The sequence below is a fragment of the Rhinoderma darwinii genome, chromosome 9 (genome assembly GCF_050947455.1).
Source record: "Rhinoderma darwinii isolate aRhiDar2 chromosome 9, aRhiDar2.hap1, whole genome shotgun sequence".
Taxonomy (NCBI): Eukaryota; Metazoa; Chordata; class Amphibia; order Anura; family Rhinodermatidae; genus Rhinoderma; species Rhinoderma darwinii.
This window is the reverse complement of record NC_134695.1, coordinates 8,472,785-8,761,142: the sequence shown is the minus strand read 5'-3', so window position 1 is coordinate 8,761,142 and position 288,358 is coordinate 8,472,785. Positions and strand designations below refer to the sequence as shown.

Sequence of the window (288,358 nt, the reverse complement as noted above, 5' to 3'; positions counted from 1 at the left end):
CCAAAATCCACTGGGTGCTCCTTTGCTTCTGAGGCCGGTGCTTCAGTCCATTATCACACTAGAGCCACATGTGGGATATTTCTAAAAACGACAGAATCTGGGCAATAAATATTGAGTTGCATTTCTCTGGTAAAACCTTCTGTGTTACAAAATTTTTTTTTATTAGAAATGAATTTCGGCAAAAAAAATAAAATTTGTAAATTTCACCTCTACTTTGCTTTAATTCCTGTGAAGCGCCTAAAGGGTTAAAACACTTTGTGAATGCTGATCCGAATACCTTGAGGGGTGCAGTTTTCAAAATGGGGTGACTTCTGGGGACTTCAAAGCCACCTCAGAACTGAACTGGTCCCTGATAAAATGGCCTTTTGAAATTTTCTGTCGTTTTCATTTTTAACGCACAGCGAAAGCTGTAAAAACGAATACCCCAAAAATGGAATCAGATTTTTTTCCTATATTACTATATTTTCCTATTTTTTTCAGTTTCCCAGTAATTTTTATGGCACTCTAAATGATGTCAATAGAAACTACAATCCTCCCGCAAGAAATAAGCCCTCACATCACTCTACTGATGGAAAAAGAAAAAAGTTATGGCTCTTGGAAGGCGGGGAGTGAAAAACGAAAATAAGAAAGCAAAAAATGGATCAGTCCTGAAAGGGTTAATTCATTTCTAATGAAAAAAAACGTATGACCACATGTGGGGTATTTCCATATTCGGGAGAATTTGCTTTACAAAAATTGGTTGTTTATTTCTCCTTTATCCCTTGTGAAAATGAGAAAATTCAACATTTTAGTCGGAAAAAATTGTGATATTAATTTTCTCCGCCTAATTCTAATAAATTCTGCAAAAGACCCGTGGAGTCTAAATGCTCACTATACCCCTAGAAAAATTCCTTGAGGGGTGTTTCCAAAATGGGGTAACTTGGGGGGTTTCCACTGTTTTGGTCCCTCCAGGGCGTTGCAATGGCGCTACTTCCCTTCTGAGCGCTGCTATGGGTCCAATCAGCAGTTTATTACCACATATGGGGTATTACCGTAATCAGGAGATAATGCTTTACAAATGTTGTTGTTCTTTTTTTCCTTTATTCCTTGTAAAAATTTAACGTTTCTATGCATTTTCAGAAAAAAAGTAGATTTTCATTTTCACTGCCTAATTCCACTAAATTCTGCAAAAAACCTGTGTGGTCAAAATGCTAACTATACTCCTAGATAAATTCCTTGAGAGGTGTAGTTTCCAAAATGGTGTCACTTTTGGGGGGTTTCCCCTGTTTTGGTCTCCAGGACGTTGCAAACGCGACATGGCACCGAAAACCAATCCAGCAAAATCCGTGCTCCAAAATCCAAATGGCACTCCTTCTCTTCTGAGCCCTGCTGTGGGTCCAATCAGCAGTTTATTACCACATATGGGATATTGATGTAATCAGGAGACATTGCTTTACAAATGTTGGCGTGATTTTCCTCATTATTCCTCGTAAATATTAAAAATGTCTATGTTTTTTCAGAAAAAAAGTACATTTTCATTTTTACAGACTAATTCCAATATATTTTGTGAAAAACCTGTGTGGTCAAAATGCTAATTATACCACTATATGAATTCCTTGATAGGTGTAGTTTCCAAAATGGGGTCACTTTTGGAGGGTTTCCCCTGTTTTGGTCCCTCCAGGGTGTTGCAAACGCGACATGAAACCGAAAACCAATCCAGCAAAATCTGTGCTCCAAAATCCAAATGGCGTTCCTTCCCTTCTGAGCCCTGCTGTGGGTCCAATCAGCAGTTTATTACCACATATGAGATATTGCCGTAATCGGGAGACATTGCTTTACAAATGTTGGGGTGCATTTTCTTTATTACAGATTTTCATTTTTACAGACTAATTCTAATAAATTTAGCGAAAAACCTGTGTGGTCAAAATGTTAACTATAAACCTAGATAAATTCCTTGAGGAGTGTAGTTTCCAAAATGGGGTAACTTTTGGGGTGTTTCCACTGTTTTGGCACCACAGGACCTCTACAAACCGGACAAGGTGCCTAAAATATATTCTAAAAAAAAGGAGGCCCAAAATCCACTGGGTGCTCCTTTGCTTCTGAGGCCGGTGTTTCAGTCCATTATCACACTAGAGCCACATGTGGGATATTTCTAAAAACGACAGAATCTGGGCAATAAATATTGAGTTGCATTTCTCTGGTAAAACCTTCTGTGTTACAAACATTTTTTTTATTAGAAATGAATTTCGGCAAAAAAAATAAAATTTGTAAATTTCACCTCTACTTTGCTTTAATTCCTGTGAAGCGCCTAAAGGGTTAAAACACTTTGTGAATGCTGATTCGAATACCTTGAGGGGTGCAGTTTTCAAAATGGGGTGACTTCTGGGGACTTCAAAGCCACCTCAGAACTGAACTGGTCCCTGATAAAATGGCCTTTTGAAATTTTCTGTCGTTTTCATTTTTAACGCACAGCGAAAGCTGTAAAAACGAATACCCCAAAAATGGAATCAGATTTTTTTCCTATATTACTATATTTTCCTATTTTTTTCAGTTTCCCAGTAATTTTTATGGCACTCTAAATGATGTCAATAGAAACTACAATCCTCCCGCAAGAAATAAGCCCTCACATCACTCTACTGATGGAAAAAGAAAAAAGTTATGGCTCTTGGAAGGCGGGGAGTGAAAAACGAAAATAAGAAAGCAAAAAATGGATCAGTCCTGAAAGGGTTAATTCATTTCTAATGAAAAAAACCGTATGACCACATGTGGGGTATTTCCATATTCGGGAGAATTTGCTTTACAAAAATTGGTTGTTTATTTCTCCTTTATCCCTTGTGAAAATGAGAAAATTCAACATTTTAGTCGAAAAAAATTGTGATATTAATTTTCTCCGCCTAATTCTAATAAATTCTGCAAAAGACCCGTGGAGTCTAAATGCTCACTATACCCCTAGAAAAATTCCTTGAGGGGTGTTTCCAAAATGGGGTAACTTGGGGGGTTTCCACTGTTTTGGTCCCTCCAGGGCGTTGCAATGGCGCTACTTCCCTTCTGAGCGCTGCTATGGGTCCAATCAGCAGTTTATTACCACATATGGGGTATTACCGTAATCAGGAGATAATGCTTTACAAATGTTGTTGTTCTTTTTTTCCTTTATTCCTTGTAAAAATTTAACGTTTCTATGCATTTTCAGAAAAAAAGTAGATTTTCATTTTCACTGCCTAATTCCACTAAATTCTGCAAAAAACCTGTGTGGTCAAAATGCTAACTATACTCCTAGATAAATTCCTTGAGAGGTGTAGTTTCCAAAATGGTGTCACTTTTGGGGGGTTTCCCCTGTTTTGGTCTCCAGGACGTTGCAAACGCGACATGGCACCGAAAACCAATCCAGCAAAATCCGTGCTCCAAAATCCAAATGGCACTCCTTCTCTTCTGAGCCCTGCTGTGGGTCCAATCAGCAGTTTATTACCACATATGGGATATTGATGTAATCAGGAGACATTGCTTTACAAATGTTGGCGAGATTTTCCTCATTATTCCTCGTAAATATTAAAAATGTCTATGTTTTTTCAGAAAAAAAGTACATTTTCATTTTTACAGACTAATTCCAATATATTTTGTGAAAAACCTGTGTGGTCAAAATGCTAATTATACCACTAGATGAATTCCTTGATAGGTGTAGTTTCCAAAATGGGGTCACTTTTGGAGGGTTTCCCCTGTTTTGGTCCCTCCAGGGTGTTGCAAACGCGACATGAAACCGAAAACCAATCCAGCAAAATCTGTGCTCCAAAATCCAAATGGCGCTCCTTCCCTTCTGAGCCCTGCTGTGGGTCCAATCAGCAGTTTATTACCACATATGAGATATTGCCGTAATCGGGAGACATTGCTTTACAAATGTTGGGGTGCATTTTCTTTATTACAGATTTTCATTTTTACAGACTAATTCTAATAAATTTAGCGAAAAACCTGTGTGGTCAAAATGTTAACTATAAACCTAGATAAATTCCTTGAGGAGTGTAGTTTCCAAAATGGGGTAACTTTTGGGGTGTTTCCACTGTTTTGGCACCACAGGACCTCTACAAACCGGACAATGTGCCTAAAATATATTCTAAAAAAAAGGAGGCCCAAAATCCACTGGGTGCTCCTTTGCTTCTGAGGCCGGTGTTTCAGTCCATTATCACACTAGAGCCACATGTGGGATATTTCTAAAAACGACAGAATCTGGGCAATAAATATTGATTTGCATTTCTCTGGTAAAACCTTCTGTGTTACAAAATTTTTTTTTATTAGAAATGAATTTCGGCAAAAAAAATAAAATTTGTAAATTTCACCTCTACTTTGCTTTAATTCCTGTGAAGCGCCTAAAGGGTTAAAACACTTTGTGAATGCTGATTCGAATACCTTGAGGGGTGCAGTTTTCAAAATGGGGTGACTTCTGGGGACTTCAAAGCCACCTCAGAACTGAACTGGTCCCTGATAAAATGGCCTTTTGAAATTTTCTGTCGTTTTCATTTTTAACGCACAGCGAAAGCTGTAAAAACGAATACCCCAAAAATGGAATCAGATTTTTTTCCTATATTACTATATTTTCCTATTTTTTTCAGTTTCCCAGTAATTTTTATGGCACTCTAAATGATGTCAATAGAAACTACAATCCTCCCGCAAGAAATAAGCCCTCACATCACTCTACTGATGGAAAAAGAAAAAAGTTATGGCTCTTGGAAGGCGGGGAGTGAAAAACGAAAATAAGAAAGCAAAAAATGGATCAGTCCTGAAAGGGTTAATTCATTTCTAATGAAAAAAACCGTATGACCACATGTGGGGTATTTCCATATTCGGGAGAATTTGCTTTACAAAAATTGGTTGTTTATTTCTCCTTTATCCCTTGTGAAAATGAGAAAATTCAACATTTTAGTCGAAAAAAATTGTGATATTAATTTTCTCCGCCTAATTCTAATAAATTCTGCAAAAGACCCGTGGAGTCTAAATGCTCACTATACCCCTAGAAAAATTCCTTGAGAGGTGTTTCCAAAATGGGGTAACTTGGGGGGTTTCCACTGTTTTGGACCCTCCAGGGCGTTGCAATGGCGCTACTTCCCTTCTGAGCGCTGCTATGGGTCCAATCAGCAGTTTATTACCACATATGGGGTATTACCGTAATCAGGAGATAATGCTTTACAAATGTTGTTGTTCTTTTTTTCCTTTATTCCTTGTAAAAATTTAACGTTTCTATGCATTTTCAGAAAAAAAGTAGATTTTCATTTTCACTGCCTAATTCCACTAAATTCTGCAAAAAACCTGTGTGGTCAAAATGCTAACTATACTCCTAGATAAATTCCTTGAGAGGTGTAGTTTCCAAAATGGTGTCACTTTTGGGGGGTTTCCCCTGTTTTGGTCTCCAGGACGTTGCAAACGCGACATGGCACCGAAAACCAATCCAGCAAAATCCGTGCTCCAAAATCCAAATGGCACTCCTTCTCTTCTGAGCCCTGCTGTGGGTCCAATCAGCAGTTTATTACCACATATGGGATATTGATGTAATCAGGAGACATTGCTTTACAAATGTTGGCGAGATTTTCCTCATTATTCCTCGTAAATATTAAAAATGTCTATGTTTTTTCAGAAAAAAAGTACATTTTCATTTTTACAGACTAATTCCAATATATTTTGTGAAAAACCTGTGTGGTCAAAATGCTAATTATACCACTAGATGAATTCCTTGATAGGTGTAGTTTCCAAAATGGGGTCACTTTTGGAGGGTTTCCCCTGTTTTGGTCCCTCCAGGGTGTTGCAAACGCGACATGAAACCGAAAACCAATCCAGCAAAATCTGTGCTCCAAAATCCAAATGGCGCTCCTTCCCTTCTGAGCCCTGCTGTGGGTCCAATCAGCAGTTTATTACCACATATGAGATATTGCCGTAATCGGGAGACATTGCTTTACAAATGTTGGGGTGCATTTTCTTTATTACAGATTTTCATTTTTACAGACTAATTCTAATAAATTTAGCGAAAAACCTGTGTGGTCAAAATGTTAACTATAAACCTAGATAAATTCCTTGAGGAGTGTAGTTTCCAAAATGGGGTAACTTTTGGGGTGTTTCCACTGTTTTGGCACCACAGGACCTCTACAAACCGGACAATGTGCCTAAAATATATTCTAAAAAAAAGGAGGCCCAAAATCCACTGGGTGCTCCTTTGCTTCTGAGGCCGGTGTTTCAGTCCATTATCACACTAGAGCCACATGTGGGATATTTCTAAAAACGACAGAATCTGGGCAATAAATATTGAGTTGCATTTCTCTGGTAAAACCTTCTGTGTTACAAAAAAAAAAATGTATTAGAAATGAATTTCGGCAAAAAAAAAAAAAATTTGTAAATTTCACCTCTACTTTGCTTTAATTCCTGTGAAGCGCCTAAAGGGTTAAAACACTTTGTGAATGCTGATTCGAATACCTTGAGGGGTGCAGTTTTAAAAATGGGGTGACTTCTGGGGATTTCAAAGCCACCTCAGAACTGAACTGGTCCCTGATAAAATGGCCTTTTGAAATTTTCTGTCGTTTTCATTTTTAACGCACAGCGAAAGCTGTAAAAACGAATACCCCAAAAATGGAATCAGATTTTTTTCCTATATTACTATATTTTCCTATTTTTTTCAGTTTCCCAGTAATTTTTATGGCACTCTAAATGATGTCAATAGAAACTACAATCCTCCCGCAAGAAATAAGCCCTCACATCACTCTACTGATGGAAAAAGAAAAAAGTTATGGCTCTTGGAAGGCGGGGAGTGAAAAACGAAAATAAGAAAGCAAAAAATGGATCAGTCCTGAAAGGGTTAATTCATTTCTAATGAAAAAAACCGTATGACCACATGTGGGGTATTTCCATATTCGGGAGAATTTGCTTTACAAAAATTGGTTGTTTATTTCTCCTTTATCCCTTGTGAAAATGAGAAAATTCAACATTTTAGTCGAAAAAAATTGTGATATTAATTTTCTCCGCCTAATTCTAATAAATTCTGCAAAAGACCCGTGGAGTCTAAATGCTCACTATACCCCTAGAAAAATTCCTTGAGAGGTGTTTCCAAAATGGGGTAACTTGGGGGGTTTCCACTGTTTTGGACCCTCCAGGGCGTTGCAATGGCGCTACTTCCCTTCTGAGCGCTGCTATGGGTCCAATCAGCAGTTTATTACCACATATGGGGTATTACCGTAATCAGGAGATAATGCTTTACAAATGTTGTTGTTCTTTTTTTCCTTTATTCCTTGTAAAAATTTAACGTTTCTATGCATTTTCAGAAAAAAAGTAGATTTTCATTTTCACTGCCTAATTCCACTAAATTCTGCAAAAAACCTGTGTGGTCAAAATGCTAACTATACTCCTAGATAAATTCCTTGAGAGGTGTAGTTTCCAAAATGGTGTCACTTTTGGGGGGTTTCCCCTGTTTTGGTCTCCAGGACGTTGCAAACGCGACATGGCACCGAAAACCAATCCAGCAAAATCCGTGCTCCAAAATCCAAATGGCACTCCTTCTCTTCTGAACCCTGCTGTGGGTCCAATCAGCAGTTTATTACCACATATGGGATATTGATGTAATCAGGAGACATTGCTTTACAAATGTTGGCGTGATTTTCCTCATTATTCCTCGTAAATATTAAAAATGTCTATGTTTTTTCAGAAAAAAAGTACATTTTCATTTTTACAGACTAATTCCAATATATTTTGTGAAAAACCTGTGTGGTCAAAATGCTAATTATACCACTAGATGAATTCCTTGATAGGTGTAGTTTCCAAAATGGGGTCACTTTTGGAGGGTTTCCCCTGTTTTGGTCCCTCCAGGGTGTTGCAAACGCGACATGAAACCGAAAACCAATCCAGCAAAATCTGTGCTCCAAAATCCAAATGGCGCTCCTTCCCTTCTGAGCCCTGCTGTGGGTCCAATCAGCAGTTTATTACCACATATGAGATGTTGCCGTAATCGGGAGACATTGCTTTACAAATGTTGGGGTGCATTTTCTTTATTACAGATTTTCATTTTTACAGACTAATTCTAATAAATTTAGCGAAAAACCTGTGTGGTCAAAATGTTAACTATAAACCTAGATAAATTCCTTGAGGAGTGTAGTTTCCAAAATGGGGTAACTTTTGGGGTGTTTCCACTGTTTTGGCACCACAGGACCTCTACAAACCGGACAAGGTGCCTAAAATATATTCTAAAAAAAAGGAGGCCCAAAATCCACTGGGTGCTCCTTTGCTTCTGAGGCCGGTGTTTCAGTCCATTATCACACTAGAGCCACATGTGGGATATTTCTAAAAACGACAGAATCTGGGCAATAAATATTGATTTGCATTTCTCTGGTAAAACCTTCTGTGTTACAAAATTTTTTTTTATTAGAAATGAATTTCGGCAAAAAAAATAAAATTTGTAAATTTCACCTCTACTTTGCTTTAATTCCTGTGAAGCGCCTAAAGGGTTAAAACACTTTGTGAATGCTGATTCGAATACCTTGAGGGGTGCAGTTTTCAAAATGGGGTGACTTCTGGGGACTTCAAAGCCACCTCAGAACTGAACTGGTCCCTGATAAAATGGCCTTTTGAAATTTTCTGTCGTTTTCATTTTTAACGCACAGCGAAACCTGTAAAAACGAATACCCCAAAAATGGAATCAGATTTTTTTCCTATATTACTATATTTTCCTATTTTTTTCAGTTTCCCAGTAATTTTTATGGCACTCTAAATGATGTCAATAGAAACTACAATCCTCCCACAAGAAATAAGCCCTCACATCACTCTACTGATGGAAAAAGAAAAAAGTTATGGCTCTTGGAAGGCGGGGAGTGAAAAACGAAAATAAGAAAGCAAAAAATGGATCAGTCCTGAAAGGGTTAATTCATTTCTAATGAAAAAAACCGTATGACCACATGTGGGGTATTTCCATATTCGGGAGAATTTGCTTTACAAAAATTGGTTGTTTATTTCTCCTTTATCCCTTGTGAAAATGAGAAAATTCAACATTTTAGTCGAAAAAAATTGTGATATTAATTTTCTCCGCCTAATTCTAATAAATTCTGCAAAAGACCCGTGGAGTCTAAATGCTCACTATACCCCTAGAAAAATTCCTTGAGAGGTGTTTCCAAAATGGGGTAACTTGGGGGGTTTCCACTGTTTTGGACCCTCCGGGGCGTTGCAATGGCGCTACTTCCCTTCTGAGCGCTGCTATGGGTCCAATCAGCAGTTTATTACCACATATGGGGTATTACCGTAATCAGGAGATAATGCTTTACAAATGTTGTTGTTCTTTTTTTCCTTTATTCCTTGTAAAAATTTAACGTTTCTATGCATTTTCAGAAAAAAAGTAGATTTTCATTTTCACTGCCTAATTCCACTAAATTCTGCAAAAAACCTGTGTGGTCAAAATGCTAACTATACTCCTAGATAAATTCCTTGAGAGGTGTAGTTTCCAAAATGGTGTCACTTTTGGGGGGTTTCCCCTGTTTTGGTCTCCAGGACGTTGCAAACGCGACATGGCACCGAAAACCAATCCAGCAAAATCCGTGCTCCAAAATCCAAATGGCACTCCTTCTCTTCTGAGCCCTGCTGTGGGTCCAATCAGCAGTTTATTACCACATATGGGATATTGATGTAATCAGGAGACATTGCTTTACAAATGTTGGCGTGATTTTCCTCATTATTCCTCGTAAATATTAAAAATGTCTATGTTTTTTCAGAAAAAAAGTACATTTTCATTTTTACAGACTAATTCCAATATATTTTGTGAAAAACCTGTGTGGTCAAAATGCTAATTATACCACTAGATGAATTCCTTGATAGGTGTAGTTTCCAAAATGGGGTCACTTTTGGAGGGTTTCCCCTGTTTTGGTCCCTCCAGGGTGTTGCAAACGCGACATGAAACCGAAAACCAATCCAGCAAAATCTGTGCTCCAAAATCCAAATGGCGCTCCTTCCCTTCTGAGCCCTGCTGTGGGTCCAATCAGCAGTTTATTACCACATATGAGATGTTGCCGTAATCGGGAGACATTGCTTTACAAATGTTGGGGTGCATTTTCTTTATTACAGATTTTCATTTTTACAGACTAATTCTAATAAATTTAGCGAAAAACCTGTGTGGTCAAAATGTTAACTATAAACCTAGATAAATTCCTTGAGGAGTGTAGTTTCCAAAATGGGGTAACTTTTGGGGTGTTTCCACTGTTTTGGCACCACAGGACCTCTACAAACCGGACAAGGTGCCTAAAATATATTCTAAAAAAAAGGAGGCCCAAAATCCACTGGGTGCTCCTTTGCTTCTGAGGCCGGTGTTTCAGTCCATTATCACACTAGAGCCACATGTGGGATATTTCTAAAAACGACAGAATCTGGGCAATAAATATTGATTTGCATTTCTCTGGTAAAACCTTCTGTGTTACAAAATTTTTTTTTATTAGAAATGAATTTCGGCAAAAAAAATAAAATTTGTAAATTTCACCTCTACTTTGCTTTAATTCCTGTGAAGCGCCTAAAGGGTTAAAACACTTTGTGAATGCTGATTCGAATACCTTGAGGGGTGCAGTTTTCAAAATGGGGTGACTTCTGGGGACTTCAAAGCCACCTCAGAACTGAACTGGTCCCTGATAAAATGGCCTTTTGAAATTTTCTGTCGTTTTCATTTTTAACGCACAGCGAAACCTGTAAAAACGAATACCCCAAAAATGGAATCAGATTTTTTTCCTATATTACTATATTTTCCTATTTTTTTCAGTTTCCCAGTAATTTTTATGGCACTCTAAATGATGTCAATAGAAACTACAATCCTCCCACAAGAAATAAGCCCTCACATCACTCTACTGATGGAAAAAGAAAAAAGTTATGGCTCTTGGAAGGCGGGGAGTGAAAAACGAAAATAAGAAAGCAAAAAATGGATCAGTCCTGAAAGGGTTAATTCATTTCTAATGAAAAAAACCGTATGACCACATGTGGGGTATTTCCATATTCGGGAGAATTTGCTTTACAAAAATTGGTTGTTTATTTCTCCTTTATCCCTTGTGAAAATGAGAAAATTCAACATTTTAGTCGAAAAAAATTGTGATATTAATTTTCTCCGCCTAATTCTAATAAATTCTGCAAAAGACCCGTGGAGTCTAAATGCTCACTATACCCCTAGAAAAATTCCTTGAGAGGTGTTTCCAAAATGGGGTAACTTGGGGGGTTTCCACTGTTTTGGACCCTCCGGGGCGTTGCAATGGCGCTACTTCCCTTCTGAGCGCTGCTATGGGTCCAATCAGCAGTTTATTACCACATATGGGGTATTACCGTAATCAGGAGATAATGCTTTACAAATGTTGTTGTTCTTTTTTTCCTTTATTCCTTGTAAAAATTTAACGTTTCTATGCATTTTCAGAAAAAAAGTAGATTTTCATTTTCACTGCCTAATTCCACTAAATTCTGCAAAAAACCTGTGTGGTCAAAATGCTAACTATACTCCTAGATAAATTCCTTGAGAGGTGTAGTTTCCAAAATGGTGTCACTTTTGGGGGGTTTCCCCTGTTTTGGTCTCCAGGACGTTGCAAACGCGACATGGCACCGAAAACCAATCCAGCAAAATCCGTGCTCCAAAATCCAAATGGCACTCCTTCTCTTCTGAGCCCTGCTGTGGGTCCAATCAGCAGTTTATTACCACATATGGGATATTGATGTAATCAGGAGACATTGCTTTACAAATGTTGGCGTGATTTTCCTCATTATTCCTCGTAAATATTAAAAATGTCTATGTTTTTTCAGAAAAAAAGTACATTTTCATTTTTACAGACTAATTCCAATATATTTTGTGAAAAACCTGTGTGGTCAAAATGCTAATTATACCACTAGATGAATTCCTTGATAGGTGTAGTTTCCAAAATGGGGTCACTTTTGGAGGGTTTCCCCTGTTTTGGTCCCTCCAGGGTGTTGCAAACGCGACATGAAACCGAAAACCAATCCAGCAAAATCTGTGCTCCAAAATCCAAATGGCGCTCCTTCCCTTCTGAGCCCTGCTGTGGGTCCAATCAGCAGTTTATTACCACATATGAGATGTTGCCGTAATCGGGAGACATTGCTTTACAAATGTTGGGGTGCATTTTCTTTATTACAGATTTTCATTTTTACAGACTAATTCTAATAAATTTAGCGAAAAACCTGTGTGGTCAAAATGTTAACTATAAACCTAGATAAATTCCTTGAGGAGTGTAGTTTCCAAAATGGGGTAACTTTTGGGGTGTTTCCACTGTTTTGGCACCACAGGACCTCTACAAACCGGACAAGGTGCCTAAAATATATTCTAAAAAAAAGGAGGCCCAAAATCCACTGGGTGCTCCTTTGCTTCTGAGGCCGGTGTTTCAGTCCATTATCACACTAGAGCCACATGTGGGATATTTCTAAAAACGACAGAATCTGGGCAATAAATATTGATTTGCATTTCTCTGGTAAAACCTTCTGTGTTACAAAATTTTTTTTTATTAGAAATGAATTTCGGCAAAAAAAATAAAATTTGTAAATTTCACCTCTACTTTGCTTTAATTCCTGTGAAGCGCCTAAAGGGTTAAAACACTTTGTGAATGCTGATTCGAATACCTTGAGGGGTGCAGTTTTCAAAATGGGGTGACTTCTGGGGACTTCAAAGCCACCTCAGAACTGAACTGGTCCCTGATAAAATGGCCTTTTGAAATTTTCTGTCGTTTTCATTTTTAACGCACAGCGAAAGCTGTAAAAACGAATACCCCAAAAATGGAATCAGATTTTTTTCCTATATTACTATATTTTCCTATTTTTTTCAGTTTCCCAGTAATTTTTATGGCACTCTAAATGATGTCAATAGAAACTACAATCCTCCCGCAAGAAATAAGCCCTCACATCACTCTACTGATGGAAAAAGAAAAAAGTTATGGCTCTTGGAAGGCGGGGAGTGAAAAACGAAAATAAGAAAGCAAAAAATGGATCAGTCCTGAAAGGGTTAATTCATTTCTAATGAAAAAAACCGTATGACCACATGTGGGGTATTTCCATATTCGGGAGAATTTGCTTTACAAAAATTGGTTGTTTATTTCTCCTTTATCCCTTGTGAAAATGAGAAAATTCAACATTTTAGTCGAAAAAAATTGTGATATTAATTTTCTCCGCCTAATTCTAATAAATTCTGCAAAAGACCCGTGGAGTCTAAATGCTCACTATACCCCTAGAAAAATTCCTTGAGAGGTGTTTCCAAAATGGGGTAACTTGGGGGGTTTCCACTGTTTTGGACCCTCCAGGGCGTTGCAATGGCGCTACTTCCCTTCTGAGCGCTGCTATGGGTCCAATCAGCAGTTTATTACCACATATGGGGTATTACCGTAATCAGGAGATAATGCTTTACAAATGTTGTTGTTCTTTTTTTCCTTTATTCCTTGTAAAAATTTAACGTTTCTATGCATTTTCAGAAAAAAAGTAGATTTTCATTTTCACTGCCTAATTCCACTAAATTCTGCAAAAAACCTGTGTGGTCAAAATGCTAACTATACTCCTAGATAAATTCCTTGAGAGGTGTAGTTTCCAAAATGGTGTCACTTTTGGGGGGTTTCCCCTGTTTTGGTCTCCAGGACGTTGCAAACGCGACATGGCACCGAAAACCAATCCAGCAAAATCCGTGCTCCAAAATCCAAATGGCACTCCTTCTCTTCTGAGCCCTGCTGTGGGTCCAATCAGCAGTTTATTACCACATATGGGATATTGATGTAATCAGGAGACATTGCTTTACAAATGTTGGCGTGATTTTCCTCATTATTCCTCGTAAATATTAAAAATGTCTATGTTTTTTCAGAAAAAAAGTACATTTTCATTTTTACAGACTAATTCCAATATATTTTGTGAAAAACCTGTGTGGTCAAAATGCTAATTATACCACTAGATGAATTCCTTGATAGGTGTAGTTTCCAAAATGGGGTCACTTTTGGAGGGTTTCCCCTGTTTTGGTCCCTCCAGGGTGTTGCAAACGCGACATGAAACCGAAAACCAATCCAGCAAAATCTGTGCTCCAAAATCCAAATGGCGCTCCTTCCCTTCTGAGCCCTGCTGTGGGTCCAATCAGCAGTTTATTACCACATATGAGATGTTGCCGTAATCGGGAGACATTGCTTTACAAATGTTGGGGTGCATTTTCTTTATTACAGATTTTCATTTTTACAGACTAATTCTAATAAATTTAGCGAAAAACCTGTGTGGTCAAAATGTTAACTATAAACCTAGATAAATTCCTTGAGGAGTGTAGTTTCCAAAATGGGGTAACTTTTGGGGTGTTTCCACTGTTTTGGCACCACAGGACCTCTACAAACCGGACAAGGTGCCTAAAATATATTCTAAAAAAAAGGAGGCCCAAAATCCACTGGGTGCTCCTTTGCTTCTGAGGCCGGTGTTTCAGTCCATTATCACACTAGAGCCACATGTGGGATATTTCTAAAAACGACAGAATCTGGGCAATAAATATTGATTTGCATTTCTCTGGTAAAACCTTCTGTGTTACAAAATTTTTTTTTATTAGAAATGAATTTCGGCAAAAAAAATAAAATTTGTAAATTTCACCTCTACTTTGCTTTAATTCCTGTGAAGCGCCTAAAGGGTTAAAACACTTTGTGAATGCTGATTCGAATACCTTGAGGGGTGCAGTTTTCAAAATGGGGTGACTTCTGGGGACTTCAAAGCCACCTCAGAACTGAACTGGTCCCTGATAAAATGGCCTTTTGAAATTTTCTGTCGTTTTCATTTTTAACGCACAGCGAAAGCTGTAAAAACGAATACCCCAAAAATGGAATCAGATTTTTTTCCTATATTACTATATTTTCCTATTTTTTTCAGTTTCCCAGTAATTTTTATGGCACTCTAAATGATGTCAATAGAAACTACAATCCTCCCGCAAGAAATAAGCCCTCACATCACTCTACTGATGGAAAAAGAAAAAAGTTATGGCTCTTGGAAGGCGGGGAGTGAAAAACGAAAATAAGAAAGCAAAAAATGGATCAGTCCTGAAAGGGTTAATTCATTTCTAATGAAAAAAACCGTATGACCACATGTGGGGTATTTCCATATTCGGGAGAATTTGCTTTACAAAAATTGGTTGTTTATTTCTCCTTTATCCCTTGTGAAAATGAGAAAATTCAACATTTTAGTCGAAAAAAATTGTGATATTAATTTTCTCCGCCTAATTCTAATAAATTCTGCAAAAGACCCGTGGAGTCTAAATGCTCACTATACCCCTAGAAAAATTCCTTGAGAGGTGTTTCCAAAATGGGGTAACTTGGGGGGTTTCCACTGTTTTGGACCCTCCAGGGCGTTGCAATGGCGCTACTTCCCTTCTGAGCGCTGCTATGGGTCCAATCAGCAGTTTATTACCACATATGGGGTATTACCGTAATCAGGAGATAATGCTTTACAAATGTTGTTGTTCTTTTTTTCCTTTATTCCTTGTAAAAATTTAACGTTTCTATGCATTTTCAGAAAAAAAGTAGATTTTCATTTTCACTGCCTAATTCCACTAAATTCTGCAAAAAACCTGTGTGGTCAAAATGCTAACTATACTCCTAGATAAATTCCTTGAGAGGTGTAGTTTCCAAAATGGTGTCACTTTTGGGGGGTTTCCCCTGTTTTGGTCTCCAGGACGTTGCAAACGCGACATGGCACCGAAAACCAATCCAGCAAAATCCGTGCTCCAAAATCCAAATGGCACTCCTTCTCTTCTGAACCCTGCTGTGGGTCCAATCAGCAGTTTATTACCACATATGGGATATTGATGTAATCAGGAGACATTGCTTTACAAATGTTGGCGTGATTTTCCTCATTATTCCTCGTAAATATTAAAAATGTCTATGTTTTTTCAGAAAAAAAGTACATTTTCATTTTTACAGACTAATTCCAATATATTTTGTGAAAAACCTGTGTGGTCAAAATGCTAATTATACCACTAGATGAATTCCTTGATAGGTGTAGTTTCCAAAATGGGGTCACTTTTGGAGGGTTTCCCCTGTTTTGGTCCCTCCAGGGTGTTGCAAACGCGACATGAAACCGAAAACCAATCCAGCAAAATCTGTGCTCCAAAATCCAAATGGCGCTCCTTCCCTTCTGAGCCCTGCTGTGGGTCCAATCAGCAGTTTATTACCACATATGAGATGTTGCCGTAATCGGGAGACATTGCTTTACAAATGTTGGGGTGCATTTTCTTTATTACAGATTTTCATTTTTACAGACTAATTCTAATAAATTTAGCGAAAAACCTGTGTGGTCAAAATGTTAACTATAAACCTAGATAAATTCCTTGAGGAGTGTAGTTTCCAAAATGGGGTAACTTTTGGGGTGTTTCCACTGTTTTGGCACCACAGGACCTCTACAAACCGGACAAGGTGCCTAAAATATATTCTAAAAAAAAGGAGGCCCAAAATCCACTGGGTGCTCCTTTGCTTCTGAGGCCGGTGTTTCAGTCCATTATCACACTAGAGCCACATGTGGGATATTTCTAAAAACGACAGAATCTGGGCAATAAATATTGATTTGCATTTCTCTGGTAAAACCTTCTGTGTTACAAATTTTTTTTTTATTAGAAATGAATTTCGGCAAAAAAAATAAAATTTGTAAATTTCACCTCTACTTTGCTTTAATTCCTGTGAAGCGCCTAAAGGGTTAAAACACTTTGTGAATGCTGATTCGAATACCTTGAGGGGTGCAGTTTTAAAAATGGGGTGACTTCTGGGGACTTCAAAGCCACCTCAGAACTGAACTGGTCCCTGATAAAATGGCCTTTTGAAATTTTCTGTCGTTTTCATTTTTAACGCACAGCGAAAGCTGTAAAAACGAATACCCCAAAAATGGAATCAGATTTTTTTCCTATATTACTATATTTTCCTATTTTTTTCAGTTTCCCAGTAATTTTTATGGCACTCTAAATGATGTCAATAGAAACTACAATCCTCCCGCAAGAAATAAGCCCTCACATCACTCTACTGATGGAAAAAGAAAAAAGTTATGGCTCTTGGAAGGCGGGGAGTGAAAAACGAAAATAAGAAAGCAAAAAATGGATCAGTCCTGAAAGGGTTAATTCATTTCTAATGAAAAAAACCGTATGACCACATGTGGGGTATTTCCATATTCGGGAGAATTTGCTTTACAAAAATTGGTTGTTTATTTCTCCTTTATCCCTTGTGAAAATGAGAAAATTCAACATTTTAGTCGAAAAAAATTGTGATATTAATTTTCTCCGCCTAATTCTAATAAATTCTGCAAAAGACCCGTGGAGTCTAAATGCTCACTATACCCCTAGAAAAATTCCTTGAGAGGTGTTTCCAAAATGGGGTAACTTGGGGGGTTTCCACTGTTTTGGACCCTCCAGGGCGTTGCAATGGCGCTACTTCCCTTCTGAGCGCTGCTATGGGTCCAATCAGCAGTTTATTACCACATATGGGGTATTACCGTAATCAGGAGATAATGCTTTACAAATGTTGTTGTTCTTTTTTTCCTTTATTCCTTGTAAAAATTTAACGTTTCTATGCATTTTCAGAAAAAAAGTAGATTTTCATTTTCACTGCCTAATTCCACTAAATTCTGCAAAAAACCTGTGTGGTCAAAATGCTAACTATACTCCTAGATAAATTCCTTGAGAGGTGTAGTTTCCAAAATGGTGTCACTTTTGGGGGGTTTCCCCTGTTTTGGTCTCCAGGACGTTGCAAACGCGACATGGCACCGAAAACCAATCCAGCAAAATCCGTGCTCCAAAATCCAAATGGCACTCCTTCTCTTCTGAGCCCTGCTGTGGGTCCAATCAGCAGTTTATTACCACATATGGGATATTGATGTAATCAGCAGACATTGCTTTACAAATGTTGGCGTGATTTTCCTCATTATTCCTCGTAAATATTAAAAATGTCTATGTTTTTTCAGAAAAAAAGTACATTTTCATTTTTACAGACTAATTCCAATATATTTTGTGAAAAACCTGTGTGGTCAAAATGCTAATTATACCACTAGATGAATTCCTTGATAGGTGTAGTTTCCAAAATGGGGTCACTTTTGGAGGGTTTCCCCTGTTTTGGTCCCTCCAGGGTGTTGCAAACGCGACATGAAACCGAAAACCAATCCAGCAAAATCTGTGCTCCAAAATCCAAATGGCGCTCCTTCCCTTCTGAGCCCTGCTGTGGGTCCAATCAGCAGTTTATTACCACATATGAGATGTTGCCGTAATCGGGAGACATTGCTTTACAAATGTTGGGGTGCATTTTCTTTATTACAGATTTTCATTTTTACAGACTAATTCTAATAAATTTAGCGAAAAACCTGTGTGGTCAAAATGTTAACTATAAACCTAGATAAATTCCTTGAGGAGTGTAGTTTCCAAAATGGGGTAACTTTTGGGGTGTTTCCACTGTTTTGGCACCACAGGACCTCTACAAACCGGACAAGGTGCCTAAAATATATTCTAAAAAAAAGGAGGCCCAAAATCCACTGGGTGCTCCTTTGCTTCTGAGGCCGGTGTTTCAGTCCATTATCACACTAGAGCCACATGTGGGATATTTCTAAAAACGACAGAATCTGGGCAATAAATATTGATTTGCATTTCTCTGGTAAAACCTTCTGTGTTACAAAATTTTTTTTTATTAGAAATGAATTTCGGCAAAAAAAATAAAATTTGTAAATTTCACCTCTACTTTGCTTTAATTCCTGTGAAGCGCCTAAAGGGTTAAAACACTTTGTGAATGCTGATTCGAATACCTTGAGGGGTGCAGTTTTCAAAATGGGGTGACTTCTGGGGACTTCAAAGCCACCTCAGAACTGAACTGGTCCCTGATAAAATGGCCTTTTGAAATTTTCTGTCGTTTTCATTTTTAACGCACAGCGAAAGCTGTAAAAACGAATACCCCAAAAATGGAATCAGATTTTTTTCCTATATTACTATATTTTCCTATTTTTTTCAGTTTCCCAGTAATTTTTATGGCACTCTAAATGATGTCAATAGAAACTACAATCCTCCCGCAAGAAATAAGCCCTCACATCACTCTACTGATGGAAAAAGAAAAAAGTTATGGCTCTTGGAAGGCGGGGAGTGAAAAACGAAAATAAGAAAGCAAAAAATGGATCAGTCCTGAAAGGGTTAATTCATTTCTAATGAAAAAAACCGTATGACCACATGTGGGGTATTTCCATATTCGGGAGAATTTGCTTTACAAAAATTGGTTGTTTATTTCTCCTTTATCCCTTGTGAAAATGAGAAAATTCAACATTTTAGTCGAAAAAAATTGTGATATTAATTTTCTCCGCCTAATTCTAATAAATTCTGCAAAAGACCCGTGGAGTCTAAATGCTCACTATACCCCTAGAAAAATTCCTTGAGAGGTGTTTCCAAAATGGGGTAACTTGGGGGGTTTCCACTGTTTTGGACCCTCCAGGGCGTTGCAATGGCGCTACTTCCCTTCTGAGCGCTGCTATGGGTCCAATCAGCAGTTTATTACCACATATGGGGTATTACCGTAATCAGGAGATAATGCTTTACAAATGTTGTTGTTCTTTTTTTCCTTTATTCCTTGTAAAAATTTAACGTTTCTATGCATTTTCAGAAAAAAAGTAGATTTTCATTTTCACTGCCTAATTCCACTAAATTCTGCAAAAAACCTGTGTGGTCAAAATGCTAACTATACTCCTAGATAAATTCCTTGAGAGGTGTAGTTTCCAAAATGGTGTCACTTTTGGGGGGTTTCCCCTGTTTTGGTCTCCAGGACGTTGCAAACGCGACATGGCACCGAAAACCAATCCAGCAAAATCCGTGCTCCAAAATCCAAATGGCACTCCTTCTCTTCTGAACCCTGCTGTGGGTCCAATCAGCAGTTTATTACCACATATGGGATATTGATGTAATCAGGAGACATTGCTTTACAAATGTTGGCGTGATTTTCCTCATTATTCCTCGTAAATATTAAAAATGTCTATGTTTTTTCAGAAAAAAAGTACATTTTCATTTTTACAGACTAATTCCAATATATTTTGTGAAAAACCTGTGTGGTCAAAATGCTAATTATACCACTAGATGAATTCCTTGATAGGTGTAGTTTCCAAAATGGGGTCACTTTTGGAGGGTTTCCCCTGTTTTGGTCCCTCCAGGGTGTTGCAAACGCGACATGAAACCGAAAACCAATCCAGCAAAATCTGTGCTCCAAAATCCAAATGGCGCTCCTTCCCTTCTGAGCCCTGCTGTGGGTCCAATCAGCAGTTTATTACCACATATGAGATGTTGCCGTAATCGGGAGACATTGCTTTACAAATGTTGGGGTGCATTTTCTTTATTACAGATTTTCATTTTTACAGACTAATTCTAATAAATTTAGCGAAAAACCTGTGTGGTCAAAATGTTAACTATAAACCTAGATAAATTCCTTGAGGAGTGTAGTTTCCAAAATGGGGTAACTTTTGGGGTGTTTCCACTGTTTTGGCACCACAGGACCTCTACAAACCGGACAAGGTGCCTAAAATATATTCTAAAAAAAAGGAGGCCCAAAATCCACTGGGTGCTCCTTTGCTTCTGAGGCCGGTGTTTCAGTCCATTATCACACTAGAGCCACATGTGGGATATTTCTAAAAACGACAGAATCTGGGCAATAAATATTGATTTGCATTTCTCTGGTAAAACCTTCTGTGTTACAAATTTTTTTTTTATTAGAAATGAATTTCGGCAAAAAAAATAAAATTTGTAAATTTCACCTCTACTTTGCTTTAATTCCTGTGAAGCGCCTAAAGGGTTAAAACACTTTGTGAATGCTGATTCGAATACCTTGAGGGGTGCAGTTTTAAAAATGGGGTGACTTCTGGGGACTTCAAAGCCACCTCAGAACTGAACTGGTCCCTGATAAAATGGCCTTTTGAAATTTTCTGTCGTTTTCATTTTTAACGCACAGCGAAAGCTGTAAAAACGAATACCCCAAAAATGGAATCAGATTTTTTTCCTATATTACTATATTTTCCTATTTTTTTCAGTTTCCCAGTAATTTTTATGGCACTCTAAATGATGTCAATAGAAACTACAATCCTCCCGCAAGAAATAAGCCCTCACATCACTCTACTGATGGAAAAAGAAAAAAGTTATGGCTCTTGGAAGGCGGGGAGTGAAAAACGAAAATAAGAAAGCAAAAAATGGATCAGTCCTGAAAGGGTTAATTCATTTCTAATGAAAAAAACCGTATGACCACATGTGGGGTATTTCCATATTCGGGAGAATTTGCTTTACAAAAATTGGTTGTTTATTTCTCCTTTATCCCTTGTGAAAATGAGAAAATTCAACATTTTAGTCGAAAAAAATTGTGATATTAATTTTCTCCGCCTAATTCTAATAAATTCTGCAAAAGACCCGTGGAGTCTAAATGCTCACTATACCCCTAGAAAAATTCCTTGAGAGGTGTTTCCAAAATGGGGTAACTTGGGGGGTTTCCACTGTTTTGGACCCTCCAGGGCGTTGCAATGGCGCTACTTCCCTTCTGAGCGCTGCTATGGGTCCAATCAGCAGTTTATTACCACATATGGGGTATTACCGTAATCAGGAGATAATGCTTTACAAATGTTGTTGTTCTTTTTTTCCTTTATTCCTTGTAAAAATTTAACGTTTCTATGCATTTTCAGAAAAAAAGTAGATTTTCATTTTCACTGCCTAATTCCACTAAATTCTGCAAAAAACCTGTGTGGTCAAAATGCTAACTATACTCCTAGATAAATTCCTTGAGAGGTGTAGTTTCCAAAATGGTGTCACTTTTGGGGGGTTTCCCCTGTTTTGGTCTCCAGGACGTTGCAAACGTGACATGGCACCGAAAACCAATCCAGCAAAATCCGTGCTCCAAAATCCAAATGGCACTCCTTCTCTTCTGAGCCCTGCTGTGGGTCCAATCAGCAGTTTATTACCACATATGGGATATTGATGTAATCAGGAGACATTGCTTTACAAATGTTGGCGTGATTTTCCTCATTATTCCTCGTAAATATTAAAAATGTCTGTTTTTTCAGAAAAAAAGTACATTTTCATTTTTACAGACTAATTCCAATATATTTTGTGAAAAACCTGTGTGGTCAAAATGCTAATTATACCACTAGATGAATTCCTTGATAGGTGTAGTTTCCAAAATGGGGTCACTTTTGGAGGGTTTCCCCTGTTTTGGTCCCTCCAGGGTGTTGCAAACGCGACATGAAACCGAAAACCAATCCAGCAAAATCTGTGCTCCAAAATCCAAATGGCGCTCCTTCCCTTCTGAGCCCTGCTGTGGGTCCAATCAGCAGTTTATTACCAGATATGAGATGTTGCCGTAATCGGGAGACATTGCTTTACAAATGTTGGGGTGCATTTTCTTTATTACAGATTTTCATTTTACAGACTAATTCTAATAAATTTAGCGAAAAACCAGTGTGGTCAAAATGTTAACTATAAACCTAGATAAATTCCTTGAGGAGTGTAGTTTCCAAAATGGGGTAACTTTTGGGGTGTTTCCACTGTTTTGGCACCACAGGACCTCTACAAACCGGACAAGGTGCCTAAAATATATTCTAAAAAAAAGGAGGCCCAAAATCCACTGGGTGCTCCTTTGCTTCTGAGGCCGGTGTTTCAGTCCATTATCACACTAGAGCCACATGTGGGATATTTCTAAAAACGACAGAATCTGGGCAATAAATATTGAGTTGCATTTCTCTGGTAAAACCTTCTGTGTTACAAAATTTTTTTTTATTAGAAATGAATTTCGGCAAAAAAAATAAAATTTGTAAATTTCACCTCTACTTTGCTTTAATTCCTGTGAAGCGCCTAAAGGGTTAAAACACTTTGTGAATGCTGATTCGAATACCTTGAGGGGTGCAGTTTTCAAAATGGGGTGACTTCTGGGGACTTCAAAGCCACCTCAGAACTGAACTGGTCCCTGATAAAATGGCCTTTTGAAATTTTCTGTCGTTTTCATTTTTAACGCACAGCGAAAGCTGTAAAAACGAATACCCCAAAAATGGAATCAGATTTTTTTCCTATATTACTATATTTTCCTATTTTTTTCAGTTTCCCAGTAATTTTTATGGCACTCTAAATGATGTCAATAGAAACTACAATCCTCCCGCAAGAAATAAGCCCTCACATCACTCTACTGATGGAAAAAGAAAAAAGTTATGGCTCTTGGAAGGCGGGGAGTGAAAAACGAAAATAAGAAAGCAAAAAATGGATCAGTCCTGAAAGGGTTAATTCATTTCTAATGAAAAAAACCGTATGACCACATGTGGGGTATTTCCATATTCGGGAGAATTTGCTTTACAAAAATTGGTTGTTTATTTCTCCTTTATCCCTTGTGAAAATGAGAAAATTCAACATTTTAGTCGGAAAAAATTGTGATATTAATTTTCTCCGCTTAATTCTAATAAATTCTGCAAAAGACCCGTGGAGTCTAAATGCTCACTATACCCCTAGAAAAATTCCTTGAGGGGTGTTTCCAAAATGGGGTAACTTGGGGTGTTTCCACTGTTTTGGTCCCTCCAGGGCGTTGCAATGGCGCTACTTCCCTTCTGAGCGCTGCTATGGGTCCAATCAGCAGTTTATTACCACATATGGGGTATTACCGTAATCAGGAGATAATGCTTTACAAATGTTGTTGTTCTTTTTTTCCTTTATTGCTTGTAAAAATTTAACGTTTCTATGCTTTTTCAGAAAAAAAGTAGATTTTCATTTTCACTGCCTAATTCCACTAAATTCTGCAAAAAACCTGTGTGGTCAAAATGCTAACTATACTCCTAGATAAATTCCTTGAGAGGTGTAGTTTCCAAAATGGTGTCACTTTTGGGGGGTTTCCCCTGTTTTGGTCTCCAGGACGTTGCAAACACGACATGGCACCGAAAACCAATCCAGCAAAATCCGTGCTCCAAAATCCAAATGGCACTCCTTCTCTTCTGAGCCCTGCTGTGGGTCCAATCAGCAGTTTATTACCACATATGGGATATTGATGTAATCAGGAGACATTGCTTTACAAATGTTGGGGTGATTTTCCTCATTATTCCTCGTAAAAATTAAAAATGTCTATGTTTTTTCAGAAAAAAAGTACATTTTCATTTTTACAGACTAATTCCAATATATTTTGTGAAAAACCTGTGTGGTCAAAATGCTAATTATACCACTAGATGAATTCCTTGATAGGTGTAGTTTCCAAAATGGGGTCACTTTTGGAGGGTTTCCCCTGTTTTGGTCCCTCCAGGGTGTTGCAAACGCGACATGAAACCGAAAACCAATCCAGCAAAATCCGTGCTCCAAAATCCAAATGGCGCTCCTTCCCTTCTGAGCCCTGCTGTGGGTCCAATCAGCAGTTTATTACCACATATGGGATATTGCCGTAATCGGGAGACATTGCTTTACAAATGTTGGGGTGCATTTTCTTTATTACAGATTTTCATTTTTACAGACTAATTCTAATAAATTTAGCGAAAAACCTGTGTGGTCAAAATGTTAACTATAAACCTAGATAAATTCCTTGAGGAGTGTAGTTTCCAAAATGGGGTAACTTTTGGGGTGTTTCCACTGTTTTGGCACCACAGGACCTCTACAAACCGGACAAGGTGCCTAAAATATATTCTAAAAAAAAGGAGGCCCAAAATCCACTGGGTGCTCCTTTGCTTCTGAGGCCGGTGTTTCAGTCCATTATCACACTAGAGCCACATGTGGGATATTTCTAAAAACGACAGAATCTGGGCAATAAATATTGAGTTGCATTTCTCTGGTAAAACCTTCTGTGTTACAAAAAAAAAATGTATTAGAAATTAATTTCGGCAAAAAAAATAAAATTTGTAAATTTCACCTCTAATTTGCTTTAATTCCTGTGAAGCGCCTAAAGGGTTAAAACACTTTGTGAATGCTGATTCGAATACCTTGAGGGGTGCAGTTTTCAAAATGGGGTGACTTCTGGGGACTTCAAAGCCACCTCAGAACTGAACTGGTCCCTGATAAAATGGCCTTTTGAAACTTTCTGTCGTTTTCATTTTTAACGCACAGCGAAAGCTGTAAAAACGAATACCCCAAAAATGGAATCAGATTTTTTTCCTATATTACTATATTTTCCTATTTTTTTTTCAGTTTCCCAGTAATTTTTATGGCACTCTAAATGATGTCAATAGAAACTACAATCCTCCCGCAAGAAATAAGCCCTCACATCACTCTACTGATGGAAAAAGAAAAATGTTATGGCTCTTGGAAGGCGGGGAGTGAAAAACGAAAATAAGAAAGCAAAAAATGGATCAGTCCTGAAAGGGTTAATTCATTTCTAATGAAAAAAAACGTATGACCACATGTGGGGTATTTCCATATTCGGGAGAATTTGCTTTACAAAAATTGGTTGTTTATTTCTCCTTTATCCCTTGTGAAAATGAGAAAATTCAACATTTTAGTCGGAAAAAATTGTGATATTAATTTTCTCCGCTTAATTCTAATAAATTCTGCAAAAGACCCGTGGAGTCTAAATGCTCACTATACCCCTAGAAAAATTCCTTGAGGGGTGTTTCCAAAATGGGGTAACTTGGGGTGTTTCCACTGTTTTGGTCCCTCCAGGGCGTTGCAATGGCGCTACTTCCCTTCTGAGCGCTGCTATGGGTCCAATCAGCGGTTTATTACCACATATGGGGTATTACCGTAATCAGGAGATAATGCTTTACAAATGTTGTTGTTCTTTTTTTCCTTTATTGCTTGTAAAAATTTAACGTTTCTATGCTTTTTCAGAAAAAAAGTAGATTTTCATTTTCACTGCCTAATTCCACTAAATTCTGCAAAAAACCTGTGTGGTCAAAATGCTAACTATACTCCTAGATAAATTCCTTGAGAGGTGTAGTTTCCAAAATGGTGTCACTTTTGGGGGGTTTCCCCTGTTTTGGTCTCCAGGACGTTGCAAACACGACATGGCACAGAAAACCAATCCAGCAAAATCCGTGCTCCAAAATCCAAATGGCACTCCTTCTCTTCTGAGCCCTGCTGTGGGTCCAATCAGCAGTTTATTACCACATATGGGATATTGATGTAATCAGGAGACATTGCTTTACAAATGTTGGGGTGATTTTCCTCATTATTCCTCGTAAATATTAAAAATGTCTATGTTTTTTCAGAAAAAAAGTACATTTTCATTTTTACAGACTAATTCCAATATATTTTGTGAAAAACCTGTGTGGTTAAAATGCTAATTATACCACTAGATGAATTCCTTGATAGGTGTAGTTTCCAAAATGGGGTCACTTTTGGAGGGTTTCCCCTGTTTTGGTCCCTCCAGGGTGTTGCAAACGCGACATGAAACCGAAAACCAATCCAGCAAAATCTGTGCTCCAAAATCCAAATGGCGCTCCTTCCCTTCTGAGCCCTGCTGTGGGTCCAATCAGCAGTTTATTACCATATATGAGATATTGCCTTAATCGGGAGACATTGCTTTACAAATGTTGGGGTGCATTTTCTTTATTACAGATTTTCATTTTTACAGACTAATTCTAATAAATTTAGCGAAAAACCTGTGTGGTCAAAATGTTAACTATAAACCTAGATAAATTCCTTGACGAGTGTAGTTTCCAAAATGGGGTAACTTTTGGGGTGTTTCCACTGTTTTGGCACCACAGGACCTCTACAAACCGGACAAGGTGCCTAAAATATATTCTAAAAAAAAGGAGGCCCAAAATCCACTGGGTGCTCCTTTGCTTCTGAGGCCGGTGTTTCAGTCCATTATCACACTAGAGCCACATGTGGGATATTTCTAAAAACGACAGAATCTGGGCAATAAATATTGAGTTGCATTTCTCTGGTAAAACCTTCTGTGTTACAAAAAAAAAATGTATTAGAAATTAATTTCGGCAAAAAAAATAAAATTTGTAAATTTCACCTCTACTTTGCTTTAATTCCTGTGAAGCGCCTAAAGGGTTAAAACACTTTGTGAATGCTGATTCGAATACCTTGAGGGGTGCAGTTTTCAAAATGGGGTGACTTCTGGGGACTTCTAAGCCACCTCAGAACTGAACTGGTCCCTGATAAAATGGCCTTTTGAAATTTTCTGTCGTTTTCATTTTTAACGCACAGCGAAAGCTGTAAAAACGAATACCCCAAAAATGGAATCAGATTTTTTTCCTATATTACTATATTTTCCTATTTTTTTCAGTTTCCCAGTAATTTTTATGGCACTCTAAATGATGTCAATAGAAACTACAATCCTCCCGCAAGAAATAAGCCCTCACATCACTCAACTGATGGAAAAAGAAAAAAGTTATAGCTCTTGGAAGGCGGGGAGTGAAAAACGAAAATAAGAAAGCAAAAAATGGATCAGTCCTGAAAGGGTTAATTCATTTCTAATGAAAAAAAACGTATGACCACATGTGGGGTATTTCCATATTCGGGAGAATTTGCTTTACAAAAATTGGTTGTTTATTTCTCCTTTATCCCTTGTGAAAATGAGAAAATTCAACATTTTAGTCGAAAAAAATTGTGATATTAATTTTCTCTGCCTAATTCTAATAAATTCTGCAAAAGACCCGTGGAGTCTAAATGCTCACTATACCCCTAGAAAAATTCCTTGAGGGGTGTTTCCAAAATGGGGTAACTTGGGGGGTTTCCACTGTTTTGGTCCCTCCAGGGCGTTGCAATGGCGCTACTTCCCTTCTGAGCGCTGCTATGGGTCCAATCAGCAGTTTATTACCACATATGGGGTATTACCGTAATCAGGAGATAATGCTTTACAAATGTTGTTGTTCGTTTTTTTCCTTTATTCCTTGTAAAAATTTAACGTTTCTATGCTTTTTCAGAAAAAAAGTAGATTTTCATTTTCACTGCCTAATTCCACTAAATTCTGCAAAAAACCTGTCTGGTCAAAATGCTAACTATACTCCTAGATAAATTCCTTGAGAGGTGTAGTTTCCAAAATGGTGTCACTTTTGGGGGGTTTCCCCTGTTTTGGTCTCCAGGACGTTGCAAACGCGACATGGCACCGAAAACCAATCCAGCAAAATCCGTGCTCCAAAATCCAAATGGCACTCCTTCTCTTCTGAGCCCTGCTGTGGGTCCAATCAGCAGTTTATTACCACATATGGGATATTGATGTAATCAGGAGACATTGCTTTACAAATGTTGGGGTGATTTTCCTCATTATTCCTCGTAAATATTAAAAATTTCTATGTTTTTTCAGAAAAAAAGTACGTTTTCATTTTTACAGACTAATTCCAATATATTTTGTGAAAAACCTGTGTGGTCAAAATGCTAATTATACCACTAGATGAATTCCTTGATAGGTGTAGTTTCCAAAATGGGGTCACTTTTGGAGGGTTTCCCCTGTTTTGGTCCCTCCAGGGTGTTGCAAACGCGACATGAAACCGAAAACCAATCCAGCAAAATCCGTGCTCCAAAATCCAAATGGCGCTCCTTCCCTTCTGAGCCCTGCTGTGGGTCCAATCAGCAGTTTATTACCACATATGGGATATTGCCGTAATCGGGAGACATTGCTTTACAAATGTTGGGGTGCATTTTCTTTATTACAGATTTTCATTTTTACAGACTAATTCTAATAAATTTAGCGAAAAACCTGTGTGGTCAAAATGTTAACTATAAACCTAGATAAATTCCTTGAGGGGTGTAGTTTCCAAAATGGGGTAACTTTTGTGGTGTTTCCACTGTTTTGGCACCACAGGACCTCTACAAACCGGACAAGGTGGCTAAAATATATTCTAAAAAAAAGGAGGCCCAAAATCCACTGGGAGCTCCTTTGCTTCTGAGGCCGGTGTTTCAGTCCATTATCACACTAGAGCCACATGTGGGATATTTCTAAAAACGACAGAATCTGGGCAATAAATATTGAGTTGCATTTCTCTGGTAAAACCTTCTGTGTTACAAAATTTTTTTTTATTAGAAATGAATTTTGGCAAAAAAAATAAAATTTGTAAATTTCACCTCTACTTTGCTTTAATTCCTGTGAAGCGCCTAAAGGGTTAAAACACTTTGTGAATGCTGATTCGAATACCTTGAGGGGTGCAGTTTTCAAAATGGGGTGACTTCTGGGGACTTCAAAGCCACCTCAGAACTGAACTGGTCCCTGATAAAATGGCCTTTTGAAATTTTCTGTCGTTTTCATTTTTAACGCACAGCGAAAGCTGTAAAAACGAATACCCCAAAAATGGAATCAGATTTTTTTCCTATATTACTATATTTTCCTATTTTTTTTCAGTTTCCCAGCAATTTTTATGGCACTCTAAATGATGTCAATAGAAACTACAATCCTCCCGCAAGAAATAAGCCCTCACATCACTCTACTGATGGAAAAAGAAAAAAGTTATGGCTCTTGGAAGGCGGGGAGTGAAAAACGAAAATAAGAAAGCAAAAAATGGATCAGTCCTGAAAGGGTTAATTCATTTCTAATGAAAAAAACCGTATGACCACATGTGGGGTATTTCCATACTCGGGAGAATTTGCTTTACAAAAATTGGTTGTTTATTTCTCCTTTATCCCTTGTGAAAATGAGAAAATTCAACATTTTAGTCGAAAAAAATTGTGATATTAATTTTCTCCGCCTAATTCTTTTTTTTCATTATCAAGATTTTTATTTTGTAGCAACAAAAATACAGCATTTATACATTACAGAGTTTTGGCAGAAAAATTTGTATCATGTATAACATACAGATTATAACAGTTTATAAACATTATGAAGATGCATAAACCCAAATAGGTGGTAACCTCCCCCTCATCTAAAAAGCATATGAATTAAAGTACAGTAGAGCTAACTGTACCCCATATACAGTAATATAATACCATAGCCAAGAGGACCAGGCCTCAATAAAGTAAACATTGGTATATATAAGTGCCACCGAAAGATTGTAACAACCACCCAAGACACTAGACAACAAAGGGAAACACAAACACACATAGCGCATAGAGAAAAAGATCACATAATTTGCTCAGAACCTACCATCAAGCCATAGAGGTAGATCAGTACCACCCCGGAATCCAGACCATACTGCCCAAGTTTGGACAAAGAGCACAGACTTGCCCCTGTCTGCTGACAGTAATTCCTCCATTCTCATTATCCCGTTCACCTCTGTCACCCATTCCGTCAAAGAGGGAACCGTATGAGATTTCCAGTGCCTAGGTATCACCGTTCTCGCTGCAGTCAGAAAATGTCGAAAGATACCCCTTTTGAGGTGTGTGAGAGATCCAGGAACCATGGAGAGTAACCCAATAGATGCCGAAGTCGGAACTTCAATGTGCAAGAGCTTCTTGCCCAAATCAAAAATCTTCCCCCAAAAGGTACGTATCCTGGGACAGTCCCACCAAATATGCAACATGGTTCCAAGAGCTTCCCCACACCTCCAACAATCAGCAGACACATCCGGAAATATCTTATGCAGCAAAGCAGGGCAACGATACCACCTAGTGAGTATTTTGTAGTTTTTTTCCTGGGCAAAACAAGACATTGGCAATTTATGGGCTAACAGGAAGGCAGTACCCCATTCCTCTTCAGTATGTTGAACCCCCAACTCTTCGTCCCATGCATTGGTGAAAGACAGTTGAGAAAAAGAACAGCTGGGCAGAAGAACTCCATGCAAATAGGACAATACATGCGAAGGGGCCGTTGGTAAAGATAAATACTTTTCTAAAGGAGTCTTATCCTGTAATAACACCAGACAGTCCCCCAAAGAAGAGAGATAAGAACGCAGCTGTAAATATGACCACCATGTTGATCTTCTCCCCGGGCAAACCTCAGAGACTGCATTCATTGACAACATGACACCTTCAGAAGTAAGGGTCTCAGACAGATATCCACCTTTTCTTCTCTCCCAGCAGAGGAATGTATCCATACCCAACGCCGGAGGGAACGAGGGGTTGTCGAAAAGAGGAGTCATAGGACCCGGCCGATTCACCAGGCACGCAGCACCCATGATCCGCTCCCATACCACAAGAAACTGACGTGTGAGGAAAGGCAGAGATAGACTATGGCGCTGTAGGACAGTCAACCACGGCAAAGAAGTCAATGCAAGAGGAGACATATCTCTTTCGATACGCACCCATTGCTTACCTGTTTCCGAGCGGAACCAGTCCTCTACCCTCATAATCAGTGCGGCTTGATGGTATCTTTTAAAGTCTGGAAGACCCGCGCCCCCGTCTATTTTTGGGCGACTAAGGACAGCAAAACGAATGCGAGGCTTAGAGGAACCCCACACAAATTTGGTTATAGCCCTATGTAAGGTCTTGAAAAAACCCGCTGGTATTACAATAGGGACAGTCTGGAAAAGGTATAAAAATTTGGGCAAAATATCCATTTTGACCGCATTAATTCGCCCAAACCATGACATGCGGTTCCCTCCATATTCTGCCAACTCCTTCAAAGTACGTTGAAGAATAGGTGTGTAGTTCAACGCGAACAAATCTGCCTGTTGCGTGGGCACCTGCACCCCCAGGTATTTTAAGGATGTAGATTGCCATTTGAATGGGAAAACCCGAGCGAGATGGGCAGCCATAGAAGCATCCAGAGATATATTCAAGGCCTCCGATTTGGAGTAATTAACTTTAAAATTGCTTAGATGACCAAAACGCTCAAATTCCTCAGTCAGAGATGGCAAAGAGATCATGGGAGTTGTTATAAATACCAGGAGATCGTCTGCATAAAGCGCTAATTTATGATGCTGTGATCCCACCCGTACACCATTAACATCAGGGTTGCCCCGCAGTGCCACTGCCAGGTGTTCCATAACCAGAACATATAATAGAGGCGATAGTGGGCACCCCTGTCTCGTGCCATTAGCAATAGACAAGGAATCAGATAGGAGTCCATTAACACGAACCCGAGCCGTAGGCCTATGGTATAATGCCATTATCCTATCCACCATAGTAGTGCCAAGGCCTACCTGTTTTAGGACACTGCGGAGGAACACCCAATGCACTCTGTCAAAAGCCTTCTCGGCATCAACCGACAGCAAGCACATCGGTATCTTACGGGATTGGCAAAATGAAGTTAAAAGGAGAGTTTTGTTGGTGTTATCCCGTGCCTCCCGACCACCTACAAACCCCACCTGATCATCCCGTATCAATCCAGGTAACAACGGTGACAAGCGAGATGCAAGCAACTTTGCGAAAAATTTTACATCTACATTAATTAATGAGATGGGTCTGAAGTTAGCGCAAGAGGTTGGGTCCTTGCCAGGCTTTGGTAACAGAGTAATGTGAGCCTCAAGGGACTGGGGTGCAAAGGGACACAAGGAAGACACGGAGTTAAAGACTTTAGTCAAAAAGGGAACCAGTTGAGCCTTAAATGTTTTATAAAATTTGTTGTTAAATCCATCAGGCCCTGGACTCTTGCCCAAGGGTGATTCCTTAATAACATCTTCCACTTCTGATTCCACAAAATCCTCCTCGAGTCCCGAAGCCTCCCCCTCCTCTAAAGGCGGTAAAGACGTACTATTTACATAATGATCTATTTTGTCCCGCAAAGCCTCAGCCTGCATATCGTGAAATTGCCCCTTGATGTTATATAAAGTCGAGTAATACTGTTTAAAGCACTCTGTAATACCCACTGGGTCATGAACTTCGCCCCCTGAAGAAGATAGTATTTTAGGGATGTAGGACGCTTGCGTTCGGGGATGTAACATACGCGCTAAAGATCTACCGCACTTGTCCGCAAATTCATATGAGTGTTTTCTCATCCGATCTCTAAACCGGGCGTGTGATTGATCTATAAGAGATCGCAAGGACTCCCTTGCTGTGGTAAGATCCGCAAAAACCTGTGAAGATGGAATTTGTTTATGACATGATTCCAACTCCCTTATCTGAGTCAGGAGACGTGCAATAGAAATCCCTTTCTCTCGCTTCAAACGTGCCCCGTGCTGTATTAGGACTCCTCTAATGACACATTTCAGCGCCTCCCATTGGAGTGGTAAGGAGGTAGGGTCATGTTCATGTACTGCAATAAACCCATCAAGAGCGTCCTTGAGAGCCGACACACATACTGTATCCTTCAATAAATTATCATTAAGTTTCCAAGACCGAAAATTCGGTACCGAGTCAGGAAACGAAAGGGTCAGGAACACTGGGGCATGATCTGACCAGATCATGGGGCCCACAGTAGTACTAGGATGCCAGGTAAGCAAATGGTGACTAATCAAAAAAGCATCTATCCGACTGTACATGTTATGCAAGGGGGAAAAGTACGTATACTCTCTCACCTGAGGGTGTAGAATCCTCCACACGTCGATCAATTGCATGGAATGCATCATAGCCTTTAGTGCCCCCAACTGTGATTTAGGAACAGCAGACCTGCCCGAGGAGGTATCAAGCCTAGGATCAAAGGTCAAGTTAATATCTCCACCTACAATTAAGACGCCCTCTGTAAACTCTTCCAATTTCTTCAAGAACACTCGCCCCACTCTAGCCTGATCCTGATTGGGAAGGTACAAGTTAGCCAGGGTAAGAATCTTATTGCGCATAGACAATTTTAAAAAGACATATCGACCTCCCGGGTCAACCAAAACATCAATGATTTTATGGGAAAGTGACTTGTGGATACCTATGCTAGCCCCTTTGGACTTGGATTCCGGGTTGGCACTGTGAAACCAAGACGGGAAGTATCTGTTTGTAAATTGTGGCATATGGCCCACCTGAAAGTGAGTCTCCTGTAGGAACAAGATGTGTACTCGTTCTTTATGCATATTATATAAAATTTGTGAGCGTTTTTCCGGGACATTGAGCCCCCTAGCATTGAAGGTACAGACCTTCAATTGCGCCATCAGAGTCTTTACCCCGAGGAGCTCAACAAAAGAATGCACTTAAGGCAGAAGTAAATAGGACAAGACAGACGAGGAGGGGATATACAACAACAAAGACAAACGAACGGGCGAACTAATCGCCCTCTCCTTGAGCTACTCAAGGAGAAACACTCTAACAGACACCGGAATCAACCAGTGAGTCCCTAAGAGGAGAAGTGTCAGGACACAGACTAGCCAGTGCCCCGCACCCCCCCCCCCCCCAACCCAGCAATTATATTCAAGCAAGTAATAATAAATTATTACAGTTAGGAAAACCAAGGCACTTTGCATAACACCCAATAGTAATGAGACAAAAGTATGCAGCATTAATATACACCTAGAAATTCCTCAACTGAGCATATTCCTATATACATGCAATGTTATCAAAAGTGCATATACTTGTAAGAGGTACAAGGGATTTTAGAAAACCTTAAGCATTCACATCTGAAGCACAATGACATTAATCGAAACATATCAATGGACCCGCAGTGTCCAGCAAAAATAAAATCAATTGCAACGAGCGGTAACACCAATGTGAGCGGCTATAGGAACACAGACTATATTTGCTTTAAATGAGAAACCCCAGAATTATTGCATTGAACTCTGACAACAGAACACAGAAAAGTCTAAAAAGGATATCAGATCGGTTCAGCTAGGCGACCCTCATGCCTACGACCAGGAGAAGCAGGAGAACGACCTCGCCTACGCGCCCGTGGACGCGGTGGCGGAAAGGGAACAAGGCCAATCAGGGATGGAGACTCGAGGTACACGGAGAGCAGCGCAGAAGTCCGGAACATCCCCTGGATCCCGAACACTCAATAATGACCCATCTCTGCGGACCTGTAGCTGAAAGGGGTGACCCCAAGAATAAGAGATCTCATGCTCCCTCAATACATCCAACAAAGGACGAAGCACTCTGCGCTTATCCAGAGTCATTTTGGACAAATCCGATAGCAGTTGAATCTTGACCCCTTGCAATAAAACTTCCCCTTTATCACGGGCTTTTCTCATTATCTGCTCCTTGAGAGAAAAAAAATGGACACGACATAGCACATCTCTAGGCCTGTGTGGATCCGGGTTCCGAGGACCCAGGTTCCTGTGGGCTCTATCCAACTCAATAGGATCTGCAGCAGGGCGTCCCAGTAAGGTATTAAATAGAGATTGTAAAGTAGGGATAAGTTGACCCGGAGAGATATCCTCAGGAATGCCCCTCAGCCGAATGTTGTTGCGACGATTCCGATTCTCATGATCCTCAGCCAAATTAAATAATGCATGAATCTGATGAGAGTGCTGATCTAAACGGGCGTCCTGAGAAACTTGTTGCTGTGAAATAACTGAGACATCGCTCTCCATACGCTGCACCTGATCTGACAATTGGGATAGGTTAGTGGTGAGAGATTGTATCTCAGACTTGTATGTCATTTCCAGACGATTAACATAACGCTCCATGTCCTGCTTAGTGGGTAAAGCTGATAACTGACGTCTCAAGCCCTGTAAATCATCCCCAAGGGCAGATGCACCTCCCATTGACGTTGAGGGGTGAAGATCCATATCTATATGAGATGTGGAAGGCAGCAATGCAGGACCCAGCACATGCGGGAGGGAAGATGGAGAGACTCGGCCGCCATGACAGGCACCACGTGACACGCAATCCCGCGCAGGCAGCGCCATCACATCCCCAGCAGAACTCGGTGTGACCCCATCTAGCCTGGAGGGAACCATCCCCGATGCACCGGACAATGAAGGAAAGGTACCATCAGTACCTGAAGCAGCAACGCTGGCCGCAGATGAAATCCCCTCAGGGAGCAAATACTCGGTGCCATCGCGTCGGTCAGAAAACGCTGAATAGACCCAGCTGCAGACATCTGCCGAGTATGATAATGAGTCCCCGAAGAGGCCCTGGACTTCCTAACCATCAGGTTAGTAAATAAATGCGCTTTTGATGCTTTTAAATTAGCTTATGATCGGGTTGAAAGGAGTGCAGGCGCGGAGCTCTCAGAAAGCACGTCCGGTCAGCGCCATGTCCAAGCCACGCCCCTTCTCCGCCTAATTCTAATAAATTCTGCAAAAGACCCGTGGAGTCTAAATGCTCACTATACCCCTAGAAAAATTCCTTGAGGGGTGTTTCCAAAATGGGGTAACTTGGGGGGTTTCCACTGTTTTGGTCCCTCCAGGGCGTTGCAATGGCGCTACTTCCCTTCTGAGCGCTGCTATGGGTCCAATCAGCAGTTTATTACCACATATGGGGTATTACCGTAATCAGGAGATAATGCTTTACAAATGTTGTTGTTATTTTTTTCCTTTATTCCTTGTAAAAATGTAACGTTTCTATGCATTTTCAGAAAAAAAGTAGATTTTCACTGCCTAATTCCACTAAATTCTGCAAAAAACCTGTGTGGTCAAAATGCTAACTATACTCCTAGATAAATTCCTTGAGAGGTGTAGTTTCCAAAATGGTGTCACTTTTGGGGGGTTTCCCCTGTTTTGGTCTCCAGGACGTTGCAAACGCGACATGGCACCGAAAACCAATCCAGCAAAATCCGTGCTCCAAAATCCAAATGGCACTCCTTCTCTTCTGAGCCCTGCTGTGGGTCCAATCAGCAGTTTATTACCACATATGGGATATTGATGTAATCAGGAGACATTGCTTTACAAATGTTGGCGTGATTTTCCTCATTATTCCTCGTAAATATTAAAAATGTCTATGTTTTTTCAGAAAAAAAGTACATTTTCATTTTTACAGACTAATTCCAATATATTTTGTGAAAAACCTGTGTGGTCAAAATGCTAATTATACCACTAGATGAATTCCTTGATAGGTGTAGTTTCCAAAATGGGGTCACTTTTGGAGGGTTTCCCCTGTTTTGGTCCCTCCAAGGTGTTGCAAACGCGACATGAAACGGAAAACCAATCCAGCAAAATCCGTGCTCCAAAATCCAAATGGCGCTCCTTCCCCTCTGAGCCCTGCTGTGGGTCCAATCAGCAGTTTATTACCACATATGGGATATTGCCGTAATCGGGAGACATTGCTTTACAAATGTTGGGGTGTATTTTCTTTATTACAGATTTTCATTTTTACAGACTAATTCTAATAAATTTAGCGAAAAACCTGTATGGTCAAAATGCTAACTATAAACCTAGATAAATTCCTTGAGGGGTGTAGTTTCCAAAATGGGGTAACTTTTGGGGTGTTTCCACTGTTTTGGCACCACAGGACCTCTACAGACCGGACAAGGTGCCTAAAATATATTCTAAAAAAAAGGAGGCCCAAAATCCACTGGGTGCTCCTTTGCTTCTGAGGCCGGTGTTTCAGTCCATTATCACACTAGAGCCACATGTGGGATATTTCTAAAAACGACAGAATCTGGGCAATAAATATTGAGTTGCATTTCTCTGGTAAAACCTTCTGTGTTACAATTTTTTTTTTTATTAGAAATGAATTTCGGCAAAAAAAATAACATTTGTAAATTTCACCTCTACTTTGCTTTAATTCCTGTGAAGCGCCTAAAGGGTTAAAACACTTTGTGAATGCTGATTCGAATACCTTGAGGGGTGCAGTTTTCAAAATGGGGTGACTTCTGGGGACTTCAAAGCCACCTTAGAACTGAACTGGTCCCTGATAAAATGGCCTTTTGAAATTTTCTTTAAAATATGAGAAATTGCTGCTAAAGTTCTAAGCCTTGTAACGTCCTAGAAAAAGAAAAGGATGTTAAAAAAATTATGCAAACATAAAGTAAACATATGGGAAATGTTAACTAGTAACTATTTTGTGTGGTATTACTATCTGTTTTAGGCCGGATTCAGACGAACGTGAGCGTTTAGCGCACGCACAAAACGCTGCGTTTTGCACGTGTGGCAGCAGCGTGTCAGCTCCGTGTGTCCTGTTCATATGGATGCGTGGCTGCATGCTTTTCGCGCAGCCGCCATCATTATGACACTCCGTTTGGATGTTTGTAAACAGAAAAGCACGTGGTTCTTTTCTATTTACATTCATTCTTTTACTGCTGTTGCGCGAATAACGCTTGTCCCACGGAAGTGCTTCCGTGGGGCATGCGTGATTTTCAAGCACCCATTGACATCAATGGGTGCGTGATGCGTGAAAAACGCAGAAATATACATCATGTCGCGAGTTTTACGCAGCGGACTAACACTGCACAAAAAACACGGACTGTCTGCACTGCCCCATAGACTTGTATTGGTCTGAGCGAGCCGCGTGAAAACCACGCGGGCTGCACGGACGCAAATCACATTCGTGTGAATCCGCCCTTACAAGCGGATACGTTTAAATTTTTGAGAGAGGAATGAACAGCAATGAACTTTTTATAGCAGCAGCCAGTGAGGGATAAGTAAAGTTCAATAGGTGAAATCCTGGTGACAGTTTTCCTTTAACCAGAACTCTCTCCTTCCTGTAGTTTGGCCTCCTGGGATGACGTATTATCCCTTGTAATCGCTGCAACCAATCACAGGCTGCAGCATCACATGGCCTGTAGCGTCATCTTAGGAGGCCGGACTACGCACAGAGAAGAGGGAAGGGGTAAGTATGAATGTTTTTGGGTTTTTTCAGCGCTGCTTTTCGCAGTGGAAATTCAGTTTGAAAAACCACACTACAATGTGGTGCGGTTTTTCGGACGGAAGGTGCTGCAGGTTTCAAGTTGGATACACTGCGCAGTTTTTACGCAGTGTATCCGACTTGTAGCAGAAATTTCTGCAATTAAAAATCAGTTCCTTACATCTGAATGGGGTTTTTGCAGCATGTGCATGGATTTCTGCAAGTAAGGCCTGATTCACACGACTGCTGCGCATCTCGGACGTGAAAAACTGCAGTTTTTCACGTCCGAGGTGCATCCGTGCTCAGTGCATGCGGGACGCAGTGACACGCATCCACCATAGTTGAGAGTCTATGGAGGGATGCGTGATGCGTGAAAGGAGAGGACATGTCCTATTTTCCAACGGACCCTTCACACAGTCCGTTGACACAACGGCTGTGTGAACGGCCAGATTGAATTACATAGGTCCGGACTTCCGGAGGCGGGGCATCCTGAGTGGCCGCATCTTACCTCAGCTCCGGGCATCGTGCAGGGAATCCAACTGTCATCTCTGCCATCGGGGGTCCGCTATCCTCCTTCTCGAGGTGGGTGACAGGACATCCTCCCCTGCATCGCCGGAGTTGCTTCTTTTCTGCTCCGGGAGTCCTTAGTGACTGTCGGCCATCTTGGGGCCTGCCGTGCTGCGGCGAAAAAGGTCGGCTGCGCCAGCGCTGCTGCTGCCTCCCCTCTCCTCGAGGGGGGTCTCGGAGCCCCTGTACCGCTCCCTGGGGACGCTCTCCTGCCGGGACATACTGCGGGCATCGCGCTGCGGGTGTCACCCGTGCCTGCCACGTGGAGTCGTCGGCCATCTTGAGGCCTATCATCCGGGGCTGGCTGGCCTCTGCTGCTGATCCTGAGGTGGTTGGAGGGCCTCTTCGCTGCATCTGACTCCCCCAGTTACCTCACGGAGGGGGACTGTGAGGAGCACATCATCCCCACTCATAGGGGTCGCAGGAGGGAGCTGAAGACCCTATACCCGACGCTGCAACGGGGTGGATCTGTGTGGCTTGGCCTCTTCCCTGCCATCGGGTGGTTGGCGGACATTTTGAGTGTCTATAGCTGAATGCGTGTGACGTTGCTGCCATCTAGTGGTCGTCCCAGTCCTATCTGTTGTACCGGCCTGACTGCTCATACTTCACAATCATCTAGTCTCAGTAATAGCTGAATGCTTGTGACGTTGCTGCCATCTAGTGGTCATCCTAGTCCTATCTATTGCACCACTTTTTTGTTCTTTACATTGCACATTCTGATACCATGCTGATGCCGTAACTCTGCAATGTAGGAGACGACCCGCCAGACCTAATCCAGCTCTTCAATCTCTCTCCCTGTCTTGATAATGGACAAATTTCTTCATAGACACGCTCAGCCTCCATGTCTTACTAGGCAATATCAAGGGACCAACCCTAAAACAGAAACGATGCCGAAGGGAAAAACGGGTAAAGATAAACAGGGGACTCGACCTCCTCAGACTCCGTCTGCACCGCTGTCTTGTCCTCATTCACCTGAACTTCTACACTCCAGTGACATCACTCCACCGAACCTATAGCCGGCTGACAGTCCTATGTCCTCTCCGCTTATGGATCATCATCACGCCACTGCAGTAGCGGAAGAGGTGTCTCGCTTAATTATGCCTTTATTTGACAGGAGACTGGATCTGATTCACACCTCAATCAACTCGGCACTGGAGCAGATTACTGCAAACACCCAAAAAATAGCGGACCTGGAAAATCGTGTGCTGGCATGCGAAACCACAGTGTCTGATCTGGAGAACTCGGTGGCTCAACACCAAAATGCAGAAATCATTCTGAGAGATAAGCTGGAGGACCTGGAGAACCGGGACAGGCGGAACAATCTCCGCTTTGTGGGAATTCCTGAAAGCGTTGTGGGCGATGATCTCATGCAGCTTCTCACGACAGACCTCCCATCCGCCCTCCAACTGGATCTTACACCGGACCCATTCAGCATTGAGCGTGCTCACAGAATTGGCCCCCCGCGGGGAGAGAGAGAGAGCAGACCTCGCCCAGTGATAGCGAAATATCTGAACTGGGCGATCAAGGAACGTGTCTTACGGGCTTACAGACAGGCCAGGAACTTGCCGGTCAGAGGATCTAAACTCCTCATTCCTCATTTTCCAGGACTTCTCCTCAGCCGTCTCCTTGAAACGAAAGGCCAATATGTCGCCATCTGCACGAGAAGGGAATACGGTTCCAACTTCTGTACCCGGCTAAGCTCAAGGTGACTGAAAATGGCCGAACCGACAACTACGAGGATCCTGGAGCAGCTCGACGTCACTTCCTCAGAGATGTCCCTGACTGACCTGTCATATTCCTGTGATAATTTGGGGACTCTTCTACTCCATATTTTTCAGTGCCTTTCCGCATGTTGCGTATTTGCACTGTAATGCTGCTATTGTTTTCTTTTATTATGCTTTGCATTGCTGACTTTTGTTCTTATGTGGTGCACATATTGTTCATCTTATTTACTTATGTTTTTCTCTTAACTCAGGTTTTTTCCTACCCCCTTCTTCCCTGGACACATGTTATCCTCCTAGGCCACTACACCGTGGGATCTACTGCTAGGTGGGACAGTGGACCCTGACTTTGTACCACTTCGCATCTCCACTCCCCTACTGGGATAGGATGAGTACCCTTTATAGCACTCTAGACACACCTGTCGTCACACCTTCCACACTACGAATGGTCAGCTGGAACGTTGCCGGCTTAAACACTGTGGTCAAGCGTAAAAAGGTCGTAACTCACTTAAAGCGACTGAGACCCCATGTCATCTTCTTACAGGAGACGCACTGGCGAGAGGGCGCGGGGGGTTCACTGAAGGCCCCATGGTTGGGTGACTGTTACACGGCCTCTTACACTTCCAAATCTAGGGTGTGGCGACTCTCTTTCATAAATCTCTGGACCTGACTGTTCATGACACATACTCAGACCAGTGGGGACATTTCCTCTACATTGACGCTACTATTAACACGCACAGATATAGCCTGGTTAACATATACGCACCCGGGTACCCGAACGCAGACTTTTACTCCTCTCTTTTCACTTTCCTATTACAGAGACAAACACACACTCTGATCCTGGGAGGCGACTTTAACCTCACCTTGAACTCAGACATTGACCGGTCCAAGCCGACCACACAGGACCGCGCGGGGGCCTCGGTGCTCCTTACACTCATGGAACACCTCTCTTTGTGTGATCCCTGGCGTGTAACCCACACCTCCTCACGAGAATACACGTATTTTTGGCATGTTCACAACACTCACTCCCGCATTGATTATTTTCTTGTGCCGGATTCCCTTTTTCCATCAATCACTTCAGTAGACCTGACGCCCATATGTATATCAGATCACGCTCCAGTATGCATGGAATTTACCACGGGCGCTCTAACGTCCTATAGTCGTAATTGGCGGTTCCCTTCCTATCTCTTGACCTCTGAGGATTTCCGCAAGTACTGACCGTCCACTGGTCTCATTATGTAGATGACAATATTGCCCACCTAGATGATACGGACCTTTTTTGGTCCGCATCTAAGGTGGTTATGAGAGGACACATTATCTCTTATGTTAATTTTAAACAACGGGAATATCGTAAGAAATTTCACTCCTTAAATACAGACCTTATCAAGGCTCATAAATTACTGGTGGATTCCTGTACTCCTGAGGCTAAAACAGCATATCTAGCCACTAAGTCTCTATTGGAGACCTACCTACAGGGTCAGGCTAGATGGGGCGTGGATATGACCAGTAACAGATATTTTAGATGGGGTAACCGTATCGGCTCTCTGCTGGCAAAGATTCACAGACCTAAGCGCTCAAATCACAACATTGTGAAACTAGTGAATCCCGTGTCTCGCTCTGAGATTCTGGACTCTGATCTCATCCGACGGGAGTTCGTGAATTATTTTACGGATTTCTATCGAACGACGACATATGATCAGGAATAAACTAAATCATTCCTATCTAAGCTTCATTTGCCCAAACTGACTGAAGAGTATAGAACAGTGTTAAATACTGATATCACGGAGGCGGAGGTTGCTTTAGCAATTTCTAACCTACCCAATAATAAAGCGCCGGGTCCTGACGGTCTATCGGCGGAATATTACAAACTATTGCCTGATATTGTACCGACATTGATGAGGACCTTACAAGCCATCTTTAGTGGGGAGATAGACGTGCCTGACTTTCATGAGTCCAGGACCATATTGCTTCCCAAACCAGATAGGGACCTAACTCTCCTTTCCTCTTACCGCCCGATTTCCCTTTTAAACCAAGACTATAAACTCCTAACAAAGATCTTGGCTGACCGCCTCCAAACCATGCTAGGCCCGATCATTGCCCCAACCCAGTTAGGTTTCTTGAGGAATAGACATTCCACTAAAGGTATTCGCCAGGCTGCAGCAGCCACGGTGTCTGCCCTGGACCCCTCCTCCCCAGTGACCATGTTGTTGGGACTTGACGCGGAAAAGGCGTTTTACTCATGGCCATTTCTCACTGCGCTGTTGCAGTCCCTGGACTTTGGGGACCGCTTTCTAACATTTCTCTCCCGCTCACAGGCCTGCTCTGTCACATCCCTTACCGTCAACGGGCTTAACTTGCCTCCAATCCCTATTTTCAGGGGCACGCGTCAGGGGTGCCCTCTCTCACCGTTACTTTTTAACCTGTCCCTAGATCCCCTTCTCCGTCACCTTCAGTCTCTAGCATGTTTTCAGGGTATACAAATTGGAAGCTCTCAAATTAAATTATCGGCATTTGCCGATGATATTTTGCTGTTCATATCCAACCCTGCCTCTGCGCTACAACCAATACTCCAGGATATCTCGTTGTATGGCGCCTTGTCTGGTTTTAAAATCAATATACAAAAATCAGAAGCCCCAATACTCAAGGGTCCCTCCAGGCCACTCTGGTCTTCAAAACATGCATTTAAATGGAACTCTGACTACATTCCTTATTTGGGGGTGCGCATCATGAGACGACCATCACGTTTATACCAACAAAATCTTACTTCATATGTAGCGTGTTTGGAATCCCAGCTCGTGGCTTGGAGGCACTTTACTTTATCGTTTTTGGGTAGGGCAAATCTATTAAAAATGGTTGTCTTCCCTAAATTGTTATACTTACTACAGTTTTTGCCTATATACTTGAGACCAGTGGGCGTTAGGTGGCTGAATGCTCTTTTCCGAGCGTTCATATGGAACCAGAGGAGACCAAGAGTGAGTCTATGCATACTGCAACAACGCCTTGAACACGGAGGGGTTAACTTTCCCTAGATTCATTTGTACAACATGGCAGCTCAACTGCGAGTGATTGGGGATTGGATAACCGGCAGCTCCTGTTTTACTGATTCGACATTAGATCTACAATTTTCCAGAACAAAACCTTAACATGCCTTCTACATACTCCCTACTCGGCTCTAACGCCTGATCAACGGGCTAATCCCCTAATCATGCCTGGAAGACATGGACCAAGGTCAGACAGCATTTAGGATTAAACCCTAGATTCTCCCTACTCCTTCCCTGGACCCATAACTCTGACTTCCAAAACACCAATCCCCATGTGGTCTTTCGTGGATGGGCTCGGAGGGGCTTGACAGGTATTAGTCAGATAATTAACATGCTCACTCGCAGTCCCTATTCATTTAATGAACTGCGTATTCAATTAGATTTTTTGGGCCAACACCCCTTTTACTACATGCAGGCCTGTAGCTATGCTCATAAGGTCATTAGACATTTACAAGACCAAGACTGGGATGACTTCTTCTGTCAATTAACTCCATCTCACCAACACCGAAAGAGACTAATCACTACCTACTATAACGTTTTAAGACAGCCACTTGACTATGCTAAATCGCAATCGGGTGTATCTTACTGGGTTGACCACTTAGATGACATCACTCATGATGATATCCTGTCATCTGTAACCACGGCCGCTAAATACCTCCCGTCAGCCATGTACTGGGAGATGTCTTTTAAAATAGCTCATAGGGCTTACGTGTCGCCTTACAGGGGCTTCCTCATGGGTAACTCCTCTGACCATTCGTGTTTAAAGTGTGGAGCACCGCATGCAGACCTGTTACATTTCCTCTGGTCATGCCCAACTATTGTTGAGTTTTGGCGTAAGATTCAATGTTTTGTGTCAAATACCCTGTCCATACAATGCCCCTCAACCCAAAAGTGGGGTCTCTTTGGGATCCTGCCACCTTCCATGCTCTATATCCCGAACCATCACAAAAAACTTCTGTACTATGTCTCTGCGGCTGCTAGGAAGGCGATTCTCCAGGTCTGGATAACTAACACCCCCCCCCCCCCTCTACACATCGTATCTTACCTTTTCCGAATGGATTGGGTGGAAACCTCCCTCCGGAAAGAGCACAAAAGAGGGATTTTTCAAGCTGTGGGAGAATTTTATACTTCTCTTACCACTTCACATTAAACAAAAGCTGATTGCATGTTTTGGCTCCTCAACCTGGTACCTGGAGCATCAGTTGTCTGGTGTGACCAATCAGGCTATGAATCCTTAACCCCTTCCCGCTCCTGGACGTACTATTACGTCATGGCAGCTGTATCGTTCGCGCTCCATGACCTAATAGTACGTCTCGGGAGTAACGTCCGTTTCGGCCGTCCTCCCAACACATGCAGGAGCTATGACAGCTGCTGTCTTGTTCATCAGCTGTCACAGCTCCTACAGCGGGGACCGATCGCTGTGTCCCCGCTGATTAACCCCTTAAAAGCCGCGTTCTATAGAGATCGCGGCTTTTTAGGGGTTAAGCTGCCATCGCCGGCCTGCTACACGATAGCGGCCGGCGATGGTGACTATGGCAACCGGACACCAAACAATGGCGTCCGGCTATGCCATAGACGGAAGCCTAGTGGGTCCTGACAACGTCAGGACCCACTACGCTTGCTGTCAGTGAGTAGCTGACAGTTCTAATACACTGCACTACGCATGTAGTGCAGTGTATTAGAATTGCGATCAGGGCCTCCTGCCCTCAAGTCCCCTAGTGGGACAAAGTAATACAGTAAAAAAAAAGTTAAAAGAAGTTGTGTAAAAATAAGAAAATAAAAGTTTTAAAAGTATTAAAAGTAAAAATCCCCCTTTTTCCCTTATCAGTCATTTATTATTAATAAAAATATATAAACAAACAAATAAACTATACATAATTGGTATCGCCGCGTCCGTAACGGCCTGAACTACAAAATTATTTAGTTATTTATCCCGCACGGTGAACGCCGTAAAAGAAAATAATAATAAACCGAACCACAATCACAATTGTTTAGTCACTTCACCTCCCAAAAAAATGAATAAAAAGAGATAAAAAAATCGCATGTACCGAAAAATGGTACTGATCGAAACTACAGTTAGTTACGCAAAAAATAAGTCCTCGCACGGCTTTATTGATTGAAAAATAAAAACGTTATGGCTCTTAGAATAAGGCAACACAAAAAGTAAATGATTGTTTACAAAACGTATTTTATTGTGCAAACGCCATAAGACATAAAAAAAAACTATAAACATCTGGTATCGACGTAATCGTATCGCCCCGCAGAATAAAGTGAATATGTCATTAATAGCGCACGGTGCACGCAGTAAAAAAAAAAGAATAAAAAAACAATAGTAGAATTGCTGTTTATTAGTCACCACGCCACCTAAAAATAGAATAAAAACTGATCAAAAAGCTGCATGCACCCCAAGAAAACTACAATGCATTCCTCAAGGGGTCTAGTTTCCAAATTGGGGTCACTTTTGGGGGATTCCCAATGTTTTGGCACCACAAGACCTCTTCAAACCGGACATGGTGCCTAATAAAAAAGAGGCCTCAAAATCCACTAGGTGCTCCTTTGCTTCGGAGGCCAGTGCTTCAGTACATTACCGCACTAGGGCCACATGTGGGATATTTCTCAAAACTGCAGAATCTGGGCAATACGTATTAAGTTGCGTTTCTCTGATAAATCCTTTTGTGTTATAAAAAAAATGGTATAAAGAGGATTTTCTGACAAAAAAAATATGTAAATTTCACCTCTACTTTGCTCTAAATAACTTTCTAAATGCTGTTGTGAATACTTTGAGGGGTCTAGTTTCTAAAATGGCGTATTTGATAGGGGTTTCTAATATATGGGCCCCTGAAAGCAACTTCAGAACTGAACTGGATCCTAAAAAAATAAATAAACGAGGCAATACTTCGCTTCTTACATTATACTGATAATGAGCCGTGCCCACCCCGAGATGACCCCAGTTTTGACCGTTTGTATAAACGGAGACCCCTATTAGACCGTTCCAGTGCCCGGTTTTCCCAAGCATTCACCCCCGAGAAGTGTATTTCTATTGATGAGTCCCTGGTACATTTTAAAGGGAGGGTTCAATTCCGGGAGTACCTGCCCGGTAAGAGGGCAAGGTATGGCGTGAAGATGTATAAGCTGCGAGAGTGCATCCTGGTATACCTACAGGTTTAGGCTATATGAAGGAAAGGCCACCCCCAAACCAGACTGCATCCTGGACTACAATAGGTACATGGGAGGTGTGGACTTGTCAGATCAAATCCTGAAGCCCTACAGCACCATGCGGTGTGGTATAAGAAGCTGGCCGGGCACATCATACAGATGGCATTGTACAATGCGTATGTGCTACGTCGATGTGCAGGCCAGACGGGAACTTTCCTGGAATTTCAAGAGGTGATTATCAAGAACCTAATCTTTAGGGACCAAGAAGGGGGGGCACCCAGTACTTCTGGAAGCGGGGCCACACGCATCGTACCAAGGCGGCAACACTTTCCAGGAGAAGTTCTTCAAACTGGCAAGAAGGGAAAAAGTCAAAAGAGGTGCAAAGTCTGCTATAAGGGATGACACAATATATCAATGTGACACGTGTCCCGAATAACCAGAGCTCTGTATGAAAGTCAGTTTTAAAATTTATCATACATCCCTTGGTTTATAATTTACCCCAATTTTACTTACCCTGATGCACTCCGCACAGCTTATCCCCCCTCGTCTTTCCCCTCTGAGCCCTGCTGTGTGTCCAGGCAGCTGATAACAGCCACATGTAGGGTATTGCCATACCCGGGAGAACCCACATTACAGTTTATGGGGTGTAGGTCTCTGGTCAAAATGCTCACTACACCTCTAGATGAATGCCTTAAGGGTGTAGTTATTAAAACGGGGTCACTTCTTGCGGGTTTCAACTGTACTGGTACCTCAGGTGCTTCTGCATACATGACTTCGCACTATAAAATCCCCAGTAGGCCATATGGTGGTCCTTTCCTTCTGAGCCCTTACATGGGCCCAAACGGCAGTTTATCACAACAAATGGGGTATTGCGGCACTCAGAACAAATTGCGCAAGAGAATGGGGTATTTTGTTTCTTGTGAAAATAAGAAATTTTCAGCCAAAACTACATATTATTTGAAAAAAATAATTTTGTTTTCATTCCCAGCTCAATTCAAATAAGTTCTGTGAAAAAACTATGGGGTCAAAATGGTCACAACACCCATAAATGAATTCCTTGAGGGGTGTAGTTTCCAAAATTGGGTCATTTGTGGTTGGTTTCTATTGCTTTGATACCTCTGGGGCTCTGCAAATGCGACATGGCACCCGAAAACCAATCCAGCAAAATCTGGACTACAAAGAACACACAGCGCTCCTTTCCTTCTGAGCCCTCCCATGGGCCCAAACGGCAGTTTATCACCACAAATGGGGTATTGCCGCACTCAGGACAAATTGGGCAACAAAATGGAGTATTTTATTTCTTGTGAAAATAAGAATTTTTGAGCTAAAATGACATATTATAGGAAAAAATATATTTTTTTTAAATTCCCAGCCCAATTCAAATAAGTTCTGGGAAGAAACTATGGGGTCTAAATGGTCGCATTACCCATAAATGAATTCCTTGAGGGGTGTAGTTTCCAAAATGGGGTCACTTCTGGTGGGTTTCCATTGCTTTGATACCTCTGGGGCTCTGCAAATGCGACATGGCACCCGAAAACCAAACCAGCAAAATCTGTACTCCAAAGAACACACAGCGCTCCTTCCCTTCTGAGGCCTCCCATGAGCCCAAACGGACGTTTATTGCCACAAATGGGGTATTGCTGCACTCAGGAGAAATTGGGCAACAAAATTGAGTATTTTGTTCCCTGTGAAAATAAGAAATTTTGATAAAAAATTACATCTTATTGGAAAAAATGTCAATTTTTTAATGTCACAGCCCAATTGAAATAGGTGCTGTGAAAAAACTGTGTGGTCAAAATGCTAACAACAACCATAAATGAATTCCTTGAGGGGTGTAGTTTCCAAAATGGGGTCACTTTTGGTGGGTTTCCATTGCTTTGATACCTCTGAGGCTCTGCAAATGCGACATGTCACCCGAAAACCAATCCAGCAAAATCTGGACTCCAACAAACATATAGCGCTCCTTTCCTTCTGAGCCCTCCCATGGGCCCAAACGGCAGTTTATCACCACAAATGGGGTATTGCCACACTAAGGACAAATTGGGTAACAAAATGGGGTATTTTGTTCCCTGTGAAAATAAGAAATTTTAATCACGAATGACATTTTATTGGAAAAAATGAAATTTTTTTCATTTCACAGCCCAATTCAAATACGTGCTGTGAAAAAACTGTGCGGTCAAAATGGTAACAACAACAATAAATGAATTCCTTGAGGGGTGTAGTTTCCAAAATGGGGTCACTATTGGGGGATTCCTACTGTTTTGGCACCTCAACACCTCTTCAAACCTGGCATGCTGCCTAAAATATATTCTAATAAAAAAGAGGACTCAAAATGCACTAGGTGCTTCTTTGCTTCTAGGGCTTGTGTTTTAGTCCACGAGCGCAGTAGGGCCAGATGTGGGACATTTCTAAAAACTGCAGAATCTGGACAAAACATATTTAGTAGTGTTTCTCTGGTAAAACCTTCTGTGTTACAGAAAAAAAATGAATAAAATTGAAATTCAGCAAGAAAAATGAAATTTGCAAATTTCACCTCCACTTTGCTTTAATTCCTGTGAAATGCCTGAAGGGTTAAAAAAAACTTTCTAAATGTTGTTTTGAATAATTTGAGGGGTCTAGTTTTTAAAATGGGGTGTTTTATCAGGGTTTCTAATACATAGGCCCCACAAAGCCACTTCAGAACTGAAGAGGTACCTTAAAAAAAAGACTTTTGAAATTTTCTTAAAAATATGAGAAATTGCTGTTTATGTTCTAAGCCTTGTAACGTCCAAGAAAAATAAAATAATGTTCAAAAAACGATGCCAATCTAAAGTAGACATATGGGAAATGTGAACTAGTAACTATTTTTGGTGGTATAACCGTCTGTTTTACAAGCAGATGCATTTCAATTCGGAAAATTCAATTTTTTCAAAATTTTCTCTAAATTTTGCAATTTTTCACCAATAAACACTGAATATATCGACCAAATTTTACCACGAACATGAAGCCCAATGTGTCACGAGAAAACAATCTCAGAATCGCTTGGGTAGGTTTAAGCATTCCGACGTTATTACCACATAAAGTGAAATATGTCAGATTTGAAAAATGGGCTCTGAGCCTTAAGGCCAAAACTAGGCTGCGTCCTTAAGGGGTTAAACATCAGTGTGGAATTGTGGTACTGCTGGGGGATACACGTGTCCATTCTCCCCCCCTCCCTCTTCTATCCTTCCCTTCCCCTTTTCTTTATGGTTTCCTTTATGTGTTACATGTCCTATGAACATTGATACTCTTTTTTTCTTCTCCTTGTTTTTGGGGTAAAATCTCTCGTACCATTTTAACGAGGATCATTTGTAATAATTTATATGACTTGTAGGATATATTTTCTGCAACATATTGATATCAGTGTTCAGAGATGTTATTGCCATGGGACATGCTGTTGAATTTTAGAATATTTGTTTATTTGTCTGCAATTGTTGGAAAATAAAAAATACATACTTTAAAAAAAAAAAAAAGAATTACATAGGTCCGTGGGATGGCCGCTGTTTCAACGGCCATCCCACGGACGTTTAACACGTTTGTCTGAATCAGGCCTAAGTCTGAGGGTATGTTCACACGGCCATTTTTCGTGCCAAAAATGGTGGAAAAATCAGAAGCAGAACGCCTCCAAACATCTGCCCATTGATTTCAATGGGAAAAAAGGCGTTCTGTTCGGACGGGGTGTTTTTTTTACGCGGCCGTTTTTAAAAACTGCCGTGTAAAAAAACGCCCGTGAAAAAGAAGTGCATGCCACTTCTTGAGACGTTTTTGGAGCCGTTTTTCATTGACTCTATAGAAAAACAGCTCCACAAACGTCCTTAAAAAACGCTATGAAAAAAAGGTCCGTATTTTCAGACGTTTTTTGCTAAGCATGTGAACCTTATTCAGATGAGTGAGACAGTCGCGAACATTTGAACGTGTGAATTGATGGTACTGTTTTCCCTACTAGAACCCATGAGGGCTTATTTACACGAACGTGTAATACGTCCGTGCAACGCGCATGATTTTCACGCGCCTCGCACGGACCTATGTTAGTCTATGGGGCCGTGCAGACAGTCCGTGATTTTCACGCAGCGTATGTCCGCTGCGTGAAACGCACTACATGTCCTATATTTGTGCGTTTCTCGCGCATCACACACCCATTGAAGTCAATGGGTGCGTGAAATTCACGCGCAGCCCACGGAAGCACTTCCGTGGGACATGCGTGATTCGCGCAACAGCAGTAAAAAGTATGAATGAAAACAGAAAAGTACCACATGCTTTTCTGTTTACAAACATACAAACAGAGTGTCATAATGATGGCGGCTGCGTGAAAATCACGCAGCCACGCATCATATGGTGATGACACACAAAGCTGTTAAGTGCCTTTTGGGCGCGCAAAACGCACACGCTTGTGTAAATCCACCTGCAATTAATTTGCAAAACGATTTTGTGGGGAAAATTTGATTTTATTGTCCCATGGGGGGGAGGCAGATTCCCCCCTGAATATCTGCCGATCGCTATCGCCAGGGCATTTGCACATGGACTGAACTGCTGTGCCCATGCAATCACAGCGCTGTATATGTATGGTGCTGTCTTAATGCTCAGCTGCCTGTGCCATAAAGTTACAGTGGTGTGCAAGAAGGATTTGTGGAGCTCCTGCCATTTTGGGTGGTACTTCATATTAGTGACAAGCACAACGCAGTTACAATCTGCTGATTTTATTTTAGCTTACACCAGAATCTTTTACGGGTCGTGTGCCCTGTTGATAATTCTGGAGCTTGGTGCGCGGGGGAGAGATATTGCCACACTGCACCATATTAATACATAGTTCGTACGGTTGAAAAATACATCTCCTCTTTTGTTTAAAAATAGACAAAAAAATAAGGCGCTATCTGTCAAAAAAAAAAAAAAAAGTCTCTTTTGTATTCACTGTAAAAATCTCTCTTAGTAGTTCATTGGGGGACACGAACCATGGGTATATTGTCATGAGCCTAGGAGGCTGACACTAAGGAAAAAGTTAGCTCCTCCTACACCAGCTTTACCCACCTACTGGACACTAAGCTAATCAGTTTGTACCCCAGCAGTAGAAAAAGCAAATTAAACAGATGTCTGAAAAACCAACAAAAATGTAATCTGAACCTCAGAAACGAATATGGGAGGGACTCATGTCCCCCAATTAATTATTACAAGAAAGAGATTTTACGGTAAGTGCTCAAAATCGTCTTTTCCCATTCATATCATTGGGGACACAGGAACCATGGGCAGTCCCTGGGTGGGAAAAAATTCAGGAAAAAGGAAAAAACAGCTAAGTGGACAGTTGAGCCACCGTCGCTTGCAGTACCAGGCGAACAAGGCCAGCAGCTATTGATGCAAAGTGCCTTGCAAACTATGCCGTGCAAATCTATTGCACTAAAGCCTGGTAGCCCACTGCCCAGGTAGCACCATCTGCCCAGGTAGAGTGAGATGTAACCAAAAAGGGGAAATCCTTCCCTTTTGCACAATATGCCCCACAAATAGCTGAAAGGATTCAACAAGCTATGGTTGCCTTGGGGGGTCGTTAGAAAAGTCTGATTGACGGAAGGAAGAAGTGACAGAATGGTACAAGCGGATAGCCTACACCATGTCCAGCTTGTGAAATTACCATTCCCTATGATGTGAGGGACAAAAGGATGCTAACACAATCTCCACATTGAGGTGGAAGGCAGAGACAACCTGGTATAGAATTAAAGGGTTATTCTTATTTTAGACATTTATGGCATATCTACAGGATATGGCACAAATGTTTGATCGATGTGGGTCCCAACTCTGGGACCTGCACTAATAAGGAAGGATGAACAATTGTTTAATTTTCATATTATTCTATGTGTAATTCCAATATCTTTTGTTTTATGCCTACGTATCAAGATGATGTTATCTCACATTACGTGACTTGTGTAACATTTTTCTGCTTAGCTTGTCTTGTGTGGTCAAACATCTCAGACAGATCACGCCTTTATTCTGTACATTTCAGCAAATAGCTTGACCACATCTTGCTGAGTAATTGTGGTTCTGTCCTATATATGTGTTATACTTGCCAGTAAAAACAGAGAGATATTTTGACAGAGAATCATGACTGCTGTGCCTGATTTGATGTTATAAAGGGCCCGTATATATTTCTCAAAGCTGACATTAATTTTAACACCACTCAATAAAGAAGGGGAGTCCATTTTGCTTCTGACAAACACGGCCTACCTGCAGGGTGGCTTCCATGACAGTTTAAATGATGCCGAAAACCCAGGATCTCTCGGAGGAACGTTTCCTAGCGTCTGCTAGTCCGGAACATCTGGAAGAGTCATTCTAAACCAAAACCCATCGGTAAGTAACTCCTTTTTGTTACAATACCTGTTAAAAATTCTCTGCCAGAATATCCGGTAAGACTCTGGGTAATTGTGTCCCCGCACAGAGATTCCAGTGAGAGTCAGGTCCTTTGTTGAGTTGGTCTGGTATGATTGTATGAGTATTGTTAAACTTGTATAACATTTGTACAGTTGCGCAGTGTGAGGTTGGGATAGTCCTTACATGACCCGGCTGTGGCCATCTTGGATGGGCAGCACACTATCCTAGAGTTGTGTTTTGGTATCAGTGAGCATTACAACTCAAACACACATATCAAGAAACCTGCACTTAACACCTAATTCCTGCAGTCTGTGTGTTTGTTGTGTACATGTGGAAACGAGAGGGTCAGTAGAAGGCTTAATTGTAAAAATACATTATTAATCTGCACGCTACCCCTCAGACAGATTCTGTGGGACAAATGTTAGAGGAAATAATTGTGAAAGGCTGTTATAGTCCCAATATACATTACAGACCCAAATTAGAGAAATAAAGAGCCTCTGTCACCACATTATAAGTGCCCTATATTGTACATGATGTGATCGGCGCTGTAATGTAGATTACAGCAGTGTTATGACGCTGATTGGTCAGCATCATACACTCCTCTGTACAACGCCCACTTGGTCATATAGTAAAACACACCCAGTTGTCCATGGAGAAACTCATTAGTATAAAGCTAATATAGGTCATAACTCCGTCAAAAATGATCGTTTTTCTAAATAAAAAAACACTGCTGTAATCTACATTACAGCGCCGATCACATCATGTACAATATAGGCCACTTATAATGTGGTGACAGAGCCTCTTAAGTATGAAAAGTAAAAAGAAGTTAATAATACAGTGTAATGGCGGGGTAAGGAGACAGACAGGTAAGCCCTAATCTACCCGCAACCCAGTCCCTGCCTACTTGCAGGCCTAAAACCAAATGGGACGATAATCCCTGCATCACCAACACAGAACACTGCTCCAAATGCATGGAGCCAACCATGAGTTCAAATACAGGGGTATGCTGCATAAAATAACCATTAGCAAGTGGAGTGGAGTCGATAGCCACTACCGGGACAGGTTTAGGCAAATCAATCAATGGTATAGCTAGAGACATAGCAAATTTCACAGGCATAATATTAGCAGAAGACCCTGAGTCCACGAAGGCACTGCCGGTGGCAGACCTTCCACCAAAAGAGACTTGAAAGGGAAGCAAGATTTTATTAGGCTTCATATTTACGGGAAATACCTGTGCGCCCAAGCGACCTCCACGATGGTCACTTAGGCGCGGAAGTTTTCCGGCTGCTTATTCTTACGCCTAGGACAGTCGTTCACTTGATGCTTGTCATCCCCACAGTAGAAGCAGAGACCGTTCTTCCTGCGGAACTCTCTACGTTGTTGGGGAGACTTGGAGGCCCCGAGTTGCATTGGTTCATACGAGTTTTCCGTGGAAGAACGAAGCAATGGAACCTCTGGAGCCATCATAGGGGAGCCAGAGGAGAAGGCATAAAAATGTTCAAGTCGTTGTTCCCTGAGACGTCGGTCAAGACGTACCGCTAAAGCCATAACCTGATCTAGAGAGTCCGAAGAGGGATAACTAACTAACAGGTCTTTCAGGGCGTTCGACAGACCATATCTAAACTGACACCTCAAGGCAGGGTCATTCCACCGAGAAGCTACACACCACTTCCTAAAGTCAGAACAGTACTCCTCAATGGGTCTCTTACCCTGCTGTAAGGTCACCAGCTGACTCTCGGCAAAGGCAGTCTTGTCAGTCTCGTCATAGATGAGACCGAGAGAAGAAAAAAAAAGGTCAACAGACAAAAGTTCAGGGGCTTCGGGAGCCAAGGAGAAGGCCCATTCCTGCGGGCCGTCCTGGAGCCGGGACATAACTATACCCACTCGCTGGTTCTCAGAACCTGAGGAGTGGGGTCTTAAACGGAAATAGAGCCTACAACTCTCCCGGAAGGAGAAAAAAGTCTTCCGGTCCCCTGAGAACCGGTCAGGCAACTTGAGGTGGAGTTCAAGAGGTGAGGTGGGGGGCACTACCAGGGTGGCATCACGCTGGTTGCACCTCTGAGTCAGGTCTTGGACCTGTAGGGAGAGACCCTGCATTTGCTGAGCCAGGGCCTCAAGGGGGTCCATAGTTGTGTCAGGGATCAGGGTAGAAAAGGTATTTGGGCCTGTGGTTATGTAATGGCGGGGTAGGGAGACAGACAGGAGAGCCCTAATCTACCCGCAACCCAGTCCCTGCCTACTTGCACGGCCCATCCTAGGCGACGGCATACAACTGGGCGATGGTCCCTACACTCAATATGTGCACGACAGACAACACAGGGCAAGGGCACACTAAAGCAGGGAAGTGGGGCAGTTTCCCACGGCAACACCGTGAGCAATAGGAGAGTGAACGATCCGAGTCAAACCAGGAGAGTGCGTGGTAACAAAAGCAGAGCGGAGGAATAGTAGTCAGTCAAGCCAGGGTCGATACGAAGCAGAGGTCAATTAGCAGGAACAGCAGAGCCAGGAAACAGGAGAATCACAGGCAAAGGACAAGCAGCAAATGAAGTTATACATAAACCAAGGGCGGGAGCTAGAACCGTCTGGCAAGGCTGTGATAGGTTCTCCCACTTCTCAACCTACCAGCCTGAGTGGTAGCAGATCGAGTCACTCCGGCAGACCTAGGCACAGATGCAGGCTGATCAACTACGGGCGTCGACACAGAAGCTGTGTCTGGCAAATCCTTTACATACAGTATTGATGAAGCCCCATGAATTGACTGGTGAACTGAAAGACCTGATAGCCTCGGGGCATTCCCCGACGTTCCCTCTGATAACTGCCTCCACTACGTCAATAGCGGCCAATACTGGAAAATTCCTTCTAGCCTGGGAACATTCTCCTCATTGTAAAATAACAACCTAAGAACCAAGGGTTCTGAAGTAGTATAACTTCCAACCTCCCGGTAAAAAGGTGTTGTAATAGTATAATTACCACACTGTCCCAGAAACGCCCTTACTCAAATGTCTATGAATGAGACCCATTCCTGTGTGAATGGTATGAGATTTGTTGATATAGATTGTACAGGGAATTGTAGTATTACTGCTGGCAACAGCGATATTGAAGTGGTAAACAACTTGGAACCAAAAGGAAAGGATATCCTGCGGCCCAGTTGATATAAAGTCCCTGAGTAAAAGGGCTTGGAATAATCTCCCAACGTAGGAGATTACATATATATATATAAAAGGGAATATATATATGGGGTAAACCACTAGAAAATGAAGGACAGTAAGGTCCTCACAAAGTCCCTGAGTAAAAGGGCTTGAAATAATCTCCCAGCGCAGGAGATTGTATATATATAAGGGAGTATATATATATAAGTGGTAAACCACTGGAACGTGAAGGACAGTAAGGTCCTCACAAAGTCAGTTGTTTTTGAGGAAAGGAACTGTGATCCCTAGGAAATGGGGTCAGGAGATAGTAAGACTGCCCACCGGGGCGATCCGGAGGCATGGGTATCAGCCTGCAATATAGTAGAGAGTTTGAAAGGAAAAAATTTCGTGAAAGATTGCAAAAGGATGTTTCAAATTATGGGAGTGGGTTTGTGTGGAACGCTTGAAGAAAGGTGAGGAAGTGGTCAAAAACTGTAAAAGACTGTTTAAACAAATGAAGATAGGAAGTAATGGTACGTTAAATGAAGAGCAGTGGAAAGAGTTCATTGCCAATCATAGGAGGCGGTAGAAGGTTCTGACAGAATGTTAAAATGATCAGGAATGTCAAAAGGAGGTTGTTTATATAGTTCAAGATGAAAAACCTTCATAGAACAGAATGCTGGCTGGTTAAAAGACCATGAACTGATAGGAAAAACATAACTATTAGATTAACATAGATTTTGATACGAGTGACTGTAAGACTAATACAGCTAGGTATATTGTAGTGAGTAATGTGGTTTATGACGAGAAGTATGATGTAGACATGTATACAGTGTGTGTCCGTGTATACAGTGTGTGTGTCCATGTATACAGTGTGTGTAGCAGACTAGTCTGAGGAGCAAATGAAATTGTGTACCGTTTGATGTGAGATGTTTTTCTCAATCCAGATTGAGAACTGAATTCATTGAACTTTAAATCATTGTTATTATATGTAAAAAGTCCTAGAACATTGAATTAAAGTACAAGATTGTGTAAATAGACTGTTTTTTTGTTAACCTTATCTATAAGGGTTAAAGAGGCTCTGTCACCAGATTTTGCAGCCCCTATCTGCTATTGCAGCAGATAGACGCTGCAATATAGATTACAGTAACGTTTTTATTTTAAAAAAAACGAGCATTTTTGGCCAAGTTAAGACCATTTTCGTATTTATGCAAATGAGGCTTGCAAAAGTCCAAGTGGGTGTGTTTAAAAGTAAAAGTCCAAGTGGGCGTGTATTATGTGCGTACATCGGGGCGTTTTTAATACTTTTACTAGCTGGCCGTTCTGAAGAGAAGTATCATCCACTTCTCTTCAGAACGCCCAGCTTCTGGCAGTGCAGATCTGTGACGTCACTCACAGGTCCTGCATTGTGTCGGACACATCGGCACCAGAGGCTTCAGTTGATTCTGCAGCAGCATCGGCGTTAGCAGGTAAGTCGATGTAGCAACTTACCTGCAAACGCCGATGCTGCTGCAGAATCATCTGTAGCCTCTGGTGCCGATGTGTCCCCGCTCGTCTGACACGATGCAGGACCTGTGAGTGACGACACAGCGTGATCTCTCGAGAACACGCTGTGCCTGCACTGCCAGAAGCTGGGCGTTCTGAAGAGAAGTGGATGATACTTCTCATCAGAACGGCCAGCTAGTAAAAGTAGTAAACACGCCCCGATGTACGCACATAATACACACCCACTTGGACTTTTACTTTTAAACACACCCACTTGGACTTTTGCAAGCCTCATTTGCATAACTACAAAAATGGTCATAACTTGGCCAAAAATGCTCGTTTTTAAAAAATAAAAACGTTACTGTAATCTACATTGCAGCGCCGATCTGCTGCAATAGCAGATAGGGGCTGCAAAATCTGGTGACAGAGCCTCTTTAAGTAATTAATGTTATCTGTGTAAGGTCAGGTTTTAGGGTTATAAATACATCCATTTCCTTTCAGCATTTTGGTTTGCTGGGGCTTCTAGTTCTACAAAAAAAAAAGGAAGTTGTGAAAAACAGGGGGGTGGGGGAAGCAGTGTGTGAGAATGTTAGAAGGAAGTAAATTGCTGCTCTCTTTTCCTCAAATGAAATACAACTAGCACGGTCTGCATAAATGAGATTGCTAATTTATTGGAAAGGAAAATGAAAATTGTGTATTTTTCTCTATCCCTCTGTCTCCAGATTGTTCTGGAGGGTGCTCCCCTGATATTGTCACCCGTACAATGAAAGAGGTGTTGGATAAGTGGTCCCCCAAACACTCCACCACTTGTCTATTGCAATATTTGCTTTTGTGTTGTGTCTCTGTTGAAATATGTGCTCAGGAAACAGGTACCCCATGCCGTACATGAGCTCATGAGCACTGTAAAAACCAAGCATTTGTCTGTTGCACGTCTCACAAAGATTGAGCTTACTCTTCTCTCCCCAAACATTACCATAAAAAGTTGTGTGGTCCTAAATCCAGCTACCCTACATCCGCTGAATTTGGACCAAAAGGGGGATAGTGATAAAGATAGTGATGAACATGACTGACAAAGTTTAGTTGAGATGGAAGCAAAAGGCATGTCTAATGTATTTGATGTTGCACTCACTAACCCTGATGCTGAGTATTTTGTAGATGGATCACGATATTGGAGTGAAGACAAAGAACATTTTCTCACTGGGTATGCGGTAGTCCACAATGGTAAGCCAGTCACACAACAGTCCCTACCGTCCAGTAGATCTGCACAGGATGCGGAACTAAGAGCACTCACTGAAGCGTGTAAGTTGGGTAAAGGGTTGTGTGTGAATATATATACAGACTCCCGGTATGCTTTTGGAGTAGCTCATGACTTTGGGACTATATGGAGAATTAGAGGTTTCCTAACCTCAGCTGGTAAAGCTATAAAAAATGCAGACGCAGTGAAAGCACTGTTAGAGTCCCTACAGCTGCCTAAAAAGGTAGCAATAATAAAGGTACAAGCGCACATCCAAAATGGTGATAGCTAGTCAGAAGGCAATGCACTGGCCGACCAAGCAGCATAAGTAGCCGCCGCTGCTACCCTCCCCGTGCTCACGGTCCAACAGGTGGCCCCTGTCACAAAGGAATTGCTATGTGCTCTCCAAACCCAAGCACCGACCCCTGAGCATAAACTGTGGCAGGAGGTGGGGGCTGTTAGAGGCGAAGGAGGGCTATGGTGTGTAAAGGGTAATGTATGCCTGACCCAAAGCTTGTTTCCCATGATGTGTGCCCTGGCGCATGGCCTGACACACTGCTCTAAAGGAGCCATGAGTCAATTAGTACGTAAAACCAGGCACGCCCCGGGAGCATGCTGCAGCAAAATATGTACAAAGCTTCATGATCTGTGCACAGCACAACCCAGGAGAGGTAGTAAAAGCACCAGCAAAACACACATCCAAGTCCTACTACCCCTTTCAGAGACTGCAGGTAGACTACATACAGCTACCTCAGGTGGGACCATATAAATGTGTCCTAGTCTGTATTGATTTGTTTTCAGGATGGCCTGAAGCCTTCCCAGTATCAAAAGCAAATGCTGCTAGCTGTAGCGTCCATGGCCACGGGCCTTCGGGTTTACTCACCTCCCGACGCCCGCAGCCATGGATCCGTGAGCACTGGCCCCCATCTCCTTCCTAGGAGATGCCAGCGCTCACTTCTGCTCTGGTCTGTTGGGTCCCGTAGGGTGCGCGCGCACGCTCGTGCACGGCCTTAAAGGGCCACAAGGAAGTCGTCATCATTATCAACTGCCACGATTTCCTGGTCTATAAGAAGGCTCCAGGCCTTCTGATCCTTGCCTGAGCATTGTTAGCTTTGCCAGTCTGTCTTGCAAATGGTCCCTTAGTGTTTCCCGTTCCAGTTGTTACCCGTGCCTTGTTACCTGTTCCTGTTTCACGTGCTGTGCCTTTAGTATTGAGTCTGCCACGTCCGGAGGAATCCGCCACGTCCGGAGGAATCCGCCACGTCCGGAGGAATCCACCACGTCCTGTGTCATCTGCCACGTCCGGAGGAAACCGCCACGTCCTGTGTCATCTGCCACATCCAGAGGAATCAACCACCTCTGGCGCAACCTGCGGCTCCTGTGTCATCCGCCACGTTTGGCGTTATCTGCTGCACCCATCTCCATCAGTGCCAGAGTTGTGGCCACCTCCTGGACTATGTGCGGGACATTGTATTACTGGGGTTTCCTGTTGTTTGGCCAGCTTCCTCCTCGCTACGGTGGTACGGTCTAGTGGGTCCACTAACCCGCTCCGTGACAGTACGCTCAGGCCATGGACCCCGCTGGTCAACCTGAGACTTTGACGACACAAGCCATGCTGGCCGAGATGGAGGATCTCCAGTCACGACAAGACCAACTCCTCCTGTTGGTGAATGCCATTGCCCATCGGCTGCTTGCTCCAACCACCGTCGTCACCGCACCCATTCCTGCTGTTCCTCCTGCTACACTTCCTGTCTGTACCGGTACCAATCCCCTGTGTTTCTTGCCGCTACCTTCACGCTATGACTGTGACCCGAGGACCTGCAGGGGATTTTTAAATCAGTGCCTGCTCCACTTCAGACTACATGCCAGGGCCTTCCCTTCGGATGACGTCAGGATCGCCTTCATCATCTCTCTCCTTACTGGCAAAGCCCTGGCATGGGCTAACCCTCTGTGGGAACATCAGGGACCAAAGACCCGTGACTTGCAGTGCTTCTTACAGACCTTCCGCTCGATCTTTGAGGAACCTGGGAAAGTTTCTTCGGCTGCTGCATCCTTGCTAACCCTACATCAGGGAGACCTCTCTGTGGGCGAGTATGCCATTCAGTTCCGTATCCTGGCTGCTAAATTGATCTGGAACAACGAGGCTTGGTGGCCACATTCTGGCAGGGACTGTCTTCTGGGATCAAGGACGAGCTGGCTGCTCGCGATCTGCCATCTACCCTGGACGATCTTATCCTACTCGCCTCCCGGGTTGACATGAGGATCCGGGAGCGTTCCCAAGAGGTTCTTCGGGAGAGAAAGCTTCCTAGGCTGGATTCTACTTTCCAGCAATCCTCCTCAGTCGTCCCACTAGAGGATCTGATGCAGAGTAACTATGTCAGATTGTCTACCCAGGAGAAACAACGCAGACGCACTTCTGGACTTTGTTTGTATTGCGGCCTATGGAGGCCATATTGTGCGTCTGTGTCCCCAGAGGCCAGAGAGACCCCATTGCCTAGGACTGTTTTGAGAGACAACCCTAGATGGAACGGTACCTAATAAAGCATTTAGTTCCAAGCTGACTATTCCTGTGACCCTAGTATCCGGCGAGAGGACGCATCAAGTTTCTGCCTATCTTGACTCTGTTTCTGCTGGAAATTTCATCCAGGGAGAGCTTGTGGATCATCTTCAGCTGCCCACTGTCCCCCTAGAGACGTCTTTGGCTGTTGCCTCAGTTAATGGACTGCCTCTGCCTGATCCCATTTTTTTTTAAAACCAAGCCGTTGAAGCTCCAGGTTGGAGTCCTTCATTTTAAATTAATTTCTTTCCTTGTTTTGCCCAAGGCCATCAATCCTGTTCTACGGGGCCTGCCTTGGCTTCGACTACATGCCCCAGTCCTGGACTGGAATTCTGGAGATGTTCTCCAATGGGGCTCCAAGTGCCATGGTCGTTGTCTGTTGCAGATCCATCCTATCAAGCCTCCTCTGTCTCAGTCATTGGCGGGACTGCCTCCACAGTTTGCTCAATATGCAGATGTTTTCAGCAAAAGGGAGACTGAGACACTGCCTCCTCATCGGACTTATGACTGCCCCATTGAACTGGTTCCAAATGCCTCTCTCCCCCGTGGCCGAGTATATCCTCTCTCCTTGCCTGAGTCTCTATCCATGTCGGCCTATATCAAGGAGAATCTGGAGAGGGGTTTCATACGAAAGTCTTCCTCCCAGGCCGGACCTGGATACTTCTTCGTTAAAAAGAAGGACGGATCCCTTCGACCCGGCATTGACTACCGTGGTCTCAACCAGATCACGGTCAAGAACAAATACCCTTTGCCACTTATATCTGAGCTGTTTGATCGTATACGAGGAGCCAACATTTTTTTCTAAGCTAGACCTGCGTGGGGCTTATAATCTAGTCCGGATTCGCCGGGGTGATGAATGGAAGACGGCATTTAACACCCGGGACAGGCACTACGAATACCTAGTGATGCCCTTCGGACTGTGTAACGCTCCCGCAGTGTTTCAGGAGTTCCTTAATGATATCTACCGAGATCTCCTCTATGTCTGTGTTGTTGTTTACCTCGATGATATTTTGATTTTCTCCCCAGGTCCGACGACTCATCGGAGGCATGTCCGTCAAGTTCTACTGCGATTAAGGGAGAATCATTTATACGCCAAGCTGGAGAAGTGCGTCCTCAAGGCTTAAGGGCCATACAGCGGTTCCTGGGATTCGCCAATTTCTACCGACAGTTTATTCCTAACTTCTCTTCTCTGACGGCTCTCATCTCTACCCTTACCAAGAAGGGTGTGAACGCCAAGGTGTGGACTCCAGAGGCAGAGTCTGCATTCATTAGCTTAAAGAAAGCCTTCACTTCAGCTTCGATCCTCCATCATCCTGACGTATCTCGGCAATTCTCACTGGAAGTGGACGCTTCCTTTGTTGGTGCAGGTACACTTTTGTTCCAGAGGAGCTCCAAATGAAAGGCGGTAGTATGTGACTACTACTCAAGACTTTTTTCTTCTGGTGAGCGCAATTACTCTATTGGAGATCGGGAGCTACTGGCCATCAAATTGGCTCTGGAGGAGTGGAGACATCTTCTAGAGGGCGCTGCTCACCCCATCCTGATCTTCACCGACCACAAAAACCTTACCTACCTTCAGTCTGCACAACGCCTGAATCCCCGTCAAGCCAGGTGGTCGCTGTTCTTCACCCGTTTCCAGTTTGTGCTCCACTACCATCCCGCGGACAAGAATGTGAGGGCCGATGCCCTGTCCAGATAGTTTGAGATGGAAGACACGGTGGAGTGCCTTCAGACTATCATAGACCCGTTCTGCATTGTCACTGCTAATCCACTGCAGATTAGAGACATCCCTCCGGGGAGGACTTTTGTTCGGTTGGCAGACAGGAGAAGAATTCTCCGCTGGGGACACAGTTCTAAACCGGCTGGGCACGCTGGTGTCCGTAAAACCCGAGACCTGATTGCTCGTCACTTTTGGTGGCCCACGCTAAAGATGTTCTGGACTTTGTCTCTTCTTGCACGGTGTGTGGCACTAACAAAGTTACTCACTCCAAGCCTGCCGGCCTGCTTCAAACTCTGCCTATACCCAATGCCCCCTGGCAGCACATTGCGATGGACTTTGTCACAGACCTTCCCCCCCCTCAGCAGGATGCAACACTGTCTGGGTGGTGGTGGGCCGGTTCTCTAAGATGGCACATTTTATCATTTATCTTGTGGAACTAAGGGTGTCATATACTATGCTCTCTGCCCCTGTCCGAAGATATACGTAGGTATGACTACCCGTGAGCTTCGGTTGAGGGTAAGGGAACATGTACGGGATATCGAGAATGCAAAAACGGCTGATAATATCGAGCAGCTCAAGACAATCCCTAGGCACTTCCGATCACACCATGCCTGTAACTCCAAGATGCTTAAAATCAGGGGCATTGACCATATTAATCTTGGGATGCGTGGGGGTGATCTCAAAAAATGTTTACTGCAACGTGAGTGCAAATGGATATGGAGACTCCAAACTATGTACCCCGTAGGTCTCAATGAGACCGCTGGATATTCATCATTTCTCTGACTGTCAGCAGCTTTTAATGGTGTTGGAGTTCATTTTTTCATATAGGATCCTGTGTGTTTATATGATTTTAACATTTTTTTATTCATTTACAGATTAGATCTTTGATGTGATTCTCTTCCTTTCATTATTTGGATTCCTTGTTTTCCACTCCTTGGGATGCCAGCATATCTTTCCATCGATTTCGTTTACTCATGATGCGCAGTGACCAGTCAATATAGAAATTTTCATCCACACTTGTGTGTGTCATCTTGGTTTTTGCGTCAATACAACCATTAGTGTAATATTTTGTGCACCTTTTAACCAATTTTGTCAAAAGACGTTAAATTAAACTTAATTTTATATTGTCACTTTTTCACATTATTTACCTTAGTTGTGTGCATATAAACACATACATATAAACACAATCATTCTTTTTTCTTTCACTGCACCGCTCATCCATTGGGCATTACTCACTCTACTTATTTTTATATTTTTTCATTTATTCTATATTCATTCATTCACTTACTTTCACAAAACACATACATACACATACACATATTCTCTCATCCAATATATTCTTCACTTTCATTACATATATTCTTTTCATGTATTTTTGCATGTTTCCATCATTTATTATTTTACTGATGCAGGAATTTATTCATTATTTTTATCTTTTCTTGCTCCTAGTACTTAGGCACTGTTTTTCAGTGCATTTGTCTTTTTCCTCACGATTTATTAAAATTCATTCGGTATAATTTCACGGTTCACATCATTTCATCATCTTTTCACCATAGAGCTATTTAGCATTCATGCTTCTTCAAGTTGTCCTTTGTCATAATGTTACACTTCATTCAAATTTTCTGCTTATATGTGTGCTATACTGAAACATACGTTGTTTTTGACGTTTTGAATAATTTGGCTTCACGGCCAATTCTGTATATACTGTCCTATCCTGGGTTACTTACCTTTTCGCTGTGTTGCTCCTTCTGATTGGTAGAGGGGTGCCCGGCCTCCGTCCCGCCCTCATGATGCGCCGGGTTTCGGATCCACGTGACCGCGTCCTCTGACGCGATGACGTGCATCCGACCCTGGCCTCTCGTGATTGGCGTTTCTGGTAGGTGCGGCCACCGGCTTCACCACGAGGTAAGCGACCGGTAAACATGCAGCGAAACATGTATTATTACATGTTTATACTTGGGTTTCTCCCCCTTTCTTTTATTCTACGATCGGCTGGTCCATCCCCATATATAGTGGTATACACATCATTTAAAACGCTACCCCCAGACGAAGGCAGTTGCGCCGAAACGCGCGTTGGGGCAGACACATCGCCGTGCTTCCATCTGGTTGATCAATGGGTATGTGCTTGATGTTCATACATTTTCTTGCATTTATTCACTAATGTATCATTCATACTTATGCATTTATGTACCCTGATTATTAGATCATATCTTTTGGTTGTCATTATTGTACGTCAACTTCAGACGTTACCTTCCTTATATATTGTATGGCGGTTTGGTCTTTTTAACCTGTTGGTTTATGGATTCTTTTTATCATTTTGTATGTATATGTCATTTTGAATAAAATATTTTGCTCATTTTTCTAAATGTTCTTGTGCATTGGCATCTGTTCTCTTCTCGGTCATATAGGATGCAACACTGTCTGGGTGGTGGTGGGCCGGTTCTCTAAGATGGCACATTTTATCCCGCTCACCGGCCTACCTTCTGCTCCTCGTCTGGCGAGTCTCTTCATTCTACACATCTTTCGCTTGCATGGCTTGCCTCTTCACATCATGTCAGATCGGGGGGTTCAGTTTACTTCAAAGTCCTGGAGAGCCCTCTGTAAACTCCTGGATGTGAGATTGGACTTTTCCTCAGCTTATCACCCCCAGTTCAATGGGCAAGTTGAGAGGATCAACCAGATCATGGAGAATTATCTCCACCACTTCATCTCTTCACAGCATGATAACTGGGTACAGCTTCTTCCATGGGCCGAGTTCTCATACAACAACCACACAAGTGAATCCACCACTTCCACTCCGTTTCACATTGTGTACAGCCAACATCCTAGAGTCCCTCTTCCAGTGTCGACCACATCTCAAGTACCCGCTGCTGACTCTGCTTATTGGGACTTTTTGCAAATCTGGCAACAGACCCGATCCTCTATTTTACTGACAGTCAATCGCATGAAGTGAAAAGCAGATACTAGGAGAAGAGAGCCACCTCAGTATCTTCCGGGCACTAAAGTCTGGCTGTCCTCTCGGAACATTCGCTTGAAGGTGCCTTCATACAAGTTTGCTCCCAGGTTCCTTGGTCCTTTCGAGATTCTGCAACAGATAAACCCTGTCTCCTATAAGCTGCGGCTGCCTCCTACCCTTAGAATCCCGAACTCCTTTCATGTGTCCCTCCTGAAGCCAGTGGTCCTGAACCGCTACAGCAAGACTTCTAGTTCCACAGTTGCTCCCAGCGGTTCTTTTGATATATTCGAGGTGAAGGAGATCCTGGACTGCAAGAGGGTAGGAGGAAGGACTTTCTATTTGGTGGACTGGAGAGGGTTTGGTCCTGAGGAGAGGTCCTGGGAGCCAGAAGTGAACCTCAGTGCCCCTGCGCTTATTAAGAAATTCCTCTCTCGCTCTGGCCCCAAGAAGAGGGGGCGTAAGAGGGGGAATACTGTAGCGTCCATGGCCGTGGGCCGTCGGGTTTACTCACCTCCCGACGCCCGCAGCCATGGATCCGTGAGCGCTTGCCCCCATCTCCTTCCTAGGAAACGCCAGCGCTCACTTCTGCTCTGGTCTGCTGGGTCCCGTAGGGTGCGCGCATACGCTCGTGCTCGGCCTTAAAGGGCCAGCACGCGCACAAAGGAAGTCATTATCAACTGCCACGATTTCCTGGTCTATAAGAAGGCTCCAGGTCTTCTGATGCTTGCCTGAGCGTTGTTAGTTTTACCAGTCTGTCTTGCAAATGGTCCATAGTGTTTCCCGTTCCAGTTGTTACCTGTGCCTTGTTACCTGTTCCTGTTCCCCGTGCTGTGCCTATAGTATTGAGTCTGCCACGTCCAGGGGAATCCGCCACGTCCTGTGTCATCTGCAATGTCCGGAGGAATCCGCCACGTCCTGTGTCATCTGCCACGTGCGGAGGAATCCACCATGTCCTGTGTCATCTGCCACATCCGGAGGAATCCGCCACGTCTGGCGCAACCTGCGGCTCCTGTGTCATCCGCCACATAGTTACATAGTTACATAGTTAGTACGGCTGAAAAAAGACACATGTCCATCAAGTTCAACCAAGGGAAGGGAAAAGGGAAGGAAAAATTTCTACACATAGGAGCTAATATTTTTTTGTTCTAGGAAATTATCTAACCCTTTTTTAAAGCCATCTACTGTCCCTGCTGTGACCAGCTCCTGCGGTAGACTATTCCATAGATTCACAGTTCTCAATGTAAAGAAGCCTTGTCGCCTCTGCAGCTTGAACCTTTTTTTCTCCAGACGGAGGGAGTGCCCCCTTGTTTTTTGAGGGGGTATTACAAGGAACAGGATTTCACCATATTTTTTGTATGCGCCATTAATATATTTATATAAGTTAATCATGTCCCCCCTTAGTCGTCTTTTTTCAAGGCTAAATAGGTTTAATTCTTTCAATCTTTCCTCATGACTTAAATTCTCCATGCGTCTAATTAGCTTCGTTGCTCTTCTTTGTATTTTTTCAAACTCCAGGGCATCCTTTCTATGAACTGGAGCCCAGAACTGGACTGCATATTCTAGATGAGGCCTCACTAATGCTTTGTAAAGTGGTAATATTACATCCCTGTCCCGCGTGTCCATGCCTCTTTTAATACACCACAATATCCTGCTGGCCTTTGAAGCAGCGGATTGACATTGCATGCTGTTATTGAGTTTATGATTTACAAGTACACCCAGATCCTTCTCAACAAGTGAATCCGCCTAGGACATATGATGCATGCAGGTTGTTGGTACCCAGATGCATAACTTTACATTTATCTACATTAAACTTCATCTGCCAAGTGGACGCCCAAACACTTAGTTTGTTTAAATCTGCCTGCAATTCATGAACATCTTCCATAGACTGAACTATATTACATAGCTTGGTGTCATCTGCAAAAATAGAAATAGTGCTATTAATCCCTTCCTCTATATCATTAATAAATAAGTTGAATAATAGTGGTCCCAGCACTGAACCCTGGGGTACACCACTTATTACCGGGGACCATTCAGAGTAGGAATCATTGACCACAACTCTCTGGATACGGTCCTTGAGCCAATTCTCAATCCAATTACAAACTATATTTTCTAAACCTATAGTCCTTAATTTACCCATTAGGCGTCTATGGGGGACAGTGTCAAATGCCTTTGCAAAGTCCAAAAACACTAAATCCACAGCGGCCCCTCTGTCTAGACTTCTGCTCACCTCTTCATAAAAACAGATTAGGTTAGTTTGACAACTTCTGTCCTTAGTAAAACCGTGCTGGCTGTCACTTATAATGCTATTTATTGTCACATAATCCTGTATATAGTCCCTCAATAGCCCCTCAAACATTTTCCCCACGATGGATGTTAAGCTTACTGGTCTATAATTACCTGGGGAAGACCTAGAGCCCTTTTTGAAAATAGGCACCACATTTGCCCTGCGCCAGTCCCTTGGCACTATACCAGTCACTAGAGATTCTCTGAATATTATGAAAAGGGGGACAGAAATAACTGAACTAAGCTCTTTAAGAATTCTAGGGTGTAACCCATCTGGTCCCGGGGCCTTGTGCACATTTATTTTATTTAATATAGCTTGGACCATCTCTACATTCATCCAATTCAGTATATCAACTGATATATTAACAGCACTGGCACCGGCTACATCAGCTGCTCCTTCTTCAGTTGTATATACAGAGCTAAAGAACACATTTAGTAACTCTGCCTTCTCTTGATCCCCTGTGACCAACTCCCCATTACCACTATCTAGGGGTCCTACATGTTCAGACCTGGGCTTTTTTGCATTTATATGCTTGAAGAATTTTTTAGGATTTGTTTTACTATCCTTGGCCACCTGCCTTTCATTTTGTATTTTTGCTAATTTTATTAAATTTTTACAGATTTTATTAAGCTCTTTATATTTTACAAAGGCTACAGCTGTACCCTCAGATTTGTATTTTTTAAATGCCCTTTTTTTGTCATGTATTGCCCCTTTCACAGAAGGTGTAAGCCATGTGGGGTTTAATTTGAGTCGTTTATACTTGTTACCTATAGGAATACATTTTGCACTATAATAACTCAAAGTAGATTTGAAAATCTCCCATTTATCATTTGTTCCATTATTTGACATTAGTTCTTCCCAGTCTATATCCTGAATTGCCGCCCTCATCCTGGGGAAATTGGCTTTCTTAAAATTAAATGTTTTTGCCCTCCCAGCCTGCGTTTGTTTTTTACAGTATAGGTAAAATGTAACTATATTATGATCACTGTTACCGAGGTTTTCACGAACATTGACATTCCCAACAAGATCTGCATTATTAGAAATGACCAGATCCAACAGAGCTTCACCTCTAGTCGGGTCTTCCACAAACTGGCCCATAAAATTTTCCTGCCACGTTTGGCCTTATCTGCTGCACCTATCTCCATCAGTGCCAGAGCTGCGGTCACCGTCTGAACTATCCAGGTACCCTTGTGCGGGACATTGTATTACTGGGGTTTCCTGTTGTTTGGCCAGCTTCCTCCCCGCTATGGCGGTACGGCCTAGTGGGTCCACTAACCTGCTCCGTGACACTAGCACAGCGGATAAGCTACTAAATGAAATAGTATGCAGGTATGGTGTACCAGAGACCATAGAAAGCGATAGAGGAACACATTTTACTCAGGAGTTACTGGGGAAGATTTTAAAAAGCCTAGGAATAGAGCAAGCATTTCATACCCCATACCATCCGCAGAGTAGCAGCAAAGTAGAAAGGTTAAATGGAACATTGAAATTGAAAATTCAGAAAGCCATGGATGAGACTTCCTTGCCATGGACTAAATGCTTGCCTATGGCCCTGTTTTCTGTAAGAAGCACTCCAAGGGGAAAGGATCAACTCTCCCCTTTTGATATTCTTTTTGGGTGTCCTCCAAAGACTGGTTTATATTTTCCCCAACAATTGCAGAGAAATTATGATAAAATGACACAATATCTGATGGCCTTACATAAACGACTTGAAAGAGAGCACAAATTGACACTCTTCTATTCCAGATCCTAACTCTCTTGCAGGAACCCACTCCTTGCAACCAGGAGATTGGGTTGTGGTAAAGATCCACGATCGCACCAGCCTACAGCCTCGCTATACAGCACCTCAAGTGCAGCTGGTGACCGCTACTTCAGTAAAACTCCAAGGAAGTGCCACTTGGATACACGCTAGCCACTGCAAGAAGATAGTGACCCAAGATGTGGTACCTGGTAGTGACACTCCTGAACCTGATGTTAGTCAACACACTGCCACCGTACCTAAATAAGGACGATTGGGAGAATACATTCATCAAGCACCAACAAGTTTTATATCAGGCCTTAAAAGGCCAGGATAACCTGAGTGATTGTTGGATTTGTACTCATAGCCCTGTTAACTCCAAAAGTATGCCCTACTTTGCCATCCCTGTCACCTTAAATTAAATAAGACAACTGTGTAATAATACTGTAATTACTACTCTGACAGGGAAAAACAAGGATAAAAATGTGCCCTTGCCAGTAGCTGCATGGATGGAAGAGCCTTGGATGTTGTTTAACAGGAGTGGTCCACCCCTGAATGTGGCACAGACGCCTTAGGCTTCTGTGCGAGTGGACCTTGCCTGTTATCCTAGCTTCACATCCTGCAGCTGTATGCACATTAAATCTGATGGAATACCTTTCCCGCAAGAAGCCTCCATATTAAAGCTAGCATAACAAAAGTAGCTGACTTCAGAGAGAGATGGCTAAAGGAACATAAAGAGAATGAGGGCAGCTGGTGGGGAAACACCTTCTCATTCTTGAACCCTGCAAATTGGTTTAAGGGTATAGGAGGATGGTTTGCATGAATAATACACGTGATTTTACACATACTACTCATTATATTGGTTTTATATATATTTGTTAAACTAGTCATTTATTTTGTACCAATGATATGTAAGAAGACTAAAAAGATTGTTCATCACAAACCTAAGCTGAAACGTTTTGACGACCAATACCCTATGTCCTGAAGTAATATTCAAGATCATTTACCGGTGAATGGACCTAGGTCCCATTTGATGAAAACACCAAGTGAAGTAGCTGGACAATGAGAATGAATATGAAAAACAGGAGGGTTTATTAAGGAAGGATAAACAATTGTTTAATTTTCATATTATTCTATGTGTAATTCCAATATCTTTTGTTTTATGTCTACATGTCATGATGATGTTATATCACATTACGTGACTTATGTAACATTTTTCTGCTTAACTTGTCTTGTGTGGTCAAACATCTCAGACAGATCACGCCTTTATTCTGTACATTTCAGCAAATAGCTTGACCACAACTTGCTGAGTAATTGTGGTTCTGTCCTATATATTTGTTATACTTGCCAGTAAAAACAGAGAGATATTTTGACAGAGAATCATGACTGCTGTGCCTGATTTGATGTTATAAAGGGCCGTATATATTTTTTAAAGCCGACATTAACCCCTTAAGGACGCAGCCTAGTTTGGGCCTTAAGGCTCAGAGCCCATTTTTCAAATCTGACATATTTCACTTTATGTGGTAATAACGTCGGAATGCTTAAACCTATCCAAGCGATTCTGAGATTGTTTTCTCGTGACACATTGGGCTTTATGTTAGTGGTAAAATTTGGACGATATATTCAGTGTTTATTGGTGAAAAATGGCAAAATGTAAAGAAAATTTATAAAAAATAGCATTTTTCTGAATTTAAATGCATCTGCTTGTAAAACAGATGGTTATACCACCCAAAATACTTACTAGTTCACATTTCCCATATGTCTGCTTTAGATTGGCATCATTTTTTGAACATTCTTTTTTTTTTCTTGGACGTTACAAGGCTTAGAACATAAACAGCAATTTCTCATATTTTAAAGAAAATTTCAAAAGCCTTTTTTTTAAGGTACCTGTTCTGTTCCAAAGTGGCTTCGAGGGGCCTATGTATTAGAAACCCCCATAAAACACCCCATTTTGAAAACTAGGCCCCTCAAAGTATTCAAAACAGCATTTAGAAACTTTATTTAACCCTTCAGGAATTTCACAGAAATTAAAGCAAAGTAGAGGTGAAATTTCATTTTTTTCTGTAACACAGAAGGTTTTACCAGATAAACACTACTAAATATGTATTGTCCAGATTCTGCCATTTTTAGAAATGTCCCACATGTGTCTCTAGTGCGCTCATGGACTATAACACAAGCCCCAGAAGCAAAGAAGGACCTAGTACATTTTGAGGCCTCTTTTTTATTAGAATATATTTTAGACAGCATGCCAGGTTTGAAGAGGTGTTGAGGTGCCAAAACAGTAGGAATCCCCCAAAAGTGACCCCATTTCGGAAACTACACCCCTCAAGGAATTAATTTATGGCTGTTGTTACCATTTTGACCCCACAGTTTTTTCACAGCACGTATTTGAATTTTGCTGTGAAATTAAAAAAAATACATTTTTTCCAATAAAATGTCATTTTTCATCAAAATTTCTTATTTTCACAGGGAACAAAATACCCCATTTTGTTGCCCAATTTCTCCTGAGTGCAGCAATACCCTATTTGTGGCGATAAACTGCTGTTTGGGCCCATGGGAGGCCTCAGAAGGGAAGGAGCGCTGTGTGTTCTTTGGAGTCCAGATTTTGCTGGATTGGTTTTCGGGTGCCATGTCGCATTTGCAGAGCCCCAGAGGTATCAAAGCAATGGAAACCCGCCAGAAGTGACCCCATTTTGGAAACTACACCACTCAAGGAATTCATTTATGGGTAATGCGACCATTTAGACCCCATAGTTTCTTCACAGAACTTATTTGAATTGGGCTGGGAATTAAAAAATAATAATTTTTTCCAATAATATGTAGTTTTAGCTCAAAATTTCTTATTTTCACAAGAAGTAAAATACTCCATTTTGTTGCCCAATTTGTCCTGAGTGCGGCAATACCCCATTTGTGGTGATAAACTGCCGTTTGGGCCCATGGGAGGGCTCAGAAGGAAAGGACCACCATTTGGCGTACTGGGGATTTTCTGGTGCGAAGTCATGTATGCAGAAGCCCCTGAGGTACCAGTACAGTTGAAACCCCCAAGAAGTGACCCCGTTTTAAAAACGACACCCTTAAGGTATTCATCTAGAGGTGTAGTGAGCATTTTGACCGGAGACATACACCCCATGAACTGTAATGTGGGTTCTCACGGGTATGGCAATACCCGCAATGTGGCTGTTATCATCTGCCTGGGCACGCAGCAGGGCTCAGAAGGGAAAGACGAGGGGGGATAAGCTGTGCAGAGTGCATCAGGTTAAGTAAAACTGGGGTAGATTAAAAATCATGGGATGTATGATACATTTTAAAACACTTTTTCATACAGAGCCTTAGTTTTTCGGGACACGTGTCACATTGATATATTTTGTCCTCCCTTATCCCCCTCTTATAGCAGACTATGTACCTCTTTTGACTTTTTCCTTTCTTGCCAGTTTGGGGAACTTCTCCTGGAAAGTGTTGCCCTGGTACGATGTGTGTGGCCTCGCTTCCAGAAGTACTGGGTGCCCCCCCTTCTTGGTCCCTAAAAATTAGTTTCTTGATAACCACCTCTTGAAATTCCAGGAAAGTTCCTCTCTGGCCTGCATATCGACATAGCACGTACGCATTGTACAATGCCATCTGTATGATGTGCACGGGCAGCTTCTTATACCACACTGCATGGCGCTGTAGGGCTTCAGGACTTGATCTGACAAGTCCACCCCTCCCATGTACCTATTGTAGTCCAGGAGGCAGTCTGGTTTGGGGGTCTCTGTACTGGTACCTCGTACAGGTACATGGGTATGTTGCTGCTAGAATGTGCCCTGCTCTCACCCCTTCTTGTTTGCCCAAGCAGAGTCTTAGGGAGGCCTCTCAGATTTTTTTCTAGCAGTGCCGAATGCCGCAGTACTTCTGTAAGCGAGGCACTTGAAGAGTGGGACGCTGGTATAAAAATTATCCAGATAGAAGTGGTAGCCCTGGTCCAGCAGTGGGTGCACCAAATCCCACACAATTTTTGCATTAACTCCCAGTAAGGGGGGCATTCTGGGGGATGAATACTGGTGTCTTTCCCTTCATATATCCTAAATTTGTAGGTATACCCTGATGCACTCTCACACAGCTTATACATTTTCACACCATACCCTGCCCTCTTACCCGGCAGGTACTGGCGGATTTGAAGCCTCCCTTTAAAATGTACCAAGGACTCATCAATAGAAATACAATTCTCGGGGGTGTATGCTTGGGAAAACCGGGCACTGAAACGGTCTAATAGGGGTCTCCATTTATACAAACGGTCAAAACTGGGGTCATCTCGGAGTGGGCGCTGCTCATTAGGAGAAGCGAAGTATTGCCTATTTTTTTTATTTATTAGGTTACAGTTCAGTTCTGAAGTTGCTTTGAGGGGCCTATATATTATACACCCCTATTAAACACCGCATTTTAGAAACTAGACCCCTCAAAGTATTCACAACAGCATTTAGAAAGTTTATAAACTCTTTAGGTATTTCACGGGAATTTAGAGCAAAGTAGAGGTGAAATTTACATATTTATTTCTTTTTGTCAGAAAATCCTTTTTATACCATTTTTTTCTATAACACAAAAGGTTTTACTAGAGAAACGCAACTTAATATGTATTGCCCAGATTCTGCAGTTTTTAGAAATATCCCACATGTGGCCCAAGTGCGGTAATGGACTGAAGCACTGGCCTCCGAAGCAAAGGAGCACCTAGTGGATTTTGAGGCCTCTTTTTTATTAGACACCATGTCCGGTTTGAAGAGGTCTTGTGGTGCCAAAACAGTGGAAACCCCCCAAAAGTGACCCCATTTTGGAAACTAGACCCCTTGAGGAATTCATTGTAGTTTTCTTGGGTTGCATGCGGCTTTTTGATCAGTTTTTATTCTATTTTTAAGTGGCGTGGTGACTAAAAAAACGCAATTCTACTATTGATTTTTATTCTATTTTTTTTACAGCGTTCACCGTGTGCTATAAATGACATATTCACTTTATTCTGTGGGGCGATACGATTACGGCGATACCATATGTTTGTATTTTTTTCATGTCTTATGGCATTTGCACAATAAAAATACTTGTTGTAAAAAATCATTTACTTTTTGTGTTACCTTATTCTAATAGCCAGAACTTTTTTATATTTCCATCAAGAAAGCCGTGCGAGGACTTGTTTTTTGCGTAACGAACTGTAGTTTCGATCAGATTTAGGTACATGCGACTTTTTGATCTCTTTTTATTACATTTTTTGGGAGGTGAAGTGACCAAACAATTGTGATTGTGGTGCAGTTTATTATTATTTTCTTTTACGGTGTTCACCGCGCGGGATAAATAACGAAATAATTTTGTAGTTCAGGCCGTTTCGGACACGGCGATACCAACTATGTATAAGTTTATTTGTTTATTTATCTATTTTTATTAATAATATAGGACTGATAAGGGGGATTTTTCGTTTTATCACTGTTAAAACTTTTATTTTCTTATTTTTACACATCTTTTTTTTACTTTATTACTTTGTCCCACTAGGGGACTTGAGGGCAGGAGGCCCTGATCGCTATTCTAATACACTGCACTACGCGTGTATTAGAGCTGACAGCAAGCATAGTGGGCCCTTTGTCAGGACCCACTAGGCTTCCGTCGATGGCATAGCCGGACGCCATTGTCACCATCGCCGGCCGCTATCGTGTAGCAGATTGTAGCTTAACCCCTAAAAAGTCGCGATCCCTATTGAACGCAGCTTTTAAGGGGTTAATCAGCGGGGACACAGCGATCGGTCCCCGCTGTAGGAGCTGCGGCAACTGCTGAACAAGACAGCAGCTGTCACAGCTCCTGCATGTGTCGGGAACACAGCCGAAACGGCCGTTACTCCCGTGACGTACTATTAGGTCATGGAGTGCGAACGATACAGCTACCATGACCTAATAGTACGTCCAGGAGCGGGAAGGGTTTAATTTGAACACCACTCAACAAAGAAGGGGAATCCATTGTGCTTCTGACAAACACGGTCTACCTGCAGGGGGCTTCCATGACAGCACCTACATCGAGAATGGGGGTCACCCAACCCCTGTTTCACCTGGTGGAGCATCTGCTGGCAGCCGATTACAGGCGGGTCTAAGTGGGGAGGGGGACTTGGAAGCGTGCGGCTCTTTCTGCTATGTTCTGTGGGAATTACATAAATAGCCGAGCAGTGCTACTACGAAACTGCAATCCCTGGTAAACTATGAAGAGGCGGCAACAAACACAACAGCCCCTTCAGTCAGCTGATCGGTGGGGGTGTCCTGGGAGAACCTCTTTCATAAAACAACAATGCAATATATAATTATGTAATACTTACTTGATCGAATTAATAAAATGAAATATAATAGTATTCAGTATAGCCATATGAAAGTGTAACTGCAGGCAGTGACGGACCTTCTGTGGAGGCAGACCATGCGATTGCTTTGGGAACCATGGTAAAAGGGGGCCAGACACTAATCTGCTTCTTCTGCTTCCCCTTTCAGCCACCACTAGGGGGAGTTCACTGCATAGAGATTTTTACAGCTACCATTGACTTCAATAGTAGCTATATAAATCCATATGCACTGAGCGCCTTCTAGCTGTGGCTGCAGGCAGCCACAGTTTTATCACTGGGGGAGATTTATCCCTGTATTTATGCCAGTTTTCTGGAATAAATACACCCGAAAATATTGCATTTGGTCTGAACACCATGCCTCTGTGCCACATTTACCAACGTACAGCTGTGTCGGAAAAAGTATAAGACTCATTTGTTAAAAATCTCTGCCAGAAAACAACGCCAGTTGCAACCTGGCCTTTTTTATACCCCATGCCACAATAACCTACATTTGTCGGAGCTCTTTGTTGTGTGATATTTAGTGTGTGCTCATAGTGTTGCAGCCGTTCTGACTAATGAATCATTGTAAATGTTGCGAAAATAAATGCAGTTAATATCTGATTGAAGTTAATACCAGAATAGAGAATAATTGGATAATTATCGAGCAGAGGAGCATGATTACCAATAGTGACAGAATATTTAATAGCACAGTATGGCACTGGTTTTCTGAAAACATATTGCATAAAAGTTTACTAGTAAATTATTTACTGATATTTTAATTATCAAGTGAATTTTTATTTCAGTCCAGGTGAAAGGGGATTTTTTTGGCATATTGGCTTTTTGGTAATAAAAATAGTAGAGGGAAAAGCCCATTTGGATACCATGTCATCAGGTAGAGGGTAGATGTTGTCTAAAGATTTTTGAAATGTTTGTCAGGGTACCTCGCCAATCTCAGAACTGCTGCTAGATTGGCAGAGGTCTAATTTGTAGTGTATACGAGTCTGCCAGGATAATGCTGTCCATCGTGTCTCCCGTTTTTGAGGACTGCTCTAAATGAGATTTAGAATACGAAACAGAGGACGAATTCTCACCCAAGGAAGAAATCTCTCCTGAGGAAGGGGCAATATAAACGGGGACGGTACTCTGGCATTTATGGTGGTCAGGTCCATAGTGGACCCTGAGGTGGACCTAGAAGATGAGGACATAGAGCACTTTTGTGACTTGCCTTGTTGCAACTTTCTTTCTGGTAACTCAAACTAAGTGTTGGATGGAGGAGCAGAGTATACCGGTTGAAAAGGAAGGGCCCCTAAACATAGTCGTAACCATGCATTGAGAGATCCTGGTGAGCTCCACAACCATGACAGAGAGAGGAGGGGGTCCATTCCGAAGGTGGGACCAGTAACCCATGGTTGAGGGAAGTTCTTGGGCAGTATGCAGGTGGGGCGTTGGTCGTGACCATGAGGTGCCAGTGGACTCAACCTAACCTGTAGGTAATTTACATCTGCATATGGAGCAGGCATAATGGATGACTGAGGAGGGCAACCTTGTTTGGCGGGACCGTTCGTCCCTGGTTTTTGACTTGCTGGGGCTGGTAGGAAAACAAACCCAAGTAGAAGTAGAGGGGTATGCATTTCTGACAAAAGAGCTCAGAGAATGAGGAAAGTTAGTGCCAGTCCCCAGAACAAAAAACAAGGCTGAGCCTACCAGAATGGAGGAGGTCTGTGTCTAAGGTAACTAGCAGCCAGAAAGTATTATTTGCAAGGAGGCACTTTTGTATTGCAGTGTATTAATGCCTATCCGTTTAAAATGGACAGGCATTCACTACAGGCAGACCTGGGGGCCTTTATTAGGCCCCCGATTGCCATCGGAGACACAGACACTCGGTGGGATGAGAGGGAGCTCCCTCCCTCTCTCCAAAACCACTCAGATGTGGCGCACGCTATTGAGCGCCGCATCTGAGGGGTTAAACGGGTGGAATCTATTCTTATATCAATCTCACACGTTCGAGCAGGAATGCCCCCAGCCCTCAGCTACCTCTGGCAGCTGAGAGCAGGGAGATTTAACGGCTCCCTGCTCTGTTTATTTATTCTGATGCAGGGCCGTAAAAAGGCTTATGCATCAGAATATACCCCATTAGTGGCCGCCGTGAAAAGGCGTATTGGCGGTCACTAACGGGTTAAAAGCAAAATACTCCAAACCATTATAATAAAAACCACATATAATAAATAAATATTTTTTTTTTTAAACTTTCATTTTTATTTGCCTTTTTCCAATTTTACATAATAACATTTCAATACAATATTGAACTTTGAAAAACAATTTAACATTTGCCAAAATCTATCGACATCATTACCTTCACAAAATATTACACAGTAGAACGTCCATACAAGAAAGAGTTTAGAGTTTACAATTAATTCCAACACATAGCCAACCATCCCATTCCACCTCCAGTCGTCGACCCCACCATAAAGACCTGTGCAAGTAGTCTAACAATACCTGGTATTGTCCTAATATCTGTCTCCCTGATACCTCTAGGATATCTCCAATGCTCCCAAAGAACCACTAAGGGTATGTGCACATGATAGCTGCCTTTTACGTCTGAAATTACAGACTGTTTTCAGGAGAAAACAGCTCCGTCGTTTCAGACGTAATTGCTCCTCGCATTATGCGAGGCGTCTTTGACGGCCGTAAATTTGAGCTGTTCTTCATTGAATTCAATGAAAAACGGCTCAAATTACGTCCAAAGAAGTGTCCTGCACTTCTTTGACGAGGCAGTAATTTTACGCGTCGTTGTTTGACAGCTGTCAAACGACAACGCGTAAATTACAGGTCGTCGGCACAGTACGTCGGCAAACCCATTCAAATGAATGGGCAGATGTTTGCCGATGTATTGGAGCCGTATTTTCAGGCGTACATCGAGGCATAATACGCCTCGTTTACGCCTGAAAATAGGTAGTGTGAACCCAGCCTTAGGTGTTCTCTTGCGTACCACGCTGTCTGTCAAAACGAGGACATCAATTCTCTGATCTCCTGATCATCGAATTGAGTAACAATGAATCGTTTCCATTTGGCGAAAAAGTGGGTTGTTTCCTTTTCTTTATGTCGTTTGGTTTCTAGACGCTCTATATTCAAAAGCTTCTTCAGCTGTATAATCACCTCAGATAGTGTTGGGACTTCCCTAAGCAACCAGTTCTGCAATAGACATCTTTTTGCTACCATGAGGACAGTGTGTATTATTGAGGGCACCCGTCTAGATATCGCCGTATCCTCCTCAGGTGGTCTCATTTGATGGATTAACATACATTGTGGAGACATTGGTAGGGATGTTGCCCAGAATGTTGTTGCAAACCTGCACATTTCCCCCCAAAAGTCTTGTGTAGCTTGACAGCTCCAAATCCCGTGGTACATATCAGATTTGGCCAATTGACATTTAGGACAAGCAATTATCCTATCCGGATTAGAGGCAGAAGCTGGGATGTTGAAACCATAAATAGCATTATGCATAATTTTTAAATACGACTCCCTCCATCTCTCATTTATAATTTCCTTTCTAACTGTCTTCCACCCTTTCAGCATAACTTCAGCTATATCCGGATCACCCGTCACTCTCTCCCACATTTTATAGCAATCCTTAGGATTCTGCGTAATGACTCTATTTATAATGATGTTATATAATGAGGATATTGTTAACGCAATCATGGGCCAAAATATATTAGACTGAAATTTGTAATGGGTATGTCAACCGATACCCGCCCTCCAGTGATTTATCCAGCTTCCAAATCATAGGTGATAGATATATATATATATCTGAGAGAAAAGACGACACAAGAGACCATGCTTGTATGCTCAAAATCCTTCTCTGCTCTTTATTGATCCAAACAAGTATATAAGTATAATGACAGGAAAGGTGTAGGCTTTGGTTTCAGCCAATCCTCTACAATATGATAATGACTCTGATTCAGCCAATGAGAATATTTCAATGCATTATAATAATTCTTCACCCTCCAAGCCCCAGGTGGCCTGAACCTTGTCCCATGGGAAGACACACATTTCAGAGACACAAGTTAATTTGTCTACTTCTTATCTCACTAGAGAATGGAGACTACAGATAAGATTAAATCATTTAAACAGAGGGCTGAATCCCCTTCCCTCATGGTAAACAATGTCATTGTTCATTCGGCCAAGGCTATTTGATCTGCTCCTTACAAGAGTAATAAAAGATTCAATTCAAGAACACATAACATAGAATTGCTTCGGGACATCTGCTGACATATTACTTTTTACTTATTAATCTCAAGATGGCTCCTTCAGGCCAAAAGATGGATTCCAACGATCCAAAATGGACGCCTACCATACAAAATGGAGTCCATGCAAAATGTTATCTTTTAAACATATTCTAATCACTTTCACAGATATCGAAGCTTTTTCCAATCTCGGGCCTATAATTTCAACCCCAACTATAAAACTATAATGTTATTTTTCCCGCACGATGAACACCCCAAAAAAAATCAATAAAAAACTACACCAGAATCGCTATTTTTTGGTCACCACCCCTCCCAAAATAGAGAATAAAAAGTGATCAAAAAGTCACATGTACCCGAAAATAATACCGATAAAAACTACAACCCGTCACGCAAAAAACAAGCTCTTATACAGCTTTTTTGACTGAAAAATAAAAAAGTTACGGCTCTCAGAATATGGTGACACAGAAAATAAATTATTTTATAAAAAAGTGATTTTATTGCGCAAACGCTGCAAAACATAAAAAAACTATATACATCTGGTATCGCCGTAATCGTACCGACCCGCAGAATAAAATATAATGGTCATTTATAGTGCACGGTGAACGCCGCAAAAAAGAAACTAAAAAACATTGTAAAAATTGCTTGTTTTTGGTCACCCGGCTTGCAAAAAAATGTAATAAAAAGTTATCAAAAAAATCGCATGTATCCCAAAATGGTACCAATGAAAAGTACAGATTGTCCCGCAACAAATAAGCCCTCACGCAGCTCCGGTGGTGAAAAAATAAAGACGTTCTGGCTCCCAGGAATATAGCGATGCAAAATGTGCAGTGTTTTCTAAAAGCGGGTAACATCTGACACCATTTATCAGTGCAACACCAGCCACATAGCTATGAATTATTATTTATTTACCGCATTATTATGCCCTCTTATTATACCCTGATGTTCTCCGCACATATTACATATGCCCCCACAGTATAAACTGAAATACCAGCGAAACCCAAAACAGAAAAACTAACAAGCAAAATCTGCGCTCCAAAAGCAAAATGGCGTCACTCCCTTCTGAGCCCTGCAGCGCGCCCAAACAGTAGTTTGCGCCCACATATATGGCATCGCCATACCCGAGAGAACCCGCTTAACGCTTTATGAGGTATTTGTCTTCAGTGGCACAAACTAATAAAATGTGTAGAAGAATTAAAGTTATTAGTAGTGAGAAAGAAAAAAGTTTAAAGTTAAAAAAAAAAAACCTTTTCCCATTTTTCTTCAAAAGTAATGTAAAAAAAATAAACAGAATTGATATCGCTACGTCCGTAAAAGGCCGAACTATTACAATATGCCATTATTTAACTCGCAGGGTAAACACCGTAAAAACTGAAATCATTTAAACCGCCAAAATCGCTGTAGTTTTCATTTTTACCGCACGGCGAACGCTGGAAAAACAAAAAACCCCAAAAAATGTAATCAGATTTTTTTCCTATATTACTATATTTTCCTATTTTTTTTCAGTTTCCAATTACCATTTAAAGTGCCATAAAAAGTATCAATAGAAACTACAATTCCTCCCGCAAGAAATAAGCTCTCACACCACTCTACTGACGGAAAAAGAAAAAAGTTATGGCTCTTGGAAGGCGGGGAGTGAAAAACGAAAATAAGAAAGCAAAAAATGGATCAGTCCTGAAAGGGTTAATTCATTTCTAATGAACAAAATGTATGACCACATGTGGGGTATTTCCGTACCCGGGAGAAATAGCTTTACAAAAATTGGTTGTTTATTTCTCCTTTATCCGTTGTGAAAATGAGAAAATTCAACATTTTAGTGGAAAAAAATTGTGATATTAATTTTCTCCGCCTAATTCTAATAAATTCTGCAAAAGACCCGTGGAGTCTAAATGCTCACTATACCCCTAGAAAAATTACTTGAGGGGTGTTTCCAAAATGGGCTAACTTGGGGGGCTTCCACTGTTTTGGTCCCTCCAGGGCGTTGCAAAGGCGGCATGGCACCGAAAACCAATCCAGCAAAATCAGTGCTCCAAAATCCAAATGGCTCTACTTCCATTCTGAGCGCTGCCATGGGTCCAATCAGCAGTTTATTACCACATATGGGGTATTGCCGTAATCAGGAGAAAATGCTTTACAAATGTTGTGGTTCTTTTTTTGCTTTATTCCTTGTAAGAATGTAAAATTTCTATGCTTTTTCAGAAAAAAAGTTGATTTTCATTTTCACTGCCTAATTCCACTAAATTTTGCAAAAAACCTGTGTGGTCAAAATGCTAACTATACCCCAAGATAAATTCCTTGATAGGTGTATTTTCCAAAATGGGGTCACTCTTGGAGGGTTTCCCCTGTTTTGGTCCCTCCAGGGTGTTTTAAACGTGACATGGAACCGAAAACCAATCGAGCAAAATCCGTGCTCCAAAATCCAAATGGCGCTCCTTCCATTCTGAGCCTTGCTGTGGGTCCAATCAGCAGTTTATTACCACATATGGGATATTGCCGGAATCGGGAGACATTGCTTTACATATGTTGGGGTGCATTTTCTTTATTATTTCTTGTAGATATTAAACATTTCTATGTTTTTTCAGAAAAAAAGTAGATTTTCATTTTTACAGACTAATTCTAATAAATTTAGCGAAAAACCTGTGCGGTCAAAATGCTAACTATACACTTAGATAAATTTCTTGAGGGATGTAGCTTCCAAAATGGGGTAACTTTTGGGGTGTTTCCACTGTTTTGGCACCACAAGACCTCTTCAAACCTGACAAAGTGCCTAAAATATATTCTAAAAAAAAAGGAGGACCGAAATCCACTGGGTGCTCTTTTGATTCTGAGTCCGGTGCTTCAGTCCATCATCACACTAGGGCCACATGTGGGATATTTCTAAAAACTGCAGAATCTGGGCAATAAATATTGAGTTGCATTTCTCTGGTAAAACCTTCTGTGTTACAAAAAAAAATGTATTAGTAATGAATTTCGGCAAAAAAAATAAAATTAGTAAATTTCACCTCTACTTTGCTTTAATTCCTGTGAAACGCCTAAAATGCCTAAAACACTTTGTGAATGCTGATTCGAATACCTTGAGGGGTGCAGTTTTCAAAATGGGGTGACTTCTGGGGATTTTCTAATATTTAAGGCACACAAAGCCACCTCAGAACTGAACTGGTCCCTGAAAAAATTGCCTTTTGAAATTTTCTTTAAAATATGAGAAATTTCTGCTAAAGTTCAAAGCCTTGTAACGTCCTAGAAAAATAAAAGGACGTTCAAAAAACAATGCAAACATAAAGTAGACATATGGGAAATGTTAACAAGTAACTATTTTGTGTGGTATTACTATCTGTTTTACAAGCAGATACGTTTAAATTTAGAAAAATGCTTATTTTTGCAAATTTTTTCTAAATTGTGGTGTTTTTCAGAAAGAAATACCAAAATTATCGACAAAATGTTTTCACTAACATAGAGTACATGTCACGAGAAAACAATCTCAGAATCGCTTGGATAGGTAAAAGCATTCCAACGTTATTACCACATAAAGTAACACATGTCTGATTTGAAAAAATCGGCTGGGTCCTGAAGGCCAAAACAGGCTGGGTCCTGAAGGGGTTAAAGACGCATCACTAATGTCTAAACCGGAATGAATTGATTTACTAGCAGCAACTAGCTCACCAATTCTCAATGCTGCAAAGAAAGCAAGTATAAAAGCAGAATGAAATAAACTCAGAACTGTTAAAACAAACCTTATTCAAAATTTACCAGAGTTGACCTAATAACTCAAAAGAAATAGGCCTCCCATCAGGCTGAGTAAAAGATTTACAGTAACCTTTTAAAATTAGCTTTATAGGAAAAAAGGTAGAAACAGCCTGATTTCCAAATAATTTTAAGAAAAAAGATATACCAGCTGACGATTTAGATATGGAGGAGGCAGATACTCCTTTTTGCATTAACCCCTTAAAGACACGGCCAATTTTGGCCTTGAGGACAGAACAATTTTTTTATATTTCCCTCTTTGCATCCCGACGCTTATAACTTTTTTATTTTTTGTACGACGTAGTTGTATGAGGCTTTGTTTTTGCGGGTCGAGTCGTACTTTATGTTGGTACCATTTTTTGGTACAAATACATTATCGTTTAATTAATATACATTTTTATTTTGGTGAAAATGCAGGAAAAAAAAGCAGTTCCGCTGCAGTTTTAATATTTTTTTTATCTACATCATACACCGATCATCATGAATAATGTTATACATTTGTTGTTTAGGTTGTTACGGTTGTGGCGATACCAAATATGTCTATATTATTTAATGTTGTGGGATATTTGAAAAAGTTTATTTATTGTAAAAAATGTGTATTTCTGTGTATTTTTTAAACTTTTTTTATTTGTTAATTTTTTTTACATTAAAAAAAGTGATTTTTCATTTGGATTTTGATTTTTTAACTGTAATGTGCTGGCATATGTCTATATGCCAGTACATTAGCCTATATACTAATTGTACACAGGCAGTTGTTAGGGCATACCTAAGTATGCCCTAACAACAGGAAATATGTTCAGACAGCCCTGGGGTCCTTCAGTGGAACCTGGGCTGTCTGGCCATACTAGTTATGGGCTTTGATAGCGTCACAGGGATTTTCTGTGACGCGATCAAAGGGCAGTCCCCGCTCCTTGAACGCCGCAATCGGCTTTTATCGCAGCATTCAAGGGGTTAACTGTGGAGAGAAGATTTTTCTCTTTTCTCCGTCGTTAGAGCAGGGCCGTGGCTGTGCATTACAGCCGTTGCCCCTCTTCCGATCGCGCTCGGAGACGGCTGTCACACAGGACGAGAATGCTCGTCCTACTGCGCGAAGTACCCGCCGTTCAGGACGAGCATTCTCATCCTGTGTCGGCAACCAGCAATGGCGGATTATAATATGGGCGTTTCGGGCGGCCGCCCGGGGCCCGAGGCTGCCAGGGGGCCCATCGCCCCGGCACACAATCTTAAAAAACTATGCAGCGCTACCGCGCTGCCCGCTTCCAACTGAATCTGCGTCCGCAGGACGCAGATTCAGTTGGGTTGAATGCTGGAGCCTCGCTCCAGCATTCACTCTGCTGTGAGCGGCTCGGTGCAGGCAGGCGCGATATAGTGACGTCATCGCGCCTGTCTGCACGGAGTCACTCACGGGACAGTGCAGAGGAGGAGAAGCATCCCCCACCGTCGTGGGAACCGGGATAGGTAAGTAATTATGTTTTTTTTATTTATTAGGTACGTACATATGGGGCATTATACCGTGTCGCAGCTATGGGGCATTATACTGTGTCACATCTATGGGGCATTATACTGTGTCACATCTATGGGGCATTATACTGTGTCACTCACATCTATGGGGCATTATACTGTGTCACATCTATGGGGCATTATACTGTGTAACTCACATCTATGGGGCATTATACTGTGTCACTCACATCTATGGGGCATTATACTGTGTCACTCACATCTATGGGGCATTATACTGTGTCACATCTATGGGGCATTATACTGTGTCACATCTATGGGGGCATTATACTGTGTCACATCTATGGGGCATTATACTGTGTCACATCTATGGGGCATTATACTGTGTCGCATCTATGGGGCATTATACTGTGTCGCATCTATGGGGCATTATACTGTGTCGCATCTATGGGGCATTATACTGTGTCGCATCTATGGGGCATTATACTGTGTCGCAGCTATGGGGCATTATACTGTGTCGCATCTATGGGGCATTATACTGTGTAGCAGCTATGGGGCATTACTGTGTCGCAGCTATGGGGCATTATACTGTGTCACATCTATGGAGGGCATTAAACTGTGTCACATCTATGGGGCATTATACTGTGTCGCAGCTATGGGGCATTATACTGTGTTGCAGCTATGGAGGCATTATACTGCGTTGCAGCTATGGGGGCATTATACTGTGTCACAGCTATGGAGGCATTATACTGTGTTGCAGCTATGGAGGCATTATACTGTGTTGCAGCTATGGGGGCATTATACTGTGTCACAGCTATGGAGGCATTATACTGTGTCGCAGCTATGGAGGCATTATACTGTGTCACATCTATGGGGGCATTATACTGTGTCGCAGCTATGGGGGCATTATACTGTGTCGCAGCTATGGGGGCATTATACTGTGTCGCAGCTATGGGGGCATTATACTGTGTCACAGCTATGGGGGCATTATACTGTGTCACAGCTATGGGGGCATTATACTGTGTCACAGCTATGGGGGCATTATACTGTGTCACAGCTATGGAGGCATTATACTGTGTTGCAGCTATGGGGGCATTATACTGTGTCGCAGCTATGGAGGCAATATACTGTGTCGCAGCTATGGAGGCAATATACTGTGTTGCAGCTATGGAGACATTATACTGTGTAGCAGCTATGGGGGCATTATACTGTGTCGCATCTATGGAGGCATTATACTGTGTAGCAGCTATGGGGGCATTATACTGTGTCGCAGCTATGGAGGCATTATACTGTCACAGCTATGGAGGCATTATACTGTGTCACATCTATGGGGGCATTATACTGTGTAGCAGCTATGGGGACATTATACTGTGTCGCAGCTATGGGGGCATTATACTGTGTCGCAGCTATGGGGGCATTATACTGTGTCACATCTATGGAGGCATTATACTGTGTAGCAGCTATGGGGGCATTATACTGTGTCGCAGCTATGGGGACATTATACTGTGTCACAGCTATGGAGGCATTATACTGTGTCGCAGCTATGGAGGCATTATACTGTGTCACATCTATGGGGGCATTATACTGTGTCGCAGCTATGGAGGCATTATACTGTGTAACAGCTATGGGGCATTATGCTGTGTAGCAGCTATGGGGACATTATACTGTGTCGCAGCTATGGAGGCATTATAATGTGTCACAGCTATGGAGGCATTATACTGTGTTGCAGCTATGGGGGCATTATACTGTGTAGAGGCAGCTATGAAGGGCATTATACTGTGGGGGCAGCTATGGGTGGCAATATACTGTGGGGGCAGCTACGGGGGACATTATACTGAGCAATTACAAGAGCTGCAGGTCCAAGGGGGGAGACGCTGTGTAGCACAATATACAAGGGGGGATTGTTGTATAGCACTATATAGAAGGGAGTGCTGTGTATCACTATATCTAAGGGGGATTGCTGTGTAGCACTATATACAAGAGGGGGAGGGCTATGTGATGCTATTTACAGAGGGGGAGGACTGTGTAGCGCTATTTACAGGGGGCTGTGTGTGGTGCTATCTACAGTGTTTGACACAATTATATTCAGGGGCGCAGTCTATGTTTCTATAATATTTAGGGGCACAGTGTTTGTACTATTTTATTCAGGGGAGCAGTGTTTGGTGCTATTATATTTAGGGGCTCAGTGTGTGGCACCATGATAATATTATCTTTGTTTATAGGTGTGGAAATGTTGGAAAAATGAGGAGCCAAAGACATCTGAGTGGCAAACTCGGCAGAAATGGGTCATGGCCAGGAAAAGTCGTCATGAAGTCTGGACTGGATGGAGAAGAGAAAAAAAACTACGTCGTCACCTGTGAGTCACTAGATTTATAGACAATCTGTCATCTCTACTGACATGTTTATTATAGGAAATCCTTGTATTTCACAAAGTCTTTGTGCAGTCCAGGACTGATAGACAAATAAGTGTTACTATTCCCCTTGTCAGGAGAATGTGTCCCTACATGGTGCGATACTGTCAGCGATGTTTGGAGACTGTCAGTATGTCGGGACACAGCCTTTTGACAAGGGGAGTAGTAACACCCATTTGTTAATGTCTGGACAAAAAGGAAGTGTTAACAATAGTTACAGGGCGGCGGTGGAGAAGGGGGGCCCAACTATGGGTAACAGCCCAGGGCCTATGGTCTACTTAATCCGCCACTGGCAACCAGTTATATCAGAAATAACTAATAAACTAACACAATATCACTTTTCAGGTGATCAACTTGCATAACAGAACAAAACTAAATCCAATCCTCCCATGCAGCTGAGTAATCAGCCCACGTTGTAGGAGCTACTGAAGATCGAATATTCTATCACTAGACCCAAATTAAATCCCATAAATGTGCTGGACATTTCATTCCGATTAAATCCGCGCTGGAGCCAATTCCCGAAATCCCACCTACTGAGAACAAGACACACAATCAGCTAAAATATTTATTTTACCTTCTATATAACTCACTTTCAACCATATATTATCCCCTTTGGGATGAAGCCACTTTCTGATTTTTCATTTTGTTTTTCAATCCCCGCAATCCAAGAGCCATAACTTTTTTATTTTTCCGTCAATTGAGTGGTGTAAGGGCTTATTTTTCGTGAGAGGCGTTGTCGTTTCTTTTGGTACCATTTATAGTTCCATATAATGTACTGGGAAACTGAAACAAAATTGTTTGCGGGCTGAAGTTGGAAAAAACTGAGGTTCCTCAATTGTTTTTTGGGTTTCGTTTTTACGGCTTACACCGTGCGGTAAAAACGACAACTTATCTTTATTCTGTGGATCGATATGATGACGGTGATACCAAGTTTATATAGGTTTTTTTAATATTTTACTACTTTTATTGATAAACTTTGTAAAAAAAAATGTTTTGTGTCGCAACATTCTGAGAGCCACAACTTTTTTATTTTTTCACCGATTGAGCGTTGTAACAGCTTATTTTTTGCAGGACGAGCTGTAGTTTTTATAGGTACCATTTGGTACGTATACATTTTTGATCACTTTTTATGAAATTTTTTTGAGCGCTAAGTTGACCAAAAAACAGATTTTGGCGTTTTACATTTTTATTTTCTACGGCGTTCACCGTGCTCATTAAATAACTTTACTTTGTAATGGTTCAGACTTTTACGGACGCAGCGATACCAACTTCTTTTATTTTTTACTTTACTTTAGGGGGGAAATGGGAAAAGGAGGGGTCTTTTGAACTTTTAATATTTTTTATATTTTTTTCACTAATGAACACTTTTTTTTCTCTTTTAATTTTTTACACCCTTTATTAGCCCCCCTAGGGGACTTGAACCAGCGATCGTTAGATACTAACGTATTGCAGTATATCATCGATACAGCCGACACCCGCAGCATATGGAGCGCGCTCCAAACATCACCCCCCGCACCCAGACGTAATAGCATGTCTGGGTGCGCGAAGGGGTTAAAACGCATGCAGCATAAAACTAGATGCCTCAATAATTTAACTGCCAACTCTGATTTTGAAGAAAGAGTATTAATTGCAAAGCAAACGCTTTAATTATCCGAAAACAGAAGAATTATTTTATTCTGGAAATAAGATCCCCATAAAACAATAGCCACAATAACTGGGAATAATTCAAGTAAAACAATATTTTTGTAATCTCATTGTTTATCCAAGAAGAAGGCCATTGCTCCGCAGACCACTTGTCTTTCCAATAAGCACCATATCCTATACTACCAACAGCATCGGTAAAAAGAGAATCAGAAGCCTGGTATTCATGTTGCCAGCAACTATGGCCATTATAACTAAGAAGAAACTTAAATCTTCACGCAACTGTTAAGTAATTCTAATGTGAGAACCGCGAGAAACGAGCCCTCTGGTAGAAAAGTACAATCTTTTGGAAAAGATTCGTCCCATAGGAATAACCCTACTAGCAAAATTTAAAAGACCCAATGACGATTGCATGTCCCTTAAAGTGGTTTTCTTTTTCGACATCATGACAAATATGATGAGTTCTAATTTTATCCAATTTAACAGTAGGTAATCTAAATTCAATTTTTTCTGAATCAATCACAATTCCTAAAAACTCTAACGATAAAGTTTTTTCCATAGGGATTGGGACTAGAGATGAGCGAACTTATGATAAGTTCGGTTCGGCTGGTTCGCCGAATTTCATGAAAAAGTTAGATTCAGACCGAACCTGTAATTCAAGAAAGCCCCTAAAAATCGTGTATAACACTGTTTAAAAGCCCTAGAAGCCCTGTATAACACTCTTAGGTCACCCATGAGTGTATCCAAGTACTTTTGAGCTGTCTTTAAGGCAAAGTAGTTACGCCAACATGTATGGCTATAGGAAAACGGATGGGACACGGTGATAACTAACAGAAACCACTGCACTTGTGCATGTTGTATGCTTAATGCATTGTTAAAAAAGGTACAAAAATTAACCATTTTTGCGGTAGATGCCTGCCAAGGTTCATACATATAAAGTGGTAAAAGAAGAAACAATGGCTTTTGACAAGCCCTCAAAAAATTTACCCTGTATGATGCCTGCCGGGGTTCATCCATACATGGATGTAAAAGCAACAAGCAATGGCTTTTCACAAGCCCTCAAAAAATTTACCCTTTTTATTGGCAGATGCCTGCCGGGGTTCATCCATACATGGATGTAAAAGCAACAAGCAATGGCTTTTCACAAGCCCTCAAAAAATTTACCCTTTTTATTGGCAGATGCCTGCCGGGGTTCATCCATACATGGATGTAAAAGCAACAAGCAATGGCTTTTCACAAGCCCTCAAAAAATGTACCCTTTTTATTGGCAGATGCCTGCCGGGGTTCATCCATACATGGATGTAAAAGCAACAGCAAGCAATGGCTTTTGACAAGCCCTCCAAAAATTTACCCTTTATGGTGGCAGATGCCTGCCGGGGTTCATACATATATGGTGGTAAAAGTCATTACTTAGCCATTGCTTTTTCAAAGCCCTCAAAAAATTAACCCTTTTTGGGAGTAGCAACAGGTTTTGCATCTGGAAAGTGAAGAAGCTATAAAAGAACAAAAATGATTTCTTTTTTAGGATCATATTGCAGTATCAGACGGCAGCAGAGATGGTGGATTGGTGGTAGAAGTTGTAGTAGCAGATCTAACAGCAGCAAATGAAAACAGACTGGACAGGACAGAATCCCGGTGGTTGTGTAGGCCAGCTTGTAGCAGAGAGCAGTGGAGGTGGATTGGTGGTGGTTGACTGGTAGTAGTAGGGGAGGTGGACTACTGACAGCACGGGTGGTGGTGGTGGTGGTAGTAGTAGCTGCATAAACAGCAAAGCAGCACATTAAAAAAGAGTGGACAGGACAAAGCCCTGTGGTTGTTTTTCTGAGACTTGTCAGAGGTACTGCGGATGGTGCTGTGTATGAGGACCGGCGTCGGTTACTAGGCAGACACAGACAACATGGAAGATCAAGCCAAGGCTTCCTTTGGAACAAAACATGTGGAAAATAAACTTTGGTAGAATTTTACAATCCCCAAGATAAAAAGAGGACATTAAAAAAAGACCGTGGTGGGGCAGGCCTGCTTGTAGCAGACAGCAGTGGAGGTGTATTGGTGGTAGTAGAGGTAGCCAACGGACAGAAAGGGTGGTGGTAGTAGTAGTAGCAGCAGCACATTAAAACAGACTGGACAGTCACAGGACATAGCCCTGTGGTGGGGCAGGCCTCAGGCCTGCTTGTAGCAGACGGCAGTGGAGGTGTATTGGTTTTAGTAGAGGTAGCCAACGGACAGCACGGGTGGTGGTAGTAGTAGTAGCAGCACATTAAAACAGACTGGACAGTCACAGACAAAGCCCTGTGGTGGGGCAGGCCTGCTTGTAGCAGACGGCACTGGGGGTGGATTGGTGGTAAAAGTAGTAGCAGCATCAACAGCGGCACATTAAAAAAAGAGTGGACAGGACAGAATCCCGTAGTAGCAGGCGGCAGTAGCAGGCGGCAGCAGCAATGTCAGATCTAATCAGTGGCATCAGGCACAGGGGTTTTAAAATCCTCACCGATCCACGCTTGATTCATTTTCAGAAACGTGAGATTTTCCAAGCTCTTGGCGGACAATCTTGTTCGCTTAGGGGTGACGAAGCCCCCGGCCGCACTGAATACCCTCTCTGACGCTACACTGGAGGGTGGACAAGACAGTACACCCATGGCAAACTGGGCTAGTTCTTGCCAATGATCCAATCTGCTGACCCAGAAGTCCATTGGGTCTGGGATCAGGATTTCTGATGGAGAAAGGGCACAGTCCAGGTACGAGTGAACCTGGTTGTTTAGGTGCTGGTGATGGTGAACATCCCTTTGGTGACTACGATGTGTGTCAGGTCGGGATATTGGATGTAAAAATGTTGTCATCATATTTTCCAAACTGAATTGGCTGCTGCCGCCTATTGCAGAAATAGCTCTGCCAGAGGCGGTGCAACGATGAGACAGTGGGGAGCGGAGAGTGGCCCCCCGGTCAGACATGCTTGCGGCAGGTGTTTGCCGTTTGAAAGCCGTGACAAGCTGGCTGCATAGCTTCTCTCGATAATAAGCCAATTTTGCCTCCCTCATTCTGGCTTTATACCGAGGATCTAAAAGTGTGGCTATCCAGTACTTATCTCTTTGCTTCATGCTAACAATACGACAGTCAAAGCATACAGCTCGCCATCCTGGCCAGCGTTTCAGAGGGCCCGGTTGGTTCCATTTCCGCCCCATACTGCCATGGTTGTCCATCATCAAGGTCATCGTCAGACTCGTCATCTGTAATGGCGGGGAAGGGAGACAGACAGGTGAGCCCTTATCTACCCGCCACTCAGTCGCTGCCTACTTGCAACGGCCCGTCCTAGGTCGATGGCGTACAACTGAGCGACGGTCCCTACACTCAATAAGTGCACGACAGACAAACAGACAAGGGTACACAGAAGCTAAGGGAAATGGGGCAGTTGCCCACGGCAACACCTTGAGCAACAAGAGTAGTGAACGAGCCGAGTCAAACCAGGAGTGTACGAGGTACCAAACACAGAGCAGGAGAGTAGTGAACGAGCCGAGTCAAACCAGGAGTGTACGAGGTACCAAATGCAGAGCAGGAGAGTAGTCAGTAAGCCAGGGTCAATATGAAGCAGGGACAAATAGTTCAAGCAGCAGCAGCAGCAGAGCCAGGAAACAGGAGAATCACAGGCAAAGGAGGAGCAGGAAGTGAAGGTATAAATAGATAGAGGGTCGGAGCTAGCTCCGTCTGGCCAGGCTGTGATAGGCTCTCCCACTCCTCAGCCTCCCAGCCTGATTGGTAGAAGGAGGGGTCACTCGATCAGACTTAGGAGCAGGTGCAGACTGACTAACCATGGGCGTCGACACAGAAGCTGTGTCTGGCACATCCTTTACAGTACCCCCCCTTTTATGAGGGGCCACTGGACTCTTTCTAGGTGGACCTGGCTTATTGGGGAACCGAAGATGAAACCTCCTGAGCAATACTGCAGCGTAAACATCCCGGGCGGGTACCCAAGTCCTCTCCTCAGGCCCGTATCCTCTCTAATGGACCAGGTACTGGAGAGAGCCTTGGACCATCCTTCTGTCCACAATCTTGGCCACCTCGAATTCTACCCCTTCAGGGGTGAGAACAGGGACCGGAGGTTTCCTCGAGGGAGCCAAGGACGGGGAGCAGCGTTTCTGGAGGGAGGCATGAAACACGTCGTGTATTCGAAAAGACGGGGGTAACTCCAGTCGGAAGGAGACAGGGTTAAGGACTTCAATGACCTTGTACGGCCCTATATACCGGGGAGCAAACTTTTTGGACGGGACTTTAAGGCGCAAATTTTTTGAAGACAGCCACACCAGATCCCCGACCACAAACAAGGGGTTAGCAGAACGTCTTCTATCTGCCTGAGTCTTTTGTATGCTCTGGGACACCTCTAGGTTCTTCTGAACCTGGGCCAAGACTGTGCACAGTTCCCGATGAATGACATCTACCTCAGGATTGTTGGAACCACCAGGTGAAACGGAGGAGAACCGTGGATTAAACCCAAAATTACAGAAAAAGGGGGAGACCCCTGACGAGTTACTGACCCAGTTATTAAGGGAAAATTCGGCGAGGGAAATGAAGGAGACCCAATCATATTGGCAGTCAGAGATAAAACACCTTAAATATTGTTCTAGAGACTGATTAGTCCTCTCCGTTTGGCCATTAGTTTCAGGATGGAAGGCTGAGGAGAAGGAGAGATCAATCTTCAACTTTTTACAGAAGGCTCTCCAAAACAATTAAACAAATTGTACCCCTCTGTCAGAAACAATATTGACAGGAACCCCATGGAGACGCAGCATGTGTTTGACAAACAAGGTAGCTAACATCTTAGCATTGGGTAGTTTCTTGAGAGGCACAAAATGGCACATCTTACTGAAGCGGTCTACTACAACCCACACCACCGACTTGCCTTGAGATGGAGGCAAATCGGTGATAAAATCCACGGAGATATGGGTCCAAGGTCTCTGAGGAATGGGCAAAGAACATAGTAAGCCCGCTGGTCGGGACCTGGGAGTCTTGGACCTAGCACAAATTTCACAAGCGGCGACGTAGGCCTTAACGTCTCTAAGCAACCCAGGCCACCAATAGTTTCTGGCAATGAGATGCTTGGTACCCAGGATGCCTGGATGGCCAGATAGTGCAGAGTCATTATTTTCCCTGAGTACCCTTAGCCGGAATTGCAGGGGAACAAACAGCTTGTTCTCAGGAAGGTTCCCGGGAGCTGAACCTTGATCAGCCGCAATTTCGGAGACTAGGTCAGAATCAACAGAGGAAATGATTATACCTGGGGGCAAAACACAAGCAGGATCTTCCTCCGAAGGAGGGCTGGCCATGAAGCTACGTGACAGTGCATCAGCCTTAATATTTTTAGACCCAGCCCTATAGGTGACCAAAAAGTTGAATCTAGTAAAAAATAACGCCCATCGAGCTTGTCTCGGGTTAAGCCTCCGGGCAGATTCTAGGAAAACCAGATTCTTGTGGTCGGTAAGGACCGTTACCTGGTGCCTAACCCCCTCCGGGAAGTGGCGCCACTCTTCAAATGCCCATTTAATGGCTAAGAGTTTGCGGTTGCCAATATCATAGTTACTCTCAGTGTGCGAGAACTTCCTGGAGAAGTAGGCACAGGGACGGAGATGGGTGAGGGACATGGTACCCTGGGACAAGACAGCACCCACTCCCACCTCGGAGGCGTCAACCTCCACGATGAATGGCTCCATTTGGTTAGGCTGAATCAGCACTGGGGCCGAGATAAAGCTCTTCTTAAGGACCTCAAAAGCCTGGACCGCCTCTGGAGGCCAGTGGAGGAGATCAGCACCTTTGCAAGTAAGATCCGTAAGAGGCTTAGCGATGACCGAGAAGTTAGCAATAAATCTCCTGTAATAATTAGCAAACCCCAGGAAGCACTGTAAAGCCTTCAGGGAGGCAGGTTGGACCCATTCAGCCACAGCCTGAACCTTGGCAGGGTCCATGCGTAATTCATGAGGAGTGAGGATTTGACCCAAAAATTGTATCTCCTGCACCCCAAACACACATTTTTCAGTTTTAGCGAACAGTTTGTTTTCCCGAAGGGCCTGGAGCACCTTCCTGACATGTTCAATGTGGGAGGACCAGTCCTTGGAAAACACAAGTATGTCATCAAGGTACACTACAAGAAATACCCTCAGGTAGACTCCTAAAATCTCATTTATAAAATTCTGGAAGACCGCGGGAGCATTACACAACCCAAAGGGCATGACGAGGTATTCGAAATGACCTTCGGGTGTGTTAAACGCAGTCTTCCACTCATCCCCCTCTTTGATGCGAATAAGGTTATAAGCCCCCCGTAAATCAAACTTAGAGAACCATTGGGCCCCCTGAACCTGATTGAAGAGATAAGGAATCAAAGGAAGGGGATACTGGTTCCTTACAGTGACCTTATTCAAGTTTCGGTAGTCAATGCACTGCCTAAGACCACCATCCTTCTTCCCTACGAAGAAGAAGCCAGCACCTACAGGATAAATAGAGGGGCGAATGTTACCCTTGGCCAGGCATTCCTGGATATACTCTCTCATGGCCTCACGTTCGGGACAAGAGAGATTAAATATCCTACCCTTAGGGAGTTTAGCTCCTGGTACCAAATCGATTGCGCAATCGTATTCTCTATGAGGAGCTAACACTTCGGAGGCCTTTTTAGAAAAAACATCAGCGAAGTCCTGAATAAACTCAGGTAGAGTGTTCACCTCCTCAGGGAGAGAAATAAAATTAACAGAAAAACATGACGTCATGCATTCATTACCCCATTTGGTAAGATCCCCAGTATTCCAATTAAACGTGGGATTATGCATCTGCAACCAGGGAAGGCCTAAAACCAAATCGGACGATAATCCCTGCATCACCAGTACAGAGCACTGCTCCAAATGCATGGAGTCAACAAGGAGTTAAAAAACAGGGGTATGCTGCGTAAAATAACCATTAGCAAGAGGAGTAGAGTCGATACCCACTACCAGGACAGGTTTAGGCAAGTTAATCAATGGCATAGCTAGAGACATAGCAAATTCCACAGACATAATATTAGCAGAAGACCCTGAATCCACGAAGGCACTGCTGATAGCAGACCGACCACCAAAAGAGACCTGAAAGGGAAGCAAGCTTTTATTAGGTTTCATATTTACGGGAAATACCTGTGCGCCCAAGTGACCTCCCCGATGATCACTTAGGCGCGGAAGTTTTCCGGCTGCTTATTCTTACGCCTAGGACAGTTGTTCACTTGATGCTTGTCATCCCCACAGTAGAAGCAGAGACCATTCTTCCTGCGGAACTCTCTACGTTGTTGGGGAGACACGGAGGCCCCGAGTTGCATAGGTTCATCCGAGTTTTCCGTGGAAGAACAAAGCAACGGAACCTCGGGAGCCATCATGGGGGGGTCAGAGGAGAAGCCACCAAAACGTTCAAGTCGTCGTTCCCTGAGACGTCGGTCAAGACGTACCGCTAAAGCCATAACCTGATCTAGGGAGTCAGAAGAGGGATAGCTAACTAACAGGTCTTTCAGGGCGTTCGACAGACCCAATCTAAACTTGCACCTCAAGTCAGGGTCATTCCACCGAGAAGCTACACACCACTTCCTAAAATCAGAACAGTACTCCTCAATGGGTCTCTTACCCTGACGTAAGGTCAACAGCTGACTCTCGGCAAAGGCAGTCTTGTCAGTCTCGTCATATATGAGCCCGAGAGCAGAAAAAAAAGATCAACAGAGGAAACTTCAGGGGCGTTAGGAGCCAAGGAGAAGGCCCATTCTTGGGGCCGGTCCTGGAGCCGGGACATAATTATACCCACTCGCTGGCTCTCTGAACCTGAGGAGTGGGGCTTTAAACGGAAATAGAGCCTACAACTCTCCCGAAAGGAGAAAAAGGTCTTCCGGTCCCCTGAGAATCGGTCAGGCAACTTGAGGTGGGGTTTAAGAGGTGAGGTGGGGGGCACTACTAGGGTAGCATCATGCTGGTTGCCCCTCTGAGCCAGGGCTTGGACCTGTAGGGAGAGGCCCTGCATTTGCTGAGCCAGGGTCTCAAGGGGGTCCATAGTTGTGTCAGGGACCAGGGTAGAAAAGGTATATGGGCCTGTGATTATGTAATGGCGGGGAAGGGAGACAGACAGGTGAGCCCTAATCTACCCGCCACTCAGTCCCTGCCTACTTGCAACGGCCCGTCCTAGGCGACGGCGTACAACTGGGCGATGGTCCCTACGCTCAATAAGTGCACGACAGACAAGGGTACACAGAAGCTAAGGGAAATGGGGCGGTTGCCCACGGCAACACCGTGAGCAACAAGAGTAGTGAATGAGCCGAGTCAAACCAGGAGTGTACGAGGTACCAAACGCAGAGCAGGAGAGTAGTGAACGGGCCAAGTCAAACCAGGAGTGTACGAGGTACCAAACGCAGAGCAGGAGAGTAGTCAGTAAGCAAGGGTCAATATGAAGCAAGGACAAATAGTTCAAGCAGCAGCAGCAGAGCCAGGAAACGGGAGAATCACAGGCAAAGGAGGAGCCGGAAGTGAAGGTATAAATAGACAGAGGGCGGGAGCTAGCTCCGTCTGGCCAGGCTGTGATAGGCTCTCCCACTCCTCAGCATCCCAGCCTGATTGGTAGAAGGAGGGGTCACTCGATCAGACTTAGGAGCAGGTGCAGACTGACTAACCACGGGCGTCGACACAGAAGCTGTGTCTGGCAGATTATTTACATCATCATCATCACTTGTCATGTTGTGCGGCTGCCTCGTCCCCTATCCCTTCCTGTGATTCCATCTCCAAATCCAGCTCCTCTTCAGGTCCTGTTTCCTCATCCTCATCCTCCTCCTCAACATCCATAGCCAGATGTGATCCTTCCTCCATCCCTTGCTGAATCATCACTGTGAGCGTTTGCTCCAGAATGAATATCAGCGGCATAACATCGTTCATTCCGCTAGCGTCACGGCTCACAAATCGTGTGGCCTCTTCAAAGGGCCTCAAAACGCGACATGCGTCTCTAACCAGCTGCCAGTGCCTGAGCTCGAAATTACAGTGGCTCCAAACGCTGCCTGTCTGCTGCATCAGGAAATCATTCACGGCTTTCCGCTGTTCGTACAGACGGTCCAACATGTGCAGGGTGGAATTCCAGCGTGTTGGAACGTCGCAAATCAGTCTGTGTTCTGGGAGATTGTTTTGACGCTGCAAGTCCAGGAGGGCATGCTTAAATGCATACGAACGTCTTAAGCGAACACAAACCCTCCTGGACATGGCCAGCACACCCTTCAAACCAACATATGATTTTAAGAAGCGTGTTATGACCAGATTGATCACATGTGCCATGCAAGGAGCGTGTGTCAGGTGACCTAGACGCAGTGCAGCCACAACGTTCTTCCCGTTATCAGAGACAACATTGCCCAGTGTGAGTTTCAGAGGAGACAGCCAGCGTGCGATTTCCTCCTTGATGCACAGCAGCAGCTCCTGCCCTTTGTGGCTTTTCTCGCCTAGGCTCAGCAGATGTAAGACAGCTTTGTGGCGCTTCACCTATGAAAAGAGGAGGGAGGAGGAGTGGTAGATACGCTGTGTCCTGTCGGGGACGAGAAGACCTCCATTGAGGAGGGCAAGGAGGAGGAGGAGGAGGAGGATGGTAGGCGCCTGGTGTCCGGAGTTGAACCAGAAAGATACAAGCGTGGAGGTGGTAATGCCTGGCATTGCTGCGGTGGTGCATCGGACTGCAAAATATTGACCCAGTGGGCCGTGAAAGACATGTACTGTCCCTGCCCATAGTTGCTGCTCCACATGTCGACGGTGGCATGTACCCTGCTGCACACGGATAATTGCAAGGACTGGCCCACCTTTTCCTCCACGTGCTTGTCCAAGGCAGGGACAGCTATCTTGGAGAAGTAATGGCGGCTAGGTATTCGCCACCTAGGCTGAGCGCACGCCATCAATTGCTTGAAGCCGGCGGAGTCGACCAGGTGGTACGGCAGCGACTGCACCACCAACAACTTAGCCAGGTGTGAATTAAGCCGCACGACAAGTGGATGACTGGGTATATATTGTTGATTATTGGACAACAATTCCGTAATGGATAACTGACGTCCCGTCAGTAGGAGGAGCACTAGATGACAGTGATGATGATGACAACGAGATGGTGGATAAGGCCTGGCTACTACTTAGATGACAGGGACTCGGAGCAGCAGCAGTGGCAGAGGGGTCTTCATTAGATGTACATGATGGTGGGGCATGTCGATTGTCCCACATTGCCTTGTGATGCCGCTCCATGTGTTTACGTAGAGCGGTAGTTCCTACATTGCTGCCCTGCCCACGCCTTACTTTCTGCTTGCAGATACGGCACTGTGCCATGTTTTCATCCCCCGGGAAGGTACAGAAAACTTGCCACATGGCAGAGTACCGTAAAGAGGTAGTACCACGTTCACCACCACCCGAGCTTGACCCTTGTCTGGCAGGCTTTTTTCAGGAGCCTACACCAGTAGCAGCAGTGTCGCCGTCACCAGCTCCTGAGCTGACCCTACCGCTGCAACGTTTTGCAGATTTACTTCTGCCCCTACCTCGGCTTGGCTGTTTATCACTGCCAGTGCCGCCACTACTACCCTCCTCCTCTGACGCCGTCATCACCTCGTCACCTGGTTCCCACGTCCTGTCTAAAACAACATCCTCATAGCCCTCCTCATCATCCCCGCCACTTCTGTCACTGTGTTGTGATGTTTCATCATGGGCTCCATGCCCCCCTCATTACTGCGTCTGCCACCACGGCTACCACCAACACCCCCACTACCACAGCTATGCGTCTCGGACACCGCTTCCACCTCCACCACCGCCGCAACACACTCCGTTGGCTGACTCGTGGAAAACAAATCATCATCACTATGTTGTTCAGTATCTTCCTTCGCACCCTAGGAGATGTCTATTAGGACTCTCAGGAAAGATGGCTTCCCGCTAGGAAGGGGGAGTGAAGACATAGATGATGGAATGGAAACGCTAGAAATACTCATATTACTACTGTGCCAAGGAACTGTAGAGTATCTGGAATCCAACGAAACATGGCTTGAAGCCAGATCGTCAGAGTCTTCCTGCTGAGATGACCGCGAGCCAGCCAACCAGTCCACAATGGCCGTATTGTCTGAAATAACCCGCCCACCGGAGGAGATGAACAACTTTGGCTTGCTGATACTGCTACTGCTACCAGCAGGCACATGGCTGCTGCTACTAGTAGAACTGGGCACATGTCTTGTGCCAAAAATGCTGGTACTGGCACCAACAGATCCAACATTTGGACTGGAAGAGGACATGGCATGGGTGTTTATTCCTCTACCCCGTCCTTTCACAACCTTTTTTTTACCAGACATTTCACTGCTGGAGTGCAGCAAGTTGAATCAAAACCCCTTCCCCTACTAGAGGAATGAGGCCCTTATAAAATATTATTGAAAATGAGTGACTGTGAATAGGTGGCAGTCAGTGTATTCTGTGACTTGTATAATAGCACCAAAGGCATCGGCTGTACTTAATTAGCACGTTGAATTAAACCCTTAGACAGAAATGAGGCCCTTTTAAGTTGTTATTCGGACTGGCGGAAAATCAGTGACTCATAAGGTGCCAGTCAGTGTATGCTGTCACTTGTATAGCAACAAAGGCATCGGCTGTACTTAAAGAGGCTCTGTCACCAGATTTTGCAACCCCTATCTGCTATTGCAGCAGATCGGCGCTGCAATGTAGATTACAGTAACGTTTTTATTTTTAAAAAACGAGCATTTTTGGCCAAGTTATGACCATTTTTGTATTTATGCAAATGAGGCTTGCAAAAGTACAACTGGGCGTGTTGAAGAGTAAAAGTACAACTGGGCGTGTATAATGTGCGTACATCGGGGCGTGTTTACTACTTTTACTAGCTGGGCGTTCTGATGAGAAGTATCATCCACTTCTCTTCACAATGCCCAGCTTCTGGCAGTGCAGATCTGTGACGTCACTCACAGGTCCTGCATCGTGTCGGCCACATCGGCACCAGAGGCTACAGTTGATTCTGCAGCAGCATCAGCGTTTGCAGGTAAGTAGCTACATGGACTTACCTGCAAACGCCGATGCTGCTGCAGAATCATCTGTAGCCTCTGGTGCCGGCTCGTCTGACACGATGCAGGACCTGGAGAAGTGACGTCACAGCGTGATCTCTCGAGAACACGGCTGTGTCTGCACTGCCAGAAGCTGGGCGTTCTGAAGAGAAGTGGATGATACTTCTCCTCAGAACGCCCAGCTAGTAAAAGTAGTAAACACGCCCCGATGTACGCACATAATACACGCCCAGTTGTACTTTTACTTTTCAACACGCCCAGTTGTACTTTTGCAAGCCTCATTTGCATAAATATAAAAATGGTCATAACTTGGCCAAAAATGCTCGTTTTTTAAAAATAAAAACGTTACTGTAATCTACATTGCAGCGCCTATCTGCTGCAATAGCAGATAGGGGTTGCAAAATCTGGTGACAGAGCCTCTTTAATTAGCACGTTCAATTAAACCATTAGACAGAAATGAGGCCCTTTTAAATTGTTATTCGGACTGGCGGAAAATCAGTGACTCATAACGTGCCAGTCAGTCAGGGAATGCTGGGCGTTGTAGTACTACAAAGGCTGCCTGTATTGCAAGTTGGATGTTAACCCATGCAACGGGGATAAGGCCCTTATAAAAGATTATTCACACTGCCTTGGCAAATGGCAATGAATGAAGATTTCTATTAGCCACTGTGCACTCAGGGAATGCTGGGCGTTGTAGTACTACAAAGGCTGCCTGTATTGCAAGTTGGATGTTAACCCATGCAACGGGGATGAGCCCCTTATAAAAGCTTATTCACACACTGGCTTGGCAAATGGCAAAGAATGAAAATTTCTATCAGCCACTGTGCACTCAGGGAATGCTGGGCGTTGTAGTACTAAAGCTGCCTGCCTGTATTGCAAGTTGGATGTTAACCCATGCAACGGCGATGAGCCCCTTATAAAAGCTTATTCACACACTGGCTTGGCAAATGGCAATGAATGAGAATTTCTATCAGCCACTGTGCACTCAGGGAATGCTGGCCGTTGTAGTACTACATCAGCTGCCGGCCTGTATTGCAATTTGGATGTTGAGAGTAGACACCCGCTGTAGTGGATGAGCCCCTTCGATTGCTGGATTCCTGGCTTTTAGATTCCTAAAGCTTTCCCTTACTGCACAGAGGTGCTATCCCTACAGCTCCTGTCTCTAAAATGGCCGCTGAGCTCCGTGCATTATTGCAGGCTTGAGCCCGCCCCTATGCTGCCTCCCGATTTGCTGGGAGAGCCGTTTGCAAGGCATTATGGGGTAGCCTGATGTCAGGTGATATTTTGAAATCCTCCATTTTAGATCTAACATGTGGCAGGCGCCAAAATGTAGCCGGGTTCGGTCAAAACGTGTTCGGCCGAACCCGGTGAAGTTCGGATTCGCTGCAAACCGAACTTTTCACGATGCTCGGACCGAAACCGGGTTCGGTTGTCCCGGTTCGCTCATCTCTAATTGGGACACCAAACAACTCAGAAATGTGAAAAAACTTATTTAACAAAATAAAAAAGAACTAGAACCAGAAGGACCAATAAATAGAAAGTCATTCTAGATAATGCAGAATTTTACCACCCAAGACTTCAAATTCAATGACCCAATGTAAAAAACACAAAAAAGCTTCAAAATACCTACAGGACATAGAAAATCCCATAGGAAGACGTTTATCAAAATAAAATTTGTTATCAAAATGAAAACCTCGAGAATAAAAACCTTTCGGGTGCATGACAATAATCTAAAAGCCAATTTAATATCGGCTTTTACTAATAAAGCTCTATGATCACAACTACTTAAAATGCTAATTGCTTGATCAAATGAGGCATATTCAACTGAAGAAAAAGCTTTATCGACTTCTTAGGTTAGGATAAATGGTGGATTCGTCGAAAATCACCTGCTTCTTTTTTGGGAACTTTCCCTAATGGGGATAATCTAAAATTAATAAAAGGCGGATGAGAAAAAGGACCGGCTATTCTACCTAAGTCTAATAACTTCTTATATCAACTTATTTTAGATTATCAACCCAACAACAGCCTCTAATTTCACTGTATAGTTAGATAGAAATCTAATTGTGCTCCCACAATATAAAGAAATTTAATTATAAGGTTCACTGAAATGACAACTGAGTAAAAGGATATCTTTAATAGTAACTAGTTTAAAAACAGGGGTAACACACCACTGTGACATAAGCCCCACCGTGAAAATTAAAAAATGTATTAAACAAAAAAACACTGAGTTATTATGATACCTATATCTCTGTGTTTAAACGATATTTGTAGGAATCAGCATATACCCAGGGCACAACAGTAGTACAAGCCCTAGTTGAAGCATAGGTGTCCGACAAAATCGGATCTCCTAACGCTGGGTGTAACACAATATAATTGTCCCCAATGCACACATTCCATAGACATTAAACGACCCTACGCGTTTCAGATACTCATCCTCAGGGGTCCGTATCTTGGTAACTCTGGCCTCATCACCAGCGATATTAATATTCAACAGCGGATATTCCGCTGTGCGTCACGGGAAGATGCACGTATCGATGTCAACGGCATACTTCATTGCAGGCGCTAGGTTACTATAAACGCTAAACTCCACCCATCGTATTCGGCGGCAACACATGAATTGACCAATCACAACACCCTCTCGATTCGTGACACCTGCCCATGTGACCCCCCGCCGTCAGCTGACAGCCAGGGGTCATCATCGGCCGCATCATACCGAACGCGCAGGCGCAGTGGAAGCCAAGGACGTATCGCCCGGACTGCCAAACACGAGGAGGTAAGCGCTAAAAGATGATGTGTTATAAGTATATCTTGCGGGACAGTATAACACCGCAAGTGGGCAACCTCACAAAGCAACTCAGAGTAAATAAACACATATGAGGTGGACGAAGTTGCTGAAGTCCCTATTCCTTAGAAAAACTGACAAAACGATCTCTTTATGTGTTGGCTAATCAGTGTAGCCATCTCAAATAAGTAATGCAAAATGCAGATAAACACTCATCCACCCCAAGGTAAACCACCTATAGGGGGATGGTATCACACATTTAGATAAAACATGTATAATTAGTCTGCTCATTTAAACCTGCTGGTTGTATACATTCCAGTCTATGGATCCATTGCGCTTCCTTCCGTAAAATCAGGTTGTCCCAGTCCCCTCCTCTTTTGGGGGGTCTGACGAGTTCAATTGCTTGAAACTTTAACACTGCTGCCTGGCCTTGGTGTTTAGCATGCACGTGCTTGGATATTGGGGTGTCCCTACCATGGATAATATCTCCAACATGCTCCCTAATACGACGACGAAATTGTCGTGCTGTTTTGCCCACATAATTTAGGGGGCATGGGCATGTAATTAGGTAAACTACTCCTGCTGTCTTGCAATTGACATAGTCCCGAATATTGTATTTTTTCTGTGTGACAACACTGGTAAAACTATTCCCTTTAAGAATGAAATCACAGGCTTTACAGCTACCACATCTGAAAGTGCCTGGTATTTGTCTATCCAGCCATGTACCCCTAGGTGAAACGGGGTCGAAACAGCTGTGCATGACTCTGTCCCTTATATTTTTCCCTCTCCGATACGTGACAGATGGCCTCTGTGTGATCTGGTCTACTAAATCTATATCAGAACTGAGAATACGCCAATACCTATTCAGTATCTGCATAATGTCATTTTGTTTTGAGTCATAGGTGCCTATGAGTCTGGTAACTTGTTCTTCTTTCCGTTTTTTAGGGACCAGGAGACATTGCCTATCTGCATCCCTTGCTCCCTCATAGGCCTTCCTAATGACACTCTCGGGGAAGCCTCTATCCTTCAATCTTGTTTTGAGTTCCTGGGCCTGGCACTCAAAATCACCCATAGAGCTACAATTCCTGCGTACTCTCATGAATTGGCCTTTCGGAATGCCACGTTTGAGGGAATAAGGATGACAGCTATTCCATTGCAAAAAACTATTAGTTGCTGTTTCTTTCCGATGTACCTTTGTGCGGATTGTACCTCCTTCCGTTTTAGTGATTTTCAAGTCTAAAAAAGACAGTTCGTTCTCACTGATCTCACATGTAAACCTAAGTCCTACATCATTTTTGTTGAGGGCTATATGTGTTTATTTACTCTGAGTTGCTTTGTGAGGTTGCCCACTTGCGGTGTTATACTGTCCCGCAAGATATACTTATAACACATCATCTTTTAGCGCTTACCTCCTCGTGTTTGGCAGTCCGGGCGATACGTCCTTGGCTTCCACTGCGCCTGCGCGTTCGGTATGATGCGGCCGATGATGACCCCTGGCTGTCAGCTGACGGCGGGGGGTCACATGGGCAGGTGTCACGAATCGAGAGGGTGTTGTGATTGGTCAATTCATGTGTTGCCGCCGAATACGATGGGTGGAGTTTAGCGTTTATAGTAACCTAGCGCCTGCAATGAAGTATGCCGTTGACATCGATACGTGCATCTTCCCGTGACGCACAGCGGAATATCCGCAGTTGAATATTAATATTGCTGGTGATGAGGCCAGAGTTACCAAGATACGGACCCCTGAGGATGAGTATCTGAAACGCGTAGGGTCGTTTAATGTCTATGGAATGTGTGCATTGGGGACAATTATATTGTGTTACACCCAGCGTTAGGAGATCCGATTTTGTCGGACACCTATGCTTCAACTAGGGCTTGTACTACTGTTGTGCCCTGGGTATATGCTGATTCCTACAAATATCGTTTAAACACAGAGATATAGGTATCATAATAACTCAGTGTTTTTTTGTTTAATACATTTTTTAATTTTCACGGTGGGGCTTATGTCACAGTGGTGTGTTACCCCTGTTTTTAAACTAGTTACTATTAAAGATATCCTTTTACTCAGTTGTCATTTCAGTGAACCTTATAATTAAATTTCTTTATATTGTGGGAGCACAATTAGATTTCTATCTAACTATACAGTGAAATTATATTTAATTTATACAGTTAATTATTTCGTTTTATCTGGGTATGGCAGCCTTTGCACTCTCAGATTTAAACACAGAAGGGTGGATGAGTGAGGCTAAAAGCGTTTTCTCTGAATGTGAACTGGTGTATACAGTTCAGGGTGCGTCTCTTAAATCTACCTTTAAAAACCTTAATAGATTGCATAAAGATTATACTAGAAGTTGGTGGGAGATCCAGAGTCTGGAAAACTATTTAAAGAACAAGATAGTTCCCAGAGGCCTCAGGGTCCCCATTGTCCCAGCATTAAGATTAAAAACTGCTAATATAAAAGAAAGGTGGGAACAGGAGATTACAGGGAGTTCACTTAGGCTGATGCAGATTTTGGTAGAGGAAGAAAAAATTCAGTTCGACTCTATTAGTGCTGAGCTTAAAAAAGAGATTGAGGCAGCCAAGTCCTTGGTAGATACCCCTGGTTTTGATAAACGGGATAAAATTCTCCAACAAACTTTAGAGAGGTTTACCAATCATCTTAAGGAACGTAAACACTTCCAATTCCAGAGAGATCTACAGGAATTTAGGGAGAAAAAAGCGTATGATTTTGTCCATACACAACAACAACAATATCAACAGACCAATAGGGGGCCGAGGGAATCTGACCCTTCCACATCAGAGAGTGAAACCACAGACTCTGAAAGAGTGGGCCCATTTTTCGGTGGTAGCGGTGGGAAACAAAAATTTAGGGGAGGAGCTAGAGGTAGAAATAGAGGCCGTGGTAGAGCCTCTTCTAATAGTGGCAACAATTTTTTAGCCAACAATCCTCCCATTTCCCGCTATATGCTGAGGGGACAAAAGGATTAGTGAAGGGAAAAAATATGGATAGGCTACAAATTATCAACCTATCTGAATACATTTTGAGTGCATCAGAGAACACATTATTAGAAAAAGGACTTTCCTTTGTCCCCACAGTTAAATTTGACTCTTTCTCGTGGATAAAAGATCTTAATTTATTTGCTCGTAAACTCAAATGGATCAAATTTTTCAAACACCACAATAGAAAAAAATGTATGGAACTAGGGTTGGAAGAGTCTGATATGGAAGGCCTTGCAGCCTTGGAGGGGTTATTAGAGGAATCTGGAAGAGCTCCAGGTCTAGGTCCCTTCACCAACCTAAAAATGAAGAGTAGAAAGCTGCCACCTATAGGAGATTTTACCAATGTGGATTTATTTGTGGATATGGTGGGAGATGAGATCAAAAATCTTAGTCAGGACAGTAGGGGCATGGATAACAACTTGTCTTGGTCCGAACGACTAGCTCTGACCACTCTAGAGAAAAAACAGAACATCGTTCTAAAAGCATCTGATAAAGGTGGGAACATTGTGGTCATGAGTAGGGATGATTATAAAAAAATGTGTGAGGACATATTGTTTAACCATAACTGTTACACCATTTTAAAGGATAACCCCACAGCACTATTCAAGAAGGAGTTGCTGAGCATTCTGAGTGATGCAAAGAGCAGATCCTTGATTAGTGCAGGAGAGTTTGGGTTCCTGTACCCACAATTTCCTGTTATGGCGTGTTTTTATAGCCTGCCCAAAATCCACAAAGGGTATCCTCCCTTACGTGGCAGACCCATTGTTTCAGGCATTAATAATTTAACTCAAAATGTGAGTACTTATGTTGATCAGGTGTTGCGCCCGTTTGTCTTAAGTCTTACATCATATGTACGTGACACCATGGATGTCTTGAAACAGATTGATGGTATTTCTCTGGAGAAAGATACAATCCTGGCTAGTCTGGATGTTGAGGCGTTGTATTCATCCATACCTCACAAATGTGGTTATAAAGCGATCGAGTATTATTTGGGATCAAGAGGTACACAGTTTGCTGCCCATAACCAATTTGTTTTGCAGTTATTACAGTTTGTTCTTGAAAAAAATATATTTATTTTTGAAGACAAGATCTTTCATCAGCAATGTGGTACTGCAATGGGGAGTCCTGCTGCTCCCACCTATGCAAATTTATTTCTTGGCTGGTGGGAGGAGACAATTGTTTTTGGGGACAAATTTGTCAATTGGACTTCATCCGTTGGATTATGGATTAGATATATTGATGACGTGCTGATTCTCTGGAACTCTACAGCAGATGAGTTCCATAGGTTCGTAGCAGCCCTCAACAAAAATGATGTAGGACTTAGGTTTACATGTGAGATCAGTGAGAACGAACTGTCTTTTTTAGACTTGAAAATCACTAAAACGGAAGGAGGTACAATCCGCACAAAGGTACATCGGAAAGAAACAGCAACTAATAGTTTTTTGCAATGGAATAGCTGTCATCCTTATTCCCTCAAACGTGGCATTCCGAAAGGCCAATTCATGAGAGTACGCAGGAATTGTAGCTCTATGGGTGATTTTGAGTGCCAGGCCCAGGAACTCAAAACAAGATTGAAGGATAGAGGCTTCCCCGAGAGTGTCATTAGGAAGGCCTATGAGGGAGCAAGGGATGCAGATAGGCAATGTCTCCTGGTCCCTAAAAAACGGAAAGAAGAACAAGTTACCAGACTCATAGGCACCTATGACTCAAAACAAAATGACATTATGCAGATACTGAATAGGTATTGGCGTATTCTCAGTTCTGATATAGATTTAGTAGACCAGATCACACAGAGGCCATCTGTCACGTATCGGAGAGGGAAAAATATAAGGGACAGAGTCATGCACAGCTGTTTCGACCCCGTTTCACCTAGGGGTACATGGCTGGATAGACAAATACCAGGCACTTTCAGATGTGGTAGCTGTAAAGCCTGTGATTTCATTCTTAAAGGGAATAGTTTTACCAGTGTTGTCACACAGAAAAAATACAATATTCGGGACTATGTCAATTGCAAGACAGCAGGAGTAGTTTACCTAATTACATGCCCATGCCCCCTAAATTATGTGGGCAAAACAGCACGACAATTTCGTCGTCGTATTAGGGAGCATGTTGGAGATATTATCCATGGTAGGGACACCCCAATATCCAAGCACGTGCATGCTAAACACCAAGGCCAGGCAGCAGTGTTAAAGTTTCAAGCAATTGAACTCGTCAGACCCCCCAAAAGAGGAGGGGACTGGGACAACCTGATTTTACGGAAGGAAGCGCAATGGATCCATAGACTGGAATGTATACAACCAGCAGGTTTAAATGAGCAGACTAATTATACATGTTTTATCTAAATGTGTGATACCATCCCCCTATAGGTGGTTTACCTTGGGGTGGATGAGTGTTTATCTGCATTTTGCATTACTTATTTGAGATGGCTACACTGATTAGCCAACACATAAAGAGATCGTTTTGTCAGTTTTTCTAAGGAATAGGGACTTCAGCAACTTCGTCCACCTCATATGTGTTTATTTACTCTGAGTTGCTTTGTGAGGTTGCCCACTTGCGGTGTTATACTGTCCCGCAAGATATACTTATAACACATCATCTTTTAGCGCTTACCTCCTCGTGTTTGGCAGTCCGGGCGATACGTCCTTGGCTTCCACTGCGCCTGCGCGTTCGGTATGATGCGGCCGATGATGACCCCTGGCTGTCAGCTGACGGCGGGGGGTCACATGGGCAGGTGTCACGAATCGAGAGGGTGTTGTGATTGGTCAATTCATGTGTTGCCGCCGAATACGATGGGTGGAGTTTAGCGTTTATAGTAACCTAGCGCCTGCAATGAAGTATGCCGTTGACATCGATACGTGCATCTTCCCGTGACGCACAGCGGAATATCCGCTGTTGAATATTAATATCGCTGGTGATGAGGCCAGAGTTACCAAGATACGGACCCCTGAGGATGAGTATCTGAAACGCGTAGGGTCGTTTAATGTCTATGGAATGTGTGCATTGGGGACAATTATATTGTGTTACACCCAGCGTTAGGAGATCCGATTATGTCGGACACCTATGCTTCAACTAGGGCTTGTACTACTGTTGTGCCCTGGGTATATGCTGATTCCTACAAATATCGTTTAAACACAGAGATATAGGTATCATAATAACTCAGTGTTTTTTTGTTTAATACATTTTTTAATTTTCACGGTGGGGCTTATGTCACAGTGGTGTGTTACCCCTGTTTTTAAACTAGTTACTATTAAAGATATCCTTTTACTCAGTTGTCATTTCAGTGAACCCAACAACAGCCTCTACCAATAAATTCATGTACTTGAAATCCTTCAGAAAAACCCAGAAAAATTAAATCCGTTTTCTCCCTGTCATGGTAACGCTGTAACCACGGGTGCATTTTTTGCACTTTCACTGGAGTCAGTGCTTTTAGATAATTGCTCCGTGGTGTTAAGCTGCTGCTGGTTCGATTGACTATTTTTTTTAAAACATCTTGCCATCGGATTAATGCCCCCACAAAAGGAGCACTCTCGTTTATATCTACAATTATTCAACCATTTACAGGTTGACTGATTGCAGGCAAAACAAACACCCTTTCGCATAGTACCCTGCAGAGAGTTAGGCTATGTTCACACAGGGTATTTTGCAGGAGGAATATCTGCCTCAAAATTCAGTTTGGAAGTTTGAGGCAGATATTCCTCTCCCTGCACGCCGATTTTCGCGCCGATTTTCGCGCCGTTTTTCACCCGCGGCCATTGAGCTGTGCTGCGATCGGCTGGCCGCAGGCAGGCGCGATGTAGTGATGTCATGCGCAGAGTCACTCACAGCACAGTGCAGAGGAGGAGAAGGATCTCCCCACCCGTTGTAGGAATGGGGATAGGTAAGTATTTATGTTATTATTTTTCTAGTAGGTACATACATATGGTAGCTGCTGAGGGGGCATTTTACTCTATAGGGCAGCTAAGGGGGGCATTATACTGTATGGGGCAGCTATGGAGGGCATTATACTGTATGGGGGGCATTATACTGTATGGGGCATTATACTGTATAGGGCAGCTATGGGGGCATTATACTGTATGGGGCAGCTATGGGGTCATTATACTGTATGGGACAGCTATGGGGGGCATTATACTGTATGGGACATTATACTGTATGTGGCAGCTATTAGTGGCAATATACTGTGGGGGCAGCTATAGGGGAATTACACTGTGGGGGCTGTGTAACGCTAACTGGGAGGTGGCTGTGTGGCACTACCTGGGAGGAGGCGGCTGTATGCCACTACCTGGGAGGGGGGCTCTGTGGCACTACCTGGTGTGGTCTGTGTGGCACTACCTGGGAGGGGTTGTGCTGTGGCACTACCTGGGAGGGGGGCTGTGGCACTACCTGGGAGGAGGGGGCTGTGTGGCACTACCTGAGAGGGGGGCTGTGTGGCACTACCTGGGAGGGGGCTGTGTGGCACTATACAGAGGGCACTAAATTTATTGGGGTACAACTGGGGGCCTAACATCTATATGGGGGCATAAACAGGGCCTAACATCTATATGGGGGCACAAAGTGAAGTTTTCTGCCATTTTACTGCCTCCGTGAGTTCCCGCGCAAAGGGGACTACTAAGTCTGTGTTGCCCAAGGGCCCACATAAACCTGGAGCCGGCCCTGCTAGTAGTAGATGGTGGTTTAACCCAAACCTTTGCAACAGAAGGAGAAACTGTAGATTTAAGCATAAAATCAGTTAATAAAAGAAGAAAATTAGACATTAAATCAGTATTTATAACAGGCTATGGTACATTTTAAATCTCACCACTCCTCAACTAGGGATATCACGATGCCAGAATTTGGACTTCGATACCAATACTTCGTTTAGTATTGCGATTTCGATACCAATTCGATACTTTGCCAACAGTAATAAAAAAAAAAGTTCTTCCGTTTTCTGATGTGAGGCGCGTGGTGTGATGAAGTTTGAATGTGCCTCACAAAATTTATGTGAGGCACATGGAGGTTAAATTCATCGCACCTTGTGCCCCACAATAAGTGATAGAAAGCAGTTTTTATTTTATTTTTTTACAGCGTACACATCATAAATGATGCAAAAAAATAGTTGTGCAGATTATTATGGCCGCACCAATACTGAATGTGTATGTATTTTATGTATTGAGACTTATTTTAATGTTTATTGTAAAAAAGGTGTATGTGTATTTTTTTTAATTTAACATTACTTTATGTTTTTATTTTATTTTTTAAACTTTAATGTACTGGTATATATCTATATTACAGTACATTAGCCTGTGTACAGATAGTACACTGGCAATTGTTAGGACATACCTAAGTATGCCCTAACAACAGGAAATATGGTAGGACAGCCCTGGGGTCCTTCAATGGAACCTGGGTTGTCTGCCCATATATGGTATGTCCCTCAATCGCATCACAGGAATTCCCTGTGACGCGATCCAAGGGCCATGCCCCCTTCTCATTTTCCCCTGAATGCTGCAGTCCGCTGTGATCGCAGCATTCACTGGAATAACGGCGGAGATGAGAGGTTTCTCTGATAGGAAGTGTGCGCGCGGTCAGCATGAGGTGATGCGGCCGGCGCTGCACTAATGAGCGGCGGTTCAGGCACTGAAGACAGAACATGGGGGTGTTTTGCAGTTCGCCCGCCATGTTCTGTCTTCAGTGCCGCCGCTCATTAGTGCAGCGCCGGCCGCATCGCATCATCCTGACCCCGCGCACTTGTCAGGACTCAGGAGCGCGGCAATGACTGTATCACACAACCGCAGCACCGCTCTCATACATTCATGTTTTACTATACTTAGCTGTGTGGCCGCACAGCTAAGTATCGAAATACATGAAATAACGGTATCCAACCGTTTGGGGATGCAGAGTATCGAAACAGTATCCTCGAAGACACCTCCTCGGGTAATCCAGAAAATATTTGGCTGCTTTGAAAACTTGAAAGCTGCTCTTGCTCAAGTGGATGCTGAGAAGGAATTTCTTCAGAAGAATTTAATCCAAACTGAAAACGACCGTTGCTAACAAAAGGAAATTCATGTTGCTGAAACTGACCAGAAGATAATCCAGCATCTGAGGAGGTAGCAACCATAGCTTCAGGATGGCTCTGCTGGGTTGAAGAGGCACCAATTGCTCTAGAAGAAATTGAACGCCGGCTCTTGTCTCTGGACAGAAGAGCTCCGCTGTTCCTGAAGTGAGTGGAACCACTCCGCTGTCTTCTGACATCTGGAGGCGGAGTGTAGACGGCCCGACTCCTCCTCGCTCACTTTGTCGGCAGATCTGGAAGTCCCTCTTCTCTGGCGTAGCTCCTCTGTGACGTTTCTTTCCGGATGGAGTCATCGCGGGCGGAAGTCATCATTGCCGGCGCCGAAGTTCCTCCTTGTTCTGACTCTGGTCGCGGCTCTGGCAAACTCAAGCAGCCTCTTAGCCAATCTTCTCCTCCTGCTGTTTCTGCCCAGACGATGAGCTGCCGAAGGAAATCCTCCATCTGCACTGGTAACAGGAACACAGGCTTTTTCCCGCAGGCTTATTTTTTCATTTAAGGGCAAAAGAAGAATCCTGCCTGATCTACGCCATATTCCGCCCGAACCTCCCATTAAAGTGAATGGGGGGAAAAATCTTCCTGCCGACGGCAAGGGTAATTTTGTCGGTGGCGCCCACCAAGCAACATCCGCTGTGTGAACTGATTCTTAGGCCCTGTTCACACAGAGTTTTTATGGCGGTGTTTTTGACATAGAAACAGCGTTGGAAACCGTGCCAAAAAACATCTGAAATTACCTCCCATTGATTTCAATGGGAAATGAAAAAATCCCTCGCGGGAAAATAAAGCGTCATGTCCTTTCTTCAAGCGTTTCCATCTCTGACCTCCCTTTGACATCAATGGGAGGCAGAGAAATGTTTTTTGCAGCGTTTTTTGCCCGCAGCGCTAAATGGCCGCGGACAAAAAACGAGGCAAGTGTTCTGCCGGCAGGTCAAAATCTGCCAAAACTCAAAAAAGTGGGAACTAGGCTTTAAAGTGGTTTTCTAAGCCTTTAAAAAAATACATAATGCTCGCCAGATGATGCCACCATGGCTCAGAAGTAGTTATTTTTCATTATCTTACCCAGCTCCATACACATTCCTCCCAACCGTCCCAGATTCAGCGGGACCGTCCCGGATTCAGAGGGACCGTCCCGGATTCAGAGGAACCGTCCCGGATTATGGGTGGTGTCCCACTGTCCCGGGCGGGCGGTGGTATGTATACAGGACGCAGATATAGTTTAACCCAATGCTGAAGTAGGGAACCGTCAGCTCCCTGCTTCAGCATTAGTACAGAGCGGAGAAGCAGAATGAGCTCCTCTACTCGTCGAGGATTCCCCGGGCACAGCACCGCTTTTAGAGCTGACCCAGGGAAGCCCTTGACGTCATATATGGACAGTGACGTCAGTTGCTCCAACTGGAGCGCCAGAGCGTTGCCGACGCTCTGGCTGGGGTTTCTGCTCCTAGAGGGAACCCCTGACGTCACTGTCCATATATAGACAGTGATGTCAGGGGCTTCCCCCGGGCTCAGCCCTTAAAGTAGCGCAGGAGTGCAGTCCCTTGGACAGTGATTTCAGGGACTACTCCTGGAGCGGAATCCCCAGCCACATCGTCACCGATGCTCTGGCTGGGGATTCCGCTCCTAGAGAGAGCCCCAATGGCGCTATCTACAGGGGGGTGCTATCTTCAAGGGGGGTGTAGCACTATCTACATGGGCACTGTAGCACTACATACAGGGGACACTGTGGCGCTAGCTACATGGGCACTGTGTGTGGCACTATCTACATGGGCACTGGCACTTTATATGTGGTCACTGGCCCTAGGGGCAGCTAAGGAGGCATTACACTGTATGGGGGAAGCTAAGGCGGCATTATACTGTATGGTGATAGCTAAGGGGCATTATACTGTATGGGGAAGCTATAGGGGCAATATACTGTATGGTGTCAGCTAAGGGAGCATTATACTATATGGGGGCAGCTATGGGGCATTATACCATATGGGGATAGCTATGGGACATTATACTGCATTGGGAAGCTGTGGGGGCATTATACTGTGTGGGCAGCTATGGGGCATTATACTGTATTAGGGCAGCTATGGGGGCATTATACTGTATGGGGGCATTATACTGTATGGGGCATTATACTGTATAGGGGAAACTATAGGGACATTATACTGTATGGGGCAGCTGTGGGGGCATTATACTGTATGGTGGCAGCTAAGGGAGCATTATACTGTAGAGTGGCCGCTAAGGGGGTATTATACTGCATGGGGCAGCTATGGGCCAAAATACTGTATGGGGAAGCTATAGGGGCATTATACTGTATGGGGCAGCTGTGGGGGCATTATACTGTATGGGACAGCTATGGGGGCATTATACTGTATGAAGGCATTATGCTGTATTTGGGCAGATATGGTGCATTATTCTGTATGGGGCAGCTATGGGGAGCATTATACTTTATGGGGGTATATGTGGACATTATACTGTATGGGGGCATTATACTGTATGGGAGTAGCTATGGGGAGCCGTAAGCTTTATGGGGCAGCTATGGGGCATTATGCTGTATGGGAGAATTTGGGCATTATACTGCATGGGGGAATCTGTGCAGGCATTATACTGTATGGGGGCATCTGTGTGGGCATTATACTGCATGGGGGCATTTGTGTGGGCCTTAAACTATAGGGGTATACGGGTTCAATAGAACATCTATGAGGCCGTGCCCATATGCTCGGCTTTCCGAGAAAAGCAGATCAGAAACGAAGCAGCTCAGCAATCACCCAAGCGCTTCTGCCGCTTAATTATAGCTGTCGTGGGGGTCTCACTGCTCAGAGCCCGGCCGATCAAAACGTCTGACATGTCACTATGACATGTCAGAATATTTTTTAAAGTTTAGTTACTTTTTAAGAAAATCAACGTGTCTGTCACTACATTATGCTGCCCTCACTGAGGTGAATAACTGGTTCCCTTTACCCTGAATTTCAGGAATTACAGCAAAAATACCATATAGTACTTTTGAATCAAACAGCTTGAGAGCACAGACCAGTGGCGGATTAAGTAGACCATGGGCCCTGGGCTGTTACCCAAACTTGGGCCCCCCTTCCTCACCGCCGCCCTGCCACGCCGTAACTATTTTTAACACTACCTTTTTGGGCAAGCATTAACAGTGTTACGATTTCCCTTGTCACAGCGCGGTGTCCCTACATACTGACAATATCACACTGTGCAGAGACACAACCTCCTGACAAGGGGAATTGTCTATCAGTCATGGACTGCAGAAAGACTTTTTGTGAAATACAAGGATTTCCTATAATAAACATGTCAGGAAAGGTGACAGATTCTCTATAAATCTAGTGACTCACAGGTGACGACTTCTCAGATTCTAGTAGTTTTTTTCCTCTTTTCTTCTCCATCCGGTCCAGCTCTCATGACGACTTCTCCCGGCCATGACTCATTTCTGCAGAATTTTCCACTCAGACGTCTCCTCACTTTTCCAACATTTCCACACCTATAAACGAAAATAAAGTTATCATGGTGCCACATACTGTACCCCTAAATATAATAGCACCAAACACTGCACGCCTGAATATAATAATACCACACACTGTAAAACACCACATACACACAGCCCCCTGTACATAGTGCCACACACAGCCCCTGTAGATATTACACACCCCCATAGATATCGCCATACACAGCCCCCTCTATATATCACACATCCCCCACGTAGAGAGCGTTACACACAGCCCCCTATAGATAGTGCCATACAACCCCCCTGTAGAGAGCGCCACACAGCCCTCCCCTTCTTGTAAATAGCACCAAAAAGCCCCCCCTATAAAGAGCGCCACACACATACCACTGTGGATAGCACTACACAGCCCCCCCTTGTATATAGTGCCACACAGCGCTCCCCCTTGTATATAGTGCCACACAGCGCTCCCCCTTGTATATAGTGCCTCACAGCGCTCCCCCTTGTATATAGTACCTCACAGCGCTCCCCCTTGTATATAGTGCCTCACAGCGCTCCCCCTTGTATACAGTGCCTCACAGCGCTCCCACTTGTATATAGTGCCACAAGGTTATGTACACATTTAAAAACTTTATATTATAATTTTATATATATATATATATATATATATATAGTATGTGTGTGTATCAGTGTGATTGATTGATTTTATTAAAAAATATTTGTACTTTTTGAGATACAGCTGCTTTGTATCCTGTATCCGTCAGGTCAGCAGGACTGGCAGGATCAGTGACACGCAGGATCCACCTCAAATCTATCACATCTAAGATTATAATTTAGCGCAGGGCCCGTTTCACTGATCCCGTCAGTCCTGCTGACCTGACGGATACAGGATACAAAGCAGCTGTATCTCAAAAAGTGAAAATATTTTTTAATAAAACGTAATTACAAAGTTGCACCAAACACACATTTTTATTTAAAAAAAATAAAACCGACGTGATTTTTGCAACGTTTTTTCCGTAGACAATGCAGGTTTCGTTTTTTTAGCGTTTTTATACACACCTTTTTTGCTATTTTAGAATTTTTATTCATAAAGTTTGAAAATAATAGGAAAAAAAATAAGCTTTTTTACGTTTCAGCTATTTTTTTTTGGTAATAACATAGTTTTACCCTAAAATAGACCTTTTATTTTTAATCGTCATTGTTTACCGTAAATTTTAATATATTACATGTCTATATTAGGGTAATTGGGTCAGCGCTAGCGTTACAACAATGATTGGCAGGGGGAAAGTTTTTTTTGGGGTGGGTATTTTATGTGTATTTATTATTTAATTTTTTTTTGCACTTTACTTTACTATTTTTTTATTACTATGGTCTGTTCCTCAAAGGTCAAAAAAGACCTTTGGGGAACTTTATATATTTTTTTTCTTTCTTTTACACCATGTTTTTCCACTGTAACTGGGGGCTGCAAAGCAGCCCCAGTTACAGGGGAAATCAGCCCTCTCATAGTGACGATTGTCACCAATAGGGCTGTGCTGGGTCTAGTAAGACCCAGCAACAGTCTGCCACTAACGGCACGCGGCGATCATGTGACCAGTCACATGATCACCGGGAGGAATAGAGACAGTGCCGCTGCTGCTGTCTCTATTCCTTTACACAGCGTTCATTGAGCGCTGTGTAAAAGAGATCAGAGAAGATAGAAGCAGCGAAAGCTTCTATCCTCTCCTCAGGGTCCCCGGCAGTCACTGACAGCCGGAGACCCGACATTAAGCTGCCCGATCGCGCGGGCAGCAAGTTAAAACCCGAGCCGTAGAAAGTCTATGGCTCGGGTTTTAAGGACCCGTCCCTGACCGCTGGCCGTAAAAATACAGCCAGCGGTCGGGAACCAGTTGGGAAGGAGGATAAGTCAACTAACCTAAGCGCCGGTGACCGCCCGCCCGGCTCTTCTCTTGCAGCTTTGGAGTAACAGAACAGCCGTCTGTCGCTGTTCTGTTACTCAATGGCGGCGCCCGCACTGTCAGGGATGCGTGTCCTACCCCTGGATCCCGGCCAATTCCCTGCTCCTCCCCATCTTCGGCAGTTAGCAGCGCTAGCGCGCTGAATAGGTTTATAGGACGATGTGCGGTTCGGGCTGCCATGGGCCCCCTGGGAGCTTCGGGCCCCGGGCGGCCGCCCGAACCGCCCATATGATAATCCGCCACTGGCACAGACAGTACAAAGAAGGCGGTCTGACTGCTCCTCCACATCTAGTTTTGAGAGGACCAAACAAGTTCTAGCTGAGCGATTACACATTTGTCAGGTTAGCTGTAGAGCTCAAGGTGACATTTGTATTTTTAAGACCTGCAGTAAATAAGTGAAGAAACTAACTAGAGGACAGTTCCTTGATTTAATAATGAGTTTATAAAGATAATATCCCTATGCTACAAAATTCCTATCACAGAGTGCAGTTTTGGTGCAGTTTTTTTATGCAGTCTTTGAAGCCACAACCAGAAGTGGATTGTAAAGTGAGGCTAAGTATAAAGGAAAGATTCTACTTCTCTTTTTTTTTGAATCCACAACTGGTTTTTGCTACTTATTCTGCACTGTGTGAATACACCCTAACAACAGCATGTCTAAATAAAATTCTGACAACAGGTATTCTGTGCAAGACGTATATTATTTTTTTGAAAATTATTATAAAGATAAAGCAAAGCATTAATATAACAAGACTTAAAGGGAATGTATCGCTAGAATTATTTTTTCCGTTAAACAATTAGTATTTGAGTGATTACACATTGTTTTAATTTTTTTAATTTTTTCACAAGTCAGGAAATATTATAAATTAGATTCTAATTTATAACATTTCCATGTGCTGGGCACTAGAGGGAGCAGTTCCCAAAATTGCAGCATGGTCACTGTGGTACAGCAACCTCATTGATTTATGCTGCAAATTTGGTGTGGACACACTCTTCTCTAGTGTCCTCACACAATCCCCCCTCCCCGTTAAACGACACATACAAAGATGGAAAAAAAATGGCAGCCCCCATAGAGAAGTAAAAGTAAAAACACAGTAAAAAGTAGAACATGAGAACACAAATAAATAAAATTTCTGTTAATATCATATTAAAAGCAATATAATAATAATAATAATAATAATAATAATAATAATAAAAAATAAATAATGACAGCTTCCCTTTAAGTACACATCAGGTAATAGAGAAGTGGTCACCAAACTCCATATTCTAGATCTACTATCAGTGCACGTTTTTCAGTGCTCTTCATAGATGAGATCATTCTCAGGGTTTATTCACATGTATTAGTAATGGCGTGGCAGAACATACACTGTTATAGTGGACATTGAGGAGAGAGTTTGGCCATCAAAGGGTATTTTCACACGAAACGGGTATGCTGCATAAAATCACACAGCGTATCCGCCCTGTGGTGGAGTTTTTCGACCGGACTGTCTGCTGCAGAAAGCTGCATATGGGGAAAAAAAAAAGCTTCATACTTACTTAGCCACTGTGACTCGTCCCTCCGCCTTCCTACAGCCTGGCCTCCTGGGATGACGTTTCATCCCATGCGACCGCTGCCTGGACGAAGAAACACAGACTTCTGGGTAAGAATAAGATTTTTTTTCCTGAGTTTTGTTTTTTTGCGGCGGAATTGCTGCGATTACGCTGCAAAAACCGCAACATCTATTTGTTACCTCCCCATTGAATTTGATGGGAAAATCCCGTAAAAAATAAGCAGCATTTACGCGAATACAATTGACATGCTGCAGATTAAATAAATCGCAGTATTTACGCTACGTGTGAACTGAACCTCAGGGTATGTCCACACGTAGCATAAGCACTGCAGATTTTCCGCAGCATAATACATTACCAACAGAGTGAATGATATTTGAACAAATCTCAGCCACACTCTGCGGAAATAATCAGCCAATAAAAAAATCGGTGCAATCTTTTAATCCGCATCATGTAAATTTATGCCTCAGAATCGCCGCTTTTCTGTTGCGGGTTTTCCGCATTGAATTCAATGGGGAGGTAAAACCCGCCACAAAAAGCTGCGATTCCGCAACAAAAATCGCAATAAAAAGCTTATACTTACCCCAGTCATGGCGGCGTGTCCCTCTGTTCTCCGTCCAGGTCGGACTCCTGGGAGATGTTTCATCCCATGTGACTGCTGCAGCCAACCACAGGCTGCAGCACTCACTTGGGATGGAGCGTCATCCCAGGAGGCCGGGCTGCATGGACAACAAAGGAATGCTTCGCCATGACTATGGAGAACGGGGTAAGTATAAGCTTGCTTTTTTCCACAGCGAACAATATACCTGAAAAACTGCCCAATTTGGTGCGGTTTTCGGCGGGAATTCCATGTGGGTTCGAAATTAATATGCACATTGGATTTAAGTGTCATAAACATTTAATTATTAGTTTTTCAATTAAACTCATGGATAGTATTGTGTCTTAAGGCTCTTTGGATCATTGTAATCAATCTCAGACACCTGTGATAATTAGTTTGCCAGGTGTGCACAATCAAAGGAAAACTAACTAAGAAGGACGTTCCACATTATTAAGTAGGCCACAGGTTTCAAGCAATATGGGAAAGAAAAAGGATCTCTCTGCTGCCGAAAAGCGTGAAATAGTGCAATTGGATCTTTCAAGAAAACGTAAGCGTGATCATCGTACTGTGAAAAAATTTGTGGCTGATTCAGAGCACAGACGGGTTCGTTCAGATAAAAGCATAATGAGGAAGGTTTCTGCCAGACAAATTAATAGGATTGGGAGAGCAGCTGCTAAAATGCCATTGCAAAGCAGCAAACAGGTATTTGAAGCCGCTGGTGCCTCTGGAGTCCCGCGAACCTCAAGGTGTAGGATCCTCCAGAAATTTTGCAAGTGTGCATAAAGCTATTATTCGGCCACCCCTAAACAATGCTCACAAGCAGAAACGGTTACAGTGGGCTCAGAAATACATGAAGACTAATTTTCAAACCGTGTTGTTTACTGATGAGTGCCGTGCAACCCTGGATGGTCCAGATAGTTGGAGTAGTGGATGGTTGGTGAATGGCCACCATGTCCCAACAAGGCTGCGACGTCAGCAAGGAGGTGGCGGAGTCATGTTTTAGGCTGGAATCATGGGGAGAGAGCTGGTAGGCCCCTTTAGGGTCCCTGACGGTGTGAAAATGACCTCTGAAAAGTACGTAGAGTTTATGACTGACCACTTTCTTCCATGGTACAAAAAGAAGAACCGGGCCTTCCATAGCAAAATTATCTTCATGCATGACAATGCACCATCTCATGCTGCAAAGAATACCTCTGTGTCATTGGCTGCTATGGGCATAAAAGGAGAGAACCTCATGGTGTGGCCCCCATGTTCCCCTGACCTCAACCCTATTGTGAACCTTTGGAGTATCCTCAAGCAAAATATCTATGAGGGTGGGAGGCAGTTCACATCAAAACAGAAGCTCTGGGAGGCTATTCTGACATCCTGCAAAGATATTCAAGCAGAAACTGTCCAAATACTCACAAATTCAATGGGTCCCATGTTAACATGTAACTTGGCCTGTTAAGTTTTTTTTGATTGAACGAGCTTTAGATTTCTGTAAATATGACCTCCTGATGCTGCAAATTCAACAAATTACCATTTTAGTTCTCTTTACAACCTTTAAAATGTTTTGATCTCTGTTGTGCATAATCATTTGAAACAGTGCATTTTGAGTTTTTTACTTCTAAAAAAAATCTGTTATCATTAGGAGATATGGTCAATAAAATTTGCATTATACTCCAACGGTTGATGGCTTGAAGATTATACTGACTGTCATTTGCATCGACTATTTAGGAAAATGAGCGAAAAATAACATTTGCATAATAATTTGGAATGCGGTGTAGGGATGTCACGATACCAGAATTTGGACTTCGATACCGATACTTCGTTTAGTATTGCGATTTCGATACCAATTCGATACTTTGCCAACAGTAATAAAAATAAAAAGTTCTTCCATTTTCTGATGTGAGGCGCGTGGTGTGATGATGAATTTAACCTCCACGTGCCTCACATTAATAGTAATTAACCCCATCATGTTTCTCAGTCATAATGAGTTAATGCATAAGGTACTAACATAAAGTACAATATGTCACGAGAAAACAATCTCAGAATCGCTTGAATATATTAAAGCATTTCAAAGTTATTACCACATGAAGCGACACATGTCAGATTTAAAAAATCTGTGTCCACAAGGTCAAAACAGGCTACGTCCTAAAGGGGTTAAGCAATCAATTACATTTAACATATATGAATACAGGTCATCATGTACGTACATTTGTATATGGATATCTATCCTTTTACATCTCCACTTCCCCGGTATCTAAATTTAGGCACCTTTAGAAATTGGAGAGTATTTTTATTTTTAAAGGCTTTCAGTAGCGACATTTTGTCAGAATAGTCAAGGTATTTTACTATAACTTGCCTGGGTTTGTCTCGTGGAGACTGTATTTCACCACGTTTGTCTGTTGCAGCCTGATGGAGATCTGGCCCAATTCTGTGTGCTCGCTCCACCTTACAGGAATGTTTTAATCCCAGTGCAGTATTGGAGGGCAGTTGGAGGGGAAGGGTTCCAGCGCCATGTTAGAAGGTTGGTCGACGGTATGGCTAGTCTTCATTTGGGTTCTGGTTTTGCCCATAATGCTTATATATCTTTCCATGTACTCCCAGGATATGTTGGGGAAGAAGAGAAAGCTCTTGGAGCTATCTCGAAGACAAGTTGTAAGGTCCGGCAGAGAGATTCATGGAGGGAAGGCTGGAGCACTGTGCTAGTGCGTCCTCACATGTTGGGGCCGGAACCGGAAATCCGCGATTCATTTTTTAAAAATAAATAAATAAAATTGTGTATCAGTGTGTTTGGTGCAACTTTGTAATTACATTTTATCAAAAAATATTTTTACTTTTTGAGATACAGCTGCTTTGTATTCTGAATACAGGGCAGCTCTATCTTGTGCTGAATCCTGTATCCGTCAGGTCAGTGTGACTGACGGGTTCAGCTACAGCGAGTCCTGCGTGTCCCTGACATGCAGGATCGAGCTGTTACTGATAAACTTAGATGTGATCGATTACAGGTGGATCCTGCGTGTCTGACCCATTGACACTGAACCCGTCATTCCCACTGACCTGACGGATCCAGGTCTTAGAGCGCGATACAGCTGCTCTGTATACAAATTACAAAGCAGCTGTATCTCAAAAAATAAAATTAATTTTTTATAAAAAGTGTTTTGAAAGTTGCACCAATCACACTGATAGGCATTTTTATATAAAAAAAAAAGGTTTCAAAAGGTATACATAGCCTTTAAACACATACTTTTCTTTGGTGTTCACTGAAAAGCTGCCTGTGCCAGATATTCAGGGGGACAGTAGTCAAGTTTTCCCACCCAATATTATCTACAGTACAGTACAGTACAGTACAGCTGCATCTAAGCAAATTAAATATTGGCAAAGCCCCCAACCCCGACCGCATTCGTTCACGGGTATTAACCCCTTCCCCCTTTGGCCACTTTTGTCCTTCCTGACAGAGCCTCATTTTTCAAATCTGACATGTTTCACTTTATGTGGTAATAACTGTTTTTACCTATCCAAGCAATTGTGAAATTGTTTTCTCGTGACACATTGGACTTTATGTTACGTGTAAAATTTGGTCAATACATTCAGTATTTAATTGTGAAAAACACCAAAATGTACCCAAAAATTTGCATTTTTATAAATTTAAATGTATCTGCTTATAAGATTACCGTAGCACAACATTATTGCTACTTAACATCCCCCATATGTCTACTTTAGATTGGCATAGTTTTTTGAACATCCTTTTCTTTTTTCTAGGACGTTACAAGGCTTAGAACTATAGCTGCAATTTCTCACATTTTCAAGAAAATTTAAAAAAGGCTATTTTTACAGGGGCTAGTTCAGATGTGAAGTGGCTTTGAGGGCCTTATATATTAGAAACCCCCAATAAGTTACAACATTTAAAATCTTCACCCCTCAAAGTATTCAAACCAGCATTTAGAAAGTTTCTTAACCCTTTAAACGTTTCACAGGAATTAAAGCAACGTAGAGGTGAAATTTACAAATTTCATTTTTTTTTTGTTGCAGAAATTCATTTTTAATCCATTTTTTTTGTAACACAGAATTTTTTTCCAGAGAAATGCAACTCAATATTTATTGCCCAGGTTCTGCAGTTTTAGGAAATATCCCACATGTGACCCTAGCATGCTAATGGACTAATGCACAGGCCTCAGAAGCAAAGGAGCACCTAGTGGATTTTGGGGCCTTCTTTTTATTAGAATATATTTTAGGCACCATATCAGGTTTGAAGGGCACTTGTGGTGCCAAAACAGTGGAAATCCCCCACAAATGACCCCATTTGGGAAACTACACCCCTCAAGGAAATTATCCAGGGGTATATTCAGCATTTTGACCCCACAGGTTCATTGCAGAAATTATGGGAAGTAGGCCGTGAAAATTAAAATCTAGATTTTTTCAAAGAAAATGAAGGTTTAGCACATATTTTATAATTTCCACAAGGACTAAAGAGGAAAAAGCACTGCAACATTTGTAAAGCAATTTCTCCCGAATAAGGCTATGTTCACGCGCTTAGCAAAAAACTTCTTAAAATACGGAGCTGTTTTCAAGGGAAAACAGCTCCTGATTTTCATACGTTTTTTAAGTCACTCGAGTTTTTTGCTGCGTTTCTCACGGCCGTTTTTGGAGCTGTTTTTCTATAGAGTCAATGAAAAACGGCTCCAAAAACATCTCAAGAAGTGACATGCACTTCTATTTCGCGGCCGATTTTTTATGAGGCCATTTTTCAAAACATGTAATCGAAAAGAAGAACCCCAACTTTTGTAAAGTAATTTCTCCCGAGTATGGCAATACCCCATTTTTGGCCATAAACTGCTGTTTGGGCACATAGTAGGGCTCAGAAGGGAAGGAGTGGCATTTGGCTTTTGGAGTGCAGATTTTGCTGGATTGGTTACTGGGCGCTATGTTGCATTTGCAAAGCCCCTGTGGGAACAAAACAGTGGATCCCCCCCAGAAGTGACCCCATTTTGGAAACTACACCCCTCAAGATATTCACCTAGGGGTGTAGTGTGCATATTAACCCCACAGGTGATTGCCAGAAATTGGTGTGCACTCGATGTTGCACAGTGAAAATTTGATTTTTTTCTATAGATATGCCAATATGTGGCGCCCAGCTCATGCCACTGGAGTCACAGTGGAAACCTCAGAAGTGACCCCATTTTGGAAACTACACCTCTCACCTAGGGGTGTAGTGAGTATGTTAACCCCGCAGGTGTTTTGCAGAAATTAGTGTGCACTCAATGTTGCAGAGTGAAAATTGGATTTTTTTCCATAGATATGCCAATATGTGGTGCACAGCATAATAATTAGAGAGCTGTCTTGTTATGGTGGCGCAAGCTGTGCACCACATATTGGCATATCTATGGAAAAAAATCCAATTTTCACTCTGCAACATTGAGTGCATGTTGCAGAGTGAAAATTTGATTTTTTTCCATAGATATGCCAATATGTGGTGCACAGCTTGCGCCACCATAACAAGACAGCTCTCTAATTATTATGCTGTGTTTCCCGGTTTTAGAAACACCCTACATGTGGCCCTAATCTTTTGCCTGGACATTTGACAGGGCCCAGGACTGAAAGAGTACCATGCAAAATTGAGGCCTAATTTGGCGATTTACAAAGTATTGGTTCACAATTGCAGCGAATCTGATGTGAAGTAATAAAAGAAACCCCTGAGAAGTGACCCCATTTTGGAAACTGCACCCCTCAAGCCATTTATTAGGGGGTGTAGTGAATATTTTCACCCCACAGGTCTTTTCCATAAATGATTGCGCTGCGGATGGTGCAAAGTAAACATTTCAATTTTTCCCTAGATATGCAATTTCAGTGGCAAATATGTTGTGCCACTGGTGACACACACTCCAAAAATTAATAAAAGGGTTCTCCCGGGTATGGCGATGCCAAATATGTGGGCACGCTGTAGGGTTCAGAGGGGAGGGATCGCCATTTGGCTTATGGAGCGTGGATTTTGCTTGGTAGTAGTTTTGTTTGGAGTCTTACTGGTGTTTCCGCTTATAATGTGGGGGTACATGTAAGCTGGGCAGAGTGCATCTGGGGCATAGTCAGGTGGTATAATAATGGGGTAAAAAAAACAAAATAATCCATAGATATTTGTTACGCTGTGAAGCAATCCTTTCTGCACAGGCCAGTGTCGCCCTGATAAATGTCCTTCCTTATCCCCCTTTTGGTCCACATTCCGCACCTTTGCAGTTTGGGTAATTTTACTGGGAAGTGTTGTCCTGGTATAATACGAGCGCCCTCGCATCCAGCAGATATGTTTGGGCCCTACCCTTTCTGGTTCCCTGATTTTGGGGCCTTGATAATTCGCATCTTGAAACAGAAGAAATGTTCCACTCAGGCCTGCACAACTGCATATTTTTTATTTCCTGACTTATTGAAGCCTTAACTAATTTAATTTTTTTATAGATGTAGTGGTATGAAGGCAGTTTTTTGTGGGACGAGCTGTATTTATTATTGGTATCATTTTGGGGTACATGCGACTTTTTGATCACTTTTTATCCTATTTCTTGGGAGGCAAGGTGACCAAAAAACTGCAATTCTGGAATAGTTTTTAAGGAGTTTTTTTTATACAGCGTTCACCATGCATTATAAATGACATGTTAACTTTATTCTGCGGGTCAGTCCGATTCCGGCCATAGCAAATTTATAGCACTTTTTTATGTTTTACAACTTTTTGCACAATAAAATTACTTTTGTAAAAAGAATGTATTTTTTCTGTCGCAAAGTTGTGAGGACCATAACGTTTTACGTTTTTCATCGACGGAGCTATGTGAGAGCTTGTTTTTGCGAGACGAGTTGTAGTTTTTCTAGGTACCATTTTTGGATAAATGCGACTTTTTGATCACTTTTTATTCCAATATTTGTAGGGCAAAGTGACCAAAAACCAGAATTTTGGTATAGTTTTTTACGGATTTTTTTATAGTTCAGGCCATTACGGTTTTTTTTTATACTCGTTTTATTAAGAGCTGTTGCAGTAACAAGTATAAAATCAGTCACACATCTCTGATTGTAAAATACATCACATTGGATCAAGGAAATTTACATACAGCAAGTCAAGTAATGAGAACATACAGAACATTCCAAAAATATAATATGCCATAAACAATGGCACTTAGACTGGTTTACTCTGACGTATGTATGACTATTGTAATAAAAGGACAATAAACAAGAACAGAAATAAAAGAAAACAAAACAAAACAGCCTAGGACCTGTGTCACCCATGAGCATCTATTAAATCATGCACAGCAAGTTCAAGGAAATACATAGTACAAATGCGAGTCACCTATGTTACTTTCTCACAGTATCTGGTGAACCAGCGGAGGGGTTGACTGTCAAAGGGGAGTTGTTCCAAATATCCCAAACCTTAGAAAACTTAGTACTACAACCACGATTCAGAAATACAACCTTCTCGAAGGGTATTACAGAATTTACCAATCCCTTCCAATAACCAATGGATGGAAGTCGATCATTCATCCAATGCTGTGCTATCGTTTTTCGTGCTAGAAACAGAGTCTCTCTCAAAAAAATTCTAGTGTGGTGATTCCATGTCTCCACATCCAGTATACCAAACAAACATAACTTAGGACATAAAGGGATACCTACATATAATAAGGACGATAACAGAGATAGTATGTCATTCCAAAAGTCCCTAATAATGGTGCATGACCATATCATATGCCAAAAAATTTCCTCTGGAACATTGCATCTCAGACAGTCTGAAGAAGGCAATCATCCCATTTTTAATATCCTAACCGGTGGTCAAATATGCCTGGTGTATTATACATAACTGGATCATATTATTATTTGCGGATGGGGAAACATGAAGATGGGACTCCAAAATATCATTCCAATCATCTGGTAGGAATCCACCGTTTCTATCTACTCTCTATGGCAAGCGGTGTGGAATTCACCGTGATAGATAACAAATGGGTATAGAGAGCAGATATCAGGCCTCGTGGACCCTGGGAGTTAAGAATCCCTATCAGTGGGAAGGAAGAGATTGTTAAGTTATTTCTCAAGTGGTGGAATTGGGTTTGTAAAATATGACGAATCTGCAGATACCTATGAAAATGTGTGCGTGGTATGTCATACTTAGTCTGCAACTGAGTGAATGAAAGTAGGACATTATCCTCATATAGGTCCCCTATAGTTCCAATAGCTGGAGATAACCGTGGGGGCATTAAAGGAAAGTAAGAAGCATTGTTCCATAAAGGCATTTCAGACACAATATCATCATAACCCAGCTGCTTTTTTGCTTGTCTCCAAACCACACGAGCCAGCTTGTGTAAGGGCAAGGGTTTAATATGGGCAGGGAGGGAGCCGAGCAAACATTGACTCCCAAGTACATGAGCCAAATGGTGCTCTGAGTTGGGAAGATCCTTTTCAGGCATCCAGGAACTTAAGGTTTTCAGCTGACCCGCTAAATAATATAAAAATAAATCTGGTAGAGCCGTCTCCGCCAGTGCCTTAGGCCTTTGGAACGTGGACAACCTAAGTTTATGTCTAGAATTTCCCCATATAAACGGTGATAACAAGGAGTTGAGCTGTTTAAAAAAGGATTTAGGTACGACAACCGGACTGTGCTGAAGGGCATATAGCAATTTAGGCAAAAAAATAATTTTAACCAGGTTTATACGGCCAGATACCGATAAAGGCAGTTTTTCCCATGCGTGAAATTTAGATCGGGTGAAGCCCAATAGCGGTAACATATTTAAGGAAAGGTCAACATCTGGGAGTTTAGTTATGAATATGCCCAGATATTTTTAATGATCTACTAGAGGCAACGGCGACAGCTCAGACAGGCCAGGGGGCTGTACTTTGGACAGGGACATAAGAGATGATTTCCCCCAATTTACAGAAAGGCCGGAATATTGTCCAAAACGTTCAATGATATTAATAACCGAGGGAAGGGTATCCTGCACTCTATCCATGAAAAGCACCATGTCATCTGCATAGAGACCAATGTTTTTTAAAAAATTACGCTTATTTTTTAAGACCCACTAGGGGACTTGAAGGTCCAACTCTCTGATGTTTTTTTTTCTAATACATTGCCCTATGTAGTGCAACTAACTTTTATACCCGGCGTTGCTCGGGAGGTTGACTTACGGTATGGATAAATTAAAAGCTCACTATTTAAATACCTCTTAGTATGAATTTAATTGCTACCTCTCAATATGAATTTAAAGTGTAGCTAAACATTCGACAAACTTTAGACATGTCATAGTGACATGTCAGAAGTTTGGATTGGTGGGGGTCCGAGCACGGAGACCCCCACCAATCGCTAGAACGAAGCAACGGAAGTGCTCGTATGAGCGCTCAGCTGCTTCATTGCTGTTCGGCTTTTTCCGGAAAGCCGATGTATTGTGTACAGGCTCATAGACTTTCTATTGAGTCCGTACACCGATACATTTATTTCCGGAAATAGCCGAACACACACGAAGCAGCTGAGTGCTCATACGAGCACTTCAGCTGCTTCGTTCTAGAGATTGGCGGGGGTCTCAGTGCTCGGACCCCCACCAATCCAAACTTCTGACATGTCTCCATGCTACACTTTAATTGCTAGAGAGTGTAAATAATGTTATTGGAATGCATTTCCCAGCATTGACCACACGATGGCGGTGCTGCTCAGCGTATCACTAGGCTGCCTGCATTACAGTACATTAAATTTAGTGAGATTTCTCAGCATTAACCACACGATGGCGCTGCTGCTTAGCGTATCACAATCGGGCTTCAATCAAACTTTCTAAAATATATAATACTGTAGATGTATTAGATCTGTCAGTCATTCACTGACTGCAAGCCGATTAGGCTTCGCCTCCTGGCAGGGCCTTATCGGCTTCCGTAATGACAGAGCAGGAGGCCATTGTTAGGACTCCTCTTGCCATCGGAGCAGTCGGCAGCCCTGCGATTGCAGGGCACAGCTGCCGATCTGCTAGCAACCTCTAAGATAGAGCAATCCCTTTCGATCGCTGCAATAAGGGGTTAATGGCAGGGATCGGAGCTAGCTACAGAAGCCTTTCAGGCACTACCTCCGGGTGGGACCTGAACGGCTTCCGGGCTAGGCAGACCGGAAGGCCAGTATTAGGCCTTCGGTTGCCATTGCAGCCACCGGAACCCCTCCAATATAATTGCTAGGGTGCCGATGAGCTGCAAACTCCTCAAATGCAGCGCTTTTGACTGCTTCATTTAAGGGGTTAATGGCAGGGATCTAAGCTAATTTCGGTCCCCGCCATTTCAGACAGTTGTCAGCTGTAATACACAGCTGACATCCGGCGATGATGGCACCCGCCCAGCTTCTGAGCCGGTGCCATTCATTTGTCGTATGGATACGGCAAAATGCGGGAAGCACTGGCTTTCCATGACGTATCCATACGACAAATGTCGGGAAGGGGTTAAAGGATTCAGGTACCAGTGCACTATACAGCTGCTTTGTATACAGAATACAAAGGAGCTGAATCTCAAAAAGTAAAATATATTTTTTAATAAAAACTAAAGAAGGTTGCACCAAACACACTGATACACATTTTTTTTTATTTTTTTTAAATTGCTTTCGAAGGCTATCCTTTAATGGTGTTTTTGGTGTCATTTTTCATTTTGTGTCGTTTTCTACATGCTTTTTTCTGGCGATATTGAAGTCCTTCAGAGAAGATGATGGGAAAAACGCCACACGTAGAGCATGCTGTGTTTGGAAATGAACACCTCTGACCACAAACTTGCCTCAAAATGACACAAAACAAAACGCAGTTGTGTATAGTACATTCAATATTTTACTATAGACTAACATCTGGCCGGACTAAATAACCACCATGATAAACGCCACCAAAAACACAGCGCGTGAATCCAGCCTAATAGAATATACTTCTCTTTATAATAAAAATCTATTTCAGACATCTAAACATGTGTGTACATATTTACAAGTTTGGATCCACCAGAAAACACTACATAGGCATAACCTAATATTTGCCCTATGAGAAGCCTCACCCCATTCACTGCACTGTGGGCTGAGAAGATAGAAAACTCCTAGGTGTGCTCAAAATACAATATTGTAAGCAAAGTGGTGTGGCTAAAATGTGTCAGACAGAGCTCTGAATTAAGGCATCTATCACATGCTCCCTTGCAGAGTTAACAGGTGCAATAGCAGCTGTTGAATGCCTCAGGAAGGGGTCCCATAAGTTTGTGTGCTATATGTAAAGAGACATGCAGGGCCGGTTGGTTTAGGCTCTATTCACCCCCACATCATGGGTTCCGTTATAATGCAAACCATTACAGTGGTGCCTAATTCGTCACACGATGGACACCAACAGCACTGATAGGGTCCATTGTTGACAGGAAGGGTAGTGCTGCATGCTGCACTATTTTTTTCTGTCAAATATGTCAGAACGGCTGACGGAGGCTCTGACAGTAGAGTGAAAACATCACCTAACAATCCTACAGAGGTCGCAATAACGCCTCTAGAAGCTCCTGAACGCTTTTAAATCAGTGTCATGAATATTCTTATGCACGAGACTGAATTCATTTTCAGCAGGACGGTGGCGCAGTATGAGAGGTAAAATAAGTACATAAGATGTCCTATATCTATGTACTTCTTTAACCCCTTAATGACCATTAAGGGGCCTTATTCTGGGGCGCCTAATCAAAGTCCTGCACAAGTGTCCGTGCAGGCTGGAGCGGGTGCTCGGCTATCTGATGGCAGCCGGGCTCTTACTCTAACGGTAGCAATCGCAGTTTCCTTCTGTCGCGACTGTTTAACCCCTCAGATGCTGCAGTGATAAGCGACAGCTGCATCTGAGTAGTTTACAGAGGGAGGGGGCTTCCTCTGTCACCCATCAGCGGCCTGCAAATGCGACCACCGATGTGTTGCCATGGCAGCCGGGGGCCTAACAAAGGCCCCCACTAGGCCTGTCCGGGCTATATGCCTATTAGGCCGTGCCAAAGGCATGGCCTAATAGATTGCCTGTCTGTTTTACACTGACAGGCAATAATGCGTTGGTAAACTAATTATACCAAAGCATTATATAAGCGATCAAAAGATTGCACAGTGAAGTCCCTAGTGGGACTGAAGAAATAATTAATGTGAAATAAAAATTATTAATAAAAAGGTACGCATGGTCAACGACGTCAATTTAAAATGCATAGAACAATGGATAAATTGCTGTTTTTTTTATATTCCCCCACAAAAAAAGTTAATAAAAGTTAATTTAAAAAATCTATATACCCCAAAACGGTTTTATCTTGCAAAAAACAAGTCCTTATACAGCCATATCAACAGGAAAATAAAAAAGTTATAGCACTTTGAATGAGACGATGGAAAAACTAAAAAAATTGCTCATTAACCGCTTCCCGACCGCCCACAGTAAATTCACGTTGGCGCTTGCTGGGCTCTGTGCAGCGCCGACGTGAATTCACAGTGGGTGTTAAAAGCGCGATCCGGGTGTCTCAGAGTAGCACTGACACCCAAATCGCTCTATAACCCCTGCCTCTGGTCCCGGAGATATGATCGGGACCTAATTGGTTCAGGTCCCGATCATGTGATCGCAGGGAAAGTTTGTTGTAGCCACAAACTGAAACGTTTGTTACTATAACAAACTGGAAAGTTTGTTGCTACAACAAACTTTCCCGGGGACAGATTGCTGGGTGCTGTAGTCAGTTGCATGGCGCTGTAGTCAGTTGCATGGCAAAACCAGAGGCCACACAACAGCCTCCATGTCTGCCATGCACAGCAGCCTATGAGTACCAGCCTGAGGCCGGTCCTCATAGGCTTCCTGTCAGTGTGACTCTCAGCATCACACTGACAGTTTATAATACATTACACTGAACTATAGCAGCGATCAGTGCTGCAGGTCTAAAAAAGTAATAAAAATGTTTTATAAAAGTGTAAAAACAAGTTATGTTACAACAACAAAAAATTCATTTTTTTCCTATAATAAGTCTTTTATTATGGGAAAAAAAATGAAAACATTAAAAAAGTACACATATTTGGTATCACCGCTTTCGTAACGACCCAAACTATAAAACTATAATATTATTTTTCCCCCACGGTGAACACCGCAAAAAAATAATTAAAAAACAATGCCAGAATCACAATTTTTTTGGTCATCACCCCTCCCAAAATAAATAAAAAGTGATCAAAAATTTGCATGTACCCCAAAATAGTACCAATAAAAACTTCAACCCGTCGTGCAAAAAACAAGCCCTTACACAGCTTTTTTGACTGAAAAATAAAAAAAGTTATGGCTCAGAATAAGGCGACACAAAAAATAAATACTTTTATCGAAAAGGGATTTTATTGCGCAAACGCCACAAAACATAAAAAACGATATACATATGGTATCGCCGTAATCGTATCGACCTGCAGAATAAAGTAAAATGTAATTTATAGCGCACAGTGAACACTGTAAAAAAAAAAAAAGGACAAAAAACATTGTCAGAATTTGTGTTTTTTTTTGTCACTTTGCTTGCCAAAAAAAAATCGAATAAAAAGTGCTAAAAAAAAATCATGTGTACCCTAAAATGGTACCAACGAAAACTACAGATTGTTCCGCAGCAAATAAGCCCGCACACGCTCGTGTAAACCAGGCCTTATTCTAATAAATTCTGCAAAAGACCCGTGGGGTCTAAATACTCACTATACCCCTAGATAGATTCTTTAAGGGGTGTAGTTTCCCAAATGGGGTCAGTTTTGGGGTGTTTTCACTGTTTTGGTACCTCAGGGGATTTGCAAATGCGACATAACACCCAAAAACTATTCCAGCTAAATTTGAGCTCCAAAAGCCAACTATTGTTCCTTCCCTTCTGAGTCCTGCCGTGGGTCCAAACTGCAGTTTAATACCACATATGGCGTATTTCCGTAATCGGGAGACATTGCTTTACAAATTTTGGGTTTCCTTTTCTTCTTTATTCATTGTAAAAATTAAACATTTCTATGTTTTTTCAGAAAAAAGTAGATTTTGACTTTCACGGACAAACTCCAGCAAATATAGCAAAAGACCTGTGGGGTCAAGATGCTCACTATACCCCTAGATAAATTCCTTGAGGTGTTTAATTTCCAAAACCGTGTCACTTTTGGGGAGTTTCCACTGTTTAGGCACCACAAGACCTCTTCAAACCTGACATGGTGCCTAAAATATATTCTAAAAAAAGGAGGCCCCAAAATCCTGTAGGTGCTCCATTGTTTCTGAGGCCGGTGCTTCAGTCCATTACCACACTAGGGCCACATGTGAGATATTTCTAAAAGCTGAAGAACCTGGGAAATAAATATTGAGGTAAAACCTTCTGTGTTACAGAAGAAAATGTATTACAAATGAATTTCAGCAAAAAAAATGAAATTCGTAAATTTCCCCTCTACTTTGCTTTAATTCCTGTGAAACGCCTAAATGGTTAAGAAACTTTCTGAATGCTGTTTTGAATACTTTGAGGGGTGCAGTTTTTAAAATGGGGTGTTTTATGGGGTCTATCTAGTACATAAGGCCCTCAAAGCCACTTCAGAACTGAACTGGTCCTTGAAAAATAACCTTTTGAAATTTTCTTGAAAATCTGAGAAATTGCTGCTAAAGTCCTAAGCCTTGTAACCTTCTAGAAAAATAAAAGGATGTTCAAAAAATGATGCAAATATAAAGTAGACATATGGAATATTGCAAATAGTAACTATTTTGTGTGGTTTTACAAGCAGATACATTTAAAATTAGAAAAATCAACCCTTGTAAGATCTTCCGTAAATTTGTTTGAGGATGTATTTTGTAAAATTTTGCTTAACAACGTGCATAACTACATGTATTACAAGCCATGTTTATATTGTACCAACAACCCTCCCTCCTTTTTTACCTTCCTTCCCTTTTCTTTTTTGGCAATGTATCATGATATGATGTATAATATTATGTATTCTTGCCCGTTTGGGCTTTTGTCTTTCTATCTGTTGAAAATTTCAATAAAAAGTTAAATTAAAAATTGAAAAATCATAATTTTTGCTAATTTTCTTTAAATGTTGGTGTTTTTCACAAATAAGCAATGAATTTATTGACCAAATTTTTCCTCTAACATAAAGTACAATATGTCACAAGAAAACAATCTCGAATCGCTTGGATAGGCAAAAGCATTCCAGAGTTATTACCACGTAAAATGACATGTCAGATTTGAAAAAATGGGCCTGGTCCTGAGGGCCAAAATGCGCTCGGTGAAAGGGTTAAGGCCCAGAATGCATGCAGGGGTTAAACACTCGTACTGTGCCGACTGCAAACACTAACGGGTGGCTCCTAATGACATCAGTGAGGCACCAGCACATTGTGCCAGTGAAGCTTTATGTGTGCACGTGTGTGGTTTTATTAGGAGCCCTGGAGCAATCCCATGCTTCCAGCAGCCAGAACTTAGAAGGGCCAGTTAAAGGGGTCTTCCTATGAGACACATAAGACATATCCATAGGATATGCCATAAGTATCAGATAGATGCGGGTTCCACCTCTGGGAGCCGCACCTATCTCTAGAACGTGGGCCCCTAAACCCCATTCTGCCACTCCGTGTTGCGGCTGAATGAGGTGAATGCCGACCATGAAAAAGGTTATACGGTCATGAGTTGTGTAAACAGCGTAGCTCGCTGAGCTACGCTGTTTCCGTAAGTCCCATACAACTGGATAGTTACGGAAACAGCGTAGCTCACGTGCTACGCTGATTCCATAACTGCTATTCACTACTATGGGACTTACAAAAACAGAGTAGCTCAGCGAGCTATGCTGTTTTCTGAAAGAGGCTCTGTCACCAGAGTTTGCAACCCCTATCTGCTATTGCAGCAGATCGGCGCTGCAATGTAGATTACAGTAACGTTTTTATTTTTAAAAAACGAGCATTTTTGGCCAAGTTATGACCATTTTTGTAGTTATGCAAATGAGGCTTGCAAAAGTCCAAGTGGGTGTGTTTAAAAGTAAAAGTCCAAGTGGGCGTGTATTAGGTGCGTACATCGGGGCGTTTTTAATACTTTTACTAGCTGGGCGCTCTGAAGAGAAGTATCATCCACTTCTCTTCAGAACGCCCAGCTTCTGACAGTGCAGATCTGTGACGTCACTCACAGGTCCTGCATCGTGTCGGCCACATCGGCACCAGAGGCTACAGTTGATTCTGCAGCAGCATCAGCGTTTGCAGGTAAGTAGCTACATGGACTTACCTGCAAACGCCGATGCTGCTGCAGAATCAACTGTAGCCTCTGGTGCCGATGTGGCCGACACGATGCAGGACCTGTGAGTGACGTCACAGATCTGCACTGTCAGAAGCTGGGCGTTCTGAAGAGAAGTGGATGATACTTCTCTTCAGAGCGCCCAGCTAGTAAAAGTATTAAAAACGCCCCGATGTACGCACCTAATACACGCCCACTTGGACTTTTACTTTTAAACACACCCACTTGGACTTTTGCAAGCCTCATTTGCATAACTACAAAAATGGTCATAACTTGGCCAAAAATGCTCGTTTTTTAAAAATAAAAACGTTACTGTAATCTACATTGCAGCACCGATCTGCTGCAATAGCAGATAGGGGTTGCAAAATCTGGTGACAGAGCCTCTTTAACTCCCAATCATAGTCAGGAAGTGGCTGGGGAGGCAGAGGCAGCAGAAAGAGGTAGCACAGGGTTTATAGTGCCCAGTTCTAGACAGGTGCGGGTCCCACATCCAACATTTATGACATTCTGTGGATGAGTCATAAATGTTTATGATGGGAAACCCCCTTTAAGGAAAATTGGCCCATCCTCCATAGACACAGTGGAGGAGGGAGATACATCTCTGCTGTGGCAGTGCCATGTCAGAATCCTCACAGGAGGTAGACCTGGAGATAAGATCCTCTATTGCCTACTCATTTACTACCATTCCCCCAGCCAGTGTGTATTGTCCAACAGTGTCATCCTCCAGGGTCCCTCTCCTCTCCGTGAAAATGCATTTTTAAAATATATATAAATGAACAATGAACCCACCACGCCTAGAATGGAACCCATGTAAATCCCACCTAACACTGCTTCACATTTATTTCTAATAGGGGGGGGAATCATCATGTGTATAGACCACTATTTTGTTTGGACTGCACATCTACGTGTTTTGGTAAGGCCATGTATAGTATTGTTTATATAAAGAAGTGCTATACAGGAACCGCCCCTGAACCGCAGATTTGCGCAGTCCAAAGAAAATGGCTGTCTGGGGGCATCAGACCAAGAACACCTTATTTGACCACTTCATTATATTTAATCTATTTTTGCATTGACTTGGGCTGTTCGCACGGTCTTCTACCCTGGTCCTTGAGTGAAAGTTTACATGCTTCAAGAAAGGTAGCATCCCACACTTCTGTACTGTGTGTAATATAAGATAAGTTTAGACTTTCTATTTATGCATTAAAACATTGGTATGATCTAGTAACATCTCTGTGCATAAAACAGTGCGTTAACACCACATAACCCCTTTGGGTATGTGCACACGATGAGAGGCTTTTACTCACAGGTCCTGCATCGTGTCAGCCACATCGGCACCAGAGGCTACAGTTGATTCTGCAGCAGCATCAGCGTTTGCAGGTAAGTCGATCTTACCTGCAAACGCTGATGCTGCTGCAGAATCAACTGTAGCCTCTGGTGCCGACACGATGCAGGACCTGTGAGTGACGTCACAGATCTGCACTGCAAGAAGCTGGGCGTTCTGAAGAGAAGTGGATGATACTTCTCTAATGAGCGCCCAGCTAGTAAAAGTATTAAAAACGCCCCGATGTACGCACATAATACACGCCCACTTGGACTTTTAAACACACCCACTTGGACTTTTGCAAACCTCATTTGCATAACTACAAAAATGGTCATAACTTGGCCAAAAATGCTCGTTTTTTAAAAATAAAAACGTTACTGTAATCTACATTGCAGCGCCTATCTGCTGCAATAGCAGATAGGGGTTGCAAAATCTGGTGACAGAGCCTCTTTAAGGAAGGAAAGAAAAAAATAAAAAAGTCCCCCTCGTGCAGTGTATTGTAATTTTTACCGGCTTCTATTAGTCCCTGCCTCTGGGCCAAATAGAAGCAGAAAGACGGCAGATCTCGGGGCCTTCAATAGGCCCCCAGGCTGCTATGATAACCATGGGTACCCCATGAACACATTGCGGGGGGTGATTGGCTGTCAGAGGGGGCAGCCCCCCTCTTTCTAACAGATGAATGTAGAAGTTTCTATTGACCACAGCATCTGCTTAATTGGCCAAGATCAGAGTTCCCTCTGATCCTAGCCATTAGTGTGAGGTGTCAGCTGTAATACACAGCTGACACCTGCAGCGTATGGAGCAGGCTTAGCCCATGAGCCCGCTCTTTATTTCAACCCCTGCACCAGTGTCCTCATGGTGCACCAATGGGTTAATTTGAATAACTGCAAGTAACACACCCCTTGGCTAAAAATACTCTGAGGAAAAAAAACTCCTTTGCATTTTTGAAACTACGTAGTGCGACCTCTGCCTGCAACTTCTTCAAAAAGGGGCAAATGAGCTTGTCAGTTGTTCCCCCTTCTACAAACCACCAGACAGAATCGTGTTACTTAACATACAGAAAATATTGGGGCATGCGAGATCCTCAAGACACTAGAATGTTTGATTTCAGCATTTTGTATAGAAGTGAACAAGTAAACGTGAGTCACTTCAGTAAGCGCCCAAATAGCAGATAAGGTGGACCAGCCATATTCCTCTGTGCAATATCTATAGGAAAGACAAAGTCCAGTTTACTGGAGGATTGTAAACAGGTTTTATTGTAACAGACGATAAGTGAATGTGCGTTTAGAACCAGCGCACGACTTTATAACGCTGGAAATGGAATGCAGCAACAATGAACGGAATATCCAGCATCAGTCCCGCTTCTTATACTCATCCAGGTTGGCGAGGATATAGCCTGATGGTACCAGGAAGGTGATCAGAAATGTTGTGAGGCCAATAACAGTGTCCTGTAGGAAGAAAAGTCAGTTACTCTTCCCATGTATTCTTAACAAAAAGCAACAGTCATTCAACATATGAGCATGCAGCCTGTGATCTTACAAATACAGAAGTCAAGAACATGCTTGGCAGAATCTAACCCAGATATTATCCTGGTTTATAGAGAAGTGTGTGGTAAACCAGGACACTTAAAGGGGTTTTCCCATGTGAAGCATTTATTGCATAGCCACAGGGAGAACAGGGCCTGGCGCCTGCAGTCTATGAGCATTAGCAAGAAGTGCGCTCTCTAACTCCCATAGACTCCATTTAAGCAACTAGCCGATGCTTTGGGTCAGCAAACACCTATAAAGGCACTTGTGGCATTCTGTAGATATATCATATCCTTTAAATGGAAAAATTTAGCAATAGTTTTGCAGCAGATTTTGCGTCGGGACCCACCATGCAAAACCCTGCCGCGTGAACTAGCCCCAAGAATCCCCAACGATCTGTGGTTCCCTTCAGACTATACGATAGTTACCAAAAGGAGGGGATAGACATAGAGGGATAATAGATAGATATATATCTCTATCTATCTATCTATCTAACGCTAAATGCGTTTTATTTTACACATCTCAGAGCCACCGCCGCAGAACTGGACAAAAATACTGGAAATAGAAAGCATACTGCACAGTTGCTTCCAGTGAAGCCACAAACACGCTGACGGAACCTATTAAAGTCAATGGGTTCCGTCGGCCGCCTGTGGCGTCAGTCGTGCGCTGGAACCTGCTCGTCTGGTATTTTCGTTGCAACAGAATGCTAAATGCAGGTGCGGACCCAGCCTTAAAGGGATTGTCTTATCACAACATGCCCTACTAGTGCACACAGATGTCAGCGCAGAACTCACATCCCCACTCTTGTAAACTTGACATCCACATAGTACATTTAACACTACTAACTAACCACAACATCCCAAAATCAGCTGTTTGCTGGGGGCTGAACTCCTGGTAAACAGCAGCTCCAATATAAAGGCTTGTCTGATGACAACCCTTAGGGAAGGGTTCACACATGGCAGTAGTAGTGTGCGGTGTGGCAAATCCATGCACATTTAAGGGTCCATTTTGATGTGGTTGAGATCGCATATGAAAACCATGTGCATTTTTTACAAAGTTGGTGTAAAAAAAAACAAAAAAAAAAAAAACAAAAACAACCGTGTGCATCAAAAAACACTATAGCCGTAAAATGTATGCGGTTTAAGCAACACCTCAGCATCTGAATGGCCCCTAACAGCAAAGTACAGCAGTTTTGCATTACATTCATTGGCTACATGGTTTTTACAGGTGAAACGTTAAATATATGTGCTTCACCTGTTAAAACAGCAGACAATAACTGCATCACAAAACCACAACTGGCCAGTAAAATGTATGCGTTTTTGGCCACGTGACCCATACCGCATCACCACAGCAAAACAAACGTTTAGGGAATTAATCTGGCAGATATGTCTACAGTACTAAAAGCCAACCAGTGAAAATCTGCTACATCTTCACAAATACTTATTGTTCATGTCTATTTTTTTCTCCTTTAGTTATAGACCATAGCTTATTCCATTAATGGCGGAGTGTAAAGGTGCCGTGAAGCCGGAAGCATTTGCAGAGGAGAAAGACGGACAAAAAAAAAAAAACAGACAGATGCGTGAAAACCGACCAGTTTTTTTAAAACCTCAAATCAGGCCTCAAAGGCCAGCAGACGATACGCTTATGGCACCTTGTGCCGTATGGGCTAATAGGAGAGTGGACCTGTCCCCATACCCTGCTGCCCTTATATAGTACAGCATAGTCTGATAACAGATCCACGTTAGTACAAGACTGTTGTGCCACCATCTCGATGGCGGATATTGTGTTGAATGGTATATCACACCTGTTCTTTGATGTGAACACTTCTGGACACCCCCTCAATAAGCCAGAAAGATGCTGCAGAGGGGCTGCTGCTCTGCACATACACTAAATACATTTTATAGGGTCAACGCATATATACATACATAGCATTTGAGGAAGGGGATCACTTTGAATCCTTTATGTAGCTGGTCCCAATGAGACTAGGTGATCACAAGGATCCCACTCTTAGCTCTGACTAATAGAGGGGTTTCCTGATAAGCTGCTGTGCAAAGAGGACAATTGCTTTAAACGTGAATAACCTGTCAGATTCCCTGTCAGTAGTAAAGCACACTAGACCACATACGTAAAAGCCTAATGCAGACAATGCCCATAGACCTGCTCCGTAATGAAGGATGGCAGCATTGATCTGATGAGCTGCTATGTTAACAGTTTTTCAGCGAGGCTTCACTTTTAGCACCTTACTATAGTCCAGCAGTGCACCGACGGCTCAGTACATTGGGCCCTACCAGGAGGCCAAGGAGATCACTACCCACAAGATTGGAATCACACACGGACTAAAGTCTCACCGCAGGGCTTGACCCGGCATTTGCCACATTGGAAGACATTCCCCTTCGGGAGATGGCTTGTGCCAGTCGGGGCATCCGGAAAAGACGCGCTATTACGGAGGACATGCTGCTCTCAAGCTACGATCACACTGCGACAAGGTCGGCAAAACGGAAACTGCTTTACCGGCAGTTTTATGTAACCACGCAATCACGTGACCGGAAAGTGGCTGTAGTACAGAAACTTAATGCTAGGGGGAAAACGCCGCCATTTTAGCGGAGTAAAGGTTTCTATCTTCAAGCTGAGCACTTTACGGATTTATTGTTGTGCTACAATGCTAATAAAAGCTAGAGTCAAAGGGGTAGATTTATCAAAACTGGTGCAAATGAAAAGTGGAGGAGCTGCCTATGGCAACCCATTGGGGTGCTTTTATTTTCTAAAGGGCTTTTGAAAAATGAGACGTGGAACGTGATTGGTTGCTATGGGAAACAACCACTTTTCCTTTGCACGAGTTTTAAGAAAATCTCCCTTATAGAGTTTTTATACATATTTATTCAATGCTGAAGTTGGTTTGTTATTAAGCCTGAGCTACGCAGTAATAAATTATGCAGGATTATTGTGATTCTGTTAAATTGCAGTGCGATATTTCACACTCACCTCTTCGGCTGCGATCGACAATGCCAGTATTTCTAAAGACGGGCTCACATAGAATGCCTTGGAGCGTATCATCCAACTGAGGTCCGCACCTATTTTCGGCTTCAGGACCGCATGATTTTTTTTTTGATTTTTCGTCATCAGATCCAAAGAACCGTAGCTTTTTTTTTTTCTGTTGGCATAGCTGTATAAGGGCTCGTTTTTTGGAGATGAGTTGTATTCTTCAATGGTACCATTTCAAGGCACATATAACTAATTATTAACTTTCTGGGGGGAATAAAAAAAACAGCAATTCCGCCATTGTTTTTTGCGTTGTTCACCGTGCAGGATAAATAAAATGTTACCTTTATTCTATGGATGATTACAGTGATACCAAATAAGTATGGTCTTATAGTTTTACTACTTTTGCACAATAATAGCACATTTCATAAAAAAATATATAATCATTTGCGTCGCCGCTTTCCAAGAGCCAACTTTTTTATTTTACCGTCTATGTAGCTGTATGTGTGTTTTTTTTTTGCGGGAGAGGTCATATTTTTTTAATAGAACCATTTTGGGGTACATATAAATTATTGATTAACTTTTAGTATTTTTTGGTGGCGGCAATGGAAGAAAAAAGCAATTTGGATATTGTTTTTTGCTTCTTTTTTTCAGATCAAGTGAAGTTTATGTCTCCCTGATTGTCTCAGGTAAAATTAAAGCTGAGCTCTGATTTGGTTGCTATGGGCAACAAAGGACATTCTTACTATAAGACAGCTTGATAAATCTACCCCATTAATTGCAATTTTTTGTTGACATTAAATTAAAATGGATCGATATTTCTTTGAGAAGACTCTCTAGCCTATTATAGCTGGTACGAATAAAACTGATATAATCGAATTAATGAAACAGCGCTATCTACTTGCAAACAATCTGGACTGCGAAAACTGCCATTAACTTCTGCGTTGGATCGGTCTTCGCCAATGTTCTGACGGATATCCTTGCAAGTATTTACAAGAACTGTGCACCATCATGGGTATCCATCAGAAAGCAATCTTTCTTTACAAAGTCGCACATCTCTCTGAAAAAGTGGCTACACATTACTTACTGATTTTGTGGGGGAAAAAAATGGTTTTAATTTTTATTTTTATGTGGACACTTTTTTTAATACATTTCTTTTAAACTTTATTTCACTTTATTTTTTTATTGTCTCACTAGGGAGTTTTATTGCTGCTATGCTCAGTATACCAAAGCATTATTATCTGTCAGTAACAAATTGACAGGCAATCTATTAGTCCTAATAGGCATAAAGCCATGGCAGGCCTGGGGGCTTCTGTTAGGTCCCCAGCTGCCATGGCAACCAATCGGTGCTGATGGGGTAATAGAGGGTGCCCTCTCCCTCTCTCTAACCACCTAGATGGTCTCATTTGACAGCGGCTTCTAGAGGGTTACATGGAGTTACCCCCGATACTTTCTTTAGTATAATGCACACACAGTTGTATTACAGATTATGGGCCACTATTGTACCTCTGATCAAAATCAGTTTTTTTTCCTCACAGATTCATACAAAAAAAAATTATGACGCGTTCCATCGCATGTTGTATTACTAAGTTATTTTCCCCTAGACGTATGAGGCGAAGTTACCACGGGTAGGATATGCTTCATAAATGTACACGTAAAAGTAACCAAATTGTGTTGCAGATTTTCATCTGGAATCCCCGCTGCGAAAAACAGTGCTGTTAAAAAAAATAAGCTAATACTTATACCCCGGGGATTGGCATAGCGACGCATCCCTCTGTTCTGAGTGCAGCTCGGCCTCCTGGGATGACCCTGCAGCCTGTGATTGGCTGTAGCAGTCACATGGGATGAAATGTCAACCCAGGAGGCCGGGCTGCACTCAGAATAAAGGAATGCACAGGGATTAAGTATTGACTTTTTTATTAATTTTAATTAACCCGTTCGTGCACCACAACGTAATAGCACGTCGTGGTGCAGGGAGTAATGTATGAAGCGTACTCACGCGCTGAGCGCACTCCATATGCTGTGGGTGTTAGCTGTGTTTTACAACTGATACCTGGGGCTAAAGGCCAGGAACACCGATCGCGCTGTTCCTGACCGTTTAACCCCTCAAATGCTGCAGTCAATTGTGACTGCAACATCATAAGCCTTAAAAAGAGGGGAGGCGGCCCCCTCTGAGAGCTTATCTGCGCCCCCACAACACAATCATGGGGTACCGATGGTTGTTGTGGCAGCCCAGGGGTCTAATGAAGGTCCCCAGGTCTGCCTTCACTCTGCCTCTGTTAAAGAGGCTCTGTCACCAGATTTTGCAACCCCTATCTGCTATTGCAGCAGATAGGCGCTGCAATGTAGATTACAGTAACGTTTTTATTTTTAAAAAACGAGCATTTTTGGCCAAGTTATGACCATTTTCGTATTTATGCAAATGAGGCTTGCAAAAGTACAACTGGGCGTGTTGAAAAGTAAAAGTACAACTGGGCGTGTATTATGTGCGTACATCGGGGCGTGTTTTTACTACTTTCACTAGCTGGGCTTTCTGATGAGAAGTATCATCCACTTCTCTTCAGAACGCCCAGCTTCTGGCAGTGCAGATCTGTGACGTCACTCACAGGTCCTGCATCGTGTCGGCACCAGAGGCTACAGTTGATTCTGCAGCAGCATCAGCATTTGCAGGTAAGTAGCTACATCGACTTACCTGCAAACGCCGATGCTGCTGCAGAATCATCTGTAGCCTCTGGTGTCGATGTGTCCTCGCTCGTCTGACACGATGCAGGACCTGTGAGTGACGACACAGCGTGATCTCTGGAGAACACGGCTGTGTCTGCACTGCCAGAAGCTGGGCGTTGTGAAGAGAAGTGGATGATACTTCTATACACAACTAGTAAAAGTAGTAAACACGCCCCGATGTACGCACATAATACACGCCCAGTTGTACTTTTACTTTCAACACGCCCAGTTGTACTTTTGCAAGCCTCATTTGCATAAATACGAAAATGGTCATAACTTGGCCAAAAATGCTCGTTTTTTAAAAATAAAAACGTTACTGTAATCTACATTGCAGCGCCTATCTGCTGCAATAGCAGATAGGGGTTGCAAAATCTGGTGACAGAGCCTCTTTAAGCCGTGCCTGTGGCAGGGCTTAACAGAAGCCTGTAGAAATAACAATGTTTTGTATTGTACCAGCAAACTAATGATCGCTGGTTCAAGTCCCCTAGAGGGACTAATAGAATGTTTAAAAAAAAGTTAAATCAAGTTATTAGTAGTGAAAAATTTGTTTTTATTAAAAGTTTAATTAAAAAAAATTATAATTTTTCCTTTAAAGTAATGTAAAAAAAACAACTAAATGGGTATTGCTGCGTCCCTAAAAGACTGAACTATTACAATATACAATTATTTAACTTGCACAGTGAACACCGTAAAAAAGAAAATATTTTAAACGCCCAAATTGCTGTTTTTTGGTCAACTTAGCTCTCAAAAATAATTTAATAAAAAGTGATCAAAAAGTTGTATGTACCAAAAACGACAGCAAGTCCCGCAAAAAATAAGTCATCACACCTCTCAATCAACGATAAAATAAAAAAAGTTATGCCTCTCAGTATGTGGTAAAACAAAACATTTTTTTTATATCAATTTGGTATCACCGTAATTGTATTGAGCCGCAGAATAAAGTTAAGTTGTCGTTTTTACCGCATGGTGAAAGCCGTAAAAATGAAACCCCCCAAAAAATGGAGGGATCTCAGTTTTGTTTTCAATTTCAGCGTGCAATATATTTTTTTCAGTTTCTTAGTACGTTATATAGTAGTTCAAATGGTGCCAATAGAAACTACAACTCATCCCGCAAAAAATAAGCCCACACACCACCCTATTGACAGAGAAATAAAAAAGTTATGGCTTTTGGAATGTGGGGAATGAAAAACGAACATGAAAAAGCAAAAAATGGCTCAGTCCCGGAGGGGTTTAAAAAAAAAGGTTTATTTTTTGCTTAGATTTGCGGTTTTAGGAGTGAAATCACAGCATTTCCACCACGCAAAAATTGCAGCATATGCTATTTGTTGCGGGTTTTACCCCCCCAATGAATTGGGGAAAACTTGCAACAAAAGAGGCTAAAAACGCAACACAGGTCAACTTCTGAATGTTTTAGCTGCAGATTTTTTCTGCATCGTGTGCATGGGATTTGTTAAAATCTCATCCACTTTGCTGCTGTTGTGGAAGTTCTGCAGTGTTTACGCTACGTGGAAACCCAGTCTTAGGCCACGGCCAGACGTGGCAGAAATTTTACTCTGCAAATGTTGGTGCAGATTCGGGGGCAATTGTGCAACAAATCTGCACCAACATTTGCATATTTGAAAGGTAATTCAGACATTGCAGATATCACAGCGGACTTGCCACAGATTTCAGTTTTTGCATTGCAAAGGCTGAAATCCACAGTGAAATTCCGCTGCTTCTCCGCAACATAATGTGCATGCTGCGGAGGGGAAATTCTGCTCCGCAGACTATTTTCCGCACAGTTATTTTCCGCAACATCTGAACTAAGTTTTCTAAGAATGTATAGAAACAAATGTAAGAAACGGCTGCTGCAGAATTCCACTTTGATCTGTCCACAGCGAAATTCAACAGCAATTCCGCCACGTCTGAACGTGGCCTTAGGGTATGTTCACAAAGCGTTTTTTATCAAGCAGAAAAAATCTGCCTTCAAATATCCTTCAGGATTTTGGAACCATTTTTTAAAATGCAGGCGGTTTTTGGAGCTTTTTTTTTGGTTGGGAAACTTATTCAGCTAAGAAATCTGATAGCATTTTCTTGACAAAAAAAGCATCAAAAACCGCGACAAGCCGCACGGCGCAGTTTTTCTATGCCTTCAATTGATTTCAATGACGTTTTAAGAGCAGAATCCGCCCCAAGATAGAGCAGGATACTTTTTTTTTTCAGCATCTAGAAAAAATCTGTCCTGAAAAAAAAGTGCCTCTGATTCTTAGGCTATGTTCACACGGAGTATTTTGGGGGAGGAATATCTGCCTCAAAATTCCGTTTGGAAGTTTGAGGCAGATTTTCCTCTCCCTGCACGCCGATTTTCGCGGCGATTATCGCGCCGTTTTTCGCCCGCGGCCATTGAGCGCCGCGGGCATAAAACAGCGAGAAATACGCTTTCTCTTGCCTCCCATTGAAGTCAATGGGAGGTCAGAGGCGGAAGCGCCGGAAGATAGGGCATGTCGCTTCTTTTTCCCGCGAGGCAGTTTTACTGCTCGCGGGAAAAAGACGCCGACGCCTCCCATTGAAATCAATGTGAGGCGTTCTCGGGCCGTTTTTGGCGAGTTTTGCGACGCGGTTACCGCGTCAAAAAACTCGGCAAAATACCCCGTGTGAACATAGCCTTATTGAAATCACACTGATTCTGACATGGAAAATGTGTCAAAATCAGCATAAAAGGAGGGGCGTGGCTGGACGAGCTGGAGAGCAGACGTACTTGAGAGAGCTCTCCCTAGGCCTGTGCTAAATAGGGACAGACCGAGCACTTAAATGTGGAAAACCCGCTCCAAAAAGGCCTTACGGGGTACCAAGACGCAAGGGGGTGCAGATACCCCCATTTCAATTTTTTTTCTACCTCTGGCACCCAGAGATTCGGGTTCGGAGGGGGCCGAGACGCCGCCCTTGATGGAGCCGCCGGCAGGCAGCGTGGAGTGTAATCCCGTCCGGCTGGCTCTCAGCCTGGGGGAGCTGATGTCAACGGAGGGAGAGAGAGCAGCATCGCAGGCCCCCGGTTCCCTGGCTGGAGAGGACGGCTGGGAGAGGAGTGGAGGTCGGACGCCAGTGTCGGCGGGGACCTCAAGGAGGAACAAAGATGGCGGCGGCCGTGACTGGGGTGAGTCACCGCATGTGATGGCGGATGCCAAGCCGCCCCTCAGAAGCGGGCCGACTCAGCTTGTACTGAGGCATAGGAGGACGCTGGCGCAGGAGATGTGGGAAACAGAGGAGAAGAGCCACAGAGAGGGTGAGAGCAGCAGGAGCTGCAACTTACCTGCTTCTGCCGACACGTGGCAGAGCCAAGATGGCGACCGTGACCGGAGCATTGCAGGAGCACAGGAAGATGCCGCTGGAGGGGAGAGAGGCAGTCTGTCAGCCGGCTCTCCTGTGCAGATCACCGGGAGGGACAGGGCTACGGTGGCCTAGATGACTGATCCGGAGATGCTGTCAGACCAGAATTCTGACCAGGCTCAGGAAGAGCCTGAGGAAGCAGAGGGAGAGAAGTGCTCCTCGGAAGAAGGGGGGATACCCCCAAAACCTGCAGGTGTCAGAAACTTAGGGGGATTGTTTGAGAGAGGTCCTCCCCACTTTCCTCTGCTGGTGGGAGCCTGATGGGAGATCTCCCGCCGCCAGACCGGGCGGCCCAGACGTTCCGGGGTCACCCGGAATTGCAAGCATTGCTGCCACTTCTCCCCTCTAAGAGGGACATGGAAGAGATGGCTGCTGATTTGAAAGTGGCGTGGCGCCGGGATCTACACGTGGTCCAATCTGAAGTATCTGCCCTGCGAGCTAAGGTGGGTGCATTGGAAACATGGAAGGACTCTGTGTCGGCAACTATACAACAGCTAACGGAGGCGCAGAGAGTGTCAGGCTCACAGCAACGGCAACTGCAAGGGCAACTGGACGACCTGGAAAACCGGAACAGTAGGAATAATATACGTCTGAGAGGTTTACCGGAAGCAACTAGAACTGCTGACTTAATGCCGACATTGACAGGTATCTTTAACACCTTGCTCAACCGCCCTGTGGATACCTATATTGAAATAGATAGAGCTCACAGGGCATTGCGTCCGAAGAGTGCTGATGCGGCTAGGCCACAGGATGTCATCTGCCTTATACACTACTATGGCCTAAAAGAAAAGATTCTACAGAAGGCGAGATTGAAGGCGGAGATTGATTTTGATGGGGCCAAACTGCTCCTGTTTCCGGATCTAGCGAGATGCACCTTGAGACAGCGTGGGATGATGCGCCCTTTACTTTCTGTGTTGCAACAACGGGGAATATCGTATCGATGGGGATTCCCCTTTGCCCTGCATGTGCGAGTGGAGGACAGAACTGTCTCGTTGTATACACATGGGGAACTCCCGGGATTTTTGAGGGCCCTTGGATTGCCTGTCATTTCATTGCCGGACTGGGAGACTTTCCAAATGGATACGGTACGGGAGCCGGGAACACCGTGGACTGGGAGACCCGCACTTGGGAGGCTGGAGAGAGATGGATCACCGTTGCCGCAGAGACCGCAACGACGTCAGAGAGCGTCCCCGTCAAGATTTCGGGAGCGTTGATGTGATGTGATGAATCTGCTTTTTCTTTAACCCCGTTGTATTGCAGGTGTTCACCCATGCAGGGATGCCCGAGCCCGTCACGTTGGTGCGTTTGTGAGTCTGTGAAACGCAGGGTTATTATTTCCTGATGGGTGGATGTAGGGCCCTGGTCTAAATATACTAAGCAAAGTTAGGCTCTAGGGCGGTTAGACACATCCCGGAGTGGGCTTATGTTCGGCAATTATAGTCCCCGTAGGTGGTTTACTCTAGCATAAGAGACCTGTGACCCCCACATAGGAATATCGCTGCGACTGGACTGGTTCTAACCAGTGATACAAGTGCTGAGTGGCACAAATTAGTATAGTGTGTGCCAGGATGTTTTACTTGACATTTGTTTGGGGTTTTTTTCTCCTTATTATCCATTTTCTATTTTTTAGGCAATGCTGTGTTAATGCAGTGTATACATGGACGGAGTGCGAGGTGCTTAGTGTCTTTGACGGGATGGTGGGCATGGCGGCAGTGACTGGCGAATACAGGTATTTTGTGATAAGATGCATCTTGAGTCTCTTTGACTTCAGGGATAATGTCTGATTTCACCATCTCATCCCTGAACGTGAAGGGATTTAATGTTCCGGAAAAGAGGTCTCAGATCTTGTATGCTTCACACAAACAGAGGGCCCAGGTGCTGTGTGTTCAGGAAACTCACTTCCGGGCGGATCAGGTTCCAACCATTCGCAATAAATACTATCCAGTGGGATACCACAGCAGTAATCCGCAGGGCAAGACTAGGGGGGTGTCTATTTTTCTGCATAAGTCATTTCAGGGTAGAGTGATAGATACCTATGTGGATTCAGAGGCACGGTTTCTTTTTCTGAAATGTGAGGTGGGGGTCCGCACGGTCACGATAGCCAATATTTATGCCCCCAACACCAACCAGGTTCCTATTTTCCTGAAGATGTTGGCAGAGTCGAGCCCTTTTTCGCGTCAGGTGCGCCTATCCTGTGTGGGGACTTTAATCTGGCCCTTAACCCGTTGCTTGACACGTCCTCTGGGCAGACTTCCCTGGCCTACAATAAATTGAACAAATTGAGGAAGAGGCTTAGATATATGTGGCTTTGTGATGTGTGGAAGCTGACCCACCCAGACGATAGGGACTTCACTTTCTATTCGTTCGCACATAACTCCTACAGCAGGATAGATTACGTTATGGTTCACCATAATCTATTGTCTTTTGTGAAAGAGTCCTCTATCGGTAGTGTGCTTCTATCTGACCATGCTCCGGTGTCTTGTGTACTGCGCTTTTCACCGCAGCGTCACAGTGACTTTACTTGGCGCTTAAACGAATCTTTGCTGAAGGACCCATTGTGTAGAACAGAATTGAAACAAACGGTGGAGAATTTTAGGGGGGATCACGCTAGAGATGACACGGCCCCAGCGGTGAAGTGGGAGGCTCTGAAATGCGTGCTTCGGGGAGTACCCATCAAGCACGAAGCTCGCCTTAAGAGGGAGAGGGGGGCGAAGCTACAGGCACTTTTAGTAAGCGTACAGTCCCTAGAATCCCAGCATAAGCAGACGTTACAGGAGCGCACTCTTAGGGAGCTTACTAGGACTCGCCATGAGATCCAACTTCTGCTAGATAAGCAGAGTGCTCGGCTCCGTCAGGTGTGTTCCCGCTATTATTATGAGTGGGGTAATAAGGCGGGGAAGGCATTGGCGAGGGCATTGCGGGAACGGGGGACGTCTTCCTTTATTCCCTCGATACAAACCTTAGCAGGGGACTTGGCGTTTAAGATGGAGGACATAGCATCGGCCTTCTGCGAGTATTATTCCTCGCTTTATAAACTGCCCTCTCCTACCCTGGGTACTGCCCTGACCGAAACACCGCTCTCGTTAGCTGAATACATTAGGGACACAGCATTGCCTCAGTTGTCTGCGGAGGAGGCTGTGGGCCTGGATTCACCATTCTTCAGGGAGGAGTTACTGCAGGTTATTAAAGCATTACCGGCAGGGAAGAGCCCGGGGCCCGATGGGTACACGGCAGGATTTTACAAATCCCTGGCAGAGGACTTAGTGACGCCGCTGCAGGAGTCGTTTAATTCTATTTCGGAACAAGTGAAGTTCCCCGAGTCGTTTTTACAGGCTCATGTCACGGTCATACCGAAGGGGGGTAGGGATCCGCAACATTGTGCGAACTACAGGCCAATCTCATTAACACAGACGCTAAGATGTACGCTAAGTTGATAGCGAATAGACTAGCCGGGTTCCTGGGATCCCTGATTCACCCGGATCAAGTGGGATTCATCCCAAGACGCGAAGCCAGAGACAATACACTAAAGACCTTCTCTTTGATTCATCATGTGACCAAGAGTAGACTGCCCTGTATGCTGTTGTCGCTGGATGCGGAGAAGACCTTTGACCGGGTGGATTGGGGATTTTTGGAGGCGGCTCTGAGCCAGATGGGAGTTGGTCGCCTAATGGTGACACGTATAATGTCCCTTTACAATCATCCCCAGGCAAGGGTTAGGGTTAATGGATCTCTTTCTGCGCCATTTAGGATTAGTAATGGGACTAGACAGGGCTGCCTACTGTCGCCCCTGCTGTTTGCGGTGGTGATGGAGCATCTTTTGGTAGCAGTTCGACACAATGCTGACATTCGGGGGGTGCAAGTTGGGGAGATGCATTTTAAGGTGTCGGCGTTTGCTGATGATTTATTGTTTTATATTACAAGCCCACACCTCACATTGCCGCCCCTGATGAAAGCCATTCGAACGTATAGCTATTATAGTAACTACAAGATGAACATGTCTAAGAGCGAGGCTATGAATATATCTTTATCAGGGGAGGACGCCCAGCAGGTACGTAGCAACTATCCTTTTTCATGGCAGATGGGCTCGTTGAAATATCTAGGGGTGCGGATACCTGTGGTTCTTGCGGACTCCTACTCTCTCAATTTTCTGCCTATCCTTCAAACTCTCAGAGCCGACTTAGACAAATGGGAGCCCAAGGACTTTTCGTGGTTGGGTAGGATAAGCGTGATAAAGATGAATATCCTGCCGCGCTTAATGTATATTTTTCAGACGGTCCCATGTATCTTGCCCAGGGTTTTTTTTCTTCAGTTAAACAAAGCACTGGCCAGGTTTGTTTGGCGGGGCAGACCACCGCGAATAGCAAAAGCTACCCTGTTCAAGAGTAAGCGGAACGGGGGGTTAGGATTGCCTGACTGTTTGGCCTACTACTTTGCGACAGTGAGTGCTAGGATCTTGGATTGGTTCCATCATGCGGACTCTAAATTGTGGGTGAGGCTGGAGAATCTTCTGGCGCCGGTGCCTCTCACGGTCCTTCCGTGGCTCCGGGGGAGGTACTTTAAGGGGAGGGAGAACGCTATGCTCCCTTTGGTGGCAGGACAGGTGGTACTTGCATATAAACGCTATCGAAGTCTGGCTATGGGGATCCCTCCCGATGGCCCATTAGTGGCGATATCTCATAATGCAGACTTTCCACCGGGTAAGCAGTCTACCTTCTTGTCCTTTTCGTCCAGGCCTTCGCCACTGACGTTTCGTCATGTTCTGATGGGTTAGGGTTTGAAGTCCTTTGAGGCACTTGTCCCGGAGCCAGAGAGATCATCGGTTGGGCGCTGGGATTTTTTGCGGCTACAACACTTCTATACTGCCAATAGGGAGAGGCTGTCTTCGAACAGAAACCTGACACCGATAGAACAGCTGTGTGTTGCTGATTCCCCTCCGGAGTGGGCTGTTTCTCTTCTCTATAAGTGTTTGCAAGAATTACATAATGAGGTTCCACCTTCCTATGTGAGAGGAGAGAGAGCTTATGTCGCCTCCATCGTCGGCGGATTGGTGAAAAGCTTTTAATTTGTGTCACAGTTTCTCCATCTCCTGCAAGGCCCAGGAAACAAATGATAAGATCTTGTCGCGCTGGTATAGGGTCCCAGCATTGCTCCATTCCTTCTACCCGGTGGTACCAGATGAATGTTGGCGGTGTGGCAGAGTGGGGGGTACGATGCTGCACATTTGGTGGGAGTGCCCGTTGATTCACGCATTCTGGGCAACGGTGGTGGACCTTATACAAAAAATCACGGGCCAAGTGCTCCCCAACACTCCGGAGGTGTTGCTTCTTTCCATGCTCCCTGGAGCGATTAAAACATATTCGAAAACTCTGATCAGTTTTCTGTTGTTCGCAGCCCGCAAAGTTTTTCCACGGTTATGGAAAACCAGTAGTGCGCCAACCATCACTGAATGGTTTCAGGAGATTTTGTTGCTGCAGAGAATGGAGGAGGCAACACAGGCCCAGCGAGACTGTCAGAGAGCGGGAAGATTGGTATGGCAGAAGTGGCAGGAGTTCTGTGAGTCGGAAGAATATCTCCTCTATGCATAGGCCTTATAGGACATAGCAGGGGGGAGTGTTGGCTTGATCCGCCTTGAGGTTGATAGTGGGAGTCTGGGTCCTCTGGTTCTGTTTGCTTGCTTTCTCCTCTATCCGATGTGGAGTACGTACGTGATGCCTCGTCACAAGCTGTGCTACCCGGCCGCCTGCCGTGGTGCCCACTGTCCTGGACGCATTTTCAGTATTGTTGGTAATGTATAGCTCTATGTCCTCGATGGCCGGGTACCCTGTCCATTGTATTAACTTCGCCTCTGCTGGTACAGAGGTCTGTGTTTCATTATAGAAATGTGTCATATGCATAATACGGCTTGTATATTTTTTGATGCTCTATGCGTGTTTTTTTTGCTGATTCAATATGTAAGATGGATGCGTATGTTTTCTGTATTGCTGTATACTTTTGGCTTGTTATAATTTAGTTGTATTGAAAAATACCCAAAAATAAAGAATGTTAAAAAAAAATCGGCATAAAAAAAAACTGTGTGAACATTACTTCTAGGGGAGAATACGGTGCTGTTTTGAGGCACCATACAACTGCAAGCAGAGTGATTGCCTCCATAATACAGAGCTGTATTACAGAGTTGAAGAGACTTAAGGCCGGGTTCCCATGTAGCATAAATGCTGCAGAGATTCCGCAACAACAAATAATTTTGTGCGAAAATTCTGCAGCATTTACAGTAGCAGCAAAGTCAATAGGATTTAGAAAATCTCTTGCCCATGCTGCGGAAAAAAACACTGAAAAGTAATGCGGAAAGTGTTCTGTGGTGCGATTTTCAATTCTGCAGCATGTCAATTTATGCTGTGGGTTCTGTGCAGAGATGCTGCTTGTTTAGCCCATAGACGTCAATGGGGAGCATGAATTACGCAACATATTTGTTTTGTTGCAGTTTGTACAGCAGAAACGCAGAAAAAAACTCTGGAAATCCGCAGGTGCACATATACTCTGCTATAATCAATGCCTAACACTAAATCCGCAGGTAAGGCCAGGTTCCCACGGGTCGGATATGCTGCATAAAACGACACAGTGTATCCAAACTAGAACTCGCACCCACAGTTTGTGTGGTGCCATTCTTCAGGCGGAATTTCCGCTGCTGAAAGCAGCGCTAGAAAAAAAAAGTTCATACTTACCCTGGCCATAGTCATGGCGACGAGTCCCTCTGTTGATGTGTGGTCCGGCCTGCCGGGATGACGCTTCAACCCATATGACCACTGCTGCCTGTGATTGGATGCAGCAGTTACATGGGATGAAATGTCATCCCAGGAGGCTGGCCTGGAAGAAGAACGGAAGAAAGCATTGCTATGGCAATGCCTGGGTGTAAGTATAAGCTTTTTTAATTAATTTTAAACCCAAAAAAGTTTTCCACCGCAGAAGTCACAACACTTGGCTATTTACATAGCTACATAGTTGATAAGGTTGAAGAAAGACACAGGTCCATCAAGTCCAACCTATAATCCTACTGTGTTAATCCAGAAGGCAAAACCCTCATGAGGTTGATGCCAATTGCCTCATTAGGGGAAAAATTCCTCCCTGACTCCAAATATGGAATAAATCCTTGGATCAATGTCCCATCTCCAGAATATAGTACCCATAACCTGTAATATTATAATTTTCAAGAAAGGCATGAAGGCTCTTCATGAACTTGTTCAAAGACTCAACCACCACAACATCCTGTGGCAGAGAGTTCCATAGTCTCACTGCTCTCACAGTAAAGAATCCCTGTCTGTGATGGTGGTGAAACCTTTCTTTCCTATATATGTAGAGAAAGCCCTGATGTCCTTGTTACAGGCCTGGGTGTAAAAAAGATCATTAGAAAGATGTCTGTACTGTCCAATTATATATTTGTACATTGTAATTTGATCGCTCCTTAGGTTTTTTTTTTTTCTAAACTGAACAGCCCCAAGTTTGATAACCTTTCTTGGTACTGCAATCCGCCCATTCCCTTACCTCCTTCCTGACCGCCCACTGTCTTTTGAAGTCAGGTGGTGCAGGTCCCGAGCCTACAACGACGTCTTTTGGCGTAGCTGTAGGAGAGGCTGATGAGCGCTCCTGTGAGCACTCATCCTCTAAGAAGGAGCTGTAACTTACAGCACCTGATCTTAGAGCAGCCTCCTGAACACAGCTGGGGTCGGCAAACATTCGGACCCCAGCTGTTTAACCCTTTGATTACCGCGGTCCGTGACCGCGGCATGATCAAAGGGAATTCCCCTCTTTGATTGCATCGCCGGGATTCCGGTGATGCAATCAAACACCGGGGAATCACTCTGCAGTCAGCCTGGGGACCTACAAAGGACCCCAGGGCTGTCTGTTCCGTTTGCCTGCTGTTCGGGCGCACTATGTGCTGCCCGATCAGCAACCTGTGTCATAGTGACACAGTGTAATGTATTAGCATAGAGGAGTATGCTAATACATTACAAATAAAAATAAAAAAAGTTACAAATAAAGTTAGCCCTTGTTGGGATTAAAAAAAAAAAAGTAATAAAAAATAAATAAATAAAGTCCCAAAAACAGTCTTTATTTTGCATAAAAAACACTTTATTGCCCCTACACTAAATAAAAACAAAAAACCTACACATATTAGGTATTACGCCTGTAATAACCTGAAGAATTAATCTAATGGGTTATTTAGCGTGAAACAAGAAAAACTATGCCAAGAATCGCTTTTTCCTATATTCATGCCGTAAAAAAAATAATTTTTTACCCCCAAACTGTGGGGGAGGAAAGAAATACTATTTCTCTCGCATAAAACAAGGCCTCATACAGCCACGTCAATGAAAAAATAAAAAAGTTATGGCTGCTGAAAGGCAGAGAGGCAAAAACAGAAAAATTTAGCTGGTCATTAAGGTCTTTTCAGGCTCGGTCATTAAGGGGTTAATTACCTTGGTCGCCCTTCTTTGCACCTGTTCTAGTTCAGCCATGTCCTTCTTATACACAGATGCCCAAAATTGTACATAATATTGCATATGTGGTCTGACTAGTGATTTATATATAGGCAAAACTATGTTCTTGTCACAAGCTTCTATGCCTCTTTTTTTTCTTTCTTTTTTTATTATATATTTTTTATCTCTGAAAAAGGGACAATAAAAAGAAATACAAAGAACAATGATCCTGCAGAAGAGGAACATAGGAGATATCATAATATTACAGTGTTCAGTGCAATACAACAGCCAATGAGAGTTATGACATAGATAAATTCAAAATGTTGCATATACTGAAAAGGTGTCATGTGGCATAGAAACATTGATGTGCAAGCTCCCGGTAAAGAACATGTGTTGACGGAGCCGGAACTCCACCCAATACCATATTACACAGATATACTCTGCTCGCATAAAGTAGAGAACTAATTAAACAGATATAACAAGACAATAGACAGGAACACAAGGGTAGGGATGGGGTGTGGAAGGAAGGGATCTGAGAGATATCCTAGTCATACACGGGTACTTAAAGAGGCTCTGTCACCACATTATAAGTGGCCTATCTCTTACATAAGGAGATGGGCGCTATAATGTAGGTGACAGCAGTGCTTTTTATTTAAAAAAAAACTATCTATTTTCACCACATTATTAGTGATTTTAGATTTATGCTAATGAGTTTCTTAATGCCCAAGTGGGCGTGTATTTACTTTAGACCAAGTGGGCGTTGTACAGAGGAGTGTATGACGCTGACCAATCAGCGTCATACACTCCTCTCCATTCATTTAGTCAGCGCATAGGAATCCTTTTAGATCACTATGTGCTGTCTTATACTAACACATTAACAATATTGAAGTGTTTAGACAGTGAATAGACATTCCACGGGATGTCTATTCACAATCTCTGCACTTCGTTACTGTTTCTGTGGTAGTTACAGCAGAACAAGCGTAATCTCATTGTAACCTGTCATCTACAGCATAATCTCGCGAGATTACGCTTCCTCTGATGTCAAGAGGACATCGTCAGCAAACAGGGAAATTTTAAATTCCCTATCTCGTACCATAATTCCCTGAATATATGGATTACTCCTGATACGGGAAGCCAATGGCTCTACACATAACACAAAAAGAAGGGGGGGGAGAGGGCAACCTTGACGAGTACCATTGAAAATAGAAAGGCGTTGAGAAGTCGCATGTGGCAATTTAACCACTGTATTTGGAGAGGAGTATAATGCCTGTATTGCAGTGAGAAAAGGGCCAGAGATACCTATCGTCTTTAAGGTGGCGAAGAGGAAGGACCAATCTAGTCGGTCAAAGGCTTTCTCGGCGTCCAAGCTAAAATGTAGGCCAGACAAATCAGATTTATTGAGAACATCTACCAGATCTATAGTATTTCTAGTGTTGTCTCCAGCTTGTCGATGCATAACAAAGCCAACCTGTCGTTGTGAATCAATCCAGGTAGAAGTGAGCCAAGCCTATTGGCCAAAATCTTGGTGAATATTTTGAGAACAGCATTCAACAAGCATATCGGTCAATAGTTAGAACAGTCAGATTGGTCCTTCCCCAGTTTAGGAATAACCGTAATAAAGGAATGAAGCATAGAGGGGGGGATCGTCGCACCTAATAGGAAGGAATTAAAGTAAGCTAACATGTGTGGGGATAAGGGAGTCCTGGAAGACTTTATAATAGAGGTATGAGAAGCCGTCAGGATCCGGGGATTTGCCATTAGGGAGATCTTTGACAGTATCTTGTAGTTCTTCTAAAGTAATAGGCGCATTGAGCATAGTGGAATCAGTGGGTGTAAGAGTAGGGAGAGGACAGGATTTTAGATATTCCGAGAGATGTTGGGCACGGGCAGATGGATCTGTAGGGAGCTGTGACGGGAGAGAATATAACTTTGTATAGTATTGGTGGAATATATTGGCCTGCTGGGTAGGGTCAAAGAGCAATTGGCCTTGTGTATCTTGTAGTGCAGATGGGGCAGATTGAGACCGGTTATTGCGCAGTTGTGCTGCGACGAATGTGCCTTGTTCCCCCTATCATAGTAACGTTGTTTAGTATATAATAGTAATTGTTCTACCTTGGCTACAGAGAGATCTTTCAACTTGCTCCGCGTCTCAATAATACGACGAAGAGTAGATGTGGAGATGAACAGGGACATTTTATTTTCCAATTTAGTGAGAGTCGCCATCAGGTCTACGCGTTGTTGCACCATATCTCGTTTGAGGCGGGAGGAGATGGAGATGCAATGCCCTCTGAGAACTGCTTTGTGAGCCTCCTATATTGTGGACAATGTAGGGACCGAGTCCTTATTAAGAGTGAAATAAGTGTCAATGTGGGTTTTAAGGGAGGCCCTATGTATCGGTGATTTAAGTCGTTCGTTCAATCTTCAATGAAACTTCCGGGTAGTCCGTAAGTCAGAATGCAGATCAAGCATTATCGGGGCGTGATCTGACCAGGTAATAGGACGAATGTCAGCAGATGAGGTTCAACGGAGGCCGGGTATGTTTCCCAAGAATAAATCTATCCGAGTATGTGTAATATGTGGGTGTGAGTAGAAAGTATATTGTTTAGCCGAAGGGTTAGAAACTCTCCATAGATCATATAGGTTATATTTACGAATCAATTGGCAAAATGACGATGTATGCCGACGCAGTTCCAAAGGTGGTGTAGTGAGGGAGTGCCTATCCAATATATCAGAGAGAGGGAGATTAAAGTCACCTCCTATAAACAAAGTGTTGGATGGTAGACGGGAGATTTTTGCTAAAACTTTTTCTAAGAAGGGGATTTGCAGCGTATTCGTGGCACACACACGTTACATAGAGTGATTGGGACACCTTTCAGAGTCCCTACAAGAATGATATACTTTCCCTGCGGATCAGTGATGGACTTGCAGTGGGCAATTTCTAGAAACCAAAATTGCGACACCTGCCCGTTTCTTATTTTGGTTAGCGGAATAGACCATAGGGAAATGAGGCAAGGCGAATTTGAAAGATCCGGATGTCTCATGGTGCGTTTCCTGGAGGAAGGCAATATCCGCCTTTAAATGTTTCAGCTACTGGAGTGCAAGTCTCCTCTTTACATTAGAGTTTAATCCTTTAACATTCAAGGAAACTATACGTGCCATAACAGATCCGGAAGCACGGTGTCAAACATTAATATAAACCTCCAAAGGCCAAACAAACTGCGTCCAGAGCGGAATGTTGGGAGGTTGCAGTGCATCCTTAGCATTCTAGTCCCGTGCCACAGATCAGATCTCCTAATAAAAAAAAAGTCTGAGGAAAGAGAGGGAGGGGTGGGGGGGGGGGACACAGACAAACAAATAAAAACATTAACAAAAAACATATATAGCCATATTGCGTTATCAAGTCGATCAAGCGACTATGAATGGAAATAACATTCCATATGAAGACTAGCAGATTCGAGAAATTCTTGTGAACAATCAACAGTGTGAGCACTAGATGCAACACATGTACTAGGAAGGTACAGCGTCTACAGAGGGGAGAAGAACCACAAGAAGCCAAATTAGTCGGCAGCACAGTTACCAACCCCTGCACTGGGGATGTACAAATCTTATATGATCTGGAATAATGGCTCTCCCCTATAGCCTACATAAAAGAGAAAACAATTTGTAATGACGGGGTAGGGAGACAGACAGGTGAGCCCTAATCTACCCGCCACTCAGTCCCTGCCTACTTGCAACGACCCGTCCTAAGCGAAGGGGTACAACTGGGTGACGGTCCCTACGCTCAGTAAGTGCAAGACAGACAAAACAGACAAGGGTACACAGAAGCTAGGGAAACGAGGCAGCTGCCCACGGAGACACCGTGAGCAACAAGAGTAGTGATCGAGCCAAGTCAAACCAGGAGAGAGCGAGGTACAAAACGTTGAGCAGGAGAGTGGTCAGAAAGCCAAGGTCAATAACAAGCAGAGGATGAGTAGTACAAGCAGCAGCAGCAGCAAGCCAGGAAACAAGCATAGAAGAGTCACAGGCAAAGGAGGAACAGGAAAGGCAGGTATAAATAGACAGTGGGCGGAAACTAGCTCCATTTGGCCAGGCTGTGATAGGCTCTCCCACTCCTAAGCCTGCCATCCTGAGTGGTGGAAGATGGAGTCAGTCTCACAGACATAGGAGCAGGTGCAGACTGATTGCCCACGGGCGTCGACACAGAAGCTGTGTCTGGCAAATCCTTTACAGTACCCCCCCTTTTATGAGGGGCCACCGGACCCTTTCTAGGTGGACCTGGTTTATTGGGGAAACGAAGGTGGAACCTCCTGAGCAATACCCCAGCGTGAACATCCCGGGCGGGTACCCAAGTCCTCTCCTCAGGCCCGTATCCTCCCCAATGGACCAGGTACTTGAGGGAGCCTTGGACCATCCTGCTGTCCACAATCTTGGCCACCTCGAATTCTACCCCCTCAAGGGTGAGAACAGGGACCGGAGGTTTCCTCGAGGAAGTCAAGGACGGGGAGCAGCGTTTAAGGAGGGAGGCATGAAAGACGTTGTGCACTCGAAAAGACGGGGGCAAGTCCAGTCGGAAGGAGACAGGGTTAAGGACTTCAATGACCTTGTACGGTCCTATAAACCGGGGAGCAAACTTCTTGGACGGGACTTTAAGGCGCAAATTTTTAGAAGATAGCCACACCAGATCCCCGACCACAAACAAGGGGTTAGCAGAACGTCTTCTATCTGCCTGAGTCTTTTGTATGCTCTGGGACGCCTCTAGGCTCTTCTGAACCTGGGCCCAGACTGTGCACAGTTCCTGATGAACGACATCTACCTCGGGATTGTTGGAACTACCAGGTGAAACGGAGGAGAACCGTGGATTAAACCCAAAATTACAGAAAAAGGGGGAGACCCCTAACAAGTTACTGACCCGGTTATTAAGGGAAAATTCGGCGAGGGGAATGAATGAGACCCAATCATGTTGACAGTCAGAGATAAAACACCTTAAATATTGTTCTAGAGACTGATTAGTCCTCTCCGTTTGGCCATTAGTTTCATGATGGAAAGCCGAGAAGAAGGACAGATCAATCTCCAACTTTTTACAGAAGGCTCTCCAAAACAATGAAACAAATTGTACCCCTCTGTCAGAAACAATATTGACAGGAACCCCATGGAGACGCAGGATGTGTTTGACAAACAAGGTAGCTAACGTCTTAGCATTGGGTAGTTTCTTGAGGGGCACAAAGTGGCACATCTTACTGAAGCGGTCTACTACAACCCACACCACCGACTTGCCTTGAGATGGAGGCAAATCGGTGATAAAATCCATGGAGATATGGGTCCAAGGTCTCTGGGAAATGGGCAAAGAACATAGTAAGCCTGCTGGTCGGGACCTGGGAGTCTTGGACCTAGCACAAACCTCACAAGCGGCGACGTAGGCCTTAACATCTTTAAGCAACCCAGGCCACCAGTAGTTTCTGGCAATGAGGTGCTTGGTACCCAGGATTCCTGGATGGCCAGATAGTGCAGAGTCATGATTTTCCCTAAGTACCCTTAGCCGGAGTTGCAGGGGAACAAACAGCTTGTCCTCAGGAAGGTTCCCGGGAGCTAAACCTTGATCAGCCGCAATTTCGGAGACTAAATCAGAATCAATAGAGGAAATGATTATACCTGGAGGCAAAACACAAGCAGGATCCTCCTCCGAAGGAGGGCTGGCCATGAAGCTACGCGACAGTGCGTCAGCCTTAATATTTTTAGACCCAGCCCTATAGGTGACCAAAAAGTTGAATCTGGTAAAAAATAATGCCCATCGAGCTTGTCTCGGGTTTAGCCTCCGGGCAGATTCTAAGAAAACCAGATTCTTGTGGTCGGTAAGGACCGTTACCTGGTGCCTAGCCCCCTCCAGGAAGTGGCGCCACTCTTCAAATGCCCATTTAATGGCTAAGAGTTTGCGGTTTCCAATATCATAGTTACTCTCAGTGGGCGAAAACTTCCTGGAGAAGTAGGCACATGGACGGAGATGGGTGGGGGACCTGGTACCCTGGGACAAGACAGCACCCACTCCCACCTCGGAGGCGTCAACCTCCACGATGAATGGCTCCATTTGGTTGGGCTGAACCAGCACTGGGGCCGAGATAAAGCACTTCTTAAGGACCTCAAAAGCCTGGACAGCCTCAGGAGGCCAGTGGAGGAGATAGGCACCTTTGCGAGTGAGATCCGTAAGAGGCTTAGCGATGACCTAGAAGTTAGGAATAAATCTCCTGTAATAATTAGCGAATCCCAGGAAGCACTGTAACGCCTTCAGGGAGGCAGGTTGGACCCATCCGCCACAGCCTGGACCTTGGCGGGGTCCATGCGGAATTCATGAGGAGTGAGGATTTGACCCAAAAATGGTATCTCTTGCACCGCAAACACACATTTTTCGGTCTTAGCAAACAGTTTGTTTTCCCGAAGGACCTGGAGCACCTTCCTGACATGTTCAATGTGGGAGGACCAGTCCTTGGAAAACAAAAGTATGTCATCAAGGTATACTACAAGAAATACCCCCAGATAGTCTCTTAAAATCTCATTTATGAAATTCTGGAAGACCGCAGGAGCATTACACAACCCAAAGGGCATGACGAGGTATTCGAAATGACCTTCGGGCGTGTTAAACGCAGTCTTCCACTCATCCCCCTCTTTGATGCGGATAAGGTTATATGCCCCCCGTAGATCAAACTTAGTGAACCATTGGGCCCCCTGAACCTGATTAAAGAGATCAGGAATCAAAGGAAGGGGATACTGGTTCCTTACAGTGACCTTATTCAGGTTACGGTAGTCAATGCATGGCCTAAGACCACCATCCTTCTTCCCTACGAAGAAGAAGCCAGCACCTACCGGAGAAGTAGAGGGGCGAATGTAACCCTTGGCCAGGCATTCCTGGATATACTCTCTCATGGCTTCACGTTCGGGACAAGAAAGATTAAATATCCTACCCTTAGGAAGCTTAGCTCCTGGTACCAATTCGATAGCGCAATCGTATTCTCTATGAGGAGGTAACACTTCCGAGGCCTCCTTAGAGAAAACATCAGCGAAGTCCTGAACAAACTCAGGTAGCGTGTTCACCTCCTCAGGGGGAGAAATAGAATTAACAGAAAAACATGACGTCAAACATTCATTACCCCATTTGGTAAGCTCCCCAGTATTCCAGTCAAACGTGGGATTATGCAACTGCAACCAGGGAAGGCCTAAAACCAAATCGGACGATAATCCCTGCATCAACAGTACAGAGCACTGCTCCAAATGCATGGAGCCAACAAGGAGTTCAAAAACAGGGGTATGCTGTGTAAAATAACCATTAGCAAGAGGAGTGGAGTCGATACCCACTACAGGGACAGGTTTAGGCAAATCAATCAAAGGCATAGCAAGAGACATAGCAAATTCCACAGACACGATATTAGCAGAGGACCCTGAATCCACGAAGGCACTGCCGCTAGCAGACCTACCACCAAAAGAGACCTGAAAGGGAAGCAAGATCTTATTACGTTTCATATTTACGGGAAATACCTGTGCGCCCAAGTGACCTCCCCGATGATCACTTAGGCGCGGAAGTTCTCCGGCTGCATTCTTACGCTTAGGACAGTTGTTCACTTGATGCTTGTCATCCCCACAGTAGAAGCAGAGACCATTCTTCCTGCGGAAATCTCTATGTTGTTGGGGGGACACGGAGGCCCCGAGTTGCCTAGGTATCTTTGAGTCTTCTGGGGAGGAACGAAGCAACGGAACCTCGGGAGGCATCATGGGGGAGTTGGAGGAGAAAACACATAAACGTTCACGTTGTCGTTCCCTGAGACGTCGGTCAAGTCGTACCGCTAAAGCCATAACCTGGTCTAGGGAGTCAGAAGAGGGATAGCTAACTAGCAGGTCTTTCAGGGCATTCGACAGACCCAACCTAAACTGGCACCTTAAGGCAGGGTCATTCCACCGAGAAGCTACGCACCACTGCCTAAAGTCAGAACAATACTCCTCAACAGGTCTCTTACCCTGACGTAAGGTCACCAGCTGACTCTCGGCAAAGGCAGTCCTGTCAGTCTCATCATAAATGAGTCCGAGAGCAGAAAAGAAACGATCAACGGAGGAAAGTTCAGGGGCGTCAGGAGCCAAGGAGAAGGCCCACTCTTGAGGCCCTTCCTGGAGCCGGGACATAATTATACCCACCCGCTGGCTCTCAGAACCTGAGAAGTGAGGCTTTAAGCGAAAGTAAAGCTTACAACTCTCCCGAAAGGAGAGAAAAGTCCTCCGATCCCCTGAGAACCGGTCAGGCAACTTGAGGTGGGGTTCAAGAGGTGAGGGGCACTGCCATGGTAGCGTCAGGCTGGTTGACCCTCTGAGCCAGGGCCTGGATCTGTAGGGAGAGACCCTGCATTTGCTGGGCCAGGGTCTCAACGGGGTCCATAGTAGAGACAGGGACCAGGGTAGACTAGGTAATGGGCTTGTGATTATGTAATGATAGGGGTAGGGAAACGGACAAGTGAGCCCTAATCTACCCGCCACTCTGTCCCTGCCTACTTGCAACGACCCGCCCTAGGCGACGGGGTACAACTGGGCAGCGGTCCCTACGCTCAAACAGACAAGGGTACACAAAGATAAGGGAAATGGGGCAGTTGCCCACGGCAACACCGTGAGCAACAAGAGAGGTGAACGAGCCGAGTCAAACCAGGAGTGTACGAGGTACGAAACGCAGAGCAGGAGATTAGTCAGTAAGCCGGGGTCAATATGGAGCAGGATCAAATAGTCAGAAGCTGTAGCTGGGCCAGGAAACCACACGAGAAGAATCACAAGCAAGGAGGAACAGGAAAGGCAGGTATAAATAGACAGAGGGCGGGAGCTAGCTGAGTCTGGCCAGGCTGCGATAGGCTCTCCCACTCCTAAGCCTGCCAGCCTGAGTGGTGGAAGCTGGAGTCAGTCTCAGAGACATAGACTCAGGTGACGACTGATTACCTATGGGCGTTAACCCCGAAGCTGTGCCTGGCAGATCCTTTACAAAAGGCAGGTATAAATAGACAGAGGGCGGGAGCTAGCTCCGTCTGGCCAGGCTGCGATAGGCTCTCCCACTCCTAAGCCTGCCATCCTGAGTGGTGGAAGATGGAGTCAGTCTCAGAGACGTAGATTCAGGTGTAGACTGATTACCTATGGGAGTTAACCCCGAAGCTGTGCCTGGCAGATCATTTACACCAGAAGTGAGTGACATCACTGTGTCCATATATGGACAGTTTGGTCACTCACTTCTTCTGTAGCGGAATCCCCGGCCACAGGGTCGGTGATTCCGCTTCAGAAGTGAGTGACGTCACTGTGTCCACATATGGACAGTGTAGTCACTCACTTCTCCTGTAGCGGAATCCCCGGCCATAGGGTCGGGGATTCCGCTTCAGAAGTGAGTGACGTCGCTGTGTCCATATATGGACAGTGTAGTCACTCACATCTCCTGTAGCGGAATCCCCGGCCAAGTGAGTGACGTCGCTGTGTCCATATATGGACTGTATTACCCGGCCCCATAGACCTCCATGGGAGCCGGGCGGCCGAAAATAGGGCATGTCCCATTTTTTGACGGCCAGGTTTCCCGGGCCATCAAAAAATCGGTTGTGTGAATGGTTGTGTGAATGGCCCCATTAGGGGTCTATTGTTCCTAATGTGACGGACGATTTATGAACGGCCGTCACCCGTCCGGGAAACCCTGTCGTGTGAATAAGGGCTTAGTTTGGCAACGAGTCTCTCTGTTTCAATCTTTGCTGCCTTTATATGTCTTTTAAAGAACTTATTTTCTTCTTTATAATTATTTAATGCCTCGTCACTACTGTCTTGCTTTAGTAGTTTGAACGCTTTCTTTTTATCATTTATTGCCCCCCTTACTGTTTTATTTAACCCCATTGATGCGGAAAGCAGTGTATAAATAATAAAAAATAAGCCGATATTTACTTACGCCATTGTCATGGTGATGCGTCCCTCCGTGGCTATGCGGCCCGGCCTCCCTGGATGACGCACTAAAACCCATGTGACCGCTGCAGTATTATTATAATTTTTTTCTGAGTTGCGATTTTTGCGGCGTAATCACCGCGATTCCACAACATAAGTCGCAACACTTGGGTTTCTGTTGTGGGTTAAATTCTATGGGGAAAACTCGCAATAGAACAGCAATGAAAATGCAGCATAAATTGGCATGCTGTGGATTTAAATTTAGCATCGTAGGTCAATTTATTAACATTTTAGTTGGTATTGGATGTTCAAAATCTCATCCACTTTGCTGCTACTGTAAATGCTGCATAATTTCCGTACAGAATTTTGTTGTCTAAATTTCGCAGCCTTTACGCTACGTGGGAACCCTGCTTAGGCCGAATTTAGACAGGTACAGTACGTCCATGTGACGGCCATTAAATCAACGTCTGTCACACGGACGCATGTATTTCAATAGACAAAGGGGATCCTTAACAACGTAACCTGCACGGGGGCAGCTTGGACGTGAAAAACGTCAAGTTTTTGACGTCCGAGTTTCCCCACGTTTGTGTGAATCTAGCCTAAGGCTTCATGCACACGAACGTATTTTTGCGGCCGCAATTCACCCTCAAATTTTCGGGTGAATTGCGGCCCCATTCATTTCAATGGGCCCTGGCACACGACCGTGGTCTCCACGGTCCATGCATGGCCCAGGAGCCTGGACAAAAAGAACGGATATGTCTTATTACAGCCGTGTTTTGCGGTCCAGGCTCATAGAAATTAATGCACACGGCGATGTTCATGGCCCGCGATTTGTGGGCGGCTCGCAGATGACACTCCACGGCCGTCCGAGCCGCAAATCACGTCCGTCCACACCACTACGGTCGTGTGCATGAGGCCTTAGGGTGCAATCTGAATGGAACTTTCATAAATCCATACACCTGCTGCAGAAACAACCAGATTCAGATGAATGGCACTGAGTTTCAGTTGCAGAGCGGCTCCATACAGTCTTTAAGCACATGGCTTAACTTGGACCCCTGCTGGAAGCCCTTGTATCATGCCATAGGGTAGTCACAGCTTTTTCCTCTAGCTCCTTTTTAGGCAAAGCTTCAGCAGTGTTTTAACAGCTGCTGACAAAGCGTAGTGTTTACAGCTCCCAGAATGTATTTACAGCTATGAGAGTTAATTTCAGCTAAAATACTGTGGTAGCTATTACAGTTTTCTGTGAGAAAAAGGCGGGTGAAAAAATCCTGCAGTCCTATAGGTTTTCTTTCTTTTTTTCTTTCCTTTTCTAGCTAGTATTTAAAGGCAAAGTAAACCTTTGGAAGCGCTTTTATTTTATTTTTTTAACTAAATCAATGTGTTATGTGTTCTTAAGAAACTTTTAAATGTACATTTATTAAAAAAAAATTTTTACTTTTTACAAAACAGCTTCTATGTAACCTGTATACATATAAGCAATATCGATCACATTTAATAAAACTCAAATTAGAAGTTGCTTAAAAACACATAACACATTCATTTAATAAAAATATAAAATAAAAACATTTCTTCGAAAGGTGTACATAGCTTATAAAAGGTTTGTGCAACTTTAAACATCATTAGACATGTCATTGAGACTTTTCAGAAGATGTGTTGTTCATAGTCTGCATCCACCAATCATTAAAATGAAGTAGTAGTGGCAGTCCTTTCACATCACGTACGAGAGATTTGTTTTCCCGTACTGTTCTTAGTGCCAAGCCGTGCCCATAGGAATAATGCTTCACAAATGAATAGTCTACACATTGCCTAGAGAAATAGTGTCATACCGTGCCAATAATGTTCATTGAAATAGAGCCAGTGGCGGACCTACCGCCATAGCGGCTACTATTGGCCTTGCACTCAGGTTGACCAGGGCTGCCCAGCTCAGCAAACACCACAAGATGCGGGCTGCGACAGAAGGGGAAGGGGGGCCCAGAAGCTTACTAGGGCGGAGCAGAGAGCTATTGGCTCCCTGCCCCGCCACTTATGCTAGAAAGCCACAGGCTGTTTTAGGCCTGTGGCCTACTAAAGGACAGGAGGATGTCGGCTTGACTTCCCAATGCATCTCGTCGTCGAGTTTGTTGCTTTTTTTTTTCCATTGGTGCAAAGTGTAACTGTTAATTGGGGGGTCTAACCACTGCATACCTCCCAACCGTCCCGGATTCAGCGGGACTGTCCCGGATTCCGGGCGCTGTCCTGGGCGGTGTCCCACTGTCAAACTAATTCTGAAGCAGGGAACCATCAGCTCCCTGCTTCAGAATTAGTTCAGATTGGAGGAGCAGGGCGCCGAGGACACTGCAGGCACAGCGCTACTGTAAGCGCTGTGCTCGGGGAAGCCCCTGACGGTACTGTTCATATATGAACAATGACGTCAGTGGCTACTCCTTGAGTGGAATCCCCATTGCCGACTCTGGCCGGGGATTCCACTTCAAGAGTAGCCACTGACGTCACTGTCCACATATGGACGGTAACATCAATTGCTTCCCCGAGCACAGCACTTACAGTAGCGCTGTGCCTGCGGAGTCCTCGGCGAGCGGAGGAGCTCCCTTTGCTCCTCCACTCCGAACTAATTCTGAAGCAGGGAGCTGATGGTTCCCTGCTTCAGAATTAGTGGCTACTCCTTGAGCGGAATCCCCATTGCCGATGATCTGGCCGGGGATTCCGCTCTTAGAGGAAACCCCTGAGGTTACTGTCCATATATGGACATTGACGTCAGTGGCTCCTCCTGGAGAGGAATCCCCGACCAGAGTTGGCAACGGGGATTCCGCTCAAGGAGTAGCCACTGTCGTCACTGTCCATATATGGACAGTACCGTCGTGAACAACACTTACAGTAGCCTTGAGGACATGGCCATTCCAGGACGGCCTTTACCTTCTCCGGATGCATCTTGAGGACTTGATCCGAAATGATGCAGCTGAGGAAGGGTAGAGTATCTCTCTCAAACACGCACTTCTCCAGCTTGGCGTACAGGCGATTCTCCCTTAATCGCAGCAAAACTTGATGGACATGTCTCTGATGAGTCACTGGATCTGGGGAAAAAATCAGACTGTCATCGAGATAGACCACAACACAAACATAGAGGAGATCTCGGAAGATGTCATTGACGAACTCTTGGAAGACCACGGGAGTGTTACACAGAACGAAGGGCATTACCAGGTATTCCGAGTGCCCGTCTCAAGTGTTAAGTGCTGTCTTCCATTCATCACCCCGGAAAATCCGGATTAGGTTGTAAAGCCCCGGCAGGTCTAGCTTAGAAAAAAATGTTGCTCCTCGTATGCGATCAAACAGTTCTGAAATCAATGGCAACGGATATCTATTTTTTACCGTGATCTGATTGAGACCCCGGTAGTCGATGCAGGGTTGAAGAGATCCGTCCCTCTTTTTGACAAAGAAGAACCCGGCCCCCGGCCGGGGAGGAGGATTTCTGTATGAAACCCCTCTCCAAATTCTCAATGTAGGCGGACATAGACTGAGTCTCTGGCAAGGAGAGAGGGTATACCCTTCCACGGGAAAGGGATGCGTCACGAACCAAATCAATTTGGCAGTCATACGCCCAGTGTAGAGGCTAAGTCTCCTTCTCGCTAAAGACATCCGCAAACTGTGAGTAGTGAGAGGGCAATCCTGCCAATGACTGAGGCAGAGGAGGCTGGGCCGGATGGATCTGTACCAGGCAGTGGTTGAGGCACTCGGAACCCAACTGAAGAACCTCTCCAGAATTCCAGTCCAGAACTGGGGCATGTAATCGGAGCCAGGGCAGGCCCAGCAGCACAGGGTTGACGGCCTTGGACAGGACAAAAAAACGAGATGAGCTCAGAATGAAGGGCTCCTATTTGGAGCTTCAGTGGTTTGGTCACAGCTACAATCGGGTCTGGCAGAGGTAGTCCATTCACCGAGGCAATAATCAAAGGCCTCTCCAGAGGAGTTGTGGGCAACTGGGGAAGATCCACCAGGTCTCTCTGAATGAAGTTAGCTGCGGATCCAGAGTCCAGATAGGCAGAGACACGGTGCGTCTTTTCGCCGGACACTATGGTCACGGGGATGGACAATTTAGAAGAAAGTCCTTCACCCAGGGTTGTCTCTCCAACCAACCCTAGGCTCTGGGGCTTTTGGGGGCACAGACGCACAAGATGGCCTCCAGGGCCGCAATACAGACAGCCCCGAAGTGCGTCTGCGTTGTCTCTTCTGGGTAGACAGCTTGAGATGGTCCATCCTCAAAGACTCCTTTGGAGGAACAGCTGATGGGGACAGCAGGGGTTGCTGCAAAGTAGGAGCCGGGCTAGGGAGTCCTCCCTCCCGACGGGCCTCTTGGAACTGTTCTCGGATCTTATGTCAATCCAGGCGGCCAGGGTAGATGGCAGATCTCGGGCGGCAAGCTCGCCCATAATCTCAGGGGACAGTCCCTGCCAGAATGTAGCCACCAAGGCATCATTGTTCCACAACAACTCTCCCGCCAGTGTGCGGAAGTGGATGACGTACTCACCCACGGAAGTGTCTCCCTGGCAAAGGTTCAGCAAGGAGGTAGCTGCCGACGAGACTTGTCCAGGCTCCCCAAACAACGTGCGAAATGTCCATAGGAACCCCTGGAAGTCACGGGTCTTTGGTCCTTGTCTCTCCCAGATAGGGTTTGCCCATGCTAGGGCCCTGCTGTGAGGAGAGAGCTGATGAAAGCGACCATTGCTCCATCAGTAGAAAATGCTCTTGCATACAGACTGAAGTGGATCTGGCACTGGCTCAAAAATCCCCTGCAGGTCCTCGCGTCCCCATCATAGCGATGAGGTAGTGGCAGAGAAAATCGGGGCCCATAGGACTATAGTTTCGCCCAGTGGCGTAACTACCGCCGTAGCAGCCGTAGCAGCTGCTACGGGGCCCACGGCATGAGGGGGCCCGTGTCGTCCGCCGGTACGGGCCCCCACCATGGCCGGCGGCTCCGCTAGCAGCCGCTATGGCTGCTAAAGCGCGACGCCACTGAGCACTACGCCAGAGCAGGGAGGTATCTCCCCGCTCTGCCATTAAACAAAAGACATGTATCCCCTATCCACAGGACAGGGGATACATGTGTGATCGCTGGCAGCGATAGGGAGAACGGGGGACCGAAAGGGGATGAAAATGTTTGTAGGTACGTTTTGAATTGAACCGAACTGAGCTGCAAAAGCACACAGAAACCTGTGGACAGGTGCAGCACTGTTTTGGAGGAAAGCAGACATGTTTTTCTAATCCAGAAAGCTTGCAGTTTATTTTCCATTGGCACAGTTACAGATGGTAGATAAAACAGATTATTACATTTAATTAATGAGCATTAGCCACATATTTTAGGTGGTCTGTGCTGGGCCCCAGAATTAGAAGTTATTTCTAGCATTTTGTAGGATTATCTTCTATATTAGTCATTAGGACAATGCTATGCTTTGGCTTCCTGATGAAAAAGATCCCTGAATTTATCCAAACATTTTTCTCTTTCTCTTTGATGCTCATGCCTCGTCTACATTTTTTTTTTATATAACTGGTGAGTGCCATCTTGCCTCAGGATACAGAAGAAGAAGAGGCCTGTGGCTTGCAAATTTCAATATGACGCATGTCAGCTAACACAGGCCAGGCGTTAGGGTAGGTAAGTCGAAGATATGCTACTGGGACACTGTATGGCACTGCTTATCTAGGAATTATAGTGCACTATTAATATGGACACTGTTCTATTTCATTTATCTTTCTATGAAATGTTAAATACTTTTGTGTCAAAAAAGACAAAAGTATAATAGGTATGATACCTTTATTGGCTAACCATAAAAGTTCTATATGCAAGCTTTCAGAGCGCAGAGGCTCCTTCTTCAGGCAGTTTACAATCTATAAAGGTTTTTTACACTCAGTACCTTTTTATTCATAATACAGGGGTAAGTTTGTCTGTGTGGCCATACATCGTCCCACAGTCCCTGCCTCTGTAGTTTCAGTACAAGGCTGTATTGCAGGGTTGCCAAGCTCATCTTTAATTTTTCACTTGAAGACAGGACCATAAAACACGGACCCCAAAATCTTTACAGATATACACTACACACGTTTTTTTCAGACCGTAAACCATACCACGCCCTCAACATAATGCCCTTGAATCACCCCAAGAAAATAATAAATAAATAAAAGGTTGTCCAGTAGTTAAAATAAAATAAAATCTGGCAGCAGCTTGTGAACCCCCCCCCCCTCCCAACAATCCTCACCTGATACATCCCCACTGCTCCAGTGCCAATGCTTTGTTTAAATTGCTGCATTAATACGGTGCCATACTTACTGGTATCTTCACTGCCATGTAAACAAAGACTTCAGGGACTGACGGGAGCATTGGTAATGGAGCCGCTGGGGATTTAACAGTTGGGTATTTTTTCAGCTCCTGAACAGTCATCTTAATTCAGACCCCTTCCTCCAAACCCTGATGGCTGGTAAGGCAGAGTACACAAAAATCTGTCCATAAATTTGCAGACTGTAGGTAAACCTGCTGTGCAGTGTCCATATATACAGAAATAAATCTGATATGGAGATCTATACCCAGCCTACAGGACAAGAGAAGTAGTACTGTGTAGTGCTCAAATATCCAGTATAAGAGCAGATACTGAGGATGACACCCAGCATACATGAGAAGAAAAGTGGTACTATGCTGCGTTCATATATACAGAAATAGAACAGATATAGAGGATTATACCAAGCATACAGGATAAGAGAAGTGGTACTGTGCAGTGTTCATATATACAGAATAAAAGTAGATACTGATAAATAAATCCAGCATACAGGACTAGAGAATTGGTACTGTGCAGTGTACATATAAACAGAATAAGAGCAGATAATGAGAATTACACCCAGCATACAGGACTAGAGAAGTGGTGCTGTTCAGTGTCCAAATATACAGAATAAAAGCAGATACTGATAAATAAACCCAGCCTACAGGACTAGAGAATTGGTACTGTGCAGTGTACATATAAACAGAATAAGAGCAGATTCGGAGAATTACACGCAGCATACTGGCAGGGGTGGGATTCAAATTTTTAACAACAGGTTCCCTGTTTTGCGGACAAAAACATACGCGTGGGGGGGTGTTACAGTGTTTTGCGGTGTATGGTGCAATGGAAAATGATTCTAATAATAAAATAAAACAATTACGATATTCCAAATACGCCCTATATTAAAGTGGACTCTAAATAAAGAGATTCCCTGTCCAGAGTGTTTTAGTGTGGATTTCCACAGTATGTATAGCACAGTAAAAAATAGTATAAAAATAGTACATACCTACCTACGCTCATTATATTAAACTCACCCATTACGTATAGACCTATATGTGCACATTCAATATCCTAAGCGTGCTCAGCCCATTTAGTTAGGCTGTGGACTGTGAGAAGGATGGAGGACAGTGCGTAATGCACAGATACGGTGCCAGGAGCAAGCTCAGTATATATACACAACACCAGAACCAAGCTCTTACATATATACAACACCAGAACAAAGCTCATACATATACACAAGACCAGAACCAAGCACAGTACATATATACAGCACCCTTTACCAAGCTCAGTACATATATGCAGCACCATAACAAAGATCAGTACATATACACAACACCAGAACAAAGCTCATACATATACACAACACCAGAACCAAGCTCAGTACATATACACAACACCAGAACCAAGCTCATTACATAAATACAGCACAAGAACCAAGCTCAGTACATATACACAACACCAGAACTAAGCTCATTACATATATACAACACCAGAACAATATATATACAACACCAGAACAAAGCTGATACATATATACAGCACCAGAACAAATCTCATACATATACACAACACCAGAACCAAGCTCAGTACATATACACAACACCAAAACCAAACACATACATATACACAACACCAGAACCAAGCTCTGTACATATACACAACACCAGAACCAAGCTCATACATATATACAGCACCAGAACACAGCTCAGTACATATATACAGCACCAGAACAAAGCCAAGTACATATATACAACACCAGAACAAAGCTCAGTACATATATATACAGCACCAGAACAAAGCCAAGTACATATATACAACACCAGAACAAAGCTCAGTACATATATATACAGCTCCAGAACCAAGCTCGGTACATATACACAGCTCCAGAACCAAGCTCAGTACATAAATACATCACCAGAACCAATCTCAGTACATATATACAGCACAAGATATCAAGCACAGTACAAGTACATAAATACATCACCAGAACCAAGCTAAGCACATATATACAGCATCAGAACAAAGCTCAGTACATAAATACAGCAAAAGAACTAAGCTCAAATACATATATACAGCACCAGAACAAAGCTCAGTACATAAATACAACACCAGAACAAGCTAAGTACATATATACAGTCCCAGAACCAAGCTCAGTTTATATATGCATGGCATTCTATTTTCCCATGAGGAAGCTGCATTGTAAAGCAGTGATACGCATGGGGTAGTTCACTTACTACAGCACTTCTGGGTTATGCGTACCTGATATTCGGTGTGCTTCAAATTTCTGGCATCTACTCTTTCTGTTTTCTATCTGTTTTCTGGTGACTGCTTGTAATTTATTCTCCAGCTTTATCCCTTGTGTAGCTAAAATTCTTGGCATGCTGAGCACCAGGTAATCCCAGGATTCTGGTTCATGTGATTATTATATGTTTTTGAGTAGAGGCTTTATATTTACCCAGTACTATCCATCTATTGGTATATTATTGTCCTATTGAGACAAGTATAGTGACTGTAGTTTTGCCCTGTTTATTTACACATGGGCTTCATACGTTTTGAAATGTTTTTATTTGTGTGTCATATATATATGTTTTGGATCAATAAAAGTTTTTTTAATTTTTCATACTATTTGTATTGGGTGTGCACTATTTTGATCGTGCTATCTTTTCTTGCTTTCATCAATTTAGTCGTTTTGCACGTTCTGCAGCACCCCTCTTATATACATATATTGTGGTGCCCGTACTTTGCTGCTTCTCGTACAGTTTATATATACAACACCAAAACCAAGCTCAGTATATAAATACAGCACCAGAACCAAGCTCAGTAGATATATACAGTACCAGAACAAAGCTCAGCATATAAATACAGCACCATATATATATACAACACCAGAGCCAAGCTCAGTACATATATACTCATTAGAACCAAGCCCAGTACATAAATACAGCACCAAAACCAAGCTCAGTGCTGAATTTATGTAATGAACTTTGTTTTGGTATTGTATTTATGTACTGAGTTTGGTTCTGGTGCTGTATATATGTACTGAACGTGGTTCTGGTGTTGTATTTATGTACTGAGTGTAGCGTCCATGGCCGTGGGCCGTCGGGTTCACTCACCTCCTAACGCCCGCAGCCATGGATCTGTGAGCGCTGGTCCTTCCTAGGAGACGCCAGCACTCACTTCCACTTCGGTCCGCTGTGTCCCGTAGTGTGCGCACGCACGCTCGTGCCCACTCTTAAAGGGCCAGCGCGCACATATGAAAATCATCATCATCAACCCACAATTATTTCCTGGTCTATAAGAAGGCCCCAGCCCTTCTGATCCTTGCCTGAGTGTTGTTAGTTTATCCCAAGTCTGTCTTGCAAATGGTCCCTTAGTGGTTCCCATTCCAGTTGTTACCTGTGCCCTGTTACCTGTTCCTGTATCCCGTGCTGTGTCCTTGTTCCTGTGCCTACTAGTGTTGGAGTCTTGTCCTACTGCACCTGTTGTCGTTTGCCACGTCCAGTGTCTTCTGCCACATCCAGTGTCTTCTGCCACGTCTAAGTGTCTTCTGCCACGTCTTGTACTGCCCGCCACGTCTGGCGCAACCTGCTGCACCGACCTCCATCCTTGCTGAAGCCACAGCCACTGTCTGGAATAGTTCAGGTACCCAAGTGTTACGAACTGCTGTAGACTTTCGTATAGACTGAGACCTGGTCAGCTGCCTCTCCGCTATGGCGGAGGGGCCTAGTGGGTCCACATACCCTGTGACCGTGACACTGAGCTTGGTTCTGATGCTGTATATATGTACTGAGCTTGGTTCTGATGCTGTTTATATGTGCTGAGCTTGGTTCTAGTGCTGTATATATGAACGGAGCTTAGTTCTGGTGCTGTTTTTATGTAATGAGCTTGGTTCTGATGCTGTATATATGTATATATAACAAAAGAGGGAGCCCCCCCCCATGAAAACCACCATGAAAACCACCCAAACATGTACTTAAAAGGATACCACTGGGGATACTATCCATATTTTGAAAGAGGTCATATTACAGAAAAGGTGCAAAGCATACATTTTCATTCAGACCCAAAGGAGATTGGGTACGCACCTTTACGATCTAGTAACATTAAATTTGTTCCAAACACTTGAATAAATTGGCCCCTCGAGATCCCAAAGAGAGCTTGTCTATTCCATAAAATTTTTCAATCCTACCATCTGCCCTTATGTTTTTCTCTAAAATGCTTTGGTATTGACTTAAGTTTGACAAGTTTGTCCCTATCCTTAGGATCTAATCTCATTGCTGCCCTGTGTTTGGTATGTTCCTGGATGTGAACCCTCAAATCTGGTGTGGTCATACCAACATATATTAAGCCACAGGGGCATGTAGCATGGAATATGACCCCTGTGGTGCTGCAATTGATGAAATGCACAATTTTGTACCAGACAAATCACAAAATGTGTCGGTCCATACCGAATGAAAACGAGCCCCATTTTGGGCCTGCTGAGCCAAAACGTTTTGGGCAAGGGGGTACATAATGGCTTCTTACTAACATACCTCTCAAACTCTTTTGGCCATTATCAGTGGTCGGTGAGGAAGAATTCCCCTCAAATCAGGATCCAATTGTAAAATAGGCCAGAATTGTGAGATGTTATTTCAATTCTGCCATTGAATATTGTAGTCGGTAATAAACCTGTCTGTATTATCTTTAGGTCTACGTATCTTTTGTGTCAGCCTTATATGTACCTTTGGTAGCCTTATTTGATTTGCAGTAAAGATACAGCTTTATTCAAATCACATTTTCTATAGCGTTGGCAGTGTACCTCTGGAAAAATACAAAGGGTTCCACATGTATACTCTTTAGTACCCAGACTTCATTGGGGCATACATATCATTATAACCACATTCACTTCCAAAAAAAACATTTATCCCCATTGCATCCACAGAACTGGTAGGCCAGTGAAAGCAAAGTAGAGCCAACCGGAGACCGTGGCCGATCCTTGACACTAAACCTTTAGGCCATGTTCACACAGGGAACATACACTGCCTAAAAGTACGCGGCTTATCCGCCCTGGGACCTGCAGGGAATTCAGATTGAAAAACTGCACAAATGTGGTGTGCAATTTTTCCCATGGAATGTCCGCTACAAAAACAGCAAGTAACAAAAAAATAAAAAGCTTATACTTACCCTGTTCTATGTAGTCATGGTGACGCGTTCCTATTTTGTCCGTGCAATGTGGCCTCCTGGGATGACGTTTCATCCCACTTGACCGCTGCAGCAGTTACATGGGATGAGATGTCATTCCAGGAGGCCGTCCTGGACGGACTACATAGGGACCTGTCGCCATGACTATGGAGAACATGGTAAATATAAACTTTTTGCAATTTTTGCAGCAGAATCACAGCTCCTCCGTTGAAAAAAAAAAAGATGGGGAAAACCCACAGCAAGAAAGCAGCGATTCCAAAGCATAAACTGACAAACTGCGAATTAAAAAAACTGCACCGCATGTCAATTCTTTAAAAAAAAATTGGGCTGATTTTTTACACAGCATGTGGATGAGGTATGTTAGAATCTCATCCACTTTGCTGCTCTGTTCACATCTGCGTTGGGGTCCCATTCTGACGTTCCATCTAAGGTTTCCGTCAGAACGAGACCCTGAGCAGACACAAACTGACAGCGACGGAAACCAGACTTCTCCACTTTTATCACCATTGATTTCAATGGTGACGGAGCCGGTGCCTGTGGTTTACGTCGACTACGCTATTGCTTCCGGCAAAACGATGTGTCTGGTGCAAAACAGAGGCAAATGGAAACCACAGGCACCGGCTGCGTCACCATTCATTGAAATCAATGGTGATGGAAGCGAAGGTCTCTGGTTTCCGTCGCTGTCAGTTTGTGTCTGCTCAGGGTCTCGTTCTGACGGAAACGGAGCGGGAACCCAACGGAGATGTTACATAGTTACATAGTTTGTACGGTTGAAAAAAGACACATGTCCATCAAGTTCAACCAAGGGATGGGAAAGGGGAAGTAAAAAATTTCTACACATAGGAGCTAATATTTTTTTGTTCTAGGAAATTATCTAAGTCTTTTTTGAAGCCATCTACTGTCTCTGCTGTGACCAGCTCCTGCGGTAGGCTATTCCATAAATTCACCATTCTCACAGTAAAGAAGGCTTGTCGTCTCTGCAGGTTGAACCTTTCTTTTTCCAGACAGAGGGAGTGCCCCCTTGTTTTTTGAGGGGGTTTTACATGGAACAGTAAGCCCAACGTAATGTAGGCGCAGCCGTAATGAAGGTAGCGCATGACTAGGTGTTTGGGGTTTTAGGCTACTACGTTTGAGGCTGTTTGTATAGGGATTAGAGGGTTAAGTGAAAGGGGCTGGGGACAAATGTATCTATATGTGGTGGGTGGAGTGTATGTATATAAGTCCATGCTGGGAAGAGGCAGCCCTCTTTCCCGCTGGACAACAGGAGAAAATATTTGTCCTGTTAGTATAACTGTTTAAAAAAAACAACAACAAAAAAAGCAGTTTTACACTTACCTGTCATGGATGTGGCGATGGAGCTTACGATGGCCAGGATCCGGGATGCAGCGATGCAGCACGGTGCTGGCTGGCTTGATCAGCTGTTTGCCGGGGCTCTTCCTCCGGTTCCAGCGGCTGGAGTGGAGAGCGTGGAGGGACGCAGCAGCGGGCGTTCCAGGCCTCCGGAGAGGCCTTCCCCAGAGGTAACGCATCAGTCTCGTCGGCACCGAGGGAGCCCCTCCAGGGACCCTCCTCCTCCTCCAGGTCCGGAGCTGTCCACTGGCGCGGGTCTGCGGAGGTCTGGGAGGAATGCCATTAGGCGGGCGAGACTGGAGGTGACAGGAGGGGGGGGGGGGCCGCAGCGGCCATCTTCCCCCCTCCTGTCTTCAACTACAAGGCCGGAAGTGGAGGCGGGACCGGATGCGCGCGCAGGACCGGATATAGAGGCGGGACCGGAACTGACGGCTTTCTCCAGCGCCGAGGTTCCAGGTGCCGGGGGAGCTTGGCAGAAAGATGTATGGACACCAGGCTCGACCCGCAGGAAGAGGCGGGCGGGCTCCAGATGGGGAGCGAGATCGCCTCCTCCTGGATCAGGGAGGCGTGCGGCGGCAATGACCGGAAGTACCCGGGCAGTATATGTGAGTGAAGCCGGGCCCCATCCGGACGGGGGGGGGCAGCGGTCAGCTGTTCCTTCAGCACCAGGAGAGAGGTTCGTTTATGACAGCCCTGCAGACGGACTGGGATGGCAGGGCTGTCATTCTGATTATGCCACGCCAGCAGCGGGTGGCAGGACCGTGGACAGGCCGCGTTCCGCTGGGCCTAGGATATCAGCTACCAGAAGGTCGGGGAGCTATGGGGAGGGCGGGGTGCAGGAGCACCGCTCCCCAGGAACGTCAGGATCGATGCCGCGCTCATCCGGATTGGTGGATGCGTCCGCTGGGAGGTCACCTCAGGGACGGCCAGGTGAGTCTACCACTGATGTGGTGCCGGGGATGTGTGGGGGGGATGTGGGGGGGATGTTGTCTGTGTCACAAATGCATTTGTTGTTTAGAGGGATGCAGGAATATTTTGCTAGAGGTTTGGCAGGTGTAGAGCAGTCGCCAGCGAGGGTATGGGGCGCTGTTAGTAAGGCGAGTGCTAGTGCAGCTGCTCAGGGAGTGCGGTTGCTAGCGAGGCGAGTTCTAGTGCAGCTGCGGCAGGGATTGCGGTTGCTAGTGAGGTGGGGCCAGTTGCGGGTGTTGTAGCGGCGGTGGAAAACGTGGTGGATGCGGCGGCTAGTACTGCTAAGAAAGTGGTGGAGGACGTGCGTTTGGCTGACGCTGCAAAGGGGGAAGTATATGTGTGTTTTGAGGGCCCGCTGGGGGCGCACTTGAAGGTTGAGATTAGGGAAAAGATCTGGAAAGATGAATATGTGGAGATTTTTTCTTTATTGCCTTGGAGAAGTTTAATTTGGACCGGTGGAAACCGGATGAAAGTAAGAAGGAGGAAGAGGAGCGGCGTCGTTATCGCTTGATTCCTCTGACTTTTGCGAATTGGCTGCAGGCCTTCGCTATTTTGGCTAGCGTGGTGGGTGAGAAGGCGCCGGAGAATTGTTCGGCGCTGTTTTGTTATATGGATTCTGTGGGGGAGGCGTATAGTGTATACGGTGGTAATGCGTGGTTGCGGTATGACGAACAGTTTCGTCAGCGGAAGTTGGTGCGCCCGTCCTTGCGATGGGATCACAAGGATATTAGTTTGTGGATGCGCCTGATGTCTGCTCCTAAACAGGGGCATCCGCCCGTTCGGGATGCGGCCAGCGGGCAGGGGTCAGCAGCGGGTCGGTCAGCTTCCTCAGGAAAGGGGTGTTGCTGGCAGTACAACGAGGGGCATTGCAAGTTTGGCCCAGACTTCAGGTACAAGCACGAGTGCTCCGGTTGCGGAGGCGCCCATGGTTTGTCCAGGTGCTTCAAGAAGCATAAGGGCAGGCAGGGAGATGCTGAGCAGAAGAGGAGCGAAGCCGGTGAGGGTGGAAAGGATGCTCCCGTTTTTAAGGGAGTATCCAAATAAGAAAGTGGCTGAGTTGTTGTTTTTAGGTTTTTCAGATGGTTTTTGGATTCCTTGTACGTCGGCTGGACGTGATGGGGTGGTCCGTAATTTGTCATCTGCTTTGGCGCGGCCTGATCTGGTTACGGATAAGCTGATGAAGGAGGTGGCTTTGGGCAGCATGGCTGGTCCATTTTCCTCCCCGCCTGTTCCTAGTTTGCGGGTTTCCCCGTTAGGTTTGGTTCCTAAAAAGGAGGTGAATAAGTTCCGCCTTATTCATCACTTGTCTTATCCAGAAGGGGAGTCGGTGAATGACGGCATTGATCCGGCCCTGTGCGTGGTCAGTTACACTTCCTTTGATGCGGCGGTTGTTTGGGTTCACAAGTACGGGAAGGGCTCACTGTTAGCGAAAACTGACATTGAGGCCGCTTTTCGTTTATTGCCGGTGCATCCGGATAGTTTTTGTTTGCTAGGATGTTATTGGCAGGAGGAATATTTTGTGGATTGTTGCCTCCTGATGGGCTGCTCCATTTCATGCGCTTATTTTGAGATGTTTAGCACATTTTTGTAGTAGGTGGTTCGTCGGGAGGCGCAGGTGTCATCTGCCCTGCATTATCTGGATGATTTCCTGTTTATCGGGCCGCCGGGTGCCTATGTGTGCGCAGGATTGCTACATATTATGGAGAGAGTGGCAAAGGATTTTGGGGTACCTCTGGCGCCTGAAAAAACTGAGGGACCCACGACAGTCATCAAGTTTTTGGGGATAATGATCGATTCAGATAATATGGAGTGTCGCTTGCCTGATGATAAATTGTTGGCGTTGAGAGAGTTGGTAGCGAGTGCGCTGCGCAGGAAGAAGATCCAGTTGCGGGACTTGCAATCTCTATTGGGACATTTAAATTTCGCTTGTAAGATTATGCCCATGGGGCGGGTGTTTTGTAGGCGATTGGCAAGTGCTACCGCAGGGGTGCATTCTCCTCATCATTTTATTAGGCTGTCGGCGGAGTTGAAAGCTGATTTGTTGGTGTGGGGGGAGTTTTTGCAGAACTACAATGGACTTGGAGCTGTATACAGATGCATCAGGTGCATGTGGATTTGGGGCTTATATCCAGGGGCAGTGGTGTGCAGGGGTTTGGCCAAGTGCATGGCATGAATGCGGTTTCGTTAAAAACTTGGCTCTGCTGGAACTGTTCCCGATTGTGGTGGCTGCGGAGTTGTGGGGGGATTGTCTGCGGGACCGGAGAGTGCGCTTCGTATGTGACAATCTAGGTGTGGTTCAGGCTGTTAATGCGCAGACGGCAAATTCTCCGCCAGTTGTGCGACTATTGCGACATTTAGTTTTGAGAGGCTGATTCCCTTTCTCGTCAACAGTGGGACAGGTTTCGTCTGCTGGCGCCGGGGGCGGAGTCTCATGGCCTGCCCTGTCCAGAGCATCTGTGGAAGGTGGTATGACAATGGCGATGTCGCTCGTGAAAAGGTCTGTTAGTGCGATTACGTGGAAGAGGTACAGTGCGGTATGGCAGGTATGGGAGGCTTTGTTGGAAAATGCGCAGGTGGGTATTTCAGATCGGCCGGCGTGTTTGTTATACTATATAGGAAATGCGTACAGTGAAGGGGCGTCTGCAGCAGCGGTCGCTAGGAGTTTGTCGCCGTTGGCGTTTTGGTTCAAGATAAAAGGTGAAGAGGACGTGACTAAGTCCTTTCTGGTTCGGCAGGCAATGAAGGGTTTCAGGAGGGGTTCCGCAGTTAGGGATCATAGGAAGCCGGTGTCATTTGAGATTTTGGTAGCAATTTTGATTTATTGAAGGCTGTTTGTGTTTCAGCGTTTGAAACCCGGTTATTTACGCTGGCTTTTTCTTTGGCGTTCTTTGGGGCGTTCAGGATATCGGAGTTGGTGTCGGCCAGTAAGCGTGTGGCAGGGGGTTTATTGTACGCGGATGTTGAATTGGATGGCTCCTGCTTATCTTGCTTGCTTCGTAGATCAAAGACAGATCAGGAGGGGAGAGGTTTTGTGATGCGCTTGTATGAGTTACCAGGGTCGCGGGTGTGCCCGGTTCACTGTTTTCGGGAATTTGTAGCAGTGAGGCCTGAGGGGCCGGCATCCTTGTTGGTTCATTCAGATGGTTTGTCTTTGTCAAAATTCCAGTTTTCACAGGTTTTCAAAAAATTTATCCTGTTGTCTGGCAGGGGTGGAGCAGGTTTTAGCTCTCACTCTTTTAGAATTGGCACAGCTACGGAAGCAGCTAGGTGGGGTTTATCCCCGGCGATGGTTAAGAAGATCGGTAGGTGGGAGTCAGACCGATATAGGTTGTATGTGCGGCCTCATTTGCTTTGAGGCGGTGGGGAGAAGTTGTGCGGGAGGTGGATATGGATTTGTTACATTACTGTTTTGTGTTGTTTTAGGGACGGGTCCCTGCTTGATATGGATTATTCAGCACTCCTACGTGCACTGAGGAGGTGTGCGTGCTGATGTTCGTCCGGCTGGACGGCAGTTGGGTCTGGATCATTCAGAGGTTCAGATCAGATGGTTGGGTCTGCGGGGCATGCTGTGGTGCAGGTTGTTCCCAGAGCTCCAGTTTTACGCAGGTTTGGACAGAGTGCCTGATATTCTGGTCGTGCATCTGGAAGGCAACGACTTAGGTATACGGTCGTCTAGGGATTTGGTGCGGGATGTGAAGATAGATCTGTTGTGGTTATGGTCATCTTTTCCTGGATTGCTGATTGTCTGGTCGGATATTGTTGCTCGCAAGATGTGGCGTCAGGCCCGTTCAGTTCACAGTTTAAATAAAGCCAGAGCGAAGGTGAACAAGGTGGTTGGCAGATTTGTGGCGCGCAATGGTGGTGTTGTGGTGCGGCATAAAGAGTTGGAGGGCAGAGAGGTTGGTTTCCTTAGAGCGGATGGTGTTCATTTGAACGAGGTGGGTCTGGATATGTGGACCCTGGACATCAAGGAAGGCATGGAAAAAGCTCTGCAGTTGTGGAGGGACAATCATGTGTAAGGGGTCACACATGATTGTCGTGGCGGTAGGAGGAGGGGTCTTTGAAGGCACGTAATGGCAAGAAGGAGAATCAACATTGGAGATGGTTGAAAAAGAACTCGGGGCGTTTAACCCTGGATAGTATTGGAGGGGCTGGGGAGTGGTTACCCAGCTGATATTGCATACATTCCTGATGGGCAGGGTCCCCAGGAAGGGACAGAGAGGTCTTGGAGATGGTTGGTGCCCTCGGGTCAGGTGCAGCACGGCTGTAGGGCAATAAGTCAAGACCTAACAAGGAAAGGATGGAGTTTTTTATTTAATGCCTGAAGTGCCTTCAAGGATCCTTTAACTGGAGAATGTTGGAAGAATAGAGTAGGATGTTCATTATGGAGTGTTTTATGATGTTTTTTATGGTTATGCTGTTTTATCGCATAAAAAGGTGTGTATTTAATAAATGGCTGCTGTGGCCTTTACACCAAAAATTCAAGTCGTGGTCTCTTATTGGGATAGGGAGGTGGAAGGTCATAGATAGCGAAAGTCATCAAACATACCTTAAGTCAAGGATTTCACCATATTTTTTGTATGTGCCATTCATATATTTATATAAGTTAATCATGTCCCCCCTTAGTCGTCTTTTCTCAAGGCTAAATAGGTTTAGTTCTTTTAATCTTTCCTCATAACTTAGATTCTCCATACCCCTTATTAGCTTCGTTGCTCTTCTTTGTATTTTTTCCAACTCCAGGGCATCCTTTCTATGAACTGGAGCCCAGAACTGGACTGCATATTCTAGATGAGGCCTCACTAATGCTTTGTAAAGTGCTAATATTACATCCCTGTCCCGCGAGTCCATGCCTCTTTTGATACATGACAATATTTTGCTGGCCTTTGAAGCAGCTGATTGACACTGCATGCTGTTATTTAGTTTATGATTTACAAGTACACCCAAATCCTTTTCAACAAGTGACTCCCCCAGTGTAGCTCCCCCTAGGACATATGATGCATGCAGGTTGTTCGTACACAGGTGCATAACTTTACATTTATCTACATTAAACTTCATTTGGCAAGTGGACGCCCAAACACTTAGTTTGTTTAAATCTGCCTGCAATTCACAAACATCTTCCATAGTCTGAACTATATTGCATGTGTCATCTGCAAAAATAGAAATAGTGCTATTAATCCCATCCTCTATATCATTAATAAATAAGTTCAATAATAGTGGTCCCAGCACTGAACCCTGGGGTACACCACTTATAACCGGGGACCATTCAGAGTAGGAATCATTGACCACAACTCTCTGGATACGGTCCTTGAGCCAATTCTCAATCCAATTACAAACTATACTTTCTAAACCTATAGTCCTTAATTTACCTATTAGATGTCTATGGGGGACAGTGTCAAATGCCTTTGCAAAGTCCAAAAACACTATATCCACAGCGGCCCCTCTGTCTAGGCTTCTGCTTACCTCTTCATAAAAACAAATCAGGTTGGTTTGACAGCTTCTGTCCTTTGTAAAACCGTGCTGGCTGTCACTTATACTACTATTTATTGTCACATAATTCTGTATATAGTCCCTCAATAGCCCTTCAAACATTTTCCCCACATATGATGTTAAGCTTACTGGTCTATAATTACCCGGCGAAGACCTAGAGCCCTTTTTGAAAATAGGCACCACATTTGCCCTGCGCCAGTCCCTTGGCACTATACCAGTCATGAGAGACTCTCTAAATATTATGAAGAGAGGGACAGAAATAACTGAACTAAGCTCCTTAAGAACTCTAGGGTGTAGCCCATCTGGTCCCGGGGCCTTGTGTACGTTTATTTTATTTTATTTAGCTTGCACCATATCTACATTCATCCAATTCAGTATATCAACTGATATATTAACAGCACTGGCGGCGGCTACATCAGCTGATCTTTCTTCTGTTGTATATACAGAGCGGAAGAACCCATTTAGTAACTCTGCCTTCTCTTGATCCCCTGTGACCAACTCCCCATTACCACTATCTAAGGGTCCTACATGTTCAGACCTTGGCTTTTTTGCATTTATATGCTTGAAGAATTTTTTAGGATTTGTTTTACTATCCTTGGCCACCTGCCTTTCATTTTGTATTTTTGCTGATTTTATTATATTTTTACAGATTTTATTAAGCTCTTTATATTTTACAAAGGCTACAGCTGTACCCTCAGATTTGTATTTTTTAAATGCCCTTTTTTTGTCACGTATTGCCCTTTTTACAGAAGGTGTAAGCCATGTGGGGTTTAATTTTAGTCGTTTATACTTGTTACCTGTAGGAATAAATTACCGTTACCGAGGTTTTCACGAACATTGACATTCCCAACAAGCTCTGCATTATTAGAAATGACCAGATCCAATTGAGCTTCACCTCTAGTCGGGTCTTCCACAAACTGGCCCATAAAATTTTCCTGCAACAGGTTGAGGAAATGTCTCCCCTTTGCAGTTGAAGCCGATCCATGACACCAATTAATATCCCGGTAATTAAAATCTCCCATTATCACAACATTACCCGCCTGTGCAGCCCGCTCCATCTGTTTATATATTTGACCTTCTATCTCTTCAGTTATATTGGGGGGTCTATAGATTACACCAAAAGTAATTTTTTCAGTGTTTACCTCCCTTTGTAATTCCACCCACAAGGTGTCAACCTCCTCGTTGTTAACAGAGCCTTAATTACTTACTTTTTCGCAATTGAATCCATTGTGGAAAAGCCAGTGTTTATACTACATGTAGACCTACCCTTAAAGAGGCTCTGTCACCAGATTTTGCAGCCCCTATCTGCTATTGCAGCAGATCGGCGCTGCAATGTAGATTACAGTAACGTTTTTATTTTTAAAAAACGAGCATTTTTGGCCAAGTTATGACCATTTTCGTATTTATGCAAATGAGGCTTGCAAAAGTACAACTGGGCGTGTTGAAAAGTAAAAGTACAACTGGGCGTGTATTATGTGCGTACATCGGGGCGTGTTTACTACTTTTACTAGCTGGGCGTTGTGTATAGAAGTGTCATCCACTTCTCTTCAGAACGCCCAGCTTCTGGCAGTGCAGCACTGTGACGTCACTCACAGGTCCTGCATCGTGTCGGCACCAGAGGCTACACTTGATTCTGCAGCAGCACCAGCGTTTGCAGGTAAGTAGCTACATCGACTTACCTGCAAACGCCGATGCTGCTGCAGAATCATCTGTAGCCTCTGGTGCCGACACGATGCAGGACCTGTGAGTGACGTCACAGTGCTGCACTGCCAGAAGCTGGGCGTTGTGAAGAGAAGTGGATGACACTTCTATACACAACGCCCAGCTAGTAAAAGTAGTAAACACGCCCCGATGTACGCACATAATACACGCCCAGTTGTACTTTTACTTTTCAACACGCCCAGTTGTACTTTTGCAAGCCTCATTTGCATAAATACGAAAATGGTCATAACTTGGCCAAAAATGCTCGTTTTTTAAAAATAAAAACGTTACTGTAATCTACATTGCAGCGCCTATCTGCTGCAATAGCAGATAGGGGCTGCAAAATCTGGTGACAGAGCCTCTTTAAAGTGTAGCTAAATGTTTTACAAACTTCTGACATGTCATAGGGACATGTTTTGATTAGTGGGGATCCGAGCACAGAGACCCCCACCATTCGCTAGAACGAAGCAGCTGAAGCGCTTGTTTGAGCGCTCAGCCGCTTCGTGTCTGTTCGGCTTGTTACGGAAATAAATGGATCGGTGTACGGACTCAATAGAAAGTCTATGAGCCCGTACTCCGATACATCTGCTTTACGGAAAAAGCCAAACAGACACGAAACAAGTAAAACGGCAATAAAAACACTTTAAAAAAGATGTTACATTTTAATAACGCTATCGTTTTTTAGAAGCATTTTTTTGGTACAGTTTAAAGCTACAAAAAATTCTGTGTGAAGGAGACCTAAGATCTGTGAAAAAATAAATAAAATCATGAATAAAATATGGAAATTCATGTTGTTTTTTTTGACAATTGTTTTTGGTGAGGCTTTTTTAGTGTAATTTTTTTAATATTTTCCATTTTTTTTTATAAGTTAAGTCCTATGGAAAACAGCCATAGCATGCTTTGTTTTAATAGTAATCTTGACTAGAAAATCACGCATAGCACAATGACCCATTAATTTAAATGGGGCCATTCACACATGCAGGAGTTTTCACACACCTATCGCCCACTGAAGTCAACTGGTCTGTGAAAACCACGCACCGCACACATCCGTGTGCGGTGCGTGATTTGCAAATCAAAAATATTGAAAATAATAAATAGAAGCAAAGTGTATGCGGGGAGGATGTGCTGCTCCAAAGGCAGCGAGCAAGCGTCAGGGCAAACAGAGGTGTCTCATTAAGACTGAGGGGCCTGGTGATGTAATCGCTGCCAGGTTAATGACCGTTTTTTGGGGTTTTTTTTTATACTACCCATACCTTATGCTGTCCATCACCACCATGTGCTTTGCTGGCTCTCTTGTTGCATTATTACTAACCAGGCTGGACCAGCAAGGCACATGGCGAGGGACGGAATGGGAAGTTTGGATATATATAAAAACAATAAAAGTAATTAATCTGGCAGCAATTAAAGCAAAGCATTACGTTGCAGCAGGGATAATGGGTGTTTGTTGCAAAAAAATCAGGGGCGGACATACCGCATGTGCAGCCGGTGCAGCTGCACAAGGGCCCCGCGTGGGAAGGGGGCCCGTTCCTCTGCTGGCCGACTCAGTTCTCAGCTGCGCGATGCTGAGGACTGAGACAGAGGCCCGTGGACCACTGGCGTAGCTATAGGGGTCGCAGCGGTCGCAATTGCGACCGGGCCCCGAAGCCAGGGGGGCCCACGGCCCCCCGCACCACATCAATAAAAAGTTACTATAGTAACTCGGGCCGCGGGCCCCTGTTACTATAGTAACATACTTTACTTACCTTCCTGGTTCCGGATCGCAGCGGAGGTCCTGACGTCAGGCGCTGTGCGCAGCACATGACGTCACAGCGCTATGCGCCGCGCACAGCATCGAGACGACAGAACTCCCGCCGCGGCCGAAGAGGAAGGTAAGATAGCCCTGACTGGCGGGGTCCGACTCCTGGGACCCGCCAATCAGCTGTTTTGAAGGGGCCGCAGCACTCGTACGAGAGCTGCTCCCCTTCATTCCTGTCACTTCATTCCGGTCACACTGTGAATCGGTTTCGGCGATTCACAGTGTGGGCGAGTAGTGAAATGAAGGGGAAGCAGCTCTCGTACGAGTGCTGCGGCCCCTTCAAAACAGCTGATTTGCGGGTCCCGGGCGACACATCAGCTATTGATGGCCTATCCTGAGGATAGGCCATCAATGTTTAGGGACTGCACAACCCCTAAGCCTACGATGTAGCAGGCTTAGGGGGCCCATGAGACAGGATCACAGATTGTGTGATGCTGTCTGCTGGGCCCTGTATCTAAGCCAATCACATGGTAGGCTTAGATACATGGCCCATGCGTGATCCTGTCTGCTGGGCCCTGTATCTAAGCCTACCACACTGTAGGTTTAGATACAGGGCCCCAGCACACAGTAATCTTATACTGTATAAGATTACTGTCTGCTGGACCCTGTATCTAAGCCTACCTTGTGGTAGGCTTAGATACAGGGTCCCACAGACAGTATCACACATGGGCCCTGTATCTAAGCCTTAGGGTATGTGCACAGACACTAATTACGTCCGTAAGTGACGGATGTATTTCGGCCGCAAGTACCGGACCGAACACACTGCAGGGAGCCGGGCTCCTAGCGTCGTACTTATGTACGACGCTAGGAGTCCCTGCCTCGCTGTGGGACAACTGTCCTGTACTGTAATCATGTTTTCAGTACCGGACAGTTGTCCGGCAGCGAGGCAGGGACTCCTAGCGTCGTACATAACTATGATGCTAGGAGCCCGGCTCCCTGCAGTGTGTTCGGTCCGGTACTTGCGGCCGAAATACGTCCGTCAATTCCGGACGTAATTAGTGTGTGTGCACATACCCTAACACATGTGTTACTAATCATTTTTTGTGTGTTTTCTTACAGGTTCGGTCGTTGGACTACGGCGGATTCCAGGACTACTTCGATGACAGCTTTTTTTTTTATTAATAAAATGGTTAATGAGGGTTGTGTTTTTTTTTTTTATTTCAATAAAATATTTTTTCTATGTCTTTGTGGTTTTTTTTAAACTATATTACTACCGCCTTAGTAATGGCCGCCGGCTGATTGACAGCATCCATTGCTAAGGCAGGGCTTAGTGTTAGCCGGTGCAGAGGCTAACACTAACCCCCTTTATTACCCCGGTACCCACCGCCACCAGGGGTGCTGGGAAGAGCCGGGTACGATCCAGTACCTGACCATCTGTAGTGATGGTCGGCCACTGGGGTGGCCGCAGGCTGGTATTATCAGGAGGGGAAAGGCCAGATACAGTGGCCCTTCCTACCCTGGTGATGCTAGGCTGCTGCTGCTTTATTGTATCTGGCTGGTTATGAAAATGGGGGGGACGCCACGTCATTTAAAAAATAATTGGAAAGAACGATGTCGGGTCCCCCCCAATTTTCATAACCAGCCAGATACAACACAGCAGCAGCAGGCAGCATTACAAGGGTGGGAAGGGCCACTGTTTTTGGCCTTCCCCAGCCTAATACTACCAGCCTGCGGCCACCCCGGTGCCTGCCCGTCACTACAGCTGGTCGGGTACTGGTTTGTACCCGGCTCTTCCCAGTACCCCTGGTGGCGGTGGGTACCGGGGTAATAATGGGGGTTAGTGTAGACTCTGCACCGGCTAACATTAAGCCTCGCCTTAGTAATGGAGGTTGTCAATCAGCCAGCGGCCATTACTAAGGCGGTGATAATAAAGTTTAAAAAGATACAAGCACATAGAAATTTTTTTTATTGAAATAAAAACACAACCCTCATTAACCATTTTATTGAGAATAAAAAAAACGCCGTCATTGAAGTCCTCGTATCCGAAGTCCAACAACCGAACCTGTAAAAAAAACACAAACACACAAAAATAATCAGTAACACATAAAGAAGCAAAATTATTATTCTTACCTTTCCTGGGTCCAGCGCTGGAGCCGCAATGTCAGCGAGCTGGGCCCTGTATCTAATCCTATCATGTGTGATACAGTCTGCTGAGCTGTGTATCTAATCCAATCATGTATGATACTGTGCTGGGCCCTATATCTAATCCGATCATGTGTGATACTGTCTGCTGAGCCACTGTATCTAATCCTATCATGTGTGATACTGTCTGCTGAGCCACTGTATCTAATCCTATAATGTGTGGTACTGTCTGCTGAGCCACTGTATCTAATCCTATCATGTGTGATACTGTCTGCTGAGCCACTGTATCTAATCCTATCATGTGTGGTACTGTCTGCTGAGCCACTGTATCTAATCCTATCATGTGTGGTACTGTCTGCTGAGCCACTGTATCTAATCCTATCATGTGTGATACTGTCTGCTGGGCCACTGTATCTAATCCTATCATGTGTGATACTGTCTGCTGAGCTGTGTATCTAATCCTATCATGTGTGATACTGCCTTCTGAGCCACTGTATCTAATCCTATCATGTGTGATACTGTCTGCTCAGCCACTGTATCTAATCCTATCCATAGTTTATAGGGTCGTAGTGCTATAGATATGCTATGCTGTCTCCTATACACACACTTTTTTTTGGGGCGGACACATATGTATTGGGGCTATTTCCCGGACATTTTAAGCCCTGAGGGTATGTTCACACGGCAGCGTCTGTTACGGCTGAAATTACTGTGCTGTTTTCAGGAGAAAACAGCACCGTAATTTCAGCCGTAATGGCATGTGCAGGCGTCTTTTGCTGCGTCCACTACGGAAGTAATTGAAGCTGGTTTTCCATGGAGTCCATGGAAAACGGCTCCATTTACATCTGAAGAAGTGACAGGCAGTTTTTTACGCGCCGCCTTTCGACAGCGGCGCGTAAAAAAAAATGACCATCGGCACAGAACATCGTAAGACCCATTCAAATGAATGGGCAGATGTTTTCCGACGCTTTTGAGCCGCATTTTCGGATGTAATTCAATGCTAAAACGCCCAAATTACGTCCGTAAATAGTGTGTGTGTGAACCCAGCCTTAGTGACGCCCCGGCTGCTAGTGCTGCATTGTTGGGTCACTTAGGAGACCCAGCGATGCAGCTGAAAGCGGACCGTCGGCCATGAGAAGTTTGCGGGGTGGGGGGGGGGGCCCTGGCACATTATCTGCACAGGGGCCTTTTGCAGTCTGTGTCCGCCACTGAAAAAAATAATAATATATATATATACATACAACACATTATCCACCATTTTAGATTACCTGGGCCCTGAGGATGAGAACTTCTGCACGGGCAGCTCAGCCAGCAAAAAGGCGAAAGCACCGACCCTACCTACTCCATCCCTTAAATAGACATAGCCTAAGCCTGCCCATAACAGTACTCACCAATCCTAAATAAAATTATTCAATGTCCCTCCCCCATACCTTCCCTGCCTGTCAGCTATTGGCTGCAGTTTATGACATAAGCTGCCTGCCAACAGAAAAGGAATGAAGGCAGTACTGACAAATGCTGTGCCTGTAGTGCGGATCGTAGTGACGACCACAGTGGGAGGAGACAGCAGGCATAGAGACATGTAAGTATGCCAGCAGCGCATATAGTATGATTTTTATTTCATTTAGCGTCCGTTCGCCGCACACACGCCAGTGCTAAATATTTACGAACCGGGACGGTGGCGCTGCATTTCCCCAGTTTGAGAACCGGGTCGGGGTGCTACTTCTCACCAGTTCTGCGAACCGGCTCTAATTTTAACAACCGGTTTGGCCAAACTGGTGAGAACCGTCCGGATCCCACCCCTGCATACAGGACTAGAAAAGTGGTGCTGTGCAGTGTCCAAATATACAGAATAGGAGCAGATACTGAATATTACACCCAGCATACAGGATAACAGAAGTTGTACTGTTTAGTGTCCATATATACAGAATAAGAGCAGATACTAAGAATTGCACCCAGTGAACAGGACTAGAGAAGTGGTGCTGTGAAGTGTACACATATACAGAATAAAGCAGATACTGAGTATTACACCCAGCATATAGGATAACAGAAGTTATACTGTGCAGTGTCCATAAATACAGAATAAGAGCAGATACTGGGAATTACACACAGCATATAGGATAACAGAAGTTGTACTGTTTAGTGTCCATATACAGTGAAGCAAATAAGTATTTGATCCCTTGCTGATTTTCTAAGTTTGCCCACTGTCAAAGACATGAACAGTCTAGAATTTTTAGGCTAGGTTAATTTTACCAGTGAGAGATAGATTATATAAAAAAAAAACAAAAAAAACAGAAAATCACATAGTCCAAATTATATATATTTATTTGCATTGTGCACCGAGAAATAAGTATTTGATCCCCTACCAACCATTAAGAGTTCAGCCTCCTCCAGACCAGTTACACGCTCCAAATCAACTTGGTGCCTGCATTAAAGACAGCTGTCTTAAATGGTCACCTGTATAAAAGACTCCTGTCCACAGACTCAATTAATCAGTCTGACTCTAACCTCTACAACATGGGCAAGACCAAAGAGCTTTCTAAGGATGTCAGGGACAAGATCATAGACCTGCACAAGGCTGGAATGTTCTACAAAACCATAAGTAAGACGCTGGGTGACAAGGAGACAACTGTTGGTGCAATAGTAAGAAAATGGAAGACATACAAAATTACTGTCAATCAACATCGATCTGGGGCTCCATGCAAAATCTCACCTCGTGGGGTATCCTTGATCCTGAGGAATGTGAGAGCTCAGCCGAAAACTACATGGGGGGAACTTGTTAATGATCTCAAGGCAGCTGGGACCACAGTCACCAAGAAAACCATTGGTAACACATTACGCCGTAATGGATTAAAATCCTGCAGTGCCCGCAAGGTCCCCTTGCTCAAGAAGGCACATGTACAGGCCCGTCTGAAGTTTGCAAATGAACATCTGGATGATTCTGAGAGTGATTGAGAGAAGGTGCTGTGGTCAGATGAGACTAAAATTTAGCTCTTTGGCATTAACTCAACTCGCCGTGTTTGGAGGAAGAGAAATGCTGCCTATGACCCAAAGAACACTGTCCCCACTGTCAAGCATGGAGGTGGAAACATTATGTTTTGGGGGTGTTTCTCTGCTAAGGGCACAGGACTAGTTCACCGCATCAATGGGAGAATGGATGGAGCCATGTACCGTCAAATCCTGAGTGACAACCTCCTTCCCTCCACCAGGACATTAAAAATGGCTCGTGGCTGGGTCTTCCAGCACGACAATGACCCGAAACATACAGCCAAGGCAACAAAGGAGTGGCTCAAAAAGAAGCACATTAAGGTCATGGAGTGGCCTAGCCAGTCTCCAGACTTTAATCCCATCTAAAACTTATGGAGGGAGCTGAAGATCCGAGTTGCCAAGCGACAGCCTCGAAATCTTAATGATTTACAGATGATCTGCAAAGAGGAGTGGGCCAAAATTCCATCTAACAGGTGTGCAAACCTCATCATCAACTACAAAAACCGTCTGACTGCTGTGCTTGCCAACAAGGGTTTTGCCACGAAGTATTAAGTCTTGTTTGCCAAAGGGATCAAATACTTATTTCTCTGTGCACAATGCAAATAAATATATATAATTTTGACAATGTGATTTTCTTTTTTTTTTTTTAAATATAATCTATCTCTCACTGGTAAAATTAACCTAGCCTAAAAATTCTAGACTGTTCATGTCTTTGACAGTGGGCAAACTTACAAAATCAGCAAGGGATCAAATACTTATTTCCTTCACTGTATACAGAATAAGAGCAGATACTGGGAATTACACACAGCATATAGGATAACAGAAGTTGTACTGTTTAGTGTCCACATATACAGAATAAGAGCAGATACTGAGAATTACACACAGCATACAGGACAACAGAAGTGGTGCTGTGCAGTGTCCATATATACAGAATAGGAGCAGATATTGAGAATTACACCCAGTATACAGGAATAGAGAAGTGGTTCTGTGCAGTGTACACATATACAGAATAAAGCAGATACTGAGTATTACACCCAGCATATAGGATAACAGAAGTTGTACTGTGTAGTGTCAATATATACAGAATAGGAGCAGATACTGAGAATTACACCCAGCATACAGGACAACAGAAGTGGTGCTGTGCAGTGTCCATATATACAGAATAGGAGCAGATACTGAGAATTACACCCAGTATACAGGAATAGAGAAGTGGTTCTGTGCAATGTACATACATACAGAATAGGATCAGATACTGAGAATTACACCCAGCATAGAGAAGTGGCGCTGTGAATGGTGACTGTCCATATTCTGAGCTTGAAAATTGTTCCCTCTCCCCTCATCTGCAGACAGAAGGTGGCACAACAATAACAAAGAACTTTGCCTCCCCTGTACTCAAGATACAGTATACACAGGGGAGGGCCCGGTCTTTGTTATTGTTCTGCCGACTTCTGTCTGCAGGGGAGAGGGTGAAGAGGAAATGATTTTAAAGCTCAACAGCAGTCTGTCCTGGGCTCAGTCATATCTGTGATAGATGGAGCGTCCTCTCTTCCTTTCAGCGTGTGTGCGTAATTCAGTCCTCCAGGCAGCAGTGGATTGTCTGAATGCGCGCTGCAAGAGAGAGAGGACTGGAGTATAAAATAATCCCCGCACACTCTCCCTTCCTTGCGTTGAGTCTCAACTCCCACTTCATTGGTGGCTGGTTGCCCCAGAGGTCCATGGTGAAATGCACCGTGCAAACATCAATAAAATTCACATAAAGGGCCTTTTTCTGCCAGATACTATGGGTGGCAGAAAAAAAAGTTTTTTGAGGACTGTCCATGTATTTACAGAAAGTTGGCAACCCTGCTGTTGTGTGGTACAGTATCAAATGCTTTTGCAAATCCAGATATATCACATCAGCCTCATGACTAACATCCAGATTTGCACTTACCTAATCATAGAAACCGAGTATGTTGGTTAGGCACGACCTGATTTTTATGAATCCATGCTGGTTATCAGTTATTAGACTATTCCCTGCTATATACTGCTGCAGTTCCTCTCTTAGAATACTTTAATCAAATATTTTACATACCACAGATGGCAAACTTACTGGACGGTAGTTACTTCTACCTTCTTAAATATTGGTACAACATCAGCTGTCCTCCAATCCTGTGGCACTGATCCTGTTAGAAGAGAGTCTAAATGTATGTGCACACACAAAATAAAAAACGTCTGAAAATACATCTGATTTTCCGGCGTTTTTTAATCAAACTCGTGTTTTTCGCAGCGTTTTTGACGGCCGTTTTTGGAGCTGGTTTTCTATAGAGTCAATGAAAAACCTCCAAAAACGTCCCAAGAAGTGACATGCACTTCTTTTTCGCGGGCGTCTTCTTACATGCCGTTTTTGGAAAACTAGGCTTTAAAAATCGCCCCGTCAGAACACCGCATTTTCCCATTAAAATCAATGGGCAGATGTTTGTAGGCATTCTGCTTCCGTTTTTCAGGCGTTTTTCAAGACGTAATCGCCCCAAAATACGCCTAAAAACACTCCGTGTGAACATACCCTAATAAGATGAGATACAATGGTTTGTACATTACCACACTCAATTTCCTTAATACCCGTGGATGAATGCCGTCTGGGTTGGGGGCTTTGTCAATATTTAATTTGCTTAGACGCAGCTGTACTTCGTCCTGTGTTAAGCAGGTAATATTGGGTGGGAAAACTTGACTACTGTCCCCCTGAATATCTGGCACTGTCAGCTCATCAGTAAACACCAAGGAAATGTATGTGTTTAAAGGCTATGTACACCTTTGAAATAGTTTTTGAGGTAACTTTTAAAATAATTTTTATAAAAATATTTTTTACTTTTTGAGTTACAGCTGCTTTGTATTCTGTATACAGAGCAGCTGTATTGTGTGCTAAGACCTGGATCCGTCAGGTCAGAGGCACTGACAGGTTCAGTGACAGCGGATCCTGCGTGTCTCTGACACGCAGGATAGAGCTGTTACCGATCACATGTAAGTTAATAACTTAGATGTGATCGATTACAGGTGGATCCCCGCTGTCACTGAACCCGTCAGTGCTGCTGGCCTGGCAGATTCAGGTCTTAGCGCATGATACAGCTGCTCTGTATACAGAATACAAAGCAGCTTTATCTAAAAAAAATAAGATTTTTTTTTTTAAACTTGCACCACACTGATGGACATTTAAATTAATATATATATATATATAAAATGTCATTAGTGATTTGTTTTTCTATAAATAATTTTGCTAACTTGATTTCATTTTTACATTTCCTATCGAGATCTCAGCCTGAAATTCTTTTTCGGAACCCTCGGCCTTTATTATGACTCCACACTGTCACAGCCTTCCCCAATATCTTAATTGCTCTTAGTAGATTATACTGTTCGGCCTTATTCAGACGAGCGTATTTCACGTCCGTGTTACTTGCGTTAAAACAACGGATGTCACACGTTTTTCATGCAGTGAAACTCACTGCATGTCCTATACTTGTGCGTTTTTTGCACATCACGCACCCATTGAAGTCAATGGGTGGGTGAAAAATACGGACAGCACACGGACGTCATCCGTGTGCTGTGCGTGACTCATGCAACGGTTGCTAATAAAGTGATGAGAAAAAGAAAAACATCTCCTTCTGTTTATTTTGCTGGCGTAAAAAACGTGTGACATGCGGATGACATACATGCGTAAAAAAAACGCAGACACGCACCGTCAACAGATGTCACACGGAGAAGCAACGCAAGAAAAATGCTGCATTTTTAAAACGGACACGTTTGTGTGAATAAGCCCTTCTACTGCAACTACACCTATATTCCACAAGTGGTACTGCAGTGTGTGTGTGTATATTTATATATATATATATATATATATATATATATATATATATATATATATATATAAATTTTTTCCTTAAATATTTTTTTTAATGGCAAAAATTTAAAGGAGTTTTCCTGGACTTTTACATTGCAACATTGATGGCCTAACGGGACCCAAGCCTGACAGCACATTAATGCGGCCGCACTTTGGCTAGTTTATAAGAGCAACTGCTCCTAATATTGCGCCTGATTCAATTAGTGTCCTCTTCATTGTTTACACAGTCACAGCATCTTGTCTGTACAAGTAGCTTTGCCTGGTACTGCAGCTCATCCCAAACTGCAACTTGCAGACCCCTTCATTGTGCTAGAAGTTCCGAAGCCCCCCACTAAAGATTGTTGGCCTATCCTAATGTTATACCATGAATGTTAGAGTGTATTTACATGTGGCGGTTACATTGCTAGGACTTTCACAAAACCACGTTTTGCCACGATTTTGTGAAAAAAGCGCAACAAAAATGCATTATGACTACAAACTCTGAATACACCCTCAGGCCCCATGCACTCGACCGTAATTGCGGCTCAAAATACAGTTCCATTCATTTCTATGGACGTAGAAATTACCTGCAAAACATAGGACATGTCCTATTTTTTGATTTTACAGACCGTGCTCCCATACTTTACAACGAGCATGGCCCGCAAATGCGGATGACTGTCCGCGGCCGGCCGTGCCCGTAATCACCGGCCGTGATTATGGGCATGGCCGTGGGCAGGGACCTTAATGTTCTGCAAAATCCCTTACAACATTCATGGGGTTGGACTGTAACCATTTAGTTATGCACCCTATGGACAGAAACAATATTTTGTTTGTTGTACAATAATTATTTGTATGTTTATTGTAAAGGTGAAATAGACATAATAAAGGCTATGCTAACAAATACGTGTTTTTTTTTCACTGCAGTTTCGTTTAGCTTTTTATGCTTACGTTACTTAATTTTTACAATAATTTTAATCTTACATTTTACACTTTAACCCTTTCACGACCGATGACGCATCATGACGTTCATTTTCGTCAGTATTCGTCAGTATTTCAAACTGTCAGTATTTCAAACTGTCACTCTGTGTAAACACAGAGTGACAGGCCAGCGCTGACAGCTGTCCTAGACAGCTGTCACATTAGTCTCGCCGGATAGCGGACCATCTCCGCTGCTTTCGGCAATTAACCCGTTAAGTGGTTTGAAGCACATCGGTAGCCCCCACGAAGTGATCGCGGGGGCTACCGATGCTTGTCCTGGCAATCGGAGGTCCTCCTCGGCTTCCTGTCAGAGTGACAGAGTAACGTGTGTAGTGTAATGTACTCTAGCAGCGATCAAAGCTGCAAGTCTAAATGTCCCCTAGTGGGACAAGTAAAAAAAGTAAAAAAAAAGTTATAAAAATGTTTTAAAAAAAGTGTAAAAATAAAAGTTATAAGTTCTATGAACATAAAATGTTTTTTTTCCTATAATAAGACTTTTGTTATAGAAAAAAAATGAACACGTTAAAAAAGTACACATATTTGATATCACCGCGTTCGTAACGACCCCAACTATAAAACTGTAATGTTATTTTTCCCGCACGATGAACACCCCAAAAAAAATCAATAAAAAACTACAACAGAATCGCAATTTTTTTGGTCACCACGGCTCCCAAAATAAAGAATAAAAAGTGATCAAAAAGTTGCATGTGCCCAAAAATACTACCAATAAAAACATCAATCCGTCCCGCAAAAAACAAGCCCTTACACAGCTTTTTTGACTAAAAAAGAAAAACATTATAGCTCTCAGAATATGGTGACATAGAAAATTTTGTTTTTTATAAATAAGCGATTTTATTATGCAAACGCTAAAAAAAAGGACCAAACCTATATACATATGGTATCACCGTAATCGTACCAACCCGCAGAATAAAGTAAAAATTTCATTTATAGCGTACAGTGAACTCCGCAAAAAGAAAACCGAAAAAACTGTGTCAGAATTCCAGTTTTTTGGTCAGGATTGCAAAAAAATTTAATAAAAAGTGATCAAAAACAATCGCATGTACCCCAAAATGGTACCAATGAAAACTACAGATTGTCCCGCAACAAATAAGCCCTTACACGGCTCCGGTGGTGAAAAAATAAAAAAGTTCTGGCTCTCAGAATATGGCGATGCAAAATGTGCAGGGTTTTCTAAAAGCGGATAAGATCGGGCGCCATTTATCAGTGCGACACTGACCACATATCTATGAATTATTATTTAGTTACCCCATTATTATACCCAATTATTATGCCCTGATGTACTCCGCACAGATTACACATACCCCACATTATAAACTGAAATACTAGTAAAACCCCAAACAAAACTGCTACCAAGAAAAATCTGCGCTCCAAAAGCAAAATGGCGCTCCCTCCCTTCTGAGCCCTGCAGCGTGCCCAAGCAGCAGTTTGCACCCACACATATGGTATCGCCATACCCGAGAGAACCCGCTTAACTTTTTATGAGGTATTTGTCTTCTGTGGCACAAACTGGGCACAACATATTATGCACTAAAATGGCATATCAGTGGAAAATTGCAATTTTCACTTTGAACCATCCGCTGTGCACTAACCCCTTTGCGCACTATGACTTAATTGCCCGTCATGGTGCGGCGGTTGATGTATGGAGCCGGCTCACGTGCTGTGCCCGCTCCATACGCTGCGGGTGTCAGCTGTGTATTACAGCTGATACCCGAGACTAACGGACAGGTACAGCGATCGCTCTGTTACAGAAGCCTGTAAGAATAACAATATACTGCAATACATTAGTATTGCAGTGTATTGTACCAGTGATCCAATGATCGCTGGATCAAGTCCCCTAAGGGGATTGATTAATAAAATGTGTAGAAGAATTATAGTTATTAGTAGTGAGAATTATTTTTTTTTTAAAGTTAAAAAAAACGAACACATTTTTCTTCTAAAGTAATGTAAAAAAATGAACAAAATTGGTATCGCTACGTCCGTAAAAGTCCGAACTATTACAATATACCATTATTTAATTTGCACAGTGAACACCATCAAAAAATGTAATAATTGAAACCGCCAAAATCGCTGTTTTTGTTTTTTGTCACCTTAGCTCTAAAAAAAAAATGTAATACAACTTTTTGATCACTTTTTATGTACCAAAAAATGGTACCAATAAAAACTGCAGCTCCTCTTGCAAGAAATAAGCCCTCACAACACTCTATTGATGGAAAAATAAAAAAGGTATGGCTCTTGGAAAGCGGGGAGTGAAAATCTAAAATAAGAAAGCAAAAAATGGATCAGTCCTGAAAGGGTTAATTCATTTCTAATGAAAACCGTATGACCACACATGGGGTATTTCCGTACTCGGGAGAAATTGCTTTATAAAAAATGGTTGTTTTTTTCCTCCTTTATCCCTTGTGAAAATGAGAAAATTAAACATTTTAGTGGAAAAAATGTTGATATTAATTTTCGTGCCCTAATTCTAGTAAACTCTGCAAAAGACCCGTGGGGTCTAAATGCTCAATATACCCCTACAAAAATTCCTTGAAGGTTTTTGCAAAATGGGGTCACTTTTGGTGGGTTTCGACTGTTTTGGTCCCTCCAGTGCATTGCAAATGCGATATGGCACCGAAAACCATTCCAGCAAAATCAGAAATCCAAATGGCGCTCCTTCCCTTCTGAGCCCTGCTGTGGGTCCAAACAGCAGTTTATTACCACATATGGGGTATTGTCATAATCGGGAGACATTGCTTTACAAATGTTGGGGTGCATTTTCTTCGTTATTCCTTGTAACTATTAAAAATTTCTATGTTGTTTCAGAAAAAAACTACATTTTAATTTTTACAAACTAATTCCAATATATTTAGCGAAAAACCTGTGTGGTCAAAATGCTAACTATACCCCTAGATAAATACCTTAAGGGGTCTAGTTTTCAAAATGGGGTCGTTTATGAGGAGTTTCTATCGTTCTGGCAGCTCAAAGCTTCTCCAAATGTACAGTGGGGCCTAAAACATTTTCAAGCAAAATATGAGTCCTGGAAGCCTCCAGGTGCTCCCTTCCTTTGGGGCCCTGCCGTGTGTCCAAACACTGCATTAGGGCCACAATGTGGGTATTTTTGAAAACAGGAGAAAGAGGGTGATAGATTTTGGGGTGTGTTTCTTCATTTTCATGTTCACTTTACAAATAAATCGGTCTTCAAACTAATACTTTTATGAAAAAAGTGAAATAATTTTTTTTTCACCTCTTATGCATTAAATTTAGCAAAAAACTGTGGGGTCAAAATACTTACTATACCCCTAAATAAATACCTTATGGGGTCTAGTTTTCTAAATGGGGTAGTTTGTGGGGAGTTTCTATCGTTCTGGCAGCTCAAAGCCTCTCAAAATGTACAGTGGGGCCTAAAACATTTTCAAGCAAATGAAAGCCTCCGGGTGCTCCCTTCCTTTTGGGCCATGCCGTGTGACCAGGCAGCGCATTAGGGCCACAATGTGGGTATTTTTGAAAACAGGAGAAACAGGGTGATAGATTTTGTGGTGTGTTACTTCATTCTCATGGTCGCTTTAGGCTGGATTCACACGACCTATTTTCAGACGTAAACGAGGCGTATTATGCCTCGTTTTACGTCTGAAAATAGGGCTACAATACTTCGGCAAACATCTGCCCATTCATTTGAATGGGTTTGCCGACGTACTGTGCAGACGACCTGTCATTTACGCGTCGTCGTTTGACAGCTGTCAAACGACGACGCGTAAATTGACTGCCTCGGCAAAGAAGTGCAGGACACTTCATTGCAACGTAATTTGAGCCGTTCTTCATTGAAGTCAACGAAGAGAAGCTCAAGATTTACGAGCGTCAAAGACGCCTCGCATAATGCGAGGAGGAGCTTTTACGTCTGAAACGACGCAGCTGTTTTCTCCTGAAAACAGTCTGTCTTTTCAGACGTAAAAGCCACTTCTCGTGTGCACATGCCCTAACAAAGAAATCGGTCTTCAAACTGATACTTTTATGAAAAAAGGTTAAATAATTTTTTTTTTCACCTGCTATGTATTAAGTTTAGCAAAACACTGTGGGGTCAAAATACTTACTATACCCCTAAATAAATACCTTATGAGGTCTAGTTTTCTAAATGGGGTAGTTTATGGGGAGTTTCTATCGTTCTGGCAGCTCAAAGCCTCTCCAAATGTACAGTGGGGCCTAAAACATTTTCAAGCAAAATATGAGTCCTGAAAGCCTCCGGGTGCTCCCTTCCTTTTGGGCCCTGCCGTGTGTCCAGGCAGTGCATTAGGGCCACAATGTGGGTATTTTTGAAAACAGGAGAAACAGGGTGATAGATTTTGTGGTGTGTTACTTCATTCTCATGGTCGCTTTAGGCTGGGTTCACACTACCTATTTTCAGACGTAAACGAGGCGTATTATGCCTCGGTTTACGTCTGAAAATAGGGCTACAATACTTCGGCAAACATTTGCCCATTCATTTGAATGGGTTTGCCGACGTACTGTGCAGATGACCTGTCATTTACGCGTCGTCGTTTGACGCGTAAATTGACTGCCTCGGCAAAGAAGTGCAGGACACTTCTTTGCAACGTAATTTGAGCCGTTCTTCATTGAAGTCAATGAAGAGCAGCTCAAGATTTACGAGCGTCAAAGACGCCTCGCATAATGCGAGGAGGAGCTTTTACGTCTGAAACGACGCAGCTGTTTTCTCCTGAAAACAGTCTGTCTTTTCTGACGTAAAAGCCACTTCTCGTGTGCACATACCCTAACAAAGAAATCGGTCTTCAAACTGATACTTTTATGAAAAAAAATGAAATTATTATTTTTTTCACCTGCTATGTATTAAATTTAGCAAAAAACTGTGTGGTCAAAATACTTACTATACCCCTAGATAAATACCTTAAGGGGTCTAGTTTGGGGTCATTTGTGGGGGTTTCCATCACTCTGAGACCTATGAGCCTCTGAAAACCTCTCTTGGTGCAGGAAAACAAAATGTACTTCAAAATTTATAAAATTATTATTCAATTTGTAAGTCCTCTAAATTGCTGAAAATTTATTTTATTTTTTCAAAAGTGCTGCCAAAATAGAGTAAAGAGATGGAAATATATATTTAATTAAAAAAAATTGTACAGTATGTGTGTACATATGTGACATATTGCAGTTAAAAATAGGGGAAAATTGTAATTTTTACAAAATTTCTTCCATTTTTCTATTTTTTTATTAATTTCTGCAAATTGTATCAGTCTACTTTTACCACTAAAATAAAGTATAACATGTGACGAAAAAACAATGTCAGAATTACTTGGATATTCAAAACTTTCGCAGAGTTATTCTCTGATAAAGTCAGACATACCAGATTTGACAAATCTGGCTTGGTCAGGTACAAACAGGCCCGGTCATTAAGGGGTTAAGGAAAATGTGTGTTCCTACTTGGGTTAGCAGAAAAGGTCCCCTCTTTGTTAAACACATTCAAACAGTTCTGACTGCGGTTTCTTAGCAGGGAATGCCCCGTTACACAAGTAGATCAGGCTGTTGCTGACAGCTGACTTCGCTCGCAATTACAGAAGTCTTAGATTTTTATCACTTGACAGAAGAGGACAGTTCAAGGACATATTCACTGCAGAATTTTTTTATTTCAGGCCAAGTTCAGACATTGCACAAGGCTGCACCATAACTGCAAAGAAAACAAAAAAAGACGCTTTTACTGAGATCAGTGACAGCAAGTCCTAGAACTGCTTCTATGCAAAACGACTTTGTCAAGTGAATGGGACTGAGCTGCAGTAGCAGGCGCTGCCACTCATACAGAGGAGCTGTTGTGCCTGTGTTAAGCTACTCTTTGGGAGTCTGAGAAGGGAGAGTGCACAACTGACAAAACATTGATGACTTATCCTAAGAAAAGGCTATCAATGTTTGACTCCCTGCTCTAGCTAAGGTAGAATATAATGGCAGATCCTCTGAGCTATTGTTCCAAACAGCACAAAAAAAAATTGTGGTATTTGCAAACTAGCTGCTTAGAAAGAATTCAGCGGACTCATGCATGAGTCCAATGTATTCATGAAAGCAGCACTCCCCTGCCTCTTTACACCTCCTGTAGCCCTCGCTTCTGAATGACAGCTGCTGATGTATGTCTTATTTTAGTGTTTCCATATTCCATCAGGACAACCCCCTTTCCATATGACCTATTAGATAATAGCATTGTCATAGATGGGAACCCAGTTCAGGGGCCAGCAGGTCTGCACTTAAAAAGGCTCTGTCACCACATTATAAGTGGCCTATCTTGTACATGATGTGATCGGTGCTGTAATGTAGATAACCAACAGTGTTTTTTATTTAGAAAAACGATAATTTTTGACGGAGTTATGACCTATATTAGCTTTATGCTAATGAGTTTCTTAATGAACAACTGGGCGTGTTTTACTATATGACCAAGTGGGCGTTGTGGAGAGAAGTATATGACGCTGACTAATCAGTGACCAATCAGCGTCATACACAGGGCCTGTCCATTTATCATATGCGGCGGAAAAGCTCCTGGCGCATACATTAAATGGACACAAAAAACATGCAGAATAATTTTTTTCTACTGGACGCAACTACATAAAATACCGTAGTCCCACCCAAACTCAGGCTTTTTTAAGCTCTATCAGGTTTATGGGACTGTTTACCATATGTTCTGGGAGCTTTCCCGGTGCATACATTACACGGATGGGCAGGATGTAATGTGAAATTACCTTTAGGCCTTATTTACACTAGCGTGTTAAACGGCCGTCCCACGGACCTTTGTAATTCAATGTGGCCGTTCACACAGCCGTTGTTTCAACGGACCGTCCTATTTTTTCACGCTTCACGCATCCCTCCATAGACTCATCTATGGGGATGCGAGACATCGCATCCCGCAGCGCCGAGCATGGATGCACCTTGGGCCAGAAAAAATGCAGTTTTTCACGTCTGAGGTGCGCAAATCTCGTGTAAATAAGGCCTTAGGCTGAGTTTACACGGGAAGGATACGATGTGTAAAAGAATGCAGCGTATCCACCCTGTTTCTCGCCTGGAATGTCTGCTGCGGAAAACTGCAGCACTTAGCCAACCTGCTTGCAGGCCGTCCTCCTGGCATGATGTTTCATCCATGTGACTGCCGCTACAGCCTGTGATTGGCTGCAGCGGAGGTCACATGAGATGAAGCGTCATACCAGGAGGATAAAACACAGATTCCTAGGTAAGTATAATATATTTTTTGTTTTCTGAGTGGCGTTTTTTGCGGCAGGATGGCTGCGAACCCGCCGCAAAAAACGCAACAACTGCTATTTGTTGCGGAATTTACCTCCCCATTGAATACAATGGAGAAAACCCGCAACAAATAAGGTGCGTTTACGCAAATACAATTGACATGCTGCAGAATAAAACTCTGCACCAAAGGTCAGTTTATTACGCTCAATATTTACGAAGCGTGTGGATGAGATTTGTTTTATCTCATCCACTTTGTTACTACTGTATTTGCTGCGGATTTTCTGCAACAAATTCCGTTGCAGAAAATCTGCAGTATTTACGCAACGTGTGAACTGGCCTTTGCTCCGTTTACTCAAAGGCTATCTTTTGTATAACTGGAAAAACTATCAAAACGGCTGTCCACGTGGGCAATGTTGGTACTTTTTATTACTTCTTATTTAAGTCACACTGTAAAGGCCGTAAAAAAAAAAAATTAATAGCCAAAATCGCTTTTTTTGTTCACATTAGCTCTAAAATAAAATGTAATAAAAAATTATCAAAAAGTTGCATGGACCAAAATATTGTACCAATAAAACAGCTTGTCCTGCAAAAAATATTTTTTAGACCCCCATCAGTGCCCCCATACAACCAACACCCACAGTCTGACTGACCTGCTGGGCTTCTTAGGGTATGTGCACACGGCCTATATACGGACGTAAATCGGGCGTTTTTGCCCCGAATTACGCCCGAAAATAGCGCCTCAATAGCGCTGACAAACATCTGCCCATTGAAAGCAATGGGCAGACGTTTGTCTGTTCACACGAGGCGTATATTTACGCGCCGCTGTCAAATGACGGCGCGTAAATAGACGCCCGCGTAGAAGAAGTGACCTGTCACTTCTTTGGCCGTAATTGGAGCCGCTATTCATTGACTCCAATGAATAGCAGCGCTAATTACGGCCGTAATTGACGCGGCGTTCAAGCGCCTGCACATGCCGGTACGGCTGAAATTACGGGGATGTTTTCAGGCTGAAACATCCCCGTAATTTCAGCCGTTACGGACCCCCGCCGTGTGAACATACCCTTAGGGTATGTGCACACACACTAATTACGTCCGTAATTGACGGACGTATTTCGGCCGCAAGTCCCGGACCGAACACAGTGCAGGGAGCCGGGCTCCTAGAATCATAGTTATGTACGATGCTAGGAGTCGCCTCTCTGCAGGATAACTGTCACGTACTGTAATCATGTTTTCAGTACGGGACAGTAGTTCCACGGAGAGGCAGGGACTCCTAGCATCGTATATAAGTATGATGCTAGGAGCCCGGCTCCCTGCACTGTGTTCGGTCCAGGACTTGCGGCCGAAATACGTCCGTCAATTACGGACGTAATTAGTGTGTGTGCACATACCCTTACAGTGCACTGGGCCTGTTGACGCTACTGGAGCGGAGCCCTGGGGAAATAGCCAGACCAGGAACGCATGGTAAGATAGTCTCCTCCCTGTCTTGCGTCCTGAGTGATGTCATCACGCCTGATCATCACTCAGAACGAAATTCACCCGCTGGCGCCCCCCTTACAGCATGGCGGCCAGCGCCCTGTGCGACCGCACGTGTTGCAAGTAGCTAAGGCCGGCCATGTGAATAAGCAATGACTGAATTAATACAAGAGAACAGTGCAGTGACCTAAATCTATGGGGTTGTTTTTCTCATTAAAGCTGGCCATACACAAATGCGTAAAGTTTGAACCCTATGATCAGCAGGGAAATAATCCGCTGCCAAACACCTCTGGCAGCAATTTATATCCTGTGAGAACAAAGGAACATGCATGTTTAAACACAGCAAGCCCATTCCTTCTCTTCCCCGAAAACGTCTGCCATCGTGGGAGAATCGGGAACCCCCATACACATTAGCTGGTTGGTCAGTTCTGCAAAATTGTCAGGTTTGACCAATGTTCATCTAATGTGTATGGGCGTCTTAACAAATGTGAGTTCAAATTATTTAAGGTGTGGTTATTTAAATGTGTCCAATAAACTTCTCCTTGCATCTATCTCTTTGTTAACAGCACCGTGCTTATATTGAAGCCCCTTACCTTCCAATATTGAACATATTAACTTTGACGCCCTGTAGTTATCTATTTTCTAAAAATGAAAAGCTTATCAATGCCTGCTCGGTATCAATCCCCGTTCCACCCTTTTTCTCATATTTGTCTCGTTCTCTTTTTCCTTAGGCCACGTATTACATCTGGATTTGCCGCGCAGATTTTCCTGCGGCAAACCCACAGCGTAATACAGTACCAGCAAAGTAAATGGGAATTCAAGTAATTTCATCTACACATTGCAGAATTTTTCTGCACCTAAATTGACCTGCGGTGTGTATTTTAAAATCGGCAGCATGTTAATTTATCTTGCGTGTCTGACAAGTTTATAAAAAGAGCATTAAAATCCGCACTATAAAAACCGCACCTATTTCCGCATCAGTGTGTAAAAACCGCACCTAAAAATGCATCAAAAAATGTTAGGCCTGTTAGGCTGGGTTCCCACGGGTCGGATACGCTGCATAAAAACTGCACAGTGTATCCGACCTGAAACCCGCAAGCACCTTCCGTCCCAAAAATCACACCACATAGTGGTGCAGTTTTTCGAGCGGAATTTCCGCTGCGGAAAGCAGTGCTTGAAAAAAACCGTTGACGGCTAAGTGACCGGACTGCAGGAGTATTCTCCGTAAGTATGATTTATTTATTTATTGTTTCCGGAGTTGCGATTTTTGAGGTGATTATGCCGCAAAAGTCGCAACACTTGGCTTTCTGTTGCGGGTTTTGCATCCCTATTGAATTCAATGGGGAAAGCACGCAACAGAAAAATACAAAAAAACGCAGCATAAATTGACAGAAATTCTGCACCGTTAATCAATTTGTTAACGTTTTCCGCTGCATTTTTTTTCCGCAGCGTGGGCATGAGATTTATCCACTTTGCTGCTACTGTAAATGCTACGGATGTTCGCACACAATTCCGTTGCGGAAATTCCGTAGCGTTTACGCTACGTGGGAACCCGGCCTTCCCTGCGGTTGTGATCCATATTTTCCGCATAATATTATGTAATGTGTGCATGTAGCCTAACTGTTTCTAATTCTGGCCTTATTCACACAAACGTGTCTGTTTTGCATGTATAAAACATGCAGGGTTTTTCCTGCGTTGCAGTTCTGTGTGACATCTGTGTATGGTGTGCGTGTTTTTTACGCGCGTATGTCATCCGTATCTTACGCGTTTTTTACGTCAACAACAAGAACGGAAGGAGGTGTTTTTCTTCTTCTCATAGTTTCTTAAAGTGTAGCTAAACGTTTGACCAACTTCTGGCATGTCATAGTGACATGTCAGAAGCTTGGATTAGTGGGGGTCCGAGCACTGAGACCCCCATCAATCGCTAGAACGAAGCAGCTGAAGCGCTTCGTGTCTGTTCAGCTTTTTCCGGAAAGCCGATGTATCGGGGTTCGGGCTCATAGATTTCTATTGAGTCTGTACATTGATACATTTATTTCCGGAAAAAGCCGAACAGACACGCAGCGGCTGAGCACTCACACGAGCGCTTCAGCTGCTTCGTTCAAGCGATTGGTGGGGGTCTCAGTGCTCGGACCCCCACCAACCCAAATTTCTGACATCTCACTATGACATGTCAGAAGTTTGTCAAACGTTTAGCTACACTTTAAGCAACTGTTGCGTGAATCACAGACAGCACACGGATGTGCATCCGTGTGCTGTTCGTAATTTTCACGCACCCATTGACTTCAATGTGTGCGTGATCTGCAAAAAACGCACAAGTATAGGACATGCAGTGAGTTTCACACAGCAGACACACGATGCATGAATGTCTGAATGGACCTATTGAATTGCATAGGTCCGTGTGACGTCTGTTGTTTTAACGCGCGTAACACGAACATGAAATACGCTCGTGTGATTAAGGCCTTAATCTAATTTTAACCTGCCTTGATGTCTATTCCACATGGACATTTCAACAGGTATACAATATTTTTGTTGTTACATTTGGCATTGCATTGCTGGCAGCCTATGCATGGAAAAGTTTGCTTTTAGCAAATAAAGCCCTTGTGTATCTTTCCTTCCTTTAATATGAGCACAAACAATCTATTGCCAATTGATTAATATGTTGCAATATGCAAAAATTAAAAAGTCAGAAAATAGTCCTCGGGTCATCTGTGGTACCAAGTTTTGTCAATATCTTTATGTAGGCATTTGAGAAATGTTTCTCTAATGTTGTTATCCAAAAATATTTTAAAAGATTGCTGAGATATGTGGACGTATTGTTGTCATTAGGTCGGGTTCCAAAACTGAGCAGATTAAATTTTGTTAATAAACTCAACATCTCACATGGAACTATTACAACCGAGCATACATGTCTTTGGTGAATTCGAGGAAATAGCAGTCAGCCGAATAACCATTTGGTTGACAGCTATCTCATGTTCACGGCCGGCTTTACACCTACGAGGCTAATAGAGGCTTTAATATGAATGTATCCAATGATGATCAATCAGTTATCAACCTTGACTTATCTGCCTTTAGTACTGCATTCTGTAAGGGTATGTTCACACGGCCTATTTACGGACGTAATTCGGGCGTTTTTGCCCCGAATTACGTCTGAAAATAGCGCCTCAATAGCGCTGACAAACATCTGCCCATTGAAAGCAATGGGCAGACGTTTGTCTGTTCACACGAGGCGTATATTTACGCGCCGCTGTCAAATGACGGCGCGTAAATAGACGCCCGCGTCAAAGAAGTGACCTGTCACTTCTTTGGCCGTAATTGGAGCCGTTATTCATTGACTCCAATGAATAGCAGCGCTAATTACGGCCGTAATGGACGCGGCGTTCAAGCGCCTGCACATGCCGGTACGGCTGAAATTACGGGGATGTTTTCAGGCTGAAACATCCCCGTAATTTCAGCCGTAACGGACGCCCTCGTGTGAACATACCCTTATAGTGACCTCTTTATGTCAGTATGATATAGCATATCATTATTGTTCATGCTTTTAAATAATAATGGTATGTGTGATAGGACATCACAGCTACAATTTTCTAGACACATGATGTGCAGTTTTAAGGAAACATGCTGTCGATCAGATTATCAGAGCTATTTATAAATAGCAGCCTGCACAGATACAATAATTATGCAAAATCTTTATTATAAATTACGCCGCTAACATGTAAATTATAATTCTAAAGTCTTTCTTTTAGGTATATCTGTTAATCCAATCTCCAAATTTGTCAGTATATCTGTCTTAAGATATCTATCTATCTATACACACACAGCACTTTCTAAGTAAAGCCTCTCAGATTCTATATCCAGGAATAGCCATGTGTAAGTGTGAGCTCTATACAGGCTTATGGGGGAGGGAGACCCCCTCTATATATGGTCAGTCCTCAGACCCCCCAGCTCGGACCCTCACAAGGCTGGCCAGTCCTGGCTTCTCTCCAAATATGGAGCTGAGAGAGTGTGGGTTTTCCCTGATTACCACTACAGGGGCAACCAATATAAATACATGGCTGTGTACAGCATTTGCCAGCTCACAGCTACACTTACGCCCTCACTGCTGCAGCACGGTAAGTTTTGTACAGCACCATCTAACCTTTTATTGCAAGTACTGCAGGGCATCCTTTTAGTATCTCACGAAGTAAAGAATTCCCTTATTATCCCTATTAATGCATTAGGGATTCCCTTACTATTCTTATCAATGTATTAGGGATTTCCTTATAATTCCTATCAATGATTCCCTTATTATTCTAGTCAATGTATTAAGAATCCCCTTACTATTCCTATTAATGTATTACGGATTTCCTGATTATCCTGGTCAATGTTCCAAGGATGCCTTTATTATTCCCATCAATGTATTAAGGTTTCCCTTATTATTCCTATCAATGTATTTTCTACACCTTTTTGATTTTTCCAAGTTTTAATCAAACTATCTGACTAGTTTAAGACCTTGTTTAGTTCAGTTTTTGATGTTTGCACTACATTATTTTTCTTCTTTTTAGCCAAAGTTTAGTGTCAAAAAAGAGGAAAAGTATAATATATACAGCATACTCCTCTTTTTCTAGCAACTCTGTTTTTTTGGTTAAACTGGACTCCACATCAAAATTTCCCTGTGTGAAAGGTTTTAGTCTCATATTTTCTATATAATTTCTAAGGATAATTGAGTAATCCCCCTTGTAATTTACTTAAAGTAGAACTAAAATGTATCTATCTGTAAAGCATTAACTAACCTCTGTGTAGCAAGCCACACAAAATTATTAATCTAAAAGCCAAACAATCTCAGACTATCCCCATTAGATTAACGGTCAGCCCAAGAAATACATATTATTTCAGTACATCACTAACTTTATTCTAGCTACATAAAAATGCTATTGTAGAAGGTAGGAGAAATATACAAATCATATTTTAAATCTAACTAGCAGCAGTTTCCTTGCTGAGGCAAACCTTACAAATCATGACATTAAAGTGTAGAATGGTTCTGCTTATTAACTTTTTCATCACGGTTAGAACATTACCCACCTTTAAGTTCTGTAAAATGTTAATAATGCTTGGCAAGGACTTTCTAAGCAAATAGCCCTGCTACTGCCAAAGTTCTAACTTGACAGCTTCTTGAAAAAGATGGCTCAGTTACGACAAAAAGGAACAACTGGGCTATAGGAGCAGATGGGACAGGAGGATAAACAGGTGCAACAGCCAGACGAGGGTGAAATATCTTTACTTGACAGTGTCAAAACCTCTGCTGTTACTTAAAGGGGTTGTCCGAGATACCAACATTTTTTCAAAAACTGTATCATACATTACCCCTTATACAGACAACCTAAATAAAGCATTATTTTAAAAAAAAATTCTACTTAGCACATTTCTTCTTTGAATTCAGCAGTTTGTTTACATGCAGTTCAGCTCTGGTTTGTTGATCTTTCCTTGTTATGAAACTTTTTTCCCGTGCACGCTCATTGCAGGCTTCAATGAGCGTGCACGTACCTTCCAAGAGTTCACGTGAGCTGTCCTTGCTCCTCCCGCTGACCTCCTTCACTGGACTTGTCTCCTTGCTGACATTCTTGAAGGATGATGAGCAAATGTTCTCCCCCCCATTATGTTTTTCACATTTATGTTTTCTTTCTCTTTTCAGGTCTATAAACCTCTTCGTGTCTACCCTCACCCTCGTCCACCCTCACCCTCGTCCACCCTCACCCTCGTCCACCCTCACCCTCGTCCACCCTCTTCTATCTCATGTCTCTCTCCACTAAGTCCATGTTCACACAGAGTTTTTTTGCCGGAGGAATATCTGCCTCAAAATTCCGTCTTGAAGTTTGCGGCAGATTTACCTCTCCCTGCACGTTGATTTTTGCGTCATTTTTCCCGGAGTTTTTTGTGCGCTGTTTGCGGCTTTGTTTGCGGTTTTGTTTGCCGCTGTTCGGGCCGTTTTTCGCTTCGTTTATCTTGGCGTTTTTTGCTTGTTTGTTTGCGTCTTTTTTTGCTGTGTTTTCCGTTGCGTTTATCGTAGCCTTTTTCGTATCGTTTCTTTTTTTGCATCGTAGTTTGCGGCTATTTTTGCTGCGTTTTTCGTTGTGTCTTTCGTGGCGTTTTCCCAGTAGTTTTTTGCGGCGTTCTTTGCCTCTTTGTTTGCGGCCTTTTCCGCGATGTTTTTCGCAACGTTTTCCGTGGCGTTTATCGTAGCCTTTTTTGCGTCTTTTTTCGCCTCTTTTTTTTGCGTCGCTGTTTGCGGTTTTTTTTCGGCGTTTTTCGTTGCGTCTTTCGTGGCGTTTTTCCTGTCGTTTTTCGTGGCGTTTTTTGCCTCTTTTTTCGCGGCTTTATTTGCGATGTTTTTCGCGGCGTTTATCGTAGCCTTTTTGGCGTTGTTTTTGCGGCTTTTTTTGCTGCGTTTTTCGCGTCGTTTTCCGTCATGTTTTTCGCCGACGGCAATTGAGCGCCGCGGGCATAAAACAACGGAAATACGCTTTCTCTGCCTCCCATTGAAGTCAATGGGAGGTCAGAGGCATAAACGCCCGAAGATGGAGCATGTCGCTTCTTTTTCCCACGAGGCAGTTTTACTGCTCGCGGGAAAAAGACGCCGACGCCTCCCATTGAAATCAATGGTACGCATTTTCGGGCCGTTTTTTACAAGTTTTGCTACGCTGTTTCCGCTTAAAAAAAACCAGGCGGAAACATCCCCGTAATTTCAGCAGTTATGGACGCCCTCGTGTGAACATACCCTAACAATGTAGGCTTAGATACAGGACCCCAGAAGATCTTATCCAGTTCAGGGCCGGGCTATTTTGCGCCTTCAGCACCAGACACCGTTTAGCCCTTTTTAGCACGTGTTCGTTAAATGGCTATAACTTTTTTATTTGTTGGGCTAACGATGTGATTTTTGTGACGTTTTTTCCGTAGACAATGCAGGTTTCATTTTTTATCGTTTTTATACACACCTTTTTTGCCATTTTAGAATTTTCTTTCATAAAGTTTGAAAATAATAGTAAAAAAAAAAAGCTTTTTTACGTTTCAGCTATTTTTTTTGCGTAATAACATAGTTTTACCCTAAAATAGACCTTTTATTTGTGATCGTCATTGTCTACCGTAAATTTTTATATATTACATGTCTATATTAGGGTAATTGGGTCAGCGCTAGCGTTACAACAATGATTGGCGGGGGGAACGGTTTTTATTGGGGTGGGTATTTTATGTGTATTTATTATTGTATTTTTTTTTGCACTTTACTTTATTATTTTTTTATTACTGTGGTCTGATCCTCAAAGGTCAAAAAAGACCTTTGGGGAACTTTACATATTTTTTTCTCTCTTTTACATGTTTTTCCACTGTAACTGGAGCTGCACAGCAGCCCCAGTTACAGGGGAAATCAGCCCTCTCATAGTGACGATTGTCACTAATAGGGCTGTGCTGGGTCTAGTAAGACCCAGCAGCAGTCTGTCAGTAACGGCACCCGGTGATCATGTGACCACATGTGATCACATGATCACCGGGAGGAATAGAGACAGCGGCGCGGGGCCGCTGTCTCTTTTTCCTATACACAGCGTTCATTGAGCGCTGTGTAAAAAGACATCGGAGAAGACAGAAGCAGCGAAAGCTGCTTCTGTCTTCTCCTCAGGGTCCCCGGCAGTCACTGACAGCCGGAGACCCGACATTCAGCTGCCCGATCGCGCGGGCAGCAAGTTAAAACCCGAGCCGTAGAAAGTCTATGGCTCGGGTTTTAAGGACCCTGACCGCTGGCCGTAAAAATACAGCCAGCGGTCGGGAACCAGTTGTTAAACAGTGCACGGTGTCCCGCGGGCCGCAGATAACAGCCTCAAGGGCTGCATGCGACCCGTGTGCTGCATAGTGTTGTATAATTCCCTATCAAAGCCTACTATGTGTAGGCTTTGATAGGGGAAGAACTAAAAGTACAGAGGTCACTGTACCTTTCTAGTCCGCGGGTGCCGTCCCTCTTCACTTTTTTCACTGTGAACACGCATAGGCGCGTTCACAGTGAAAAGATGCATAGGCTGGGCGGGCGGGCACGCGCAGAAACGTCACGTCTCCAGTGACGTGTCGTGTCCCATCCGAGGTCTCGCTGGGGCGAGACCATGTGATCGGGACACGACACGACAGTGGAGGAGGAAGAAAACGTGACGTCAGAAGACATGTGATCGGCAGAAAAGAGCTGCCAGAACGGAGAACAGAAGCAAGATTGCACAGGTAAGTATATTAGGGAATACTTAATGTGTGCATTGTGTGTTTAACTTTAAAATAAAAATATATCTCGGACAACCCCTTTAAGTGTATTCTCTTTCTCTGCTCCCTTAATAGCCTCTCACCAGACCCTACCATGTGTGACGACGAAGAGACCACCGCCTTAGTGTGCGACAACGGCTCAGGCCTAGTGAAAGCTGGCTTTGCCGGAGATGATGCTCCTCGCGCTGTGTTCCCCTCCATTGTTGGACGTCCTCGTCACCAGGTAACATCATCACACCCTTTACAGTTTTCTATTTGCAATATATTATGTCAGTAAAATACATGTTCCTATATAAAAATTAAGTACCGTATATATCGGCGTACAAGACGACTTTCTACACCCTTAAAAAAATGTCAAAAGTGTGGGGTCGTCTTATATGCCGGATATTGTCGGATATTAGGGATGCACGTTGCAGCCGCACAGCTCAGTATAGTACACATGACTATGAGAGCGGGGCTGCGGCTGTGTAATTCAGCCACAGCCCCGCTCCTGAGTCCTGACATATGCGCGCGGGGTCAGCATCATGTGATGCGGCCGGCGCTGCACTAATGATCTGCGGCACTGAAGACAGAACATGGCGGGCGCGCTACAAAGCACCCCCATGTTGTCTTCAGTGCCTGAACTGCCGCTCATTAGTGCAGCGCCGGCCGCATCTCCTCATGCTGACCGCGCGCGCACTTCCTGTCAGGAGCGGGGCAATGGCTGTATTACACAGCCGCAGCCCCGCTCTATAACGCCGGAGATCAGAGAACCTCTCATCTCCGCCGTTATTCCCGTGAATGCTGCGATCACAGCTGACTGCAGCATTCAGGGGAAAGTGAGAAGGGGGGATGCCCCTGGATCGCGTCACAGGGAATTCCTGTGACGCGATCGAGGGCCATACCATATATGGGCAGACAGCCCAGGGTCTATTGACGGACCCCAGGGCTGTCTGACCATATCTCTTGTTGTTAGGATATACCCAAGTATGTCCTAACAACTGCCTGTGTGCTATCCGTCCACAGGCTAATGTACTGGCCCATATCTGATATATGTCAGTACATTAAAGTTTAAAAATAAAGTAAAAACAAAGTATGGTTACATTTTAAAAAAAATACACCTTCACCTTTTTTACAATAAACATTAAAATAAGTCTCAATACATAAAATACACACATTCAGTAATGGCGCGGACAACAATGTTTTTGCATCATTTATGATGTGTACGCTGTAAAAAAATGAAATAAACACTGCTTTCATTCACTTATTAATGTGAGGCGCGAGGTGCGATGAATTTACCCTCCATGTTCCTCACATTAATGGTAATTAACCCCATCATGTACCTCGCCTATCTGCGCATGCGCGAGTTCAAAGAGACAGAGTCCTGGGTCCTGCCGCCGATGGCCATAGTGAAGCGCTCCTGCACGAAATGGTGAGTATATCTTAAATTCTATATTTTAAGGGTAAAAGTTGGGGGTCGTCTTATACGCCCAGTCGTCTTATACGCCGACATATACGGTACTAAACTTTATATGTGATCTACATTTGCCATTTAATTCACATTTTACTGTTCCCTGTAAGCAGCCATGTCAGGCAGTTCTATGAAATTGTTAGAAAATCTTTGCCCACACAATTACTAATATATTTATTATGAGAATCTACGGATACATTTATTTTTATAATCTGTACTTTCATATTTGTTCTACATAGCTTTAGTTAAGATGTGATCTTGTGCATTTCGGCCCTTAATGCGATACGTGATACCAGTGTTGAAAATTGGTCCATACAGGGTGCCATATCTTAGACCCCAAGATGCAATCCTGAATACGGTGGCGTGCATGAGCCCTCAGATTCTTTACTTAGTATCTTATTTTTCTCTACATTAAACCTCCAGTTTTTAGTTTCTTCTTAGAAACTTTACATGTCCAAGTCTGAATCTGTATATATGTTCAACAACAAACTGGTATTTATGACTAAATTTAAAAAAAAATAAAAAAAATTGTGGTATTGCACATATTAGCCTCTGATCTGCTGTAGTCCACACAACAGATTTTCCTAAAATATAACTTTATAGCTATTATATATTTTATGCTGCCACATATGTATTTACCATGCAATGATAAAAGGCTGTCTCCATGTGTTGATTTCTTCTCACAAATAAATTTTCCATCTCCAGGGTGTCATGGTTGGTATGGGTCAAAAAGATTCCTATGTTGGAGATGAGGCTCAGAGCAAGAGAGGTATCCTGACCCTTAAATACCCAATTGAACATGGTATCATCACCAACTGGGATGACATGGAAAAGATCTGGCACCACACCTTCTACAATGAACTGCGTGTAGCCCCAGAGGAACACCCTACCCTGCTTACTGAGGCTCCCCTGAACCCCAAAGCTAACCGTGAGAAGATGACACAGATCATGTTTGAGACCTTCAACGTCCCTGCAATGTATGTTGCCATCCAGGCTGTGCTCTCGCTGTATGCCTCTGGCCGTACCACAGGTAAGACCCATATGTACTCAACACTTAGTGAGCACGTACTAGAAAACAGGGTGTAATTTTAAGCATATATTTTTCACATTTCATTCATTGCTTCTTATGTACAATCAATAACAATTTCACAATATCTCAACAGGTATTGTGCTCGACTCTGGAGATGGTGTGACCCACAATGTGCCCATCTATGAAGGTTATGCCCTGCCCCATGCAATCCAGCGTCTTGACCTGGCTGGTCGTGACCTGACTGACTACCTCATGAAGATCTTGACTGAGAGAGGCTACTCTTTTGTCACAACTGGTAAGGACTGCTTCCTTAAAAACCTAAAGCGAAGCTTTAAAAATTATTTATAATCAATTCTTACGATTTTATATTTGTAAAAACAATAAATATCAGTTATCCGCAGTGTCCTATTGGCTAGATTCAGGTCAGGTGTATTTTACACTGTGTCATGCTTCATCCTTCATTACACAGCTGAGCGTGAAATTGTTCGTGATATCAAGGAAAAGCTGGCTTACGTAGCTTTGGACTTTGAGAATGAGATGGCAACAGCTGCATCCTCATCCTCTCTGGAGAAGAGCTATGAACTTCCCGACGGACAGGTCATCACCATTGGAAATGAAAGGTTCCGTTGCCCAGAAACACTCTTCCAGCCATCCTTCATCGGTAAGAAAATCATTATGTTCACAACAGTTTAAAGTTTGGCTTTTTTTGTTTGTGATATTCTTTGTCCTCACTATCGGTTTTGATCCACCCTAGGCATGGAATCTGCAGGTATCCATGAGACCACCTACAACTCCATCATGAAGTGCGATATTGATATCCGTAAGGACCTTTATGCCAACAATGTCCTCTCTGGTGGTACCACCATGTACCCTGGTATTGCTGACCGTATGCAGAAGGAAATCACAGCCTTGGCCCCCAGCACTATGAAGATCAAGGTAAAGATTGGATAACTGATAAGAGTCTAAGTGTTTCTGCATAACGTTTACTAACATAATGTGTATTTCAATGGTACATAACCGTCGGTAATTTTCTTTCCCACAGATCATTGCACCCCCTGAACGCAAATACTCTGTCTGGATTGGAGGTTCCATCCTGGCTTCCCTTTCCACCTTCCAACAGATGTGGATCAGCAAGCAGGAATATGATGAGGCAGGTCCTTCCATTGTGCACAGGAAGTGCTTCTAAGTTGACTGCCCACTTAATTATATTTCCCAATCCCTCATGTGGTACACTAGCAATTGCAGAGATCATCTCCTATTCCTACCAACAATAAACTCACCTTTGGAATAATTTTTGTGTCTTATGGATTTCAAATCTCAGGTTGTATGAGATTGTGTGAGTGATACGAAAGAATACTGCGCTTGTCTGTTTAAACCGATTATACTGCAAAACCAAATGTGCAGTAACATTTGATATCCCACCAACAAATAAGTTTATTGCCATAGGGATAAAAGCAGCTGCAAAACACCTCTGATACAGTATATTAGCTAAAACGTTTTATCTTCTGGGGGAAACAAAGAAATGGGTAGTAGATATTGGGGACAGTTGGGCTGCTGCTATACACATACATTATCTAATGTGTAAGAGGCCGGCTAAAGGGTCTTCCTTATGAGCAACTGTGCTCAGAGCAAAACAAAATCCAATAATTAGGCCATGTTCAAACTGCATATTTTCAGGGATATTTCAGCGCGTAAAACGATTGTATTACACGCCAAAATACATCTGCAAAAAAAACTACACTTTAAATGGGAAATATGCTGTGCAGTCCATACTAGGCATATTTTTATGCCACTGAATTAAAGAACACTGCATAAAAAGACCCTTCGTAAAAGTGACATGTCACTTCTTGAAGCGATTTACAAGTGGATTTTTACCATATAAACGTTTTTTTAAAAAAACAACAAAAAAAACAAACAACCATCATCTAAAAATACGATTGCAAAATTGAAAATCAGATAGTAAAACACCTGTATTTCAGAGACTTTTCTCTTGAAATCAGCCCCATATTTTTCAGCATGAACATATGCCGTGTGAATATAGCCTTAGGTAGCACGACATTCAGCAGCAGTAGCATGTATGCCCTATGAAGATGAAATAGTATTTAATGCTACAGGGGTGTTTGGCTGACTGAATAGTTAGGTGTTCAGACATATTGAGTACAAACAAAAAAAAAACAAATATGTCAAAAATAAAAAACACAAAATTCTTGTCAGTATAACATTGTTATGGAATGATTATTCCATAGAAACAATATATTCTAGCACCAAATGGCCGCTGCAGAGAAAATGCATATCCAGCCGACTCTTTCCCGACAAAATCAGCTGTTTTGGTCAGATCCCTGGCACTCTCAGACTAAAAGAAGGTCATTGTGAGACAATCTCTAAGTAAAAAAAGAGAAAATAAAACAAATCACTGCTATAAATCAAAAGAAGCATTTGGAAGTCAAACAAGAATTTATTTACCGTTAAAAAGGACTAGTAGAGACATGTCCACAATAATGCTGCATTTAAACATCAACTTTAAAAAACATAAAAAAATAAAATACAAAAACTGAAACAAACCAAAAACCCATTAGATAAAGACAATCATTTTTGTCCATTACGATCCTCCACAGTTCCCTGGTATTAATCCACCTGGTCATTTAATGGCAGCAGCCAGCACACTGTGCTGAGTGGGAATGGGGAGCATCTCCAAACTTTGTTCTGCGGCTCAGAATCTCGTATGTGCAGTCATCCCCACAGCAGCCAGATACACTGGGAGAGGTGTCATCTATCTCAAACCTAATAGTAGGAAAAAAACAAAAAAACAAAGTGGAGAAACATTATATGGTGGGCGGCAGGCAATAAAACACAAAAACAGTAATTGGACTTACTGTAAAGCATCTCTGAAGAACTGGTAAGCTCCATGATTGTGTTTAAAGACTGTAAGAACAACTTTCTTCATTTGCGTGCTGCAAAAAAAATTTAAAGTTGATGAGCTAGTTGCTTTTTCACATAACCAGATTTTTAGGGCTATAAGACGGACCCGAATTCATAGTGTATAAAAATAACAATTTCACACTATGCATTTATTTGTAGTACTAATGGCATATTGGCCGAGTGCCAAGGTGACAGTGGGTGTTTTGGGGCAGCACCTTAGCACTTAGGGAAGAAGGACTTCATGGAAAACAAGGGGTCTTTCATCTATCTATTGTAGCTACAGAAGACTGACAGCAGGTGGAGCTGAAGAGCACAGTGTTTCAGCTCAGATGATCTCCCTACTTCACTAGTTGCTTGAGGGAGGAAAATTCACAGCAATAATGCTGACATAGCACAAAAAAAAAAAAGGGACCAAACGTGCCAATGTAGCAAGCTGCCTAACAATCATCACACAACTGGTTAAAAAGAACAAACTAAAAAGATCAGCAGCACATCGCAGTACCAGAGAGCATTCACAGGGAGCTTTTAAACAGCATGGAATTTTTCAGTCGATGCAGGCAGTGTCGAGTTGCAGCCAAAAACTCCAAAGCAGGCAAAAAAAGTAGGAAAACCACAGCACAACGTTATCCAGGTACAAAATCAGGCGTCTTTATTTCACCAAAACAGCGACGTTTCGACCCCATTGCTTGAGAAAGACCCTTGGGGGGGGTCGAAACGTTGCGGTTGTGGTGAAATAAAGACACCTGATTTTGTACCTGGATAACGTTTTACAACTGGTTGTTTAAAGAGGACCTGTCACTAGGTCATAAGTTGAACTGGTTAACTGATCTGAATAGAGCGGTCTCCCTGATTTCAAGGAGAAAGACTGAAACAATCTCTAAACAATCCCAGACTTCCCCTAGATCTGTACATACTGCGAATAAAACAAGTTTATGGAGTATTCACCAAATATGAAACTCACCTATTTGCCATCAACTGCAAGATCTGTACCAGGAATTTCCCTACTCCTTTCCTGCGGACACGGACTTCTAACTGCACCTCATAACTGGAACAGAAAGTGCCGGAGACATGGAGACAGTTGCTGGGGTTTCATGATGTTCTGCACATCCCAATTGTTAATAACACTAGCACTTGTTGTAAAACCCCATATTAGATATTTTTTCCCCCTAATATAAAAGGTAGATTATAAATGAATTCAATATTATATATATTGATTAGTGTAAAAATAAAACTAATTACTGCAAATACAAAGTAGCGAATAAAATAAGGTGTATGTTTTTAGGTTTAGGTGATCAGCTTATAGTTTAGGAATACTAAACAGGTGTACTCAGTTGTTGGCAATTTGTTTTTATGGTTAACAAAAATATCTGAATTTTAATGACATGGTGTCATTCTTTACATTTTAACTTTTCATTTTGCATTAGGGGGAGCAACGTTCGGGGCCAAGCATAATATACACCAATCTCCTGCAGTAAATTATAATACATTTGTCAATCTGCTGTGGACCTGCCCCTTTTTGGGAAGCCACACCCCTCTCCCTAAAAAAATAATAAAAAAAAAGTGGCCAGGGCAACATAAATTGCTCAAAAGTGGCAATTTGATAAATCCCCCCCCCCCCCACACACACCCACAGTACTACAGCTGTAGCTCAATAGGGAAATTGGTAAGTCAAAAATCTGACAAAGAAAAAAAAAAAAAAAAGGGGCATCAATAAGGCCCTATTCACATCACGTTTTTTGCTATACGTTTAATGTATACGCCAGAAACTGCTCCCGACGTATACATTATACGTGGGCTATGCTGGTTGCCCAACAGTGCCATCCATCCCCCATAGGCTATCATGGTATACGTTAAACGGATGAAATAGCCTAGGAATGGCATCTGTCATCCATCGTCTATTATGGCATAGGTTTAACGGAAAAGCTCATGACGTATACATTAAACGAATGCCATATAGTGGCATCTGTCTCCCCATTTAAAAAAAAACAACAAAAAGTATACCTCACAGTATATGTTTTTTTTTAATGGGATTCAGTGCTACAGAAAAGCATAGTCTACTATGGTATCTCATACCTTCTTTTTCTGGTATACCAACGTAAACCAACCCGGCGAAGGCCAAAAGGACACTCTTAGCCTTTCTCAAGCTAATTGTGGCCCGGAAGCTTACCAGAAGTACACGCTAAATGTACATCACAACTGTGATGTGAACAAGGCTTAACATCTTCTGTAATGCTTTCAAAACTGGTATGAGCTGGCAGAAGCAACAATCACGTTTGTCTATAGGGACAGGACTCTCCCCCCTTCTCCCATCTTATTGTGACTGCTAATTTGCTCTCATTCACTAAATACAGGCCACCGTAGACACTATTTGAATTTCTTCTCTCCACTGCCTCCCTATTAGGGTATGTGCACACGATAACTGCATTTACGTCTGAAATTACGGAGCTGTTTTCAGGAGAAAACCGCTCCTGAATTTCAGACATAAATGCATGTACTGGCGTTTTTCGCCGCGTCTTTTACGGACGTAATTTGGAGCTGTTCTTCATTGAAGTCAATGAAAAACGGCTCCAATTACGTCCCAAGAAGTGTCCTGCACTTCTTTGACGAGGCTGTTATTTTACACGCCGTCTTTTGACAGCGACACGTAAAATGACAGGTTGTCGGCACAGTACATCGTAAGACCCATTGAAAGTAATGGGCAGATGTTTGCCAACGTATTGGAGTCATTTTTTCAGACATAATTCGAGGCGTAAAATGCCTCCATTACGTCTGAAAATCGGTAGTGTGAACCCAGCTTTACCCTTTGACAAGTTTATCTTCTGACAATCAGAAGCACAGGCATAACAAGTTATAATGGCCTCACTTCACCACAGCCACTTTCACAACATGAAAAGTTTGATTATTTTAATCTTCACTCTATGCAATGTGTCTTTCCAGAATGCAGAGATAATTCACACAGTGATGTCACAAAGCAAGGATAATCTACTCTAAAGTTAGAATAGTGGAATTATAAAACCAGTGATGTCACAATAAAGGAATAAAGCACACAGTAATAATAGTGTCACAGGAATGACAATACTGTGACATCACAGTGATATCACTTCACAGAAAAAAACAAAACAAAAAACAAAAAGAATGATGTCATCATGACATGTATAATGAGACAGTACAGGAATAATTCAAAAAGCGATGCGGAGGTAGATAGGTAAAGCACACAGGAGTACAACAAGTTTTCTATTCCCCACCCCTTAGTTGCAGGGCCCAATAGCAGCTGTTATGCCAGTTGCTCTGAAGATGGGAGCAAAGGGTATAAAGGGGATTAGGAACAGGTTGCTGTAACTTCCATATAAAGAGAACCATTCCAATAAACCTTTTCACTAGCGGGGTTATTGGGACAGTTTTCATACTTTTAACATACACAAACAAGAGCTGCATTATTAAAAAAGAAAAAAATTGTCATATTATACCCCAATAATTCTGAAAGTAGACACCTGGCACATTGTAAAAATTCCACCCAGCACCTTGTACTCGCATTCAAAGTCTGACATTTTGTAAAAAAAAAAAAATGCATACAAATTCATGTTTGTAGCTAAAAGCCTGAGCCAAGTAGAGCTTGAGCCGCACAGTACCTGCTAAAAATAAAATTTCAAGATGTGCAGCGTTCATACATGCCACTTATGGCTATGTCAACATGCACATATCTACACAAAATCACCTAAAAACAGAAGAGACCAATAAATCCCTGCGTTCAAGATGCTGGTAAACATCCGAGTCACGGAGTCAACAAATGGCCTGATTAGGCGCAGGGGTTGATTAGAAATAGGCTCATCTTCTCACCCCTTTAGTAGAAGAAAAAAAAATAATAAATAAATCAATCAGAGAGTAAGGTTGGGGGATGGGGGTTTGATAACATGAATAAATGTTTCTGTATCACACCCCTGGGGTCACTGGAGGCTGTACAGGGGGAGAGATGACAGTAACAGGCTGTGATCTCCCCTCAAACGAGTGTTGTGCCCCGAATATCGCACCTACATTTGAAAGCTAAGACTTTGGGATCTAATATGACCAAGATCTAAGCTCGATCCCGTTTAGTCTAGTCACGGCAAGCATTTAATGTCCAGGATAACATATGTCCTGGTCAGTGAAAAGGTTATACTGGGGGCTAGGTCACACATTGGTAGCTCTCCTGCAGCTAGGACTGCCTATCTGGCTTTTAGGACATGTCTGATTCCCATGTGATACAACTCTGGGAAACCCTACTGTTACTTACCAGTAAAGCACTTCATCTCCACACTCCACATCAAATCTGAAGTGCACAAAAGCAACAGGCATACCAAGTTCATCTCTGGCAATAAGGTACCAGGCACGTTCATCCGTCAGTTCCTCTCGTTTTTCTCTCTCTTTCCATCCCCATTCACTTTGTTCATAACTACAAAGAGATATTTATAAAATCAATAAATATTCATTTATGTGGACTATGCAGATGGCAACAAAGTAAAAAGTTAACAGATCTCCAAAGAGGCGTAAATTTGGGGGGGGGGGGCAATTCAGGACTAATGACAGGACATAACACTGCAATCTACTAAATGTTCAATAACCAAAATCATTTTAAAAAGGAGATTGAAGGCAGAAATACAGAGATTCTCACAGAGAATAAACCACATTGATTTGATAGATTAGAAATTTTTCGTATCAACAGAAAATACCACAGGCCCATCAGCTTAGTGAAGACCAGGGCACCGTCACCAGCTAGAACATGGTAATGCTTAAAAGGAACCTGTCAGTAGATTTTCAGGTACTAAACCAGCATGTTATACGGCTAGAATATAGTGTCCTAAGGCTGGAGTAACACAGCATTTTGCTGCGTGTTACATGAGGTTTTTGTTGTAGCCAGATGCTAAACTAAAGTCTAAAATATTGAAAACTAACTACACACCACTGCCTTTTGGTTTGTGGCAACTTTGTGGTCAGTGGTGGTTTTGTCCAAATTCAGAATGCTCTGGGTATGGTGTTTTTCCTATAGGGCTTAAAAAAAGCCAAAAAAAAAAAAACAGCAAAAAATGCCACTAACAACTCTATTTAAAAACACAATATACATTAATAATGCTAGCGTTTTAGAAGCAGTTTAAATTGACAGAAAAATTGTGTGTGAAGGCCTAAAAACATGCCCATGTCAACAGTCTGTTTTAGCATTTTGTCTAAAAATAAGTTAGAACACAGTGTGCGCAGTATGGATGAGTCCAGGTGTACTGACCCAGCTTCATCTGAGCATGTGTAGGAAGCTGAAGACAAGGTTTATACCCATCTCATAAAGTGATGGCATATCGCTAGGATCAGTATGGGTCTCACCGCTAGAAACAAAGGGGCCGCAACGCTGATTTAGTGCTGCATCCCCGTCTAAGTTTTCCCTGGACAGCGGCGCTACTGGCCCCCCTCAACTGTGCAGGGAACTGCAGAAAAGCACCATTCACTTGAATTGGGCCGTGTTGCAGTTCCCTGCATCAGGCGTGGCCCGGGGCACCGATGTCCAGTGAAAAACAGTGAAGGGGACACAGCACTAAATCAGTGCTGCAGAACCCTCATTCTGCAGATCGTGGGGGTCCCAGAGGTTGGAGCCCCACCGATCATACAGTGAGGGCATATCCTAGCGATATGCCATCACTTTCTAAGATGGGAATACCCCATTAAGCTTAACCACTGGCTGCAGTCGATCCCAAACATTACCTCAATTTATTTTAAAATGTACCTCCTGAACCCAGTAGAACATTGAAATAAGCCCAAAAGAAGTCAGTTATGTTGCTAGACAAGTGATTGATCATATGATACACAGGACTTTTAGCAGCAATGCTGTCAAAACGGCCTCCCCAGCCACGCTCGCCAACACCTTAGGCCTAGTTCACATTGAATTTTTTGCAGTCAGGAAAAAAATAAAATAATAAATTTTGAGGCAGAGTTTGATCTGCCTGGCCCCTTTGGCGCTTTTTTTTTTGGGCGTGGCACCATTCAGCCCCCACCTCCCATTGAAATCAATCGGAGGAGTTTTCTGATGTTTTTTTGGTGCGGTTTGCACGTCAAAAAACTGTGTGACCATACCCTTAGGGGGCGCCACGCAGTTTGAGAAGCACTGGTGTAGACCACACAACAAAAAGGACACAGCCAAAGTGAAGTGGCTTTACTAAGTAGCCAACAAGGATATACTTTTGGATGGACATGTGCATTTGAAGGGGAAAAGTTTAAAGAGCGATTCCTACAAGACTGCCCAGCTCTATCAGGAAACTACCGATATTTGGTGTGAAAAAAAACCCCGAAAAGTTGTAACTCGACATTAGAAAAAGAACTATATATACCTAAACAACTCTACCCTACACTGTGCCAGTTCTATGGAACATGTTCCTAACATTTTATCACAGTGCTAGTCCTTCTCAATGAATTAGAATATCAAAAAGCAAATTTATTTCAGTAATTCGAATCAAAAATTGAAACTTATATAGATTCATTACACACAGAGTGATCTATTTCCAGCATTTTTTTCTTTTAATGTTGATGATTATGGTAACAGTTAATGAAAACCCAAAATTTAGTGTCACAGAAAATGAGATTATTATATAAGCCCAATTTCAAAAATGTTTAATACCGAAATTTTGGCCTACTGAAAAGTATGTACAGTATATGCCCTCAATACTTGGTCGGGGCTCCTTTTGCATGAATTACTGCATCAATGCGGCGTGGCATGGAGGGGGATCAGCCTGTGGCGCTGATGATGGTGTTATGGAAGCCCAGGTTGCTTTGATAGCGGACTTCAGCTCGTCTGCATCGTTGGGTCTGGTGTCTCATCTTCCTCCTGACAATACCCCAGAGATTCTCTATGGGGTTTAGGTCAGGCGAGTTTGCTGGCCAATCAAGCGCAGTGTTACTGTGGTTATTAAACCAGGTATTGGTACTTTTGGCAGTGTGGGCAGGTGCCAAGTCCTGCTGGAAAATGAAATCAGCATCTCCATAAAGCTTGTCAGCAGAGGGAAGCATGAAGTGCTCTAAAATTTCCTGGTAGACTGTTGCGCTGACTCTGGACTTGACACAGTGGACCAACTCCAGCATATTACATGGCTCCCCAAACCACCACTGACTGTGGAAACTTCACACTGGACCGCAAGCAATAAATTAACTTTTTGATGATATTCTAATTCATTGAGCAGGACATATACATATATATATATATATATAATTTGTTTTTTTCTTTAACAGAACAGTATAATAGTGGAAAGATATTGCAATAATTGAAAAATAGAAACATAAAAAGTAGAAAAAAAATTGTTGCACAACACATAAACCGTTATGTGTGAGTGAGATAAAAACGAATGGCATGTAAAACTGTATAAGGCAGAAAACCATGACCGCTATGCATGGACTGGGCATACTAAAATGCATTATATAAATATATAATTCCGCAAGAGAGCCTTACAGCAGCTGCATGTTTGTCTTTGTGAGTTCAAAGGCCCAGTCTACGGTCTTCCTGTCCAAATCTGTTACTCGGCAGCACTCTATAGTCAAATTCAACCTGAGAATGTAAAGGGTGAATATATGAGTAAAGGAAAATTTCAGATTAAAAAGGAAAATATGTTTTCCCTTCGTTACACCCTACCCATTTCTATCAAACTTTTTAAAGACTGGAAAGGCTCCAAGGGGGTCACCAAGCTGCAGAAATAAATAAAATGAACCAGAGTAAGGAAAATATCATAGACAAGAATATAGTAAATGCAACAACTTATAAATAAGGAGACTTACCTGATTGGCTGCTTGCACCTTGGCACACACAGCTGCCATTGCAGCACGCTCCTCCTGGCGCTTTTGCTTCTTCTCTTTTGCCCGTACAGATTTCCTCTGAGGACCGAAGGAAAACCAACGTGTTACCAAAAACTTGTCAGTATCTAAAATTTAAGGCGTAGCTCCACTTTCTAAGCTCTCCTCCCATCATGCAGTAATTTACAATATACTTTCATCACTGAATATGCACAATTTCAGAAATGGTTTTCTGATAGGACTCACTCCCATGACACTTTACAAGTTTTGTGCTGTAAATCCACTGTCGAATGCAGACAGAGCCAATTGCATGACAGTCAGAACTCAACTACAAGATGCCATACACAGCAGCTGGTAGTCTATATTCCAAGTGGAAGGGCGGCACAAGACTATTAGCAAGTATGTGCATAAATGATGATACAGAGGGAAGTAGCAAAATGGAGCTTTACATTCACTACTATCTTCAGCCAAAACATAGAAAACATTTTACCTGCGGGATTCAATGTACCCCAGACTACTGAGATGACTTTTCAAAGGAGGATCTATCCCACAGCTATGGAAGCAGTAGGTAAGCAAACACTGAAATCACAATCACAAACAGGCAGAAGCATCTAATGTAGATGACCCCGTTAACTGAAAACATATGGAGGGAGTTTGAGCAAAATTAGCGCAAAGTATAGGGGTTATGCATAGCAACCAATTAGGTTCCTGCTGTCATTTTCCAAATGGCCTCTGGAATTTAAGAGATGGAATCTGATTGGTTGCTATGGGCAACTCCTCCATTTTTCCTTAGAAGTAGTTTTGATAAACATTCCTTATTTTTCTCTAAGGAAAATATATTACAGAACCTCTGCACTATCACATTACATATGAAACACTATTACCATATTAGTCCAATACAGTGGCGTAACTACCGCCGTAGCAGCAGTAGCGGCTGCTACGGGGCCCGCGGCATGAGGGGGCCCGTGTCGCCCGCCGGCACGGGCCCCCACCATGGCCGGAGGCTCCGCTAGCAGCCGCTATGGCTGCTACAGCGGGACGCCACTGAACACTACGGCAGAGCAGGGAGGTATCTCCCCGCTCTGCCATTAACTGGTTCCCGACCGCTGGCTGAATTTTTACGGCCAGCGGTCAGGGTCCTTAAAACCCGAGCCATAGACTTTCTACGGCTCGGGTTTTAACTTGCTGCCCGCGCGATCGGGCAGCTGAATGTCGGGTCTCCGGCAGTCAGTGACTGCCGGGGACCCTGAGGAGAGGATAGAAGCAGCTTTCGCTGCTTCTGTCTTCTCCGATCACTTGTACACAGCGTTCAATGAACGCTGTGTATAGGAATAGAGACAGCAGCAGCGGCGCTGTCTCTATTCCTCCCGGTGATCATATGACTGGTCACATGATCGCCGAGTGCCGTTAGTGGCAGGCTGCTGCTGGGTCTAACTAGACCCAGCACAGCCCAGTTAGTGACAATCGTCACTATGAGAGGGCTGATTTCCCCTGTAACTGGGGTTGCTGTGCAGCTCCAATTACAGTGGAAAGACATGGTGTGAAAGAAAGAAAAAAAATATATAAAGTTCCCCAAAGGTCTTCTTTGACCTTTGAGGGACAGACCATAGTAATAAAAAAATAATAAAGTAAAGTGCAAAAAAAATGTAAATAATAAATACACATAAAATACCCACCCCAAAAAAAAACGTTCCCCCCCCCCGCCAATCATTGTTGTAATGCTAGCGCTGACCCAATTACCCTAATATAGACATGTAATATATAAAAATTTACGGTAGACAATGGCGATCACAAATAAAAGGTCTATTTTAGGGTAAAACTATGTTATTACCAAAAAAAAAATTGCTGAAATGTAAAAAAGCTTATTTTTTTACTATTATTTTCAAAGTTTATGAATAAAAATTCTAAAATAGCAAAAAAGGTGTGTATAAAAACGATAAAAAATGAAACCTGCATTGTCTACGGAAAAGACGTCGCAAAAATCACGTCATTAGCCCAACAAATAAAAAAGTTATAGCCATTTAACTAACATGTGCTAAAAATGGCTAAACGGTGTCTGGTCCTGAAGGCGCAAAATAGAACAAAATACATGTATCCCCTCTCCACAGGATATCCACAGGACAGGGGATACCTGTGTGATCGCTGGCAGTGATAAGGAGAACGGGGGACTGAAAGTCCCCTGAAGTTCTCCATCACAAACCTCGGACTTCCGGGGTCTGTGTCGGCAGCTCCGTAGAAATGAATGGAGCGGCGGTCGTGCTTGTGCGCTTGTGTGACCAGCGCTCCTTTCATTTTTATTGAGCTGCGCAGACGCCGGAAGTCAGAGGTTTGTGATGGAGAAGTTCAGGGGACTTTCAGTCCCCCGTTCTCCCTATCGCTGCCAGCGATCACACATGTATCCCCTATCCTGTGGAGATCCTGTGGATAGGGGATACATGTATCTTGTACGGCACACTGTAGGTCGCATTTTTTTGGGAGGGGGGACGCTGTATGGCGTTCCCTACAGGGGGGAACGTTGTATGGCGTTCCCTACAGGGGGGGGTGACTGTATGGCATTCCCTACAGGGGGGGAGCTGTATGGCGTTCCCTACAGGGGGGGGGCTGTATGGCGTTCCCTACAGGGGGGGGGCTGTATGGCGTTCCCTACAGGGGGAGCTGTATGGTGTTCTCTACAGGGGGGGCTGTATGGTGTTCTCTACAGGGGGGGGCTGTATGGTGTTCTCTGCAGGGGGGCTGTATGGCGTTATCTGCAGGGGGCTGTATGGCGCTATCTACAGAGGGGGGGCTGTATGGCGTTATCTACATGGGGGGCTGTAAAAAAGGCACTATCTACAAGGGGGGGGGGGTTGTGTGACACCCAGGGGAGGGGGGGCCCCAGTCAAAAGTTTGCTATGGGGCCCAGTCTTTCCTAGTTACGCCCCTGGTCCAATACCCCTACAATTCTGTCCTGGGCACACAGCGCCTGTCTCGTTCCTCTAAACTCTTCCACTACCCACACACAAAGCATGGAACGTAACTTTGCAGGAATTTCTTTCCCAGCACCCAATTTTAAGACCTATCTCTCAAGCCAGTGTTCATGATGGGAATCCACTGCCACAACCATTATCGATCAGCCCCCACAGCCCTCCAATATACACCGGTATCCAAAAATCTCCTGGCATAGCCACCTAATTACCCCGACCTCTTCTACTGCCCATTCCTCCTCCCTCCTCACCCCCATGACGTAGATGATGACGTAAGACTCTCAATCCCGGTTCGGTTCGGTGCTGGAGGGGGAGAAGAGTAGAGTAAGGGGCTAAGTGATGATATCATCACGCAGTAGACCCAACACGCCCACTTGTGTAGCTCCCCGGCAAAGCGAACGGAAATGGAACGCAATGCGTGACTTGCGTGTGCGTTCCAAACCTCGCTGACAATTGGCGGGGAAACAGAGAGGTCCGCCCACTATGTCTGGGTCTTTGTGTGAGGGAACGCGGTTGACGTGATGTCACATCATGGGGAGAACTAAATAAAAGAGATGACAGTTGTTGAAGCGCCATTATGAGATACTCGTTTTCATGAAATTATGCGTGCTGCTTCTAGAAAATAGTTGCAGGGGTATAAAATAGGTAATCATACAAAATATCCTAGTATACAGGTAACAAAATGTGAAGGAGAGCTCAAACAGTGCAGCTCAAAGTACTGACTGACCTCTGTATGAAATCAGAAATAGTGGTAAAGCTTGTGCACCTCTATGGGTGCTGATCTATACAACATAGTCATACCTATATTAGGGAGTTATGTTAGATATTTAGCAAAAAATAAATATCTCCATCATCCTTGTATATACCAGCCAGGCTGGTATATTCAGGTATGATGTGGGTTATATACGGTGATTATGGGGTTTACATAGTTATATACAGGGATGATGGCTGATATATACAGGGATGATGGGGGTTAATACAGGGATGATGGCTGGACTATCCATCATCCCTGTATATAACCCCCATCATTCCTGTATATATCAACCTATCATCCCTGTATATAATAACTATATAACCCCCATCATACCTGAATATACCAGCCTGGCTGGTATATACAGGGATGATTGCTGGTATATAGGGATGATGGTTGATATATACAGGGATGATGGGGGTTATATACGGGGATGATAGCTGAAATAGCCATCATCCATGTATATAACCCCCATCATCCCTTTACAATACCCCATATCATCCCTGTATATAAATATATAACCCCAATCATCGTTGTATGCAACCCCCTATCATCCCTGTATATACCGAGTAGCATGTTTTTTAAATATATTTTCTATGAGTATATTAAAGTGTTTTTCTATCTGAATTATAATAGTTGCATGCTTTAAGCCTAATTGTGAACGTACTTCTAGCCGCTCACCTGCTCTGCTCTGGGATTTGCCTTGAACATATGGCCGGAAGTCGTCATCTTACACTCCGGCTGCAGCTTCCGGTCCACATGAAAATGGTGCCGGATGTCGCTCTACCAAAGACTTTCCTTTTGGTCTGTGTGGGAGCGGCGCATACGCCGTTCCCACACAGACTTCGTACGCTATAGTGAATGGAACAGCTCCCGTTCGCATTCTCTATGGGGATGTATGTGCCGTATTCCATCTCTGTATGTGTCGTTAATCGACACATACAGAGATGAAAAAAAATATGGCAGCCCCCATAGAGAAGTAAAAGAAAGAAAAAAGTAAAAAATACAACAAGTTCCCACACAGACGGCGTACGCTATAGTGAATGGAACGGCTCCAGTTCGCATTCTCTATGGGGATGTATGTTCCGTATTCCATGTCTGTATGTGTCGTTAATCGACACATACAGAGATGAAAAAAAATATGGCAGCCCTCATAGAGAAGTAAAAGAAAGTAAAAAGTACAACAAGTTCCCACACAGACGGCGTACGCTATAGTGAATGGAACGGCTCCCGTTCGCATTCTCTATGGGGATGTATGTGCCGTATTCCATCTCTGTATGTGTCGTTAATCGACACATACAGAGATGAAAAAAAATATGGCAGCCCCCATAGAGAAGTAAAAGAAAGAAAAAAGTACAACACAAAAACACAAATAAATAAAATGTATTTTAATGTCATACTAAAAGCAATATTATATATAAACATTTTTTTTCGTGACACCTTCCCTTTAAACTTCTATAGATTAGTATGTGTCTCTGATATTGAGATGGCTGCCGTGTCTTCTCCTGTTAATCATTCTTAAAGAGGCTCTGTCACCACATTATAACTGCCCTATCTCCTACATAATGTGATCGGCGCTGTAAAAGTTATGACCTATTTTAGATTTATGCTAGCGACTTTCTTAATGCCAAACTGGGCGTTTTTTTAGCTTTTGACCAAGTGGGCATTGTAAAGAGAAGTGTATGACGCTGACCAATCAGAGTCATACACTTCTCTCTATTCATGTACTCAGCACATCGTGATCTTGTGAGATCACGATGTGCTGTCACTTACTCACACATTAACTTTACTGAAGTGTCTTGAGAGTGAATAGACATTGCCTCCAGCCAGGATGCGATGTCTTTTTACAATCCCAACACTTCGGTAACGTTTGTGTGGGACTTAATGACAGCAAGCGTGATCTTGTGAGATCACGCTGTAAATGGCAGCACCACGTGATCTCAATGTACTGTATGAGTAAGTGACATACAAACGGTACCGAAGTGTCGGGAGTGTTAATAGACATCGCGTCCTGGCTGGAAGCAATGTCTATTCACTCTTGTAACGTCTATGGCCATGGACCGTCGTCCTGACTTGCCCTCTGACCGCCGCAGCCATGGTCGAGTGAGTTCCCGGCGGCATCTCCCTCCTGAGAGACGCCGACACTCACTTCCTGGTCCGGACACTGTCTTCCGTAGGGCGCACGCACGGCCTTAAAGGGCCAGTACGCGCACAGTTGCAGAATACTGCAATCAGCCCAGAATGCTTCAGTACTATAAAAGGGGCTCTGCCCTCTCGATCCTTGCCTGAGCGTTGTTGTGTTACCTTTAGTTTGTCATTGCAAATGGTCTCCTAGTGTTTTCCAGTTCCCAGTGTGAGGGTATGTTCACACGTAGTCAACAAAAACGTCTGAAAATCCAGAGCTGTTTTCAAGGGAAAACAGACCCTGCTTTTCAGACGTTTTTTTACCAACTCACATTTTTCGCTGCGTTTTTCGCGCCGTTTTCGCGGCGTTTTTTACGTCCGTTTTTGGAGCTGTTTTCATTGGAGTCTATGAGAAAACAGCTCCAAAAACGTCCAAAGAAGTGTCCTGCACTTCTTTTGACGAGGCTGTATTTTTACGCGTCGTCGTTTGACAGCTGTCAAACGACGACGCGTAAATAACAGGTCGTCTGCACAGTACGTCGGCAAACCCATTCAAATGAATGGGCAGATGTTTGCCGACGTATTGGAGCCGTATTTTCAGACGTAAAACGAGGCATAATACGCCTCGTATACGTCTGAAATTTGGCCGTGTGAACATACCCTTACCCGTACCTGCTGCCTGTACCCTGTATCCCGTGCTACCATGCCCCTGTGCACTCAAGTTGTGTTGTGCCCTCCGCTGCATCTATTGTGTCGCACTCTGCCGGGTATTCGTCTACTGTCAGAGCCTCATCTTAGCCTGAATCTACGCCTACTGTCTACATTGCCTCAGGTACCCTTTCTGAACTATAGACATTGCATTGTACCTGTTTGGCCAGCTGCTATCCCGCTACACGGTACGGCCCAGTGGGTCCACACCCCGCGCAGTGATAGTACACATCCAACCTCATGTCCCAAAGCTCAGGCCTCTCCTGCATTAATGTGATGAGCTTCTACACATCTATAGGGCGAGGCATTATAGCTGGCTGCGCACAGGACTGGATTGAAGTTTATTTGCAGTTGCTGTAGCTGTCCACGCTGCTCTGCTCTGCAAACACTTGCTGGTTTTCATACATTTTCCCAATAACCTTTGCAACTGTGCGGTTTCCCGAACTCATAGACTTCAATGGGCAAGTGCGATGCGTAAATACGCACCAATATAGGACATGCTGTGAGTTTTACGCAACGGACTCACGCTGCGTGAAAAACAATGCATGTGTGAATGGCACCATTGAAATGAATGGGTCCTTGTGCTGTGAGTGATTTCCATGCACAGCACACGGACCAGTTTTACACTTGTCTGAATGAGCCTTAACTTATAACTTATTTTTCTAACTATTGCCAAAACTGACGTTTGTGACATGGGCATGTTTGGAACACTAAACCACAGCTGTATAATAGCATGCCGGTGGTTTAGTGGCTCCAAACCTAGTGACAGGTTCTGTTTAAATGGGGCTGTTCCTGCAACACCCCCATGTGTGGTGGCCCGTGGGTGGCGGGGAATGCAGGAACCCAAAATGGTGGATACTGGGCTCTCTGTCTTGTGTCCGACGTCGGCGTCCGACTCTCCAGGCGGCAGGTTAACCTAAAACAAAGGTTAATCACAATTGCAATAATAAACTAAGAGTCCATACAGTCTCTGAGGAATATGAGGATATAATGCTGAACAGGGAAAATGTCCAAGAGTCCTTGTCATATGAACTGGGGAAAATGAAGGGCTTGTTACCCAATTGGGATGCAAACAATACAATGTCTCTGGTGAAGGATAATCCAAAAATGAAGTCTCAGATTCAACAGTTCAATCTTGATATCGAGCTGGCATCTTACCTCGGGTAGCTCTATCAGATCTCCTCAGGGGCTCCTCTATAGCAATTTCAGGGTCCCTGGATTCCTCTGGACCAGGCCGGAACTCGGATGTCGAGGTCACTTGGTCTTCGCCGGGATCAAGAACAGTTCTTGGAACAAAAATAGACAGCCAAGGTTGGAACAGCCAATCAAGAGGGGACATACTAGTTGTTGGCGGTAGCGGTTCAGCTGCAGGAGATTTCTCAGTTGTCTGTGGTTCTGCTGGTACCTCTTCCTTTAGGCAGAGCTTGAGACGATTACGGTGGACGACTTGGGAATCTCGGCCTTCGCGCACAATCTCATAGACATCAGTCCCAGGGTGCGGGATGGACTTAATTGTGTATGGTTCTTTCTGCCACTTGCTGTCCAACTTACTTGAACGATGGTTGTTTTTCAGCCACACACGGTCTCCAATTTGGAAGGGTTCTGCTTCGGCCTTTTGATCAAAACCTGCTTGTTGCCTTTGACGAGCATCTTCCATCCGCCTTTCCACAATCTCGTTGGCTTCAGCCAGGCGACGCTGGTGATCACTCACCCACTCTGTGTTTGGCAGGGGGTTGATAGTATCTGGAACTTCGACATCCATGGCCAAGTCCGAAGGCAATTTGCCCTGACGGCCAAACAGGAGATAGTAAGGGGTGTACCCTGTGGAGCAGTGCACAGTGTTGTTATACAGGTACACCAATTCTGGCAGGAGAGTCGGCCAATCAGCCCTCTTCTGGGACGGAACAGTTCTTAACATCCCAATAAGAGTCTGGTTCATCTTTTCACATAAGCCATTACCTTGTGGATGATAAGCGGTAGTTCTCAGCTTCTGACAGCCATAGAGGGAACACAACTCGTGGAACAGTTGAGACTCAAATGCGGAACCACGATCAGTCAGGATCTTGTCCGGACAGCCATAGGGGAGTACGAAATTCTTCCAAAAGATGGCAGCGGTGGTCTTGGCAGTCAGGTCTTTCACTGGCATAGCTACCACGAACTTCGTATAGTGGTCAATTATAGTTATAGCATAAGTATACCCAGTGCGGCTTGGTTCAAACTTGACATGGTCAATGGCTACCAGTTCCAGCGGTCTATGACTGATGATGGGGTGAAGTGGGGCTCTCTGGTCATGACGCTCTCCTCGGCTCTGAGCACAGGTGGGACATTCTCGGCACCACTTCTCTATGTCGTCTCTCATGCCAATCCAGTAAAATCGTCGGCGTATGGTATCTTCCGTTTTATGAACCCCAAAGTGTCCCGATCTGTCATGGTAGGCTTCCAAGATGGATTTGGAATCTCGCCGGGGTACCACAATTTGATGTAGACGCTCACCCGTTACTGGATCCAGGGCAGTCCTCTGTAGTAGACCTCTGGACACGAAAAGTCGATTCCTCAGTCTCCATAGACAAATTAATTCCTGATCAGCTTGACCTCTACGTATTCGGTCCGGAGTCCTCTTCTGAAGAAGGGAAGTCTGCAATTCCTGTAGGTTTCTACTCTCCCGTTGGAATCTAGCCCACTGTCTGGAATCTTGGGAGCAGTCAGGAACATTTGGTTGCGGATGTTCGTTTCGCTTCCTCTGAGCGATCACCGAATTCTGGGTTGCAAACTGGGCATAGAATGTAGGCATCTCTACCTCTTCCCATTCATCATTACATCGGACCAGTTCTTCACCCACAGGCAAACGGGATAAGGCATCGGCATTCACGTTGGACGCACCAGTCCGGTACTTGATCACAAACTGATAATTCGCCAGTCTGGATGCCCATCGCTGTTCAAGAGCTCCCAGTCGCGCTGTATCCAAGTGGGCCAGCGGATTATTATCCGTGAAGACGATGAAGGGTGTTGCAGCCAGGTAATCTTTACATTTTTCGGTCACTGCCCACACAAGGGCCAGGAATTCCAGCTTAAAGGAACTATAATTCTGGTCGTTCCGTTCAGCGCCTCGAAGACCTCTGCTGGCATAAGCGATGACTCTCTCTTTCTGGTCCTGTACCTGCGACAGGACGGCCCCCAATCCCTTCTGGCTGGCATCAGTATACAGCCTAAAGGGTTGGTTGTAGTCAGGATATCCCAGGATAGGTGGTTCGGTTAACAGCTGCTTCAGCTTCTGGAAAGCGGCTTCATGGGCTTCAGCCCACTCAATCGGGATCCTTCTCTTCATAGCTTCCTTGGAGTGACCTCTTAACAATCCCTGGAGGGGTTCTGCAATCTGGGCAAAGTGTGGGATGAACCGTCTATAATACCCTGCAAATCCCAAGAAACTTCTCACCTCCTTGACTGTGGTAGGGGCTGGCCAGCTCTTTACTGCTGCTACTTTGCCTGGATCAGGAACCACTCCTTCTGCACTCACGACATGGCCTAAGTAATGGACTTCCGGCTTCAGGAGATGACACTTGGAGGGTTTCACTTTCAGGCCATATTTGATGAGGGTTTTGAGGACTTCTGCCAGGTGCTGTAGGTGTTCCTCATAAGTCTTTGAGTAGATGATTACGTCGTCCAGGTACAAGAGGACGGTCTCGAAGTTTTGGTGACCCAGGCAGCGTTCCATCAGCCTCTGGAAGGTTCCCGGGGCATTGCATAGCCCAAAGGGCATACAATTAAACTCGAACAACCCCATGGGAGTAGTGAAAGCAGTCTTTTCCCTATCTTCGGGAGCCATAGGTACCTGCCAATACCCGCTGGTCAAATCCAGAGTTGAGAAGTAGGCAGCAGACCCCAAAGCAGTCAGGGATTCTTCAATGCGTGGCAGGGGATACGCATCCTTGTGAGTGATATTATTGATTTTGCGGTAGTCCACGCAGAATCTAATGTTGCCATCCTTCTTTTTCACCAGGACTAGGGGTGCAGCCCATGGACTGTAGCTCTCCCGAATCACATCTGCGTCCTTCATCTCCCGAATCATTTTCTTCACTGGCTGGTACATGGCTGGTGGAAGGGGACGGTACCTTTCTTTGATGGGTGGATGGACGCCTGTAGGGATGGTGTGCTCAATGATAGTAGCCTTCCCAAAATCCATAGGATGTTTACTGAAGGCTTGTTGATTGTCTTTGGCCACCATCAGGGCTCCTTCGATCTCCTCTTCGGTAGTATTAGCATCGCCAACATGGATCTCGGTCCACCAGGGTTTTGTTGTCATCTCAGGGGTAACTTGATTCTGGGTAGCTTGCTGGAACACTGTAGTCTCAGGGCTCCAGACATCTTGGAAGAAGACCTGTGAGAGCTTAGCAACTGGACGGTATTTACTCAGTACCACAGCCGTCTCACCAATGTTCAGGAGGCGAATAGGTACCCTCCCATTAGAAACAGTCACTAGACTTCTGGCTGCTAGCACGGTCGGATGATCTTCCAGAAGAAGAGGTTCCACAAGGGCCTGGTAATCTTGACCTTGCAAACCTGGACGAGCTCGACACCACAGAATGGTTTCCGTCTCTGGTTCCAGAGTCACTGGTTGTGAGTCCATGATGCGGGCACGGCAGATCTCACCCTTTTCATTCGTGAACCTCTGTTGGGCATTCAAGAGACGGATAGCATGCTGAATTGCATTTTGATTGGAGACAGGGACTGTAGAAAGTGCTCGGTGTAGGGCATCTAGCATCTCTTCATAGCAATTCCTAAGAACATTCATGCCCAGCACCACTGGTGGAAAGTCATCATCCCAGACGTTCACTACAATTACGCCTTGCTGGGGCAGTTCAGTTTCTCCCATCTGGATCGTGGGTTCCCAGTAGCCCCGATGGGGTATCGATTGTCCATTACTGGCTACAATGTTAAGCCACGTGTCTGGGGGTTGTATCAGCTGGTCGAGGTCCCAGTACTTCTCAAACCAACTTCTCTGCAGAGTGGTGACTTGAGAGCCAGTGTCCAGTAAGGCCGACAGTGGGATCCCATTTAGGTGGATCGTAATCACTGGACACTGCCCAATGTACCGGGGAATCCATTCTGGTGTTGTGGGACCTATTGGTCTTCCTCCCGAGGGGCGGTCCTCTGCCTCGGGGGATTGTCGTTTAACTGACGACATTCTCTTTCAATATGGCCAGCTCTTTGACACCTACGACAAATGGGTCTTCCGGTGGTATCAAATCTGTCAGAAGAGCGTCTACCCCAATTCCGGTAACTTCCCCCTTCTGATCGGTTACTGAACCTGTTACTGGAGTAGCGGCGGCTTTCTTTCTGGCGTTGCTCCATATCTTCCATTTTCTGGCACATTTTACTGAGGCTCTTGGTGAGGACAGCAATTTGGTCCCTCAGTTCACCAACTGGATCTTGAGCTTGCATGTGAGCACACTGAGCTAGTGCAACTTGACTTCCCGCTGCTGTAGGATGATCTACTTGCGACTCCGTAGGAGTCTCTATGGAATAGGGGAAAACTTTGGCTTGAACCGCTGCGGCTTCAGTCCCCAGGATTCTAATTGCGAGCTCTTTAAAGTCCAAGAAGATACAGCTTGGGTTCTGGGAGGCCAACATTCTGAGCTGACTTTTAAGAGCTTCAGATGCAGCTCCTTCAACAAACTGCTCCCTTAAGGCCTTGTCAGCCTCTGCAGCCTCTAAGGGTTCTACTTGCATAATTGCCTGCTGGGCCTCCTGCAGGGATAAAGCAAAGTCTCTCAATGACTCACCGGGCTGCTGCTTCTTTCCAAAGAATCTCATCTTGAGCTCTGCCACAGTCCTTACTTCAAATGTGGCACGCAATCGGTCCAGTATCTGTTCCACTGTTTTTTTCTCTGTTCTGGGCCAGGATTTCACTTCTCTTAATGCTGCGCCCTCTAGTTGTCCTATCAATATCTCAACCCTCTGGTCTGTTGAGACAGGATACAAACGGAACATGGACAGCATCTTCTCTTTGAATTCCCTCAGGGAATGAACTTCGCCTTTGTAGCGAGGAAGCCATGGTGCTCCAAAGTAATAGGGCATAGTGAGTGGCATCACTTGCGCTGTTGGAGGTGACCCACTGGGGCTTGGAGAGCCGTTATCTCCGTCGTCAGACATTTTCTGCAATAAGTCCTACAGTAACCCCTAGCAACGGGTGTTCAATTTCAGGCTATGCACTAAGCCTCTTTTCCGGATATCTTTTCCGGTGTCTCTACACTGTTAACTGCCACTTTTTACTTTAAATCTCATTTACCGGCCTATTCAGGCACTCACCAGCTTTCTCTTAGCTGCTCCGCTGTTTTCGCGGGTTCTGTTGCGCAGCTCCTTGCCACTTCCAATATTCCGGCTGTAGCGAAATGTCTGTAACTCTGCTCCGGCTGCGATAATCTGGCTCCGGCTGTGGCGCATCAGCGCTGACTTAGTTCATAAGGCACAGAGGCCATAGACATCCTGTTCGTGACGCCAAAATTATATGTGGTGGCCCGTGGGTGGCGGGGAATGCAGGAACCCAAAATGGTGGATACTGGGCTCTCTGTCTTGTGTCACGGTGGTATTTTGCCTTGCAGGCCTTCCCACCTCCCAGGGACACACACACAGTGATGAGGGGGTTGCACAAGATGATGATGATGACTGTTGTTTCCCCCGGGGCACTCCCTTGGTGGCTGACTCCTGTCTGGTGTTATTTGGGGTGCCCTTGGTGTAGAGTGCAAATAGAAGACAGGAGACGGTGGTGGCAGTTAATCAGGAGAGCTTGCAGCACACTTTTACTTTTCAAGATGGAGATTGTACAATACAAATATGTCATCCAAATTCAGCTCAATCAGTGTAGCCCAATGCTAAATGCAGGAGTGCTATTATCTCTCTACTCACAGTCTCTCTTTCTGGACTCTTCTGGCTCCTTGAGCTGTTATTCCAATAAATCTCTTTAGGCCTGTCTTTCTCTGTAATCCGAAAATGGCTGAACTCAGGAGCACCTTCACTGTGCTTCCTGCTGCATCCACTCCTAGCTCACCACTGCCCTGACTCACTCTAACCACTCCCTAATTAACTCCTCCCAGCTTCTGTTACATTATAGAAAACCACTCCGCATAGGCTGAAACACAATGTCATAACATTTCTGAACCTGTAGATGGCAGCATAACACAACACATGAAGACAAACATAGTTTTCATAGTAGTGCTCCTGTGGGACACTACACATGTATTTCTGCAATGACACATTCAGATGCTTGGGTTAGTCACAAAAATGTATGCAGCAAATCTGCCATGTGTGAATATACCCTAGTGTTGTTGCCCACAAACAAATTTGTAATTTGATTGTAACAAACAGCAATATTTGACTTAGGGTCTATTCAGACGAGCGATGTTCACGACCGGTGCTGTTTGAGTGTATGACGGACAGGACACGGACTGAGCACTGACCCATTAAAGTCAATGGGCTAATTAACATGCCTGATTTTCCTAGTGGACCAGCGGTCTAGGCAGAGAAAATCGCAGCAGGCACTAGTTTAGTCCAATTCTCGTGTTAGTCTCAAGAAAAAATAAATAATTGGACCCACACTGAATACGGTCCTTTTTTAACTGTTTTTGATGATTTTGAGATCCCAAAAAAGCAGAAAGTACTTCCAGAGCAGCGTCAAACAGCCAGAGGAAGACATCTTCAGTCTGCCCCTGCTCTATAAAGTGTGACAAGTACCAGCCTGCGTGATAGACGTGGAAAGACATATGCCTGGTCCAAGAGAAGCCTGAGTTATGGGATAGCAGGGCATGTTCCCTACTGTATGGGGAAAACAACGGAGCGATCTAAAATTGGCCATACATATAGAAGCAGGAAATTAAGTTCCTGAGGGCCGTAACTATTTTAACTTACTATTCTCTATTTTAAGCCATCATAGACTATTAAAAGCCCTTCTAAAGGCGGTCACTAAAAAGCCTTTCGTCTGTATGTTATGTTGAATCGATGTTTATTGAGTTTCAATAAGATAAGAAAACATGACATACAAACAAGTCTTGTTACAAGGAAAAAAGGGGAAAGGGAAAGACCGACAAATGCAAACTAGTAACATAAGGCATCCAGTACTATAAATGTCATATTACATTATCATGAACTTCAGATCTGTTTGAGGTCTATTAGTAAATTGTAGGTCAGAGATAGTAATCGTGTAGACCTAAGTACATACTGGACGGATAAGCTTACAGAGGTAGAGTTTAAACAATGCAATTGCACCTTGAGCTTCCAACTTAGGTAGAAAAAAGGAGAAAGGAATATATGGAAAAGGAAGGGAGGAAGAGGACATTTTTTTTTAAAATTATGAATTATACATATAAACAAATAATTGAAAAAGAGCGATCACAGACCCAACCTACAGTAATGACGGGGGGTGGGGAGACAGACAAGTGAGCCCTAATCTACCCGCCACTCAGTCCCTGCCTACTTGCAACGACCCGCCCTAGGCGACGGGGTACAACTGGGCGACAGTCCCTACGCTCAATAAGTGCACGACAGACAAACAGACAAGGGTACACAGAGCTAGGGGGAGAAGGGGCAGTTGCAACACCGTGAGCAACAAGAGAAGTAAATAAGCCGAGTCAAACCAGGAGTGTACGAGGTACCAAACGCAGAGCAGGAGAGTAGTCAGCAAGCCGGGGTCAATATGAAGCAAGGACAATAGTACAAGAAGCTGCAGCAAGGCCAGGAAACAAAACGAAAAGAATCACAAGCAAAGGAGGAACAGGAAAGGCAGGTATAAATAGACAGAGGGCGGGAGTTAGCTCCGTCTGACCAGGCTGTGATAGGTTCTCCCACTCCTAAGCCTGCCACCCTGAGTGGTGGAAGATGGAGTCAGTCTCACAGACATAGAAGCAGGTGCAGACTGATTATCTATGGGCGTTAACCCCGAAGCTGTGCCTGGCAGATCCTTTACAGTACCCCCCCTTTTATGAGGGGCCACCGGACCCTTTCTAAGTGGACCTGGTTTACTGGGGAAACGAAGGTGAAACCTCCTGACCAATCTCCCAGCGTGAACATCCCGAGCGGGTACCCAAGTCCTCTCCTCAGGCCCGTATCCTCTCCAATGGACCAGGTACTGGAGGGAGCCTTGGACCATCCTGCTGTCCACAATCTTGGCCACCTCGAATTCCGCCCCCTCAGGGGTGAGAACAGGGACCGGAGGTTTCCTCGAGGGAGCCAAGGACGGGGAGCAGCGTTTAAGGAGGGAGGCATGGAACACGTCGTATACTCGAAAAGATGGGGGCAACTCTAGTCGGAAGGAGACAGGATTGAGGACTTCAATGACCTTGTACGGCCCTATAAACCGGGGAGCAAACTTCTTCGACGGGACCTTAAGGCGCAAATTTTTAGACGATAGCCATACCAGATCCCCGACCATAAACAAGGGGTTAGCAGAACGTTTTCGATCTGCCTGAGTTTTTTGTATGCTCTGGGACGCTTCTAGGTTCTTCTGAACCTGAGCCCAGACTGTGCACAGTTCTCGATCAACGACCTCTACCTCGGGATTGTTGGAACTACCAGGTGAAACGGAAGAGAACCGTGGATTAAACCCAAAATTACAGAAAAAGGGGGAGACCCCTGACGAGTTACTGACCCGGTTATTAAGGGAAAATTCGGCGAGGGGAATGAATGAGACCCAATCATATTGACAGTCAGAGATAAAACACCTTAAATATTGTTCTAGAGACTGATTAGTCCTCTCAGTTTGGCCATTAGTTTCAGGATGGAAGGCAGAGGAGAAGGACAGATCAATCTCCAACTTTTTACAGAAGGCTCTCCAAAACAATGAAACAAATTGTACCCCTCTATCAGAAACAATATTGACAGGAACCCCATGGAGACGCAGGATGTGTTTGACAAACAAGGTAGCTAACGTCTTAGCATTGGGTAGTTTCTTGAGGGGCACAAAATGGCACATCTTACTGAAGCGGTCTACTACAACCCACACCACTGACTTGCCTTGAGATAGAGGCAAATCGGTGATAAAATCCATGGAGATATGGGTCCAAGGTCTCTGGGGAATGGGCAAAGAACATAGTAAGCCCGCTGGTCGGGACCTGGGAGTCTTGGACCTAGCACAACTTTCACAAGCGGCAACGTAGGCCTTAACGTCTTTAGGCAACCCAGGCCACCAATAGTTTCTGGCAATGAGGTGCTTGGTACCCAGGATGCCTGGATGGCCAGATAGTGCAGAGTCATGATTTTCCCTAAGTACCCTTAGCCGGAATTGCAGGGGAACAAACAGCTTGTTCTCAGGAAGGTTCCCGGGAGCTGAACCTTGATCAGCCGCAATTTCAGAGACTAAATCAGAATCAATAGCGGAAATGATTATACCTGGAGGCAAAATACAAGCAGGATCTTCCTCCGAAGGAGGGCTGGCCATGAAGCTACGTGACAGAGCATCAGCCTTAACATTTTTAGACCCAGCCCTATAGGTAACCACAAAGTTGAATCTGGTAAAAAATAACGCCCAACGAGCTTGTCTCGGGTTTAGCCTCCGGGCAGATTCTAGGAAAACCAGATTCTTGTGGTCGGTAAGGACCGTTACCTGGTGCCTAGCCCCCTCCAGGAAGTGGCGCCACTCTTCAAATGCCCATTTAATGGCTAAGAGTTTGCGGTTGCCAATATCATAGTTACTCTCAGTGGGCGAAAACTTCCTGGAGAAGTAGGCACAGGGACGGAGATGGGTGAGGGAGCAGGTACCCTGGGACAAGACAGCCCCCACTCCCACCTCGGACGCGTCAACCTCCACGATAAATGGCTCCATTTGGTTGGGCTGAACCAGCACCGGGGCCGAGATAAAGCACTTCTTAAGGACCTCAAAAGCCTGGACAGCCTCAGGAGGCCAGTGGAGGAGATCAGCACCTTTGCGAGTGAGATCCGTAAGAGGCTTAGCGATGACCGAGAAGTTAGCAATAAACCTCCTGTAATAATTAGCGAACCCCAGGAAGCACTGTAACGCCTTCAGGGAGGCAAGTTGGACCCATTCCGCCACAGCCTGGACCTTGGCAGGGTCCATGCGGAATTCATGAGGAGTGAGGATTTGGCCCAAAAATGGTATCTCCTGCACCCCAAACACACATTTTTCGGTCTTCGCAAACAGTTTGTTTTCTCGAAGGACCTGGAGCACCTTCCTGACATGCTCAATGTGGGAGGACCAGTCCTTGGAAAACACAAGTATGTCATCAAGGTACACTAAAAGAAATACCCCCAGGTAGTCTCTTAAAATCTCATTTATGAAATTCTGGATGACCGCGGGAGCATTACACAACCCAAAGGGCATGACGAGGTATTCGAAATGACCTTCAGGCGTGTTAAACGCAGTCTTCCACTCATCCCCCTCTTTGATGCGGATAAGGTTATACGCCCCCCATAGATCAAACTTAGAGAACCATTGGGCCCCCTGAACCTGATTAAAGAGATCAGGAATCAGAGGAAGGGGATACTGGTTCCTTACAGTGACCTTATTCAATCTTCGGTAGTCAATGCATGGCCTAAGACCACCATCCTTCTTCGCTACGAAGAAGAAGCCAGCACCTACCGGAGAAGTAGAGGGGCGAATGTAACCCTTGGCCAGGCATTCCTGGATATACTCTCTCATGGCTTCACGTTCGGGACAAGAGAGATTAAATATCCTACCCTTAGGGAGCTTAGCTCCTGGTACCAAATTGATTGCGCAATCATATTCTCTATGAGGAGGTAACACTTCGGAGGCCTCCTTAGAGAAAACATCGGCGAAGTCCTGAACAAACTCAGGTAGAGTGTTCACCTCCTCAGGGGGAGAAATAGAATTAACAGAAAAACATGACGTCATGCATTCATTACCCCACTTGGTAAGGTCCCCAGAATTCCAGTCAAACGTGGGATTATGCAACTGCAACCAGGGAAGGCCTAAAACCAAATCGGACGATAATCCCTGCATTAACAGTACAGAGCACTGCTCCAAATGCATGGAGCCAACAAGGAGTTCAAAAACAGGGGTATGCTGTGTAAAATAACCATTAGCAAGAGGAGTGGAGTCGATACCCACTACCGGGACAGGTTTAGGCAAATCAATCAAAGGCATAGCTAGAGACATAGCAAATTCCACAGACATGATATTAGCAGAAGACCCTGAATCCACGAAGGCACTGCCGGTAGCAGACCTACCACCAAAAGAGACCTGAAAGGGAAGCAAGATTTTATTACGTCTCATATTTACGGGAAATACCTGTGCGCCCAAGTGACCTCCCCGATGATCACTTAGGCGCGGAAGTTCTCCGGCTGCATTCTTACGCTTAGGACAGTTGTTCACTTCATGCTTGTCATCCCCACAGTAGAAGCAGAGACCATTCTTCCTGCGGAAATCTCTACGTTGTTGGGGGGACACGGAGGCCCCGAGTTGCATAGGTACCTCCGAGTCTTCCGGGGAGGAACGAAGCAACAGAACCTCGGGAGGCATCATGGGGGAGTCAGAGGAGAAAACATCAAGATGTTCAAGTCGTCGTTCCCTGAGACGTCAGTCAAGTCGTACCGCTAAAGCCATAACCTGGTCTAGGGAGTCAGAAGAGGGATAACTAACTAGCAGATCTTTCAGGGCGTTCGACAGACCCAACCTAAACTGGCACCTTAATGCAGGGTCATTCCACCGAGAAGCTACGCACCACTTCCTAAAGTCAGAGCAATACTCCTCAACAGGTCTCTTACCCTGACGTAAGGTCACCAGCTGACTCTCGGCAAAAGCAGTCTTGTCAGTCTCGTCATAGAGGAGTCCGAGAGCAGAAAAGAAAAGATCAACGGAGGAAAGTTCAGGGGCGTCAGGTGCCAAGGAGAAGGCCCATTCTTGGGGCCCTTCCTGGAGCCGGGACATAATTATACCCACCCACTGGCTCTCAGAACCTGAGGAGTGGGGCTTTAAATGAAAATAGAGCCTACAACTCTCCCGAAAGGAGAGAAAAGTCTTCCGGTCCCCTGAGAACCGGTCGGGCAACTTGAGGTGGGGTTCAAGAGGTGAGGTGAGGGGGACTACCAAGGTAGCATCAGTCTGGTTGACCCTCTGAGCCAGGGCCTGGACCTGTAGGGAGAGACCCTGCATTTGCTGAGCCAGGGTCTCAAGGGGGTCCATAGTGGTGTCAGGGACCAGGGTAGACTAGGTATGGGCTTGTGATTATGTAATGACGGGGGGTGGTATTACAGACAAGTGAGCCCTAATCTACCCGGCACTCAGTCCCTGCCTACTTGCAACGACCCGCCCTAGGCGATGGGGTACAACTGGGCGACGGTCCCTACGCTCAATAAGTGCACGACAGACAAACAGACAAGGGTACACAGAGCTAGGGGGAGAAGGGGCCGTTGCCCACGGCAACACCGTGAGCAACAAGAGAAGTAAACAAGCCGAGTCAAACCAGGAGTGTACGAGGTACCAAACGCAGAGCAGGAGAGTAGTCAGCAAGCCGGGGTCAATATGAAGCAAGGACAATAGTACAAGAAGCTGCAGCAAGGCCAGGAAACAAAACGAAAAGAATCACAAGCAAAGGAGGAACAGGAAAGGCAGGTATAAATAGACAGAGGGCGGGAGTTAGCTCCGTCTGGCCAGGCTGTGATAGGTTCTCCCACTCCTAAGCCTGCCACCCTGAGTGGTGGAAGATGGAGTCAGTCTCACAGACATAGAAGCAGGTGCAGACTGATTATCTATGGGCGTTAACCCCGAAGCTGTGCCTGGCAGATCCTTTACACCTACCATCACATCAATACTTAATGAACCTATTCAATCCGAATTATGTCAAGTTAGATATGATAAGGTTACTCATATGCAATAGAAGAATAGGGCATTAGAGGAAAACAGACTCGAATTGAGGAGGCACTTTAAATGTTATTCAGGGTGGCCAAGTTATTAGAAATCTAGTGTTATCTCCTCATCGCTTCGTCAACAGTTCCTCCATCCTATGTTGGTAGTCCATCTCTGTTTGCCATATTGGGAACTTCAGTAAATCTCCAATGGTGAGGTATTACTGCGCGTGCTGCTGTGAGGCAGAACCGCAGAATGTTTTTTTTCCAAAAGCCTATGGATCCAGGTGGAATTGAGAGCAGAGCGACCTGAGGAGTGTCAATCAAAGCTTCCCCGCTAATCGACTGGTATGTTTGAAATACTTTGTCGCAGAAAGTTTTACGTTTACAGCAATCTCATCAAATGTGTGACATTGTGCCTCTAGCAGTTCCACAGCGATAAAACACATCTCCGAGACAGAGGGGTACATGATATGCAGACGGGTAGGGTATCTATACCATCTCGTGAGGCGTTTTTAATTTTTTTTCCTGTGCTATGCACACTGTTGAAAGTTTGTGTGAGAAAATAAAGGCTTTTTACCAGTCTTGGTGTGAAATAGTAGTGCCCATGTCTTTTTCTCATGCTTGTATATAGCCCAAGTTCTCTCTGCTTGCGTCCTGTAATAGAAGGCTGTACAGAAGTGAGAATACATGAGCGGGTGAAGAGCTCTGCAAGAAGATCCCCTTAAACGTGGGGGCAGATCCAAAGAAGCACTGCTCCCCCAAGGAACTAATGTATGAGCGCAGTTGGGTATACTCGAGCCACGACAGGTGAACTGAGAGGTTTCGGGACTTATTGTCAGCAAATGTTGGGAGAGAGGTGCCAGAGGTAACATGGTGTAGCCGTGTACCATCTATTTTTTTTCCAATGGAGAAAGGTGTCTCTGTCAAAACCTGCAGAAAAGGTGGGGTTATAGAATAATGGTGTAAGAGGACTGTTGTGACGGGACAAGATATTCTTGGAAATCAAGGAGTCCCATATCTTAAAGGGAATGTGTCGCTAGAATTTTATTTTTTTTAGTTAAACAATTATTATTTAAGTGATTACACATTGTTTTAATTTTTTTAATTTTTTCACAAGTCAGGAAATATTATAAATTAGATTCGAATTTATAACATTTTCATGTGCTGGCCACTAGAGGGAGCAGTTCCCAAAATTGCAGCATTGCTTTATGCTGCAAATTTGGGGTGAAAACACTCTCTCTAGTGTCCTCATACAATCCCCCCTCCCTTCTTCTGGCTAGTGCCAGGAGAAGGAGGGGTTTTAATCTTCAAACCTCCTACACTGTGTGCCGCCATTTTCTGAGCGACTGCACAGTGTAGGAGGATTAGATACAGTGCTCAGCAGACAGTATAACACGAACATACACGAACATAATACACACATCACATACACGAACATAAATTACCTTCTCCTGCCACCTCCGCCCCTTTTCCTTGCGCCTTCGCTTCCTTGAACATATGGCCAGAAGCCGTGGCCGGAAGTCGTCATTTTACTGTCCGGCAGTGGTTCCCGGTCCACATGAAAATGGCGCCGTATTTCGCTCTGCGTACGAGCTTCGTTTTGGTCTGTGTGGGAGCGGCGTACGCTTCAGAGAATGGAACGACTCCTGTTCGCATTCTCTATGGGGTTGTATGTGCCGTATTCCATCTCTGTATGTGTCTTCTCCTCAGGAGACGCCAGCGCTCACTTCCGCTTACCCCGGGCGGGTCCCGTAGGGTGCACTCTTAAGGGGCCAGCGCGTGCAACTGAAGTTAATGTTAAAATTAGCCCATGAGTACCCTGGACTATAAGGGTATGTTTACACGAGGTCATTACGTCCGTAATTGACAGACGTATTTCGGCCGCAAGTACCGGACCGAACACACTGCAGGGAGCCGGGCTCCTAGCATCATAGTTATGTACGATGCTAGGAGTCCCTGCCTCGCTGCCGGACAACTGTCTTGTACTGAAAACATGATTACAGTACAGGACAGTTGTCCGGCAGCGAGGCAGGGACTCCTAGCGTCGTACATAAGTATGGCGCTAGGAGCCCAGCTCCCTGCACTGTGTTCGGTCCGGTACTTGTGGCCGAAATACGTCCGTTAATTACGGACGTAATGACCTCGTGTGAACATACCCTAAGAAGGGCTCAGCCACTTCCTCGCTGGCCTGTGCGTTCTTGTCGTACCCTAAGTTTGTCTAAGCAAATGGTCTCCTAGTGTTTCCCAGTTCCTAGTGTTCCCCGTTCCTGTATCCTGTATCCTGTATCCCGTGCTACCTGGTCAAGTGCCGTGCTGAGCTGTAGTCGTGCTGTGCTGTATTCCACGCCTGTCCTGCTACACCACGCCTGACGTCTGCCTGCTGCCTAAGTCCCAGCCGAGCCTGTCATTGCTACTGTCCGAGCTACCACAGATACACTGTATGAACTTTAGACTGTGACCTGCTCCCTGTTGGCCAGCTGCCATACCGTCAAGGCGGTACAGCCCAGTGGGTCCACGCACCCAACGTGACAAGTACTTTAGGGGGATAGAGATTTATACCTGTTCCAAAGATACCCATGGTTTAACTTCATAATAGTAGTGCCAATCTAGGAGCTGGATTAGGATCGATGCAGTATGATAAAGTTTAAAGTCGGGGAGACTTGCGCCACCCTTTGATTTAGGTCTAACAAGTGTACGTACTCCAATTCTTGGTCTGGACCTGCCCCATATAAAATGAGTGATAGCTCTTTTAAGCTTTGAAAAAAAGGTTGAGGGGGGGGGGCTGATGGGAAACATTTGAAAAATATAAAGGAATTTCGGAACGACATCTATTTTGAGAACAAAGAAAGTGTCCTTTTTATCATATAACTGTAGGTCTTTAAGACTGCGATCTATAAGAGGTAGATAATTCATAACATACAGTTTCGTTAGGTCAGACAGGATGTACACCCTCAAATATTTGAGGGAACAGTTCTGCCATCTAAAGGGGAAATTAGCAGCAATCCGCTGCACCTACTCCTGTGGCAGGGATATGTTAAGGGCCTCAGTTTTTAAGTAATTGACTTTAAAATTACTTAGATTCCCAAACTTAGCAAATTCGTGTCTTATGCAAGGGAAGGAAATATGTTGTTGAGAGACATATAGTGGAAGGTCATATGCATAAAAGGCGGTTTTATATTGAGTCGGCCCAATCTGTAATCCATGTATGTTTGGGTTGTTCTTCAGGGCATTTGCCAAGTGTTCCATAAGTAAAACGTATAGTAAGTGAGATATTGGTTATACATGTCTCGTGCTGTTACGTATTTGTATTGGGGTAGACAGTGAAACATTTATCCTAATTCGTTGCGTGGGGTTTGTATAAAGAGAAGAAAAGGTATTCAGGAACCCTGGGCCTAACCCAATCTGTTTAAGAGTCGCCATCAGAAAACCCCAGTGCACCCTGTCGAAGGCCTTATCTGCATCAACCGATAAGAGGCTCATCTGTATCTTATTACGGGACCGTGTCTAAAGTCCTGCACTTTTAAAAATAAGTTTTATTGGACAAATTTAAAGGGTAACTAAACTTTCAGAAAACTTCTGACATGTAATAAAACAAAGCTGTAGAAGTGCTCGGCTGAGCCGCTTGGTTTCTGATCGGCTTTTCTCGGAAAGCCGAGCAGTTGGTGAACAGGCTCATAGACTTTCTATTGATCTCATACACCAACTGCTTGGCTTTCCGAGAAAAGCCGATCAGAAACCAAGCGACTCAGCGCTCAACCTAGCGCTTCTGCCGCTTCGTTTTAGAGATCGGTGGGGTCTTAGTGCTTGGACCCCCACAGATCAAAACTTATAACATGTCACTATGTCATGTCAGAGGTTTTCTGAAAGTTTAGTTACACTTTAATAGAACATAACTAAACTTCCTAAATTTTGTGTTGCTGTAATTGTACTGACACAGAGATTAAAGTTGTTATGTGTTTTTTACCCAATGGTAAACAGCGTAATTTAAAATGTAAAAAAGTATTGGTGGATGTGCTGTGTTTTTTTCATACCCCCCCAATTTCACTAAAATGTTAAAAATGTTAAAACCATTCCCAACATCCACTGCGCATGAACGGCTGAAGCCAGGAGGGGAAATATAGCGCGTGCATAAGAGTGTTGTAGCGTCCATGGCCGCGGCCGTCGTGTTTACTCACCTTCCAACGCCCGCAGCCATGGATCTGTGAGCGCTGGTCCCCATCTCCTTCCTAGAAGACGCCAGCGCTCACTTCCGCTCTGTTCTGCTGTGTCCCGTAGGGTGCGCGCGCACGCTCGTGCCCGGCCTTAAAGGGCCAGCGCGCGCACAAAGGAAATCGTAATCATCATCAACTGCCATGATTTCCTGGTCTATAAGGAGGCCCCAGGCCTTCTGATCCTTGCCTGAGCGTTGTTAGTTTATCCCAGTCTGTCTTGCAAATGGTCCCTTAGTGTTTCCCTTTCCAGTTGTTACCGGTGCCCTGTTTCCTGTTCCTGCATCCCGTACTGTTCTTGTTCCTGTGCATACCAGTGTTGGAGTCGTACCTGCTGTCATTTGCCACGTCCAGTGTCTTCTGCCACGTCCAGTGTCTTCTGCCACATCCAGTGTCTTCTCCCACATCGGATACTGCCGACCACGTCTGGCGCTACCTGCTGCACCGGCCTCCATCCGTGCTGAAGCCACAGCCACCGTCTGGACTAGTTCAGTTACCCAAGCGTTACTATTGACTTTCATATAGACTGTGACCTGGTCAACTGCCTATCCGCTATGACAAGTGTCATATGCACAGCTGGTAATGGCTGTTACAGCTGACACCCACCAGTAGTGTCCGTGATCAGAGATATAGCGAGCGCAGTATCTGTGCGGCTAGACAGCGCTTGCTCCCTGTGACCCCTGATCATACACCTATATGAGATTGCATGTTTCTGATAGGGTTATCATGGCACCCGAGAGCCTTGTGAACCTAATGGGAAGAAGTCACATGCACAGTACACAACAGTACTACATTTTTTATTTGTATTTGTGATTTTATCAGAAATATATTATAATTGATATTTCTCTTTTTAGCACGGCACAAAACATGGAAGAGGAGGAACAGACCGTAGCGGGGCAGGCCTCTACCTCTGCCACCCCTTCCATTCATACATAGAAGTGTTTAACCTGTGATGTGTGTCTCAGCCTCCGCATCTCTTCAATCGCAGGAGAACATCAATTTGGCTAGACGTCTATTCACCAGGAGGAAGAGGGCGAAGAAGTTGCAGACTCCCAGGTACTGGAGTAACTGAAACAGAGGGAGGACTCAACAAATAAGTATCTGAGAGAGGTGTAAAAAGAAAGAGTTCTGCGGACGCATCCATCAGCGGTCTTCATCGCCTTGGAACAGTGGCAGCTCTATGGCAACATAAGCGGCCAAGCCCAACCGATCACTCCAACTACTCTACCTCTGCGATATCGGCCATTTGATTACCATCCCTCCCTTTTGCTTTATTCACAGGATTGGTCACCATATTAGGGCTTACTTCCCTACCATCCTCAGGAGCAGTATTAAGGCCCTACTCAATCATCAGATGCAGCAGCAGCACCACCACCCTATTGCTTCCAGGCAGCTGGCACTCCTAGCCCATCATCTGGCCAACACCAATATCCTGGGGAGCCCTCTGATCTCTCCGATTGCTCCCCCGTCTACTTCTTTCCATTATATATTTTTTTCTAATGTGTTGTTGTAATATTTTTGCACCTTTGTTGGTGGTGTCCCTTAGTTGAACATTTTATATAATTTAGAAATTTAATTTAAAAATAAGTTGAAAGATGGAAGACGGGTGGATTGAGGGGGAGGTTAGGTGGTAAGCTGTTATATAGGGTAGTACCTGAATATAAAAGAAACAAAGACTGCAGAGTAGGTTTTTAATTTTTATTAATAAAAAAATAAAATAATTTACATGCTGAATGAGGTATTCGTTTATATTTTGAATAAAATACACAACCTTACAACCTGCTGGTAAGTGGGAGGGATCCTCCAGCTCACCTGACACTTGGCATGTGTGTCGTGGACATCGCACGGAATCTCGTGTCGGCACACGATGGATGAGGACAGGCAAGGCAGAGGGTTGAATCCAGCGATGTAGAGGATAAAATGGAAACTTTCCAAGTTTATTGAGTATCAAAGTTAAAACAGGGTCCAGAGGAAGGAATCCTGGTGTGCAGGTAGGAGAGTGTCTCGGTCCAGTCTTGGGGCCTACGCGTTTCAGACGTTGTGCACGTCCTTAATCATGGCTAATAGCCATGATTAAGGACGTGCACAACGTCTGAAACGCGTAGGCCCCAAGACTGGACCGAGACACTCTCCTACCTGCACACCAGGATTCCTTCCTCTGGACCCTGTTTTAACTTTGATACTCAATAAACTTGGAAAGTTTCCATTTTATCCTCTACATCGCTGGATTCAACCCTCTGCCTTGCCTGCTGGTAAGTGGTTTAGGTATATGCAGCAGAATTTGTTACAGAAATGTCTGCTTCAAAATCTGCTGCATGTGACAGTACCCTTGACTGCAGCTCTTCATTGCCAGATTACAGCCTATTGGTCAGGCCCTTACTGTAAGGCGTCTGAATAGTTGGTATTTCAAGCAAAATATGAAAGCATGCTATCCGCGTCAAGGGACTTCATTGTCCCTAACTTACAGTTAAAAGTAAACTAAGTTGAAGAAATTGCAAAAACAGATGCATAAACAAATAGGAAAATCAACCAACACATTGTAGACTTTATCTCCCTCCACGAATAGTAGCAACATCTCCTTCGGGTGTCAGGAAGTAGTTGTCCTACATGCTCTTCCAGACTAGCTGTTCCATGTCTGTCATGGTGTCAGGAAGGCTAGGGGCTGTTTGAAGGTGTCATTTAACGTCCACTGACGTGTCATAAATCCAGATATAGTTATGCAGGATCACGCAGGCTTTTATAACAGAGTCCATTTTATAGGTGATCCATCTGGATTGTGCTTTCGAAAACTCTCCATTCATTAGACAGGATTCCAAAGGCACACTTGACAAACCTTTTTGCCCTGGTAAGACAGTAGTTGCACATTCAATGGTTTTTGTCCAATCTTCTTCAGGGAATGGGTCATCACATGGGAGGACAGGGCAGACCGCTCATTAGCAACAGGGACAAAAAAGGCCTGTGGTTTACTAGATCTGGGCAGTACACAGGGTTGAGGGAGGGCCAGTTGGTTTGACTGAGGTCGCTGACCCATTCTGGATGCCCTGAAGATGCGAGCATGTGCAGTGCTTCTATAGGACCCGATATCAACAAATATAAGCCTGTAGTTACAGGCTGCCAAGGCCAACAGCAATATGTAGAAAAACTGTTTATAATTGTAGGATCGGGATCCTGAGTGCGGCGGCTATTTGACACGGATGTGCCATTCAGTGCCTTGATGCTGTTGGGAAACTTTGATATTTCCATGAACCAATGGGCGATGACAAGCCACTGTTGTGTAGTTGGTGGTGGCATCACAGAGGTCTTTAGTTTGACCCATATTGCACCTTGAAGATCACTACAATGGTCGACGTCCCCAGCAAAAATTCTAAATGCAGGAACGCAAACAAGATTCCAGTGGCCAGGAATAAAAAAAAAAAGAATGCAATTTTTTTGATAGTCCAGCACATTTCACTTGCACCACCTTTCCCTAGGTAATGGGAAAAGGGGACAGTCTATGTTCTTACCTCAGCATGACAATAAGCCGTTCATCAGCAGCAATACACTGCAGCATATTGGTCTCCTGGAAGGTTATTCCAGGGAGCATCTTATCCAGCAGTTTTTCAAATGTCTGATGGACAGGCGGCAGAAGGCAAAGAATTTCTCTGGGTGCTGACATAAGTCAGAGTAGAGAGTATGGAATTGGCCATTGCAGACCCACTGTAAGACAAAAGGATGAACCAATAGACTGCTCTTCCTTCTCGGTTCTTCCAGCATCTCACGTCACGCCCCAAATTTCCTAGAAACCAGCCACTATAATAAGACATGGTCTTTCGGTGTCCAGGAACGATCAGACATGGTCAGAAGCTAGAAATAATCACAAGACAAATCACACAATGCTCTCTAAGCTAAAAGCAATAGAAAATGGCGATTGTGCGGTCATGTAACTCCTGGGGGTGTTTTCAGTTGGTTGCGACAAAAGCAGACATTCTTAATTTTTTTTTTTTTACGGCGTGAAAAACTGATGATAACTGATGCTACACTGATGTGAAAATGGACACACGGGACGGACTCTGACACAATACTGATTAACCCCTTCAGGACCCAGCCTGTTTTGGCCTTCAGGACACAGCCGATTTTTTCAAATCTGACATGTGTTACTTTATGTGGTAATAACGTTGGAATGCTTTTACCTATCCAAGCGATTCTGAGATTGTTTTCTCGTGACATGTTGTACTTTATGTTAGTGAAAAAATTTGGTCGATAATTTTGGTATTTATTTCTGAAAAACACCAAAATTTAGAAAGAATTTCCAAAAATTTGCATTTTTCTAAATTTAAACGTATCTGCTTGTAAAACAGATAGTAATACCACACAAAATAGTTACTAGTTTACATTTCCCTTATGTCTACTTTATGTTTGCATCGCTTTTTGAACGTCCTTTTATTTTTCTAGTACGTTACAAGGCTTAGAACTTTAACAGCAATTTCTCATATTTAAAAGAAAATGTCAAAAGGCCATTTTTTCAGGGACCAGTTCAGTGGCTTTGAGGGCCTTATATATTAGAAAATCCCCAGAAGTCACCCCATTTTGAAAATTGCACCCCTCAAGGTATTCGAATCAGCATTCACAAAGTGTTTTAACCCTTCAGGCGTTTCACAGGAATTAAAGCAAAGTAGAGGTGAAATGTACAAATTTTTTTTTTTTTGCTGAAATTCATTTCTAATACAAAGAAGAGCAACAAAACTGATAAGGGGCAGGGGCGTAACTAGGAAAGACTGGGCCCCATAGCAAACTTTTGACTGGGGCCCCCCCTCCCCTGGGTGTCACACAACCCCCCCCCCCTTGTAGATAGTGCCTTTTTTACAGCCCCCCTGTAGATAACGCCATACAGCCCCCCCTCTGTAGATAGCGCCATACATCCCCCTGTAGAGAACGCCATACAGCCCCCCCCTGTAGAGAACGCCATACAGCCCCCCCCCTGTAGAGAACGCCATACAGCCCCCCCTGTAGGGAACGCCATACAGCCCCCCCTGTAGAGAATGCCATACAGCCCCCCCCTCTAGGGCACGCCATACAGCTCCCCCCTGTAGAGAACGCCATACAGCCACCCCCCCTGTAGGGAACGCCATACAGCGTTCCCCCCCTGTAGGGAACGCCATACAGCGTCCCCCCTCCCAAAAAAATGCGACCTACAGTGTGTCCTACAAAATACATGTATCCCCTCTCCACAGGATCTCCACAGGATAGGGGATACTTGAGTGATCGCTGGCAGCGATAGGGAGAACGGGGGACTGAAAGTCCCCTGAACTTCTCCATGACAAACCTCTGACTTCCGGCAAACCTCTGACTATCCCCTATACATGCCTTTTGCTCTATTTTGCACCTTCAGGACCAGACACCGTTTAGCCATTTTTAGCACGTGTTAGTTAAATGGCTAGAACTTTTTTATTTGTTGGGCTAACGACGTGATTTTTGCGACATTTTTTCCGGAGACAATGCAGGTTTAATTTTTTATCGTTTTTATACACACCTTTTTTGCTATTTTAGAATTTTTATTCATAAAGTTTGAAAATAATAGTAAAAAAGTAAGCTTTTTTACATTTCAGCTACTTTTTTTTTGGTAATAACATAGTTTTACCCTAAAATAGACCTTTTATTTGTGATCGCCATTGTCTACCGTAAATTTGTATATATTACATGTCTTTATTAGGTTAATTGGGTCAGCGTTACAACAATGATTGGCGGGAGGGAACGTTTTTTTTCTGGGGTGGGTATTTTATGTGTATTTATTATTTACATTTTTTTTGCACTTTACTTTATTCTTTTTTTATTACTATGGTCTGTCCCCCAAAGGTCAAAGAAGACCTTTGGGGAACTTTATATATTTTTTTTCTTTCTTTTACACCATGTTTTTCCACTGTAACTGGAGCTGCACAGCAGCCCCAGTTACAGGGGAAATCAGCCGTCTCATAGTGCCGATTGTCACTAATAGGGCTGTGCTGGGTCTAGTAAGACCCAGCAGCAGCCTGCCACTAACGGTACCCGGCGATCATGTGACTAGTCACATGATCACCGGGAGGATTAGAGACTGCTGTCTCTATTCCTGTACACAGCGCGCATTGAGCGCTGTGTACAAGTGATCAGAGAAGACAGAAGCAGCGAAAGCTGCTTCTATCCTCTCCTCAGGGTACCCGGCAGTCACTGACAGCCGGAGATCCGACATTAAGCTGCCCGATCGCGCGGGCAGCAAGTTAAAACCCGAGCCGTAGAAAGTCTATGGCTCGGGTTTTAAGGACCCTGACCGCTGGCCGTAAAAATAGAGCCAGCGGTCGGGAACCAGTTAATGGCAGAGCGGGGAGATACCTCCCTGCTCTGCCGTAGTGTTCAGTGGCGTCCCGCTGTAGCAGCCATAGTGGCTGCTAGCGGAGGCTCCGGCCATGGTGGGGGCCCGTGCCGGCGGGCGACACGGGCCCCCTCATGCCGCGGGCCCCGTAGCAGCCGCTACTGCTGCTACGGCGGTAGTTACGCCACTGATAAGGGGCATGGAGAATCTAAGTTATGAGGAAAGATTTAAAGAATTAAACTTATTTAGCCTTGAAAAGAGTCGACTAAGTGGGGACATGATTAACCTATATAAATATATGAATGGCACATACAAAAAAATTGGTGAAATCCTGTTCCATGTAAACCCCCCTCAAAAAATAAGGGGGCACTCCCTTCCTCTGGAGAAAAAAAAAAGGTTCAATCTGCAGAGGCGACAAGCCTTCTTTACTGTGAGAACTGTGAATCTATGGAATAGCCTACCGCAGGAGCTGGTCACAGTAGCTACAATAGATGGCTTTTAAAAAGGCTTTGATTATTTCCTAGAACAAAAAAGTATTAGCTCCTATGTGTAGAAATTTTTCCCTTCCCTTTTCCCATCCCTTGGATGAACTCGATGGACATGTGTCATTTTTCAACCGTACTAACTATGTAACCCATGAGCCCAGAAGCATTATCACTCATGTGGATATAATGGTCAGTCACTCCTAACAGCAGTAGAATTAATATACTGTCTATACTAGAGGGAAGCGTCTGCAGACCTCTATCCCAAAATTGATTCTGAGCTGATGGCATGTTAAAAACATTCTACAGGGGCGGAGCCCGACCGCGGTGCATGACAGTCGTGTGATACCTAGTCTCCCGCTGTTAAGCACTTGAAACCCTGCATAAACCGGACGTTTTTGACCATGGGGAAGATGACAGGCAAGGAGAAGAAACGTGAACTCACCCCGGCTCCTAAGACTTCTCGAAATCATCACGAAGTCGATCGGTCCTTTCAGAAGAACTTGCCGGCTTCTCCGGCGTGAGTTCCCAAGATGGTGCCGGAGCCATGAGATGCCGCCCAGCACTCTGAAGACTCGGAGACTGAAAGTGCTTCTGATGCACAGGCAAGTGACGATTTACTGCCTATATCGAGGGGATTTCTAAAGAGGGCTTTGACCGCAGCTCTGGCACCGGTGGTCAATGAATTGGCAGATATTAAGTATGACCTGAGGCATGTTGAGGGCAGGGTGGAGGCCCTGGAACAAGCACACCAATCCTGCATTACCTTCAACACTGCAATCAAGGATAAGGTTCTTGCGCAACAAGCACACATCAATCAGACTTTGTTACTCCTAGAAGATCAGGAGAACAGGAGCAGAAGAAATAACTTAAGGATTAGAGGGCTGCCTGAATCCTATCTACCAGACAGTTTGCACACCACTGTTTATCATTTATTTGAACTTCTATTGGGCCGGGACAGATCTGCGGCCATCGTCATAGAAAGGTTGCATAGAGCCTTGAGACCTAAGCCGGCTCAGTCTGACCCGCCAAGAGACATCATATGTAAGCTCTTGAGTTATGTGGACACTTCGCTTGCCCTTTCTACAGAGCGAGATAGAGGTGATATCTCTTTTGAAGATTCAGCGATTCAGTTGTTTCAGGATCTTGCCCTGTCTACATTGCAGAAACGCAGAGTTCTGAAGCCACTAACGGACAAACTTAGAGATTCCAAAATTCCTTATCTCTGGCTGTATCCTTTCGGCCTGGCCATTACAAGATGATGATTAGACAACCAGGGGACCTTTGCTACTTTTGGGGTGAACTTCATATTGCTCCTATGGAAATTTCTTCCTTGTTGCCAATGGATGATTCTGATGACCTGCCCACACTTCCACCTTCGGATGCCTGGTCCACAGCTGCTACGAAGAAGTCACCATGATACAAGAAACATCTCTCTAGATCATCCATCAATTAGGACTCTTTCTACAAAGTATCTACATCCATATCCTTTTTTGTCCTTATGATTTCTTGTTATACTCGAATTCCCAAAAAATAAAATAAAAAAAGGAAACGTCCTAACTGTTAATGTTGGCTGGTAACAATTGTTTTTCTCTGCTTACAATGTTTCTGGTAGCTCCACCGATCAGGGATACTATTTTCTCTGCTCTCCCACTCTCCTTCCCTCTCCCATCCCCCTCCTTCTCATTGTCTTCCTTCCCTTCAGGTTTGCATCTAAATATAGGAAAATCTCATCCACAGGGTGATTTCACTACGCTGTCATTACAACATATGCAATATTCCTGTATGGTATGCAGTTTATTGTTTCAGTTTATGTTGGTCTTTCATTTTACTGGTACTCATCCTATATGCTTGTAATGTCGGGGTAAGGAGACAGACAGGTGAGCCCTAATCTACCCGCCACTCAGTCCCTGCCTACTTGCACGGACCGCCCTACGCTCAATATGTGCACGACAGACAAACAGACAAGGGTACATAGAAGCTAAGGGAATTGGGGCAGTTGCCCACGGCAACACCGTGAGCAACAGGAGTAGTGAACGAGCCGAGTCAAACCAGGAGTGTACGAGGTGCCAAACGCAGAGCAGGAGCTTAGTCAGTAAAGCCAGGGTCAAAATGAAGCAAGGTCAGTAGTAATAGCAGGAGCAGCAGGAAACAGGAAAGAATCACAAGCAAAGGACAGCAGGAAATTAAGGTATAAATAGACCGAGGGCGGGAGCTAGAACCGTCTGGCCAGGCTGTGATAGGTTCTCCCACTCCTCAGCTTACCAGCCTGAGTGGTAGAAGATCGAGTCACTCTATCAGACCTAGGAGCAGATGCAGACCGATTAACCACGGGCGTCGACACAGAAGCTGTGTCTGGCAGATCCTTTACAGTACCCCCCCTTTTATGTGGGGCCACTGGACCCTTTCTAGGTGGACCTGGCTTATTGGGGAACCGAAGATGAAACCACCTGAGCAATACCTCAGAGTGAACATTCCAGGCAGGTACCCAAGTCCTCTCCTCAGGCCCGTATCCTCTCCAATGGACCAGGTACTGGAGGGAGCCTTGGACCATCCTCCTGTCCACAATCTTGGCCACCTCGAATTCTACCCCTTCAGGGGTGAGAACAGGGACCGGAGGTTTCCTCGAGGTAGCCAAGGACGGGGAGCAGCGTTTCAGGAGGGAGGCATGAAACACGTCGTGTATTTGAAAAGACGGGGGTAACTCCAGTCGGAAGGAGACAGGGTTAAGGACCTCAATTACCTTGTATGGTCCTATATACCGGGGAGCAAATTTTTTGGATGGGACTTTAAGGCGAAATTTTTTTGAAAACAGCCACACCAGATCCCCGACCACAAATAAGGGGTTAGCAGAACGTCTTCTATCTGCCTGAGTCTTTTGTATTCTCTGGGACGCCTCTAGGTTCTTCTGAACCTGGGCCCAGACTGTGCACAGTTCGCGATGAACGACATCTACTTCGGGATTGTTTGAACCACCAGGTGAGACGGAGGAGAACCGTGGATTAAACCCAAAATTACAGAAAAAGGGGGAGACCCCTGACAAGTTACTGACCCGGTTATTAAGGGAAAATTCGGCGAGGGAAATGAAGGAGACCCAATCATATTGACAGTCAGAGATAAAACACCTTAAATATTGTTCTAGAGACTGATTAGTCCTCTCAGTTTGGCCATTAGTTTCAGGATGGAAGGCAGAGGAGAAGGACAGATCAATCTCCAACGTTTTACAGAAAGCTCTCCAAAACAATGAAACAAATTGTACCCATCTGTCAGAAACAATATTGACAGGAACCCCATGAAGATGCAGGATGTGTTTGACAAACAAGGTAGCTAACGTCTTGGCATTGGGTAGTTTCTTGAGGGGCACAAAGTGGCACATCTTACTGAAGCGGTCTACTACAACCCACACCACCGACTTGCCTTGAGATGGAGGCAGATCGGTGATAAAATCCATGGAGATATGGGTACAAGGTCTCTGGGGAATGGGCAAAGAACATAGTAAGCCCGCTGGTCGGGACCTGGGAGTCTTGGACCTAGCACAAATTTCACAAACGGCGACGTAGGCCTTAACGTCTTTAGGCAACCCAGGCCACCAATAGTTTCTGGCAATGAGGTGCTTGGTACCCAGGATGACTAGATGGCCAGATAGTGCAGAGTCATGATTTTCCCTGAGTACCCTTAGCCGGAATTGCAGGGGAAAAAACAGCTTGTTCTCAGGAAGGTTCTCGGGAGCTGAACATTGATCAGCCACAATTTCGGAGACTAAGTCAGAATCAACAGAGGAAATTATTATACCTGGGGGCAAAACTCAAGCAGGATCTTCCTCCGAAGGAGGGCTGGCCATGAAGCTACGCGACAGTGCATCAGCTTTAATATTTTTAGACCCAGCTCTATAGGTAACCAAAAAGTTGAATCTAGTAAAAAAACAACGCCCATCGAGCTTGTCTCGGGTTTAGCCTCCGGGCAGATTCTAGGAAAACCAGATTCTTGTGGTCGGTAAGGACCGTTATCTGGTGCCTAGTCTCCAAGAAATGGCGCCACTCTTCAAATGCCCATTTAATGGCTAAGAGTTCGCGGTTGCCAATGTCATAGTTACTCTCAGTGGGCGAGAAATTCCTGGAGAAGTAGGCACAGGGACGGAGATGGTTGAGGGACCTGGTACCCTGGGACAAGACAGCACCCACTCCCACCCCGGAGGCGTCAACCTCCTCGATGAATGGCTCGCGTCTTGTAAGGTGACTTAATAAGACATTTTTTTGTAATAATTACTAATACACCAGACTTACAACAACAATTTTAAATAAATAAGTTACCTTAAAAAAGATATAGTAATCTTTCGAATCCCTGTTTTCTATTTTTTTTCTATTTTTTCTATTCTTTGTTACGTCCGAAAAAAGGAAACACCATATTAAAACAATCTAATTAGATCGAAACATAAAAACGGATGTCTTCTGTTTTCATGAACATAGTCCAGATTTCAAGAACGTACGATAATTAATATAAAAACAAATGCGGATTTCATAGATAGAATCTAAACTTATGTATGTTTCTATAATCAAACTTCAGGTATACAACATAGAAAATCTTTACATACCGTACAACGGATTCATCCATAACAAGGAAACAGACAAAAGATTGCGGTCCACGGGGCTCCTCCTTTTCCTCTCCGGCCGTGAACCGCAATTAATTAAGTAATTATTTACAAGATCGACTGACTATAAATAGGTCTAGACTGCACAGTCAGACTTATCATAAGCCATCAAAACCACAAAAAAGGCCATACTCACTAGGTAGGTGGGTGGGTGAAAACCCGTTCCCATCAGGCGTTTGGTTTGGAATGCAGAGCAGCCCGCTTTAGCTAACACTAGCGGCGTTACAAATAGGCTGTTATTCGGCAAGATACGCCATGCCTGACGACCAGCACATTATCCCTCCACGTATTACACATAGTACTGACACCCCATGTACTATTCACAGCACTGACCCCTATTCATCACATTTATTTTATTTATTTTTATTACATTATTACACAGTTCCGACACTTTCATACATACATATTTATTTTTTACCATCCATTCACACCCTAGCACTACACTGACACTCATTTATCGCACACCTTTGAGCACTTAGTCCGCCACTCCCCTCAAGACTAGTGGGAGGGGCTATCACTATTTAATGCACACTCCTTCTGCAGCATTCTTTGACCCGTCTGCGTCCTGATGGGAACGGGTTTTCACCCACCCACCTACCTAGTGAGTATGGCCTTTTTTGTGGTTTTGATGATCTTTATGTCCCATTTTTTCTGTTTGTGTTTTTAAATTAGGAACGAAAAGTTCTGGTTAGGGACTCGCAAGGCACTGGGGACCCTTGACGTTGGGTTGCGAGCTTTGCGTATTTTGGCCAAAATAACAACTAATACCCCATGTTTCATGGATATTTCTTACTACGTATACTATACTTTTTTTCAGGACGCAGCCGGGTCTTATATGCTGGGAGGGCATGATGTGCTGGCGTTTGGTTTGGAATGCAGAGCAGCCCGCTTTAGCTAACACTAGCGGCGTTACAAATAGGCTGTTATTCGGCAAGATACGCCATGCCTGACGACCAGCACATTATCCCTCCACGTATTACACATAGTACTGACACCCCATGTACTATTCACAGCACTGACCCCTATTCATCACATTTATTTTATTTATTTTTATTACATTATTACACAGTTCCGACACTTTCATACATACATATTTATTTTTTACCATCCATTCACACCCTAGCACTACACTGACACTCATTTATCGCACACCTTTGAGCACTTAGTCCGCCACTCCCCTCAAGACTAGTGGGAGGGGCTATCACTATTTAATGCACACTCCTTCTGCAGCATTCTTTGACCCGTCTGCGTCCTGATGGGAACGGGTTTTCACCCACCCACCTACCTAGTGAGTATGGCCTTTTTTGTGGTTTTGATGATCTTTATGTCCCATTTTTTCTGTTTGTGTTTTTATCATAAGCCATGACTAAGGACCTAGCGAAGGTCTGAAACGCGTAGGCTACCGCCTTTCCTCTCCTTCTCTCTGTACTCTGGACTGTACCTACCTGTCACTTTATTTTCTCGTAGCCCCTGTGCTTCGATTTTAACCGAGACCAATTAAACTTGGAAACTTGATTTCCGTTTTTACTGAAACTACACTCCCAGCGCTGGTTCCAACTTTCCTGGTTCTGTTGAATGGCTCCATTTGGTTAGGCTGAATCAGCACTGAGGCCGAGATAAAGCACTTCTTAAGGACTTCAAAAGCCTGGACCGCCTCCGGAGGCCAGTGGAGGAGATCAGCACCTTTGCGAGTGAGATCCGTAAGAGGCTTAGCGATGACCGACAAGTTAGCAATAAATCTCCTGTAATAATTAGCAAACCCCAGGAACACTGTAACGCCTTCAGGGAGGCAGGTTAGACCCATTCAGCCACAGCCTGAACCTTGGCAGGGTCCATGCGGAATTCATTAGGAGTGAGGATTTAACCCAAAAATGGTATCTCCTGCACCCCAAACACACATTTTTCGGTTTTAGCAAAGAGTTTCTTTTCCCGAAGGGCCTGGAGCACCTTGCTGACATGCTCAATATGGGAGGACCAGTCCTTGGAAAACACAAGTATGTCATCAAGGTACACTACAAGAAATACCCCCAGGAAAGTTCAGGGGCGTCAGGAGCCAAGGAGAAGGCCCATTCTTGGGGCCCGTCCTGGAGCCGGGACATAATTATACCCACTCGCTGGCTCTCAGAACCTGAGGAGTGGGGCCTTCAACTCTCCCGAAAGGAGAAAAAAGTATTTCGGTCCCTTGAGAACCGGTCAGGCTACTTGAGGTGGGGTTCAAGAGGTGAGGTGGGGAGGCACTACCAGGGTGGCATCACGCTGGTTGCACCTCTGAGCCAGGGCTTGGACCTGCAGGGAGAGACCCTGCATTTGCTGATCCAGGGTCTCAAGGGGGTCCATAGTGTGTCAGGGACCAGGGTAGCAAAAATGGGAAAGGGCTTGTGATTATGTAATGTCGGGGTAGGGAGACAGACAGGTTAGCCCTAATCTACCCACCACTCAGTCCCTGCCTACTTGCACGGCCTGTCCTAGGCGACAGCGTACAACTGGGCGACGGTCCCTATGCTCAGTATGTGCACGACAGACAAACAGACAAGGTGTAAAGGATCTGCCAGACACAGCTTCTGCGTCGACGCCCGTGGGTAATCAGTCTGCACCTGCTCCTATGTCTGTGAGTTTGACTCCATCTTCCACCACTCAGGATGGCAGGCTTAGGAGTGGGAGAGCCTGTCACAGCCTTGCCAGACGGAGCTAGCTTCCGCCCACTGTCTATTTATACCTGCCTTTCCTCTTCCTCCTTTGCCTGTGATTCTGCTTGTTTCCTGGCTCTGCTGCTGCTGCTTGAAATACTGATCCTCTGCTTGTTATTGACCTTGGCTTACCGACCACTCTCCTGCTTAGCGTTTTGTACCTCGTGCACTCCTGGTTTGACTCGGCTCGTTCACTACTCTCGTTGCTCACGGTGTCTCCGTGGGCAGCTGCCCCGTTTCCCTAGCTTCTGTGTACCCTTGTCTGTTTGTCTGTCGTGTACTTACTGAGCGTAGGGACCATCGCCCAGTTGTACCCCATCGCCTAGGACGGGTCGTTGCAAGTAGGCAGGGACTGATTGGCGGGTAGATTAGGGCTCATCTGTCTGTCTCCCTACCCCGTCATTACACAAGGGTACATAGAAGCTAAGGGAAATGGGGCAGTTGCCCACGGCAACACCGTGAGCAACAGGAGTAGTGAACGAGCCGAGTCAAACCAGGAGTGTACGAGGTACCAAACGCAGAGCAGGAGCGTAGTCAGTAAAGCCAGGGTCAAAATGAAGCAAGGTCAGTAGTAATAGCAGGAGCAGCAGAGCCAGGAAACAGGAAAGAATCACAAGCAAAGGACAGCAGGAAATTAAGGTATAAATAGACCGAGGGCGGGAGCTAGAACCGCCTGGCCAGGCTGTGATAGGTTCTCCCACTCCTCAGCTTACCAGCCTGAGTGGTAGCAGATCGAGTCACTCTATCAGACCTAGGAGCAAATGCAGACTGATTAACCACGGGCGTCGACACAGAAGCTGTGTCTGGCAGATCCTTTACAATGCTCTTTCAAGATGTTCCTACTATTTTGAATATGGCTGTGGTTATTTTAAACTTTTGTACATTTAACCCCTTCCCGACATTTGCCGTAAATATACGTCATGGAAAGCATTGACTTCCAGCAAAATGCTGTATACTTATGGCAAACGGGAAAACAGTTATAAAAAAAAATGAGAAGGTTTTAAAGTAAAGATGGCTGCTGTTCATTACAGCAGGCCATCTGTACACGATGCCCAGGGGGGTGTCGCCTTCCCCCCCGCATCGGCGATCGCCGCCATTGGCCGGTCAATTCAGACCGGCCAATTGCAGCCGTTTGCGGCTTTAGCCTATTACTGTGCCACAGGGCACAGTGATATGGTGGTGATTGGTGCTGTCTAGGACAGCACCAATCACTACCATCTTCCACGTAAAAAATGGCGGTGATGCCAGCCCCCCGATCGCTACGGTTGGTCGGTCTGCACCGACCGACTAATCGCAGCCATGGCGGGTGTTTGAAACACCCTTCACCAGCTCTGCCCACCTCATTCCTGTTAGGAACGGTGAGCAGAGCTGGTGTGACCGTCTGTGAAGCCAACTTACCGAATCTGAGGCCTTCTGTGCTGCGATCCTGCTGTGACGTCTTCACCCGACTGCTTCCTGCTGCAGAGTGAACCGTCATCATCAACTGTGCTGCTGCTGATTTTTTTTTTTTTTTTTAGCAGCAGCACTTGTTTTTTCCTAAACGTCTTATCCCTGTACCCTCCCCCCATCCCCCCTCCCCCACTTTCCCTTTTTACGTCCTGCGGCTGCGTATCAGTGACCGCAATCACTGACCGCCAATTTTTGGCACAGGACTTTCTTTTTTTTGTATTTTTGCACCTCCCTGTGTGCGCCCTGCGGCCACTGAGTGCTGATCAGTGACCGCCATCACTGATCAGCATCCGTGGTAATTTTTTTTGCCGCAAATTTTTTTATTTTTTGGCCTTTATTACTGCACCTTTTTTTTGCGTGCACCCTGCGGCTACTGAGTGCTTAGTCTAATAATCAGCCTCAGTGGTAATTTGTTTACGCAGGTTTTTTTTTTTTTTTTCTTTATCAAAGATTTTTATTTTGAAAATAAAAAAATACAAAAACATTTCACGGTTTGTGCAAAAAAGTAGAAATTTGTACGCAGTGCAATACATTCTAGTGAAGCATCATAGCATAACAACAGTATTCATATATATATATATATATATATATATATATATATATATATATATATATATATATATATATATATATATACAAGTATAAGAACAACAATAGGAGGTAGCCTCCTACCTATCGGAATTGAATGATAAGAGAGATATAACGGCAATAACAGTATCATGTTCGCATTAAATCAGTGCAATAGTCAGGGAGACCGCCCCCCCCCCAGTAAAGTGAGAAGTGACACATATAAGAGCACTTTTGAGTATATGGACACACCACACATAACATCAGACCACAAAGGGAAAGTACATACAGACAAAAGACAAAAGCGCCTCATGTAGGTGCTATGATTCATTCAGAACCTGCCATCCAACCAGAGAGGTAGATCAGTACCATCCCGGAATCCAGACCACACCATCCAATTCTGGACGAAGATCCCCGATTTGCCCCTATCCACGGACAGCAACTCCTCCATCCTCATGATCCCATTCACCTCTGTTACCCATTCCGCCAGGGACGGTACAGTATGTGACTTCCAGTGACGAGGTATCACCGTTCTCGCTGCAGTCAAGAAATGTCGAAAGATCCCCCTTTTGAGGTGTGGGAGTGATCCCGGAACCATAGAAACCAAGCCTATGGAAGCCGAGGTTGGAACCTCAGTATGGAAAAGCTTGTTGCCTAGATCAAAAATCTTCCCCCAAAAGGGACGTAGCATGGGACAATCCCACCAAATATGCAACATAGTTCCAGGAGCCCCCCCACACCTCCAACAATCAGCAGACACATCGGGGTATATCCTGTGCAACAAGGTCGGACAACGGTACCACCTGGTAAGTATTTTGTAATTCTTTTCTTGTGCAAAACAAGACATCGGTAACTTATGGGCTAACAGGAAGGCGGTACCCCACTCTTCCTCAGAGTGTCTAACCCCCATTTCCTCGTCCCATGCGGCAGTGAAGGATAATTGAGAAAAAGCAAATTTCGGCAGAAGGATCCCATGTAGGTGAGACAACACATGAGAAGGGGCTGTGGGCAAGGACAAGTAGAGTTCCAGAGGAGTCTTATCCTGTAGAAAGACCATACAATCACCCATGGAAGAGATATAGGACCGTAACTGCAAATAGGACCACCAGGTTGACCTCCTTCCCGGGCAGGCAGCCGATACATCTGTCATTGGCAACATGGCACCGTCTGGAGTAAGGGTCTCAGATATACATCCACCATTTTCTCTCTCCCAACAGAGGAATGTATCAACACCCTCCGCCGGAGGGAAAGAAGGATTATCAAATAGAGGAGTCAAGGGACCCGGGCGATGAACAAGGCCCGTAGTGCCCAAGATCCATTCCCATACCATGAGAAACTGGGTAGAGGGAGAGTTTGTCTCTGAAGGACTGACAGCCACGGTAGAGAGGATAATGCAAGAGGAGACATAGCCTTTTCAATGCGCACCCATTGCTTACCTGACTCCGAACGGAACCAATCCACTACTCTCATAATTATCGCTGCTTGATGGTATCGTTTAAAGTCTGGGAGACCCGCGCCCCCGTCTACTTTTGGTCGGCTAAGGACAGCATACCGGATACGAGACTTAGAGGAGCCCCACACAAACTTAGTAATGGCCCTATGTAAAACCTGGAAAAAACTGGATGGTACCGCAATAGGGACGGTCTGGAAGAGATATAGAAATTTGGGCAAGACATCCATTTTGACCGCATTGATACGTCCAAACCACGACATGCGGTTCCCGCCGTATTCCGCCAAGTCCTTCATGGTGCGCTGTAGGATGGGCGTATAATTCAGAGCATACAAGTCTGACTGTTGTGTAGGGACATGTATCCCTAGATATTTTAAAGATTTGGGTTGCCACCTGAACGGAAAAACCTGAGCAAGATGGGCAGCTAGAGGTTGATCCAAAGAGATATTCAAGGCCTCCGATTTAGAGTAATTGACTTTAAAATTACTTAGATGGCCAAAGCACTCAAACTCCTCCGTCAGGGATGGCAAAGAAATCACGGGAGTTGTGATGAATACCAGGAGGTCGTCCGCGTATAACGCCAATTTATGATGCCGTGAGCCAATGCGTATACCGTTAATATTAGGGTTGTTCCGCAGCGCCACGGCCAGGTGTTCCATGACCAGAACATACAAAAGAGGCGAAAGTGGGCACCCCTGTCTCGTGCCATTAGCAATAGAAAGAGGATCAGATAATAGTCCGTTGACACGAACTCAAGCAGAAGGCCTTTGGTACAAGGCCATTATCCTATCCACCGTGGTGGTGCCAAGGCCCACCTGCGTCAGGACACTGCGGAGGAACACCCAGTGCACTCTATCGAAAGCCTTTTCGGCATCTATCGAGAGTAAACACATCGGTATCTTACGGGACTGGCAGTATGACGTCAAAAGGAGGGTTTTGTTGGTGTTATCCCGCGCTTCCCGACCACATACAAACCCCACCTGATCATCCACGATCAAGCCAGGTAGTAACGGCGATAACCGAGAGGCAAGCAGCTTCGCGAAAAGCTTCACATCTACATTAATTTACGATATGGGCCTGAAGTTTGCGCACACCGTTGGGTCCTTGCCTGGTTTTGGTAGAAGAGTTATATGAGCCTCGAGGGATTGAGGCGCAAAGGGACACGAGGAGGACACCGAGTTAAAAACTTTCGTCAGAAAAGCTGCCAGTTGATCTTTAAATGCCTTATAAAATTTGTTATTAAACCCATCGGGCCCCGGGCTTTTGCCCAAGGGCGACTCACCAATAGCACGCTCCACTTCGGTTTCCAGAAAATCCTCCTCAAGCTCCAAAGCCACCCCCTCCTCCAAGGTCGGCAACGCAGTATCATGAACATAGCGGTCTATTTTATCCCGTAACGATTCTGACTGCATATCATGAAATTGGCCTTTAATATTGTATAGCGCCGAGTAATAGCGTTTAAAGCAGTCAGTAATACCAACCGGGTCATGAACCTCAACGCCCGAGGGAGATGAAACTTTAGGGATATATGACGCTTGTGTACGGGGATGCAGTATTCATGCCAGTGACCTACCGCATTTATCTGCATATTCATATGAGTGCTTGCGCATCCGATCCCTGAACCGAGCATGCGACTGATCTATCAAAGAACGCAAGGATTCTCTCGCTGTAGTGAGCTCTGCAAAAATCTGTGAGGATGGAACCCGTTTATGACAGGATTCCAAATCCCGTATCTGAATCAAGAGACGTGCAATAGCAAACCCCTTTTCACGCTTCAACCGCGCCCCATGTTGTATCAGTACCCCTCGAATGACACACTTCAGTGCCTCCCACTGGAGTGGCAAGGGAGTAGCTTCATGTTCATGAACCTCAAAGAAACCGGTAAGTGAATCTTTAATGGCCGCCACGCATACTGCATCCCGCAACAAGTTGTCCTTACGTTTCCAGGATTGGAAATTAGGCCTCGAATTAGGAAATGTAAGGGTCAGAAACACAGGTGCATGGTCCGACCAAATCATAGGGCCCACGTCAGAGGTAGGGTGCCAGGTAAGCAAGAGGTGGCTAATCAAAAAAGCGTCTATCCTACTGTACATATTATGCAATGGGGAGAAATAAGTGTATTCTCTTACCTGAGGATGAAGGATCCTCCACACGTCAATCAACTGCATGGAATGCATCACATTTTTCAGGGCCCCCAAATGTGACTTAGGAACAACAGACCTGCCCGAGGAGGTGTCAAGTCTGGAATCAAAAGTCAGATTAAAATCACCTCCAACAATTAGAACGCCCTCAGTGAACTCCTCCAATTTCCTTAAGTACAACCGGCCTACTCGTGCCTGGTCCTTATTGGGGAGGTACAGATTAGCCAAAGTAAAGATCTTATTACGTATGGATAGCTTGAGAAAAACATATCTACCATCCGGGTCAACCAGAACATCCAGAATTTTATGTGAGAGTGACTTATGAATACCTATACTGGCACCCTTGGACTTGGATTCCGGGTTGGTACTGTGGAACCAGGCCGGAAAATATCGGTTCGTGAACTGTGGCGTATGGCCCGTCTGAAAGTGAGTTTCTTGCAGGAACAAAATATGTACCCGCTCTTTATGCATGTTATATAAAATTTGTGAGCGTTTTTCTGGGACATTAAGCCCCCTAGCATTAAAGGTACAAGTCTTCAATTGTGCCATTGCCACCACTCACTGAAGGAGCTCGTAGAGCAATGTGCTAAGTAGAGGCGCGACGAACAACAGGACAAACAAGGAGGGGGAGACAACAACAAAGACAAACAGAAAGGTGAAATATTCACCTGCTCCTTGAGCTACTCAACGAGAAACAATCAAGAATACACTGGATATAACCAGTGAGTCCCTAAGAGGAGAAGTGTCAGGACAAGGTCTAGCCAGTGCCCCGCACCCCCCAACCCAGTGCAAATATCACACATCTTAGAACCAACACTTGAATGGAAAGAACATCAAGGCAATTAGTTCAATATCATGAGAAAGTGAAATAATGGCCGACATTTGGTCAGGATCAAAACAGAGATGCCAACATAACAATACATTCCCGGAAATTTACACAGTTACCGCATGGATGCACAGGCATGTAATTAGTAACAACGTATATAATCACATAGCATACATGGTGCAGTAGTACTGGCAGCTGAAGAACATTAATTAATCCCGGGTAACTGATCAATCTGAACACCTGCAGCCCCTATCTAGGGCGAAAGAACAAGCATAACTGGGTATTATAAGACACACATCAGACCTTCGCCTCCCAAGATATAAGCAATAACATTAGAGCTTAACCGGCCTAGGCCGACTGCTGGCTGACCAAGAAACCTCTATACAAAATCACAGCGGATCAGCACGTCGCCCCCAGGACGACTCATAGGAGAAGCGGGAGAACGACCACGCCGGCGCGGCCTTGAGCGCTGTGGTGGAAGAGGGACATACGGCCAATCAGGTAGGGAAACTCTCGGCACCTGGAGGGCAGCACAGAAGTCCGGGACATCCCCTGGGTCTCGAACACTCAGCAATGTCCCATCTCTGCGGACCTGTAGCTGGAAGGGGTGACCCCAGGAATAGGAGATCTCATGCTCTCTCAGCACATCCAGTAAGGGACGAAGCACTCGGTGTTTGTCCTGGGTCATCTTGGACAGGTTGGATAACAACTGGATCTTGACCCCTTGTAATAAGACTTCTCCTTTATCTCGGGCCTTCCTCATGATCTGCTCCTTCAGAGAGAAAAAATGGACACGGCATAGCACATCTCTAGGCCTATCAGGATCCGGGTTACGAGGGCCAAGAGTCCTGTGAGCCCTATCCAGTTCCAATGGATCATCAGCAGGACGCTCCAGCAGGGAGTTAAACAAAGACTGTAAGACAGGTATGAGTTGCCCCGAAGATATATCCTCAGGAATGCCCCGGAGCCGAATGTTGTTAGGGCGATTCCGATTCTCATGATCTTCAGCCAGGTTAAATAAAGCATGAATCTGCTGGGAGTGATGATCCAGCCGTTCTGCATGAGAAACTTGCTGCTGTGTAACAGAGGAAACATCGCCTTCTATGCGCTGAACATGATCGGACAATTGAGAGACATTAGTCGTAAGAGCCTGTATCTCTGATTTATAAGTCATCTCAAGACGATTCACATAACGCTCCATGTCCTGTTTAGTGGGCAATGTGGCGAGCTGTTGTCTCAGGCCCTGTAAATCATCACCCATGCTAGCAGAGCCATTAATGTGAGGGGAGAAATGAGGATCCAGATCCCGAGGAGACGCAGGCATTGATACAGACCCCAGCATGCCAGAGGATGAGGAATGAGAGACCCGGGCGCCATGACTGACCCCACGTGGCGAGCAGGACGGAGCGGGAAGCGCCATGACAGTTCCAGAAGGGCCCATCTCCACCCCCGCCAGCAGGGAAGGAAACGAACCCTGGGAGCCAAAGACCGGAGAGGGGGTACTGTCGGTACCTGATACTGCAGCCGCAGTAGCAACTCCCGAAGAAGACTCCTCTGCAAGCGGGAATCCTGGTACAGTTCATCTCCCCTCCAACGGCGCCATCTTGGGAGACGGCCCGGCAGCAGCGTCGGTGAGAAATCGCTGAATGGAGCCGGCTGAAGACATCTGCCTCGTACAGTATGGAGTCCCCGTGGTTGCCTTAGATTTCCTGACCATTTAGGAAGGTTCAAGTGTGTCTTATAGTATGCTTATGAGCGGGTTATGGAAGTGCAGGAACGGAGCTCTCAAGCAGCACGTCTGGTCAGCGCCATGTCCAAGCCACGCCCCCCCACGCAGGTTTTTTTTGGGCCTTTTTTTTTTTTATAAAACTGTAAAAAAAAAAAAAGAGTAGCATTAGAGTAGCGGACCGTTTTGTAAAAAAAATATATAGCAGAAGTTATAGCTATATATTTTTTTATATCTTAAAGTCAGCGTCCGTTTAGTGACGGACATTGAGTCCGTTCACTAAATTTTTGATAGCGTAGCGACAGTTTTAGTATAAATTTATATCTTATAGTCAGCGTCCGTTTAGTGACGGACATTCAGTCCGTTCACTAAATTTTTGATAGCGTAGCGACAGTTTTAGTATAAATTTATATCTTATAGCCAGCGTCCGTTTAGTGACGGACATTCAGTCCGTTCACTAAATTTTTAATAGCGTAGCGACAGTTTTAGTATAAATTTATATCTTATAGTCAGTGTCCGTTTAGCGACGGACATTCAGTCCGTTCACTAAATTTTTGATAGCGTAGCGACAGTTTTAGTATAAATTTATATCTTATAGTCAGCGTCCGTTTAGTGACGGACATTCAGTCCGTTCACAAAATTTTTGATAGCGTAGCGACAGTTTTAGTATAAATTTATATCTTATAGTCAGTGTCCGTTTAGTGATGGACATTCAGTCCGTTCACTAAATTTTTGATAGCATAGCGACAGTTTTAGTATAAATTTATATCTTATAGTCAGCGTCCGTTTAGTGACGGACATTCAGGTTTTTTTTTAACTGAAGTTCGTTCACTAAATTTTAGCGTAGCGACAGTTTTAGAGTAAATTTACAGCGTTATAGTTAGCGTTAGTTATTTATTTGTTAGTGTCAGGTAGTCAGGAATTTTTCTTCTTTTTCTTCTCTTCCTTTTTTTTTTTTTTCAATAAATTTCATATACACGTGTAAAAGCACAACACACAACCACCTCTAAAAATAAATTATTACACGTGTTGAAGCACTACATACCCCCCTAATAAAAATGTCCCAATCATCCCAAAGGGTCTACTCAGCCGAGGAGGCATACGCCATCCTGGCCTCTGACACTGAATCGGCCAGCGAGGGAGAAGAGGAAATTGCCCCATTCATCTTGACCTCCTCCTCATCATCCTCATCCAGTGATGAGGAACCCCCACAAAGGCGCCCCAGGACATCAGCTCAGGCAACTCCCCAAATTAGTGATATCATGTGGAACCCACCCCCTGATAATTATGAGCCTCACATTCCGGATTTCACAGGAAGCTCAGGAATTCGGTTAGAGACTGCAGGCCTCACGGAAATTGACTTTTTCAAGGTAGTTTTCTCTGAGGATTTGGTTAATTTAATGGTGGCCCAAACAAATTTATACGCCCAGCAATTTTTAGCCCGAAACCCCACTTCATCATTTGCTAGGTGGACCCCCATAGAGGCAGCAGAAATGATGACATTTTGGAGCCTTGTTCTACATATGGGCCTAGTAAAAAAGCCAGAGATTAGGCAATACTGGAGTGCGGACATTTTATACAGCACCCCATTTTACCGCATGGCAATGACCTGGACACGATTTGAAATCATTCTGAAATTTTTGCATTATAGTGATAATGCACAGTGCCCACCCCGTGATGACCCCACATACGATCGCCTTTTCAAAATCAGGCCAGTCATTGATCATTTCTGCACCAAATTTCCTGAAGTGTACACCCCCGAAAAGAATATAGCAATACATTTTAAGGGGAGACTAAAATTCCACCAATACCTGCCAAGCAAGAGGGCGAGATACGGAATTAAAATGTACAAGCTGTGCGAGAGCAGCTCAGGGTACACCTATAGGTTTAGGGTTTATGAAGGGAAGGACACCAGGATAGAACCCCGAGAATGCCCACCTGTCCTGGGAGTTAGTGGGAAAATAGTGTGGGATTTGATGCACTCACTGCTGGACCAGGGTTATCACCTTTACGTGGATAACTTCTACACCAGCATCCCACTATTTAAATGCCTTTCCACCAGAAATACTTCAGCATGCGGCACCGTGCGCAAAAACCAGAGAGGATTCTCTAAATATCTGATTTGGCAACCACTAAGAAAGGGAGAAAGCAGGGCACTACACAGCGATAACTTGTTGCTGGTCAAGTATAAGGACAAGAGGGATGTCCTTATGTTAACCACAATACATGGTTGCGGCAGCACCTCTGTACCTGTCCGAGGTACCACCACAATGACCTCCAAGCCAGATTGCATCCTCGGCTACAATAAGTACATGGGAGGGGTTGATCTCTCTGATCAAGTACTAAAGCCATACAGTGCCATGCGGAAAACAAAGGTGTGGTATAAAAAGCTGGCCGTGCACATCGTACAGATGGCATTGTATAACGCTTACATGCTATACCAATGTGCAGGCCGGACAGGGACATTCCTTAATTTTCAAGAGGTGGTTATCAAGGCCCTTGTATTTGGGAACCAGGAAGGGGAGGGCCCCAGTACTTCTAGATGCGATGGTCCACGTATTGTACCAGGGCAACACTTTCCCGGAGAAATCCCCTCCACTGGTAAAAAGGGAAGGAGCCAAAAAGTATGTTACAAAAGGGGGAGAAGACGAGACACCATTTATCATTGTGAAACCTGCCCCGACAAACCTGGCCTGTGTATAAAGGAGTGCTTCAAAGTTTATCACACATCCATGGATTTTTAATTGGATCATTTATTTAAATGCTCACTATACCCCTAAATAATTTCCTTGAGCGGCATGGTTTCCCAAAAGGGGTCAATTTTGGGGGGTTTCCACTGTTTTGTCCCCTCAGGGGCTTTGCAAATGCAACATTGCCTCCGCAAACCATTCCTGATAAATTTGAGCTCCAAATGGCGTTCTTTCCCTTCTCAGCCTTGCCGTGTGTCCAAACAGCCGTTTATGACCACATGTGGGGTACTGTTTTACTCGGTAGAAATAGCTTTACAAATTTTGTAGAGCTTTTTCTCCTTTTGTCCTTGTGCAAATGAAAAAAAATATAGCTAAGCCTACATTTTATTTGAAAAAATGTAGATTTTCATTTTCACGACCTACTTCCAATAATTTCTGCAAAAATCCTGTGGGGTCAAAATGCTCACTATACCCCTAGATAATTTCCTGAAGGGGTGTAGTTTCCAAAATGGGGTCACTTGTGGGGGGTTTCCACTGTTTTGTCCCCTCAGGGCTTTGCAAATGCGACATGGCCTCCGCAAACCATTCCTGATAAATTTGAGCTCCAAAAGTCAAATGGCGTTCCTTCCCTTCTAAGCCCTGCCGTGTGTCCAAACAGCAGTCTATGACCACATGTAGGGCACTGTTTTACTCGGGACAAACTGCTCTACAAATTTTGTGGTGCTTTTTTTCCTTTAGTCCTTGTGGGAATGAAAAAAAATTAGCTAAACCTACGTTTTATTGGGAAAAATGTAGATTTTCATTTTCACGTCCTACTTCCAATAATTTCTGCAAAATTCCTGTGGGGTCAAAATGCTCACTATACCCCTAGATAATTTCTTGAAGGGGTGTAGTTTCCAAAATGGGGTCACTTGGGGGATTCCACTGTTTTGTCCCCTCAGGGGCTTTGCAAATGCGACATGGCCTCCGCAAACCATTCCTGCTAAATTTGAGCTCCAAATGTCAAATGGCGTCCCTTCCCTTCTGAGCCCTGCCGTGTGTCCAAACAGCAGTCTTTGACCACATGTGGGGTACTGTTTTACTCGGGACAAACTGCTCTACAAATTTTGTGGTGCTTTTTTTCCTTAAGTCCTTGTGGGAATGAAAAAAAATTAACTAAACCTACGTTTTATTGGGAAAAATGTAGATTTTCATTTTTACGTCCTACTTCCAATAATTTCTGCAAAAATCCTGTGGAGTCAAAATGCTCACTATACCCCTAGATAATTTCCTGAAGGGGTGTAGTTTCCAAAATGGGGTCACTTGTGGGGAGATTCCACTGTTTTGTCCCCTCAGGGGCTTTGCAAATGCGACATGGCCTCCGCAAACCATTCCTGCTAAATTTGAGCTCCAAAAGTCAAATGGCGTTCCTTCTACTTCTAAGCCCTGCCATGTGTCCAAACAGCAGTCTATGACCACATGTGGGGTACTGTTTTACTCGGGACAAACTGCTCTACAAATTTTGTGGTGCTTTTTTTCCTTAAGTCCTTGTGGGAATGAAAAAAAATTAGCTAAACCTACGTTTTATTGGGATAAATGTAGATTTTCATTTTCACGTCCTAGTTCCAATAATTTCTGCAAAAATCCTGTGGGGTTAAAATGCTCACTATACCCCTAGATAATTTCCTCAAGGGGTTTAGTTTCCAAAATGGGGTCACTTGTGGGGGGTTTCTACTGTTTTGGCACCGCAAGAGTCCTTCAAACCTGATATGGTGCCTAAAATATATTGTAATAAAAACAAGGCCCCAAAATCCTCTAGGTGCTCCTTTGCTTCTGAGGCCGGTGCTTCAGTCCATAAGCACGCTACAGCCACATGTGGGATATTTCTAAAAACTGCAGAATCTTGGCAATAAATATTGAGTTGCATATTTCTGGTGAAACTTTCTGTGTTACAAAAAAAAATGGATTCAATTTGTAAATTGTAAATTTCACCTCTACTTTGCTTTAATTCCAGTGAAACGTCTAAAGGGTTAAGAAACTTTCTAAATGCTGTTTTGAATTCTTTGAGGGGTGCAGTTTTTAAAATGGGGTGACTTATTGGGGGTTTCTAATATATAAGGCCCTCAAAGCCACTTCAGAACTGAACTGCCCCCTGTAAAAATGTGAAATTTTCTTGAAAATGTGAGAAATTGCTGCTAAAGTTCTAAGCCTTGTAACGTCCTAGAAAAATAAAAGGATGTTCAAAAAACGATGCCAAACTAAAGTAGACATATGGGGGATGTTAATTAGCAACAATTTTGTTTGTTATAACTGCCTGTCTTACAAGCAGATACATTTAAATTGATAAATTCGCTAATTTTTGCAATGTTTCGCTGTATTTTGGTGTTTTTCACAATTAAATACTGAATGTATAGACCAAATTTTACCACTATCTTAAAGTCCAATGTGTCACGAGAAAACAATCTCAGAGTCGCTTGGATAGGTAAAAGCATTCCGACGTTATTACCACATAAAGTGAAACATGTCAGATTTGAAAAATGAGCCTCTGTCAGGAAGGTCAAAAGTGGCTAAAGAGGGAAGGGGTTAATGTAAAGGGATGCAACTCTCCACCCAAACGGAGTCGTATCTTCTCTTTATTGTCTAGAATGAAGTCTGAAATTATACTGTTACAAGAAACTCATTTTCGTTCTGGCCATATTCCGAATTTACAATATGGTCTTTATAATAAATGGTATCATGCCCCCTGTCCCTCCTCAGCATCTCGGCGTGTAAGCATTGGTTTTCATAGGCATTCTCTATTCATGTGTGAAGACCTGATAGCTGACTCAGAAGGGAGATACTTGTTATGGAAGGGTAGATTTGGCACACAATTAGTTACAATATGTAACCTCTATGCTCCTAATGTCAACACTACGCACTGGGTTGCTGAAGTTTTAGAGAAAGTTGCTGCTATCGCGGAGGGGTTATTGTTTTTGTGAGGTGACTTGAATTTAGTTTTGAACCCATTGTTGGATTCTACTTCAAAGAGATCAGCGGTTTCATTCAGAGCTCAGAGACGTATCCTGTCTTCATTGGCACAAAATCGGTTAGTTGATGTGTGGAGAACTCTGCACCCTGACACTAAGGACTTCACTTTCTTCTCCACGGCTCATCGATCTTATCAGAGGCTAGATTATTTATTTGCTCGTGACTCTTGTCTTTCACAAATCCTGAGTTCCTTGATAGGCAACATAACGATTTCCGATCATGCGCCTGTCTATCTTGAGGTTAAACTTATTGGTCATGTGGCAAGAGAGTGGACTTGGAGATTAAATGAGACTCTTCTGGACAACCACGAGATGCTGGTGGCTCTGGAGGGGTGGGTGAAGTCCTATTTTGCTACAAATTTGTCTGCAGACACTACTCAGGATTCTCGATGGGAGGCTCATAAGGCTTATATGGGAGGAGAATTTATAGCCCTTGGAGCATTCCCGAAAATACAGCGGGCTAAGCGAATAAGCAAACTTTTGTCTCAGATAGCTAAAATTGAAAAGTTACATAAGAGGTCACTTGCTATTTTAGAACAAGATACACTGACTAATCTCCGTAATTCTCTTAAAGATGTATTAAATATTAAGTCTGCCCAGGCCTACCTTCATATGCAACATAAATATTATTCTCATGGAGACAAAGGGGGGAAGGTTATGTCCGCATTAGTTAAAAAACCAGAGAGAAAACACAAATCAAACAAATACTGACAGAGCAGGGCTCTTTGTCTTCTGACCCATCTATTATAGCTGCTACTTTCTCTTCATTCTATAGTTCACTGTATAATTTACAAAAGACTGCTACGACAACGAATAGTACACCCCCTTTGTGGAGGGAAATCGCCAGGCCATCTCCAGTTTCTTAGACAAGTTATCTCTTCCTACTTTAACTAAAGACGATGAGTCATCACTTCTGGCCTCAGTCACTTCAGATGAGATTAAGAAAGTCTTGCGGACTATTCCGAATGGGAAATGCCCTGGACCTGATGGCTTTCCGATTTTCTACAACAACATTTTTTTTGATGCATTAGAAGCACCCTTGGTGGAATACTTTAATTCGTTAAATGCAGGCTGTCCTCCACACTCACAAGCCCTCGAGGCACATATTGTTATACTCCACAAAGAGGGTAAGGATCCTCTTCATTGTGGGAATTATCGTCCCATTTCACTCCTAAATACTGATGTTAAATTATGTGCAAAGTTATTGGCTAATAGAATGGCCCTGGTTTTGCCCAAGTTGATTGCACCGGAGCAGTCTGGTTTCGTGCGAGGCAGGGAGGGTAGTGACAACTCTTATAGGGTTTTACATGCCATAAACCATGCAAAAATTTTTAATAGGTCTCTGGTGTTGCTAGGTACAGACGCGGAAAAGGCCTTTGATAGGGTGGACTGGCAATATATGTACCTCACATTAATTAAATTTTGATTTCCCTTAGCGATGGTAGAAGCTGTCTTTACCCTTTATGCCTCGCCCTCTGCCAGGGTTAGAGCTAATGGATTGTTGTCCTCGCCTTTCACAATAACTAATGGTATGAGACAGGGCTGCCCGCTGTCCCCTACCCTCTTCATTTTAACTCTGGAAACATTGATTCAAGCTATCAGACAGGACCCCAATATTAGGGGACTGCAGGTGGAGCACAGAGAACATAAGGTAGCTGCTTTTGCAGATGACATGTTATTGCTTATCTCCAATCCTAAATCTGCGTTCCCTGTTTTACTGAAATTATTAGAGGAGTTTGGGGCTTTATCCAATTTTAAAATCCACCATTCCAAATGTGAGGCACTAAATGTTACTCTGTCTCCGCCTGTAGTCTCTAGTCTCTCGATAGACTTCCCATTTAGGTGGGCATCAGGGTTCATCACTTATTTGGGGGTTAAAATATCCAGTAATTTACAAGACATCTACCTCCTTAACTTTCCCCCCTTGTTGAATTCAATCTCCGCTCAGCTACGTGATCTAAGGGTTCCGATGATCTCGTGGATGGGGAGGAAGAACTTACTAAAATCATTTATAGTACCTAAGTTTCTGTATCTCATGCAGGCTGCCCCTGTTTTCATCCCTGCCTCCTTTTTCACGGAAACTAGAGATTGTTTTCTAGATTCTTATGGAACCAGTCTCGACCTAGAATCTCATACAGACAATTGACTCTCCCCAAGACAAAAGTCGGCTTTGGTCTCCCAGACATACTACTCTTTTATCAAGCCATACAACTTCGGTCACACCTTGAATTATTGTCTGGTTCACATACGACTTTGGCTAAACAAATTGCTTTGGGGAGTTTCAAGACTCAGGTCCTGACTAGTTTATGGGGTGGGGAGGGTGGGATGGCGAACGATGATAGTGAGAGTTTATTGATAAAGGGCCTATTGTTCTCTCGTAGATTTCATTCTACCCATGTGTCCAGTATTCCATTTCCCTTGCGTTTGATGCCGGCATCTTTGACTCCTTTCATTCTTTCCCTGCATTTTGACGACCCCTTGAATTTGTGGAGCTCATTGAAAACGATCCCAATAGGGGACTTGTATAAAGGGGGTACGGTACCAACTCTTGATGCTCTTCATGACTTAGGTATAGGACAACACTGGTGCAGAGCACAGTACGACCATTTCAAAGCTACTAGTTTGGGTTACCTGAGACGTTATAACATTGCTAGATCACTCTCTTGGTTCGAGGCTCTGATTTGCAATACACCGTTGCCCAAAAAACTGATTTCCATCCTCTATAACAAAATACTTACCTTTGATGCACAGGAAAAGCCTCTCTTTCTTTGTGCTTGGGAATGAGATTTGAATGTTCTGTTCTCTCCACAGGACACTTCTGCTATACTTAAAAGATGTCATGGTCTGTCCAGATGTGTTAGAACTCAGGAAAATGCATATAAGCTGCTTACGAGGTGGTATAGGTCCCCGGATATAGTAGCAAAAATGTATGATACTGCATCTGATGTGTGTTGGAGATGTGGGGGTTCCCCAGGTACTTTGATTCATATATGGTGGGAGTGGCCTATACTTAAACCGTATTGGTCATCTATTGAATCGACGATAAACACTATATGTAATAGGTCCATTAAACTTACTCCCTCTCTAGTATTGGTTAATCTACCATCATCAGACTGTAGCCTCACTAGATTTGACTTGTCTTCACTCCTTATCATGGTAGCTAAGATCCTCGTCCCGATTAAATGGTTGGATAAGATACCTCCTGATGTCACAATGTGGCTCAAACGAGTCATGCAAATATTTAGGCTGGAAGAATTGTCCAGCTGGGAATCTAGAACACATGACCAATTTATTAAATTATGGGCCCCGTGGTGCACTTGGGCGACGACTCTCCTCCCTTTTACTATTGTAATGTACGTATTTTGACTTCTCTAACTCGTCTGAGTTTTTTGCCTTGATAATAACCTCTGAAGGGACACTAACTGCATATAACGAGTACCTTTTTCTATATCTTTATTTGTAAAAATGTTTTTCTTGTTTCTACTGTGATATTGGCTTTACATGTTGTTGCACGCCGGAAATGCGTTATGACTGTACTATGCGACTTATGTTGCATTATTATTATATATTTCATATAGCTCTGTATTTTTCGAGCTTCCACCTGGCTGTACATGTATTTCTTTGTTACTGTTTTTTCCAAACATTCAAAAATAAAGATTTGAAATAAATAAAAACATTCAACAAAGCCCCCCCCCCTGACATGTTTTGCCGAGATGGCGTCCTCAGGGGTACAATGAGGCAATGGCGACGAAAACTAAGTCTGAAGCTTATAAAACTTCGTAAAATGTCACAAGAGGATGCCCAGTGCACAGGAGGCAATCAAGTGGCTTGGTGTGTCGTCGGTCAGATACAATTGATAGACAGGGGACTTAGCCAATACATGAAGCTTCTTACAATTGAGCCAATTGCTTCTTACATACTGAGCATGCTCAGTAGCACCAATACACACAGAGTCTGGGTATGTAAGTATTGGTTAATGTGGACTGCGCATGCGACAGACTTATTTAACCCCTTAATGACCAGTCTATTTTAGGCCTTAATAACCAAGTTATTTTTTAAGTTTTTCCATCGTCTCATTGTAAGAGCTATAATTAAATATAAATTTTTGCGTCGACATAGCTGTATAAGGTCTTGTTTTTTTGCGGGAGAAGTTGTATTTTTTAACAGCACCATTTTGGGGTACATAGAATTTATTGATTAACTTTTATAATTTTTTGGGGGGAGGGATAGAAAAAAAACAATTTTTCCACACTTTTTTGCGTCCTAAATTTACACTGTTTACCGTGTGGTATAAATAACATCATAACTTTATTCAGCCGGTTGTTATGATAGCAACGATACCAAATTGATATTGATTTTGTATTTTTTACTACTTTTACACAGTAAAAACACTTTTTTTTTTAATTATTTGTTTTTGTGTATCCATATTTGAAGAGCCATAACTTTTTTATTTTTCCTCCGATGCAGTTGTATGAGGGCTTTATTTTTGCGGGACAACTTGTAGTTTTTATTGGTACCATTTTGGAGTAGATGTGACTTTTTGAGCACTTTTTATTACATTTTCTTTAAGGCAGGATTCACAGCAAGCAGCAATTTTTACATTGTTTTTTATTTTATTTTTTAGGGCGTTCACCGTGCGGGTTGAATAATGTAATGCAGCGATACCAAATATGTGTAACTTGTTTTTGTTTTTTTTAATAATAAAGCATTTTGAAAGGGGAAAAAGTGGGGTTTTCATTTTTTTTTCCACTTTTTTACTAGTCCCACTAGGGGACTTCACTATGCGATCCTCCGATCAGTTTTATAATAAACTGCAATACTTCTGTATTGCAATGTATTAGTGCCTGTCCATGTAAAATGGACAGGCATCTGCTAGGCCATGCCTCTGGCATGACCTAGCAGGCATACAATACAGGCAGACCTGGGGGCCTTTATTAGGCCCCCCCGACTGCCATAGAAGACACCGACACCGGTGACCTTATCGCCGGGTGCTGGTGGGATGAGAGGGA

At 43.9% G+C, this 288,358-nt stretch overlaps 2 protein-coding genes and 2 long non-coding RNA genes across 8 annotated transcripts; 2 read left to right on the top strand and 2 right to left on the bottom strand.

Annotated features, from left to right (window-relative positions):
- Positions 1 to 140,199: 140,199 nt before the first annotated feature.
- On the bottom strand, positions 140,200 to 143,254 carry LOC142660251 (uncharacterized). The gene is made up of 2 exons (XR_012850438.1): positions 142,846 to 143,254; positions 140,200 to 140,419 (listed from the first exon to the last, which is right to left on the bottom strand). It is a non-coding gene; the product is annotated as an uncharacterized LOC142660251 (long non-coding RNA).
- A 2,062-nt stretch (positions 143,255 to 145,316) lies between these two features.
- LOC142660250 (actin, alpha cardiac muscle 1) lies at positions 145,317 to 221,349 on the top strand. Of its 4 annotated transcripts, none has more exons than XM_075836836.1 (7): positions 145,317 to 145,380; positions 217,670 to 217,817; positions 219,750 to 220,074; positions 220,208 to 220,369; positions 220,544 to 220,735; positions 220,829 to 221,010; positions 221,117 to 221,349. In XM_075836836.1, the coding sequence occupies exons 2-7, from the start codon at positions 217,689 to 217,691 to the stop codon at positions 221,258 to 221,260; spliced, it is 1,134 nt and encodes a 377-aa protein (XP_075692951.1). In that variant the 5' UTR covers positions 145,317 to 145,380; positions 217,670 to 217,688; the 3' UTR covers positions 221,261 to 221,349. The 4 variants fall into 4 exon arrangements, with proteins under 4 accessions (XP_075692951.1, XP_075692949.1, XP_075692952.1 ...); XM_075836834.1 differs by lacking the exon at positions 145,317 to 145,380 and adding an exon at positions 151,232 to 151,295; XM_075836837.1 differs by lacking the exon at positions 145,317 to 145,380 and adding an exon at positions 194,338 to 194,395.
- Positions 221,350 to 222,509: 1,160 nt separating this feature from the next.
- NAA40 (N-alpha-acetyltransferase 40, NatD catalytic subunit) lies at positions 222,510 to 234,094 on the bottom strand. 2 transcript variants are annotated; one of them, XM_075837230.1, is made up of 8 exons: positions 234,005 to 234,094; positions 230,776 to 230,871; positions 230,633 to 230,685; positions 230,453 to 230,548; positions 227,264 to 227,422; positions 223,955 to 224,038; positions 222,948 to 223,025; positions 222,510 to 222,855 (listed from the first exon to the last, which is right to left on the bottom strand). In XM_075837230.1, the coding sequence occupies exons 1-8, from the start codon at positions 234,008 to 234,010 to the stop codon at positions 222,717 to 222,719; spliced, it is 711 nt and encodes a 236-aa protein (XP_075693345.1). In that variant the 5' UTR covers positions 234,011 to 234,094; the 3' UTR covers positions 222,510 to 222,716. The 2 variants fall into 2 exon arrangements, with proteins under 2 accessions (XP_075693345.1, XP_075693347.1); XM_075837232.1 differs by lacking the exon at positions 234,005 to 234,094 and adding an exon at positions 231,281 to 231,366.
- A 24-nt stretch (positions 234,095 to 234,118) lies between these two features.
- Positions 234,119 to 257,090, top strand: LOC142660586 (uncharacterized). Its single transcript, XR_012850531.1, has 2 exons — positions 234,119 to 234,398; positions 256,211 to 257,090. It is a non-coding gene; the product is annotated as an uncharacterized LOC142660586 (long non-coding RNA).
- Positions 257,091 to 288,358: the final 31,268 nt, after the last annotated feature.

Coding starts and splice junctions, on each gene's coding strand:
- LOC142660250 (XM_075836834.1), top strand. CDS start 151,261: ATGGTGGGCATGGCGGCAGTGACTGGCGAATACAG. Junction 151,296..217,669: donor GCAGTGACTGGCGAATACAG/GTATTTTGTGAT, acceptor CTCCCTTAATAG/CCTCTCACCAGACCCTACCA. Junction 220,736..220,828: donor CTTCCAGCCATCCTTCATCG/GTAAGAAAATCA, acceptor GATCCACCCTAG/GCATGGAATCTGCAGGTATC.
- NAA40 (XM_075837230.1), bottom strand. Junction 223,026..223,954: donor TTGCAGTTGATGGCAAATAG/GTGAGTTTCATA, acceptor TTTTTTTTGCAG/CACGCAAATGAAGAAAGTTG. Junction 222,856..222,947: donor TTCTTCAGAGATGCTTTACA/GTAAGTCCAATT, acceptor TCCTACTATTAG/GTTTGAGATAGATGACACCT.